This window comes from Indicator indicator, chromosome 35, assembly GCF_027791375.1.
Source record: "Indicator indicator isolate 239-I01 chromosome 35, UM_Iind_1.1, whole genome shotgun sequence".
NCBI lineage: Eukaryota > Metazoa > Chordata > Aves > Piciformes > Indicatoridae > Indicator > Indicator indicator.
In genome coordinates, this window is record NC_072044.1 from 5,098,294 (window position 1) to 5,370,821 (window position 272,528).

Genomic DNA, 272,528 nt, shown 5'->3' on the forward strand with positions numbered 1-272,528 from the left:
TGCCCGGTGCCCGCCGTGAGGGGACTCCCGGGGGCGGGGCGCAGCTCGTGGGGCGGGGCCGGGGGCGGGGCCGCTCCGCCGCACGCGAGCCCGGAGGGGCCGGGGCTGGGGCTGCCGCAGCGCCCGCGCCGGTCCCGCTGCACCGAGCGCTCCGCTGCGCTCCGCACCGCCCCGACCGCTCCCTCCGTCCGCACCGTTCCGCCAGCTCCGCACCGCCCGTACCCCGCTACCGCCGCCGCTCCGCCGGTAAGTCCCCGCCCGCGCTCCCGACGAAGTTTCTCCGCGGTGCCGCAGCGGTGCGGGCTCTGCGGGACGGTGCCACCCGCGCCCCCGCCGAGCCCGTCCCAGAGCCGTTCCCGGGGCCGCTGCTCGAGGTGCGACCGTCCCCGGCTGGGCTGGACTGGGCTGCCCTAGCCGGTAGCGACCTCTCTGCCGTGTCCCGACCGAGGGGCGGGGGCCGGTGCTGGCCGCAGCTCTCGGGCACGGTTCGCAGCTTCCCCCGGTGCTCGCTGCCCCGGGGCTGCCCGTTGGGTACTGCGCCCCGAAGGCAGCCAGGGACAGAGCCGGGTGGGATGGAGTTGGATGCAGCCGCTAGTGGAGGGGCTGCGGAGCTGGCAGGGACCCCCCCGAGGGCGTGGGTTTCCCCGGGGGTGCAGAGTAGAGTCGCCGGGTCAAAGGTGCCCTCCGGTGCCGAGGGATGCTCCAGCCCCGCGTCCTTGCGGGTGCCCGGCTGCGGTGCCCTTGGGATCAGGCCCGGGAGGTGGCCGGGGGTGTAGGGGTGTCCCCTATGCAGTGCGGGGAATCCGCCCCCCCGGTGCTGGGAACCGGCGGGAGCGGCTCGGTTCTGTTCGTGGGCGGCCACAGGCCCCGCTGCGCCGGTGGCTTCTCCGTAGCGGCCTGGCCGGGAGCCAGCTCCAGCCAGTCCCTGCTCCGGGCTGAACGTCCCCGCCGTGGCTGCCGCAAGCCTGGGATCCTCCCGCTCCCCGCTCGCTGGGTGCTGTCGGGAGGGGCCCAGCCCAGAGCCGGGGGCGTCAGCCCCGGGCTGCTGCAGCCTGGGCACACACAGCACTGTGCCCAGCACTCGCTGCTCCCTGCAGCCTACTTTCCAAGTGTGATCCCGGCAGAGCCACACAGGCGATATCGCAAGGTGACAGGGAGGGGATGACAGTCGTCTGTGTCACTCATTGCTTCGTGGTTCCCAACAATGCTGTCCCTCTGCACCAGGCCCTCCTCAGTTCAGCTTCTGCTGCTCTCTGGGTCGGGGTGGCTGGGGCAGTGGGTGTTGCAGGGATGTCACCCACTGCAGGGTTGTCACCAATTGCAGGGATGCCACCCACAGCAGGGATGTCACCCACTGCAGGGTGTTCGGCTGTGAAGTTCCCCCAAGCTGTGGCAGCTGCAGGGCGCTGAAGGACTCCCTGCCTGCTCCTCTGCAGCACTGAAAACTTCAGTCCTGGAGCTCTCCTTTCTCGTGCGTCGAGGCTGCTGCTGCTGCTGCAGCAGCGATGTCGCTCCAGTGCCCGCCGAACGGAAGCGCAGCCACCGGCAGGAGCTGTCTCCCGCCTGCTGCATTGTTCCTCTCTAGCGCAGCGCCTCGGCCGCACGCTGCTGGGGGCTTCCCGAGCCCCAGGGCAACCCCGGGGTGTCCTCTGCTTTGCACCTTTGTTGCGCTTGGGCGCTTTTGCCCGCAGGGTCTTTCTTGGTGGGAGCGAGTGTGGCTTGTGGTGGTCTGTGTGTCAGGGCAGTGCGAGGCACCAGGCAGGTGATGCACCCAAGGTCATTGAAGCCAGCAGTGGCAGTGGGACGTTACCTGTGCTGCTTGGGAAGACCACAACAGAAGCCTAGCAGAGCACACCATTGCCCCCTCAAACCCCAGAACCCACTTGGAGCAGTTGCCCTCTCCCCTTCTTGCATTGGGGTGAAGTGCAGGGATGGGTCTGACCTTGCCCTATCACCCGGCACTGAGCCCAGCTCTGTCAACCCCCCGTGGCGAGTGCTACTGCCCCACTTGCCAGCAGCCAGCCTGGAGCCCCAGTGCCCCCGATTCTGCAGGGCAAGGACATGTCCCTCGCCGCCTGTTAGCCCGGCGATGGCAGCAGCAGTGAGGCAGCATTGGCTGCACTGCATTGCTGCTGGCAGCCCTGGCTCTGCACCCCTCTGCCATGCAGCACCCAGAGTCACGGGAGGAAGGAGGACAGATGACTGTGTCCCTATATAATCTCAGATATGCGTCTAGATCGTTACGTACATGGCTGGGGAGGGGGCTGCAATCCAGCTGCCTTTCTGCCAGCGAGTTGCTCGCACGGAGCCGTGCTGGCCGGCCAAGGGAAGATGCTGCAGCCATAGCATTGCTGCCGGCTGCTCCCTGGGGAGCTGCCTCCTGTTCCCTCAGCACCGAGGACAGCACTGGGCTTCAGCTAAAGGCCAGCGAAGCGAGCCTGGGCTCCTGCTCACCTCCCAAGGGGCTGGGATTGGGCCCTTCCCACGGCTTGCGGTAGTTTTGGCAAAGCCCCAGCTCCAGGAGCCGGAAGACTGCAGCTCCTAATTACGACTTGAGTTTCTCCTTCCCCGGGCTCTGCAGGAGAGCTGCGAGTGGGCAGCTGCCATGTCCTCCAGCAGGATCACTGCCCAAAGCAGCTAGATGGGACCCAGTGCTCATTGGCTTCCAAACATGCCATTTCCCCCTCCTTACCCCCTGGCAGTGGAGTCTGGTGCTGTGTCTGGCCATGCTTCTCCTCAACCTGGCAGCCACTGGCACTTTGCCTGTGCCAGTATCCGGAGCTGCTGGTAAGTGCAGGCTGGCAAAATGCTTTTGCCCTTGGCTGCGGTTAGCCTTTCCCTCCTGGGTGAAAACTGAGGCTGCTCCCCAGCTCACCCCCATGCCTGGCTGTGGCTGTCCTCGGCTCCTCTCTCACCAGAGCCCACATTCCCCAAAGTGCTCTTTGATTATTAGCCCTAATGATTGTGTTATCTCATCGACCCAAGTGTTTCAGATGCCAAAGCTAATTTTGCTCTTCATGCCTTCCCTTCGTCAGTAATGGGATTTTGATACCATCACACGTCCAGAAGTATTGGATAAACTCGGCATAATTCCTCATTTATTAATTAAACTATGAATTAGGCAGCATGTGGCTGGGATCTGAGATGCCCCATACCAGGTAAACCCACAGCCAGGGGTGCCGCTGGCCCTGTGCTGGCACTGGCCCATCCCTGCCAGCCACGGAGTGCAGGGTCCCAGTGTGTACCCTGGGCTTGGGGGCTGCTGTGTCCCAGTGGGGCCACACTCCCCATAGCTCCCTGTGTGCTGGAAGCTGAGTGATGCTTCATCTGCTCTGGTGCCTGGAGGAGGAACCATGGTGCCCCTGGATGTTGCTGACAGTGGTGTCAGGGGCTGGCAGAGCTTTGTTCAGACAGTGGTGTCAGGGGCTGGCAGAACTCTCTGTCACCCTGGGTTGGCTCTGCCAGTGCTACAGTTCTCGTGCCAGGGCGCTGGGAACCACAACTGACTCCGGCAGTGTGTGCAGCAGTGCTGGGCTCTGCCAAATAGCTGCTACCAGGACCCACACCTTGCTCTCCTAGTGCCAGCAGTTGTCATCCAGCTGCACCAGACCCATCCCTGCTGGCCACTGGCAGCTGGACATCTGCAGCCCCAGCTGCCTGGAGGGGGCTCCTGGTGCCTCGAGGCATCCTTCGTGTCCTGCATCTCAAGGAAACTCGCTGTGTTTGGGTGGATTTTGCTTCCCAGCTCTTCCCAGTCCTGCAAGGGTACAGCTGACATGGGCTTTGGGCTGGCACAACCCCAGGGATCTGGGGAAGCTGGGACCAAGGTAGATGGCATAAGGTGCTGGCAGGTGCTGGGGGCAGATGTGCTAAGCTAGGGCACATCCAACTCATGAGCCCATCTGAGCCTGCGCTGAGCTGGTGGCAGCCCAGGGGATTGTCCCACTGCTGGGAGGCCCAAATTGCTCCTCTGGAGCCAGAGTGAAGCCACAGGGATGGATGAATGTCTGCAGGCAGTGGGGATGGCTGGGATGCACCAGGCTGGTTTGGGTCCAGCAGCTGATGGGGAGGGCTGAGCTGTTCCTCACTGCCCAGGAACCCTCTGCAGTGCCTCACATGGAAGCAGTTCTTCCAAACCCCCTGGAGCTGGCACCAGCCTCCAAACCGCTGTCAGTGCCGTGGTGTGCTGGGGGAGATGCTTCCTGCCTTCTCCTGGGGGACATGGGATGTCCCTGGGAACCCCTGTGGCTGAGGGCTGCTGGGATTGGGCATCCCTGCAGCAGCACCGCAGCTCCCACCGGCCTTGGGCAGAGGATCCAAGGGGCAGAACAACCCCAAATTTCTGTGCCCTGCCTGCATTCCCAGGCACGTGGATGCCCTGCAGGGCCTGACGCTGTCTCACTCTGCTCCCAGGGGAGTTAGGAGGTTTTCTCCTGGGGCTGAAACCTGAGGAGAGCTGGGAGGGAAGGTGCCGGTGTGTGCCCGCTGCTGCCCACACATGAGCCCTCTGCCGCTGCCAGCAGCCTGGCGCAGCCTCTGCTTGTGCCGCAGTGAGCTGTGGTGTGGCTGTGCCAGGCTCAGCTGCTGGTCTGTGCTGTGAGAGCCTGATGGAGACCCTTCAGTCTGGTGGGCTTGGCTGTGGGGGACCCTCAGAAGGGACAGTGGCTGTTGGCAATGGGGGATGGGCACTGGGAGTTGAGATGCTTTGCAGCTCCCTGGGCAGCTGGGGTATTCCAGGAGGGGAAATAACCTTCTCCTCAGCCTTCCCCTCCTCCTTCTTCTCAGCCTTTTCTTCAGCCTTCTCCTCAGCCTTGTCCTCAGTTTTCTCCTCAGCCTTGTCCTCAGCCTTCTCCTCAGCCTTCCCCTCAGCCTTCTCCTCAGCCTTCCCCTCAGCCTTCTCCTCAGCCTTCTCCAGGCTGCAGCAGTGGAGCAGGCTGCGTGGGCTGTTGTGCTTCTGTCCCCTGGCCACCTGGAACAATGTAGGGATGCAGCTCAGAGGGCCCATGGAGGAGCAGAGGATGCCCCTGTGGTGATTGAGGGCTGTGCCCATGGCAGGGCTGGGGCTGGGCTCTCAGTTCTCAGGGCAGCTTGTCCCATGGTTTATTCCCAGTTGGTGCTGGGTGGTGCTGCAACCTAATCCCCCTGGGTGGGCCCAGCACTGCATCCCCATGGATGCCATCAATGTCATGCTTTCACTGTCCCCTTTCTCAACCCAAATGCCACCAGTGTGGGTGACCCTGGAGATATTGGCTGCACTCCACCTCTGAAGCTCTGAAGCTGGAGGTGGGCAGGCAGCCACCAGCAGCGCTCCCAGAGGCAGCCAGTCCCTGGGGGGGGAAGCTGGAGGCTGAGCACTGCTGGGGGCTCCGCGGGGCTGGGAAGTGGCTTTCTGGATTTCTCCCAGCAGCCCATCACCACCTCATGCTTGGCTGAGGGCTTTGGAGATCTTGCTGGGGGCTGCAGACAGAGCTTCACCCCTGGGAGTGGCACCCTGTGGCCATGTCTGCTCCTTCAGCCTGCGCTGGCTCAGTGCAGGGCCTGCGGTCCCCTGCCTCCCGCCTCACATTGATCCACATTGTCTCCTGGAGCAGCTTCTGGCTCTTCCCCAGGAGCTTGTCTGGCTTCTGTTTTTCTCCCCATATTGATCAGGAGCCAGGGGCCATCACCGGGGAGTGCTGGCAGCCAGGCAGCAGTGCAGGCAGAGCTGTGCCAGCCCAGGTGGGCAGGATTCTGATGATCTTGGCATGTGGTATCCTTCGAAGTGCCAGAGTTGCCTTTTGGTGCACTCTTTAGCTGTGCTGGTCTCACTGGTGGAGCAAGGCATGGCCACCATGGCATTGCTGGCACTGGGGATGGGACTGGGTACTGGCAGTGCCAGATCTCTTTTTCTGGGAGGCTGTTCTGGCCATTTGCAGCTCTGTGTCAGCGGTAGGCTGCTTGTGCTGGCTCAGCTGTGGTTGCCAGTGCCATACAGGGTCCTCTGGAGTCCTCAGGGATGGCTTCATCCCCACAGCTCAGGGGACTGTGCTCTGCTGCAGCTCCTGATGCCTTTCCCATGGGTGCCATGGTGGCACATGGCATGTGACAAAGGCTCTGGATGAAATGCTGGTGGTGAATGGTGCCTGTAGGTCCTGCAGCTCCCCCACGGATTGGGAGGATGTGGTTGGGCCATCCCCTTCTTGGCACAGGAACATGCTTGTGCCACCACACAAGGGTCTGGAAAGGCTGCAGGGTGCTCCTGGTGTGCCCAGGGCGGGGGAGACCTTAACCTCTGCTGGTGCCAAGCTCTGTGGCTGTATGAGCAGGTACCTTGAGGTGATTCCTCAGTTGCTTCCCAGCTAATTAGCTGCCTTCTGGGAGGTCTCTGGAACATTGCAGCAGTGTTGTGTGGAAGTGGAAAGCCAGGAGCTGTAGTGGAGAGGGGGGAGAAGGCTCTCACCAGCTTCTTCATTGCTGGCACCCAAACACTGGTTGTCTCGACAGGGAGTGGCTGCCGCAGGGCCTGGAGCCCTGGCACCAGCCCCAGTTTCAGCTTCCTCCTGTCCTTTCACTGCTGGGGCAGCAGAGACTTGGGCAGCAAAGAAGAGCTGGGGCCTGATGCCCTGGCAAATGGGGTTTGGGGCAAGCAGCACCCATGGGTGCCAGGCATGGCTCAGGCAGGTGGCATGGAGCAGGCTTGGGCATCGCCTGCTGCCAGCTGCCTCTTCCCAGCTTCATCTCAGTGCTGTCCTTGTTTCAGCACAGAAAGTCCCTGTGCTGCCTGGGGTGGGTGCCAGTGCTGGCCCCCAGGCAGGGAGATGTCCTCAGGTGGGGACAAACCTGACAGCTCCATGAGCAGCCCCAGGTGGGCACAAAGTTTTGGGGGAGGTGAAGGGGGCCCCAAGGAGGACCCAGATAGCTGTCAGGTGCCTGACTGGCAGGAAGGCACAGGGCTGGGGTGACGCTGTTGCAGGGCAGCCAAACGGAGGGGGTGGGATGGGATGTCCCCAGCCCAGCTCGCTGCACGCCCAGCCCCGCGGGTGCGGTGACCTTTAGCTGTCCGCAGCGGGCGGTGGAGCCGCGGTGCAGCGCTCCGGCAGCAGGAGCTGCTGGTTGTGACTTGGGAGCATCAGGAGCCATTAATCTGGTACCCAGTGATGAATGAAGGCTGCCTTTAGGACTGCGTTTAACTGTTGGACGTCCCTTGGCTCTGCTGTAAATAATGCAGCCGCCGTGACGCCCGAGCAGCTCCTCTATCACCGGCGAGCGGCGCGCTCGGAACCCACCGGGCTCTGCCCGTAGTGTGGAACAGTTTCTTTTACAAGATCTCCTCCGCCAGCCCGGAGCTGGCTCCCTCTCCTTGATGCTGAGGCAACGTGGTGAGGAGCCTGGATCGTGGCACACGGGGCAGCGAGGCAGGAGCTTGGGGTCCCTGACCCTGGCACCTCCAGCTCGGGGCGAGGCAGGGGGGGGAGGCCCTGGATGGGACCTGATGCAGAGTGAGGCTGTGGGGATGTGCAGGAGCCACAGGCTGAGCAGCTCATCAATTTTCAGAGGAACTGTGAGATTCTCCAGCGCGGTGCCCCCCCCGAATCACTCATCTCCCGGGGAAGCGCCGGCGGTCAGGGCTGCCGAGCCCCAGCACATCATTATTTTTAATTAGACAAGCCGGGTGCTGGCTGCTGATGAGGCAGGGAGCAGAGTGTGGCTGGGAGGGAGGGAGGGTGCAGGCCAGCTCCGGGCTGCAGTTGGAATGTGGATGGTGAGCAGCTCTGTGGGTCTGGCACTGGTGCCTGTGGCACCAGCCCAGGCAGCAGCAGGGTCCTGGCACGGCTCTGAGCTGGGAGGGCTGATGTGGTTCACCCCTGTGCTGGTTGGCTCCACCCTGCTCGGGTTTCTCTCTGAAGGTGCTGCTGCCCTGCACTGTGCCTCAGTGGGAAGGAATCATAGAATGTCTTGGGTTGGAAGACACCTCCAAAGCTCACCCAGTCCAACCCCCTGCACTCAGCAGGGACATCCTCCACTATCTCAGGTTGCCCAGAGCCCTGTTGAGCCTCACCTTGAATATCTCCAGGGATGGGGCCTCAACCACCTCCTTGGGCAACCTGTTGCAGTGTTCCAGCAGCCTCCTGCTGCAGAACTTGTTCCTTATATCCAATCTCAATCTGCTCTGCTCTAGTTTGAAGTCTTTGCCTCTTGTCCTGGCACTGCAGGCCTTTGGAAGCAGTCCCTCTGCAGCCTTCTTGTAGCCCCTTCAGGTACTGGAAGACTGCTCTAAGATCTCCCTGGAGCCTTCTCTTTTCCGGGCTGAACAGCCCCAACTCTCCCAGCCTGTCCCATTAGCAGAGCTCCATGATCATTTTCATGGCCTCCTCTGGACCCTGTCTATCAGCTCCAGGTCACTCCTGTGCTGGGGGGTCCAGAGCTGGACACAGTACTGCAGGTGATGCCTTTCCAGAGCAGAGCAGAGGGGCAGGATCCTCTCCATCTCTGGCCACGTTGTTTTGGATGCAGCCCAGGCTGCCATTTGCCTTCTGGGCTGCCCATTGCTGGCTCCTGCCCAGTTTCTCACCCAGCAGCACCCCCAAGCCCTTCTCCTCAGGGCTGCTCTCAGTCTCACCATCCTCCAGCCTGTATTGATACCTAGGGTTGCCCCAGCATAGGTTCAGGGCCTTATTGAACCTCATGAGGTTTTCCTGAGCCACCTCTCCAGCTGTTCAGGTTCCTCTGGATGGCTTCCATCCCATCCTTCAGACTTTGTCAGCCACACCACTCAGCTTGGTGTCATCTGCAGATTGGCAGAGGGTGCCTCAGTCTCGCTCTTGATGTCATTGATGAAGACATTGAACAGCACTGCTCCCCAATACAGGAAGGTCTGGAGAGCCCTGGGGGGGGTCTTCCCAATTGTGGGCACCTGCTTGTACTCAGGGGAGGGGACAGGGAAACATGTCACTGTGCCAGCCATGTGGCAGCTCACATCCCATTGATGCCACCTGCTGCTACCGGAGCAGCCTCACTCCATCCCACCCCTCGCCTGTGCTGCTGGTGCTCCTCTTTGCCAGCCTGGTGCAAAAACCCAGCCCTGAGCAGTGTGGGGCTGGGGGAGCAGGAACTCCCCTTGCCCTCAGCAGTGTCAATCAGGTGGGAGCTGCAGTGGAATCCTGACGTGAAAGTGTTCCCTGAGCCCTGGGAGCTGCTGTGCCAGCCTGGGGTGCTGCTGGCAGAGGGTCTGATCCGGCACCGCTGATGGATTTGTGCCAGTGCTGAGGAAGGGGAATGGGGCTGGGTGTTGCTGGCTGGGCTGGGGTATTGCAGAGCCCTTTAGCACTGGGGTCCTGCAGCATTCCCCTCCCCTGCTCCCCCTCCTCTTCCTCCTCCCTGGTCTCTCGATCTCCCTGTGCCTCCTCACATCCCTTGCCAGAGATTGTGTTTAATTAAATGGCCATCAGGAGCCGAGTCCTGGCTTTGCCTTAATTAGACTCTCCTGGCTCATTGCTGCGAGCTGAAGCTCTGGCTCAGCATGTCCCCTCCAGATCTGGCCACGGTGGTCAGGGGGTCTTTACATGTGTGAAAGGCCAGAGGGATGTGCAGGCATCATGCAGTGGGTCCAGCAGAGGTGAGCTCTGTCCTGCCCATGTGCTACTGTCCCGGGGAGCAGAGCAGCTGCTGGCATCAGGATCTGGCTGGGGCACTGCCAAATAGCTCAGCTCTACTCCGAAATCCCTGCTGGCTCCCAGGATGGGTCTCCGGAGCAGCTCTGGAGTGCTCAGGCTTCCTGTTGGTGCTAGAGTGGGAGGGTGCTCCCTTTTGGGTCCAGCTGGGGATTTCCATTACCAGTCACCCAAGCCCCAGCACTGGCAGAGGGCGGTGCAGGGTTTGAGGCTGGCTCCTGAGGCTGATGTTCGTGCAGGGCTGGATGGTCCCCAAGTCTCCATCCCAGCAGGGTGACTCACAGCTCAGCTGACATTCTGACCCCAGCTTTGCCACCCTGTCTAGGAGCAGTAACTCCTTGCTCTGGGCTTTGTTAGCTCAAGAGTCCCCCCCCTCAGACTGGGGTCTCCCCAGAACAAGCCAGCACCCAGCAACGTGGGCTGGAGAGCTGGAGGTCAAGAGCCTCCTTACCCAGCTGCCCACAGCCCAGCCTGGTGCTCTGGCAGCTGCCCATAGCCCAGCCTGGTGCTCTGCCAGCAGCTACCAGCGTTAATTGCTGCCTCAGCCTCATTAATCTTGATTTGTTGCTGCTTTCTGCCCTCCGTCATCACTTCGCCTCCCCGGAGAGGAGAGGTTTCGGCTGCCAAAGCTGCCCCCGCACGGCAGCCAGAGGCTTTCCAGCAGCTGGATCCCCCCAGTCCCTGACCCTGCAGGGAGCACTGGGACTGACTGGGCGCTGCTGCGGCCAGGGACATCCCAGCCCTTCCCTACGACCCCAGATTCCCTCCCTGGATCCGGTCCTTCGTGCAGCATCTCGGCTGATGAGGGCAGGTTTTACAGCTGTGGGGCTGGAGGAGATGGGCCCTGAGACCCCGGGGGAGGAGGCAGTCATGGTGCTCAAGTGTTTGGGTTTGGGTTTTGGTCTTTTTTGGGTTTTTTGAATTTAAAACAGTTCAACCCTGGCTGCTCTGCCCAGCCCCTCCCAGGCCAGGGGCACCCACGGTGCTCTGCCGAAGAGCCATCACTGGGGATGCCCCAAATCCTCCCTTTTTTGGATGTGCTGTGGCAGCCCAGGGGGTCTTTGGGATGGAGCCTTTTGCAGGAGGAGGGCCGAAGGGCTTGGGAAAGAGATTTTTCCGGGGTCAAAGCTGCAGGAAATGCCCCGGGAACGGATGGAAATGAGAACCCTGCCTCCAGCCTGGGGTTTCCGTCCTGCCAGACCCTGGGGCGCTGCCGGCAAGCAAAGCCCAGGCAGGGTTTTAATTGTGGGGAGGGGCTCGTCTCTGTCAGCGGGGCTCAGCTGGTGCCAGCTACCCCACGGTGCAAATCAGCAGAGCCCCTGCGAAGGCACCACGGGGTGCAGGGGTCACACGTTGGGGTATGGAGCAAGGTGGTCAGAGGGTGGCCCCCGGGGACAGTGTGCCACAGGGACAGTGTGATTTGGGTGCTGTTGGGGAGGGTTCTACCCACCAGGAAGCATGTGGGCTCTCTGCAGCAGCTGTCTGGGTGAAGCCCATCCTGTCCTGGCAGCTTTGGAGGGTGTGGGGTGGGTCCTACCATAGCCAGTGGCATCCCCTGATGGGTGCTGCTGCCCAGGGAGGGGCCGGAGGGGTCCCCAGGATTTGGCAGGGTGGGAGGGGTCCCTTCCCAGATGGTATTCATCAATGGTGCCCTAACCCCTGCTCGTTCCTGAGACTAATGGCAAAGGTTATTTATAACCCTCTTGATTTATTTATCTCCTTGAGGCACTGGGGTCTGGGCAGAGCAAGGGGTGGGGTGGGGCAGCTCCAAACCAGTGGAGAAGTAAAGAGGGAACTTTATGCTGGAGGAATCACAGCAAATGGCCTTTGAGGGTGCAGGGGCAGAGCAGAGGCTGAGCTCCTTTCCCACCTGCAGCCAGGATGGCTCCCAGGGCCACCCCAGCTCCATGCCAGCCACTGCTGCAACTCAGAGAAAGGAGGGGAAAAATAAAAGAAAAATTGCAAAAGGAGAGGAAAAAAAAAAAGGCAAAAAAAAAAAAAAAAAGGCAAGAGGAGCTGGAGCAGGAGCAGGAGCAGGAGCAGGACTGCATTGACTGCATTGCAGTGCTGCTGGCTGAGGCCCTGCACTGCTGCGTGGCTACCTGGGTGCCCTCCCAGCAGCACCACTGTGGGCTGGCGTGGAGACCAGCAGGGTCAGGGTGCTGGGAGGCATGGGGACAGGCTGCTGGCATGGGGACAGGCTGCTGGCATGGGCCCTTCTGCCTGGGAACCAGCTCTGTGGGGCTGGGAGCAGCTTCTCACCCCCAGCTGAAAGGTTCTATCCGCACTGTGTGTGGTGGGGCCAGGGGATGTGACCAAGGCCACCCAGTGATCTGGTGGCAGAGTGGGGACAGGGACGAGCAGGGGAAGGGACATGCTCTAGGTCACACTGCCCAGCCTTACTGCCCCATACACTGCCCCACAGCCTGCCCTTGTGCCCCACACACTGCACCCTGGCAACCCCAACCCTCCCAGGCTGCCCCCATGGCACTGCCCCAAGGCACCTCACACCCTGCCCCACACCACCCAGTCCAAACCCCCTGGAGAAGGGGGAACAAACTTTGGCCTCTTCACGTGGGGGGCAGAATCAACCCCCCTGGCCCCATGGCAGGGACTGAAGGGTCACAGGGGGCTTTGGGGTAACCATGGGGGGTACCTAGCCTCTCCTGTGCCTCAGTTTCCCCCAGTCTTCAGCTCTGCCAGCACCCAGTGAGCACAGTGAGGTGGAAGAGCCCTGGCTGCTGGGGCAAATGATGGAGCAGTTAGTGATGCTAATTAGCTCTCTCTAGTCAAAGTAGCCACCACAGCTCCCAGGCAGCCCCTCCAAAAAGTCTCCAAATAGCCCCAAAGCAGCATTTCCCTGGCTGAGTGTCCACACAAGGTCCCCACATATCCCCCTCCTCCTGCTGGGAGGGGGTTTCCTTGTGGCCTTATTAATTATTTATGGAAATCAATCAGCAGCTGCTTGTGGCTGCACTGGGAGGGGGGAACCCACCTGAGGGAGCCCCCAGCATGCAGAGGTTTGTACAGTGAACAGATGGAGAATGTGCTTGTGCCCAGGCACACCTCTGTGGGTGCCACACAGGCCACATCCTGACCCTGGCCTGTGGTGCACACCTGTGTGAGTGTCCTGTGCATGCTCCTGTGCATGCTCCTGTGCATGTCTGTGCATAGTCCTGAGCATAGAACCACAGAATGGGTTGGGTTGGAAGGGACCTTAAAGTTCATCCAGTGCCACCCCCCTGCCATGGGCAGGGACACCTCCCACCAGCCCAGGGTGCTCCAGTCCTCATCCAGCCTGGCCTTGCACACCTCCAGGGAGGGGACAGCCACAGCCTCCCTGGGCAACCTGTGCCAGAGTCTCCCCACCCTCACTCTAAACAATTCCTTCCCACTCTCCAGTCTCCATCTCTCCTCTTCCATCTCAAAGCCATTTCCTGGCCTTTTTCTCCTTCCCAACCCCAGCTCCTGCCATGCTTGCCCCCATCCTGCCCTGGTGGCCCAGACACACAGGTCAGGTCAGGAGCCTGGTCAGATCCTGCCTCACCTGCAGAGAGCTGGGGAGTGCCCAGCTGGGCCCCAGCAGCATCTGCTCCCTGCCCACTGCTCCTCAGGCAGCTCTGCCTCCCTCCTGGCCACCCCACTCTGCACTGGGGGTGATGGGGAAAAGACCTTCTGTTAGAATCATGAAATTCTTTGGGTTGCAGAAGATCTTCAAGCTCATAGAGTCCAACCCTTGCCCCAGCACTGCCAGGTCACTGCTAAACCAAGTCCCCCAGCACCACATCTCCATGGCTCTGAAGCCCCTCCAGGGATGGGGACCCCACCACTCTTTTTCTTGCAGCCCGACCTGGAGGTGCTGCAGCCACCCACAGAGGGTTTATGGATGCAAAGGAGCAGTGAGATCAGAGTGGGGCTCCAGGGAGCTGCTGGCCCTGTGGCAAGCAGGGGACAGCATCCTGTCCTCATGCCCACCCCTGTCACCCTATAAGAAGGGACTCCATGCCCACCTCTCCTTCCCAGTATGCTGCCTGACAAGCACACCTGCAGCTCCAGTGCCACCCAGTGCCACCTGGGATGTCAGGCTGCTGGCACCAATGGTTACTCCAGCAAGCAGGCAACAGAATGAAAGCAGCCCAGGTGTCCTTGGCCACTGCAAAGCTCTGAGGAGCCCTCAAAGCCCTCTGCACTAAACAACCTTCAGTGGGGTGGGGGTTTAGAAAGAGCAGCTCCTGATTCACCCTGGAGCAGCATGTGGTGGCTGTGGGGCACCTCCAGTGTCTTGCTCCAGTCCCCCCCCAGTCCCATCTGCTGGGGGCTGGCTGCTGCATCATGGCTGTGAGGATGATTCTGGTGGATGCAGTGGCTGCAGCCACTCCATGAGGCATGAAGGTGGCCATGTCTAGGATCCAAGGGCAGGAGAAGGAGCTGGTGGAGCATGAAGAGTCTCTTAGATGCTCAGCATGTTTAGGAAGCTCCATGTGGAGCAGGTCCAAGAAGGTTGACCTTCACAGACATCCAGGATGGATAAATCCACAGGAGGAGCTGGTGACTGTGGTCTGTGCTGGTCTCAGAGCTGCAGGCAAGTGGTGCTCCTGAGGCTCAGGTCCTCAGTGGTTACATCCTCTGAACCACCATGTCCTGCACAAGATCAGGCAGGGATCTGCTGTTGCCTTGGCTGGAGACAGCCTGCAGTGGCCTCTGGGGACCTGGCACACACTTGAACAGATCCCCAAGCACGCTCCTGGGCTGCACTGGAGAAGGTACCTGGCCAAGATGAGTCATCCCTGGACAAGTCCCTTCTGATGCCATCAAAGTCTTTCATCTGCCATGGGCCAGGAGCAGGACCAGGCCACACAATCCACCTGAAACCTCTGGGGCTACGATGTGGAGGTGACTGCAGCTAAAACCTGGGAGGCTTCAGGGAGCCTGTGGGAAAATACTGAGGTGTTGGTGTCTTGGCTGGTCTGATCCAACCATCCTCATGCCCAGTGTGACAAGGACAGGTCTCCATCCCCAGCCTGCTGTGCTGTGTTGGTTGGAGAGCTGATCCTCCATCTCCCTCCTGCCCTGACATGTGGGGCACAGGGGCTCTGGGGCTCCCCAGGAGTGGTATTTTTTGGACCATTATCACTTCTGTGTCCTGGCCAAGCTGGAGGTTGATAACCTCAAGCAGCCAAAACTCCTGACCCTAGTGCCCTAAAGCATGAGCTCCACCACAGCAGGCCAAGCTTGTCCTGCCTCCTGCCTTTGATGAAACCTTTGTGGTATCATAAATGCCAGAATGGCTCAGGTTGGAAGGGTCCTCAGAGATCACCTACTCCAACCCCCTGCCATGAGCAGGGACACCTCTCAACTACATTCAGCTGCTCAAGACTTCATCCAGCCTGGCCTTGAACACCTCCAGGCATCCACAGCCTCCCTGGGCAGCCTGTGCCAGAGTCTCATCACCCTCACCCTGAAGATCTTCTTCCTCAGCTCCAGTCTAACCCTGCTCTGCCTCAGCTCCAAACCATTCCCCCTTGGCCTGTCTCCAGACACCCTCAGGAAAAGTCTCTCTGCAGCCTTCCTGCAGGATCCCTTCAGGTCCTGGCAGGCAGCTCTGAGGTCCCCCTGGAGCCTTCTCCTCTCCAGGCTGCACACCCCCAGCTCCCTCAGCCTGGCCTCACAGCAGAGCTGCTCCAGCCCTTGGAGCATCTTTGTGGCCACCTCTGGACTCTTTCCAGCAGCTCTGTGTCCTTCTTGTACTGGGGACACCAGAGCTGGGTGCCAAATCCTGTCACCAAGCTCAGCAAAAGCAGAGGGAAAAGAGCAACCAACATCCTGCAGCTGTTTGCCTGCAGGTCTGGCTGGGCCAGCAGCTCAGGGCTGGTGTGGGCTCACAAGAAACCCTCTGCAGAACTTCCACTGATGGGCACCAGGAAGGTTTTCCAGCTGAGTGTTGCCTTGGCTGTTCCAGTTTGGCCTCCATTTTCCAGCTAATGGATGCTTTGTGCCTGTGGCAGGGCAGAGGCACCACCAGGAGTCACTCCTTGCACTTTGGAAAGGGTTCCTGGTGGAAAACACACACAGGGCTTCAAAATCCAGCAGGGACTGAAGAAAACCAAACCCAAACCAGAGGAAAAACAGTCCCCAAGTTCCCAGCCTGCAGAGGGGTTGTTCACTGCAGCTCTTTGCACACCTGGGATGGATCAGGGAGTCACAGAACTGTTCAGGCTGGAAGACTGAGTTCAGCTGTGATCCAGCACCACCTCAGCACCACATCTGCACAGCTTTGAAACTCCTCCAGGGATGGGGACTCCACCACTGCCCTGGGCAGCCTGGGCCAGGCCTGGACAACCCTTTTGGGGAAGAAATTGTTCTTCATGGCCAACCTAAACCTCCCTTGGGGCAACTTGAGGTCATTTCTTCTCATCTTGTTGCTTCTTACCTGGAGGAAGAGACTAACCCCCATGTGGCTCCAACTTCCTTCCAGGGAGCTGCAGAGAGCAATGAGGTCTCCCTCATGTAGATTTTAGTTTAGATTGGATCCATGGCCAAGGAGGAGCTTCAGCAAGGCCAAGTGCCAGGTCCTGCCCTCAGGTCACAACCACCCCAAGCAGTGCTGCAGGCCTGGGGCAGTGTGGCTGGAAAGGGTCTGGCAGAAAGGGACCTGGGGATGCTGATGGACAAGCAGCTGAACAGGAGCCAGCAGTGCCCAGGTGGCCAAGAAAGCCAAAGGCATCCTGGCTGGGATTGGCAATGCTGTGCCCAGCAGGAGCAGGGAGGTGATTGTCCCTCTGTGCCTGGCACTGCTGAGGCCACACCTGGAGTGTTGTGCCCAGTTTTGGGCACCTCCATACAAGAGAGATGTGGAGGTGCTGGAGCCAGGGCACAGGAGGGCAAGGAAGGGGAAGGGGCTGCAGAATAAATCTTGTGAGAAGCAACTGAAGGAGCTGGGGATGGTTCGTTTGAGGAAGAGGAGGCTGAGGGGAGACCTCACTGCTCCCTCCAGCTGCCTGAAAGGAGGTTGTGGAGAGGTTGGTGCTGGTCTCTGCTCACAGGTCCTTAGTGACAGAACAAGAGGGAATGGCCTCAAGCTGCAGCAGAGGAGGTTTAGGCTGGACAGTAGGAGGAAGGTTTTCCCATCAAGAATGGTCAGAGACTAGCACAGGCTGCCCAGGGAGGTGGAGTCACCAACCCTGGAGGTGTTTAAAGGTGGTGTAGATGTGGTGCTTGGGGATGTGGCTTTGTTGCCCTTCTCTAGACACACTCCCAGCAGCTCTGTCTCCAAGAGACTGATCCACTTTGGGCTGTCACCCAGCTTGCCTCTCATAGGGGTGCCCATGGGCAGAGGAAGAGGCCACCCATGAGCCAGCAAAGGGCTTCCTGCAGCCTGCCCAGTCCTCTGCCCTCTGCCCTCTGCTCTTGCTGCTCCCAGCAGCACCAGTGATGGAAGCTCTTTGCTTTGCCCATTCCTTCTGCAGCCCCACCACAGACATTGCTATTGCAAGGGCTGAAGGGGATGGTCCTGGCTGGTCCATGATACTGGGAGGTTGTGGGAAGGGCTCACCCTGCAGCCATGCTTGGCTCCCAGGGACAGAGCAACAGAGGGTTCAGTGTGGGGCTGGGGACCTTTCCGCCATGAGCAAAAGCTACCTCCAGCTGAGTTTTGAAGTCAACCACATGCTGGTGGCAGCCCAGGGAACCTCAGCCCTGCCACTACTGTCTGCTGGGGTTCACCACCCCAAAGCTTGTGGCAGGGACCTTGTCAGGGTGGGAGTCCTGGCATCAGGATGGGTGTCCTGGCATCAGGGTGGGAGTCCTGGCATCACCCCCACCTTGCTGTGTGAAGGGCTGCTCTGCCCCACGTGGGGTCCCCCCAGTCCCCAGCACCCCCCCAGTGGCAGTGTCACAGGAGGAAGGTGTCCTGGTGTGGGGCTGAGCACTGAGTCCACCTGAGGCTCAGCTGTTGACTCATGGCAGTGCCATTATGGGGAAGGAACACCCCAGGTCCCTCTGGGCAGCTTTTTGAGGCAAGAACTCTGCTTTTCTGCTTCTGTGGGAAGGAGGGAGGAGCAGCTGGCCCCAGGAGGTGATACTCCATGCAAGCAGCAGAGGGAAGAGATTCAGGGAAGGACTTTCCCCCAGGCAGAGCTCACAAGCCCCCAGAACCTCCTTCCATGGTTCTCTACAAGTGTGCTCAGCTCCTGGCTTCTCCCACTGGAGAACCTTTCAACCTCCTTAACCCCAGGGGCAAAGTGAATTCCCTTGGCTGCTCTGAACCTTGCTTTGCAACCTGGCATCTGCTGGGGCTAGAGAGGAGCTGTGGGTCCAGAGCTGGGCCATGGAGGAATTTGGGTCTGCAGCTGGGTGTGGAGGATCTTTGGGTCTGGAGCTGGTTAACAGAGACCCTTTAGGTCTGAAGATGTGTCATGGAGGCACTCAGGGTCTGGAGCTGGATTGTGAAGACTTTGGGTGGGGAGTTGGTTCATGGAGGCACTCCAGGGTGTGGATCTAGGATGTGAAGACACTTTGGATGTGGATCTGGGATGTGAAGGCACTTTGGGTGTGGATCTGGGATGTGAAGGCACTTTGGGTCTGGATCTGGGATGTGAAGGCACTTTGGGTGTGGATCTGGGATGTGAAGACACTTTGGGTGTGGATCTGGGTTCTGGAGGCACTTTGGGTCTGGATCTGGGTTGTGAAGGCACTTTGGGTGTGGAGCTGGTTAAGAGACCACCTGGATGCTGCTCTCCACAGGGAGCCCCTGGCTCACCATGACCTTCAAGCAAGCATCCATGATGGCCCCAGAGGCCACTGCCACCACGAGTCCCATGGCCACGCTGGAGAACTCCACGGAGGCTGGGGGGCCAGGGGAGAGCAAGGAGGACATGTTCACCAAGCTGAGGGACAAGTTCATGAACGAGCTGAACAAGATCCCCTGTGAGTAGCTGCCCCCTGGCCTGGGTGCCACCCTCCTCAGCACACCTGCCCCCAGCTCAGCTCCTGGTGCCTGGGGCTGGGAGGGAGCCCTGGGGCTGACCAGGTCCTGGCTTTTGCCTGCAGTGCCACCCTGGGCCCTCATCGCCATCGCAGTGGTTGCTGGGCTCCTCATCCTCACCTGCTGCTTCTGCATCTGCAAGAAGTGCTGCTGCAAGAAGAAGAAGAACAAGAAGGAGAAGGGAAAAGGCATGAAGAATGCCATGAACATGAAGGACATGAAGTCAGGCAACCAGGTGATGTCCTCTGGACAGCTGAGCCTTGCCCTGTGCTCGGTGTGGCAGGAAGGTTCCTCTGGCTGAGCCACTCCCAGCTCAGGCAGAGTCAGATGGAGCCACCAGGATCCCAGGGTAGGACACTGCAGATGTGAAGAAGCAGCTGGGACAGCAACATTGTCCTGTTCCAGTGCCTGGTGGCCCAGATGGGACCAGGCTCAAGCTGACCTGGACCTGCACCAGCAAATGCTGCTCCAAACCCTTCTGTCTCCCCCCTGCCTCAGCTGCCCTCATGGCACTGAGGTCTGCTTTTAGCCAAGAGAAGGGCACCAGGCCAGAGCACCCAGCAGCCTGGGGTGCCCACAAAGCCAGAGCTCAAGAGGCAGGTGCAGGTGCATGGCACAGAGCTGAGGCCATCTCCCCATCCTGGGGAACCAGCAGCAAGGAGGCTTTGGTACCAGCAGGCTTGGGGTGACCATGGCCAATTCAATGGCCCTGACCCAGGGTCATCTGGAGGGGGTGGGAGAGTTTGGGTGTCCATTTCTGCTCTTCAGAGCCACTTGGGCACCATGGGCATGCAGATCTCCATGCTGTGCCCTGCTCCCCAGCCCTGCCAGGGTGGTGGGAGATGTGGGGTGGGATTGCCCAGAGAGGGAGGCCCCTGGGGCTCCTCAGGCCATACAAACCCCAGCTGCCCACCCTGCCAGGGGTCCCCAGAGCTGCTCTGTAACATTTCTCTCTTCCCTCCTCTGCTCCTGCTGTGCCTTGCTGCTGCCCCACCTGCCTGGTCCCTGTCTGTCCTGGGAAACCCTCCATGGTAGGTGTCACCACGAGCCTCATTCTCCAACATCTGCTTCCAGATTGGGATGGGAGACCTGGGGGCATGTCAGAGAGTTGATAAGGAGCTGGAGCTCCCACCCCATGAATTGGAGAGGCAGGGACAGGGGTGGCTTTGCCTTAGGAGGCTTGGGTTATGTCTCTGGTACTAAGCTGGTAAGGCCTGGAGCTGGCCCTGCTAAGCCCTTGGCACCAGCTGTGGTGCTCACCAGGCATAGACCCCTGCCCCCTTTGCAGTAGGGTAGTTGCATGCAGCCTCCACCTGGAAGTACCAAATCTCCATCCACTGGTGATGCCCCCATGTCCTGGCACCCTGAGGCAGCCCCCACCACATCATCTCGGCTGGACCAGCACCCCCAGGGCCCCTCTGGCAGCTGTGTGGTCATGGGCAGAGCTGGTGCCACCCCAGGGCTGCCCTGGCAGTGCTTTGTCCCCAGCATGAGGATCTCCTTTCCCTGGGTGTTGAGATGCCTGCAGGGTTGGGGTGCTGGAGGTCCCCAGTGGTGGGGGGACACTGGGCTGTGATTCTGCTGCTGAGCTGAGGCTCCTTGGCTGCTGTTGCAGGGCCAACAGGATGATGATGATGCAGAGACAGGTCTGACAGAGGGGGAAGGTGAAGAGGAGGAGAAGGAGCCTGAGAACCTGGGCAAGTTGCAGTTCTCCCTGGACTATGATTTCCAGGCCAACCAGGTGAGGGAGGGGCTGGGGTCTGCTGAGGGGATGGGGACTGAGGCTTGCCTGGGGAGGGTGTCTGAGAGGAGAAGCCTCCTGTTGGACCTGGGTGGCACAGGAGGGAGCTGGGAGCTGGGTGCAGTGCCACAGGGAGTCCTGCCCCAAGGGCTGGAGATGAGCCCTTGGCATCTGCAGCCTGGGCTGGGCTGTGCTGCTGAAGCCTCCCCTCCCACCCCTCCAGCTGACAGTGGGGATCCTCCAAGCTGCTGAGCTGCCAGCGTTGGACATGGGTGGCACCTCAGACCCATATGTCAAGGTGTTCCTGCTCCCTGACAAGAAGAAAAAGTATGAAACCAAAGTGCAGAAGAAGACTCTCAACCCTGCCTTCAACGAGACCTTCACCTTCAAGGTGAGCTCCTTCCTGCCCCAAACAGGAGACCTTGTGTCCCACTCCCGTCCTTCTCCCTGACTGTGCTGGTCCCATACGATGACCCTCCCTGCTGGGAGCAGTTGGTGCTGGCCTGGGCTCCCCTGAGCCCATTCCAGCCCTGCTGGTGGCCTTTGTGCAGGTTCCCTACCAGGAGCTGGGTGGCAAGACTCTGGTGATGGCCATCTACGACTTCGATCGCTTCTCCAAGCACGACATCATCGGCGAGGTGAAGGTGCCCATGAACACTGTGGACCTGGGCCAGCCCATCGAGGAGTGGAGGGACCTGCAGAGTGGGGAGAAGGAGGAGGTGAGAGCAGGGCTGACAGGGGGCCCTCAGCCAGCTGAAACCCTTGGCCAGGGGTGCTGAGATGTGGGGGGGCTGTGGGGTGAGCTCCGCTTTCTGGGCCCTCCCAGGGTGCTCAGGATGGTGACCGCTTTGGGGGGGGGTCTCAGCTGAGCACCAAGCTGTGCTGGCTGTGGGCACTGGGCAGGATCTGCCCCTGTTCTTTCCCCACTCAAAAGCCTTTCTAGACCAAAAATGACCTGCATGAACTTCTTGAGTGCTGTGCTGGGACTGCACATCAGATAGTGACAGGACTGGGGGGAATGGAATAAAGCTGGAAGTGGGAGATTCAGGCTTGACGTGAGGAAGAAGTTCTTCCCCATGAGGGTGGTGAGAGCCTGGAATGGGTTGTCCAGGGAGGTGGTTGAGGTCCCATCCCTGGAGGTGTTTAAGGCCAGGCTGGACGAGGCTCTGGGCAGCCTGATCCAGTGTGAGGTGTCCCTGCCCATGGCAGGGAGGTTGGAACTGGATGATTCTTGTGGTCCCTTCCAACCCTGACTGATTCTATGATTCTATGATTCTATGACTGTCCTGCCCCAGCCCCCAGTGATCAAACCCTTGTGCTGGTGCCACTTTGTGCCTGCACTGAAGGTTGAGCAGGCTTTGGGGGGGGTCTGCATGCAGGACCACATCCCAGCACTGTGCTGAGATGCACTGGCAAGGTTTTGATACCTGCTCCCTGCTCTGCTTGGCAGCCAGAGAAGCTGGGAGACATCTGCATCTCCCTGCGGTATGTGCCCACGGCTGGGAAGCTCACTGTCTGCATCCTGGAGGCCAAGAACCTGAAGAAGATGGATGTTGGGGGTCTCTCAGGTGGGTGTTGCCTCATTGGCATCCTCCTTCCACCCTGCAGTGGGGGCTCTCAGCATCCTAAGTTGGCACTGAGGCCATCTGGCACTGAGGCCACTCTACAGTGCCTGGGACCACCTGCATCAATGGCAGCCCAAGGTCTGGTTGTGGGAACGAGGTGAAATGGGATTGGGATGAGCCCTCTGAGCCTTGGGAAGGACAGGAACAAGTTGCCCAGGGAGGTGGTGGAAGCCTCATCCCTGGAGGTTTTTGCAGCCAGGCTGGATGTGGCTGTGAGCAACCTGCTGTGGTGTGAGGTGTCCCTGGGCATGGCAGGGGGGTTGGGACTGGCTGAGCCTTGAGGATCCTTCCCACCCTGACAACTCTGTGATTCTGTATCAAATTTAGCCCACCACTGTGTCTAGGGCCAGGACACTGCAGCACTTGAGTGGTGAAGATGCTCCTCTGCCATTTGCCCCTGGTCCTGCTCCTCCTCACCCTGGGGCCCAGGACCTCAGGTCACAGCAGGTTCTCTGCCAGAAGCCTTCCCAGCTCAGGGCTGAGCTCTCTGCCTCAGCTCTCTCTGTATCTGCCTTAAACAGAAGCACCTGCAAGGCTGGAAGGGTTCAGCTTTATTCTGAGGTGTCCTGCTCCAAAACCAAGAGTGAGAGGCCAGCACCCACCCAGGTCACTCCACTGTCCCCAGCCCTCCTGCAAGGGGACTGACAGGATGCAGAAGAGCTTCAGCCCTTGGCCAGTTGCTCCAACAAATCCTCTGCAGCCAAAATAGTTTGGCTTTGGCCTCTACCCACAGACCTCAGAGGACCTTTACTCATGGAGATCTCTTTACCCCATGGTGCCCCTCATCCTGGGCTGAGATTTTCCCTGGGGCAGGCTGATGGTGGCGCCTGGGTATTTCAGCCCTGACTGATGCAGCCTCCTGCCCCCTCAGATCCCTATGTGAAGATCCACCTGCTGCAGAATGGCAAGAGGTTGAAGAAGAAGAAGACCACAGTGAAGAAGAAGACCCTAAACCCCTACTTCAATGAGTCCTTCAGCTTTGAGATCCCCTTTGAGCAGATACAGGTTTGTCTGATGTCTTCCCTGGGAGGCAGGCAGCTGCCCAAGGCCATGTCCCAGCCTTCCCAGCAGCCTGAGGAGCTCCTGCCTTGGCAGGACCTCCTGATCTCATCACCCATCAAGTATTGCCAGTTCCACCCTGGGCCTGGGCTGATTCTGAGGGTAGTGGGTGCAGGGCAGAGGCAAGAGGCTGGCAGCACCTGTGGGAGACATAACCCCAGCCCAGGTCATGGCTGGAGTGAGGCTTTCCTCTGGTGCTGGCCCTGTAGTGACCTCCACTGAGTCCTAGGAGCCTTTTGGACTACTGGCCAGGTGCCTTCTGGCCCCTGAATGTCCTGCCCTAGCTCCTGCATGTGCCCCCTGCCCCAGCCCAGCCCCATCAAGCCCTGCAGCCCACAGCTCTTTCCCAGCCCCACACCACCCCTGGGGGACCTTTCCCAGGATGAGCTGGGCCCCCACCATGGCTTTGCAGCTCTGGGCTCCCTAGGGAAGGAGGTGGAGGAAGCCGTGGGCAGGGAGGAGACCCTGCCCCAGAATGGGCCCTGGAGGGATTCCGGGGGGGTGCCAGCTGTGCCACCGCCGGGCCGTGGGGCAGTCAGAGCCTCTGCAGCTTTCTGCCCCTCTGAAGAAGGTTTCCTCCTGCAGAAAGTGCAAGTGGTCATCACGGTGCTGGACTACGACAAACTGGGGAAGAACGAAGCCATCGGCAAGATCTTCACAGGCTTCAACTCGACGGGCACGGAGCTGCGGCACTGGTCAGACATGCTGGCCAACCCCCGGCGGCCCATCGCCCAGTGGCACTCGCTGAAACCGGAGGAGGAGGTGGACGCAGCCCTGGGCAAGGGCAAATAGGAGCCGCCGGGGGCAGCGCGGCACGGCCGCGGACAGGCTCAGCGCCAGGGCTGCCGATACCTCAGCTCCGCCACCTCCGGTTTTGGTTCTTTTGTTCCGTTTTTCAGCTGAGCTCCCCTCCGACGGCTGTGGAAGGGTTCCCAGACAGTGCCAAGAGCTTCCAGGGGAAGAGGTTACAGACACGGATGGTTCTTTTCGTTCTTCAGCATCGCTCCCTCCTGCTGCATGTCCCAGCGCCTCCCCTGCCACCCCTCCCAGGTGCAAAGCCCCCGGCACGCCCGGGACCTCCCGCGGCACCAGCCCAGGGCACCGCTGCCGCCCTCCTTCCGCTGGGCTCATCTGGGGGCCTGTTGAATGTAGCATGGAGGTGACAGCAGAGCCTGAGAGCTCGAGATGACCAGACCCACTGTGCTTGCCTGGGGCACCAACAGCTGTGTGATAATTCAAATGGTGGAGAAAACTCTCTGCAGGAGACCCAGAGCCTCCCCATCCTGCTCGGCCTCCCTCTGCCTGAGAAGGGCAAGCGCCAGGAGTTTGGGCTGAGGATGGCCAAGTGCCCCTTGCCAGGTCCAGGTTTGGTTTCTTCTGGGGAGAGGTTTGCAGGGACTGCAGGGCTCCACTGCAGCTGGTGTGGCAGTGGTGGCTTGAGCCCTTGGTGTTGCAGTCAGAGCTGTGGGGCCAGTCTGAGCTGTGGGGCCAGTCTGAGCACAGGGACCTGGGGGGATTGCTCTGAAGAAACAGCAGTGGGATGTGCATGTGCCAGCAGCACAGCAGGAACCAGCACCACCTCTGCAGGAACCAGCACCACCTCTGCAGGGACCACCACCTCTGCAGGAACCACCACCACCTCTGCAGGGACCACCACCACCTCTGCAGGAACCACCACCACCTCTGCAGGGACCACCACATCTTCTGCAGGGACCACCACCATCTCCATAGGAACCACCACCACCTCTGCCATGTCAGCTCCCCAGAGGCCATGTGGGGACAGTGCTGGGTGATTTGTGTCTGTGCTTGGCTGAAACCTGCAGCTCCAGATGCTTCCACAAGGAAGGTGTATATCCAGAGATGTCCAAGTGTGAGGGGGCAGCCCCTCAGAGTGGTGCCAGGTGCTTCTCAAAGGCCACTGTGTGTCCCCAAAGGCCATTGTGTGTCCCCAGGGCTGAGCCCTGGGTGCCATGGGCACGTTTCTGTGTAATGTGATTTAGGTGAATCTGTGTTGGTGGGAGGTTGGACTCAATGATCTCCAGAGGTCCCTTCCAGCCCCTACCATTCTGTGATTCTGTGATGGACACCCCAGCACAGCCTCAGGGCAGCTGGGGGGCTGTGCGGAGCTCCAGCCCCGCCACCTCATCCCACTGCTGTGATGCAGGTGGGGAGGGTGAGAGCAACCCCACAGCCAACAAGGGACCAAAGCCCCTGACCCCTGTGAGCTGCTGGTCCCCACTGAACCCACCCTGTCCTGCTCCCCTCGGGGGTATAAGCCATATCCATGTCCATGACAGGGGAAAGAGCTTCTCCAGGGCACCTCTCCCACCGTGGGACAAGCCAGGACCAAGCCCTGGAGCTGGAAAGCCAGTGCCATTCCCTGCAGCTGGGAAAGGGCCCAGCAGCCCTCCCCAGGTCAGCCCAGTGTGTAGTGGAGCTGTGACCTGAGCTGGTGTCTCCAGCCCAGTTCTGCCTCCTCAGCAGCCTTGTGCTCCCCGCTCTGCTTTGCTCTCCTGGGCTCAGTTGTGGCACAGCTCAGCAGTGGAAGGTGTCACACCTTCAGTGAGGGCAGCAGAGCTCTGGGGTGCAGCCAGGAGTGTCCTGGCCTTTGGGGATGCTGCTCTGGGGTCCAACACCCAGGCTGGGAACTTGGTGCAGGGCACCCTGAGCCCAAGGACAAAGTGCCAAAACCAAGCTCACTCTGCTGGATGCTTTGGCAGCTCCATTGGATCCTCCGCTGGATCCTCCACTGGATCCTTTGGCAGCTCTGTTGGATCCTCCACTGGATCCTCTGGCAGCTCTGCTGGATCCTCCACCGGATCCTCTGGTAGCACCTTGCCTCTCAGCCCTGGTTGGGAGTGGAGAGACGACAGGAAACGTGGTGGCAGGCACAGCTCAGGGGGTTCAGGTTTGACACAGGGATGATCTCCTTCCCCTGCAGGGACATTCAGCCCTGGAGCAGGCGGCCAGGGAGGGATCTCTGTCCTTGAGGCTTTGTTAGCCAAGCTGCTGGGGGAGGCTGGACTGAAGACACCCAAAGACCACTTCCACCACCACCTCAGCTGCACTTGGTCCATGCCCTGGTACCCAGCCCAGCTTCTGGAGCTCAGCTTGGTGGGGCCAGCTGAAAGTGTCACCAGGGCCATGCCAGGCTACAGGGACTTTGGGGTCATTGAGTGAGTAGTCCCACAGTGCCATCCCCCAGCTTTACTCACTCCCTTTCCCTAAGGGATGTGTCAGTGGCAGCCAGCGAGGTCCTGCCCTGTCTCAGCAGCCAAAGGGAGAAGAAATCTTGGGGTGCTTTTAGTTAAAGGGGAGCTGGAGGCAGCTGATGACCCTTGGCCAGGGGCACCAGAGAGTGTCAGGCTCTGGACTCTTGTTTTGGGGCCATCCAGGCACTGAGAGGGGTTTGCTTCATGTGGAAATGGGTGAAAAGTGAAGGAATTGGGAAGAGCCTCAGACCCTCCTGCTGGCAGCCTTGGGAAGCAGGTGGAGATATGCCACAGGCCTGCACTCATCACCCCCCCTCATCCCATCAGCATCTCCCACCCTCAGCCCCCAGACCTGCCACATCATCCGGGGGTCTCACCAGGAGCAGGGGTCCCACACGGCTGGTTTCCATTCGAACTCTTGAAGCCTCGGGAGGGGGAGGCTGTGACTTTACGACATCATTTAATTTGTTTTTACTGAAACTGGGAAAAGCCCCCAGGCCGAAAGCCATCAGCGCTGCCTCTGCCCCCGCAGCTGCGTGTAGCTGAAGCCCCTGGAGATGCTGTAGATCCCCCGGCCCGTGCATGTCAGCAGCCCCCCGCAGTAGCAGCATGGTTAGAGCCCAGCCGGCGCCGCCTCACCGCCGGCACCCTCGTCCCCATCGCGGGGCTCCCTCGTCCCCATCGCGGGGCTCCCTCGTCCCCATCGCGGGGCTCCCTCGTCCCCATCGCGGGGCACCCTCGTCCCCATCGCGGGGCACCCTGGTCCCCGCCGCCTTCCTGCAGAGCTGGCGACGAGCAGAACTCATCGCTCGAGTGCTCTGCAGCACCCTGGTCATTTTCCCCTAAATAATAATAAAAACGAAGAATTAAAAAAGAAATTAAAAATGATTTAGCAAGAGAAGAAACCTCCAAGCAGCGAAGCATGCCAGCGCCAAGCCAGAGGAGGCTGAGCTGTCCCCGACGCCGCCGTGACCTCATCTGTGTCTCGTCCCTGTCTCGTGTGGCTTTTCTCCCGTGGCCGGGCAGCAGCATCGTGGCTTGGGCGTCCTGTGTCGCGTCGGGTGCGTGTCACTGTCACAGCAACTTTAGAAGCCATATTAGAGCACGGTGCGCCGGGACCCCACGGGGACGGGCCCGGGGCGAGCCGTGCCCCCTTTTCCCCCATGTGTTCCACCGACCCTCCTGTTTGGTGCGGCTGCGGCTGCCAGGATGGCACCGCCTCGGTGCCGCTGTCACGCCGGGTGAGGAGATGGGGCAGCGCCGGGCACAGGCGCCGGGGCTGACCTGCCAGTGGCATTTCTGCAATGGGAAGGTTGGGAAGTGGCAAGGATCTGGTGGCAGAAGGTTTTTGGGAGCGATTTGGGTGATTTCTGTTGTGTCCAGTCTGGTAGTTTCCATTCTGGGGACTGGGAGCTGCCGCTCCCCCCTCCCGGCTGCACCGCGGTGCAAACCCAGCTGTGCCACAGACGCTCGGCTTCGCTCTCCCGGGGTGAGAAGGAAGGGAGTCCACAGGGCTTGGCAACAGGCTTGGCTTGCTCTTCCTCTCCCCTCCCTGCGCCAGCCCCACTCTGCCCCGGCCCGGCCCCGCAGCGCTCGGCTCCGGCGGGGAGCTGCTTTTAAAGCCCTTCCTCTCGTGTGGCCTCTGCCGTCTCTGTCCCCTGTCGTCCGATGGTGATTTTGTAAAGGTCTCTGTCTCCTTATTAAAGAAACGAGCTGAAAGGAGCCCTGCGTCCCTCTGCTCTTGCTGCTGGGGCTCACTGGGCTATTCGTGGCTGGGAACTGTGAGACCAGGGATAAGGGTGGGGGTGGAGGCAGGAGGGGAGCCCCACGGGGATGCAGGTGCCCCTCAAACACGAGTGGGGGCAGGCACATAGTGGAGATGTCTCTGGGCAGCCTTGAGCCCTGCTGCTCTGGCTGAGCCTGGCTGGCACAGGCTGGTTTGGGTGGGAAGGGAGGTTTAAAGCCCACCCAGTCCAACCCCTGCAGTCAGCAAGGACTGCTGCCAGAGAGCAGGGTGCTCAGAGCCCCAACCAACCTGACCTGCAATGGTGCCAGGGATGGGGCACTTCCCACCTCTCTGGGCAGCCTGGGTCAGTGTTTGGTCCCCACCAAGCTCTTCATCCCCAACAGAGTTTGATCCATGCACTCATGGTGAGGTCCTGCCCTGCTTTGCAGAGGCACTGAACATCCCTGGCCCTGCAGGGAACAGCTCAAGCTGCAGTTACCACCCTTGAAGACCAACCTTGAACACACAGAGGCTTCCAGCACCAAGATGTGACCAAGCTGCTGACCAAAGTACACACAGGGCTTGGCACCATGAGGGAGTCAGCCCTGAAGCCTCCTGTGGTTCAGAGGCATCTGGTGGGAAAGTTTCTGTTCTGCTGGGTGGCTTTCAGGGATGTGCATCCAGAGGTCCCTCCTTTGAGCTTTCCTTGAGCAGGAGTGCAGGCAGAGCTGCCTTTCCCCATACCTGCAGCAGATACCTATCTGCAGAGCTTTTGGGGACTCCTGGTGGACAGCAAAGTCATCCATGGGACAGCAATGTGCCCTTGTGGCCAAGAAGGCCAATGGTGTCCTGGGGTGCATTCAGAAGAGTGTGGCCAGGAGGGCAAAGGAGGTTCTCCTCCCTCTCTACTCTGCCCTGGTGAGGCTGTATCTGGAGTATTGTGTCCTGTTCTGGGCCCCCGAGTTCAAGAGGGACAGGGAACTACTGGAGAGAGTAGCAGGCTACAAGGATGATGAAGGGCCTGCAAGATCTGTGTGATGAGGAAGGGCTGAGAGCCCTAGGGCTGTTTAGACTGGAGAAGAGAAGGCTGAGAGGGGATCTCACTGATGTCTATGAATATCTGAAGGGTTGGGATAAAGAAGAAGGGGCCAGGCTCTGCTCAGTGCTGCCCTCTGACAGGACAAGGGGCAGAGGACATAAATTGGAACCCAGGAGGTTCCACCTCAGCATGAGGAGAAACTTCTTTGGTGTGAGGCTGCTGGAGCCCTGGAGCAGGCTGCCCAGAGAAGTTGTGGAGTCTCCTACTCTGGAGACATTCAAAACCTGCCTGGATGTGTTCCTGTGTACCCTGCCCTGGGTGCTCCTGCTCTGGCAGGGGGTTGGACTGGATGATCTTTTGAGGTCCCTTCCAACCCCTAACATTCTGTGACACTGTGATACAGAAATTTAGGGAGAAATGGAGCATTTTAGGCTGAACAACTTACAGCCCCAGAAAGAAGGAAGCAAAGCCCAAGCTTCTATTTTACCAACTCTTCTTTATTCCTTTATAAATACTGTTGTGTTTACAAGCATCATAGGTGTGGATATTATTCCCAAACTTTCAAACACATAATACTTATAATACTATATAACAACAACCAGTAAAACAAAATCATTCATCTCAGGGTTTTAAAAGGCCACTCAAAAGTTGCATAAAAATACATTCTCTCCCCATCTCTTGAAGCTTTGTCCTGCTTCTCCCAGGAGTTTATTTACAAAGAGCCATCCTCAAACTCGCAGCCACAACAGCTGGGCTCACCCCAAGCAGTAAAAACGAATTCACCCCAAGCAACTGCTTAGAAAAACAAAAACAAACAAACAAACAGAAAAAAAACCCCAAAGTGGAGAGCACACCTGGCAAACCCTCTGCTGCAGCAGGGATCAGCTCCAAGATCTGCTCCACAGCCTGTCTGAGTGCAGAGCATGGGGTCCCCTCCTGCTCCTCACCTCCTCAGTGCACTGCTTTAGGTCAGGTGTTCAGGGAGGCCAAGGACCCTCCTCAGGGGGTGGCATTGGATGGTAGTGTCCTCAGGGAATACTCACAGCTTTGGCTACTCAGTGACACTCAGCTGCTGCTGGGTCCTGTGCCCCAGCCTGGGCTCAGGGGGGGATCATCCAGTGCTCAGCAGAGACTGCAGCTCAAGTGGTTTGGCTTTGCAAGGTGCCAGGCAGAGGAAAGAAGCCTCCTGCACCCTCTGCATCCTGCTGCATCAGGGAAACTGCAGGCAGTGTCCTGGTAGGAAGGGGCAAGCTGTCAGTGCAGGGTGGGTTTGGCAGGGTGGGTTGAACCCTCTCCCTACAACAGGTGCCAGGCTTCATGCTGCCAGGGGCCTGCCTCCTCAGAACAGGATCCCCACTCTGAAATCTTGTCCTGCCGGGATGCAGGACACACCTTGGCAGGCACCCAACAGCCCCAGCAGGGGAGGGTCTTCTCTGTGTGGCACAGAAGGGACTGGCATCCTGTTCAGAGCTGAGAGAGCCCAAGTCTGAGGAGTGGGTAACCAAAGGAGAAACATCAAGGACTGCAGAAGTACTCACAGAAAGAGTGCACCAAGAAGGAACGTGCAGAGAAAGCACTGACTGGATCTCAAGACTTAAAGCTGTTAAATAGAGCAGGGTTAAAATAAAATGACATAAAAAGGAGGCCTGGCTTAGGCTGTGCTCTTCAGAAACCCTGATGCTGTCACCAGCTTTGGTCTCTACCTCCCCAAAGCACAGCAGCAGAGGAAGGGCCTCAGAGTACCAGCAGAAAGGGCTCCCCAGGCTGCACACCAAGGGCTCTGCTGGCTGCAGAGCAGTGGAAGAGGAGCCTCTGTCTAGAGCTGCCTGGGGGAACACCAGCAGCTCTGAGAAGAGCAAGAGAGGTGGAAACAGGCAGGAGAGGGAGGGGAAGGGGGAAAAAATGGAGAATTAGTTAAAAAAAACCCAAACCAACCAAATTGAAAAGTCCAAGGGAGAGGAAAATAAATCACTGAGACAATAACCAGCAAAAGGTTCCCAAAAGCCCAGGACTGAGAGAAACTTCATCCTGCTGAGCAAGCTCCAGAGTCATGCCCAGGTTCAAGTATCTCATCTCCCCCTCTCAGAGCAGAAAGAGTCCCACTGGCCTGGCAGGAGCTGTGAGCTCAGGCAGCAGAGGTGCCCAGGAAAGTCAGAGGAACTTCATGGCAACCTCCAAGTTCAGTGACTGAGACTGCAACCCTCAGCCAGGCACAGCAGGGAAGCAAAGGACAAAGGCAGTGAAAGGAGAAATGAGGAGAGATGGAGATGGGAAGTGGCTTGGGTACAGCAAGAAGTCTCTGAGAGGGAAAGAATCGTTTGAGAGGAGTCTGTGAAGGGGAAGCTCAACAGATCTGGTGGCAGGCTGCTGCTGCTGCTGCTGCTGCTGCTGCATCAGACTCACACAGCACACAGAGCCCCTGCCCCAGTGCCCAGAGAGCAATTCCAAACTATTCTGAGCATGCAGAATATCACAGAAGGGTTTTGAGGTTTCCTTCAAGGCTTATTGCAAGCTTTTGGCAGACCAAAAGACTTTCATCCCAGTGAGAGCTACCAGCACCCCAAGGAGAGCTCCTTGTCCCTCTGACACCCCCACCCCTCCCCAAGGCATGCAGGAGGACCAAGTGATCACCACTGCCTGCTCTGCCAAGGCTCTTCACCCACAGACAGCTGGGTGGGACTGAGCTCTGCTATTCCCTTTCTCTGCAAACCACCTCAGCCTCCTGCTGCAAACCAAAGCCAGGGCCTGAACCCCCAGAGCAGACCCTCCAGGGTTTTCTGGCCTCATGAAGCTGGCAGGGGAATGCCTCTGCTGTAGGACAGGCAGGCTGGTTCCTGCTGTGGGCACAGACCCTGCAGGGGTCCACAGTGACACACAGGTGAGAGCAGCAGAGGGTCTCCAGGGCTCCAACCCTGTCCTTCAGCAAGCCTGGCAGGTATCTGTGACACATCCTGGCCCAGGAGCAATCAGCAGATGCTACCAATGGAGCCAGGAGCCCTGGAAGGACCCAGCCTGACACCCAGGCTGTGGGGGAAAGGCAGGGCAGGGCTGAGGGATGCTGAGAGTCAGCACTGATGGTACTGAACTTGGTCTGGGGGAAAGGAGAAGAAGGTCTCTGTGCAAAGCAGATGTCACCAGCCTGTCACAGCCATCAGCCCTGGTGGCCTTCACAGCATCACTTTCTGACCAGAGCCCCACATCTGGGGGGGTTGATGTGCATCCTCAGAGTCCCAGCCCAGGTCCACATCTCCCTCCTGTGAAGGGCCTGGCTGTGCTGGAGCAGTTCTTTAGGTGTCACTTGTCCAGGTAGGAGTCATCTACTCCAGACCAGGATCTACCACCACACACTGGGCTTGTGGAAGAGGTTTTGGCAGCTCACATCCAGTCCTCTCCTTTCTCTTCTCCCTTGAACAGAGTGTCCAAGGCACCACCCCAGATTCCAAACACCACCACAGAGGTGTCGTGGGGAGCTGTGGGCAGGAAGGGAATGTACAGCAAGGGGCTGGGCAGGGAGGTGTGCCAGGCTGAGCCCATGGCTGAGACACCTGCTGGCCTGGGCAGCGTGGGGAGGGCTGGGGCAGGGTTGGCAGCTGGTGCAGGGCACCCCTCTTGGTCCTGCTTTGCTCAGGATCCCTATTTGGAGAGTTTGCTGATGACACGAATGAGGGCTCCGTTCTCGTCCTTCAGCCTTTGGTTGTCTGACTTCAGCTCTGTCAAGATCTGCAGAGAGACAAAGACAAGGTGGGATCACAGCTGGGTGCTGCTGCTGGGCCAAGCCCTGCAGCTCAGCACCAGCTGCTGGGCCAAGCCCTGCAGCTCAGCACCAGCTGCAGGGAGGGGGCAGCAGCCGGGTGCTTGGCTTGCGTCCTTCTCACCACCCAGGAGCCAGAGCAGCCTGCAGAGCTTCCTGCACAGCCTCCACCCCGTGCAGGGTTCATGCCAGGCAGCTCTCCCTGGCATCTCCAGGGCTTTGACAGACTGTGTGGAGGGGTTGAGAGGGGACTTGAGCACAGCAAAGAGCCAGGGAGCCCCTGGAGCTGGGAATGCCATGGTGAGAAGCGGTGCCATGGCCCCAGCATAATGTCAGGACCAGGCTGAGAGGGCAGAAACCACTTCTGAGCTGTTTCATCCCAAACCTGCTCCCAGAGGCTTTGCAGGGCTCAGCAGGAAGCTGCAAAGCTGCTGGTTTGGTTTTTTATTTTTGTTCCTGATGTGTTTGTTCCGTTTTGCCAGGACTAGAGGGGGAAACAAACTGCAACCCAGCACTGGCCTGCTTTGCAAAATCTCCTTAGAACAACTCCCCAGGATCTCAAAGAGATTTCATGCCAATGCACATGCCATGGCCAGAGGGTGGTAGAACATCCTGACACTGGAGATGCTTCCTTGGTGCTCAGCTTTGGATGCTGGATCTCAGCCAGGGGTCTGCACACAGAGCTGGTGGTTGGAGGCAGAGGAAGAGGAGTTCCACAGAACCTCTCAGCATTCTCATTTCCCCTGACTCCCCCTTGCTTCACACCCTGCAGGCAGGGACTTCAGTGGACTGTCCCCAGACATCTGGGGACTGGAAGGAGACCCCAGGCTCCTGCCTCAGGGTGTGACACAGAAGTGTAACCAGAGGTGCCACCAACCCCGCGGGTCACCAGCCCCAGAGCCTGCTGGAACATGCCAGGGTGGAGGCATGAAGGGCACTGCCATGAGCTCAGTGATGCCTTCTCCCTGCCAAGGTGGATCTTAGAGGAATTGCCTTGGAATCAAGTTCCCTCTAAACCTTCTCCCTCCTCCCAGGCTGGAGTGTCAGCTCTGACCACAACCTCCTGCCTGTTCCTCTCATCTGCAGCCCCTCCCTGGCCACAACCACCCAAGGCAGGGCAGAGATCAGCTCCCAGCTGGGGCAATCCCCTCCTGGCACAGTCAGCCCAAGCCATGCCTGGCCCCAGTGTGTCCAACCCTGTCCCTGCTGGGGTGGGTGCTCCAGACAGGAGGTTCTACAAGAGAGAGAGGAGGGGGAAGGGCAGCAGGGGGGATGCTGGAGAAAGGGTAAAACTGTGACAGGCTGGCCAGAGCCTCAGCTTGTGATGCTTAAAGGCATATCAGTGGAGCCCATGGTGGTGTGACAGCCACAGCCCACCTCAGGGCTGCCACCAGGACAGTAGCCATGACCCCTGATGGGATTTCTCACAGCCAGATGAGAGGCAGCACCCAAGTGCTCAGCAGCCCAGAGGAGCAGCACAGCTCTGCTGCCTCCCTCTGCAGCCCTCCTGAGCTCCAGGGCACAGCCACAGCACTGCATGGTGCCCTCTGGTGCAGGGCAGCAGGGCAGGCACTGCTGAGGTCTGCAGGTGGACAGTCGCTGGCCTCTCCACATCAATGCCTGAGGTGGTCTGCAGTCTTGCACGTGTCCAGCACTCAGCAGTACACAGTTCTGCCCCTTGCTTTGGCAGAGCTAATGCCACAGAGCCTCAGCAGCAACACCAGAGAGCCAGCAGCTCAGTGCCACAGCTTGCTGGGGGTCTGCTGCTGGCCATGCCTCACACATGCTTCAATGCAGCCTCTGTCCAGGGGGCAGGAGCAGAGGCAGATGTAAAGCAAACACTCCCCAGCTGTGCACCCAGGCAGCAGCTTCCAGAGCAGCTTTCTGACTGCTGAGCATCCACCTGACCACATCTCAGCCCTCCAAGGCCAAGGGCCCTGTGCAGCAGAGCAGCTCAAGGCAGGCAGCACCTGCCCGTGGCTGGTGACAGAGGGGCAGGACAGCTGCAGCGTTCTGGGTGGCCCCCTGGGGACAGAGGGATTTGGCAGAGCTGCAGGGGATGCTGAGCAGGACCAGGGTCAGCAGAAGGCTGGGCTGAGCAGCAGGGCTGTGTGCTGCCTGTGACACCAGGGAAGGTGGCACCGCAGGGAGCCTGGATTTGGGGTTCTTTGAGAAGCTCCAATGCTGCAGGAGGGTGAGGAGTCTGAGCTGACACCAGTGGCACAGCTGCACAGCTGTGATGCCCGAGCCAAGGCTGGCAGGCACCAGCACCATCCTGTGCCACACCTCCTGAAGGAGCTGAGGAAGCCCAGCAGAGTCTGCAGCCATGTGGCTCCTCCACAGCTTGGACTCCAGCAGTGAACTGCAATCCCCTGAGCAAGCTGGGCAGGATCAGTCCTGCCATGGCCCCGCAGAGCAGGGAGTCAGCAGGGGGAAAGCAGCAATGCAGGGGGAAGAGAGGGAGCAGTGCCCTACAGAGTGTGAACACAGCTGCAGGTCATGAGCTGGGGCTGGGCTCTGCTCAGTGGTGGCCACTGATGGCACAAGGGCCAGTGGGGACAAACCGGAGCAGGTTTCACTTGGACTTAAGGAGAAACTTCTCTGCTGTGAGGGGGGCACAGCCCTGGAGCAGGCTGCCCAGAGAGGTTGCGGAGTCTCCTATGGAAAGATTCCAAACCTGCCTGGATTGGATCCTGTGCAACCTCAAGTAGGTGAACCTGAGTTAGCAGTGGGGTTGGACTGCTGAGGGAAGTGGTGGAAGCCTCAGCCCTGGAGGTTTCTAAGGCCAGGCTGGATGTGGCTCTGGATAACCTGCTCTAGTGTGAGGTGTCCCTGCCCATGGCAGAGGGGGTGGAACTGGATGAGCCTTGAGGTCCCTTCCAGCCCTGACAATTCTATGATTCCATGACTGGGTGATCCTTGAGCTCCCTTCCACCCTCTGCTTTCTACGATTCTCTGAGTCTGGAAATAGTTTTGCTCAGTTTCCCCTCTCAGATCTGAAAATGCAGTGGGAAGGAGATTGACTTTAAACTCCCTGATTGTGAGAGGGCCTGAGTCAGCCACAGGCTCAGAACACTTCTGCAGGCTGAGAGCAGAAGGGTGCTGAGCTCCTTCAACCTGACCATCTGCACAATCCAGGTCACACAACACCAACCACCTCCTCCCTCAGCCTGTGCCACAGGCATGGTCCTGGGCTGAGGCTCCTGGAAGGGGGAAGCCACAATTCCCCTGGTTAGTTTGTTCCTGAGGTTAATAAGCTTTGCTATAATTTCTCAGCTAAGAATAGAGTTTCTATTTTTTATTTTTTGGTACCTTGGTGCCACTTCCAGCCCAGGAGACCACAGTGCTGCTTCCTTTGCTAACAAAATAGCTGTGTCTGAAGGGACCTGCATAGCTCTCCTAACCTGCAAAAGACAGGGAGGGCCCCAAGGAAGCAGCACTTACAGCTTTATTTTAGCACTCCACCAATGGAGTAGCAAGGAAGGATGTGCCTGAAGTGTCTGAACTGCCAGATGTGCCAGGGCAAAGCCAGAGAAGCTTTGTCCTTGCATTTCCAACACTAGCTGCTCTGCACTGAACCTAAACCAGAAGATGAAGAGAGGACGCACAACTGGTCCAGCCCTGCCTGGTCCAGAAGAGGAACAAGGCTGGTGAGGGGTCTTGTACACAAGGAGCAGCTGAGGGACCTGGGGTTGGTCAGGCTGGAGAAGAGGAGGCTGAGGGAGACCTCATTGCCCTCTACAACTCCCTGAGAGGAGGCTGTGAGGTGGGGCCTGGCCTCTTCTCCCAGGTAACAATGATGGGATCAGAGGAAGAGGCCTCAAGAAGCACCAGGGGAGGGGCAGGTGGGACATTAGGAAAAGTTTCTTCCCCACAAGGGTCATGAGGCACTGTCCCAGGCTGCCCAGGACAGTGGTGGAGTTCCCATCCCTGGAGGTTTTAAAAACTCTTTGGATGAGGAGCTTGGGGCCATGGTCTGACAGCTGTGCACAGATGTTGGGTGCTGGTTGGACTCTATGATCTCCAGGACTTTTCCAGCCAGGTGGCTCTGTGTGTGTGGCACCCTGAGTGCAGGAGGCAGAGGGGGTGCTGCAGTGGGGAGGGGCTGCTGGCTGCTGGCACTGATCAGCCCCTCCAAAGCCACAGCCAGGGGAAGGATGGCTGATGGCAGATGTGGTGCTGAGGGACATGGATCAGTGGTGACCTGGGGCTGCTGGATTAATGGCTGGTCTGGATGACCTTAAAGGTATTTTCCAATCAAAAGGATTCTGTGGTTCTATGGAAGCCACAGGGCAGTGGCTGATCTGTCACTTCTTAGGAGCCATCTCAGTGGTGGCTCAGGGGTTGAGGTCCCATCCCTGGAAGCATTTGAGATCAGCCTGGATGTGTCCCTGGGCAGCCTGCTCTAGCTGGAGGTGTCCCTGCTGACTGCAGGGAGCTTGCACAAGATGCCCTTTGAGGGTCCCTTCCAACCCAGTCAGGGAACCTGTGGGTCAGTGCCATTCACCCAGTCCTGAGTGCCTGTGCCAAGGCAGGGATCAAGTCCTAGAGCCTCTCTCCCAGCTGCTGGGCTCCTCAGGGCCAGGGCACCCCCGGTGTGGGCAGTTAGTAACCGGCCAGGCCAGCAGCAGCTGCCAAGCACAGCAAAGGTCAGCAGTGCTGGGCAGAGCCTGCAGCTGGGCAGCAGCACCATGCTTTTGTCTTCTGGAGGGCCCTTGGCCACATGCTGCTTTGCAGCCACAAGCTTCACCAGAGAGCCTGGAGGGCAGCGAGGCGGCAGGGAGCAGCCCGGCCAGCGGAGACCTGCCTGGAAGAGTGGAGGAGGGAGGCCGGAAGAGCCGGAGGGGAAGCAGCTACAGCTCCTCTGATTCCGAGGGCTTGGCAGGCAGAGAGAGTCTGGCCACCACCCGGGTCAGAGCTCTGTTCTCAGCCAGCAGTTGCTCATTCATCTGCCTCAGAGTGTGAATCTGTTTGAGCTGGTGGAGATTCTGCAGAGAGTGAGAGGAGTGGACAGAAGAATATAGAGAGAGAACAAACCACAGAGACACAGGGGCACAGAAAGGTGAATTTAGTCCACAGGGAGTAAAAGGAACAAAAGAGAATCAAAGAACAAATTAGTAGCAGTGGGAGCTGGGTGGGGAGCAGCTCAGGTGTGTGTGGGGAAAGCCTTACAAGATGGTTTGGGGACTAGCCCCTTCTCCAGGCCCCCTCCCAAAGCCTTTAAAGAGGTCAAAAGGAAGTTTGTCCCACCAGAAAGCAGGACAGCCTCTTGCAGGTTGTGTTTCAGTTGCCCCAGACAGTGAGATCCAGCAGAACCCACCCTGGACTGTTCCACCACTGACCTACCACCTACACAGGCTTTGAAAACACTGCTGGAAACTGGGAATTTCCTTAAAGCTCCTTTGCTTTATGGATCTCTAGAAGCTAAAGCAGTCTTGGGGAGTAAAAAGCAATCAGAGCTTCATGGGAGACTGCAAAGGCACAGACTGAAGCACCTGAAGGTGTCCTACAGCAGACCACCAAGACATGGACCATGTCTGCTCACATCCCTGCAGCACCCAGGTGAGGGCTGTGGGGGCTGCCAGGGTCCTGCCAGGTCTGGGGGGTGTGGGGGGTTTTTCCTCTCTGCCCAGATTCAGCTCTTCTCTGTCACAGGGCTCAATGTATTGGTGCTCTCCAGAGCAGGAACCTTGAGCTGCTCACTTGAAGAGGAGGAGCTGGAAGGACAGCACCTCCCAGACGTCGGAACGCAGCAGTCCTGCTTGCAGGAGGAACGAGCAGGCAAAGGACACTGCTGAAACCCAGCCCCACAGCTGGGACTAGCACAGTACAGCAGCAACAGGGAGACAACACAAAAGCAATGAGGCAGGCACAAGGGGAGATGATCAGAGCCATGTGGACATCACCAACTCCACAAGGACAACGTTTGCCCAACGACACCAGAGCGAAACGTGCTGGACACTGACACCGAGCGTGGGCACAGGGCATGCTGAGGGCTGGGCAGCTGCTTGCTGAGCAGCTTCCTGTGCCTTTGTCCTCCCAACAGCTGCTGGGCAGCAGGGCCACATGAGGAGGAAAGCCTCCTCCAACAGACACCAGCAGGGAAAAGCAGGTCCAAGGTCAAGTTGGTTTAAGGTCATGTGAAAGCCCAGCCCAGAACCAAAGCAGCTCCACAACCACACACACAACCTGTGTCCTCTCATTCAGGACAGAGAGATGAAGGGAAGAGTCTGCTGGGGAGGGGATTCCTTTCTGCCATTCACCAAGCAGAAAGTGCTCAAAGGGAGGTCACTGCCTGTCCTTAACCAAAGCAGCAAATTGACTGTGATCCTGCAGGAACTTCCACCCAACCTGCATGGCAAGGAACCTGCTGCATCCCAGCACATTTTGTCTAAGGGCTTGCTCCTGTACTTCATGCAGCCCCATCCACCAGCCTGATTCTCAGCTACCCAAAAGCACTGCCTCTGCTGCCCACTGAGGAACCAACACACCTCACCCAAAAGGCTGGACCAAACCAACAGAAGTGCAGGGAGCCAGCACAGGATGGGCTCTGAGCTTCCCAAGGGCATCACTCTGACCAGGCAGCTCCTGCTGCTTGGACTACACCAGCACAATCTTGACACTGGGCAAATCAACAGGTCCTGAGACAGGGCTACAGCCACCCAACTGCAGGAGAGCTGCAGGGACACCTCAGCAGTGAGATGTCTTCTCACCAAACCTCAGCCCTCCACCCATCCCTTAACCCACCCGAGCTGTGCCAGCTGCCCCTGTGCTCGCTGGGGACACAGAGGGATGTCACACCTCTGCCTCGCCATAAATGACACCCAGGAAGGTTCATCCTGGAGGAGTCATTTCTTTTGGTGGCAGCAGGGAAAACAAATGTCCTCTGTTTCATCACAGGCAACACAGCTGGCAGGAAACATCCAACATGCCTCCAGCAGATGCCATGCTCCCCAAGACAGAGAGGGCTGGCATTGGACCTGCTGGAGAGAATCCAACGGAGAGCCAGAAGGGTGATTAGGGGACTTGAGCACCTCCCCTATGAAGAGAGACTGAGAGCCCTGGGGCTGTTTAGACTGGAAAAGAGAAGGCTGAGAGGGATCTGATCAATGTCTATCAATATCTGAGGGGTGGGTGCCAAGTGGAGGAGACTAATCCCTTTTTGGTGGTGTGCAATAATAAGCCAAGGAACAACAGGGACAAGCTGGAACATAGAAGTTTTCACCTCAACATGAGGAGAAACTTCTTTACAGTGAGGGTGACAGAGCCCTGGAGCAGGCTGCCCAGAGAGGTTGTGGAGTCTCCTTCTCTGCAGACTTTCCAAACCCACCTGGATGCATTCCTGTGCAGACTGCCCTGGGTGTTCCTGCTCTGGCAGGGGGGTTGGACTGGATGATCTCTGGAGGTCCCTTCCAACCTCTAATGTACTGTGGTGCTGTGATACCTTTGGTTTTCCATACCAGCAGAGCAGGAAAGCTCAGCACGGCCTCAGCTCAGGTGTGGGAAGGAAGCTGTGCATGTGATGATCCCAGAGCCGCAGCAGGGCTGGCAAGCTGGGCCTGGAGCCAAGGGTGAGGAGCAGAACCTGGCCCAGCCTGCTGCGATTGCTTATCACTCTGCTTGATACTTGGCTGCCCGACAGCAGCTCTCTCACTTCAGCTCAACCTGCCTTCAATTAAAGGCTTCTGTGCCTGCGCCACTCGGGGAAATCAAACCGCCCGGAGCATGCAGAGTGCGCAGGGCCAGGAGCTGCTGCCACGGAACAGAGGAGCTGCTGCTGTGACCTTCAAGAAAAATTGCTGTGTTAAGTTGGGACCTCAGCCACTTGGCATCGAATTCAGCTCGGTGCAAATGCTCATTTTCTGTCTCCCTCCTCAGCCAGGCTGCTGGATCTCCAGTCAAGTCCTGCAGGCACAGCTCAGTCGCCTTCACCAGAGGGGCTGCAGGGGCAGCTCTGGCACCATGGAGCTCTTGAGATCACCAGGTTGGTCCTGCTCCTCTCCACTTCTGGATTGCTTCAGCAGCAGGGGCCATGAAAGGAACAAAGCTTACTGCCTCCAGCATAGCCTGGGGCATACAGAAGACCAAGAACCATCCTGTGGGCAATGCTCTGCCTCCTTATCCTAAGGAGCGAGCTGCAGGTGGAGGAGCCCTGGCCAGGACAGCTGAGGCACAGAGCTGGACATTGGATTGAGAAGCTGGGTGTGAGCCATGCTGGGCTGGTTCAGTTCACAGAGCAGTGGGAAGGTTCCCCAAATCACAGAGCTGCCTGAGCCCTGACAACCTGGCAGCACCCTGGCTGCTCCCTCTTGCTGCTCCCCACGTCCAAGGGCAGCAGAGACTTTGCTGAAGTCCCTTCTGATTCTGCTGGCTGGCGATGCAGCTTGAGCAGGGATGAGTCTCAGCAGAAGGAAGAGCCTTGTTCTCCTGGCTCAGCTTCCACACTGGGATTAACACCCATGCCCTGCAGAGGCTCTCTCATTCCAGGCAAACCCCCTTGGGCTGCCTCTCCTGCTTTAAGGCACGGTGAGAGTGGGCACAGCAGCCTGTGTCCCGATGGACAAATCCAGTTCAAGGCTCTTTTACCTTCAGAGATTTTATATTCCTTTTTCTGGAGTGGCTGTCAAAAGAGACCTGTCACAGCACTCAGGTACTTACCACATGCTGCATCTTCTGCACAAACCAGTGGCAGTGTCACAGCCCCTTAGAAGAGGCATTTCCAGCTTTCCTGTTTATTCATTCTTCTAGCAAAAGGCCACTTTGGTTGTTCAACGCAGCAAGAACACAGCAGGGTACAAAAGGGACCTGATAGCTCAGTTTCAGGCTCCTGCAGCTCATGTATCCAGCAAGTCCCTTGGGGCAACACAAGAACAAGTCAGACTTGTGGCACTGCTTCTCCTTTTGCACCATCTTGGCTTCCTTCAGCTTGCAGCTCTGGACTGCCCAAACCAGAGCAGCCTCCAGCAGCTCCTCCAGGCACCTTCTTTCATCAGCTGCTTTCCCAACCAATAAAAACCTTTCAAATCTGACAGGCCGCTAGAGGACACCAATTTGTCTTTTTCCTCTGTGGGCTCAGCTGGTTTGCAGTGATCTGCAGAGCTGGAGAAACACCACTGGTGGCTCCTGTCTGCATCTCCCCTTGAAGGCCTTATTTCTGCAATCACAGGAAGGTCTCTCTGGAGTTAAAAGTTGCTACCTGCTTAGTGAACAGAGAATTTGGAATTCAGGCACGTTCAGGCCTTTCTCCTTGCCCTTCTGGCCAGCTCAGCCTCTGTGAGCAAACAAAATCAAGTAGGAAGGCTCCACCAAATCCTTCTGCTGCTTGTTGCAGTTTCAGATGCAGCATGAGCCCAGGGCTCCTTCCAAAGGTCTATGCTCAGAGAATGCACTAAGCTTCAAACAGAAACACAAAGTTGGAAGCTCCTCCAGGGTAGCAGAACATTGTTTCCATCAGTGCTAGGAGAGCTCTCAGCTCTCAGATGGGCTCCTTCTTTCTTAAAGTAGCTTGGTCCCACCTGGCTCATGCTGCAAGGGGATGAAAGCGCAGGGCACAGAGCAGAGGGCACTGAGTGCACACAAGCATCGCCCCGGAGCATAAAATGGGGCAATACTGCAGCAGCTGTGAGGTTTTGGGTGCTCTTAGGCTTCCTGCTCTGCAGTGCTCCCCACCAGCCCCGTGCTCCCAGGCCATCCAAGCCAGGGCAGGAGGAGAACCATCCTTGGAAGCAATGCCAGGAGAGAGGAGCGCCGGGGGTGGATGTCCGGTGCCAGTGAAGCCATGCTGCAGAGCTCACTGGGGAGCCAACTCCTCTGTGCTATTCCAGGCTGGCTGACTGACACAGCCCTCCAGTGCCATGCTCTGGGAGGGGAGGACAGCCCCACAATCACTCTGTGTTTTCTCCTGGCCAGTGTGTGTGATCTCAAAAGCCAGCTCTGTCTTCTTACCCATCCGGAGAGAAGGACGGCAGCCCGGCTCGGGCTGCAGGCTACTCCGAGCAGAGGGCATCAGCACACTGCAACCCAGCAGCCACAGGGGGTTAGTTTGGGAGAGCATCTTGGGAGAACAGCCCCCACAGTTCTCAGCTCAAACAACACAACCAATTAAACATCTGGTGCAATCAGAGGGCTGATAATTGGACATTTATTAGCACTGCATGTCTGCAGAACGTGGCCATTAAAGGGAGTGCTGACTGCAGAAAGGAACACGCTCAGAGGTAATTCAGTCTCTGCCCAAGTACATCTTTAATGCCCAACAATCCCCAAAGACATTAGTACAAAGCATTAAAAATGGAATAGAGTGAAGAGCTTATTTCTTACCTTCATCTCCTCTTCCATCTCAGAGAGTTTCCGCTCCAGGGCTCGCTTCTCCTGTTTACAAGGATTGATAACAAAGATGGTCACAAGGGTTCAGAACAGGCAGTACAGAACATAAAAATCTTCTAACTCTGTAGGACCATCCACAGAACAGCTTGAGTTGGAAGGGAACTTCAAGATCATCCAGTTCCAACCCCCTGCCATAGGCAGGAACACCTCCCACCAGCCCAGCTTGCTCAAGACCTCATCCAGCCTGGCCTTGAACACCAATAGGGATGAGGCATCCACAACTTCTCCGGACAACCTCTTCCAGTGTCTTCCCACCTTTAGAACTTCCTCCTAATGTCCAAGCTACATCTACCCTGCTCTAGTTTCAAACCATTGTCCCTTGTCCTATCACCACAGGCCCTCATAAAAAGTCCCTCTCCTGTAGGTCCCTTTTGCCTGGGTACAGCCAGGAGCTGCTCAGATGGGGCAGGCCAGCTGGTGCAGCAGCTGGAGATAGGTGCTGAGTCCATTTGGCCCATCCTGAGCTTCTTCACTCCCCTTCAGTGAAGCCACCCCACTCAGTGATCCCCCTGGTCAGTTCTTTCTGATGGAATGTGATTTGGAGCTCTGTGGCTGCAGCCATGGATTTAGCTGCTCCACACTAAAGGAGCAATGAGAAACCCTCTGAGGCCATCAAATAATGAGCAGTGAACAGGGAAAGGTGCCTGGAAATCCTGCTCCTGCCAGACAGGCTCAGGGCTTCTGGGCTACAGACCTGGCTGCTTTCAGGGGATTTGGAAAAGAGGGATTACCCAGGTAGGAGCCTACAGACTGCTAGAGCTCTGTCTGCCCAGAGGACAGAGCTGGATCCATCCATGACTGCCTAGAGGACAGAGCTGGATCCATCCATGACTGCCTGAAGGGACAGAGCTGGATCCATCCATGACTGCCTAGAGGACAGAGCTGGATCCACCCATGACTGCCTAGAGGACAGAGCTGGATCCATCCATGACTGCCTGAAGGGACAGAGCTGGATCCATCCATGGCTGCCTGAAGGGACAGAGCTGGATCCATCCATGACTCTGTAACATGGGAGAGCTGAAACCAGCCCAGAAGAGCTCTCTGAGCAGGAGGAACTGGCAAACAAGGGTCAGGAGCAAGCTTCACACTCTGTGCCAATCTCCTTTGCCCTCTGCAAAGAAACATGAGGCCAGGAGGGTGAGGAAAACACAGCTCTGAGTGTGGTCATGGATGCTGGGTGCTGGGTCACTCTGTGCTCCCAGGACACTCCTGCCAGCGCACAGTGCACCAGCTGAGCTGGAAGCAGTCTGTGCCACCTTCACTGAGAGCAGCAGGGCACTTCTCTTCCTCTCTACCTCTCACAAATCTCTGTATGCTGTGATCCTAACCCAGCAAAAGTGCTGGAGCATGTTGCCCCAGCCTGGAAGCATCCCATGGTGAACTCCCTCTGCTCAGGACCAAGTGATCTGAGCACCACACTCTTTTATTTCAGAAGAAAAGCTCCACCTGATGCCAGGACCTGGCCCAGCAGCTGCATTCAGGTGGCAGCCATGGTGTGTGTTTGACAGCCCCACTCAGGCTACTTTAAGCACACCCAGAACCTCCCCCACATGGGGCAGTGCTTGGGGAACCTCAGTCCTGGGGCTCACACTGGTGCAGAGATGCTCAGCTGAGCTCACAGCTTCAGCAGCCTTGGTAACTTCCCCAGAACACAGCCTGGCAGCTGCACCAAGGGCTAATGTGCTCTGCCTAACTCTGTGCCTGCCCAAAGTGGAGATGCTGAACATCATCTCCTCCAGACTGCACCTGGCAAACCCCAGGAAGGGTTTACACAGAAACAATTCAGATCCTGAATTTAAACACATGGTTCAACCATCCAGTAAAGGGCCTCAAGGTTCAGGAGGGGAAACATCTTAGAAGGGAGCTCCACTTCAGGTCACCCTCCAGCATGCCAGTGGACATCACTGAGAAGCTGGAGCCAGGCTCCAGGGTAATTAACCACTGAGCTGTGTGGTGGGAGAAGGAGTGGTAGTGGCCATCAGCTCAGACAGGAGGAGTCCTGACTAGACACAAGAGGGGAAAAAAAATCACCATGAGGATATTTAGGGACTAGAAACAAGGAACTGCCGCTGTGGAAGCTCAACACTCAAGAGTCTTTAGGAAATGAGGGGACAAAACCCTGAGCAACCTGCTTCAAATGCAGTGCTCAATCTGCTTGGATGGACTGCAGACCTCCTCAGGTGCTTCCATCCTGTCCAAGCTATGGTTGGTGACAGCAGAGAGGTAGCCAGACCCTGCCTTAGCTTACTGCAACAATCCTGGCTGCTCAGCAAGGGCAAGGAACAAATGTTCAGATTTTAACTCCAACCCCAGGACACACACCCAGGGAGTGCTCTGCTTTGTCCCCCTCTGCCCCCAAAGAGTCTCTATGTGTAAGGCCCAAGAATATGCATAAGCAAGACCCAACACAATTCACTGCTCTGCAGCTTGCTGGGATGGAAGAAAGAAATCAGAACTGATCTGCAAAGAGAGCAGAAAAGTCTGAGGCACTGCAGAGGTCAGAACACAATTACCACTGTGCACTGCTCCAGAAGGCAAAAATGGAACTGATCTTTAATTAACACTTTCCTTCAAGAACCTGCTGTGCCCTGCAGAGCAGCAGCAGCAGACACCTACCCTCTTCTCCATCTCCAGCATGCTGGACCGGTCGGAGGTCTTCTCCTGCTTCTGCTTTGCACATTAGAAACAGAAGTTAGAAAAAGGCAGAGGCTGGCACAGAGAGTGGCACAAAGGCCCAGAGAGACAAAGCTGCACTCAGCCAAGGATGCACTCAGCCAAAGATGCAGACACCCAGAGATCCACTCACCACAAGATGCACTCAGCCAAGGATGCCCTCAGCCAAGGATGCCCTCAGCCAAGGATACACTCACCCAAAGATGCACTCAGCCAAGGATGCACTCAGCCAGGGATGCCCTCAGCCAAGGATGCACTCACCCAAAGGTGCATTCACACAGGGATGCACTCACCCAAGGATGCACTCACCCAAGCATGCACTCAACCAAGGATGCACTCAGCCACAGAAGGAGGCTACACAGGGTGACAGCTGAGTCTCCTCTGCAGCACCTTCCCTCTCCCTAGAGCTAACCTCAGGCTCTGGACTGTCAGGGGCTGCTACTCAGTTTCTCCACTCATAGACTCATAGAACCTTAGGGGCTGGAAGGGACCTCCAGAGATCATCCAGTCCCACCCCCTGCCAGGGCAGGGTCACCCAGGAACACATCCAGGTGGGTTTGGAAAATCTCCAGAGAGGGAGACTCCACAACCTCCCTAGGCAGCCTGCTCCAGGGCTCCAGCACCCTCAGAGCAAAGTTTCTCCTCATGTGGATGTGGAACTTCCTGGGTTCCAGCTTGTACCCAGTGCCCCTTGCCCTGTCCCTGGGCACCACTGAGCAGAGCCTGGTCCCTTCATCCTGACGCCCACCCCCAGGGATTTACAGACACAGCTAAGATCCCCTCTCAGTCTAGGAGCTGGTTTCTGCCTTACCTGGGCTGCTTTTTCCAGCTTGGTTTTGATCTCAGCCAGCTCAAGCTGAGCTTCCTTCAGTTTTGACTTCAGCTTCTGATTTTCAGCCAGGGCACTTTCATACAACTGAAAGACAAAGCAAAAGCTCTCAGTTCCCAGCAGCCTCCTGCCAGGGCTGCTCCCAGCAGCCTCCTGCCCTCAGCGCCTCGTTCCCCGTGCCAGGGCAGCAAACAGAGCCTGTCTGGGTGCCTTCTGCTGGGTGCATCATTCCCACACAGTAAGGGAACAGCTGCTGAATTCTGTGGAGTGTTTAGAGGCAGCCAGGAGGCACAGAGAAGGGATGTCTGCAATCTGGGTAAAGCACCAGGGCTTAATGAACTCCTCAGTCAGAGCTGCCTGCGTCTGAACCTGCGGCGCTTGCACAGGAGGTTCAATAAGGCCAAGTGCAAGGTCCTGCAGCTGGGTCACAGCAACCCTTGGTACCAATCCAGGCTGGGGGATGATCCAGAGCAGCCCTGCAGAGAAGGATTTAGGGGTGCTGCTGGATGAGAAGCTGGACAGGAGCCAGCAGTGGGCACAGAAGGCCAAGGGCAGCCTGGGTTGCATCCAAAGCAGCTTGGCCAGAGCTGGAGAGAGAGGATCCTGCCCTCTGCTCTGCTCTGGGGAGACCTCACCTGCAGGGCTGGGGCCAGCTGTGGGACCCCAACACAAGAAGCACACAGACCTGATGAGGAACCTCCCCTGTGGGGACAGGCTGGGAGAGTTGGGGCTGTTCAGCCTGGAAGAGAGAAGGCTCCAGGGAGCTGGGCAGGGACTGTTTTGAAGGGCTGGGAGTGACAGGACAAGGGACAGTGATTTGAAATTGAAACCAGGGTGGATTTAGGTTGGACATCAGGACATCTGCACAGTGAAGGAGGTGAGGCACTGAAACAGGTTGCCCAGGGAGGTGGTTGAGGCTCCATCCCTGGAGACATTCAAGATCAGCCTTGATGTGGCCCTGGGCAGCCTGCTCTGGTTGGAGGTGTCCCTGCTGACTGCAGGGGGGTTGGACAAGATGACCTTGGAGGGTCCCTTCCAACCCAGTGCAAACTGTGACTCTGTGCTGCTGTGCTCTCCAGCACTACACACTTTGCTTGCTCTTTGCTTGTAGTTTGAGGAAGAGGAGAAAGGACAATTTTAGGTCATTCTAGAATTGATTTTTTCCCCCTTCATTTCCTTCAGAGCAGCAGAACTTCCACCCCTCTTGGAGGGCAACCTGGGCATGCTGCCTGTCTGCCCTGACCAGCTAACTGTGTGAGGCTTTCCAGCACCATGAGCACTGCAGAATTAAGGTCACCTTAATCCCTTTGCTTTCATCTGGACTTTGTGCTGACTCTGGCTGAGCACAGCATCCAGGCCTGCTGCTGCCTGTCAGGGATTACAGGGAAACTTTCAGAAAGTACAGAAAAAATAATTCTGGGCTCTTAGAGCAGCAAAATGAATTCTGTGGGATACAGAGGCTCAGGCCATGCTGAGCTCACCAGTGCCTCTTCTTGCTCCTTACTAATCCCTTCCACTGTTTCTCCAGCCTGACTTCTCATACCCTCCCCAGATATTGGACTTTGCAAGGGGTCACAGAATCACAGAATCGTGTGAGTTGGAAAAGCTCTCTGAGCTCATCCAGTCCAACACCAACCCAACCCCACCATGGCCACCAAACCATGGCCCCAAGTGCCATGGCCACACCTTGCCTGAACACCTCCAGCCATGGGGACTCCACCACCTCTTCCAATCCCTGACCACTCCTCCAGCAAACAAATTTTTCCTCATCTTCAACCTCCCCTGGCACAATTTCAGGCCAGTTCCTCTTCTTCTATCACCTGAGACTAGGGAGAAGAGCCCAACCCCCACCTGGCTCCAACCTCCTCTCAGGGAGCTGTAGAGACCAATGAGGTCTCCCTCAGCCTCCTCTTCTCCAGTCTGAACACCCCCAGCTCCCTCAGCTGCTCCTCCCCAGCCCTGTTCTCCAGACCCTTCCCCAGCTTTGTTGTCCTTTTCTGGACCTGCTCCAGCTCCTCAGTGTCCTTCTGGGAGTGAGGGACCCAAAACTGAACCCAGCACTCAAGGTGCAGCCTCCCCAGTGCCCAGCACAGGGGCATGATCTCTGTCCTGATCCTGCTGGCCACACCATTGCTGATCCAGGCCAAGCTGCTGGTGGCCATCTGGGCACTCCCTGGCTCATCTCCAGCTTCTGTCACCCAGCACCCCCAGGACCTTCTCTGCTGGGCAGTTTCCAGCCACTCTGCCCCAAGCCTGGAGCCTTCATGGGGTTGCTGTGACCCGAGTGCAGCACCCAGCTCCTGGTCTGGTTAAACCTCACACAAAGTTAAACCTCATACAAAGTTAAACCTCCTACAAGGTTAAACCTCACACAAGGTTAAACCTCATACCAGCCTTTACCCTCATACCAGCCTTTACCCTCATTAAACCTCCTCCCAGGGTCCTTCCAGCACCCCCTGCAGGGCTGATGTGTCCGAGAACAGCTGGGGTGGCTCCGAAAGCAATGGAAACAGGGGAAAGGGAAATAAACTTCTTCTCTTTCTTTCCAAGGGCTGCCAGTGCAGGTTTCTGCAGCACCAGGCAGTGCCTAAGGAGCAGGCAGAGGCAACAACAGGTGTAAGAATCCTACTTTCTTGTAGTCCCTGTTGCTCTCCTCCTCTGCTCGGCTGCTGAGGGCGGACAGGCGATTCTCCCTGCGGCTGTAGGCACTGGAGCGGCTGGAGGCACGGTCGCTGTAGGAGGACTCACTGCTGGTGGGGTTTGTAGCTGCTTCCAACCTAAAAAGTGTAAGATCCAGCACCTTGGAGCCTGCAGGAACTTCTGGACAGCCATTGTCAGCCCAGCTGGGCAGGCTGGAGGCTGTGGCAGACCCAGCTGGGCAGAGGCATGGAGCGGCTGAGGCCACCCCACAGATGGGAGTCAGCCAGGCAGACACCACTGGTTTTGGACTGGAAAAAACCCAGTGGGTGTCAACCCAACCCCAAACTTCCCATGGACCTCTCCTGTGGGAATGGGTCCCACTGGTAACAGTGCACAGAGGGATTTTCTGTTGAATAACTTGAGGAGCAAAGGGATGGAAGCAAACTGAACCAGCAGCTGAGAAGCAAATGGCCAGGGCCAGCCTCAGCTCAGGCTGTTCAGTTGAAGCAGAGGGAACCCCCAAGAGCCACACAAAAATATCCTGGCAATGAATATGGCACAGAAAACAACTCCAAAAAACCAGAATTCTTACCTGGAAAGTCTTTCATGCTGAAGGAAAAGAAAAAAAAGAGAGAAGGAAAACAGGAATTAATAACAAGGAGGATGAAAAGGTCACTCAGGAGCTGCAGAGCTCCCAGGCAGCAGCAATTTCCAACCTCTGACACCAGCACCCAGCTCACAGGAACCCAAACACCACCAGTGCCTGTGCCCAAACTGGGAGTCTCTGATCCCTGCAGGATCTTTTCAGCTTTGGGAGAAGGCAGTGGCAGGTCTGAAGCATTTCAGCTGCTTTGAAGCCTTTCACCACTTCATTTCTTTGGCTGACCTAAGAACTGCTGAACCTTGTTCTCCAAATCCTGCTTTCCAGAACTGAAATCCACTCCTCTGAACCAATCCCAATCCATTGTTTGCCTTTCCAGCTCAGACTATTCTTCCTGACTTTGATCACTGTCTTGTTCATGCCATGGGTGTGAGGGATCACTGGCCCATGACGGCAGAGCTCTCTGTGTCCTTGTGTGGACCTCAGGACATCACCAAGGGGCACTTTTCTCCATGGCCATTTGTCCTCCATGAAGAAAAGCTTCACTGTGATGCTGAGACACTGGAACAGGTTGTGGCTTCCTCCTCCATGAAAGTGTTCAAGGCCAGGCTGGATGAGGCCTTGAGCAAGCTGGGCTGGTGGGAGGGAGGTGTCCCTGCCCATGGCAGGGGGTTGGAACTGGAGGAGCTTTCAGGTCCCTCCCAACCCAACCCATTCTGTGCATCTATGAAGCTGATACACAGCAGAAGCTGCTTGAGGAAAGGAGAGGACCCACAGAGCACTCTAAAGAGTGGAACTGTTGTCTGAGGCTTGTGTTAGGTTCTTCTCTCCTCAACATCCACCTCAGCCCTGTGCTGGCCTCATCACTGCCTCTGCTGCAGCCCACAACAGCAGGAACCCAATGGTGATGGCACTGGGGCCCTCCAGGACACACCACACTGCCTGCCACCTCCTTCTCCCAGAGGTTCTCCTTCTCCAGCAGACATTTACTCAGATTCAAGCTAGAGCAGTCCTTTGACCTGGAAAGTGAGGCTGATACTCCCCTGCCAGCTTTACCTGCAGTGTCACTTCCAGCCCAAACCACTCTCAGACCCTGCTGCTGCTGCCCAGATCCCTTTCAGGTAGCACAAGAGTCAAGACCAGAAGGACATCATGGAGAAGACCATGGTCTGTACCCAGCCACACCTGTGCTGGGTTGGCACTGCCTCCAGACACCACTGAATCCAGTGAACACCTGGTGGGGTGCTGCTGGCTGGCACCCCACTGCTTGCTACTCCATCACCCAGGGAGGTGGTGGAGTCACCATTGATCACGGAGTCACCACCCCTGGATGGACCCACCAGGACCCCCTGAATCCCACCACCTGCTTGCACCAAGGGAAACCCAAAGGACACTTCTTTCACAGCAGATCAGGGTCTGTGTCCTGTCAGAGTCTGCAGGTACAGCACCTACCTGTGTGGCACCCTCAGCAGTGCCAGGCCTGCTCTGGGCTCAGCTGCAGACAGGCATCTGCAACTTCAGACAACTGCAAGAGGCTGCCCAGGGAGGTCCTGGAGCCCCCATCCCTGGAGGTGTTTAAGGGACACATGGATGTGGTGCTGAGGGATGTGGGTTTGTGCCAGTGGCTCAGCAGCAGGGCTGGGTGCTTGGCCTTGGTGATCCCCAAGGTGTCTTTCACAGTTCCATGGCTCTGTGATTCTGTGAAGAGTTCAGACCTCCTGCTCCTGCCTGGCACCCAGACAATGCCTCTGAGCACTGGGCAGGTCCAAGGGAGCACACACATGCTCCATGTGCCCATGGGGTCAGGAACAGCTGAGTTGAGCCACCCTGCCAGCTGGAGAAGAAGGGGAGAGAAGCAACCCTGCACCTCTCTGCTCAAAGGCAGAGGAGCACAGGGACAGGAGTCAGCATGGCACAGGCTGTGCCCAGCCTGCCCACAAACCTGCAGGGACCCAGCACCCCATGACAAACCCCTGGTTATTGACATTTCAAACCCAGCCTGCTCTGGGGTGCACCTTCTGAATGCTGGCCCAGGACAGGAGCCTCCTCCCCACAGCATCCACTCTGCAGCTCAGCCCTCAGAGGTGATGTGAGCAGTAACTGAGACACCCCTGAGGATCCCCAGCATGGCTGGAGCCTGATGCACACAAACCACATGCATCCAGAGCTGCTGAATGCAGAGCTCAGAAGGGTGAGTGAGTCCTGCTGCTCCCAAGCACTCAGCCTGAGCCAGCAGTGGTCCCTGGCAGCCCAGAGCCAGCTGTGTGCTGAGCTGCATCCAGAGCAGGGAGAGCAGCAGCACAGGGAGGGGATTCTGCCCCTGCTCTGCTCTGCTCACACCCCACCTGCAGCACTGCCTCCAGCTCTGGGGCCCCCAGCACAAGAAGGACCTGGAGCTGCTGGAGAGGGTCCAGAGGTGGCCAGGAAGATGATCAGAGGCTGGAGAACCTCCCCTGTGGGGACAGGCTGGGAGAGTTGGGGCTGTTCAGGCTGGAGAAGAGAAGGCTCCAGGGAGACCTCACAGCAGCCTTGCAGGACCTGAAGGGCTCCAGGAGAGCTGGGGAGGGACTTTGGCCAAGGGCTGGGAGTGCCAGGATGAGGGACAATGGCTTTGAGCTGCAAGACCACATCATTGTGTGTCCCTGTGAATGCTCTGTTCAGGTTAAAAAGGAGGTGCTGAGCTCTGCTCTATCAGCTGGCTGAATGTTTGGGGTTTTTTTTCTTCCCCTGGCAAATCTGGAGCAGCTCTGTCAGCTTTGCCCAGACTCCTTTATTTCCCTGGAGATCAGAAGTTTGCCTAGAAACATGAACAGCCATGGGTTGTGAGATCATCCACCCTACGATCTAAACAGGGTCACAGTCCTGCAGGGCTCAGAGCAGGGGCAGGAAAACCCCAGGGAGAAGCAAGGTGCTGGCAGTGGCTGCCCTGGTTCCAAAACTAGCAGGGCAGAGACCCTGGCACTGCTGCTGCAGAGCTCCCAGACACCCTGGGAATGGCTTTGGGGGAAAAAATGACAAGCACAGAGTGATTGCAGGCTGCTTGCATGCTTCTGATCATCAGCAGCTCTTGGAGCTCTCACAGAACCCCAGCATGGTGTGCTTGGAAGGGACCTCTGGACATCATCCAACCCCCTGCTCCAGCAGGGCACCCACAGCAGCTTGCCCAGGGGCACAATGCCCAGGGTGGGGTTGGAAGCTCTCCACACAAGGAGACTCCACAACCTCTCTGGGCAGCCTGCTCCAGGCCTCCAGCACCAAGTAAATTTCTCCTCCTGTTGAGATGGAACCTCCTGGGTTCCAGTTTGTGCCCCTTGCCCCTTGGCCTGTCCCTGGGCACCACTGAGCAGAGTCTGGCCCCAGCCTCTTGCCCCCCACAGCTCCTTTGTCTCTCGCTGAGCTCAGATCCCCTCTGGGGCTGCTCTTCTCCAGGATCTCAGCCTCAGGGCTCTCACCTCACAGACCTCCTCCAGGCCCATCAGCATCTTCCCAGCCTCCACTGGACTCTCTCCAGCAGTTCCCTGTTTCCCTTGAACTGGAGAGCCCAGAACTGGACCCAGTTCTCCAGATGTGGCCTCACTGGGGCACCCCCCTCAACCTGATGCTCACCTGACCCATCACATCATCCTTCTCCCTGTCCCTCTCAAGGCAGGCAGCATGGTCAGGCAGCACTGTGGGTGATGGAGGACAGCAGAGGGCTTCAGCTTGTTTTGCCAACCCTGCCAGACATGATTCAACCCAGGTAAGCTGGGATGGGATGGGAGACAAAGCTCAGAGCATCACACTGGGCTGGTCCTGCCTGCACCACCTGCCTGCTTCTGAGCCCAGGTTCTCACTCTGCTGATCTTGGTCCATCCCAAGGAGAAGACACAGCAAGGTGCTGGCCATGGCTCTGCTCTGTTCCTGCCCAGTGCCACAAATGCCAAAGGGTTTGATTTTAGGAAGCAGTCACAGAATGGCTCAGGTTGGAAGGGACCTCAGAGGTCATCTGCTTCAACCCTGCCATGTCCAGGGACACCTCTCAACTAGACTCAGCTGCTCAAAGCTTCATCCAGCCTGGCCTTGAACACCCCCAGGGAGGAGGCAGCCACAGCCTCCCTGGGCAGCCTGTGCCAGAGTCTCACCTCCCTCACGTTGAAGAACTTCTTCCTCAGCTCCAGTCTAACCCTGCTCTGCCTCAGCTCCAAACCATTCCCCCTTGGCCTGTCTCCAGACCCCCTCAGCAAAAGTCTCTCTGCAGCCTTCCTGCAGGATCCCTTCAGGTCCTGGCAGGCAGCTCTGAGGTCCCCCTGGAGCCTTCTCCTCTCCAGGCTGCACACCCCCAGCTCCCTCAGCCTGGCCTCACAGCAGAGCTGCTCCAGCCCTTGGAGCATCTTTGTGACCTCCTCTGGCCTCACTCCACAGCTCTGTGTCCTTCCCATGCTGGGAACACCAGAACTGGAGGCAGGATTGGAGGTGGGGACTCAGCAGAGTGTGTGCTCAGAGCATGGAGGGCAGGAACCTTCCCTTAAAACCTCAGAAACTTCTGGAGCTGCTGGGAGGCTGCTGAGGGGTGACTGACCCCAGATTCCTGGCAGGAGGTCTGGATGGGGTGCAGAGAGCCCAGAGGGGACCAGCTGCAGCTCCTGCCAAGTCAGAAAGTGTCCTAATTGCTGCCAGCCCTGCTGCTGCGGCTGGGACCTGACCCAGCAGAGGCAGAAGAAGTCTATTTACATTGTTTGAAAAAGGGAAAAAAAAAAAAAAAGCTGTTTTGGGAACATTTTCTGCTTCATTATCTCCAACTGGCCAAGCTCAGGAAAATCTGCACTGCTTTAGGAGAGTTCTCAAGGAATTTATTTTGCTGTGTTGCGCCTCAGAGCTGCTGAAGCCATTAACCAACCAGCAGGTAACAAGGTCCTGGAGCACAGCTCCAGCCCTGCTGTCCTCCCTGTGCTTGATCACCAGGACAGGTGCCAGGAACCTCTTGAATTTTATTCTTCTGTTGGCAAATATCAGAGAATCACAGAATCAACAAGGTTGGAAAAGACCTCAAGGATCATCGAGTCCAACCTGTCACCCAAGACCTCCTGACTACTAAACCATGGCACCAAGTGCCACATCCAATCCCCTCTTGAACACCTCCAGGGATGGGGACTCCACCACCTCCCTGGGTATCCTCCTGCTGAGGACTGTTTGGGTTAGAAATTAAACATAAATAAAGGCAGCTCCTCTCCTGTCAGCACAGAAAAGAGAAGGCTCCAGGGAGACCTCAGAGCAGCCTTGCAGGACCTGAAGGGGCTCCAGGAGAGCTGGGGAAGGACTCTGGCCAAGGGCTGGGAGTGTCAGCGTGAGGGACAATGGCTTTGAGCTGGGAGAGGGGAGATTGAGAGTGGAGAGGAGGAAGAAATTGTTGAGTGAGGGTGGGGAGAGCCTGGCACAGGTTGCCCAGGGAGGCTGTGGATGTCCCCTCCCTGGAGGTGTTCCAGGCCAGGCTGGATGAGGACCTGAGCAAGCTGGCCCTTCCAGAGGTGTCCCTGCCCATGGCAGGGGCTTGGAGCTGGATGATCTTGAAGGTCCCTTCCAAGCCAACCCATTCCATGAGGATATGAAAAGCCACCAGGTCCCTGCAGTTAGGTAGCTCCACTGCTTCTGCACCTCTGCAGCTTTATGTCCTTGGCCACACTGGTGCAGGGCTGCTGTGGGAAGGACAAACTCTCTGGTGGAAGATGTCTCCGCAGAGCCAGGCCAGCAGGAGCTGAGCTGGAAGGAGGCAAAGCAATGAGGAAGGCAAGACCCAGCCCCATCAGGTGCAACTTGGACCAGCCATGTTCACCTTCCACATCAGGTCTGGCTGGGCTGAGACCTGGGGCTGCTTGGTTTGGAGAAGGTTGAGAGGGGATCTGATCAGTGTTTATAACCACCTGAAGGGTGGGGGGCAGGAAGGGGCCAGGCTCTGTTCAGTGGTGTCCTGTGACAGGGCAAGGGGCAGCAGGGGCAAGCTGGAACCCAGGAGGTTCCACATCCACATGAGGAGAAACTTCTTTGGTGTGAGGCTGCTGGAGCCCTGGAGCAGGCTGCCCAGAGAGGTTGTGGAGTCTCCTTCTCTGCAGACCTCCCATTTGGATGCATTCCTGTGTGCCCTGCCCTGGGTGCCTGCTCTGGCAGGGGTTTGGCCTGGATGGTCTCCAGGGGTCCCCACACCAGTCCAGGATTCTAACTCTGCTTTCCCAGGGGGTGCAGGATAATTAGAAGGTCTGGTTGAACTCTGCTCTTAAAGGTCCTGTTGCTGGAGCTCGTTGCCTTCCTGGGAAAGCTGCTGTGCTGCCCCTCCCCCCAGGAGCTGTGCTGCCCCTCCCCCCAGGAGCTGTGCTGCCCCTCCCCCCAGGAGCTGTGCTGCCCCTCTCCCCAGGAGCTGTGCTGCCCCCCAGGAGCTGTGCTGGCCTCCCCCAGGAGCTGTGCTGCCCCTGCCCAGGAGCTGTGCTGCCCTCCCCCAGGAGCTGTGCTGCCCCCCAGGAGCTGTGCTGCCCCTCCCCCCAGGAGCTGTGCTGCCCCCCCAGAGCTGTGCTGCCCCTCTCCCCAGGAGCTGTACTGCCCCCCAGGAGCTGTGCTGCCCTCCCCCAGGAGCTGTGCTGCCCCTGCCCAGGAGCTGTGCTGCCCTCCCCCAGGAGCTGTGCTGCCCCCCAGGAGCTGTGCTTCCCCCCAGGAGCTGTGCTGCCCCCCAGGAGCAGTGCTGCCCCCCAGGAGCTGTGCTGCACCCCCAGGAGTTGTGCTGCCCTCCAGGAGCTGTGCTGCCCCCCAGGAGTTGTGCTGCCCCCCAGGATCTGTGCTGCCCCCCAGGAGTTGTGCTGCCCCCCAGGATCTGTGCTGCCCCCCAGGAGTTGTGCTTCCCCCCAGGAGCTGTGCTGCCCCCCAGGATCTGTGCTGCCCCCCAGGAGTTGTGCTGCCCCCCAGGAGCTGTGCTCTGAGGGCTGCTGCTACCTTCCCAGCAGGTCCTGTGCCTGTGTGAGGATCACCAAACCCCAGCACTGTGATGAATAACTGCATGCAGCCAAAGCACCTCCAAGGAGCCTCCAGCTCCCCAAAGCCTGATGCAAAAGAGGTTTCCAGCAGCTATAAATCAACAAACTTTGCTTAGCAGAACCTGCTCCCACTGAAGCATGACATTAAAAGGCTCTCCAGGATGGAGCAGTGGTGCTGGCAGCTGGCTGCACCAGACTGGTGTTTGCAGGAGGGTGAGCACAGAGTCACACAAGGGCTTGGGTTGGAAAGGACCTTCAAGACTGTCCAACCCCCTGCCATGGGCAGGGACACCTCCCACCAGCCCAGGCTGCTCAGGCCTCATCCAGCCTGGCCTGGAACACCTCCAGGCAGGGGACATCCACAGCCTCGCTGGGCAACCTGTGCCAGTCTCTCCCCACCCTCACTCTCAACAATTTCTTCCTCCTCTCCACTCTCAATCTCCCCTCTCCCAGCTCAAAGCCATTGTCCCTCACCCTGGCACTCCCAGCCCTTGTCCAGAGTCCCTCCCCAGCTCTCCTGGAGCCCCTTCAGGTCCTGCAAGGCTGCTCTGAGGTCTCCCTGGAGCCTTCTCCAGCCTGAACAGCCCCAACTCTCCCAGCCTGTCCCTACAGGGGAGGTTCTCCAGCCTTTGATCATCTTTGTGGCCTCCTCTGGACCCATTCCTGTTACATAAATCAGGATATAAAATCCTAGAGATCTGCTGGCATGACCAAACCAATCCTTTGTTAATGGCTGAGAGGTGTCCAGGAGCTCTGGGAGCCTGCTGGAGATGCCTGATTTGAGTTGCAGCCTTCACAGAGGAAGGCTCTCCCCTCTGTACCTGACAACAGGGGAGGATTCTCCAGGCTCAGATCATCTTTGTGGCCTGCTCTGGACATACTGCAGCACAAGCAGACACTCAGGGCTGGGACAGGCTGGGGACACACCTCTGATGCTGGCAGGCTCAGCCTCCTGCAGGGGTATCTTGGGCTGTGAGACCCAGGCTGTGCCTCAGCCCCTTGCCCAGCAGCTGCATTGTTCCTGCTGTCTCCTGGGGATCCCCCTGGCCATGGAGGACATCAAGCTGCATTCTGTCTAATTTACTGAAGGCCACAATCCAGGAACTGAGCTTTGTTGCTCGGATTTTAATTTTTTTCCCCTCCCCTTTCTAAGGGATCCTACTTTATTGGTGAAAAATGGAATTCTGCAGAGAAACAGGGAAGGGAAGGGAAGGGAAGGGAAGGGAAGGGAAGGGAAGGGAAGGGAAGGGAAGGGAAGGGAAAGGAAGGGAAAGGAAAGGAAAGGAAAGGAAAGGAAAGGAAAGGAAAGGAAAGGAAAGGAAAGGAAAGGAAAGGAAAAGGAAAGGAAAGGAAAGGAAAGGAAAGGAAAGGAAAGGAAAGGAAAGGAAAGGAAAGGAAAGGAAAGGAAAGGAAAGGAAAGGAAAGGAAAGGAAAGGAAAGGAAAGGAAAGGAAAGGAAAGGAAAGGAAGGGAAGGGAAAGGAAGGGAAGGGAAAGGGAAGGGAAGACTTCTTTCTGGTGGAGTTTCCTTCCCTGGAGGTGTTTAAGGGACCTGTGGATGTGGTGCTGAGGGAGGTGGGTTAGTGGCAGTGGCCTAGCAGCAGTGGTGAGGTTGTGAGCTCTGGCTGAGTGCTTGGACTTGGTGATCTCCAAAGTCTCTTACAACCTCAATAGATCTGTGCTTCCATGAGAATGCCCCCACTCTGCAGGCCATGACGTGTTCCTCACCCCCACAAATGCTCTGGCAGGACCTTTTCAGGTGTTACCACTGAGTATTTAACCCCTGCTTGGCCACTGGCCAGGATTCAAGCTACCTGAACCCAACCTGCCAACTTCCCAGCCTGCAGTATGCTCCAAAACCAAGCCAAGGCTCCTCCAGCCACAGCAGCCTGGTGACAGCTGCTATGGCAGACAGGCAGCACCTGCCTGGAGAAGTGAGCAGGGCTGGTTCTGGAGTGCTGACTCCTCTGTGTCACACACAGCACCTCCTGCTGTGAGAATTGCAGCCCAGAGAGCCAAGCAGAGCCTGGGCTGCAGCAGCAGAAGTGTGGCCAGCAGGGCCAGGGAGGGGATTCTGCCCCTCTGCTCCACTCTGCTGAGACCACTCCTGGAGCTCTGTGTCCAGTGCTGGAGCCTCTGTTACAAGAGGGCTATGGACATGCTGGAAGGTGTCCAGAGAAGGGCCATGAGGATGAGCAGAGGGCTGGAGCTGCTCTGCTCTGGAGACAGCCTGAGAGAGTTGGGGTGGTGCAGTGTGGAGAGGAGAAGGCTCCCAGGAGACCTTCTTGTGGCCTTCCAGGATCTGAAGGGAGCTACAGGAAAGCTGGGGAGGGACTTTTTAGGGTATCAGGGAGTGACAGGACTGGGGGGAATGGAATAAAGCTGGAAGTGGGGAGATTCAGACTGGACATGAAGAAGAAGTTCTTCCCCATGAGAGTGGTGAGAGCCTGGAACAGGTTGCCCAGGGAGGTGGTGGAAGCCTCATCCCTGGAGGTGTTTGCAGCCAGGCTGGAGGTGGCTGTGAGCAACCTGCTGTGGTGTGAGGTGTCCCTGGGCATGGCAGGGGGGTTGGAACTGGCTGAGCCTTGTGGTCCCTTCCATCCCTGACTGATTCTATCATTCTACGAATTAAGATGGTTTAGACCGTTTTTTTTACCCCTTCCTCATTTGTTTCAGCCTAAAACTGCAGCCTGCCAGTGCTTAAAGGGGAGATGAGAAAGCTGTGGCCAGACTTATGAGCAGGGCCTGCTGTGACAGGACAAGGGGGGATGGGTTGGAACTAAAAGAGGCAGATTTAGAGTGGAGAGAAGGGAGAGAGGTTTGACCCTGAGGGTGGGGAGAGCCTGGCCCAGGCTGCCCAGAGAGGTGGAAGATGCTCCACCCCTGGAGCCATTCCAGTCAGGTTGTTTGGGGCTGTGAGCAACCTGCTCTGGTTGGGGATGTCCCTGGGGACTGCAGGGGGCTGGGCTGGGCTTTAAAGGTCCTTCCAACTCAGAGCAGTCTGTGACAGGTCCAGGCTAGCTGTCCAGTCATTGACCTCAACTTGGACCTACTGTCATCTACCTGAGGACCTCTACTCCAAGGATCTTACTTCTACTGAGCAGCAAGAGGAACCTCAGCAATCTGGGGGCATTGCCAAAATAAAAAGGCAAAACCATTTAAAAAAACCCAAATCAGCCCAACCCAAATCAGCCCAACCCAATTCAACCACCCAACAGTTCCCCAAGGTCCCCAGGCTGACCACCAGCTGCAGCTCCACTGATGGAGCTCTGCCAGCACAGGAACCATCTGTGAGGAACAGCACAGGCACCCTGGTGCCCTGGGGGATGGATGCAGCTCTGAGCCTCCTCCAGTCCTGCTTCCTAGGGCTTCATTTTCTGAAAACCAAAGCTGCACCCAAAGCAAACACTGGTTCCCAGCTGAGCATTCTGAAGTGGTTTGCTGCCTCCAGACTTTCCATCTGCTCTCCCCAACACTTCCCATGGCTGCTCCATCCCATCCCACAGCACCTTCCTGTCTCAGCTGTGCCAGTGTGCTGGGGTTTGTGGCAGTGCCACAAGCTGACCCAAATTAAAGACCTCCTCTTCCTCCTTCTCCCTTCATTCCTTTTACAGTCCAGGCTGATGCCCTGGTCTGGTGCAACCTTAAGTTGTCCTCTGACCTCCTGGCCTCCTTGCCCTGCAATGGGTAATGGCTTCACAGCATCACAGATGTTAGGGGTTGGAAGGGACCTCTGGAGATCTTCCAGTCCAACCCCCTGCCAGAGCAGGAGCACAGAATCCAGCACAGGTCACACAGGAACACATCCAGGCAGGGCTGGAAAGCCTCCAGAGAAGGAGACTCCACAACCTCTCTGGGCAGCCTGCTCCAGGGCTCTGGGACCCTCCCAGTGCAGAAGTTCCTCCTCATGTTGAGGTGGAACCTCCTGTGCTGCAGTTTCCATCCATTGTCTCTTCTCCTATCCCAGGGTGCAAGGAGCAGAGCCTGGCCCCTCCCTCCTGACCCCCAGCCCTCAGCTATTTATAAACCTTTATTAAATCCCCTGCTGAGCCATCTCAAGAGGTGGTGCTCTGCCTGCTTCACCAAGGGCCTTTAAAGGAACCCAGCACTGCCCAGGTGTGGAGGGTCCAGCCAGGAGGCTGAAGTGAGGCTGCAGTCTCACACCCCCTGCTTCTCCCTGACCCTCCATGGCCACTCAGACCTCTAACAGTTAACAGAGTCCCTGCTCTGGCTTTGGCTTGGATCACTTTGCTCTGTTCCTCAGAAGGGAGGGGAGCTGGAGCAGAAAGTTTAGCTGCAGAGACACAAACCACTGACCCCAGGGTCACAGTGTGTGCTCTGACCCATTTTATTTATACACCCACACAGACCCAGCACAGGCTGACCACTGGGTCACAGCAGGGAACATCTGAGGGGTGGTGTCCCAAGAAGCTCCTGAAACACTTCCAGATATGGACATCTAGAGAGGAAAACTCAAAAAACCAGAGAACAAACAGAGCCCAGAAGGGTTTGGTACTGAGCACAGAATCACAGAGGGTTAGGGGCTGGAAGGGACCTCTGGAGCTCATCCAGTCCAAGCCCCTGCCAGAGCAGGGTCACCAGGGCAGGGCACACAGAACACATCCAGGTGGGGTTGGAAAGTCTCCAGAGCAGGAGACTCCACAACCTCTCTGGGCAGCCTGCTCCAGGCTCTGCCACCCTCACAGGGACAAAGTTTTCCCTTCTGTTCCCATGGCACCTCCTCTGCTCCAGCTTGCCCCCAGTGCCCCTTGTGCTGTCCTTGGCCATCCCTGAGCACAGCCTGGCTCCAGCCCTGCACATCTTTATCCCCAGCACTGAGGGCAGCCCTCAGGCTGCTCTGCTCCCAGCTCCAAGCCCCAGCTCCCTCAGCTGTCCTCACAGGAGATGTTCCACTGCCTGCAGCAGCTCTGGGGCTCTGGGCTGGACTCTCTCACACAGTTCCCTGCAGTCCTTCTTGATCTGAGGGGCCCAGAACGGGACACAATATTCCAGCTGTGGCCTCAGCAGGGCAGAGCAGAGGGGGAGCAGAACCTCTCTTGACTGATACCCATCTAAGGAACATGACACCCACAAACCCACCAGTGACAAACAAAGCAAGGTACTGAAGAGCACAGCCCAGGATTCATTGCCTTCAAGCTCCAGTTTCAGTCCCCCTTGTGCTTGCTGGCCCATGGGAAGGAGCCAACCATCTCCACACACAGAGCCTGAGCAGGCAGCAGGCCAGCCAGGAGACAGAAAGCATCACCAGATGACTTGCTTGACCCCATTTCAGTTCATGCAGCACCATTTCCATCCCTGCCAGAACAAGTCCAAGCCACCAAATGGAAACCCAGGAGGTAAAAAAATTTCCTGGAGAAATACCTCCAGAAGGCTTTTTATTCCCCCATGCACTTGCAGCAGGAGCAGAATGATTCACACAGCTCTACCTGGCATCAGAATAGATCTGGGGTCATGAAGTGCTGAGAAAGGGTAAAAGTTGTTGCTAAAGCACTCAGGGAGTGCAAACTGCCTGCCAGGTACAGAGATATTCCTGACTCTGTGAAGGCTGCAACTCAATCAGGCATCTCCAGCAGGCTCCCAGAGCTCCTGGACACCTCTCAGCCATTAACAAAGGATTGGTTTGGTCACATCAGGATCTCTAGGATTTTATATCCTGATTTATGTAACAAGAGTGGGTCCAGAGGAGGCCACGAAGATGACCAGAGGATGGAGAACCTCCCCTGTGGGGACAGGCTGGGAGAATTGGGGCTGCTCAGGATGGAGAAGAGAAGGCTCCAGGGAGACCTCAGAGCAGCCTTGCAGGACCTGAAGGGCTCCAGGAGAGCTGGGGAGGGACTTTGGCCAAGGGGTGGGAGTGCCAGGATGAGGGAGAATGGCTTTGAGCTGGGAGAGGGGAGATGGAGACTGGAGAGGAGGAAGAAATTCTGGAGTGTGAGGCTGGGGAGAGACTGGCACAGGTTGCCCAGGGAGGCTGTGGATGTTCCCTGCCTGGAGGTGTTCAGGGCCAGGCTGGAGGAGGCCCTGAGCAAGCTGTGCTGGTGGGAGGGGTCCCTGCCCATGGCAGGGGTTGGCACTGGATGATGTTGAAGATCCCTTCCAGCCCAACCCATTCTGTGACTCTGACAGTAACCAAACTGTGCAGGATGTGTTTGCCTGCCAGGCACCTGCAGCTCAGCTGTTGCTGGGCTTTAGCTTTTTTTTTTTTTTTTTCCCTTTAAGGTTTGCTGTGGATTCCAGACATGTCCACATCAAAAGTCACTCCCTGATCAGATGCTTTTGCTACCAAGGAAATCACTGCTGGGAGCAGGGGGCTGGGAGCAGCAGAGGCTGCTCAGCAGCAGTGGTTTGGGAAGTGCTGCTTTTGATGCTCAAGTGTCACCATCAAGTGTCACCATCAAGTGACTCAGTGCCAACATATGGCCCATAAAAGGTGATGCTCTGCAGCCCCCAAGCCACTCAGCACAGCTCCTTCAGACACTCCAGTGAAAGGCAGAATAAAATCAATCACTACAGAGCTCTGAGGCTACTCCAGATGTCATTGTTAAGCCTTCACTCTGTGCCCACGTGGCCAAGAAGGCCACCACCATCCTGGCCTGGATCAGCAATGGTGTGGCCAGCAGGAGCAGGGCAGGGATTGTGCCCTGTGCTAAACCCTGGGCAACCTGTTCCAGGGTCTCACCACTCTCATTGTGCAGAACTTCCCCCTGATGGCCAACCTAAATCTGCCCTGCTCCAGTTTCAAACCATTGTCCCTTGTCCTGGCTCTCCCAGCCCTTGTCAAAAGTCCCTCCCCAGCTCTCCTGGAGCCCCTTCAGGTACTGGAAGGCTGCTCTGAGGCCTCCCTGGGACCCTCTCCTTCAGGTCTGTGTCCTTGTGCTGGGCCTGGACACAGTCCTGCAGGTGAGGTCTCCCCAGAGCAGAGCAGAGGGCAGGATCCTCTCTCTCCAGCTCTGGCCAAGCTGCTTTGGATGCAGCCCAGGCTGCCCTTGGCCTTCTGTGCTGCCAGTGCCCATTGCTGGCTCCTGCCCAGCTTCTCCCCACCAGCACCCCCAAGTCCTTCTCTGCAGGGCTGCTCTGGATCTCATCACCTCCAGCTTGGATTGACATCTAGGATTGCCCCAGCCCAGGTGCAGGACCTTGCACTTGGCCTTACTGAACCTCAGGAGATTCTCTTCAGCCTGCCCAGGTCTCCCTGGATGGATGCAGTTGCTGAGTCCTGGTTAACCACAGCACTCAGCTTGGTGTCCTCTGCAAAACCTCGTGAGGGTGCACTCAAGTTCTCCTATGCAAACACAACTGGCCCAGCATGAGCAGGGGTTTTCTCTTAAGGACAGTCCTTGCTTTCACCCTCCAGTCCCCATCCTGACATGTATTTACTTGTTTATCCCTGACAGCTTCCCCACCCCAGGCTGTCTGCCACCCCCCTGGGACTGATGATGTGAGCAATGTTTGGCTAAGGAAGAGAAACCTTGAGCTCAACCAGCATGGTGCAAAAGTTGTGATGAAAAGGTACTCCCCCCCTACAAACTGATTGCCAAAGCTGAGGACAAGCTGAATTAATTTCCAAGGGATTTGAGTTTCCACTTGCAAGCAACATCCTCATTAGAGGAGCTGGAAGGTTGGAGCCAGCACTGCTCACCCTGGCTGATCAAACAGGATTTACTTGGCTATTTCTGTCCTGGTGACTACAGCTCTCTGCTGCTCTGTTGTGACACAACAAATTAAGCATTTTGGCTCATGGAGGTTCAGGGGCAGCAGGTCAGTGCTGGCCAAATCCAGAGCCAGCCTGGCCTGGGCTGATCCCCAGCAGTGTGGGCAGCAGGGGCAGGGAGGGGATTCTGCCCCTCTGCTGTGCTCTGCTGAGACCTCCCCTGCAGTGCTGGGGCAGCTCTGGAGCCCTCAGCACAGCACAGACAGGGACCTGCTGGAGCAGGGCCAGAGGAGGCCACAGCAATGCTGGCAGGGCTGGAAGGGCTCTGCTGGGAGGCCAGGCTGAGAGAGTTGGGGTTGTGCAGCCTGGAGAGGAGAAGGCTCCAGGGAGACCTTCTGGTGGCCTTGCAGTGCTTCAAGGAGCCTGGAAGAGAGCTGGGGACAGAGATTTGAGCAGGGTCTGCTGTGCCAGGACAAGGGAGGATGGTTTGGAACCAAAAGAGGCAGATTGAGAGTGGAGAGAAGGGAGAGAGGTTTGACCCTGAGGGTGGGGAGAGCCTGTGCCAGGCTGCCCAGAGAGGTGAGAGCTGCCCCATGGCTGGCACCACTGCACGTCAGGTTGTTTGGGGCTGTGAGCAACGTGCTCTGGTTGGGGCTGTCCCTGGGGACTGCAGGGGGTTGGACTAGGTGGGCTTTGAAGGCCCCTTCTAACCAAAACCATTCTGTGACCTTGCACATGGAGGGGGTCACTCCCCACCACCTCCTCTGCTGCCGTTTGCTCTCCTCCTACTGAAGGAGGTTGTGTGAGTCCAGAGCAGAGTGCTCACCCTCCTCAGCTCTGCACCTGGGAGATCCCACCCAGCAAAGGTGGCAAAAGCACCTCAGGAGGAGCACTGGGAGCAGCAGGGCAGGCCCAGCAGGGGATGCCACAGGAAATGCCATCTGAGGGCAGCTGTTTGGCACTGATGCCTTAATAAGTAAAAGCTTTGCTGTGTCTGCTCCTGCAGGAGGCTTCTTCCATGCAAGGCTTGCTGCCTGCCCCTGTGTCCTCACAGCCCTGCTCAGCTGGGAATGTTTAGAGCCTACAGCTCTGCTGCCATCAATCTAGACTGGATGGAAAGATAAAAGGACTCCAAAGCATCACATTCCTACCTGCTCTGCTAGGGCTGCTGGCTCCCTGTGGGAAGGGGCTGTTACCCTGGGCATAAGGGGGTGCACAGCTGGGATGCATCCACAGAAAGCCCCAGTGCATACCTGCTCTTGCTGATGATGGGATCACCTTCTCCTGGAGAAAGAGTTAACTCAGACACATTGTTTTGGCCTGAAGTGAATCCTTCCCTGAGCAGCCTTTTAAGGCATGGGCAGCACCCAGCCAGCACCAGCACTGCTTCCTCTGCTGGCTCTGAGTCCCAGTGCAGACTCAGAAGGAGGGGTAGGGGCTGAGGTACCTCTGGAGGTCACCCAGTCCAACCCCCCTGCCAGAGTATGAGCACCCAGAACAGGTCACACAGGAACACATCTAGGTGGGTTTTGAAAACCTCCAGAGATGGAGACTCCACAACCTCTCTGGGCAGCCTGCTCCAATTCACTCTTAAACTACAGAAGCTCCTCCTCATGTTCAGATGGGACTTCTCATGGCCAGGTTTGTGTCTCTTACCCCTTGCCCTGCCACTGAACATCACTGAACAAAGCCTGGTGCCATCCTCCTGGCACCCTGCAGGGATGCTCTGGAGCCACCCTGGCATCACTACTACTGCTGCAAGAACCACCACCACCACTGCCATGCTCACAGGGTGCTTCACCAAAACTTCACTGCCACCAGAAGCTGAGGGAAGCTCTTCTCCAGGACCTCCCACTCAGCAGCCTCCTGAGAGCTCCCACCACCTCCTCCAAGCCCCCACTCACAGAGGAGACCAGCACCTCCTGTTTGCCTCAAAGCCCTGAGAACACAGCCCCTGGGAGAGGTCTGACACTGGTTTATAAGCTCAGATGCACACAGTAGGGACAATGACTCAGTCTGGGCAGGCTGAGCACCACTGATCTTAAAAACCTTGGGGCTTGAAGGAAATGAAAACACTTCCAGCCTCACTCTGTGAGTGAGAGCACATGGGCAGGTTCCTCAGCAGCTGTTATCAATAGTTGGGCATTTAGTAGGCAAGCACAGGATGAGGACAGTCCAGCTGAACATACAGGGCATGGTTTTAGATCATCTAAAGCTCCCCAGAGGTGCAGACAGGAAGACAGCACAGACTACACTCCTGGGTTAAAGAATTACCAGCCCAGGAGCACCCAGCAGACACCAAAGCTGTGGGGGGTGAAGTTCCTGAGGCCAGGAACCAAGGGTACAGACTGGAACCCAGGAGGTTCCACCTCAACATGAGGAAAAACTTCTTTGGTGTGAGGGTGCTGGAGCCCTGGAGCAGGCTGCCCAGAGAGGTTGTGGAGTCTCCTTCTCTGGAGCCTTTCCAAACCCACCTGGATGTGTTCCTGGGTGAGCTGCCCTGGGTGCCCCTGCACTGGCAGGGGGTTGGACTCAATGATCTCCAGAGATTCCTTACAACCTCTCCCATTCTATGGTTCTGTGAATCTGGGACTGCTTCCAGCCACACCAGGCAGCTGCTGTTCAAACCCTTCTCACATCTTTGGGGCAATGCTTTCTGCAGCCTGAGCTCTGTGACTGCAGAGGAGCAGGCAAAGTGCCTCTGAGTGAGCAGAGAGCAGAGCTCAGGCTAATTGAGTGCTTACATCTGAAATTAGCCTTTCTCTTTAAAACAAACCCCTCCAGCCTTGGACTCTTGGCATGGTAATAGTTCAGGAGGGTGAGGAGACCATCTGGGATGGATCCAGATCAGAGGGAGAGCCTTGCACACACCCCTGGGGCTGCCAGCAACACTGCTCTGAAACGTTCCCAGCTCTCATGCACCTTGCTAGATTCATGGAGTGCTTTGGGTTGGAAAGGACCCTAAAGCTCATCCAGTTCCAACCCCCTGCCATGGGCAGGGACACCTCCCACCAGCACAGCTTGCTCAAGGCCTCATCCAGCCTGGCCCTGAACACCTCCAAGGAGGAGGCAGCCACAGCCTCCCTGGGCAACCTGTGCCAGTCTCTCCCCACCCTCACTCTCAACAATTTCTTCCTCCTCTCCACTCTCACTCTCCCCTCTCCCAGCTCAAAGCCATTGTCCCTCATCCTGGCACTCCCAGCCTTTGGCCAAAGTCCCTCCCCAGCTCTCCTGGAGCCCTTCAGGTCCCGCAAGGCTGCTCTGAGGTCTCCCTGGAGCCTTCTCTTCTCCAGGCTGAACAGCCTCAACTCTCCCAGCCTGTCCCTACAGCAGAGGTTCTGCAGCCCTCTGATGATCTCTGTGGCCTCCTCTGGCCCTCTCCAGCAGCTCCAGGTCCTTCTTGTGCTGTGGGCACCAGAACAGGAGGCAGTGCTGCAGGTATGGTCTGAGCAGAGCAGAGCAGAGGGCAGAATCCCCTCCCTGTGCTGCTGGCCACTGCTTTTCACTCAGCCTTCTCTCTTGGCTGCTGGAAAATGAAAGGCTGCTCACAGCAGCACCTAGAAATTTGGTTATCTTAAGACCTCATTTGTGCTCTTTCACTTTCAGCATGTCTCAACCCTCCCTGTGCTGCTGCTCTCCCTGCTCTGGATGCAGCTCAGCACTCAGCTGCCTGCTGGGCTGCCAGTGACCACTGCTGGCTCCTGGGGAGTCTGTCACCAACTGACACCCCCCAAGTCCTCCTTGACTGCTCTCAAGCCACTCCTCACACAGCCTGGATTTGTTCTTGGATGGGCCAACAGCTCTGTGTGGGCAGGACTCAGTAGCTACCTTGACCAACTGCTGCAGGGGAAATTCTTCATTTTCTTGTTGTTGGAATTACTAAAGTATGGCCCAGGTCAGCACAGCCCCAGGGGTGAGAGCTGGACAGCAAACCTCATTTCAGCAGCAGTACCAAAGTGCTCATGGAAAGAGTGCAGCTTGACAAGCTGGTCAGGTTTTGTCTCATTTCCAGCAGTGAGGTTTTTGTCCAGCAATAACCTGCCAGGGGAGTGAGGCTTCGGGCAAAAGCAGGATGGAATCATAGAATGAGTTGGGGTGGAAGGGAACTTAGAGATCAGTGAGTTCCACCCCCCTGACATTGGCAGGGACACCTCCCACTAGCCCAGGTTGCTCAAGCCCCATCCAACTTGGTCCCCCAATGTTTTGCATAAAGAAGAAGGAGATCCCTTTTAGCCAGAAAACCTGAAGGGGCTCCAGGAGAGCTGGGGAGGGATTTTGGCCAAGGGCTGGGAGTGCCAGGATGAGGGACAATGGCTTTGAGCTGGGAGAGGGGAGAGTGAGAGTGGAGAGGAGGAAGAAATTGTTGAGAGTGAGGGTGGGGAGAGACTGGCACAGGTTGCCCAGGGAGGTTGTGGATGTCCCCTCCCTGGAGGTGTTTCAGGCCAGGCTGGATGAGGTCTTGAGCAAGCTGTGCTGGTGGGAGGTGTCCCTGCCCATGGCAGGGGGTTGGAACTGGCTGATCTTTAAGGTGACTTCCAACCCAACCCATTCTGTGGTTCCATGATATTCAGCAGAGGCAGGCAAATCCTTCCAAAAGGTGATCATGGCTGGTGGGAGGTGGGGTGGAAACCACCAGCACAGCAGCTCCCTGCAGCCATTAACACAACAAATCCCAGGCGAGGGCCCTGGCAGCTGCTTACAACCTGTTGCTACAGAGGCACCTTCCCAAGCTTCCTCTCAAGCATCCTCTGCACAAAGCAAAGCAGAGGCAGAGCTCTGCGGGGGCAGCACAACAAACACCGCCCCCAGGCTGTGCCGCCGGCGCCGCCCGGCAGGTCTCCGTGTAAGACAGAAAGGAAAAAGCTGCTTACTCTGAGAGTCTTTGCGATGGGGGAAGGAGAGGACGGGGGAGAGTCTGACTGAGCCTTCCTGCTGCGGGTGTACTCCTTACTCCTGCCGTACAGGGACGACATGGCCTCGGGGCTGCCTCACAACCAGCACAGGTCTTGCTCTCCTGGCGCTCTACGGTGCCGGGCAGGTCCTTCTTCCAAGGTCACAACAAACTAATTAAACTATTCCCAGCTCTGGTAATTAAACCCTGCTGTTTAGGGTGTATAATTTTAGGCATTAATCTGCTGCAGGGAGAGCTGAGAGGCTCCAGCACCGTTTCTTGTCCGAGAAGACGAGGAGAAGGTGTCAAGGACTCGCTGTGCTCCAGCGCCGGGCGTTGCTCCGTGCCAGCCTCACCAGCTCAGCCCCGTCCCAAATGCTCCACAAAAGGACATTTCCCCTCATCCAGGGCGTGTGCCACAGGACCAGGGCAATCTCCCCCCCACCCCCCAGAACTGCAGTGGCTGGAGAGAGAGAGAGAGAGAGCTGGAAAGCCAGCTGGGGTTATCTGGCCACCAAGCTTTGGCCGAACCCAAGGAAAGCAATCCCAGAGCCAATGCCACCCGGGCGCTGCTGCCAGCTCTCTGCCGTCCCTGTGTGCTCCAAGAGCACAAACCAGGAACAGAGGCTGGGCTGGAAGGGGCAGTCCAGATGAAGTTGTGTTTTGTTCCGTCCTCCTCCTCCTCCTCCTCCTCCCTTCCCCACGCACAGCCTTCTCCCGTCCCTCCTGCTGCTGCCTTCTGACATTCCAGATCCTGACTCGCTCCGCCAGGAATGCTGGAGGGCAGCCAGCAGCAGCGATTCACTTTCAGCTCGGGATTTGGGCTGCCACTTGTAGGGAAAAAAAAGAGGGGGGGAAATAGTTTAAGAAAAAAAAAAAAAGGAAAAAAAGGAGGAGGGGGAAGAAGAGAGAAGAGCTCAGAAGCTGCCGAGGCTCGGCAGGCTGCAGGGGGCAGGCTGGGGGCACGTAGAGGGCGCTTGGCTCAGCTCCAAGTCCTGCAGGCGTTCGGTGGCCGTGACAAAGGCAGAGGATTGAAAGGCCACGGAGCAGTTGGTGCCACTGAAGGGAGCACACACTCCTGCAGCACATCAGCGTTGGTGCTGTGAGGAGTGGAGCTTGTGCAATGCACCCTCCCTGAAAGGAGCCTTTGGGATGGAGGAGTGGAGAGGAGCTGGGAGGGATGGAGAAGTGTTAGCAGAGCCTGCATCTCTCCACACAGTCCCAGTCAGCTGGAACTGTGCTGCTGCTGCTGCTGCTCAGGTTGGCTCACTGGAGAACATCTCTGCAGTGTCCCAGGGGCTGTGCATGTCCCTAACGTCCTGTCAAATGAGCAGCCTGGAGAAGAGAAGGTTCCAGAGAGACCTTAGAGAAGCCTTCCAGTTCCTGAAGGGGCTCCAGGAGAGCTGGGGAGGGACTGTTCCCAAGGGCTGGGAGTGCCAGGATGAGGGACAATGGCTTTGAGCTGGGAGAGGGGAGAGTGAGAGTGGAGAGGAGAAAGAAATTGTTGAGAGTGAGGGTGGGGAGAGACTGGCACAGGTTGCCCAGGGAGGCTGTGGATGTCCAGATTGGGTAAGGCCTTGAGCAGCCTGAGCTGGTGGGAGGTGTCCCTGCCCATGGCAGGGGGTTGGAACTGATGAGCTTTAAGGTCCCTTCCAATCCAACCCATCCTGTGATTCCATGACAGTCACTTGACATACACAGCTCAGACCCTCAGTGGGAGCTTTCACAGCTACACTGAATGCAGCCCTGCAGCAGTCAGGTTGCAAATCCATGGTTTTCTTTGCTGCAAAGGCATCAGCCCAGCTATCTGCACTGGGCCAGTTCCAGTAAGGCCACAGCAATGAACCAGCACCAGTGTGAGGGATGTGTCCTCATCTGGACTCATCCACAGCCACCCAAAGCAGCTACTGATGGTCACTGGGTGCCTGCAGGCCACTGGACCTGCTCCAGCTCCAGGCTGGTCAGCACCACACACTCCCTAGCACGTGCATAAGAGAGTCTCCACACCACCATTTGTAGAGCATCAATCACCACACTTGTGCATCTCTGCTGGCCTGAAAACATTGCCCTTTTATTGCACCCTGCTTGGCAGCTCTGCAGCTTCCCTGGCACAGAGCTGGGGGAGGCTGCTGGGAAGAGCAGCCACAGGGATTTCTCCTGCCATCCAGCATCGTAACAATTGGACTTGATGACCTCAAAGGTCTCTTCCAACCTCAACAGTTCTGTGATTCCATGATTCTCCGATTCCATGATTCTCTGATTGTATGATTCCATGATTCTCTGATTCCATGATTCTATGATTCCATAATTCTATGATTGTATGATTCCATGATTCTCTGATTCCATGATTCTATGCTCTTCACTGTCCAGGGCCAATGCAGCACCACTGTGCAGCCATGGAGAGGGAAATGGGGCTGAGAAATTGTCCTTCTCCAAAAGTCACTTGGAGTTCAGGTCCTGCTGGAGAGCTCACCCCGAGGGAGGAGTTCCATCACTCACTGACTGCAGGAGGTGGAGGGGGGAAGGTTTGGAGAGGTCTAAATCTGCCTGGTGATATTTCTGCATTCCCTTTTAAAGGTGAGGAAATGAAGTCCAGACACACAAGAAGGCAGTGACAGGCACCCTGCTGCTCAAGGAGACCGTGGCAGGACCTTGATCTTTCCAGCCTCCATCTGTTGCACTCATCAGCACCCCACCCTCCACCTCTCCCAGCCTGCAGCCCAGCTCTGTGACCAGAAGGTAATTTCAGACACTTCAGAGGCTCATTTACAGCCCTTGCACACAGGAGGGATCCTTTCACTCCTCTCAGTTTCTGGGGTTTCAAAACACTTGAGTGAAACCAGGCAAACCCGTGTGGCCAGCAGCAGGCTGGAGGGGAGCTGACAGAGCTCAGCTTAGTCACCAAGGTGGAGTTTAACAGCTCTAAATTGCAGGGCTTTGCTTCTCCTCTCAGCCAGTCCCAAATGAAACCATTGCCACATCCCTCCACAGTCACCTTGCTTGCTGAGGAGGGAGTGGGAAAGCTCCAGCAGCAACAGTTCAGGGCAGAACTGGCAGCCAGAGCATCAAACCAAAACACAACCTCAACCTTCTCTTCCCTGCTAATTAAAAGCTAATTAGTCACCCGGTGCAGATGCCTCACAGATTGACAAAAGGCATGGTGGTGGTGGGCAATAACTCATCCTAAAGAGAAGGGGAGCCATGAGGATTTGTATCTTTCTTTGGCAGGAGGAAGAGGCAGCAGCAGGAGATGTGATGTGGCCAAATGGTTCAGCAGCAGCTCCACAGAGCTGCCTTGGTGCTGGGCTGCTTCCTGCCTTTTGGCAGGGATTGCTTTCAAGCTTTCCCCTGTGTGAGAATGAAACCTGACTCGTGCTTGGCTCCTCACATCCTGATGTTTGCTAATTCTCAAGGTCAGGGTTTAGATCTGACTGTTTCTGTCTGTGAGGGATGGTCCTTCGTGCAGGAATGTTTGTACAGCCACAGGAGCACAAAACTCATCTCCTGTGAGCATCCCCACAGCCACCAGACACAAACCCCTGGCACTGCCCAGATGTGGACTTCATGCTGCAGTGCACTTGTGGGCAAAATCGCCTTAAGGTTTCTTCTCATAGAATCACAGAACAGTTTGGGTTGGCAAAGCCCTCTGAGCTCATCCAGTCCAGCACCAACCCAACCCCACCATGGCCACCAAACCATGGCCCCAAGTGCCATGGCCACACCTTGCTGGAACACCTCCAGCCATGGGGACTCCACCACCTCCCTGGGCAGCCTCTCCCAATTCCTGAACACTCCTCCAGCAAACAAAATTTTCCTCCTCTCCAACCTAACCCTCCCCTGGAACAATTTCAGGACATTTCATCTCCTTCTATCACCTGAGACTGGGGAGCAGAGCCCAACCCCCACCTGGCTCCAGCCTCCTCTCAGGGAGCTGTAGAGAGCAATGAGGTCTCCCTCAGCCTCCTCTTCTCCAGTCTGAACACCCCCAGCTCCCTCAGCTGCCCCTCCCCAGCTTTGTTGCCCTTTTCTGGACCCGCTCCAGCCTCTCAATGTCCTTCTGGGAGTGAGGGACCCAGAACTGAACCCATTCAAGGTGTGGCCTCCCCAGTGTCCACCATCACTGCCCTGCTCCTGCTGCCCACACCATTGCTGCTCCAGGCCAGGATCATCCTCGAGTACAGCAGCACAACACAACTGTGTTACAGCACAGTGCATAGAGACAGTTCAGATACACTTCCTGCTGCTCTGTTCTGCTCTGCTCAGACCCCCCTGCAGTGCTGGGGCAGCTCTGGAGTCCTCAGCACTGACAGGAACCTGGTGGAGCAGGGCCAGAGGAGGCCACAGCAATGCTGGCAGGGCTGGAAGGGCTCTGCTGGAAGGCCAGGCTGAGAGAGTTGGGGTTGTGCAGCCTGGAGAGGAGAAGGCTCCAGGGAGACTTTCAGTAGCATTTCTGTGCTTCAAGGGAGCAAGAAGATAAATCATAGAATCATAGAATGGCTTGAACTGGAAGGGACCTGACTGATCATCTTGGGTCCCTTCCAAGATGAAAACAGACATTTGAGCAGGGCCTGTTGTGACAGGACAAGGGGGGGTGGATTGAAACTCAAAGAGGCAGATTCAGAGTGGAGAGAGAAATGTTTGACACTGAGGGTGGGGAGAGCCTGGCCCAGGCTGCCCAGAGAGGTGAGAGCTGCCCCATGGCTGGCACCATTGCAGGTCAGGTTGTTTGGGGCTGTGAGCATCCTGCTCTGGTTGGGGATGTCCCTGGGGACTGCAGGGGGTTGGGCTGAATTTGCTTTTAAGGTCCCTTCCCACCCAAACCAGTCTGGGATTCTGCATTTATGTGAAAACTGCAATTTCCTGTACTGTAGCTGGACCCTGATCTCTCCCTGCAGACACTTTTCCTCCTCCACTCAGATGTTCTGTCTTCTCCCTTCCTTTGGCACTGGCACTTGTGTCTGGACCCAGTTTTGTTAATGAGTTAGAGAAGGACCCAGGAAGAGGTTAAAACCTCAAAGGTAAAACCACCACCACCCCTTTGAACTGCGTTGGAAATCTTCCCCTACAGAATGGGACACTGGCAAAAGAATTGTGAGCAGCCCTGGAACTTCCCAACCTGCAGCAGAGACAACCTGGAAACAAAGCAGAGCTAAAGGTGCAGAGTGATGCTCTGGGGTGATGTGAGCCCACAGAGTGTTCTCCAGGCAATGCAGAGGAGAAGGAAAGGAGAAACCCTCTTGGGAGAGCAGAACTCTCAGGAAACTTGAAGGCTGAGGGAGAGTGGTTGGCATTTCTGCAATAAATTATCCTCAAACCATGTCCTCAGAGTCCTGGCTGTCACCTTCCACAGCAGCTTCAGCAGGCTCTGCACATCTCTGCATCACTCCCATCCAGCTGACTCCTTTCATGGGCAGCCAAACCTCCCTATCTCCCCTGAGCAGGCACCAAGCACTCTGATGCCTCCAGCTGCTCCAGCCTCAGCTGATGGAGAGGCAGAGCTGAAGCCAAGAACCTGGGGGTCACAGCAGCAGGATGCTCTCCACACCACAATCCTTACCCCAGGGTCTCCTTGGCCACATCTGAAATTAACCACAGCCAGGGCCCATCCCTGTGCACCAGCACAGCACCCTGCAGACCACTCAGCTCTTGGAAGGTCTCCAGCATCACCTTGCCCTTGGCCAACCAACACTGCTCCAGGCACAACCTGGGGTGCTCATGGTCCTGATATGCACCTTGGCCACAGCCACAGCCACTTGGAGGGTAAGAAGGTTTGGTGCCAGGGATGAGCCTTCTTTGGCAGCTGAGCTCAGACCTTGAGTTCTGTGATCATCGCCTGCAATGAGCCAAGCAATGCAGGAACCACAGAGCTGTACTGCAGGGACAGGAGATGTCAGCTGGAGCCCAGGGTCATGAGCAGCAAGAGGGAGAGGCAGGCAACAGGCTTCATGTTCTCATAGAATCCTGGAGTGGCTGGGGTGGGAAGGGACCTTTATAGGTCACCTAGTCCAGGCCCTTTGCACTCAGCAGGGACATCCCCAACCACAGCAGGTTGCTCACAGCCCCAAACAACCTGACCTGCAATGGTGCCAGCCATGGGGCAGCTCTCACCTCTCTGGGCAGCCTGGGCCAGGCTCTCCCCACCCTCAGGGTCAAACCGCTCTCCCTTCTCTCCACTCTCAATCTGCCTCTTTTAGTTCCAAACCATCCCCCCTTGTCCTGTCACAACAGACCCTGCTCGAAAGTCTGTCCCCAGGTCCCTTTAAGCACTGCAAGGCCACCAGGAGGTCTCCCTGGAGCCTTCTCTTCTCCAGGCTGCACAACCCCAACTCTCTCAGCCTGGCCTCCCAGCAGAGCCCTTCCAGCCCTGCCAGCATTGCTGTGGCCTCCTCTGGCCCTGCTCCAGCAGCTCCCTGTCTGTGCTGTGCTGAGGGCTCCAGAGCTGCCCCAGCACTGCAGGGGAGGTCTCAGCAGAGCACAGCAGAGGGGCAGAATCCCCTCCCTGCCCCTGCTGCCCACACTGCTGGGGATCAGCCCAGGCCAGGCTGGGGCTGGGCTGGCAGTGCTTGGTGCCAGCTCCTGTCCAGCTTTGCACCCCCAGCACCCCCAAGTCCTTCTCCACAGGGCTGCTTCCCAGCCCTTCATCCCCTCCCAGCCTGTTTTCCTTTGAACCCATGACTGAGACCACTTTGCTCCCTCTGAGCAGCAGAGACCTCCACTGATTACTGCTGAGCTCAGCTGCTGCTGCTGCCCCTTCCCCGCTGTTGGCTGTTCCCCACTCTCCCATCTGGATTCCCCCACCTGCAGGAGCACACTGCACTGTTTGTCTGTTGAGTCATATTCCAGGCCAGGGAAACACTGAAATCTGTGATTCATTTTTCTTTTTTTTATGCCATGCTTAAATCACTCCTAAAGCCACATTTATTCTCATGACACTTCTCTGGAGAAATGGAGCAGACTCAAGTCCCCTGGCAGCTGTTTCCAACAGGCAGGCTACAAAGCCACTCTCTGCCCATAAAATAATTGTTCTGGGGCTGAAGTAGTTGTGTAAAAAAACTCTGGAGGAACTAGGTTTAACCATGAAAAACTCATTAAGTATTGATGCAGGCAAGGGAGAGCAGAGTCAGGAGGAGACTTCCTACTGCTTTGATGTTCCTGGCTTGGCAGACACAAAGCTGCCCCCCCCCTGCAGTGAGAGCATCCCCATCTCACAGCCACATTACACTGGGAACAAAGGTTAATCAATGCTGTGACCCCCCTCAGCCCAGGTGACCTGCACTGGTGGTTTTCAATGCCCCAAATAAGAGGCAGGTTTCTTGCAGACTCAACAGTGCCTCTGCTGCCTTGGCCCTGGAGCAGTTTCTCAGGTGCCTTGCACTGGAGTTCCACTGCCCCCAGATCTGACACCAGCAGTGCTGTTTGCAAAGGAAAAGGTCAAATCAGTCTGAGCTTGGGGCTGATGAGCCAGGGGCACCTGTGAGGGGTTAGGGCTCCACAGGCAGATGGTTACTGGACCTCAGGTTCACAGAATGGGTTGGGTTGGAAGGGACCTTAGGCATCATCCAGTTCCAACCCCCTGCCATGGGCAGGGACACCTCCCACCAGCACAGCTTGCTCAAGGCCTCATCCAGCCTGGCCTTGAACACCTCCAGGGAGGGGACATCCACAGCCTCCCTGGGCAACCTGTGCCAGTCTCTCCCCACCCTCACTCTCAACAATTTCTTCCTCCTCTCCAGTCTCTATCTCCCCTCTCTCAGCTCAAAGCCATTGTCCCTCATCCTGGCATACCCAGCCCCTGTCCAAAGTCCCTCCGCAGCTCTCCTGGAGCCCTTCCAGGTACTGCAAGGCTGCTGTAAGGTCTCCCTGGAGCCTTCTCTTCTCCAGGCTAAACAGCCCCAACTCTCCCAGCCTGTCCCCACAGCAGAGGTTCTGCAGCCTCTGATCATCTTCATGGTCTTCCTCTGGACCCTCTCCATCAGCTCCAGGTCCTTCTTGTGCTGGGGGCCCCAGAGCTGGAGGCCCCAGAGCTGGAGGCAGTGCTGCAGGTGGGGTCAGAGCAGAGGGGCAGAATCCTCTCCCTGTGCTGCTGCTCTCCCTGCAGGGGGTTGGACTGGATGATCTCCAGAGGTCCCTTCCAACCCCACCCTTGGGTGCCTATGTGGAACAGCTGCTCTGCAAACCCCACTCCAAGAGCTCTGTGGAAGCTTCAGCAGGCTCAGCACCAGCACTGCAGGGTTTCCCTGCCACAGACAGGGCAGCAGCAGCTCAGGTGGGCAGCAGCAGCTCAGGTGGGCAGCAGCAGGCTGAGGAGCTGCAGCAGAGCACTCAGTGGTCAGCAGAACCTGTCCTGGGAAGGTGCAGTGCAGGCACTGCAGCAGTTTGCCATAAATGGAATCCAAAGGCTGGCAGCCAGCAGGCTCCCATCTGCAGTGTGTGGAGCAGCCCCAGCACAGCCCTGCTGAGCTGCAGGGCACAGCACCTCCCTCCCCTCCTCTCTCCTCCCCAGGGCTGGCAGCAGCTGACAGGTTCTGACTGCACCTGCAGTATCAGACCCCCCCTGCCACTGCTCAGCCCCAGCACTACACTTGTCATGAGAAGGCTGGAAGCTACCCCTGAGCCATACCTGGATTAGCAGGAGGCAGCAGGAGCAGAGAATTTTAGTGTGGGCTGAGAACAGCACAGAGTCAGAGAGGCACAGAATGGGTTGGGCTGGAAGGGACATTCAGGATCATCCAGTGCCAACCCCCTGCCATGGGCAGGGACACCTCCCACCAGCACAGCTTGCTCCAGGACTCATCCAGCCTGGCCTTGAACACCTCCAGGGAGGGGACAGCCACAGCCTCCCTGGGCAACCTGTGCCAGTCTCTCCCCACCCTCACTCTCAAAGCCATTGTCCCTCATCTTGGCACTCCCAGCCCTTGGCAAAAGTCTTCCTCACCTCCAGTCCATTTTAAACATAAAACCTTGAAATAATTTTCTTTTTTTTTGCTTTCTCACAAATACAGAAAATAAGCAGCACCATTCTGAGCACAGGAACAGCCTTTCAGTCACTCAAACTATGTGTGCAGGAGAAGTCTTCCAGCAGTTCTCTGGGGCACAATTCTGGTTTTGGAAGGGAGCAGAAGGTGCCTTGAAAACTCAGATCCAGAGTCTGCAGCAGGAGGGGCAGCAGGATTGAGACCTCTGAGAGCTGCCTGACTTCAGAGGTTGGACTTAAAGAGAAGTTTGCAAAAGAGGGAGAAACCAAATTCAGTAGAGAGATGGAGAACTGCTGGAGAGAGTCCAGGGCAGGCTGGGAAGCTGCTGAGGGGCCTGGAGCAGCTCTGTGAGGAGCAAAGGCTGAGAGCCCTGGGGCTGAGAGCCTGCAGAAGAGCAGCCCCAGAGGGGAGCTGAGCAATGCTCAGCAAGAGACAAAGGAGCTGTGGGGGGCAAGAGGCTGGGGGCAGACTCTTGCCAGTGGTGCCCAGGGACAGGCCAAGGGGCAAGGGGCACAAACTGGCACCCAGGAGGTGCCACCTGAGCAGGAGGAGAAACTTCTTTGTTGTGAGGGTGCTGGAGGCCTGGAGCAGGCTGCCCAGAGAGGTTGTGGAGTCTCCTTCTCTGAAGAACTTCCAACCCCCCCTGGGCATTGTGCCCCTGGGCAAGCTGCTGAGGGTGCCCTGCTGGAGCAGGGGGGAGTGGACTCAATGATCTCCAGGGGTCCCTTCCAACCCTCACCATGCTGGGACTCTGGGATTCCTTTCCTGTGAGTTCATCACCTCCAGAAGGGCTGATGGAGAGAGGGTGCAGCAGTGGATGGTGGTGGCAGCAACACTCAGAACAATAAAAGAGGCCTGCAGCAGAGGACACAGACATGGCAGGCACTGCTCTGCCAAAAATAAATGTCTGAGACCACAGGCTGGATTCCATTCAGGGCTATAAATGCAACCATGGTCACAAACCCTGGGGCAAGCCCAGCACTGTGCACTTCCATCCCATGAGCCTCACAACATCCACCCCAGCAGCAATTCCCATGGCTAGGAGAACTTGGTTCATGTTCATGGAGAAGGACCTTGGAGTCCTGGTGGACTCCATGGGACAGCAATGTGCCCTGCTGGCCAAGAAGGCCAACAGTCTTCTGGGGTGCTTCAAGAGGAGTGTGGCCAGCAGGTCAAGGGAGGTTCTCCTCCCCCTCTACTCTGCCTTGGTGAGACCACAGCTGGGGTACTGGGTCCAGTTCTGGGCTCCCCAGTTCCAGAAGGGCAGGGAACTGCTGGAGAGGGCACAGCAAAGGGTTGTGAACATGATCAGGGGACTGGAAGAGCTCTCTCATGAAGAAAGGCTGAGGGAGTGGAGGCTTCTCAGCCTGCAGAAGAGCAGCATGAGGGAGGATCTGATCAATGCTGATCAACAGCTCCAGGATGGGTGTCAGGAGGATGGGGCCAGGCTTTGTTCAGTGGTGCCCAGGGACAGGACAAGGCTTAGGGGCAGAAACTTGAACACCAGAAGTTCCAACTGAACCTGGGGAGGAACTTCTGTAATTGAAGGGTGAGGGAGCCCTGGAGCAGGCTGCCCAGAGAGGTGGTGGAGTCTCCATCTCTGGAGACACTAAAGACCCACCTGGATGTGTTCTGTGTGCCCTGCCCTGGGTAACCCTGCTCTGGCAGGGGGGGTGGACTGGATGATCTCCAGAGGTCCCTTCCAACCTCTACCATTCCATCTTACAGAATCACAGAGCTGCTTTGGTAGGAGTAGACCTTTAAGATCACTGAATGCAGTCATTGTCTACATGGCTGCTCTGCTGCTCAGCCATGACCCTCAGCCACCAAAGGACACTCCACCCACACCTGGCTCTGCTCACAGCCAGGTTTCTGTCCCCAGCTCAAGACCACAGAATCACAGAGCCATTTTGGTTGCAGCAGGATAAAATGCAGAGAGAGAAGCTACCCTCTGGCTGCTCAGAACATCAGCCCCACCTCAGACCAAGTGGCTTCATCCAGTCCCTACCATTAAGCACAAAGACCTTTTCCAGCAGTTGCACTCAGCCAGTGTCCACTGCCAGGTTCCCTCCTCCCCACCCAGCTGTTTGCAGAGGCTGGAGCAGCCCAAACACACTGAGTTAAAGTGGGGATGGGGTGGAATTTGCAAAGGTATTAACAGACCATGGCAGGGAACCTGAGAAAGCAAACTCTGCACAAGGGCCAGATGGGAACAGGGTGAGTGCAGGCCAAGGGACGTGCCAAAAGATTCAGAGTCACAGAATGGGTTGGGCTGGAAAGGACCTTTAAGATCATCCAGTTCCAACCCCCTACCATGGGCAGGGACACCTCCCACCAGCCCAGGATGCTCAAGGCCTCATCCAGCCTGGCCTGGAACACCTCCAGGCAGGGGACAGCCACATCCTCCCTGGGCAACCTGTGCCAGTCTCTCCCCACCCTCACTCTCAACAATTTCTTCCTCATCTCCAGTCTCAATCTCCCCTCTCCCAGCTCAAAGCCATTGTCCCTCACCCTGGCACTCCCAGCCCTTGTCCAGAGTCCCTCCCCAGCTCTCCTGGAGCCCCTTCAGGTCCTGCAAGGCTGCTCTGAGGTCTCCCTGGAGCCTTCTGTTTTCCAGACTCAACAGCCCCAACTCTCCCAGCCTGTCCCCACAGGGGAGGTTCTGCAGCCTCTGATCATCTTCATGGCCTCTTCTGGCCCCCCTCCAGCAGTTCCATGTCCCATGACACACAGAAATAGAAATCTTGGGGCACTCAGCAGGGCCATGATCTGCTTTGCTCCCTTGCCCTAGTCCCAGCCACTCCACCAGGATAAAACCTTCCAGTGAGCTCCTCCTTGGAAGCCCCCAGCTGACACAAAGCCATGCTGCAGTGCTGCTGGTCACACAGGTGAGGACCTTCAACACATTGCTGTCCAGCTGTGCCCCAAGCCTGCTCCTGGCCTTCCTTCAACTGCAGAGGTTATGCTCACTGCTAGGAATGAAATCCAGGAGCAATGAAACAGGCACAGATCTGTAAATACATAAATACAGACAGAGCCAAGGCAGAGCAGTGCCCAGCATGATCTGCATGCCAAGCACCTACCACAGTGAGTAATGAGTCTGAGTATGTGCTGAGGTGATACTGAGCAAGGGGCTACAAAGCTGCTGAGGGACTGCAACAGCTCTGGGAGGAGGAGAGGCTGAGGGTTGGGGCTGTTTAGTCTGGAGAGGAGCAGCCTGAGGGGGATCTGATCAGTGCTGATCAATATTCCAAGGGTGGGTGTCAGGAGGATGGGACCAGGGTGCCCAGGGACAGGACAGGAGGTACAGGGCACAAACTGGAACATCACAAGTTCCATCTGAACATGGGGAGGAATGTCTGTAATTGAAGGGTGCTGGAGCCCTGGAGCAGGCTACCCAGAGGTAGTGGAGTCTCCATCTCTGGAATCATTCCAGACCCACCTGGATGTGTTCCTGTGTCACCTTTTCTAGGTGATGGACTGGATGATCTCCAGAGGTCCCTTCCAAGCCTCACCATTCAGTGAAACCAAAGCTGCTGGGAAACTCCTCCCAGGAAGGACTTTTGCAGCTTAAGGTTTCTCCATCTTGACCTCCCAAATAATGAGGCAGCTTCTGCCAAGTGATGTTATTTCTAGTAGGGAAACTCCATGTCCAAGAGCAAAAACCTAGCAGTCAGTTGCCTTATATGAGGCTTTTTCTGAAGAGAAGTATGTGGGTGGATACAAACCCAGGATAAAAAGTGACCTTTTAAAGACAAGGGGGGACAAGCAGCATCACCACACTTGAATCACTGCAGCACATGAGTTTGCCTGCAGGGTTATTTTCCAGAGGCTATTTTACTGCCAGGGAATCTGAGTTCAGTTTTCCAAATAAATTTAGATCACTCTTTAGTTCCTCCTTGGCCATCTGGCAAATCAGCTTCTGCTTTTTTTTTTTTTTTGCTCCTTCTGGACCTATCTGGGAGATAAACCATTTCCTACCTGAGCATGGGGCTGCAGCACTCTGCAGGGGCTGCCCAGGCACCAGGGACCATCAGCTCACCTGGGGCTGTGCCATGAAGCAGCACTCACCAGCAGATGGGGGAGAAGGGCCAGCAGCAAGTCCCCAGCAGAAACAGTCATGGAGTCATGGAATGGTTTGGTTAGAAGGACCTTTAAAGCTCAGTCCAAGCCCCCTGCAGTCCCCAGGGACAGCCCCAACCAGAGCAGGTTGCTCACAGCCCCAAACAACCTGACCTGCAATGGTGCCAGGCATGGGGCAGCTCCCAGCTCTCTGGGCAGCCTGGCACAGGCTCTCCCCAGCCTCAGGGGCAAACATTTCTCCCTTCTCTCCACTCTCAATCTGCCTCTTTGAGTTCAAACCATCCTCCCTTGTCCTGTCACAACAGACCCTGCTCAAAATCTGTCCCCAGCTTGCTTTCAGGCCACCAGAAGGTCTCCCTGGAGCCTTCTCTTCTCCAGGCTGACCAAGCCCAACTCTCTCAGCCTGGCCTCCCAGCAGAGCCCTTCCAGCCAAGGCCATCTCCTGTTGCCTGTGCACAAGTCAGCAGACAGCTCTGTCAACAGGACAGGGCCACCAAGGGCTGCCCAGACACCAAGTGCTGCATGCAGGGATTCCAGAGCAGCAGATCAGATGTTCTGAAGGATGACTTCAAGCACATCAGGAGAGGCTCCCTCCCTGCAGTGACAACCACCAGGACAATCACAGCTCCCAGAAGGGCACTGGACCTGCTGTGAGGACTTAGGCAGCTGGAGAGAATTCTCCTTTCCCATGAGAATTCTCCTCATGCTGTGAGCATGCCATGAGGAGAGGGAATCTGACAGCCTCAAACCAGCACCGACAGGAGGGGCACCACCAGCAGAGACAGAGTCCTCAGCCCACTCTGCTCAGGCCATACCTGGAATACTGCCTTCAGTCTGACCAAACTGTACAGAAAAGATGTGGGCTGGCTGGAGGGGGTCCAGAGAAGGGCCACAAAGATGATCCAAGGACTGGGAAGCTGCCAGAGGAGGAAAGGCTAAGAGAAAAGTGTTTGCCCAGCCTGGAGAGAAGATGACTCAGGGAAACCTTCTCACCAGGTTCCAGTATCTAAAGGGTGGCTACAGAGGAGCTGGAGACTCCTTTTTTAGGAGTCCCATGGAGAAGATGAGGGATGATGGGGACAGGTTACTGCTAGGGACATTCCTGTTGGACACAAGAGGAAAATTTATCCCAACAAGGACAATTTGCCACTGGAATGATCTCCCCAGGGAAGTGGTGGAGTCCCCAGCAGTGACACACTAAAGATTTGGCTGGACAGGGGCTGGGCCAGCTGGTCTAGACCAGGCTTTGCCAAGAAAAGCTGGACCAGATGATCCTTGAGGTCCTTCCCAGCCTGGAATTCCAGGACTCTATGGATGAGCCTAAACAGATGCTGCTGGCCTTTGAAAAGTGAAAAATGAAGAACACAATGAGACATAAAGCAAGAGTTGGGTGAATGTTTTGGGGTAAGGTCCAGGGAACAACTTCATAGAGTCACAGAAAGGTTTGGAAAGGTCCTTCAAGATCATTCAATGTCAACTCCAAGGGCAGGGACACCTCCCACCAGCACAGCTTGCTCAAGGCCTCATCCAGCCTGGCCTTGAACACCTCCAGGGAGGGGACATCCACAGCCTCCCTGGGCAACTTGTTCCAGTCTCTCCCCACCCTCACTCTCAACAATTTCTTCCTCCTCTCCACTCTCACTCTCCCCTCTCCCAGCTCAAAGCCATTGTCCTCATCCTGGCACTCCCAGCCCTTGGCCAAAGTCCCTCCCCAGCTCTCCTGGAGCCCCTTCAGGTACTGCAAGGCTGCTCTGAGGTCTCCCTGGAGCCTTCTCTTCTCCAGGCTGAACAGCCCCAACTCTCCCAGCCTGTCCCCACAGGGGAGGTTCTCCAGCCTCTGATGATCTCTGTGACCTTCTCTGGACCCTCTCCAGCAGCTCCAGGTCCTTCCTGTGCTGGGGGCCCCAGAGCTGGAGGCAGTGCTGCAGGTGGGGTGTGAGCAGAGCAGAGCAGAGGGCAGAATCCCCTCCCTGTGCTGCTCTCTCCCTGCTCTGGATGCAGCTCAGCACTCAGCTGGCTCTGGGCTGCCAGCACACAGGTCAGCAGGTCTGGACTAGCACCACACCAAGTGTGACCCCAGTCCTGTCTCTGCTACCACCCTATCCCCACCACACTGCTCCTGCTTCCTTCTGGGAAGAAAACAAAAGGATCCTGGGCCAGCAGTGAGCTGGCTGCCACGTAGGCTAAGGGAGAGGAGCCCAGGGTGACACAGGATAATTTAAGTGACTGCAGAGGCTTCCCAGCAATGCCAGGGGAAGCCAAGGTATCTGCTGGGTATCTGAGGCACTGCCAAGCTCAGCTCCATTGCTCCAGGAGCAATGACCTGCTGACAACTGTGAAGGATCAGGCACCAGGGGCTGTGCAGGGCCTCCAGCAGCCATTTACTGAGCAAGAAGTTACAGCAGAAAGTTCCCTTAAATAGCAATGAGTCTGTGACCTTCTACATCATTCCTGGAGGACTTGCTGGTTTGCTTCATCTTCCTGGGACTGGCAGATCAGATCTGAGCTGGTTTTGTGTTACTGGGATCCATCTCCAGCATGAGCAGCTCCCCAGGAGCCAGCAGTGCCCTCATGCAGCCCAAAGGCAGCTGTGTGCTGGGCTGCAGCCAGGGGAGTGTGGGCAGCAGGGCAGCAGAGGGGATTCTGCCCCTTGGCTCTGCTCTGCCCAGACCTCACCTCCAATCCTGCCTCCAGCTCTGATGTCCCCAGGAGGAGAAGGACACAGAGCTGTGGAGTGAGGCCAGAGGAGGGCACAAAGATGCTCCAAGGGCTGGAGCAGCTCTGCTGTGAGGCCAGGCTGAGGGAGCTGGGGGTGTGCAGCCTGGAGAGGAGAAGGCTCTGGGGGGACCTCAGAGCTGCCTGCCAGGACCTGAAGGGATCCTGCAGGAAGGCTGCAGAGAGACTTTTGCTGAGGGTGTCTGGAGACAGGACAAGGGGGAATGGTTTGGAGCTGAGGCAGAGCAGGGTCAGACTGGAGCTCAGGAAGAAGTTCTTCAGTGTGAGGGTGGTGAGACTCTGGCACAGGTTGCCCAGGGAGGCTGTGGCTGTCCCCTCCCTGGAGGTGTTCAAGGCCAGGCTGGATGAGGCCCTGAGCAAGCTGGGCTGGTGGGAGGTGTCCCTGCCCATGGCAGGGGGTTGGATAGATGATGTCTAAGGTCCCTTCCAACCTGAGCCATTCTAGGACTCTGTGACACTGCTTCAGCTCCACCTCCCAGCACACAGCTGTGCCCTGCAACCTGTGGCAGGCTCTCAGTGCTCAGCTCTGGGCACAGAGAGGAAGTTTGCCCTGAGCTGTAAACAGGAGCCCAGCAGCCAGGCTGGTGGCTGAAGTGCTGCACCAGCAGGGAGAGCAGCCCCCAAGGCTGATGCCCTTTGCAAAGCACCAAGGGGGAGCCTCTGAGGCTGGAGAGCTCCTGAGGCAAAGCATCTGTGCAGACCTGAGCACTTTGGGTAGAAATAACTGAGGATGAACTCAAATTTCTGTAAGGACCTCTTCAGTGTGGAGAAGAGGAGGCTGAATGGGATCTGATCAATGCTTACAAATATCTAAGGGGTGGGTGTCAGGGGGCTGGGGCCAGATTCTTCTCAGTGGTCCCCACTGACAGGACAGGAGGTAATGGGCATCAGCTTGAACACAGAAGTTCCATCTAAACATGAGGAGGAACTTCTGCACTGTGAGGGTGGCAGAGCACTGGAGCAGGCTGCCCAGAGGGGCTGTGGAGTCTCCAGAGACTTTCCAGATCTCTCTGGCTGTGCTCCTGTGCGACCTGCCCTGGGTGCTCTGCTCTGGCAGGAGGGCTGGACTGGATGATCTTTGGGGGTCCATTCTAACCCCTAAGCCCATTCTGTGACTCTGTCTGACTCTCCCCACCTCCCAGAGACCCCAGGACACTGGAAGCACAGCAGAGCTGCTCCTCACCATATTCAAAGCAAACTTCTGCTGCTTTAGCTCCACTGTCTCTGGCTAACTGCACAGCCACTGAGGAGCTCCCCTCCTCATGCTGCACACAGCCCAGCAAGGCTTTGTGTTGATCAGCAGCCTGAGCACAGCCTGAGCAGAGCTCACTCCTCAATGCCTGCCCACAGCTGGTGCCCCTCAGTCTGCCCAGAGGTGGTGCCCCTCAGCCTGCCCACAGCTGGTGCCTCTCAGCCTGCCCACAGCTGGTGCCCCTCAGCCTGCCCACAGCTGGTGCCCCTCAGCCTGCCCTGAGCTGGTGCCTCTCAGCCTGCCCACAGCTGGTGCCCCTCAGCCTGCCCACAGCTGGTGCCTCTCATCCTCCCCACAGCTGGTGCCCCTCAGCCTGCCCACAGCTGGTGCCTCTCATCCTCCCCACAGCTGGTGCCCCTCAGCTTGCCCACAGCTGGTGCCCCTCAGCCTGCCCACAGCTGGTGCCTCTCAGCCTGCCCACAGCTGGTGCCTCTCATCCTCCCCACAGCTGGTGCCCCTCAGCCTGCCCACAGCTGGTGCCCCTCAGCTTGCCCACAGCTGGTGCCCCTCAGCCTGCCCACAGCTGGTGCCCTTCATCCTGCCCTGAGCTGGTGCCCCTCAGCCTGCCCACAGCTGGTACTCTTCATCCTGCCCACAGCTGGTGCCCCTCAGCTTGCCCACAGCTGGTGCCCCTCAGCCTGCCCACAGCTGGTACCCTTCAGCCTGCCCACAGCTGGTACCCTTCATCCTGCCCACAGCTGGTGCCCCTCAGCCTGCCCACAGCTGGTACCCTTCAGCCTGCCCACAGCTGGTGCCCCTCAGCCTGCCCACAGCTGGTACCCTTCATCCTGCCCACAGCTGGTGCCTCTCAGCCTGCCCTGAGCTGGTGCCCCCCAGCCTGCCCACAGCTGGTGCCCCTCAGCCTGCCCACAGCTGGTATCCCTCATCCTGCCCAGAGCTGGTGCCCCCCAGCCTGCCCTCACAGCCCATCAGACCCTCTCTGATTTAAGGCTGGCCATGCAGTGACTCCTGGCACCGTTGGCCTTGCCTTGGCCATGGCCCAGCTGGTTCCTCCCCACAGCTCCCTGTGGCCCTGCTAGGAGCCAGGGAGAAGCAGGGACAGCCACCTGTGCCCTCAGTGCCCCAAAGAGCCCCTGGGCTCGGAGCAGGATGTGGGAGGAGCAGGACCACACAGTGGTCCCCAGATGGACAGCTCTGACTTTCTCAGCAACAACCTCACCTGCTCTGGACCCTTCCAGCAGTGCAGCTCTGCCCTGCAGAGCAGCAGAGCCCATGGGACATACCTGACCATATTAGGCAATCTGAGTCCACAAACTGGAGGACTCAGAGCCTTGCTTAGCTTAAAAAGACAGCTCAGAGCCTCTGCCCACAGCACCAGTGCCCAGCACAGCACTCTGCTTCCCTCCATGGGGCTGCAGGGCAAGGACACAGCGGGACCCAGGGCAGCTGCTGGGTCCAGTTCTGGGTCCCTCACTGCAAGAAGGACATTGAGGGCTGGAGAAGGTCCAGAGAAAGGCAACAAAGCTGGGGAAGGGTCTGGAGAACAGGGCTGGGGAGGGGCAGCTGAGGGAGCTGGGGGTGTTCAGACTGAAGAAGAGGAGGCTGAGGGAGACCTCATGGCTCTCTACAGCTCCCTGAGAGGAGGCTGGAGCTCTGATCCCCAGTCTCAGGGGATAGAAGGAGAGGAACTGGCCTGAAATTGTGCCAGGGGAGGGTTAGGTTGGAAGAGGAGGAAAAATTTCTTTGCTGGAGGAGTGTTCAGGGATTGGAAGAGGCTGCCCAGGGAGGTGGAGGAGTCCCCATGGCTGGAGGTGTCCAAGCAAGGTGTGGCCATGGCACTTGGGGCCATGGTTTGGTGGCCATGGTGGGGTTGGGTTGGTGTTGGACTGGATGAACTTGGAGAACATTTCAGTGAAGAAGTTTCTTCTAATGTCCAACTTAAACCTCCCCTGGGGCAATCTGAGTCCATTTCTTCTCATCCTATCACTTGCTCCTTGGGAGGGGAGATCAACCTGTCCTGGCTCCAACCTCTTCAGGGAGCTGTGGAGAGCAATGAGGCCTCAGCCTCCTCCACACTAAACAGACCCAAGGTCCCTCAGCTGCTCCTTCCCAGCCCTGCTCTCCAGACCCTTCCCCAGCTTTGTTGCCCTTCTCTGGACCTGCTCCACCTCCTCAGTGTCCTTCTGGCAGTGACAAGCCCAGAGCTGACCCCAGGACTCAAGGTGCAGCCTCCCCAGTGCCCAGCACAGGACAATCCCTGCCCTGCTCCTATCACACCATTGCTGGTCCAGGCCAGGCTGCTGGTGCCCTTCTTGCCCACCTGGCCACCCCTGGCTCATCTCCAACTGCACTCCCAGCACCCCCAGGTCCTCTCCCACCAGGCAGTTTCCAGCCCCTCTGCCCCAAGCCTGGAGCCTCGATGGGGTGGCTGTGACCCAGGAGCAGCACCCAGCCCTTGGCTTTGTGGAACTTCATACAGCTGACCCCTGCCCATGGATCCAGCCTGGCCAGAGCCTCCTGCCCTCCAGCAGATCAACAGATGCCACCCAGCTTAGTGCCACCTGCAACCCTGATCCCATGGCAAAGCAACACCATGCTGGAGGCATGTGCCAAAGGAAATGAAGTGGAACCTGGGTAAGAACAAGAGGAGTGGGAGAATGGGAAAGGCACCAGCAGAGTCCAGAGCAGGGTCTGACCTGTGTGGGGTAAAGAAACAGAGAACTGTGGCCACAAAGCTCATGGCCAAAGGGGCCAAGGGAACCCCAAGAAAACCCTGGGAGGCATAAGACAAGAGCTTCCTGGTAATTAATGTGGGGAAAACCAGCACCATGGATTGTAAGAGACTGGGAAACCCTGAGCTTGTGGCCAGGAACAGGTGGGGGGTCCTCAGGAGGTGGAGTTCATCCCTGTAGCAGGGGACTGTGCTCACAGGAGCTGCAGCACTTTAGGACTTCAGACTTGTAGGAAGCCTCCAAAGCTGCAGCCTCAGATAAGCTTTGTCTCAAATTAGCTAAGCTGGGACAACTTCCCAGAAGAACAAAACCTTCCCAGCAAGTCCCAAACAAGCTGCTGGAAACAAGGTGTCCCTCTTCTGAGGGTTACTTTGAGCATATTACCAAACAGCCTCCCTGCAGGCTGGCAGTGAGACAGCAGAAATGGCAGAGCAGCTTAAGCACAATCAATGCCTGAATCCTTCCTGCAGGGTGAGGTGGAGGATTTCAGGATGCTGAGTGCTGCTCCAAGCAGCAGCTCCTGTGGGAAGAGCAGAGGAGCTTCCATGGGAAGCAATAATCCATGGTTGATGCTCCAGAGAGCAAGGGGACAGCAAAGGCTGGCACTGAGAGGTGCACACACCAAGAGTCACCTCAGCACCACCTGAGGCTCTGGACCCCACAGGCTTCTCCACAACTTTGCTCATTTTGACTGAGTATTACAAAAATAACACAGAAAAGACTTTTGAAGAGTGTCACTGAGAATTTTCAACCCAGCACCAGCTGATTTCCATCAGATGATGCTTCAACCACTCTGTTGAAGACACAGAATCACAGAATGCTTTGGGTTGGGAGGAACCTTCAAGATCATCCAGCTCCAACCCCTTGCCATAGGCAGGGACACCTCCCACCAGCCCAGCTTGCTCAGGGCCTCATCCAGCCTGGCCTGGAACACCTCCAGGCAGGGGACATCCACAGCCTCCCTGGGCAACCTGTGCCAGTCTCTCCCCATCCTCACTCTCAACAATTTCTTCTTCCTCTCCACTCTCACTCTCCCCTCTCCCAGCTCAAAGCCATTGTCCCTCATCCTGGCACTCCCAGCCCTTGTCCAAAGTCCCTCCCCAGCTCTCCTGGAGCCCTTCAGGTCCTGGCAAGGCTGCTCTGAGGTCTCCCTGGAGCCTTCTCTTCTCCAGGCTGAACAGCCCCAACTCTCCCAGCCTGTCCCCACAGGGGAGGTTCTCCAGCCTCTGATCATCTTGGTGGCCTCCTCTGGACCCTCTCCAACAGTTCTATGTCCTTCCTGTGCTGGGGGCTCCAGAGCTGCACAGCATGGGGCAAGGCTACCACCTTTTTGCCAACGTTTGCTGGCAAACCACCACACCAGCACCTGCCCCACTGCCACCTCATGCCTGCTGCCTTCCCCAGCTCTTGCCCATCACACTAAGAGCTTGGAAATGCTTTCAGGTTGAACATAGTCAGAGCCACGTTGTCAGGGGCTCAGTTGTGTTTCAGACAAAGACAGGCAGACCCAAAAGACACCAAGGCAATTTGGAGGAACTCAATAATTATTCTGAAAGGAAAGGAAGGGCCTCAAAGGGCATCAAGACTCTGGCATGAAGAAGGGAATGAACAATCTCTGATGTGCTGCCTGCCAAGACAGCTTCCTGCAAGAAAACAAACCCAGGAGGAGCCCAGAGTAGAGATTTCACAAGTCCAAAGCAGTGTCCAAAAGAGCAGTGTCAGGGTGCCTCTGAGACACAAGGCCAGGTGCCCTCCTGGGGACTCCTGGCAGCCCAGCTCTGTGCCAGCCCAGCTCTGCCAGCTCTGCTGGGCACTTGCCCTGCTCCTGCTGCAGTCCCTCCAGGTTTGAGAGTTGCTCATGCAGCTCACCCAGAGCCAGCTCCTGAACCCAGGCCACCCAGAAGATGTTCTTCATCCTTCAGACAAGACACCTGTGGAAGCTGTGTTGCCACGGAATTTTGTTCCAAACAAACTGTTCTGTGTTTCCAGTACCTGAAAGGGGCCTGTGAGGAAGCTGGGGAGGGACTTTGGACAAGGGCAGGGAGTGCCAGGATGAGGGACAATGGCTTTGAGCTGGGAGAGGGGAGAGTGAGACTGGAAGAAATTGTTCAGAGTGAGGGTGGGGAGAGACTGGCACAGGTTGCCCAGGGAGGCTGTAAATGTCCCCTGCCTGGAGGTGTCCAAGGCCAGGCTGGATGAGGCCTTGAGCAAGCTGGGTTGGTGGGAGGTGTCCCTGCCCATGGCAGGGGGCTGGAGTTGGATGATCTTTGGGGTCCCTTCCAACCCAACCCACTCCATGCCTCTGAAGTTTGTGTCACACAGATGCTTGCTCCCTGTCTCTGCCCCCAGGCACCCATGACAGGCTGCTCCTGGAACAGTTCAGGTCCTGCTTGGGTGCCTGCACCTCACCTGTGCCAACTCAAGGCCCTTGCTTCCCACCTGAGCCTGCACACACAGAGGTGCAGCAGCAGCCACCTGGAGCCCTGGGGGTGCTCACCACTCTGTGCCACCACCATGCCATGGCCAGGTGGCCCCAGGACAGCCCAGCTCAGCTGGGTGCCAATGTGCCTGCACCATCCCATGAGCTTTGGGAACACCTCTGCCAAGCATCCCTGGGCAGGGAATGGAGAGGAATTCAGGAACAAGAGGCAGCACCACCACTGCTGGGGTGCAGCCACCACCAAGAAGACTTTGAGGCCACAGGGTGCCACTGGAGCTCGGTGTGGTGACACTTCCTGCTCTGACCCTACCTCACTCTTCCCTTTTCACTTCCCTCTCTCACTCACTGCCTGCCTTAAGAACCATTCTGTGAGCAAACTGATCTGCACTACCATGTATTCAATAAATAAATTGCCAATCATTTCTAGCCATCTGGGTGCAAGCTTTCCTCACCCACTCCTTAGGTATCACTGAAGAGCTTCCTCCAAGCCCTTCCTCTGAGGTCAGGTCACAATAAAACCAATCAACCAACAACCAGCAAGTAATCAGCTGCTCACAATGACCTCCCAGCTTGTGCTCAGCTCCCAGACAGAGCTCAAAGCTCTTGCACAAACAGGACAAAAACCATGGAAGTCCTCTTGCCACCAGCCCTCCAGCGAGGGAGACACCACCAAGTCCCAGATGTTTGCACTCACCCGAGCCTCCTTCACCTCCTCATTCCCATCCACTTCATCTTCATCCTAGATGAAAAGCAAACAACCTCATCAGGCAGCTTCACAGGCAGCTTTTATGGCAGAAAAACAACCCCAGAATCCCAGCAAGGTGGGGGTTGGAAGAGACCTCTGGAGATCATCCAGCCCAGCTCCCTGGCTATAGCAGGGACCCCCCAGCAGGTTCACAAATAGAATGGGTTGGGTGGGAAGGGACCTGACAGATCATCCAGCTCCAAGCCCCTCCACCTCCCACCAGCCCAGGCTGCTCAAGGCCTCATCCAGCCTGGCCTTGAACACCTCCAGGGAGGGAACAGCCACAGCCTCCCTGGGCAACCTGTGCCAGTCTCTCCCCACCCTCACTCTCAACAATTTCTTCCTCCTCTCCAGTCTCCATCTCCCCTCTCCTAGCTCAGAGCCCCTGTCCCTTGTCCTGGCACTCCAAGATCTTGTCAAATGTCCCTTCCTGGCTTTCTTCAGGTACTGGAAGGTTCATCTTGCTCAGGATCACAATGTCCAGCTGGGTTTGAAATCTCTTCAGAGAAGGAGACTCCACAGCCTCTCTGGGCAAGCAGCTCCAGGGCTTACTGCATTTGTAATTACTGCAGTGCTCATGGTTTGATGGTAAAGCCAAGAACACTCTGCCTGTCTGGATGCTTAGGTTGCCTATCAGATCAGGTTGGGTAACCTAATGGTCATTTAGATCTTGGTACTGGAGACAAAATGACTCTATTGAGATGGTCACTGCAGTGGGAATGCTCCTCAGGAGCATTTCTGTCCCTTGCAAGTAAAAAAAACCCATAAGAATACTTGAAACTGATCAAAGGGGGTGCTGGCATCAAGTCTTTCCATAAGCACCCTGAGGTTTCCAGCAGGAACAACTTCTCTGTCACTCCAAACAATCAACACATCTCCTGTGGGCACAGGGACACCCCTGGGCTTTTGTTCATGGTGCAGGAAGCCTCTGCCCTGAGGTGCACGAGGAAGGCTCTGTGTCCACAGCTGGACTTGAGCTGCTGCAGGCTTCTGAGCCCTGATCTCACAATGTTCCTCCTCTCCTGAACCAGGGGAGCTGTTTTCCTACCCCAGTCTCTAGCCAAGGTCTGGAGGGTTGGATTTCCTCCTTTCAGGCTGAAGAAACCCTTTACAAAGCAGGACTAAGGGAAAGGACCTCAACACAGGCAGCTCTTCTGTGTGTCCCCCCTGGAGAGCCAGGCACAGGGTTTATTCCTCAATGTCTCTCTTTTAGGGAGCCTAACGTGCAGCCAGAGTTGGGCTCAGAGGAAACTGAAAATGCTTCCAGTAGTGCATGACCTCCTCCTTCCAAAGAAATGAGACTTGAAACCTCTTCTCCCATGTGGGCCTTTCACAAGATTCCCTGCCAGGGTCATGCTGATTTATGGCTCAGGAGCAGGCTTCCTGGAGCCTGCTGCTGGGGTCTGCAGGGGCCAGACAGGGATGGGATTCCTTTGGAAGTGCCAGCCTGAGCCAGAGCCAGAGAGGGAAGGGCTAATGGGCAATCAACTGACTTGGGAAAAAATCTAATAAAAAGCAAGTCTGGATGAAGACTTCCCTCTTTGGTCTGTCTCAGACACTCTCAGAGTTGCCCCAAACCTTAAGTGGAGGAAAACTGAGGGAGGGATCCAGTATCTAAAGGGGACCTACAAGGAAGCCAGGAAGGGATTGGTAGTGAGAGGATGAGAGGGAATGGACTGAAGCTTGAGGAGGGCAGACTGAGACTGGAGATGAGGAAGAAATTGTTGAGAGTGAGGGTGGGGAGAGACTGGCACAGGTTGCCCAGGGAGGCTGTGGCTGTCCCCTCCCTGGAGGTGTTCAAGGCCAGGCTGGATGAGGCCTTGAGCAAGCTGGGCTGGTGTGAGGTGTCCCTGCCCATGGCAGGGGGTTGGAGCTGGATGAGCTTTGAGGTCCCTTCCAACCCAACCCATTCTGTGATTAGGAGGAATCTGAAGCCTGGAATTGAGAGGAAATTCACCCTGACTATCACAGAATGAGTTTCTCTTTCCCAAGGAACTCCAACTCACATCCTTTGTGGAGAAGATGATGCCAGTGCCTCTTCGCCTCTCCTTGGGCCGCCGCCGCTCCCGGATCGACTGTTTGCTCAGGGACCTGTCCTCAGAGTCCTGATCTTCACACTCTGGCCAAGCAAAGAAAGGCTGCTGTGCTTTCAGGGATTCACATCTCTGCTTTTCCTAAGGTAGTCTGGGCTTCCTCCCAAGCTGATCTTGGCTTGTGTTGTAGTACAGAGGAGTTACTAAACCTGATGAAAAGGAGTCCCAGCGCCCTGCTGTGTCTGGTTACTCACACTCCTGCCTTCAGCAGAGCCCAGGGAGGTTACTCCAGTTGACAGCAATCCCAAATCATCCCAACCTAATCTTATTCTGAGGGCAAACTGTACCAGGGGAATCTCTCCTCTCAGCAGAGCCCAGGGAGGTTACTCCAGTTGCCAGCAATCCCAAATCATCCCAACCTAATCCTGTTCTGGCACAAACTGTACTAGGGGAATCTCTCCTCCCAACCCTAAGATTTAAAGGCTCCATGGATTTTACTTATCCCAAGGGAGAAAATCCTTTCATCCCTCTCTGTTACGAGTGAGAGGCTGCACCCTGCACTGGGATTTCCATTGAAACAAATACCATTGGTTTGTGAGGTGCTGGCTCCCCACCCTGCTCCCCTCAGGGGAACAAGCAAACTTCTTACTGCATCTGGAATTTAATTTAATAGGATTGAATCTTGGACTCTAGGATCCTATAAGCATAGTTTTGCTCTCTCGCTGTCTGCAGAGTCCTAAACTCAAGCCCTGGGCTGTGCCAGTTCCTCACCCCCCCTTGGTACATACCATTCTTCTCCATCTCTGTGGCTGTACCTCTGAAGTCTGCTGGGTTCACAGAGTCAAGACCTAGGTACTTATTTGTTCGAGTCAGGTAGGAGCTTGTGTAGAGGAGAGGTGCTGAGGTGGAGGGGGACACAGGTGTGGTTGGTTTGTCTGCCTGGGCCGGGCACCTCAGCCGCCGGTAGATGTTCTGGCAACAAAGAACCACCACACAAAGTCAGCAGAAGGGATCACAGAATGCTCTGGCTTGGAAGGGACCCCCACATGTCATCCAGTCCAACCCCCTCTGCACTCAGCAGGGACATCCTCCACTAGATCAAGTTGCCCAGAGCCCTGTCCAGCCTCACCCGGAATATCTCCAGGTCCCAAACACCTCCCTGGGCAACCTGCTGCAGTGTTTCACCACTCTCCTGGTGCAGAACTTGTTCCTAACACCCAATCTAAATCTGCTCTGCTCTGCTTTGAAGCCACTGAAGCCACAGAATGAAGAGGAACAAGCAGCTCTGGGCTTTCAGGGATCTAAGTAATCTATTTTGGGGTAAAATTTTCTCCACTGCTGCTGGAAGTGATCACCTCCACCTGCCAGATCATTCCATCAGATGAAGGTGAAAGTTAAAAGCATTGTAGAGCTACAAAGTGAGAGCAGTGTCCCATCACTGGGAGGTCTGGGATCAAGCTCATTGTCCCTGCAGCAGCACAGATGAGTTATCTAATAACTGATCTAATAACCAACAGGACGAGGGACAATGGCTTGGAACTGGAACAGGGAAGACTGAAACTGGAGATGAGGAAGAAATTGTTGAGAGTGAGGGTGGGGAAAGACTGGCACAGGTTGCCCAGGGAGGCTGTGGATGTTCCCTCCCTGGAGGTGTTCAAGGCCAGGCTGGATGAGGCCCTGAGCAAGCTGGGCTGGTGGGAGGTGTCCCTGCCCATGGCAGGGGGTTGAAACTGGATGAACTTTAAATCTCTTCCAACCCAACCCATATTCCATGATCCTAAGACAATAGAAATGAATGGTTGAGAGTATAAATGCAGACATGATGGCAGGGCTGAACTGGTCCCTCTGGCTTTCCATCACACAGAGAACATCTCTGGAAAGATGGGAACAGGAAGCCTCAAGTCCAGACTGCACAGCGAGGGCAGATCTAGGCCACACTTCCACCATTAGCCTTCTCATCCCACTCCCTGTGATCACACAGGTTGATTCTCTGGCAAGAGGCAGAGCTGTGACATTCCCATCAGAGAGCAGAGCCCAGCTGGGCTCCACCATGGACATGTCCCATCCCTTGTGCAGCCCCCCGAGGTGAGGCACAGCTCCTCAGCATTCCTGCTTCCAGCAAGCCTGTCCCTCCCAACAGCCCCAGACAGCCCCTCAGGGGCTTCACCAGCTCTGAAAGCAGGAGAACGGAGGCCAGGGGAGGCCAGGAGGATCACCTCCTCATCGGTGTTCCTGCTCCAGCGTGCCCGACCCTCCTGCCTGTCGCCGCCGTCCGGGGCGGGCTCTGTGCTCTCTCCCTTCTCGCTGGGCTGCTCCTGCGCCTGGCGCTCCGCCCGCGACCGGCTGAAGGTTCGCTCTGCCTCCTGGAGGTCTGTCAGTGTCACACCCTGGGAGAGGCAAAAGGGAGAAGCTTGACGTTTGTGAAATCAGATCTGGAGTCTTCCAGACGAGGCTGAAGTCAGGGTTGTACCCAGCCAGGCCAATGCTCCACCTCTCTGCTGAGGGAAAGGAAAGCATTCGGTTGCCTTGAAGGTGTTTCTGGGTGTGCTGCCACAAGCAGCAACCCAAAGCAGCCCAAACAGACCTGGCCAAGCTGCAAACAAAAGGGCAGGGACACTGCAAAAATGAGGGCCTGGAAATCCACCTCCTGCATGCTTGGAGGAGCATTTTGAAGCAATCATTTGCAGCACTTTTGACCTGAACCTCTCCACCACAGTCTGAGGGTAGAGAAGCCTCTCATGCTGTGTGATAATGGAAGAGAAGAGGAGGCTGTGAGAGGAGCTCTCTGTAGCTCCCTGAAGGGATTTTGGAGCAAGGAGGGGACAGCCTTTTCTCCTTGGTGTCAAGCAACAGGACCAAAGGAAATGTTTCCAAGCTGCAATGGGGGAGGCTCAGGCTGGATACTAGGAACTACTTCTGCACTGGAAGGTTCTCAGACATTGAAGAGGCTGCCCAGGGCAGTGCTGCAGTCACCATCCCTGGGGGTGTTCAAGCAGCATGGACCTGGTGCTTAGGACCATGGTTTGGTGCTGACCCTGCAGTGCTGGGTCAAGGGTTGGGCTTGGAGGCCTCTTCCAACCAGATGTTTTTTGTGATTCTGAGAAGAAAATCAAATCCTGCCCCTCTGCCCACCGTCCCTCCTCACCCTCCCCACCAGGTGAGGGTTTCCACTCCTTACCTGCGTGGACCTGCGTGTCTGCCGAGCCTGCCTGGACCGAGCCTTCCGCAGGGACTCTGCCTCCTCATCCCGCACCGGAGTCAGGTATGACCTGAAACAAAACCAAAGGGGCAGAAGAGGTTAAAATACAAACAGATTCTCTGCCCTGCTGCCTCTGCAAGCTCCACAGCTGAGATATTCCCTTTCACATGGGCAAAAAACATCTCAGCTCCATCTACCAAGGCTGCTGTGGACTTCAGCTTTGGGACAACCTCCCCAGGAGCACAGCACACACAAATAAATGCTCAAGTTATGCCCTCCCCACATCTCTAAATGAACTCTTTAGTGCTGGAAATGTTCTGTTCAAAAAGGTGAACTATTCAGTGCATTATTTGCCCCACTCCACATCAGAAAACAAGAAAAAAACCACCACCACCAAACCAGCTCTTGCTCAGCTAAAGATGTTGGGAGCTGAAACCCTGCACTGCACACTCTGCAGACCCTCCCTCCTCTCATTATATTCAGGCTCATATTCCTGCAATCTGCTGCCTTCATCAATATGAAACCCATCACACACGAATCCAGCTGAACTGCAGGCATCTTGCAAAGACAGAACACCTCTGAGAGAGCAACGAAATCAAAGGGACAACCTTCATGCAGCAGAGCAGCCCCAGCCCCTGCGCACTGCCAGCCGCCCAGCGCCACACCGAGCTGGGCACCAGCAGATTCCACTCAGCTGGGGGGAGATTTCCAGAGAAAGATTCCCAGGAAAATCCAAGCCCTGAACTCTCAAGCCCCCTGACATAGCTGCAGAGGAGCTGGGGAAGGAAGTCAGCAGTGCTCCTGCAGAGCAGGCAGCCTGATTTCCATGCTGGTGGAGTGGCTTCCATCTTAGGAGAGATTAATTAGATTGGACTCTTCAGGCTGGCTCGGAGGGAATTAATATCAGCAGTGCCTCAGCGGGTGAGGACGAGGGGGCCTGGAAGGAAATGTTCTTTTGTAGGTCTGCCACTGCCACAGGTTAACAGCTAGCAAAGACCTGGAGATGTGCACAGCATAATTAGCCAAGTGAGGGCTGATGATCTGTCGAGGAACACGCCTGCTGTGTCCTTGGGCTCTTGCTGCCTCTCCACTACAGACCACTTTGTGGAGCAGGTGAGGGCTGAACAAACTCCACAGCTGATCCAGTGAGGCAGGACACTGATTTGAACCAGTGCTGATGTTGCTGTGCTCTGGCAAAACCTCCAAGAAGCAGGAAATCTGCATCCTTCTCAATGGCTTCTATCACAGCCTGCATTGGGTTGGAAGGGAGCTCAGAGCTCATCCTGTCCAACCCTCTGCAGTCAGCAGGGACATCTCCAACTAGAGCAGGCTGCCCAGGGACAGATCAAGCTGACCCTGAATGTCTCCAGGGATGGAACCTCAACCACCTCCCTGGGCAAACCTGTTCCAGTGTCTCCCCAGCCTCACTGTGCAGAACTTTCTCCTGATGTCCAACCTAAATCTGCCCTGCTCCAGTTTCAAACCATTGGCCCTCATCCTATCCCCACAGCCTTCTGAGCAGTCCCTCCCCAGCCTTCCTGGAGCCTTCTTCAGGCACTGGAAGGTTGCTCTAAGGTCTCCTTGGAGCCTTCTCTTCTCCAGGCTAAACAGCCCCAACTCTCCCATCCTGTCCTCAGGATAGAAGTTCTCCAGCCTCTGATCATCCTTTTGGCCTTTATCCACCTTCAGGATCTTGTGGTCAGCACTGTTCAGGTGTGCAGCCACAGACTGCCCTGCACTCAGCAGAGTCATCTCTTCACAGGGGCTTCCTCCCACTACTCAAATGGACACCACAGAGCCAAGCTCCAGGCTCCTCACACTCCAAATGCTGGTGGGGCACCCCTGGGAGTTTCCTCACCTAAAGCTGGTGCAGGTGTTTCACAAAGTGCTAGCTTGGGAGGGACCCCAAGGCTCAGCTGGGGCAACCTTTCCAGGTGATGGTGGAGCTGCAGTGAGCTGCCCCAGCAGCCTGGCAGGCTGGGAATGAAACCTGTCCTGTGTGGGGAATCCACCACTGCCCCTGGGAGATGATTCCAGCCTGACTGTGCTCATGGGGAAACATTTTCTGCTGCAGTGCAGTGGGAATGGCCCCAGCAGTCACTTGTCCCCATCAGCCCTTGTCAAGAGGCAGTCTCCATCCTCCTGGGAGCCACCCTTGATGTCCTGCTCCCTGCCAATAAGGCCTCCTCTGAGCCTTCTCTTCTCCAGGCTGAACACTGCCAGCTCTCTCAGCCCTTCCTCACAGGGCAGGGCTGCCAGGCCTCTGATCGCTCTTATGATCCTTCTCTGGACCCCATAAACCCTGCCCCAAGCTCCCTTGGTCTCCAAAGAGCACCAGGGGAGCAGACAGGACTGATGGGCCATGCTGGAGCTGCCTGCACTGCAGACTTATCATAGAATCAACCAGGTTGGAAGAGACCTTCAAGCTCATCCAGTCCAACCTATCACCCAGCCCTGAGCAATCACCCAGACCCTGGCACTAAGAGCCTCATCCAGTCTCCTCTTGAACGTCTCCAGTGATGGTGACTCCACCACCTCCCTGGGCAGCACATCCCAATGGGCAATCACCCTCTCTGGGAAGAACTTCCTCCTAACCCCCAGCCTAGACCTCCCCTGGCACAGCTTGAGACTGTGTCCTCTTGTTCTGGTGCTGGTTGCCTGGGAGAAGAGCCCAACCCCCCCCTGGCTACAACCTCCCTTCAGGTAGTTGTAGACAGCAATGAGGTCTGCCCTGAGCCTCCTCTTCTCCAGGCTGAACACCCCCAGCTCCCTCAGCCTCTCCTCACAGGGTTTGTGTTCCAGACCCCTCCCCAGCTTCGTTGCCCTTCTCTGGACACCTTCCAGTCCCTGAACATCTCTCTTCTTCTGGAGGAGAAGGATCATGCTCTGGGAGCTGGCTCCACAGGGGATGTGTGCACCCAGGGTGGCCAGGCTGGCTGAGCTGCACTTCCAGGGTGTCCCTTCTCAGCTCCATAGAGAGCCTCCAGCTGAGCTGAGGTGGAAGCATCCTGGAGGAACTCTACCCAGCCACGCAGAGGAGCTGTGATGGATAGACTGACACTGGGTGATTGCCTCCCAAGAACTCTGTTGTTTCATGAACAAAAAAAAGCTGCTGCTTGATGAATGGAAGCTGTGCAGCTTCTCATTCTGCTCTGCTCTGGGCAGTGCCCAGGTAATGGCACATTAAGGAAACAATCAGCACTGGCTGCAGCTTTGGACACCAGCAGCAGAGCTGCAGTTGGCCCAGCAGCCACAGGCAATAAACCACCTGCAGGAAGGATGCATTTGCAAAGCAGACTGCAAATGAAGTTGAGAGCAGCAGTAAAAACCCAACAGTTCCTCAAAGACAGGAGCCAAGGGAATCTGTAGCTAAGGGAGGTGAGAACTTTGCTGCAGCAGCTTTGAACCAGTGGAGTTCATGTCTCATACTCTGTGAGGACACAGGAGTGGAGGAGCTACAGACACACAGCCTCAACAAGGCCAAGTGCAAGGTCCTGCAGCTGGGTCAGGGCAATCCCAGGCACAAAGCCAGGCTGAGTGAGGAGTGGCTCAAGAACAGCCTGGAGGAGAGGACTTGGGTGGGGGTCAGCTGGTGACAAACTCCCCATGGGCCAGCAATGGTCACTGGCAGCTGAGTGCTGAGCTGCACCCAGAGCAGGGAGAGCAGCAGCACAGGGAGGGGATTCTGCCCCTCTGCTCTGCTCAGACCCCACCTGCAGCACTGCCTCCAGCTCTGGGGCCCCCAGCACAAGAAGGACCTGGAGCTGTTGGAGAGTCCAGAGGAAGCCACAAAGATGATCAGAGGGATGCAAAACCTCCCCTATGGGGAACAGGCTGAGAGAGTTCAGCCTGGAGAAGAGAAGGCTCCAGGGAGACCTTACAGCAGCCTTCCAGGGGCTCCAGGAGAGCTGGGGAAGGACTTTGGACAAGGGCTGGGAGTGTCAGGATGAGAGATAATGGCTTTGAGCTGGGAGAGGGGAGATTGAGAACAGAGATGAGGAAGAAATTCTTTGCAGTGAGGGTGGGGAGAGCCTGGCACAGGTTGCCCAGGGAGGCTGTGGATGTCCCCTCCCTGGAGGTGTTCAAGACCAGGCTGGATGAGGCCTTGGGCAAGCTGGGCTGGTGGGAGGTGTCCCTGCCCATGGCAGGGGGTTGGCACTGGGTGAGCTTGAAGGTCCCTTCCATCCAAAACCATTCCAGGGTTCTATGGACAGAAGGAGTCCTCCTGTCTGAGGAGGCCCTGGGCTCACACTGCTGTCATGGGTCAGGCTGTGCTTGCTCAGAGCACTCCTAGCACATGGGAGCAGCACCAGGTCACACCTACAGCACCTGAGGCTCTTTTACACACAACAGAAACCAGCACTGAGCTCTGTGCCAGAGCATGTGAGAGAGGACAGAGCAGTCCCAGCAGGGTCAGGAAGACTGCAGAGAACAGGGCCAGCACCAGCTGCTGAGCTACAGGCTGGGGTGGTGCTGAGCCAGGGCTGCAGAATCTCCCTCCTCCATCTCCCTTCCTCAGTGCCTAGCTGCAGCTCTGCACTCAGGAGAGCAGAGATACAGCAAGAGAAAAAAAAAAAAAACAAATTACTTTGTGCCTCCTACCTCCTCATCTTCCCAGACTCTTCCTCTGCTCTCCTAGAACTTACATCAATAGGAATATTTAAAGCTCCATTAGGAAATTTGGGTGCCTGAGCTGTCACAGAGGGACTTAATCTTCAGAGGAGCACATTCTGCACGTCAGAGGGGCTCAGCCTGGCCTGCAGCCTTTATTGATTGCTAACTTTTGGGCTCTTTCCACTTCCACAATCCCTCACTTCTTGGAGCCTGCCCAAAGCCATTTCCCAGGCAGGAGATAACTGAATTTTGTGAAGCAAGTCAGCAGAGCCCCTGCACAGTGACAGAGCTGCTTTGTCTGGGAATGCAGCTGCAGCCTCTCCCTGCTGAGGGAAGGAGCTGGTGGTGCTGTCAGGGTTTCAGGTGCAGACAGCAGACCCCTGCCTGCTGGCAGCTCAGGCAGTTCTCCTCACAGTGGTGGTTTTTGGCTGTGTGTTAATCTTTCTTTGGGGGTGCTGGGGGGTGGGAAAAGAGGGTAAAGGCTGATTTTACAATTTGAGGTGGTGCTTCACTTGGCTCTCAAGCTGCATTTCAAGAGATCTGAGTGTGCTCAGTGGGATGGAAGGAAGGAAAAAAGCAGAGAGTGAAAGGAGATGGCAACTCTGCTGCAGCCAGAGAGCAGGGCTGGGCTGGGTGGCAGAGCCAGAGCAAGGCACTGCTTTCCAAAGCAGAAAAACTGCAGATCACAGCAAGCTGCAGGGGACAGACAGCAAATGGGGCAGGAAGCAGCCTGTAAACAACCCACAGAGTTTGTAATTACGTTTTCAAGAGCCACACTGCTTGCTGAAGTGCAGGATCTGTGTCAGCCCCATTAATTCAAGCCATTACCACATGATGCCAGCAGCTCTTCAAAGCAGAGCTCCTGTGCTGTGTTTGCTCCCCAGAAACTTTCTCTGACAAGCAGCTGAAATCAGTCACTGTGGCAAGGGAACTGAGCAGGTTCTCCCCAGCTCTGGGCTGCTAGCAGCAGAATATCAATTGGCAGGAGAGGTGAGTGTCTGAGAGTCAGCAAAACCTCTGCAGACCCAGGGACAGAGACAAGTGAGCCCTGCTGCCACCACAGAGCTGCCAGCTTCTCATTTGTGTCTTAGCAAGAAAAAAAGGTGGGATCTGAATCTGGCTTCTCGGAATTCTTCCTGTTTTCAAAAACCCTCCTACTGCCTCTCTTAACCCTTTCAGCCAGGTCAGTGCAACCCAAAGATGGGTCCCAACCACTCCTCACCATTTGTGACCAGCAGGATGAGGGAGGGGATTCTGCCCCTCTGCTCTGCTCTGCTCACACCCCACCTGCAGCACTGCCTCCAGCTCTGGAACCCCCAGCACAAGAAGGACACAGACCTGATGAAGAGGGTCCAGAGGAGGCCACCAAGATGATCAGAGGCTGGAGAACCTCCCCTGTGGGGACAGGCTGGGAGAGTTGGGGCTGTTCAGCCTGGAGAAGAGAAGGCTCCAGGGAGACCTCAGAGAAGCCTTCCAGGACCTGAAGGGCTCCAGGAGAGCTGGGGAGGGACTTTGGACAAGGGCTGGGAGTGCCAGGATGAGGGAGAATGGCTTTGAACTGGGAGAGGGGAGAGTGAGAGTGGAGGGGAGGAGGAAATTGTTGAGAGTGAGGATGGGGAGAGACTGGAACAGGTTGCCCAGAGAGGTTGTGGATGACCCCTCCCTGGAGGTGTTCAAGGCCAGGCTGGATGAGGCCTTGAGCACCCTGGGCTGGTGGGAGGTGTCCCTGCCCATGGCAGGGGGTTGGAGCTGGATGATCTTGAAGGTCCCTTCCAACCCAAACTGTTCTATGAACCTCAAGGGCAAAAGGAGCTGCAACAAAACACAACAGGAGGGGAAATTCCAAACAGGGCAGTGGTAAGCCTGGGGAAGAAGAGCAAATCTGTATATTAGAAACCTTTGCTACAGGAAAAATCAAAAAGAAGATACTGTGGAGAGCAAATCCTGGCAAGGCAAGGGGGAGTGGTGCAGCAGGAGAAAGGCCAGAGCCTGCTCAGCAGTGCAGAGCTAACCAGCACACAGCAGTGATGTCTCCAAGAAACACAGAAGCTGCTGCTGATCTCTTCACAGCCCTGGGCTCCTCTGCTGCCTTCTGAGCTCCTGCAGCACTTAGAGGCTGAAGCCTTTCTGGAAAACCCTACCCAGCACCTGCAGAGTCCCTGGCAGAACAACAGCCCCTGGCCTGGGGGGAACAGCAGGAGTGGGGAAATGTCTGACAGTGCCCAGCCCAGGGACACAGCACTGGAGGGACACTCACCTAGGAAACACTCACCTGGGAGAGAGACACTCATCTGGGAGAGAGACACTCATCTGGGAGAGAGACACTCATCTGGGAGCCAGTCACCTGCACCAGAACTTGGCTACAGTCAGGAAGCTGAACTTTCCTTAAAGTGCTGCCCAGAGAGGATTCACAGAAGCACAGAGCTGTGCAGGTTGGAAGAGTCCTTGGAGATCTCCAAGCCCAAGCACTCACCCAGAGCTCACAACCTCACCACTGCTGCTGAGCCACTACCACTGAACCACTTCCCTCAGCACCACATCCAGGTGGCTTTTCAACACCTCCAGAGATGGAGACTCCACCACTTCCCTGGGCAGCCTGGGCCAGTGCCTGGGAACCCTTGCTGGGAAGAAATTTTTCCTAATATCCAACCTGAACCTTCCCTGGTACAACTTGAGGCCTTTCCACTTGTTGCATGTCAGAAGAGCCCAACCCCACCTGGCTCCAGCCTCCTTTCAGGGAGCTGTAGAGAGCAATGAGGTCTCCCCTCAGCCTCCTCTTCTCCAGACTGAACAACCCCAGGTCCCTCAGCTGCTCCTCACAAGATGCTCTCCAGACCCTTCCCCAGCTTGGTGGCTCTTCCCATCTGGTGTGCTTTGTTTTGCTGTCAGCACAGCTAAAACTGAGATCCACCCTGAGAGCTCCAAGTGGGCCATGACTGGGTCCCTCCATCCCTGTCAGGTCCTTCTCCTATAACCCCACAGCATGTACAGAGGAGCAGCAGGCAGCAGCTGCAGGCTGCCAGGTCCCTGCCAGTGCTGTGTTTGATGCAGCTCTTCTAGAGGAGAGCTTGCCATGGGCAGGAGCTGCTCCACTGGGCCTCTGCCTCTGCTCATCTCAGCCCAAACTCTCTTTCTAGCTTAGGAGTGACTCAGCTACAGCCACTAGACCAGAAACCAGTGACAGCCTTCTCAGAAGCCAGGGCAGACTTCTGGGTCTCCCAGAGCTGGATAAGGCAGGGAAGGGAATGCAGGCACAGGAGGAAGTGATCAGCAGATGGGAAGCCAGAGAGCTGCTCTGGAGAGCACAACATCACAATCCCAAACACTGCAGTGTTTTGAAACAGAGAATCATGGAATGTTAGGGGTTGGAAGGGACCTCTAGAAATTATCCAGCCCAACCCCCTGCCAGAGCAGGATCACCCAGGGCAGGGCACACAGGAACATATCCAGGTGGGTTTTGGATATCTCCACAGAAGGAGACTCCACAACCTCTCTGGGCAGCCTGCTGCAGGCTCCAGCAGCCTCACACCAAAGAAGTTTCTCCTCCTGTTGAGGTGGAACCTCCTGGGGTCCAGCTTGTACCCGTTGTTGCTTGCCCTGTCACAGGACACCACTGAGCAGAGCCTGGCCCCTTCTTGCCCCACACCCTTCAAATATTTCTGAACATCAATGAGATCCCCTCTTAGCCTTCTCCTCTGCAGGCTAAACAGCCCCAGGGCTCTCAGCCTTTCCTCATCACAGAGATGTTCCAGGCCCTTCATCATCCTCCTAGCCTCCACTGGAGTCTCCCCAGCAGGTCTCTGTCTCTCTGGAATTGGGGAGACTAGACCTGGACACACTACTCCAGATGTGATCTCATCAGGGCAGAGTAGAGGGGGAGGAGAACCTCAACCTTCTGGACACACTTTTCTTGATGCCCCCCAGGACACCATTGGCCTCCTTGGCCACAAGGGCACATTGCTGTCCCATGGATAACTTCTTGCCCACCATGACTCCAAGGTCCTTCTCCATGGAGCTGCTTCCCAGCAGGTCAGCTCCTGGTCTGCACTGGTGCCTGGTGCTGTCCCTCCCCAGGTGCCTCCACACTTGTCCTTAGTGAACTTCATGGAGCTCTGAGCAGCTCTCAGCCTGGCCAGGCCTCACTGGGTGGCAGCAGAGCCTGAGGGGTGTCAGCCACTCCTCCACTTAGGTATCAGTGAACCTGCTGAGTCCCCTCTATCCCCTCATCCAGGTCACTGAAGAAGATGATGATCTTTAAGGTCCCTTCCAACCCAAACCATTCTGTGAATCTCTGTTGAACAAAACACAGAATCATAGAATCAAGAAGGCTGGAAGAGTCCTCAAGGATCATCGAGTCCAACCTGTCACCCTACACCTCATGACTATCTAAACCATGGCACCAAGTGCCACGTCCAATCCCCTCTTGAACACCTCCAGGGATGGTGACTCCACCACCTCCCTGGGCAGCACATTCCAATGGCCAACCACTCTCTCTGGGAAGAACTTTCTCCTCACCTCCAGCCTAAACCTCCCCTGGCACAGCTTGAGACTGTGTCCTCTTGTTCTGGTGCTGGTTGCCTGGGAGAAGAGACCAACCCCCACCTGGCTACAACCTCCCTTCAGGTAGTTGTAGACAGCAATGAGGTCTCCCCTGAGCCTCCCCTTCTCCAGGCTGAACACCCCCAGCTCCCTCAGCCTCTCCTCATAGGGCTTGTGCTCAAGGCCTCTCCCCAGCCTCGTTGCCCTTCTCTGGACATCTTTGCCTTCCTTCCACCTCTCTGTCTCCATCTCCCCTCTGCACAGAGTGAGAGGGAGGATAGAAGAGAGCCCATCCCAAAGCCTCAGGCACTGACTGCTGGGACAATTGGAAAAGTTCAGCATCCCAGCAATGCATTCCTGCCAACTGGGAATGTGCCACCAGCTGAGGAACCAGCTCTGAGCTGGGGGAGGCAGGAGAAGCCAGGGCAAGTTCTACAGGCAAGAGTGCTGACAGCAGCTCCCAAAATACAATCCCTTAAGTCAGACAAAATGTACCCAGCAGCAAGTCAGTCACTGACAGGGACAAGGAGACAGTCAGAGGAAACTTCCCTGCTCTCTCCTGCAGGTTCCAGTTCCTCACTGCTGACCTCTCTGCTGGCAGGTCCCAGCAGCAGCTCTCCATGGCTGCAGACTGCTCATTAGAGAAGCTGCCATGGGAGGCTGCTGGCTCTGACCTGAGAAGAGCACTCAACAGGCAGGAGAGGAGAACATCTCAGACCTGCACACACTGGAGCTGGGAATGAGGGGAGGGACAGCCAGACAGTGCTGAGGTATGGAACAAGCTGAGGAGAAAGGGGTAACAGGATTCGCAGGCACAGATTGCACTGGGGTGGAAAGGACCCTCCAGGGTCATCTTGTCCAACCCCCCTGCACTCAGCAGGGACATCTCCAACTGGAGCAGGCTGCCCAGGGACACAGCAAGTCTGATCTTGAATGTCTCCAGGGATGGGACCTCCAACACACCTGTGGGCAACCTGTTCCACTATTTCACCACCCTCATTATGAGAGCTTCCTCCTGATGGCCAACCTAAATCTGCCCTGCTCCAGTCTCAAGCCATTGTCCCTCATCCTGCCACCCCCAGCCCTTGTCCAAAGTCCCTCCCCAGCTCTCCTGGAGCCCCTTCAGGTCCTGCAAGGCTGCTCTGAGGTCTCCCTGGAGCCTTCTCTTCTCCAGGCTGAGCAGCCCCAACTCTCCCAGCCTGTCCCCATAGCAGAGGCTCTCCAGCCTCTGATCGTCTTCATGGCCCTCCTCTGATCCTGCTCCAGCAGCTGCAGGTCTCTCTTGTGCTGGGATCCCATAGCTCTTCAGGATCATAAGGATCATGCTCTTAAAGCATTTCCCAGCTGGCTCAGCACGGCTGGGCTGATTATTTCCCATTTTCAGGCTTTTTTTTTCCCAAGTCAGTCCTGGCAGCTGTGCCTCAGCCTGGGCTGTGAATTCTCCACTGGTGGAGGTTTCAGTGTCTGGATTTCAATCCCCTCTTTGCAGTCTGACTTAGCAGGGGAACAGACAGAAGATGAAATTCTCTCTCTGCAACAACTTTGCTTTGCAAAACCTGTGCAGGGGCTGATCCCAGAGCTTAAGGCCCTTGTGATCTTTGTCACTTGTTAGCCAGGGCAGCAGGAACCCTTGATCCCTGCTCAGGGATCTCCTCCCACCCCGAGCAGTGTTTACAGTGGGGTGGGGTTACACACAGGGCAGCTGATGCTCTAAGAACAGTTCCCCCAGCACACAACTCCTGATGGCTTAGCCTGTGCTGCCCTAGCTGCCCATGGGCAGCCCTCTGCACGCCCCCCAGCCAGCAGAGCTGCTCCTCTGGACAGGGGCAGGCAGTGTGAGTTTGCAGCACAGAAGCCAACCACAGCCAGCAGAGCCAGAGAGGTGATTCTGACACTGTGCTCTGCTGAGACCTCACCTGGAGTGCTGTGTGCAGCTCTGGAGCCCTCAATATAAGAAGGACCTGGACCTGATGGAGAGGAGCCAGAGCAAGCCATGAAAATGCTCAGGGGTTAGAGCAGCTCTGCTTGAGGACAGGCTGAGGGTGTTCAGCCTGGAGAAGAGGAGGCTCCAGGGAGACCTAAGAGCAGCCTGCCAGAAGGGGCTGCAGGAACGATGGAGAGAGACTGTTTGCAAAGACCTGCAGGAACAGGACCAGGGGCAATGGCTTCAAATGGCAGAGGAGATTGAGATTGGATGTTAGAAACAAGTTCTGCACCATGAGACTGCTGGAACATTGCAACAGGTTGCACAGGGAGGTGGCTGAGGCCCCATCCCTGGAGATATTCAAGGGGAGGCTGGACAGGGCTCTGGGCAACCTGAGCTAGTTGGGGATCTCCCTGTTGGACGGGATGAGCTTTGGAGGTCCCTTCTGTCCCAGCCCATTCTGTGATTCTCTCCTGCTGCAGCTGGCAGCAGTGAGCTGCAGGCCAGCAGGATGCTGCACACAGGGCAGGGAGCTCCAGCTGCAGCACAAGGAGCAACCTGCTCCCTCTGCCAGAAGAGCAGAACAGCACCAGGACCTACTGAGAACTCAAAGTTTGGGGCTGGGGAAGCAGCAGATAGGTTGGCAGCTTTCAAATGATGAATGTTATCCCTCTGCATTAATTAACAGAACCATGGAGTTGTTTTGGTTGGAAAAGACTTCCAAGATCATTGATTCCAACCTCCCTGGGCAGCCTCTTCCAATCCCTGACCACTCCTCCAGCAAAGAAATTTTTCCTCCTCTCCAACCTAACCCTCCCCTGGCACAATTTCAGGCCATCTCCTCTATCACCTGAGACTAGGCAGCAGAGCCCAACCCCCCCCTGGCTCCAGCCTCCTCTCAGGAGCTGTAGAGAGCAATGAGGTCTCCCTCAGCCTCCTCTTCTCCAGTCTGAACACCCCCAGCTCCCTCAGCTGCCCCTCCCCAGCCCTGTTCTCCAGACCCTTCCCCAGCTTTGTTGCCCTTCTCTGAACCTGCTCCAGCCATCAATGTCCTTCTGGGAGTGAGGGACCCAGAACTGACCCCAGCACTCAAGGTGTGGCCTCCCCAGAGCCCAGTACAGGGGCACAATCCCTGCCCTGCTCCTGCTGCCCACACCACTGCTGGTGGCCTTCTTGGCCACCTGGGCACTCTCTTGGCTCATGTTCAGTTGGTTGTGAACCATCTCTGCACTGTGTAACAAACATCACAGTGCTGCTGCTCCTCACACTGGCTGCCTGGCCTGGAGAAGGTTTGCTGTGACCCCAGACCTTTAAAGGTCTGCCAGAAAAAGGCCAAATGTCCTTGTCTGAAACCCAAACAGCAATGCAGGGAATGTTCCTGCAAGAGGAAGGCAAAGAGTGCTGCAAAGACAAAGCAGAGCAGCCCAGCACCACCCTGTCCTGCCCATGCTCCTCTCAGCTACTGAATGCAGCTGTGTCCAGCACAAATGCAGAGCTGGAAGGCTTTGCAGTGGGGCTGTGCTCAGCACAGGACATTTTGTGTCCACACAACACTGAGGGCTCTGTCACTGCCTGGGGACAGCCAACAGTGCTGGCTGCAGCCCCTGGAGGATGAGACTTTGCTGCATGAGCCTGAGGCAGGGGGTGAAGCTCCACCTCCTGCCAGCTGAGGAACAAAAAGAAGGTGGAAGTGGCAGTGCCCTGCCTCCCCCAGCGTTCCTCTGGCTCGTTTGCAGGTGAGTCAACACAAGCTGACATTTAAACAACCTGCAGCAGACCCAGCACAGCTCTGCCCAGAGGCAGCTCCCCCCAGGCTGCAGGAGGGCAGGAGAGCCCTGGGGAAAGGATCATTCACTGGGCAACAAATCAGCCTGGCTGGGAAGCTGCCTCTTGCAGCTGAAACCCAAAACTTGATGGTGCCAGGGGAGGTTCAGCTCCTGGACTGGAGGAACCAGGGAAGTGCTGGCTCGGGAGGTGCCTGTGAGCAGCCCTCCACTGCCACCGCGTGGAAGCAGCTCCCAGCCGGGTCCTGAGCACTGTCAGCAGGGAGGGCAGCATCAGCCCCAGCTGGAGCACAGACACCAACAAAAACTCTCTTATCAGAGAGACTCAGAGGTCTTTTCCTCCACCACTCTTCCATGCTGCTGAAATCCCTACCAGAGGAGGGGCTGGGACCTTGTCTGGAGCCATCCTTCTGGTGAAGCAGTGCTGGGCTCTGCTCTGGCCAGGGTCAATGAGCCCTTGGCTTGATGCTAAATCAATCAAAGCAGCCCTCCTGAGCTCAGGCTGCAGTTCCTTAGCTCCTGGTAGTGGCTATGGTTCAGTGTCAGGTGTTCTCTCTTCTCACAGACAGATGAATTCAGTTTCCTTAAACCCTTTTCCTACAGAAAGCCCTGGGGTGCCCCCTGCCTCCCCTAGCCTCCCCACCTGGAGCACTCAGGGCTGGGTACTGTGGAGCAAAGGAGTTGAGAGAAGAGCTGAAGATGTGCCAAATTAGCTGCCAGCTGTAGTGTCACAGAATTGTTTGGGTTGGCAAAGCTCTCTAAGGTCATCCAGTCCAGCCAGCAACCCAGTCCCCCCATGGCCACCAAACCATGGCCCCAGGTGCCATGGCCTTGCTTGAACACCTCCAGGAATGGGGACTCCACCACCAGCCCAGGCAAAGGGGAGCATCCCCCAAGCATCTCCACAAGTCTTTTGGATACATTCTTTAGTTTAATGGCCATTTTTGGACCCAGGCTAATGGCCATTTCTGGGCACTGAGCAGTATCTGAACACACCAAAGCCCCAAAGTCCAAGCCCTGAAGGTGCAGGTGCTGGTGCCCAGGTGGAGTAGTTGCTGTTAGGCAGGAGGATTAAGGCTGTGGCACACATCAGGGTTAGGATTAGTAAGTGAAGAGGAAGTGCACACAAGTGCTGTGTGCCAGCAGGGATGGGGAAAGGAGGCTTTTACCTTCAGCTGGCTCCATGCTGTCAAGCTGCAGCTCTTACACTGGTCAGCTCAAGTGCCCTTTCCTGGAGGACCCTGCATATATCCCTGCTCTGGGTCAGCAGGTCAGCCTATAGCCTGGGCTCCTCCGCCCAAAGGATGCCCAAACCTGCCCCCTCCTTCCTTCCCCTGCTTCCTGGGCCCAGCCAGCAGGCAGCTGAGCAGGCAGCAGCACACTGCTCACCCCCTCACAGGAAAGAGGGCTCAGCAGCCCTGACCCCAGCCCACGCCTCGACCTTTCCCCAAATAAAAACACAGCCTGATTGCTGCTCCAGCAGAGGCAGCCTTGCCTCTTCCCAACATGGGCAATCTGATGGGCAGCAGAATTCCTGCCCTCCCACGTCAGCTGCACCAGCAGCCTCTTTAAAAAAGGACCAAATTATCTGCAAGATTAGCTGCAGAAGCCTGGTGGAGAAACGCTTTCAACAGCAGGTGCCAGATGATGGCTCAGAGAGGCCTCTTAACTTCTTACTGTCTGCTGTAGTGTGGGCTGGAATCTGTCCCTGGCCATGCAGAGAATCCCAGCACCCTGCTTCCCCAGGGACCCTTCCCAGGAGAACTGAGACCACTCAGCTTTCTGTCAGTGATAGGCATTAGAGTCAGACACCACTGAAACCCCTCGGGGTGGGAGCCAGACAAAGCCCAGAGCTGCTTCTACCACTTCCTCCCAAGTGAGATTTCAAACCCCCTTGAGTGCAAATCCCAGGGCTGAACTAGTCCAGAGATCAAGGCTCTTATTGCCTTGTGCTGACCCTGTGGTCAGACCAGAAGGGTTAACAGCCACAGCAGGCAGCAGCACTCACCCTAGAGGAGTCATGCTCTGCATTTGGACAGGACAAGAATCACAAGGTAAAAGGACCTGCCAAAAATTGTTCCTCCCCCAGCACTGCTGGAGGAGGATTCAGTTATTATTATTAATATATGCTACTATAATTAGGAGCTAGAGCTTTAGAATGAAGGAATGAAGAATGAAAACTGAGTTCCTCTTGGGAAAGCAGCAGGGAGGAGAAATGTTTGCTGGACACCTTCACCTTGCATGTCACTGAACCTTCCTCACCTGGAAAAAAATTTATAGGGGAAGAAAAGCTTTCTAGGGGCAACCTGAGAGGGCAAGAAGCCAGGCTGAGCTTAGCTGAGCTGAGCTGGGCTGACAGCCCCAGAGCTGCTAGAATGAGCACATCACACTCCACTGCTTGACTGATCTGAAGAACTGCTCAGAGTACCCTCAAAGATAAGGAGGGAGCTGTGCTTCCCATCTCCAACAGCTTGTTTAGGTCAACAGAGGTTCTCCTGCCCCTCTGCTCTGCCCTGCTGAGGCCACAGCTGGAATATTGTGTCCAGTTCTGGGCTCCTCAGTTCAAGAAAAACCTCAGGGAACTGCTTGAGAGAGTCCAGCCCAGAGCCACAGAGCTGCTGCAGGCAGTGGAACATCTCCTGTGAGGACAGCTGAGGGAGCTGGGGCTTGGAGCTGGGAGCAGAGCAGCCTGAGGGCTGCCCTCAGTGCTGGGGATAAAGATGTGCAGGGCTGGAGCCAGGCTCTGCTCAGGGATGGCCAAGGACAGCACAAGGGGCACTGGGGGCAAGCTGGAGCACAGGAGGTGCCATGGGAACAGGAGGGAAAACTTTGTCCCTGTGAGGGTGGCAGAGCCTGGAGCAGGCTGCCCAGAGAGGTTGTGGAGTCTCCTGCTCTGGAGACATCCAAAGCACACCTGGATATGTTCCTGCCCTGGGTACTCCTGCTCTGGCAGGGGCTTGGTCTGGATGATCTCCAGAGGTCCCTTCCACTCCCTTGCACTCTGTGTTTCTGTGACTCTGGCTGATGGCAAGTGCCACCCCCTCGCTGGAACCTTCCTGAGGAACAGGAAGAACAAAGCCAATCACAAAACACAAGAGTATAAACCATGTAGATTGAGAGAAAAAGAAAAGGTAAAGGATAAATTCAAATCCCAATTCTCCCAAACCCAGGCCAGGTTTCAAATTCAGGAGTGTCCTTTCATCTGGTCACACAACACAGGACACAGAAGCTGTCAGGCACAGTTTGTCCTACCCCAGGTGACAGCTGCCCACCAGCTAGGGCTGCATGGTGGCCTTGCAACCTGTTCTGGGAACCAAAGCTTCCATATAATGGGAAAGGCTCAGAGATCCCAGACTGCCCACATCTTCCTTTCAGCACCAGCTGGCTCATGGCACAAGTCCCATTCCAGCCTGGCAAGCTGTCCTGCAGACCCCCTCTCCATGGCCAAGCATGCCAGATGCCTGTGACACAGGAACCCTCTGGAGAGGGGCTGCAGTGTGGGACTGCAGGAGGTGCACTGCCAGCAGAGCCAGAGAGGTGAGACCTCACCTGGAGTACTGTGTACAGCTCTGGAGTCCTCAATACAGGAAGGACATGGACCTGATGGAGAGGGTCCAGAGGAGGCCACGAAAATGCTCAGGGGGTTGGAGCAGCTCTGCTATGAGAACAGGCTGAGGGAGCTGGGGGTGCTCAGCCTGGAGAAGAGAAGGCTCCAAGGGGACCTGATAGCAACCTGTCAGTACCTGAAGGAGGCTACAGGAAGGATGGGGAGAGTCTGTTTGCAAAGGCCTGCAGGGACAGGACCAGGGGCAATGGCTTCAAACTGGAGCAGAGCAGATTTAGATTGGATGCTAGGAACAAGTTCTTTGCTGTGAGGGTGGTGGAACACTGGAAGAGTTTGCCCAGGGAGGTGGTTGAGGCTCCATCCCTGGAGATATTCAAGGTGAGGCTCAGTGAGGCCCTGGGCAGCCTGATCTAGTTGGGGATGTCCCTGCTGACTGCGGGGAGGTTGGACTGGATGAGCTTTGGAGGTCCCCTCCGGCCCGGACCGTTCTATGACCCTGTGACCAGAGCCCTGCACTGGAACTGCACAGAGGAGGTGGCAGCCGAAGCCTGCAGAGGAGCCCTGGGTGGCACTAGGGGGCGCTGTCAGCCCGACTGAAGGTGACAGCCCCGCAGGGGGCTGCATCCAACAGGACCCCCTGAATCCCCACCACCTGCTTGCACCAAGGGAAACCCAAAGGACATTTCTTTCACAGCAGATCAGGGTCTGTGTCCTGTCAGAGTCTGCAGGCACAGCACCTACCTGTGTGGCACCCTCAGCAGTGCCAGGCCTGCTCTGGGCTCAGCTGCAGACAGGCATCTGCAATTTCAGACAACTGCAAGAGGCTGCCCAGGGAGGTCCTGGAGCCCCCATCCCTGGAGGTGTTTAAGGGACACATGGATGTGGTGCTGAGGGATGTGGGTTAGAAGCAGTGGTGAGGTTGTGAGCCCTGGGTGAGTGCTTGGCCTTGGTGATCCCCAAGGTCTCTTCCAACCTCCACAGTTCTGTGGCCCTGTGATTGGCTCTGGCAGGACATCACCCTAGTGACCCAACAGCAGCACTCAGTGGTGCCTCCAGAATTCCCAGGAGAGAAAAAAGGAAAAACAACTGGCTGTGGGACATGGCAGTGCCAGCCTCTGGGCACCAGCACACTGCAGTGCTCAGGGATCCTGGGCAGGGGGAAGGTGCTGCTGGGCACACACAAACACACCTGGCAGCAGCTTGGCTGAAGGTCCACACCAGGGAGCAGTTCACCCCCGTCTGGACAGAGCATCTCACAGAATCCTAGAACGGCTCAGATGGGAAGGGACCTCAGAGATCATCTGCTCCAAGCCCCCTGCCTCTGGACTGCTTTCTCCCCTCTGCCTTGGCTTTCCTCCCCTCTGTAACCCCCCAGCCATGACTGACAGCATTTTGCAGCTCCTGCAGCCTTTTCTGCCCAGTTCAGCTCCCAACAAGCATCAGATCAAAAACACCACGGGGCCAGGCATGTTGGCCACCCAAGGATGGACAACAGCCCTCCAGAGCACTTTGCTGACCATTCCTCCCCAGAGCCAGCAGCCTCTGCTGCTTAACCTTTTAGCTTCATGCAGATAATTTAAGGCCACGAGTTAGGAGAAGTCCCTGTGCTCTAATATTAGCTGATAAGCTTTGTTTATGTTTCTGTTGCTAAGAGCAAGCTGAGCTTTGGAAACACTCAAGCAGCCCAAATGCTACTGCAACAGCTGCTGGGGGGGAGCCGAAATCCATCCACTGCTTCCCTGACAACTGTTTGCCATTTTCCCTTTTTGATTAGATTTTACTGGAATTGGTCTCCTTCCAAAACAAGCTTTTCCCACTTAGGTGACCCCCTCCTGTTTTCTCCAGGTCCATGCTTCCTGGCTCCCAGGTGCAGGCAGCTCCGTGCTGCCGGTGCTGGTGGAACTCAGGTTCACACAGAAGGTTTCCTCCACCCACAAGCACAATGTACCATTGCTGGGCTTTTTTTTTTTTCTCCTCTGTGTCGTTTCAAAGCTTCAATTAAAGGTGGGAGGAATCTTCTGGTGTTTCTCTTCCCATCCCCATAACTCACAGGAGATTTTTCTCTCATAAAAATGCAGGAGCCCTGAGCAGATCATCTCCATTATTTACAGGCACCCATCAGGGACTGAACGCTGGAGCAGTCACATTCATTGCTGCAGGGCGTCTGCAAGCACTGTGACAAAGTGCCTTGCCTGCAGACAGTGCCAAGGGTCTGGTGGGTTTTGTGGTGCCCACTTCTCCAGGGAAACATCTAAAGCTCCTGCAACTTGATTCTGGCCTTGCCAAAATGGAGATCCTGCTGTGAAAGGCTCTGAAGTGCGAAGCGGCAGCACAGGGCTGGCTCTTTCCTCTCCTGCTCAGTCTCACTCTGCACCAGGAGGATTTTTTGGCAGCTCAGCTCAATTCAATTGCAAATGGCCCTGAGCCAACTGACCCCTCACAAGATGAGGAGAAGCACACAGAGGCACTCCCAGCATTGAGCCTAAGTGTTCTGACAGACACAGCACTGCAGGAGCTGTTTCCAATCATCTCCCTGCGCACAGAGGTGATGGATGTGGCTCATCCACAGTGCCTGTGACGCTTCCAAGCACTCCCTGTGCTAGCTCTGAAAAAGATGAAACCAAGCCCAAAGAGCAGGAAAAGTCTGAAAGCTTTCCAAGGAGCACAGACCCCCTTCTCCCTGGGATCAGCTGCAGCTGAAGCAGGGAAGCTGCAGAGGGTGCCCTGGGAGAGGCCAGGCACTGGCTGTGGGTTATGCAGCACTGCTGAGCTCCACCACCTCCTTCTGCAAGTGGTGATCTCCATGATGGCTTTGCACATCCCTTGGCTTCAGGCCACTGAGAACAGCCCACAGGACTCTCTCTGCTCAGGAAGGTTTGTTTTGGGAGAAGTTCTTATTTTAGTTTGGAAGAATCCAATCACTGAGCATGCTCCAGGAGCTGGATGCCAGCTGGAAAGCCACCTCCCGAGCTGTGGCTCATGGCTGCTTTTTCCTGATCAGCATTTGCTGTCACCAGTGCCATCAGAAGTGACAGACTTTGCAACAGCTACCCTGCTTGCAGCAAGACATCATGGAGTGGCTTGGGTTGGAAGGGACCTTAAAGAACATAGAATCATAGAATTGTCAGGGTTGGAGGGGACCTCAAAGATCATCCAGTTCCAACCAGGATCATCTAGTTCCAAGTGATGTTGTTCCTGTTGGTGTGATCTGCACATGGCATCAGTTACCAGAAGTGGTTACACTGGCACAGGTTCCTTCAAAGCTACCTGTGCCAAGTGCTGCATTGTAGCCTGCTAGCACAGGATTCAGAGAGCCAGAGAATGGGTTGGGTTGGAAGGGACCTTCAGGATCATCCAGTTCCAACCCCCTGCCATGGGCAGGGACACCTCCCACCAGCCCAGCTTGCTCAAGGCCTCATCCAGCCTGGCCTTGAACACCTCCAGGGAGGGGACAGCCACAACCTCCCTGGGCAACCTGTTCCAGTGTCTCTCCACCCTCACAGTAAATAACTTCCTCCTAACATCCAATCTCTAGTTTCAAACTATTGCCCCTAAATATGGATCATTTGATCTTCTGTAGTTAAGAGCACAGGGTATAAAGTTCCTTTGCAAAGAGCAGCAGCTACACCAGGTTTGTACATCCCTGCTCTTAAAATAACATCCTATGGAAGGAGGAGTTTCCACCAGCTAGATCAAGCACAACCCAAAATGCTGCCACTGCTGAACAGCCTCAGTTGCACAGGGCAGACAATGGCTTTGAACTGGAAGAGGAGAGATTGAGACTGGAGATGAGGAAGAAATTGTTGAGAGTGAGGGTGGGGAGACACTGGCACAGGTTGCCCAGGGAGGCTGTGGCTGTCCCCTGCCTGCAGGTGTTCAAGGCCAGGCTGGATGAGGCCCTGGGCAAGCTGGGCTGGTGGGAGGTGTCCCTGCCCATGGCAGGGGGTTGGAACTGGATGAGCTTCAAGGTCCCTTCCATCCTAAAAATGTTCTACAGTTCTGTGACTTCTCCTTCTGTGCTAAGTCTCCCCTTAAGGTCAGCTGAATGCAATCCATGCTACTGGAGCACAGGCCATCTCCTCCTGCACCACACACCTACATGCTCCAGGAGGTTTATTTTCCCCCACTACCTGCACAGGGAATCTGGGGGACTGTGCAGCAAAGATGTCTCCTTGTGGGACACCAAAGTGAGGTGAGCAGAGTCAGAGGGGTGGCTTTCATCTGAATCTGTCTTGATCCAACACTGCTTTAGGATGGGATTGGTGTCACAGGACCTGCTGCGAGTGCCTACTGGGCTGTCTGGCCTCTACAGAGGCCTTAGGGACTGAGGGTAGTCACTAAGATGATCACTGAAGGAAGAGGCTGAGATGCTGAGAAGACAAGGAGCAAATGATGAAGCTAAAGAGAACCCAGAAGCCTCTGAGGGCAGGGTGCAAAAGCTCAAGAGGGAGCAGGGGCAGCAGCCTGCAAGTCTAGGTAGCAACTAAGAGACAGTTCTGGCACCCCCACCATCACCACCAGGTGAGAGCTGGTCACAGGAGGATGGACACAGCCCAGCACTGACCTTCGGCGCTCCCTGGCCTCCTCAGCTGGGTCCTTCCCTGGGCTGGCAGCGGCGCCGGCATTCGCCACACCGTTGGCAGAGCCCAGCCTGGCGCAGTTTGTGATTACACCCAGAGGGCTGCTAGCAGAGATGCCCTCTGGGGTTTTCTCTACAGCAGAATCAGTTTGTTGCCTGAAAGGGGCTCTGAAATAGAGAAGACATAACGGAAAGCAAAGCAGTGAACCCATCTGCTGAGCCAGGCCGAGGGAGCAGCCTCAGCTCGTTCTGCTCCTCCTAGACTCAGGCTCTCATAGAGAACAGCACCCATTAAAAGGACCTTTTGAGACCTTGTAGAAGGACTGGCAGGAGGAATTCATGGCCTTCACATCCTTTTTTTTGTAGCAGAAACCATTAGCAACTGTACCTGGTGAACACACAGAGGCAGTGAACTCCAAAAGCTTGCACCTGAGAGCAGCCTGAGCAACAGCCTGTGTGTGGCAGGTCCCCACTGCACCCAGGGAAGAAGCTACAGTGCCACAGGAGGCTGGCACCTGCCTGCTGGGCCACGTCCACTACTGCAGCTACATGTCCAACAGAACCTGCTGGGGACTTAGCACCAGCTCCCTTCCAATCCATCATCCACTGCAGAGCTCTGAGCTTCCAACCCCAGCGCTGCCGTCCGGCGCCGTTACCTGCAGTGCTGGCGGGAGGCTGCCGCAGTGCTCGCGCCGGGAGCTGTGGGGCAGGAAGAGACAGGTTGCCACGGGGTGCCCAGGGAGGTAGATGAGGCAATGGCAGTGGGTGAGGTAGCTAGAGATGTACTGCGACTGGCTGAAATGTAGGGACTGCTGAGGTCACTACTTCTACCAAATGAAGCACTGTAAAACAGCACAAAATGAGGTCCTTCAGAGCACGGCAAACACGCAACAGAACACAGCCCAGCTGGGCTCCAGGGGCTCAGCCAGGCCTGGGCAGGGAGCTCAGAGCCCACCAGAGCTGCTGGCGCTGGCTCATGCAGGCTGGCACTCTGCAGGACCCCTCTTAGCTAAGCCCAGCTGAGGTTCAGGGAGAGAACAAGGGTGTGGAGGTGAACTGGGGAAGATCAGGGAAAGGGGAAGCCCCAGCTGCAGGGGAAGCAGCACACAGAGCACCCTGGGTGCTGGGGAAAGCAGGGACAGGGAGCAGGCTGCTCAAAGCAGGGGAGGAGAGGGACGTGAGCAGGTCTGGCTGCATCCCTTCCCAAGGATGCCCAGGACTTCCAGCTTGAAGAACTTTGTTTTCAGTGGTTTAAAGCTTTTCCACAAGCTTAAAGCTTTCATGTTTGGAACGAACTCTGTGTTTCTGGAAAACAGCTGGAGTGAGGCTGTCCAAAGCCCCGCCAGGGATGAGCCAGGGAAAGCTGCTGTCTGCCAGTGTGAAACAAACCCCTGACAGCCACCATTCCTGGAAAGCTGCCGAAGTGCTCACACCCTGGAGAAGGGACAGGGCACAAGAAGGGCTGTCACAGGAGACGGCTTCTGCTTCTTTAGACACCCCACCTGAGTGGGAGAAGCTCCACACCTCTGAAAGCAGAGCTGATGAAAGCTGGCACCACCTCTGTGTGCCAGAGCCCCACACACAGGCTCCTCACTGCCTGCACAGAGCACACCACTGTGTACCCTGCCACACCTTTCCCAGCAACTGGTATTCCTGGTTGCTACTGGTCAGACTGGGCTGGCTGCAGGATCAAAGGCTGGGAAGGCTGCAAGGCTGCCTCTCATCTCCTGCATACTAATGATTCCCATGCCAGGGGACACAGAGGAAAGTGGTTGCACCAGGAATAAAAGCTGACCTAGAGGAAAAGCAGACAGGGATAGAGGGCTGCAGGTTTATGGGAAAGCCAGGGACACCAGAGCAGGGCTGGAAGTCAACACTAGAGCAAGAGTCAGAGAGAGCAGCCCGAGGCTGAAACAAAACTTGAAAGGGGCAGGACAACAGCCAAGGACAGGAGGAGGCAGAAGAAGGACCCAGTCCAGTTCGCTCAGGCACCCGACTTAGAAACCAGTTTTATGTGTCAAGGCCTCCAGCCAGCCCAGGACAAGCAACTGGTCCCTAGACAGCCAAAGGAGAGAACTGGACATCCTGGAGGGACTCCACAGGGAGGGACCTTACATTTAGGCTCTTCAGTTGATGGCTGCTTGCCATATCCAGGTCACAAAGGAACAAGCAAGTCACTGTCACCAGGTAGCAACCTCCACCAGACCCTAAACAAAGCTTCCCTTGGAAGTCAGCTCCTGCCTGGAGGACTGGGAGCAGGAAGCTGCTGGGGAGCAGGAAGCACTGTGGAGCAGGAAGTCTTCTTGGAAGCAAGTGCCTCCCTTCTTGTCTCTGCAGCAGAGGGAAAAGCCAAGCCCTGGAGATGGGCTAGAAGCAGGGCGAGAGCATGGAGCTAAGCTTGGCTGGTGTGGGAGCAAGCAGCTGTCAAGTTGTGGAAGTTACTGAGGAAATGAGGGAGTGGAGGTTGGCCCAGGGAAGGAACAAGAGGACCTGCAGGAGAAAAGGTGGTAGGAAACCTGGGGGGAGCAGGGTTGATGTGGCACCAACCTAGGAGAGCCCAAGGCAGACAGGCTAGGGCATGAGGAGTGGCTGCAAAAGAGAAGGAACTTGGTCAGGAAGGGAGGACACAGGAGAGTTAAGTATGACCTGACAAGGACTGCCCAGAAGGGAAAGGCAATGAGTGAAGAGGGGAGACAAGATGGAAGCAGCACCAGGTCCTGGGAGAGCAGAGGTGTGGGGAGCTGAGAGGGGAAGGAGGAAGAGGAAGGGAGTGTGGTGATGGCATTGTGCCCTGGGTCAGAGAAACGCAGTGCTGGGGCACCACACAGCCACGAGAAGGGCACCAAGGCACTGCCAGCTCTGCAGGGATTCACCTCCCCACCTGTCACCTTGCATGGGTGGCACTGCACAACCTGAGGAGGACTGTAAGGAAATGATTCAATTGTTGACATTTGACCTGAACAGGGCCAGAGAATTGCAAGAAGGGCAGCAGGAGAATCCTGTTAAATTAACAGCTGCAGTTGCATGACCTGGAGAAGGGAGGACCATGAAGCTATGCTGAAGGATTCTACATTAGCAATACAAAAGGCACTGCCACTGCTCTTGTTCTCATACATAACCTCTGTAAGAGAACCATCAGGGAGTGAGCAGTGAGATGGAAAACAACACTGCACACCACTAAACCAGGCAAGCAGAATTCAAACCCAGAGAAGCCTTCAAGCCTTAAACTGCTTCCACACATGCTGGCAAAAGGCTTTGCTCCAAACCCCTAACTGTTGATGATTTTTAACACCCTGCCACAGGCTACTGCAGAGCTCAAACCAGGATTTGCTTCTGGAAGGTGGCCCACAGTGGTGGCTGTTAAGAAGAGTGGTTTGGTATCGCTCCTGGCTCCTGAATTCATGATTGCTGGAAGCAAGGAGAGTGTGGGAAGTGGAAAAACTGCTCTTAGGTTATTCCAGCTTCTGTAATGTGTCCTTCAACCCAACTGCTGTCAGAGGCAGAGTCTGGACTGTGTGGACTGCTGGCCTGGCTTGCTGTGATGGTTTTTATGTGACTAAACCCAGTAAGAATAAATATGCAAATATGCAAATGAGGGAGAACCAGCATGAGAAGTGAATTCAGTCTGTGTGGGATCCCTTCCTGCACACATCGCTCACGGCTGGCGGCCAAGGAAGCTGCTGAGCAAATTCCCTCTGCTGTGCCAGATCTCCTCCAAATCCTTCAAGACAGAGGCAGGGTGAGCTGGCTGCTTGAGGGCCAGCATGCACTGACATGGAGAACAGGCTGGCAGAGCTGGGCTCTGCCAATTTGGGGGCTAATGGTACAGGCAGAAAGAAACCAGATTGAAGCAGTCACTGGCAGGACAGGCAGAGCTTTAGCATCTGCCTCAACTCAGGCTGAAGAACCCCTGCAGCATCACTGCAGGTTTTCCTCTTAGAGGAAAAGCCATTTTCAGCAGCTTAAGAAGATCTGTTGCTGCTGCTGAGGCCTTTTTTTGAAGGGCCTCATGGAGATGAAGCACAATGCAGAGGGCCAGAAGGGATCCTCTCAGCCACACCCAAGCTCGTCATGGTCAATTCTGCTCTCTAAATGAGATTTATCTACTGGAATTGTGCTCAGTTTTGTTAATACCTGGAAATGAGGAAGAGCTTAGCCTCATCCAGACTCCCTTCTTCACCTTAAAGGCTGATGCACAAGGCTGGAGAAATCAGAGGCTCAGTATGATTATATTTAATTTCTCTGTGTTCTCCTATGGAAAGCCACATGGGGCAGAGGTCAGACCCATCCTGATTTTACTGTTTGTACACAAAATCCAAACCCACTGAGCTCTTTGAAAAAGCCCACTCCATTCCTGGCCTAGAGCTACTCTCTGTGACTGCCTGTGAAGCAATTCTCCTGTGAAAGGCCAGAATTCAGCCTCTGTGACAAGAGATGGGCACCAGCAAAGTCCCAGAGCCAGCCCAAACCTTCAGCAGGCTCTGTACAGTAAGTGTGTGGATGCCAAACTTCAGGGACAGCCTTCTGAGTGCCTGACCTGGCCCAGGAACAGGAGGGCAGTGCCAGCTGCAAGAGGCAGAATTTTTCCAGTGTAATCAGCTGCAGGTTGTTGGAGAGCCTTGGGAGAGCTAAGCTCTGGAGGCTGTCATCATATCCCAGGATAGCAGTGACGTCACTGCCATGGATCAGCAGATGGGGGCAAGTCTGCTGCTTGGAGGGGCTGCTTCACCTTTTGTGGCAACAGGTCTGGTTGTGCTTAGCACCTGGGCAGGCATCCTCCAGCACAACCTACCTGCACCAGCACAGGGGCACAAGAAATCTGCCTCTTCCCACAGCTCCCAGGGAATTGTTCCATCTTCAGCAGAGTTACTTGGTTCAAGGTCTAGAATTTGGTGTAACACTCTAAAAGCTTGAAATGTCTCTTCCTTAAGCACAGATCAAATGGCTTTGCAGCTGACAGGTTTCTACAGGCTGCTTTGATGGCTTCCAGTATGAACCAAAACACAGGGGAGGGGCATGGCACTGCCCTGGCACCATAGAGTTATCTCCTCCTCCTCTCAAACTCAGCAGTGCACTCACCCTGGCACTGCCCTGGCACATAAAGCTGATCTCCTCCTCCTCTCAAACTCAGCAGTGCACTCACCCTGGCACTGACCTGGCACACAGAGCTGATCTCCTCCTCCTCTCAAACTCAGCAATGCACTCAGCCTGGCACAGCCCTGGCACACAGAGTTGATCTCCTCCTCCTCTCAAACTCAGCAATGGATTCAGCCTGGCACTGACCTGGCACACAGAGCTGATCTCCTCCTCCTCCCAAACTCAGCAGAGGGCTCCCCCTGACAGAGGGGCACTCACTCCCCTCATTCAGACAGCCATTAGCTGGTACTGAAGGTCACTGAGGCTCTGCCTTCCACAGGGCAGAAGCCACCAGCACTAAGGGAGCTGTGCAGGATTATGATGCTGCCTTGGCTACTTTACCAACAATCAGCCTCTGCAATTTCACCTGCACTGGGCAGAAGTGGCTTCCTCCCAGGAAAATGGCTGGAGTCAGTCTTCCTCCTTAGCTGTAAGTCATGCACAGGCCCCTGCCACTTTGCTGATAATGATGCCACAAACATGGACTAGTATCAACCCAAATCAGAGCTAAGCTACAACTTACCTGCCAGCAGCTATTGGAACAATGCCTTCAGGCTGTAATGCCCTGATTCTCTTGTTCTGAGCTGCTTTGGGTTGATTATCTAACCACAGAGCCAGCAGAAATCTGGGCACAGCCTTGGCACTCGTGAAGGAGAGGGGATTTCCTTCCAGCTGAACAATTCCCACTCCAGCACAACCTTCACAAGCACTCTTCAGCACGCCAAGAGGCAGCAAACATTCACTTTGGTTTCCTGCTCTCAGCAGAAGAGGGTTCCAAGGCCAGCTCCACCCATGCAGGAAGCAGCAAGCAGGAGGCTGAAGTTTGGGAGGGATGTTAAGAGCAGGAGGACTGCCTGGGAGCCTGGGGAAGGCAGACCTGGGACATACCTTTTCAGGTAGGTCGAGACATAGGTGGTGGGAGCCCCAGAGTGAGGAGGGTCCTGTGCCTTGGGCTCGTCCCTCCAGGGTGGCCGCGTGTAGGAGCCGCTGCGCACCAGGTTCACAGCAGATTCTCTGGGGCAGGAGAGAGCAGAGAAAGGTTTGTTCAGCACCACAGAAGGTTGGGAGAGGCCCTAAAGATCACCCAGTTCCAACCCCTCACCATGGGAAGGGACACCTGGGAGTCTGCTTATGGCTGTTTCAGGGTTCCACAAGACAAATCCTGCCCCTGCATCACTGTTCACAGGTGACAAATCCCCAGACAACTCTGCTGGCCTCTGCTGTTGCCTGCTGCACTCCTTACCAGTCACCAGATGATGCAACCATAGAACCAGAGAATGGTTTGGGATGGAAGGGACCTTAAAGCTCATCCAGCTCCAACCCCCTGCCATGGGTAGGGACACCTCCCACCAGCACAGCTTGCTCAAGGCCTCATCCAGCCTGGCCTTGAACACCTCCTGGCAGGAGGCAGCCACAGCCTCCCTGGGCAACCTGTGCCAGTCTCTCCCCACCCTCACTCTGAAGTCATCTCCAGTCTCAATCTCCCCTCTCCCAGCTCAAAGCCACTGTCCCTCAACCTGGCACTCCCAGCCCTTGGCCAAAGTCCCTCCCCAGCTCTCCTGGAGCCCTTTCAGCTACTGGAAGGCTGCTCTGAGGTCTCCCTGGAGCCTTCTCTTCTCCAGGCTGAATAGCCCCAACTCTCCCAGCCTGTCCCCATAGCAGAGGTTCTCCAGCCCTTTGATTGCCTTCATGGCCTCCTCTGGGCCCCCTCCAGCAGTTCCATGTCCTCCTCGTGCTAGGGGCCCCAGATATTCTCTCTGCCATCCTTTATCAAGCCACATGGTAGAAGTGCACAGACAGGAGAAGTTTTTCTCCTATGGAGTATCCATGCAGGGTCAGCAAAACAAACTCAGCATGGCAAATCCTTGGCTGTGCTCAGCAGCATAAACCCATAAACAAAATCTCTGCCAACAGCTATAACTACTGGAGAAGTTCTCAGTGCATTACCAGCAGCCAATTTATCATCATTACCTGACACTGGGGCTCCTTTCCCCAGCACACACTGCTCTATGTCCTGTTCCTCTCCTGCCCTGGCCAGGACCTGGTGTTGGAACAGGCCCCACAGCACTGGCTGGGCAGCCTGCAGTGATTTTTCACTGCTGCATTGGCCTGCCCATGCTGCTGCCCTGTCAGACATCTCTGGGCTCTGCCAGGTGAAGCTCAGCTGTTCTGAGAGGAAAGAATAGTAGGAAAAATCTGTCCTGCCCAGTAGGCCTGGGCACCATCTGCTCGTGCAGGCCAGGTCCTCACTGCCTCCTTCCCCAAGCAAAGGACAGGCAGCAGCAGGCAGCTGGATGTGCTCCTCAGGACCAGGCAGTGCCAGAAGTGCTTGAGCTTAGCAGCAGCCACAAACTGTCTGCTGAACTCCAAGGCCCAGGGACTGCCTGAGATGAAGGAAGAACCAGCAGGGAGAAAGATCAGCAAAGAACCTCAAACTGTGCTGAAATTCTCCCAGGGTGGTCATCTGCCTTGGCTTGCCCAGCTCACAATCACTCCTCTGTAGCTGCCTAGCTAGCTAGGTGGAGAAACCAGGCTGGTGCCCTGCTGCCCTCCATGAAAAGCAAGTCAGCAGAGCTGAGAGAGCAGAGACAGCTCTCAGCACTGTGAGATCCCCTGGGCTTGAGACTGCTGCGGAAATTGGAGGCATGAACACAGAATCCCAGAACGGCTCAGGTTGGAAGGGACCTCAGAGAACATCTGCTCCAACCCCCTGCCATGGGCAGGGACACCTCCCACCAGCCCAGCTTGCTCAAGGCCTCATCCAGCCTGGCCTTGAACTCCTCCAGAGATGAGGCATCCACAGCCTCCCTGGACAACCTGTGCCAGAGTCTCACCAGCCTCACACTGAAGAACTTCTTCCTCAGCTCCACTCTAACCCTGCTCTGCCTCAGTTCCAAACCATTCCCCCTTGGCCTGTCTCCAGACACCCTCAGCAAAAGTCTCTCTGCAGCCTTCCTGCAGGATCCCTTCAGGTCCTGGCAGACAGCTCTAAAGTCCCCCTGGATCCTTCTCTTCTCTAGGCTGAACAGCTCCAACTCTCTCAGTCTGTCCCCATAGGGGGAAGTTCTCCAGCCCTTGGATAATCTTTATGGCTCCTCTGGAGTCACTCTAGTAGCTCTGTGTCCTTCTGATGCTGGAGACACCAGACCTGGACTCAGTATTGGAGGTGAGGTCTCAGCAGAGCAGATAAAACCAGAAGAAAGGCATTGCAGGGGGGCTGTGGGCAGGGCAGAAGCTGAGTCACTCTCACCTGTTTTCTTTCTCTTCTATATCACTTGTGCTGCTCAATCTTCTGGGGGCTATGGTGGCAAGGTAGCTCTTGTTGTCTTTATCCTGCTGAAGCAAAAGAAGTTCTTCAGCTGCACATCTGTTACATCTCCAGGATGTTCTGGTAGCCTACTCCACAGTGAGCAGGAAATAGAATCATAGAATTGTCAGGGTTGGAAGGGGCCTCAAGGCTCATCCAGTTCCAATGCCCCTGAAATGGGCAGGGAACCTCACACTACATCAGGTTGCTCACAGCCACATCCAGCCTGGCCTTAAAAACCCTCAGGGATGAGGCTCCCACCACCTCCCTGGGCAACCTGTGCCAGTCTCTCACCACCCTTATTATGAAGAACTGAATCTACCCATTTAGGGTAGAATTAGGTCAAAGGGGCACCAAACTCCAGTTCTCCAAGAACAACTGATAGGAGAGGAATCATTTTCAAAAGAAAGAGGAAGTTTGGTATGGGTATAAAATCCAGCAGTAACTCCAAACCAAAGGGAAAGGATCTCAGACCTGTGAGGTAAAGTCTGCTCAACCAGAACCATAGAAGCATGGAATGGTTTAGGTTGGAAGGGACCTTCAAGATCATCCAGTGCCAACCCCCTGCCATGGGCAGGGACACCTCCCACCAGCCCAGCTTGCTCAAGGCCTCATCCAGCCTGGCCCTGAACACCTCCAGGCAGGGGACAGCCACAGCCTCCCTGGGCAACCTGTGCCAGTCTCTCCCCACCCTTACTCTCAACAATTTCTTCCTCCTCTCCACTCTCACTCTCCCCTCTCCCAGCTCAAAGCCATTGTCCCTTGTCCTGGTACTCCCAGCCCTTGTCCCAAGTCCCTCCCCAGCTCTCCTGGAGCCCTTTCAGGTCCTGCAAAGCTGCTCTGAGGTCTCCCTGGAGCCTTCTCTTCTCCAGGCTGAACAGCCCCAACTCTCCTAGCCCTCTGATCATCTTTGTGGTCTCCTCTGGACCCCCTCCTGCAGGCAGCCTGCTCTGAAGCCTGCCTGCTGTCACCAGACCTTCTCTTTGTTGTCGAGGAGCACAGAGATCCGAGGGCTGGAGGAGGAGCGGTAGATGGAGGAGGTCTTCTCCCTCTGTGCCTCTCGGGTGGCAGCCACCTCGCTCAGCATGTTGTGGCTGCCGGTCTTGCGCAGCCCCAGCCGCCAGGAGGAAGGGGACTCATCCTTCTGCTCCTCTGCCTTGCTGAGCCAGCTGAACTGGAGAGGAGAAAAAGGCACATCAGGGAGAGGTGAGAGCACTGCCAGGCACAACCTAAGCTCTGCAGTGTTCCAGCAAGCCCCAGGTGTCGCTGGCTGCCCTTGGTAAGGTAAACCAGAGTGAGTCTGGGCTCCTGCTGAGCTTTACCAGCTCAAGGTGACCTCACAGGGATGCTGTAGTGCCCTCATCCCCAAGGACAGAGGATGAAAGGGACCTGATGCATTGTGCAGCTCCCATTGCCCATACAATGCCCTCCCCTCCAGCTTTGCAGACAGAGGACAAGCAACAAAGAAGCTTTTCTCAGCAGCCACTGAGGAAGGGGCAGTCAGTGGGTACAGGCTGACAACCAAAGAGATAATCAACTCTTCTGGGACTGGCTGCAAAGAAAACTCTCACACAAATCAAACTGGAGGCAGTCCAGGAGAAGCCATTGTGAGGGAGCTGGAGCTCACAACACCTTAGAGAGACTGAGAGAGCCTGGCTTGCTCAGCATGGAAAAGAGAAGGCACAGAAGGGATTTAACTGCTCTCCTCCTGGGCAGTTGGGTTTGCAGAGGATGTGGAGCCAGGCTGCTTCTCAACAGTTTGTGGTGAAAGGAGGAGGAACAATGACATGAAGAAAAAATCCCTGCTGGTGGGAGTGCTGCTGCAGTGGGGCAGGGAGCAAGAGAGCAGAGCAGCTCCATCCTCAGAGACTGTCTGAAACTCAGCTGAGCTCAGGTGGTTCAAAGCAGCAGGGCACTGGCTTGAAGTTGGTCCTGATTTGAGCAAGAGGTTAGACTCCAGGCCTGCAGAGCCCTGTTCCAGCTTAAACCTTCAACTGCCTGCTCCAGTGCAGAACGGAGCCCAAAGCTCTTTGTCCCATGACAAGCATGGTGTCAGTCCTCAAACACACAACTGCTCCAGTTCTAGGTACCAAGTCTTACAAGAGATGCCTACAGCCACAGGAGTGGAGCCTGGGCTCTGCAAGGGACACTTCTGCAGACAGAGACCCAACAGCGAGGTGTAAAGCAAAGCAAACATGAAGAGGCAAAGAAGAGAACCCAAACCACAGCATCACCACACCTCTGTGTTACTGCAGGGTGCAAGCACACAGCTGGGCTCCACAGCTCCAAAGCAGAGTGGAAGAGGAAGAAGATTCAGAGAAAGGCCACAAGAATGAGGAGAGCAAGAGAACTTTTGTGTGAGGAGCTTTTCAGTGTATCAGAGTTCCCAGGCTGAGACAGGATCATGGCACACAAAAACCCCTCAGGGGCACACAGGATGGGGAATGAGGATTCCCTGGTCCTTCCCATAAAGGAACTAGGGGCAGCAAACAAAACCAGCCTGGGCCAGGCTCAAGGAAAGAGGAGCAGGAAGCTGTGTGTGATTTGCAAGCTGGAGAAGCCTTTGCCCCTGGACATTCCAGGATTCCAAACATTATGGGCACTCAAAATGTGATTGCTTCAATTCCCAGGGGAAAAGTCCAACAGGGGCTACTGAATACAAAACCACCACAGGTTCAGCAGGTCCCTGAATTGCAAACTGCTAGAAGACAGGAGAGAAGTCCAGCCAGATTCTGTCTTCTGTCTTTGGATGGTCACTGCCAAGGGCAGGAGACTGGGCTAGACAAGGCTACTATGAGCATGGTTGGATTATTGGATCAGGTATCAGGAAGAATTTCTTTGCTGCAAGAGTAGTCAGGGAGTGGAAGAGGCTGCCCAGGGAGGTGGTGGAGTCCCCATCCCTGGAGGTGTGCAAGAAATGAGCAGATGTGGCACTCTGGGCCATGGTCTAGGGGTGATGCAGGTGTTGGGTAGGACTGGATGATCTCAGAGAGCTTTTCCAACCTCAATGATTCTGTGATTCTTGTCCCACATTCTCCAGAACACAGAACATCTGACATTATATGGAATAAATGAAGCTGCTGGGGAGCTCTGTCCACAAACTCACTGCCTCAAGGCTGCAAAGATAAACTCAGCACTGCAGTTTTTGAGCAATGGTCCTTAGCTAAGGGCCCTTCAGTGCAGATGCAGAGCTGAGCTGTACTCCCCTCCCTCCAGCACTTCCAGTCTGCTGAGTTACACAGCTCCCCTGGACACTTTCCTCAGAGAAACCTCAAGCCCACAGTAAAAGTGGTTTGCCCAGGGAGGTGGTGGAAGCCTCATCCCTGGAGGTTTTTAAGGCCAGGCTGGATGTGGCTGTGAGCAACTTGATCCAGTGTGAAGTGCCCCTGGCCATGGCAGGGGGGTTGGAACTGGATGATCCTTGAAAACCCTGATCCAAGCCTGACAACTCTGTGATTCTATGACAAGCTTCTTTCACTGGGAGGGTGTCAGAGCCCTGGAACAGGCTGCCTGGAGAGGCTGCAGTCTCCTTCTCTGAAGACATTCCAAACCCACCTGGATGTGCTCCTGTGTGACCTGCCCTGGCTGACCCTGCTCTGGCAGGATGATCTCCAGGGGTCCCTTCCAACTCCTAACATTCTGTGATGCTGCAATTCCTGAGCATGGGAGCAGCACATGGCAGTAACTCTGCATGTGGAGAGCACCACAAGTCCTCTCACATTTTCCCTTTTAAAGCCCAGCCTGACAAAGAACTACAGGAGAATCAGACAGGGAAGAGAAGACAAAGCAGCTGATCTTTGCCTGAGGTCGAGTGCTTGGCACAGGGGCTCACTTCTACACCTTTCTTCTGGGTTAAACAGCTCACATGAGTGAGAATAAAGCTCTGCAGCTGGGAAAAGGTTAATTGAAGTTTTCCCACTTCCCAGGATCCTTCTACCTTTAATACTTGCCCTGCTAAGTCAGCCTGAGTTGAAGAAAGCCCAGAGGAGCTCTAGCTCCTTTGATCTGGATGAGAAGTGAGACTTAGTAGCACGTTAAAAATAACAAAAATGTGACTAAGCAAGAACTGTTCCCTCTAACATGTACCCAGAGCTTCAGCCTTGGCAAGGTGCCTGTTCCTCAGTGTGTTCTGGGGGCAAAAAGAAGCCAGAAGCTAAGCTGCCAGTCCTCAGCAGAACATGGAGTCTCCTGGTGCCACCTAGCTGAGTGACATGAGAGCTGGAGAGAGAACCCAGATAAGATTTCAGTAACTCACTTCACCTTCAGGAAGCTTCCATAGCTCAGCTGTCCAGTGAGATGCCAACTCTATCCTCTCTGCTCTCTGGGCTGTAATGCCACCATGCCACTGCATCAACTGAGTGGCAAGTCAGAGGGCACCTGGGAGGAAGGTGCCAGATTCTCTGCTGATGATCAGCAGGGCCCAGCCCTGGTAAAAGATCTCCTGTGGGTAGGAGGTTGGCATCAGCCACCCCAGAACCAACAGGGAGACAAAGCAGCTGTGGTGGGCAGGGTTGTGAATGGGCAATTTGCTTTGGAGGGTAAGAGGTCCAAGAGGAAGCTTATCATGACCCTCCTCTGTAGCAGTCCTGCTCTGCAGTCAACACAGCACCTCTGCCACGCTCTCCCAAACCTGAGTCTTGCAACTCCTCTGAAAACAGCTTTCAGAGCTTCCATTTTTCACCATTTGAGCTCTTAACCACTGGAATAAACTCCCAGGGGAGGTGCTGGATTCCCCTACATGAGACAGTTCCCAGGCCCAGCGTGGCAGGGTGCTGGGCCAGCTCATTTCAACTCTATTCTTACCCTGAAAGGTTGGACTGGATGGTCCTTGAGGTCCCTTCCAACCTGGTATTGTATGAATCTATGAATCCATTTCCCAGCACAACCTCCTGCTCCCCAGCACCGCTGCAGCCCCCCCTGGTTGCACATTCACTTACTCTTCTGGCAGATGCAGTGAAGGAGTTGGGCTCAGGTGCTGGTATTTGCTCAGTGATGCTAGGCCTGGTTTCATGGCTGGAGTGGTTGTCAAAGGTCTCTTCCTTCCTTTCTACAATTTTAAAGAGGAGAAAGCAAACGTTTCAGTGTGGCACACCCAGCACTGACCCCACGCTCGCCGCTGCTGCCACCTCAGCAGGGCTCACACCACCAATATGCCACCAGGGCCACCCAGGGCTTTCTGCAAGGAGGCTTCCCACTGGCCAAACAACATGATGGCTACCAGGCAAAGCTTTGGAGCTTCACCCCCCAAGGACAAGCAAGGATCTCTGCAGAAAGCACCTTAAGGAGGGCAAACAGGCTTTGTTCATTCAGAGGTTTGTTCCTCCCCTGTGGAGCTTGGGATGAGCAGCAGGACTTGGGCATGGATCACAGCACAGGTCCCCAGGTGGGGCCAGAGGTGGATTGCACTGCATGGATGTGCTGCAGTTGTTTGTGCTGCTGGGCACAGGTTCTGGTCTTCTACAGCAGAAGCCATTTTTCTACACAGAACTGGGGACTGCTTCCAACAAAAACCTTCACCAGGGCTCAAAGCAAGCTCAGCAAACCCTACCCAAGCTCACAGCTGGCTCCCAGCCAGGTGCAGGCCTCTGGTGTGACATTTGTTGGTGTCCCTATGCACCATGCTTGCCAAGAGAACATCCATCAGACATGACCAGGGAGAGTAAGCAGGAACTGTCTCAGGCAAAGGAATACAGAGGGCTCCAGGACAACTCTGTCCCAGACACAGCCACATGCAAGGTGTCTGAGAAAGGATGAATCCACACCCCCAGGCCCATGCTTTCCTCTGGCAGCTGTGAGTTTGGTTTTGACACAACCAAGCCATGGCAGAGAGCACCAGCACAGGAGGACTGTGCAGTGAACAGCTTCTGCTGGCACACACAGAGAGCACTTTGCATGGAGCTGCTGGGAGGATGGCAGCTGGGAGCATGAAGATCAACCTGTTGGAAACAAACCTTCTCACTCCTAGGAAAGAGGATTCAAAGGACATGGAATACAGAAAAGAGCAAGCCAAGAGAAACATTTCAAGGTAACAGGCAGGCAGCAGGACTGACAGATCCAGAATGAAAGAGGCAAAGAGCAGCATGGTAGTGAAGGCTCAGTGTGGTAGTTTCAGCCCACCCCACTCAGCCACCTTTCCTCTTTTGCTATCTCAGAACTTCCCCCAGAGCCATCTGAGCAGAGCATGGCATGGCTGAAGCTCACCACACTGATGCACTGCACTTCTAAACAGCCTTTAGGAAGTGGCAGGAGGTGACCTACTGCTCCCTGGGGGCCTGACCTGGCACACAGCCCTCCATGGAAATGCCCACAGACCAAACACCACACTTGCCTCTTGCTGATTTGCTGTAAAGCACAGGAGAACCCTGGGCACTGCAGGAGGGGGAGCAAAGCCCTGCCCTGCCCTGCCAGCCAGCAGGCCTCCCAGGCTGGGCTGGGTGCTGACTGGTGGCTGTTGGGGAAGTCTATAAGCCACAGGTCAGCTGTTAAGGTCAAGCCTGATTACAGGGGCAGAAGCCTAAGTGGTAATGACAGGCTGGAAAGAACTCTGACTGGGAGCAATGTGACTGAAGGGAGCCAACTAACTGCAGGAGGAGGACAGGCCAGAGGGTCCTGCACCAGCAGCATGAGACATGGCACAGGCACTGCTGGCTGGAGGGCAGCATCCACAGCTCCTTCTAACTCCAATTTCATCAGCAAACATTACAAATTCCAGCAAGGGACAGAGGGGAGGAGCAGTTCACTTTCCCCAGATTTGGTGAGAGTGAAAATTTCATCCTCTGATGAAGTTTGCTGCTGACCCCAAGCTGTGTGGTGCTGGATTCACTGGAGGGCAGAGATCCATCCAGGAGGATCTTGACAGGTTTGAGAGTGGCCAGTGCCAACTGCATGAGGGTCAGCAAGTCACAGTGCCAGGTCCTGCAGCCAACCCCAGGCACAGATCCAGGCAGGGTGCACAGGGGGTTGAGAGCAGCCCTGACTTGGGGGTGCTTGGTGCTGAGCAGCTCCCCAGGAGCCAGCAGTGCCCTCGTGCAGCCCTCAGGCAGCTGTGTGCTGGGCTGCAGCCAGAGGAGTGTGGGCAGCAGGGCAGCAGAGGGGATTCTGCTCCATGGCTCTGCTCTGCTCAGACCTCACCTCCAATCCTGCTTCCAGCTCTGCTGTCCCCAGCAGAAGGAGGACACAGAGCTGTGGAGTGAGGCCAGAGGAGGTCACAAAGATGATCCAGGGGCTGGAGCAGCTCTGCTGTGAGGCCAGGCTGAGGGAGCAGGGTACAAGGTCCCCTCCAACCTAAGCCATTCTGTGATTCCAATTTGGCATAAATACAATTAAAAATTCTTTTGGTTTTGGGGTATGTGGTTTTCTGTTTGAGTTTTCGTGGAGGATTTTGTCTGTTTGTGTATTATTTTTTTTTTTAATACAACCACTCAGAGCTTCCCTGCCCTGCTTTAATTCCCTTAATTCACACTAATTAAGTCCTGGAAGCTACCAGCACAGATCATGTCCACAGAGTTTTACACTGCTATGTTCTTTTGTTTCCAGACAAGCCAGTGCCAAAGTGTGACCTGGCCTCCAGATGAATGAAGTGGCACTGAGGCACTAAGCTGCCTTGCTTTGAAGAGCAAAAGCTTTCTTCCAGCCTGTAAGCCACCACGGCACTCTCTGAAGCACTCCAGCAACTTCACTGCTCACCTCTTCACAGTTCTTCTCTTCCCACAGTCTTGCAAACCCAATAAATTTATCACAACCTGAGACCCTCCAAAACTGTGCCCAGCTCTGGAGCCCTCAACACAGGAAGGACATGGACCTGATGAGGCAGGTCCAGAGGAGGCCATGGAAATGACCAGGAGGCTGGAGAAGCTCTGCTGTGGGGACAGGCTGAGGGAGCTGGGGGTGTTCAGCCCGGAGAAGAGAAGGCTGCAGGGAGACCTCAGAGCAGCCTGCCAGGACCTGAAGGGGGTACCAGAAGGCTGCAGAGGGACTGTTCCCAAAGGCCTGCAGGGACAGGACGAGAGGCAATGGCTTCAAACTGGAGCAGAGCAGATTGAGATTGGATGTGAGGAACAAGTTCTGCACCAGGAGGCTGCTGGAACACTGCAACAGGTTGCCCAGGGAGGTGGTTGAGGCCCATCCCTGGAGATATTCAAGGTGAGGCTGGACAGGGCTCTGGGCAACCTGAGCTGGTGGAGGATGTCCCTGCTGAGTGCAGGGGGTTGGACTGGATGAGCTTTGGAGGTCCCTTCCAACCCAGAGCATTCTGAGATTTTATGATTCTCTGAAAGCATTTCTCAAAATAAACTTCTGCATCCTCCTGCCAGCCCTTGTCCTGCCTCCTGCTCACTCACAAAGGAGTTAAAGGAAAAGACCACTCATAATATTTTGGCTTTTTTCTCCCCCTTTCATCTGGCCTTTGAACACTTTAGAACCACAACAGTCCTCTGAGAGCAGCTGAGCAGATAAAGAGCTACAAACCTCTGTGGTTATAAAAACTCAGAGGAAAATGAAGAGGAAGAAGGAAATCGTTTCCCTGTTTTCAAAACCATACCTCCTGTACCACTCTAAACATTTAAAGCAGAAGAATAAATAACAAATAATAAGCAAAATAAAGCTTAAGGCTAATGAAGCATCACTGTTCTCAAGACTGTCTTTGAAAAGCTCTTTTCATCCCTCCTTATCTCAGCAGCTCTCCTGGGCTGCTCTTGATTATCTCATGAACCTTGATTTAAAAGAGCACCAGAAATGTGTCCCCATTCACACATGTAGCACCTGACAGGCAGCTCCACACCCATCTGAGGAGTCCCTCTTCCTTTTAGCAGTGATTTCAGGAGTTTACAAGGCCAGGATTCAGTTCTGAGTCATAGAATCACAGAATGCTCTGGGTTGGAAGGGACCTCCAAAGCTCATCCAGTCCAAACTCCTGCACTCAGCAGGGACATCCTGCACCAGCTCAGGTTGCCCAGAGCCCTGTTGAGCCTCACCTTCAATATCTCCAGGAATGGGATCCAACCACCTCCCTGTACAACCTGTTGCAGTGTTCCAGCAGCCTCCTGGTGCAGAACTTGTTCCTCACATCCAATCTCAATCTGCTCTGCTCCAGTTTGAAGCCATTGCCCCTGGTCCTGTCCCTGCAGGCCTTTGGGAACAGTCTCTCTTCATCCTTCTTGTAGGCCCTTTCAGGTACCGGAAGGTTGCTGCTAGGTCTCCCCAGAGCCTTCTGTTCTCCAGGCTGAACAACCCAAGGAGCCACCAATCTCTCCATGAAAGGAGAGTGCAGGCAACCAAGCCTGAAGCCTGATGCCTTGGTGAGACACTGGAACAAGGAGGCTGTGGATGTCCCCTCCCTGGAGGTGTTCAAGGCCAGGCTGGATAAGGCCTGGAGCAAGCTGGGCTGGTGGGAGGTGTCCCTGCCCATGGCAGGGGGTTGGAACTGGATGAGCTTTAAGGTCCCAACCCATTCTGTGAATCTATGAATCTCAAATGCCAAAGGAGCTGCAGTAAAACACTAATAGAAGAGGAAATTCCTAAGAGGGCAATAGTAAGGCTGGGTACAGAAGCTGGTAAACCAAGAGCAAAACTCTATGAATGCCTTTTGTCTTGGGTTTGATTTAGCTTTAGTGGTTTGTAGCAGATTAGCACAATGTGCTTTAGCTCAGAGAATTAACTCAATAAAATGACCTGCTCTGGCTTCACACAAAATTCACTACTGACTGCTGCAGCACTTTCCTTGCTGAAGGCTCTTGAGCTGCTCCTGAGCCAGTTAAACACCAGCAGAAGCTCCACTAGCAGGCACACACTCTTTAGAGCTCACAACAACTGGCACATAGCTGTCCAGGGCTGCTCCTTTATTTATGCAGCAAATCAGAATCACAGAATTGTCAGGGTTGGAAGGGGCCTCAAGGCTCAGCCAGTTCCAACCCCCCTGCCAGGGGCAGGGACACCTCATACCACAGCAGGTTGCTCACAGCCACCTCCAGCCTGGTTGCAAAAACCTCCAGGGATGAGGCTTCCACCACCTCCCTGGGCAACCTGTGCCAGTCTCTCACCACCCTCATGGGGAAGAATTTCTTCCTAACATCCAATCTGAATCTCTCCACTTCTAGTTTTGCTCCATCCCCCCCAGTCCTATCACTCCCTGACACCCAAAAAGTCCCTCCCCAGCTTTCTTGTGGCCCCCTTCAGATCCTGGAAGGCCACAAGAAGGTCTCCTGGGAGCCTTCTCCTCTCCAGACTGCACAACCCCAACCCTCTCAGTCTGTCTTCATAGCAGAGCAGCTCCAGTCCTCTGCTCATCCTCGTGGCCCTTCTCTGGACACCTTCCAGCACCTCCAGATCCTTCCTGGAACAGAGGCTCCAGCACTGGACACAGAGCTCCAGGTGTGGTCTCAGCAGAGTGGAGCAGAGGGGCAGAATCCCCTCCCTGCCCTGCTGGCCACACTTCTGCTGCATACCTGCTGCCACTACCTCATTTAAAGGCCACAAGATGATTGCAGCCTGTTCCTGTTGCACCCAAACAGCTTTTGTGACCAGCAGCAGCCCTGCAAAGCCCAGCCAGGACTCCCCACACCTCTCACACTCTGCTCAACAGGTGACAATTTCACTGGCACAGGAAGCAGGACAAAACTTTCTACTCCCTTCTCTGCAAGCACTTCTTCACTGGTGTTTTGAGACATGGACCAAGCAAGCTGCTGCTCAAAGCAGCTTAATCACGAACCACACCAGGGTCCACCTCTGTTTGCAGAAATATTCAGCCCAACTCCTGGCTTACTGTAGAATTCAGTGCCTTTATTGAACCTTCTGTGCTGCACACACTCACTGATCAAACTGATCAAGGAAGACACAAAGGAAAAAGAAGAGGAGCAGGATGCCAGCACTAAGCTGCAGTGTAAAGGCTGCTGTGACTCAAAGGCTTTAATCCTTATTTTCCACTCTCCTGCAATTATTCTACAGCACAGGCAGAAAAGTTCCTCTCCTCTGTAATTACACAGAGCAGCTTCAGCCCTTCCTTTCATTGCTCTGAGCCCAACACAACAGCCTATTATCTTCCTACATGTTCCACTGCTCTTCTCCCATCCTGCAGTACCTGAAGGTTTCATCCTGGAATTAGCCAAGCACAAAGCCCTGCTGTTCCAGAGCAAGCTATGAACAATGAGTTACCTTCACCTCAAAGGCAGCTGGAAGCAGAAATTAAAACACTGTCCACAGCTTGGCTTTTGTGCCAAAGTGATGCTACATGCAGAGCTTTCAGAGCAGCTGTTCTAGTGCATGAGCTACAGAGCTCTCCATATTCTAGAGAGAAACTCTGGAAGCAGGACTCTCAGGAGGTCTTTAACAACTAAGCCAAAAAAAAGAAGATGCAATTCTCAAGCAGATCCTCTCCAGTGCTGGGCTCCCTGGGACATCCCAGACTGCTCTAAGCCTTGCTGGGCTCCCTGGGACATCCCAGACTGCTCTAAGCCTTGCTGGGCTCCCTGGGACATCCCAGACTGCTCTAAGCCTTGCTGGGCTCCCTGGGACATCCCAGACTGCTCTAAGCCTTGCTGGGCTCCCTGGGACATCCCAGACTGCTCTAAGCCTTGCTGGGCTCCCTGGGACATCCCAGACTGCTCCAAGCCTTGCTGGGCTCCCTGGGACATCCCAGACTGCTCTAAGCCTTGCTGGGCTCCCTGGGACATCCCAGACTGCTCTAAGCCTTGCTGGGCTCCCTGGGACATCCCAGACTGCTCCAAGCCTTGCTGGGCTCCCTGGGACATCCCAGACTGCTCTAAGCCTTGCTGGGCTCCCTGGGACATCCCAGACTGCTCCAAGCCTTGCTGGGCTCCCTGGGACATCCCAGACTGCTCCAAGCCTTGCTGGGCTCCCTGGGACATCCCAGACTGCTCTCAGCCTTACCTGACTCCTTTTCAGTATCTGATTCCGAAACTTCATCTTCAGCTTCCTCCTCTTCTTCAGAACTAGAACTGCTGGAGTCCTTGTTCTCTTCCTCCATTTCCATGGACTTCAGTGTCTCCTCCTCATAGAGGATCTTCTCTTTGCTGCAAGCCACAGAAATTTTAAGGACTACCAGGCTGAGGGAGTTATTTCTGAGTGCTGCTTCTCAGGAACACGCAGACATGCTTTGCTACATATAGAACAAGTGAAAGGACAACATCCATCCCCAGACTCAGCACCCCAGCACTTCCAGCACTGCCCATTTGCCATGGATTGCAGTGCCAGGCTCACATTTCCTACATTTACAAGCATTTCTCAATCCCAAAATACCTGTTGTGGCTCTTTTCCTAGCTCAACACAGCCCCTCAGCTGGGCTGCTTGGCTCCATGCAGCTGGAAAGCTGCACCTCCCAGCCCAAAGGACAAACTGCTGCTCAGCCAGAGCAGGAGAGCTGGAGGACCATGCAGCAGCACAACTCCTTGTTCTGCCTTTCAGTGGGAATGTTAAGGAGCAGCCAAAATTGTACTGGAGAGAAAGAAACCATGAAATGGACAGCAGTGCTGGGCCCCTCTGTTCAAGGAGAGGGAACTGCTTGAGAGAGTCCAGCCCAGAGCCCCAGAGCTGCTGCAGGCAGTGGAACATCTCCTGTGAGGACAGCTGAGGGAGCTGGGGCTTGGAGCTTGGAGCAGAGCAGCCTGAGGGCTGCCCTCAGTGCTGGGGATAAAGATGTGCAGGGCTGGAGCCAGGCTCTGCTCAGGGATGGCCAAGGACAGCACAAGGGGCACTGGGGGCAAGCTGGAGCACAGGAGGTGCCATGGGAACAGGAGGGAAAACTTTGTCCCTGTGAGGGTGGCAGAGCCTGGAGCAGGCTGCCAGAGAGGTTGTGGAGTCTCCTGCTCTGGAGACTTTCCAACCCCACCTGGATGTGTTCTGTGTGCCCTGCCCTGGGTGCTCCTGCTCTGGCAGGGGGGTTGGACTCGAGGTCCCTTCCAACCCCTGTGATTCTGTGAAGTTTTCCAAACCAGGTGAAGCCAGCTGCCAGCTGAAGCTGGGCTCCCAGCACTCCCTGAGCAGCTCCCCTGCAGCCATACCTGGTGAAGATCCTGCTCTGAGGCTTGCCATTCATGTCTGCTTCTATCAGCTTGTTCCTCGTCTCCTTCTCACTCCGCAGCTGTCAGAGGCCAAGAATGGAGAAAGAATGAGGAGAGACATCTCACCAAGCCAGCTCAGCACAGCCCAGGAACTGCCACAGCATAAGGCCACCTCAACCTCCTTAGCCCTGGGGAGCTGTGCCACAGGCCCATTCACAGATGCACATCTGGGTGCCAGGGACTGGAGCTCTGTGAGGGCACAGCTGCCCACCCAGCAGGGCCTCACACTCAAGCTCCAATTCCACACAACCTTCAGAGGAGTGGGTTGCAGATCCTGCTAAGACCCAGAGTCAAATCCTGACTTCTAGAGTGCTGGACATCTGCCCAGCTGTGTTTGGACAGCCACCAAATCCAGCAGGATTCAGCTGACAACCTGCTGCCTTTGTAGCTGTGAGTTTCCTGCTGCCAGAGGGATGTGATGGAGAACAATCCACTGATGGAGCTGCCCCAAGATGTGGCTCTTCCAGCACCTCTCCTACACCAGCAGTAGGGCACCTCACAAGAACAGCACCACCAAGATACAGACTAGATCTAAGGGAGAAATGTTTGACCCTGAGGGTGGTGAGACCCTGGCCCAGGCTGCCCAGAGAGCTGGGAGCTGCCCCATCCCTGGCACCGTTGCAGCTCAGGTTGTTTGGGGCTGTGAGCAACCTGCTCTGGTTGGGGATGTCCCTGCTGGCTGCAGGGGGTTGCACTGGGTGAGCTTTGAAGGTCCTTCCCACCCAAATCCCTCTGTGATTTTGTGATTCTGTAACTGGAATATTTTGCCCAGAGCAGCAATATTCCTTTTGTCACCACTGATGGACAAAGTAGGAACCAAACAATCCTTCCAGGAACTTCTCATCCAGTCAGCCTTGATGGTTGGACTGGGTGATCCCAGAGGTCTTTTCCAACCAAAGAGTTCTGTGTTCCGGAACAGCTGAGTAGCAAAAGGGATGGCAGTTAGAGGCTCACTGCCAAGGCTGACTTCTCTGGATCATGTCTGACTTAGTTATCCATAGAATCAAGGAATGGGTTGGGTGGAAGGGACCTTCAAGATCATCCAGTTCCAACCCCCTGCCATGGGCAGGGACACCTCCCACCAGCCCAGGGTGCTCAAGGCCTCATCCAGCCTGGCCTTGAACACCTCCAGGTAGGGGACAGCCACAGCCTCCCTGGGCAACCTGTGCCAGTCTCTCCCCACCCTCACTCTCAACAATTTCTTCCTCATCTCCAGTCTCAATCTCCCCTCTCCCAGCTCAAAGCCATTGTCCCTCCTCCTGGCACTCCCAGCCCTTGTCAAAACCAGGCACCAGAAGTCAAAGCTCTGCAAATATTGAATGTGGGAAAAGCCACATGGAGCCCAGCAAAGAGCCAAACTGTTGGGTACAGCACAGAGTCACAGAATTGCTGAGGTTGGAAAGGACCTCCAAGACCATTGAGTCCAACAGTAACCCAACTCCCATGACCACTAAACTATCCTGAAGCACCACATCCACAGGTCTCTTGAACACCTCCAGGCATGGGGACTCCACCACCTCCCTGGGCAGCCTCTTCCAATCCCTGACCAATTGTTCCTAGTCTCCAACCTAACCATCCCCTGGTGCAGTTTCAGGCCATTTCCTCTTGTCCTGCTGTTAGTTACTTGGGAGAAGAGGCCAGCACCAGCCTCACTCCAACCTCCTTCAGGGACTTGTAGGGGGCAATGAGGTCTCCCCTCCTCTTCTCCAAGTTAAACACCCCCAGCTCCCTCAGCCATCCCTTGTATGATGCCCTCCAACCCCTCTCCAACCTCCTTCTTCTCTGGACACCCTCCAGCCCCTCAATGTCTTTCCTGTGGCCAGAACTGAACCCAGCACTCAGGCTGTGGCCTCCCCAGTGCCCAGTCCAGGGACACCATCACTGCCCTGCTTCTGCTGCTCACACCACTGCTGACCCAGGCCAGGCTGCTGGTGGCCTTCTTGGCAACCTGGGTACTGCTGGCTCATGTTCAACCACCATCCACCAGCACCCCCAGGTCCTTTTCTGCTGGTCCAGCCACTGCCCCAAGCCTGGAATGCTGCTTGGGGTTCTTATGACCCAAGTGCAGGAGCTGGTCCTTAGCCTTGTTAAACCTCATCCCACTGATCCCAGCCCAGGGACCCAGCCTGGCCAAGTCCCTCTGCAGACCCTTCCTACCCCCCAGCAGATCAAGACTGCCACCCAATTCAGTGTCATCTGCAATCTGACTGAGGGTGCCCTCAATGCCCTGAGCCAGATCATTGATAAAGATGTTGAAGGAACTGCCCCTGAGGCCAGGGGGACAACAGCAGATGTGCCTCCAGCAAACCAAAGCTCCAGCAGGAGATCCTTTCTCGAGGCCAGGACGCTGCTCCACCACAAGCTTTAGATTAAAATGTGACTTGAGAGGCATTCTGATGGGCCAGGAGGGCTGTGGGGGCACTGCCTGCCTCATCCTCAGCCAGTAGAAGGTTTCTATTTTAAGTGCTGAAATAGCACATGAGAAACACACGTGGGGAGGTGGCACAGCCACTGAAAAGCCACTGTGGTAAAATCTGGATCCCTCTCCTCTTCCCAGTCCTCCTGCAGCTCACCACACTCATCTCATGGCTGGAGAAGCCTTTGGGTAGTGCTAAGGAGGGGGTTGCTCACCCCTGTGGAACAGGCCCCAGCATGGGCTAGCACCAGTCCAAAACAGTTCTTGTTGTTGTTGTTTCTGCCTTTCTCTTTTCCTTTTCTGCAGAATCCTGGTGTAGTGAGATAGGAGGAAATCCAAACTACACCACTGGTAGTATTTATCAACACCTCATTTAGGGAGAAGCTGATTAATGTTTAAAGAGGCTCTGTGCATGTTAAAGGACTATTTAGGGCTGACAGCAGCTGTGTTATGATCAGAGCTGGAGCTCTACCACCCACATTGTCAGTTCCTCAAAATCCCTCCCTGGCTTTTATCAGCAGTGTTCTCATTCTGTCTCTGCCTGAACCCAACCTTTTCAATGATATTTAACTGATTTCATTATAATTATTTTGTTTTAAAGAAGATTGGTTTGGTTTTTGGAAGCACCCAAATGATGGAATTGAGTGGAGCAGATGAAAGAGGAGAAAAATGCAATCCAAAAATAACTTTCTGGCTTCCCTTTGATCAAGATGTATTTTTGCTTTCCTCTCTGATGCCAACTTTCTTACAACCACTTCCAATATCTCTACTGCACTATGAAATGGCAATTTAACATGGTTCTAAAAATCTCCAATGCTTTTAGTCCAGGATTCTCTTCAGCCTGGAGAAGAGAAGGCTCCAGGGAGACCTCAGAGCTGCCTGCCAGGACCTGAAAGGGCTCCAGGAGAGCTCCAGAGGACTTCTGACAAGGGCTGGGAGCACCAGGATGAGGGACAATGGCTTTGGGCTAGGAGAGGGGAGATTGAGACTGGGGATGAGGAAGAAATTCTTAAGAGTGAGTCTGGGGAGACACTGGCACAGGTTGCCCAGGCAGGCTGTGGATGTCCCCTCCCTGGAGGTGTTCAAGGCCAGGTTGATTGAGGCCTTGAGCAAGCTGGGCTGGTGGGAGGTGTCCCTGCCCATGGCAGGGGGTTGGAACTGGATGAGCTTTGAGGTCCTTTCCAAGCCAAGCCATTCTGTGAGTCCATGAATTCCCTGATGTTTACAATTTCTTCTCCCTCCAAAGTCTCCCTGCTGTAAGGCAGGCAGAGCTGCTAACTACCAGGGCTCCTTCTCCACACTGCCAGGCTGCTTCCCCAGGTGCCAGCACCAAGCTGACCTGAGTAATCCCTCATTAAGCAAAGAGCAATTTGGTGCTGCAGAGCTTGCCAGCCAACAAAAGCAACTGCAGAACAACTCCAAAGCTGAACTGGCTGCTCCCTCCCAGGTGCCACCATTCTGCATGTCAGCACTCTGCTGACCTTCTTGCTGCACTCATCCAGTTCTCTCCATTTCCACCCATTCAAAATGTTGCTGTAATTAAAGATTCCAAATGACTAACCAAAAATAATTAGCTGGGCCTCAGCTTCCCCATGTCTGTTGACACCATATGGCTTACAGAAGAGCCCTGTGTGAAAAAGGTAATTGGAGAGGTGGAAAATGATCTGCCACAGACTCACCACACTCTGCTTCTTCTGCAGCATTTCCAGATGCTCCACCAGTCCCTCATCAGCCACGTCGAATGGGGTCTGCCCCTGGTGCAGGAAGAGAAGACAGGAGGAGATGCCATGTGGCATGGTGTTGATGTTCACTTCTGTTCTGCACTCTTTTGAACATGCTCCACACCCTCCCTCCCCAAACACTGAGTAACAAACACTTGGTTTCACCCCAGAGTAAAGCCATGCAGCAGTGCTGGGAGCTCAGTGACTCAGTCCATGATCAGAGAAACCTTAACCATGGCTGGGCAAGTCCCTGGTTGATGCTGCTCAAACCCAGCAGCCAGGACTAACATAGCGGAGTCTTCAGGGGTCTAAAAAGGACACTGCTGTACTGAGCAGGAATGGCTCAACCTCTTCTACTGTAGCCCAGTATATGACCCCCAGCAGTGTGGGCAGCAGGGGCAGGGAGGGGATTCTGCCCCTCTGCTGTGCTCTGCTGAGACCTCCCCTGCAGTGCTGGGGCAGCTCTGGAGTCCTCAGCACAGCACAGACAGGGAGCTGCTGGAGCAGGGCCAGAGGAGGCCACAGCAATGCTGGCAGGGCTGGAAGGGCTCTGCTGGGAGGCCAGGCTGAGAGAGTTGGGGTTGTGCAGCCTGGAGAGGAGAAGGCTCCAGGGAGACCTTCTGGTGGCCTTGCAGTGCTTCAAGGGCTGATCAGAAAGCAGGGCTGCGGGTCTTTATGAGGGACTGTAGTGATAGGATGAGGGGTGATGGTTTCAAACTAGGAAGAAATTCTTCACTGTGAGGGTGGTGAGACACTGGCCCAGGTTGCCCAGAGAGGTGGGAGATGTCCCTTCCTTTGAGCCATTCCAGGCTGCTTGGGGCAGTGAGCAACCTGGCCTAGTGGAAGGTGTCCCTGCTGACTACAGAGGCTGTGGAACTAGATGACCTTTAAGGTCCCATCCAGCCTAAGCCATTCTATGGTTCTATGATTTGAACCTCCTGAAATGCTGCCAGTCATGAGCAGGTCAGAAAAACTTGGGAGCCATTTCTACATCCATGGCCATTTCCAACATAAACCAGGGAACAGCACTTCAGGGCACAAAGTGAGAAATCAGTTCCAGTGTCACCAGAACTAAAGCTGTAATCACCAGTTAATTAACAGCAGGTAATGAGACCTGATGGCTAGGCATCAAGTGAATCCAGGTTACCTTGGCCATGTGGCTGCCTCCTCCCTGGAGGTGCTCAAGGCCAGGCTGGATGAGTCCTGGAGCAAGCTGGGCTGGTGGGAGGTGTCCCTGCCCATGGCAGGGGGTTGGAACTGGATGAGCTTTAAGGTCCCTGCCAACCTAACCCATTCTATGAATCCTGCAATACCTGAAGCCTTTTCTGCCTTCCTCCAGAGTCAGGACCCTTAATGGGTCCAGGTCCTTTATCTTCTGGGGTCTGTAAATTCCCAGTGCTCACGGGAGAGGAACTGCTCATGGTGTAACTCCAGCATGGTGTTGGATCAAGTGGCATTCACCTGGCTACAAAATGCATTGCCCAAATTGTGCCAAGCCCCCTGTGCCCTCACCAGCTTGTTCCTGATGTCCATGTCACACAGAGCCTCAGCCAGGATGGAGCAAGCTTCCTTCACCCCCCAGTGGGCAGCAGCATGCAGCGGGGTCCAGCCGTCGTTGTCCTGCACGTTGAGGTTAAAGCCAGCCTGGATCAGGAGCCTGAGGAGAGAAGCAGAGTTGATTTCTGCCACCCAGGAATGACTTCTCCACACAGAGGAGCTCACAGTGAGAGGCACAGAGCAGGCAGCATGGCTCACAAGGAGCAGGAGTTCCTTAACTTGTTCACCTCAGCAACAACCACTCAAGGAGCTTCCAACTGAAGCATGAGAGGGGATTGCAAAGTGACTCTGCTGTGAATCCTGCTGTGAATCCTGCTGGAATTAGTGTGTCTGAGGAGGTTCTCCTGGAGAAGAGGCTGAGGGGAGAGCTCATTGCTCTCTACAGCTCCCTGAAGGGAGGTTGAAGCAAGGAGGGGGCAGTTTCTTCTCCTTGGTGTCAAGCAACAGGAGCAGAGGAAATAGTTCCAGGCTGCATCAAGGGGAGGCTCAGGCTGGATGCTAGGAAATATTTCTGCACTGGAAGGTTCTCAAACATTGGAAGAGGCTGCTCAGGGCAGTGCTGCAGTCACCATCCCTAGGGGTGTTCGAGCACCTTGTGGACCTGGTGCTTAGGGCCATGGTTTGGTGTTGAGCCTTCAGTGCTGGGTGGAGGGTTGGACTGGATGAGCTTGGAGGTCCCTTCCGACCAGATGTTTGCTGTGATTCTGATCCCTTTCAGCAGGTCCTAAACTGGGAGAATTTCTTTTCTAATCTGGCACTGGTGACTGAACTGCTCCAAAGGAAGAGACCCCAGGCTGGCTCAGGCACCAAAGAAGCCATGTCCCTGCAGATTGTCATCTCCACAGCCAGGGACCAAGCACATCGCTGGCAGGGAAGGACTTTTGGTAACTGGAGCTCAGTCTGGGTCCTACCAGAGAACAAGGAATGGTCAGGAGGAGACAACATCAGCAGGACTGCCTGGGATAGACAGGACATGACTGGGATGAACAGATGTGAGATGTGGAAGTTAACCAACCCACACCTGGGCTGACCAACCCAAACTGCATCTTTGCAGCCCAGTCCTTGCATGATTCAACAAATCTCACCCAAGTGAACCTGCCTGGGCACACCCTCAGGTCACATTCACTGCTGTGCAGCTTCACCCCCTGCCTTCCCCACCAGACCACAGCACCACAGCTTCACAGCACCTGGAGCTTGAATAATTAAACCCAAAAGAAGCAGAAGGGAGCTCACTGTAGCCTGGAGCTTCAGGGCCATCTGCACACTGGTACAGCAGCCATCAGGTGGATGTGCTGTGGGGCTCAGGCATAGAAACTGACCAGTAGCCAAGTTGCTTAAATATTGAAGAACATCCCAGGGGAATTCTGCAACTTCTTCCTCAGTTCCAGTCTAACCCTGCTCTGCCTCAGCTTCAAACCATTCCCCCTTGGCTTGCCTACAGAGACCCTCAGGAAAAGTCTCTCTGCAGCCTTCCTGGAGGATCCCTTCAGGTCCTGGCAGGCAGCTCTAAGGTCTCCCTGGAGCTTTCTCTTCTCCAGGCTGCACACCTCCAGCTCCCTCAGCCTGGCCTCACAGCAGAGCTGCTCCAGCCCTTGGATCATCTTTGTGGCCTCCTCTGGCCTCGCTCAGTTGTCAACAACAAAATGACCAGAGCTTGACCAGGGCCAGCTCCTGCACACCAAGTCATGCCACCATGAAATTAAGGATGGGGATGGATGGATGCTTCCAGAAGGGATTTTAATGTGGGCAACAGAGAAACCTGCTGTGTTTATGGGCAGCTCCACCCACACTTCAAGAGCAGGGAGGAAAAAGCTTTGTTGTTGGAAACCTGAATCTGACCTTACCTGTAAAAATAGGAATGCTTTACTGCCAGGAAACAGCACTGGGCAGGGTTCTGCTCCCAATGAGCTGCTTGGTGCCAGAGCATTAGAAGCAGAGCTGCTGTGTGCTGGAATCCCTTTGGCACTGCTGGTGGCTGCAGGAGCATTAAGGGGCAGGGGACAGTGAGGTGGGGTGGACACTGCATTTTCCACTGGAATGGTCACACAAACTGTGGGGGGGTTTGTGATTGTCATGCAGTGTGTGCTGTCATAGAATCATAGTCAGGGTTGGAAGGGACCTCAAGGCTCAGCCAGTTCCAACCCCCCTGCCATGGGCAGGGACACCTCACACTGGATCAGGCTGCCCAGAGCCTCATCCAGCCTGGCCTTAAACACCTCCAGGGATGGAGCCTCAACCACCTCCCTGGGCAACCCATTCCAGGCTCTCACCACTCTCATGGGGGAGAACTTCTTCTTCATGTCCAGTCTGAATCTCCCCACTTCCAGCTTTGTTCCATCCCCCCAGTCCTGTCACTATCTGATAGCCTAAAAAGTCCCTCCCCAGCTTTCTTGTAGCCCACTTCAGATCCTGGAAGGCCACAGGAAGGTCACCTCAGAGCCTTCCCTTCTCCAGACTGAACAGCCTCAACTCTCTCAGTCTCTCCTCACAGGAGAGGTGCTTCAGCCCACTTTGTAGGCTGCAACTGCCCCCAGTGCTGTCTTCCTTGCCAGTCCTAAAGCTATTGCTCTAAAAGTGAAAATGAAACCTTCTCATTTGTGCCTCAGACCCTAAAAAGCTTTCACCAATTTAAACACAGCAAGGACATGGAACTGCTGGAGCAGGTCCAGAGGAAGCCACCACGATGATCAGAGGGCTGAAGAACCTTCCCTGTAGGGACAGACTGAGGGAGCTGAGGTTGTTCAGCCTGGAGAAGAGAAGGCTCCAGGGAGACCTTAAAGCTGCTTTCCAGGACGTGAAGGAGACTACAGAAAAGCTGGGGATGGACTTTTGCCAGAGGTTAGACATTAGGAGGAAGTTCTTCACAAGGAGAAAGCAATCAGCCACAGAACAAGGGGACACAGTCTCAAGTTGTGCAAGGGGAGGTCTAGGCTGGATGTTAGGAGGAAGTTCTTCACAGAGAGAGAGATTTGCCATTGGGATGTGCTGCCAGGGAGGTTGTGGAGTCACTGTCCCTGGAGATGTTCAAGAGAAGCCTGGATGAGGCACTCAGGGCCATGGTCTGGTTGATTGGATAGAGCTGGGTGATAGGTTGGACTGGATGATCTTGGAGGTCTCTTCCAGCCTGGTTGATTCTATGATTCTATGAGGGTGGTTAGACACTGGAACAGGTTGCCCTGGGAGGTTATGAATGCCCCAACCCTGGCGGTGCTCAAGGCCAGGCTGGATGAGGCCTTGAACAACCTGGGCTGGTGGGAGGTGTCCCTGCCCCATGGCAGGGGGTTGGAACTGGATGAGCTTTAAGGTCCCTTCCAACCCCAACCAATCTGGGATTCCATGAAATACCCAAACTTTAAAGGCCTAGAGGCATGAAAGGGAATCTCCCAGTCCCTGTGCACACCCAGGTGAAGCACTATGGCTGGGAACATAAATCCAGAGAGCCTTCTGAGGCACAGCAGCCTGAAAATCTCACTGTGAAGCAAATTCCTCTGAACTACAGAGCTAGATGTGCTCCTTACACTGACCAGCCCTGGGAAGGGGCTCCCACCTCATGACTTCTGCATAGCCCTTGGCTGCAGCCACGTGCAGAGCCGTGGCGCCTGTCCGGGGCTGCTTCACGTCCTCAATCCTGCCACTGTTCAGCCACTGCCGAGCGTCCTGCAGCATCTGCTGCTCCTCCTCCTTCCTGGCCAGGTCTAGGTCTGCACCTAGAAGGTGAAGCACAGAAGAGATTATCAAGTGAAAGCTTTCACAGAGATGTTCAGCTCACCCTGTGCTATGCAACATCAGCAATCCCTTTGTGATCTTCCACTGAAAGCAGGGAGAGGATTTGCTAGGAGCTGGGAAAGCTGCTGGCCCTCAGCTCCCTCAGCCTGTCCTCACAGGGAAGGTGCTCCAGCCCTCTGATCAGCATTGGAGAAGAGAAGACTCTGGGGTGACCTAATAGCAGCCTGCCAGTACCTGAAGGGGGCCTACAAGAAGGATGGAGACAGACTGTTCCCAAAGGTCTGCCAGGTCAGGACCAGGGACAATGGCTTCAAACTGGAGCAGAGCAGATTCAGATTGGATGTGAGGAAGAAGTTCTGCAGCAGGAGGCTGCTGGAACACTGCAACAGGTTGCCCAGGGAGGTGGTTGAGGCCCATCCCTGGAGATGTTGAAGGTGAGGCTGAACAGGGCTCTGGGCCACCTGAGCTAGTGGAGGATGTCCCTGCGGGGCGGGGGGGGGCGGTGACTGGATCTCTTTGGAGGTCCCTTCCAACCCAGAGCATTCTGTGATTCTATAATTTGTGGTCTTCTCTGGACCTGCTGCATCAGGTCCATGCCCTTCCTAAAGATGTGCTTTAGGTGAAGTCAGATGAAGGGAGCACATCAGACATGGCAGGGGGCTCTCTGATGACAGGAAAGACCATGTCCCCCTGCTGCTGTGTGCAGGCCAGGTGGGTCTGGCTGAAGAGCTGCACCAATTGTCACTAAACCAACAAAACCCAACCTTAGACTTGGTGTCCTGACTGGAGTTCTCCTGTGCTACACCAAGCAGAAGTACAATGTGGCTCCACACCACAGCCATCAGCTCACTGACTCAGGGGACCCAAGCTAGAGGAGGGGAGATTTAGATTAGACATCAGGAAGTTCTTCCCCATGAGAGACTGGCACAGGTTGCCCAGGGAGGTGGTGGAAGCCTCATCCCTGGAGGTTTTTGCAGCCAGGCTGGAGGTGGCTGTGAGCAACCTGCTGTGGTGTGAGGTGTCCCTGGGCATGGCAGGGGGCTTGGAACTGGCTGAGCCTTGAGATCCCTTCCAACCCTGACAATTCTGTGAAAACATGAAGAAGAAGAAGACAATTGCATTTATGGATGAGTTCTTCAGGTTAAGAACAACCTGAAACCCAACTGAATTAGGGGCCAATAGGCTTAAAATAGAACAAAAAAAAACCCACTTCTCAGCTCACAGTCATAGAATCAGAGAATTGTTTGGGTTGCAAAGCCCTCTGAGATCATCCAGTCCAACATCAACCCAGCTCTACCATGGTCACCAAACCATGGCCCTGAGTGCCATGGCCACACCTTGCTGGAACACCTCCAGCCATGGGGACTCCACCACCTCCCTGGGCAGCCTCTTCCAATCGCTGACCATGAAAAGAAATTGTTCCCAATCTCCAACCTAAGCCTCCCCTGGCACAATTTCAGGCCGTTTCCTCTCCTTCTATCACCAAAGAGAAGAGCCCCACCTCCACCTGGCTCCAACCTCCTCGCAGGGAGCTGTAGAGAGCAATGAGGTCTCCCTCAGCCTCCTCTTCTCCAGGCTGCACACCCCCAGCTCCCTCAGCTGCTCCTCCCCAGCCCTGTTCTCCAGACCCTTCCCCAGCTTTGTTGCCCTTCTCTGAAATCTGAAAGCACTACCCCAGGCTGTTGTGAAGATCAGAAGTATCAGGGCTCCAGAACAAGGACCAGAGGAATCATAGAATCACACAGGTTAAAAAAGACCTCCAAGATCAGCAAGTTCAACCTTTTACCCAACACCTCCATGACCAGCAGACCTGCAGTTATTAACTGTGCAGTTATTAACTGAGGTTGTTAACCACAGCACTGTCTGTGCCAGGAGCTCCTCATGGAGCAGGAAGCCACAGGGGATTCCTGAGTACACAGAGTCCATCTGGCTGAGGAATTCCTTGAGGCACAGTAGCTGGAGGCTGGGAAAATGTTTCAGAGGGGAACCACAGAGGCCTGTCCTGTAGTGCAGTGTGCAGCAGGCATCTGCCTTCAGCTGTGTTGCAGGGAGGCTGCAGAGCTGGCTGGAGCCTTATTTAAAGCCTACCTCACATTTCCTCCAGCAGTTAGCATCCTGCTAAACTGAATCAATGGGAAGCAGCTTGCTGCAGACAGATGGCTGGTTCAGGGCATCTCAGCAGGCAATGAAAAGCCAAGCAGCATCCCAAGCAGCACCAGGCAAAGTAGCTGCAGCTGAGGCAGTCAGGTGAGGCCTTGTCTGCTGTCAGCCTTTGCTTTGCTGGGCTGGCCACAGCCTGCCCCTCTGCTCCCCACAGCCAGGCTGCCCAGAGAGATGCAGATCCTCTCTTTCAGGGAATCACAGAAGGGATTGGAAGGGACCCTCAAAGGTTATCTTGTCCAACCCCCTGCAGTCAGCAGGGACATCTCTAACTACAGCAGGCTGCCCAGGGCAACATCAATTTGGCCTTGAATGTCTCCAGGGAAGGTTTCAACCACATCCCTGGGCAACCTGTTCCACTTCCTCCTCCTTCACACCACTGTAACTCTCTTTCTCTAAAGTGGCTATCAAGCACTGCTCACAGTAACAGCAGGGTTGAAACCTGCCAAGGGCAGAGCTTGGACCCAGTAAAACAAACACTGCTTGGGGACACAGCCCCCTTCTGGAACACCTGAGCAGTCTCAGGATCAGGCAGAAGGGCCCTTTTCACTTCTTTCAAAGTGGAACAGAGTAGAATAACCTTGTCACAAACACCAGCCCAGGAAGTGAAAATTTTCTGGCTCCCAGCAGGGACATGATCCTGCAGCAATTTTCCCAGAGGAACAGTAACACAAACAACAAGGAGCTGGAGGGCTCCAGACTCATCAGTAACACCAAGCAGCAAAGGCCTGATCCCTGCCTGAAAATGGCTTCAGAAATAAAGTAACCATCATGGGGCAAGCAGAATCCATCTGGGAAGGAGGAAGGATTTGATCCAGCCTGCAAACAACCCCAACAGCCACCAGCAGGCACAAAATCATCAGGAGCAGAAAGAATCTTTGGGATTCTCCAGCCCAAATCCCTGCTCAGAGAAGGAGAACTTCAAACCCAGATCAAGCTGCTCAGAGATAAAGGGCTTTGAGCACAGGTCCTCCAAGGAGCTTCTGAGGCAGCTGGGGTTGTTCAGCCTGGAGAAGAGGAGGCTGAGGGAGACCTCATTGCTCTCTCCAGCTCCCTGCAGGGAGGTTGGAGTGAGGAGGGGACAGCCTCTGCTCCTTGGTAGCAAGCAAAAGGAGGGGAGGAAATGGTTCCAAGCAGCACCAGGGGAGGCTCAGGCTGGATGCTAGGAAATATTTCTGCACTGGAAGGTTCTCAGACATTGGAAGAGGCTGCCCAGGGCAGTGCTGCAGTCACCATCCCTGGGGGTGTCAAGCAGTGTGGACCTGGTGCTTAGGGCCATGGTTTGGTGCTGAGCCTTGGGTGGAGGGTTGGACTGGATGAGCTTGGAGGCCTCTTCAAGCTGTTCTGTGATTCTGCAAATGCAGCTGTGCTTTGACCCTCTTCAGTGATGGAGATCCCACAGAGTTCCTGGTGGTCCCTGTTCCACACTCTCCTGGGAAACCCTTCCCCCATACACACACAGGTAAAGTGCAGGCAGAATGTCCTCTGCCGACCCTGTGACTTTTCTCTCCTCCCATCACTGTGCAGCTCTGACAAGAGGCTCTGTAGCTTCTCCCAAGGCAGTGGAGGACAAGAAGCAGATCCCTCATGAGATTTCTGTTCTCAAAGCTAAACACCTCCAATATTTAGTCCATGTGTGGTCCATGTGCATACCTTGGTTCTGGGTCAGCTCACTTCGCCTCAGTGCTTCACTTCCCACCCAGCTGGGATAAACGCAGCCTTCAAAACCACCCCTGATGAACCTCACTGCCAGGGTTCAAACCCCTCACACCTATGCACAGCCCCCAGCCCCCCACAAATACATTCCATGAGCATGAAGAGAACTGGACACTGCTGAAGCATTTCTGACAGCAGCTACACTGCCCAAGATGTTTCTCCTGCCTGTGATGTTTCTGCAGGGACAGAGCAGGGAGCTGCTCCTCAGACAGCCCCACCTCAGACAGCCCCACCTCAGACAGCAAGGGGAAATGGCAGAGCAGATGGGCAGCAGAAGAAGTCTGGGGGAGGCTCAGGATAAAGCAGGTCACTCCAGGCCAGGCACACTCATTTTCCAGTCCTTACTCTTGGCAGGGCTCTAAATCTCACCTCTGTAATTATCAAGGGCTGGAGCAGCTCTGCTGTGAGGCCAGGCTGAGACAGCTGGGGGTGTGCAGCCTGGAGAAGACTCCAGGGGGACCTTAGAGATGAAGTACCTGAAGGAATCCTACAGAAAGGCTGCAGAGAGACTTTTGCTGAGGGTATCTAGAGACAGGCCAAAAGGGAATGGTTTGAAGCTGAGGCAGAGCAGGGTTAGACTGGAGCTGAAGAAGAAGTTCTTCAGTATGAAGGTGGTGAGACTCTGGAACAGGCTGCCCAGGGAGGCTGTGGCTGCCTCCTCCCTGGAGATCTTCAAGCCAGGTGGGATGAGGCCTTGAGCAGCTGAATCTAGTTGAGAGGTGTCTCTGCCCATGGCAGGGGGTTGGAATAAGTGACCACTTTGGTCACTTCTAGCCTGAGCCATTCTGTGACTCTGTGAGTCTTGGTGACAGAAGAGCTTCCACTGATAGCAGAGGTCAGAAGTGAGTCTCACTTTAAAAGCAAGATCTCATGAATCAGCTGTCAGGGCTGTGCTGTCTGCCTTTGAAGAACCCTGCTAAGCACAGAGCCTGCACAGCACAAACTTCTGCAGCTGCTCCACTCTTGTGCTACCAAAGCAAAAGCTGTCTGCTGCCTCTTGGGGCAGATCTCAGATCCCTTCACCTACAGAATCAGATTGTTAGGGGCTGGAAAGGACCACTGAATCCACTCCCCACTGCCAGAGCAAGATCTCAGGAACACATCCAGGTGGGTTTGGAAAGCCTCCAGAGCAGGAGACTCCACAACCTCTCTGGGCAGCCTGCTCCAGGCTCTGCCACCCTCACAGGGACAAAGTTTTCCCATGGCACCTCCTCTGCTCCAGCTTGCCCCCAGTGCCCCTTGGCCTGTCCTTGGGCATCCCTGAATTTCCCACAGCAGTTCTTTGAGGTCTGACTCTGCCATGTTGACTCCCACCAGTATTTACCTTGTTTCTTCACTTGTTCCAGCAGCAGGTCCTTCATGGCTGCTTCCTCTGCGATGTCAGAGGGGACTTCTCCTTCGCTGTTCACAGCAGCCACGTTGGCTCCATGACTAATTAAGTACCTAAGGGAATGAGGCCCAAACCAAGGCATCAGAGCTCCTCTGCACCTTCACAGGAGGTCACACAGCACAACCAGGGATTCTCTTTCCCATTCAAGCTCAGTTACCCAATGAGTGCTTTGTTCTTAGTGATTTCCTGAACTAAAAACGTTCATTGGGCCATGCAAGGAGCCCTGGGCAGCGGCTTGGAGATTTGTTCCTCTACTGTTACTTACAGACCTCTGCTCCTGCACTCATCTGACAGACTTGGCTCCTTCAGAGCAAAAAGGAAGTCAGAACAAAAGCTAAGCCAAGCCAGCAGCAATTCCATATCTGTATTTATACACCAACATTCCCATCAACAACAATTAACATCTTTGTAGCTTCTCCAGATGTCACTCCTGGGGCCCTCACTCCAAGAAGGACATTGAGGGCTGGAGCTGGGGAAGGGTCTGGAGAACAGGGCTGGGGAGGAGCAGCTGAGGGAGCTGGGGGTGTTCAGTCTGGAGGAGGCTGAGGGGAGGACTCATTGCTCTCTACAGCTCCCTGAGAGGGAGGTTGGAGCAAGGAAGGGACAGCCTCTGCTCCTTGGTGGCAAGCAATAGGAGCAGAGGAAATGATTCCAAGCTGTACCAGGGGAGGCTCAGGCTGGGTGTTAGGAAATATTTCTGCACTGGAAGGTTCTCAGCCACTAGAAGAGGCTGCCCAGGGCAGTGCTGCAGTCACCATCCCTGGGGGTGTTCCAGCAGCATGGACCTGGTGCTTAGGGCCATGGTTTGGTGCTGAGCCTGCAGTGCTGGGTCAGGGTTGGGCTGGATGAGCTTGGAGGTCCCTTCCAACCAGAGATATTCTGTGACTGTGGGGTCAAGACAAGGCTCTAACAGTCAGTGAGGTAAGTACCAAGCAGTCACTTCTATCCACTGCTCCATCTTTCTCAGCATGTCAGAAACAGTGGATCTGAATGTGAAGGAAAAGATGCTGGTGGCATTCGTGTGACTCCAAAGCCTCTCTTCAACACCTCCAGCCATGGGGACTCCACCACCTCCCTGGGCAGCCTCTTCCAATCCCTGACCACTCTTGCAGCAAAGAAAGTTTTCCTAATCTCTAACCTAACCCTCCCCTGGCACAATTTCAGGTAATTTCCTCTTCTATCACCTGAGACTAGGGAGAAGGACCAGAAGTCACTGTTATGGGACCAGCAAAAGGCAAACAGTTGCAGGCTCCATCTTATCCCCTGCAAATCAAGGATTCAGCAGCAGCAGCAGGGATTCATCAGCCCCTTGAGCACTGCTGCCCAGGACACTGCACCAGTCTCAGCATCAATCTCCTGTGAGACTGCTCCAAGAAGGACATGTGAAAAGTGTCAGAAGCCCCCAGAGGAGCCCCAAACTCACTCACTCTGCTATGTTGAGGTAGCCACACGATGCCACTGCGTGGAGAGGGGTCCAGCCCTCATTATCCTGCTGGTTCACATTGGCTCCATTTTCTACAAGGAACTTCACCATGTCCAGGTTCTCATCTATACAGGCCTGAGAGAGGAGGGAGAGAGGGAGGACATGCAGGGGAGGGAAGGATTGAAAAGGAAGAAGAAAAAAGAAGAGGAGTTGGTGTTAAATCAAGTGTACAGCCTCCACGTGCAGCCTGCTGGCTGAACTTCCCTCACCTGAAAGCTTCAGGGAGCATGAACTGGGAACTAAAGTTAATTGCCCAACTTTCCAAAGATAATGGGAACACAAAGAGAGTTCCCTAGTGGACAACCTCTAAATTTGCTCAAGCTCCACATGTCACCAATGGGTCTGATTCCTTCCCCCCTCCACATTGGAGCAGGGATGCTCTGAAATGGTAGAGTTCTGTTGGCCTCAGGTACAGCATCAGAGTCCTTCAAGCAAGGCCAGCCACAGAACCATGGAATGGCAGGAGTTGAAAGGGACCTCTGGAGATCATCCAGTCCAACCCCCCTGCCAGAGCAGGGGCACCCAGGGCAGGGCACACAGAACACATCCAGATGGGGCTTGAAAGCCTCCAGCAGGCAGCTGTGTGCTGAGCTGCATCCAGAGCAGGAGAGCAGCAGCACAGGGAGGGGATTCTGCCCTCTGCTCTGCTCTGACCCCACCTGCAGCACTGCCTCCAGCTCTGGGGCTCCCAGCACAAGAAGGACCTGGAGCTGCTGGAGAAGGTCCAGAAGATGATCAGAGGCCTGGAGATCCTCCCCTGTGGGGACAGGCTGGGAGAGTTGGGGCTGTTCAGGCTGGAGAATAGAAGGCTCCAGACAGACCTTGGAGCAGCCTTGCAGGACCTGAAGGGCTCCAGGACAGTTGGGGAGGGACTTTGGCCAAGGGCTGGGAGTGCCAGGATGAGGGACAATGGCTTTGAGCTGGGAGAGGGGAGATTGAGGCTGGTGCTGAGGAAGAAATAATTGAGAGTGAGGCTGGGGAGACACTGGCACAGGTTGCCCAGGGAGGCTGTGGCTGTCCCCTCCCTGGAGGTGTTCAGGGCCAGGCTGGATGAGGCCTTGAGCAAGCTGGGCTGGTGGGAGGTGTCCCTGCCCATGGCAGGGGGTTGCAGTTGGATGCTCTCTAATGTCCCTTCCAGCCCAAACCTTTCTGTGATTCTATGAAATCCCTCCCAAATCCTAGCACTCCCTTGCTCTGGGCACATCTATCAGTTGTGGCAGTCAGGTGACTTCCAGATGATCCTTCACCTAAAACAAGCACCAGTGACCAGCACTTCCCTTCTGACAAGTAGTGAAAATAAGGGAATTGTCTTTAACCAACACTTCCCCCACTGACATTTTTGGTCACTTAACCCACCCAGATGCACACACTGCCTCTGCACCTGCTGAGAATCAGCCAAGAGAAAACAGCAGCTCTTGCTTGAGCCACTGGATCATAGAGTCATGAAATTGTTTGGGTTGGCAAAGCCCTCTGAGGTCATCCAGTCCTGCACCAACCCAACCCCACCATGGCCCCAAGTGCCATGGCCACACCTTGCTTGGACACCTCCAGCCATGGGGACTCCACCACCTCCCTGGGCAGCCTCTTCCAATCCCTGAACAGTCCTCCAGCAAAGAAATTTTTCCTCCTTTCCAACCTAACCCTCCCCTGGCACAATTTCAGGACATTTCCTCTCCTTCTACCACCTGAGACTGGGGAGCAGAGCCCAACCCCCACCTGGCTCCACCCTCCTCTCAGGAGCTGCAGAGAGCAATGAGGTCTCCCTCAGCCTCCTCTTCTCCAGGCTCAACACCCCCAGCTCCCTCAGCTGCCCCTCCCCAGCCCTGTTCTCCGGACTCTTCCCCAGCCCTGTTGCCCTTCTCTGGACCTGAGAGGCTCAAAACTGATCCCAGGAGTCAAGGTGCAGCTATGTTGGACTCTCCCATTCAGTATCTCCCTAGATGCACAACACCTCCCCCTCCCCTACTCCCCCAAGTCCTCTTCTTCCCCTCACTGCCCTCATTGCTCTGCTCGTCCCCATCCTGCCTGCTTCCCATGGAATGCCTGCTAGGAACAGCAGGGATAATGGGATCATCCCCCACCTGTTCCAACAGGGAAAGCTGCAGTAATCTGACTCTCCTGGCTTGGGAAGAGATAAAGCAAAGTGCCAAAGCTCCAGGGGCACTGACAGCAGCAGGCACTCACTGGAGCCCCTGAGGCACTGCGCCCTGGCTGTGGACATCTGCCCCCAAGAGAAGGTCCAGAGCAAAGCTGGAGGAGCTGCTGAGTAGAGCAGTGACAAATCCTGCACCCACAGACCACGAGAAAGTGCTGCTGGGGTTGTGTGATGAAGCAATGGGACACAGGCTGGCAAATGTTTGTGGTGTTAGCAGTGCCCCAGGGGCATGAAAACCAGCAGGGAGCTGAGAACAGCAGCGGTGGCAGCAAGCACCTGAGGCTGCAGCAGCAGTGCCAGGGGGGGCTGCTGGGCTGCCCCCTACCTCAAAATGAACAATTTCTGGCATTTTTGTGGTGTTGCATCATACTAATTCTATTGCCCAGGATTCATTGACTCATGGAATGGTTTGGGTTGGAAGGGACCTCAAAGATCATCCAGTGCCAACCCCCTGCCACGGGCAGGGACACCTCCCACCAGCACAGCTTGCTCAGGGCCTCATCCAGCCTGGCGCTGAGCACCTCCATGGAGGGGACATCCACAGCCTCCCTGGGCAACCTGTGCCAGTCTCTCCCCACCCTCACTCTCAACAATTTCTTCCTCCTCTCCAGTCTCACTCTCCCCTCTCCCAGCTCAAAGCCATTGTCCCTCCTCCTGGCACTCCCAGCCCTTGGCCAAAGTCTCTCCCCTGCTCTCCTGGAGCCCTTCAGGTACTGGAAAGCTGCTCTAAGGTCTCCCTGGAGGCATTCAAGGCCAGGTTGGATAAAGTCTTGAGCATCCAAGTGGAGTTGAGAGATGCCCCTGCTGATGGCAGGGGGGGTTGGAGTATCTGATCTCTGAGGTCCCTTCAACATGAGCAGCGCTTTCTGTGCTGTTCTCACTGTGCAGCAGCACTCAGGGCACTTCCTTGCCCACCTAAAGCTTCTGAGAGCCCTGCCTGCTGCTGTCTCTCCAGACCACCTCTGCTGCATGGTTTTTGGGGTGTATCTGCCACAATTAAGCACCGCACAACACCCCATCTGAAACAGCCAGTGGGTAAAGTCCAGCTCCTTGGCTCTCCAAAATGGGTTACCTGAGGTCAGCAGAGGCAGGGGAAGAGGACAAAGAGGAAGTAAAAGGAGGGTAGATGTGTCCTTTAAATACTATTAATCCTGCAGCCTTAAATTTAGGAGAGTGGCTAAGTCTAGTAACCTGAGAGGATCCCTGGCTATGCTCAGCTCTCCTCTTCGATTTGCTGCAGCGTTCCTGGGGAGCAGTGTAAGAGGAACTGCTTGGGGCAGCAACATGACAGAGCTGACACCTGCCCCTACCACCCCAAAAGGGAGTAAAGAAAGTCAAAGATCTGGCTGAGGAGGAGCCCTGCCTCGTTGGGGAGTAGGTACTGAATGTGAGAACTGCCCTTAAGGTCTGCTTTGTAGAGAGAAGAACTCCTGAATGGGCAGGCAGCCTGCTGGGCACTGCAGGCCTTGCTAACCCCAGCCTCTGGGTTTCACACCAAGCACAGAATGGGTTGGGCTGGAAGGGACCTTAGACATCATCCAGTGCCAACCCCCTGCCATGGGCAGGGACACCTTCCCCCAGCCCAGCTTGCTCAGGGCTTCATCCAACCTGGCCTTGAACACCTCCAGGGAGGGGACATCCACAGCCTCCCTGGGCAACCTGTGCCAGTCTCTCCCCACCCTCACTCTCAAAAATTTCTTCTTCCTCTCCACTCTCACTCTCCCCTCTCCCAGCTCAAAGCCATTGTCCCTCATCCTGGCACTCCCAGCCTTTGACCAAAGTCCCTCCCCAGCTCTCCTGGAGCCCCTTCAGGTGCTGCAAGGCTGCTCTGAACTCTCCCTGGAGCCTTCTCTTCTCCAGCCTGAACAGCCCCAACTCTCCCAGCCTGTCCCCACAGCAGAGGTTCTCCAGCCTCTGATGATCTCTGTGACCTCCTCTGGCCCCTCTCCAGCAGCTCCAGGTCCTTCCTGTGCTGGGGGCCCCAGAGCTGGAGGCAGTGCTGCAGGTGGGGTCTGAGCAGAGCAGAGCAGGGGCAGAATCCCCTCCCTGTGCTGCTGCTCTCCCTGCTCTGGATGCAGCTCAGCACTCAGCTGGCTCTGGGCTGCCAGGGACCACTGCTGGCTCCTGGGGAGTTTGTCAGCAGCTGACACCCCCAAGGCCTTCTCCTCCACACTGCTCTTGGAGCCATTAGATGACACTTAAAGCACAGCATTTTACCTCTACATTTTTAATTCCTTTGTGTTCTCACTCTGTACAGGATCTCATGCAGCCCTCAGGGCACGGTGCTGGGCTGGCAGTGCTGGGCCCTGCCTGTCTCTCAGCAGAGATCTTCAGGAGGCTCATCTCCTGCCATCCTTGTATTGCTCTTGGCAGCTGCCTGGCTCCAAGTGCTTCTGGAAGGGCACTAATGTATTACAGCTTTAGCAGCCTTTGATGCAAGCTGCACTCAGTGCCCAGAACTCCCCAGCAGGCACTCAGAGAAAGTTGGCTCATCCCATTTCCATCCTGGGCATCGCTGGGCAAGCCTCCATGCACAGCTTGTGGTGCCCCTGCAGCTCCTGGCAGGGCACCAGCACTTAGCAGTTTTTCCATAGGGAGGAAGTGCTCAGTTTCTAAAATTTGCAGCTAGGGCAGCTGAGTTTCCCCCTCTCTGCTGACAGGTGTAGCCCTTTGCAGCCAGGACAGGCACTGCCCAGGCTTTGGCCAGCAGCCACCCTTGGGACATGAGGTTTACATCCCAGCCACAAAAAGGGGGGACCCCAGAGCAACTCTGCAGAGCTCTGCTGCTCTGGCAAGGCTCCTTCCACAGCCAGCCAAAGCCTGAGCTTCACCCTGAAGGAAACCTCTCCATCCTAGCAGCACTGGGGGGGTTTGCTGCTTCCCCAGAGCACGCAGCACCCACAAGAGCTCCTGCTGAGGATCAGCAACCCAACAGCTCCTACTGCCTGCCAAGGCTTTGGGCATCCCCCATGGGACACAGACAGGAGATCAGGGAGTAGAAGCAGCCAGATAAGCTGAGACTGAAGGGTTCAGAGGACCAAGAATAGAGCTCCAACAGGGCGCAAACACTGTAATACTGCTGACTTGCTGGGGCTGGGGTGGGGCACACTTAGCAAAAGCCCAGCCTGGGCCTGGTGTCACATTCCCATGGTGTGATGGAGACACACAGGACAGCAGTGAGGAGAGGACTAAAGCACCTGACAAATGCCTCAGAAAGTGCTTGGGATCAGCTGAGTGAGAAAAACCAAACTCTTTCCACCTCCCCATGGGGCAAGGGGGCTGGCAACAAGTCCAGAATGAGACAGAAGTGTGGCCAGAGCTGCACACCAGCAGTGCTGGCTCAAGTACCCATACCCAGGCTCTTGTTTTCTCCACAACTTCCTCAGACTCCTCCCCATGGTGATTTTCTCCTCATCTGCTCTGCTGAAACCTTCACCTGGAAAACTGTGTCCAGCTCTGGAGTCCTCAGCCCAAGACAGACATGACTGGGTTGGAGCAGGTCCAGAGAAGAGACACAGAAATAATAAAAGAGATGGAACAACTTCTGAAGAAAGACTGAGAGTTGGGGTTGTTCAGCCTGGAGAAGAGAAGGCTCCAGGGACACCTTCTGGTGGCCTTTCGATACTTAAAAGGGCTGAGAAAGATCAAACAATGTTAGGGGTTGGAAAGGTTTTGAATATCTCCAGAGCAGGAGACTCCACAACCTCTCTGGGCAGCCTGCTCCAGGCTCTGCCACCCTCACAGGGACAAAGTTTTCCCTCCTGTTCCCATGGCACCTCCTGTGCTCCAGCTTGCCCCCAGTGCCCCTTGTGCTGTCCTTGGCCATCCCTGAGCAGAGCCTGGCTCCAGCCCTGCACATCTTTATCCCCAGCACTGAGGGCAGCCCTCAGGCTGCTCTGCTCCAAGCTCCAAGCCCCAGCTCCCTCAGCTGTGCTCACAGGAGATGTTCCACTGCCTGCAGCAGCTCTGTGGCTCTGGGCTGGACTCTCTCAAGCCTCAGGACTTTCCTGAGGTCCTTTTTGACCTGAGGGGCCCAGAGCTGGACACAATGTTCCAGCTGTGGCCTCAGCAGGGCAGAGAGGAAGGAGAACCTCTCTCGACCTACTCACCACAGCCCTACTCCCAAGCTGTGGCCTCACCACTGCCCAGCACAGGGCACAATCCCTGCCCTACCCCTGCTGGCCACACCATTGCTGATCCACGCCAGGGTGCTGGTGCCCTTCTTGGCCCCTGGGCACACTGCTGGCTGATGTTCAGCTGCTGTCAACCAGAGTACATGCTGGGAAGTGGCTTGCTGAGCACTTTGCAGCTCCAGTGCAAGAAGAGAAAGAGAAGGAGCTGCAGGCTTGGTGTGTGTGCCTCTGCCATGAGCACATCAGGCTTGGGACAGACCCCAGCTGGGTGACTGCTACTGTAAAAGAGTCAAAATCTCCTAATCCACCATGTCAGGTCTGTGGGCAGCCTCCTCTTGGTTCCCACACACAAATCATTCCTGGCAGCTCCCCTGTCCCACACAAGTCCAACATTAACCTTGCTCCTCAGACCCGCCGGGCTTGCTTCACCCAGCGCTGGAGGGGGCAGGCCAGCACAGGCCATGCTTCCCCTCTTCCTCACCACTCCAGTGGCCATCCCAGGAGCATGGTACCTCTTGGCTGACAGCCAAATGCTGCTGCTAAATTAGGTTGCTCATGAAATCCCTGCTATTCCTTAACCAGATTCTCCTCCCATCCAGAAATCCGCTTTTGGTACCATCTGCAAAACTCTTTACACACCCAGCCCCCCCCGAGGAGGTTGGAGGCTCTGCTCTGTCACTCATCAGAGGTTCATAGAACTCGAGAGTGGTTTGGGTTGGAAGAGTTCATCCAAGTTCCATCCCCCTCCATGGGCTGGGACACCTCCCACCAGCCCAGCTTGCTCATCCAGCCTGGCCTTGAACACCTCCAGGGAGGGGACAGCCACAGCCTCCCTGGGCAACCTGTGCCAGGCTCTCCCCACCCTCACTCTCAACAATTTCTTCCTCACCTCCAGTCTCAATCTTCCCTCTCCCAACTCAAATCCATTGCCCTTCTCATCCTGTCACTGCAGACCCCTGTCAGAAGTCCCTTCCTGGCTTTCTTGCAGGCCCCTTCAGGCAGTGGAAGATGATCTCCAGAGGTCCCTTCCATCCCCTACATGCTGTGAAAGGGCCCACAGTGAGTTCTGAGCAGCTTTGCAGGCTGTGGCTATGCCCTCCCCCCTGCTCACATCTGCTGCTGCACAGCCAGAGGCACTCATCTGTGCCCTGCAGATCCAGGGAACTCCAGGCTGGTGAGGCAGGACAAATGGACACCATGTGCCTCCAGCCATTCTGAGCCAGAACTGACTCACCTCCATGGCTCAGATGCTTTATTTGCCCAAGCCTCTAGTTTCTTCCTCCCAGACCACATTCTCTTGGTATAAACTTGACCTAGACTCAGCTGGCTGGCAGAGGGCACCCCACACAGGAGCTGTTAAAGCTTCTGCATTAGATCTGGGGTGGTGAAAGTGAGGTTTGACCACACCAAGCAAGCACAGCCTGTCCCAACACTACCAGGGGACCTGTTTGTGCTAACATCAGCCAGACCCTCTGCACACTTGCAGTGATCCAAAGGTTTTCTGTGGGCTGAATGCAGAGCCAGGGAGTTACAGCAGAGGATACAGGCCACAAACAGCAGCCAGCTGGAAGCAGAACATTCTCTGTGTGCTCTCAAATGCAGTCTGGAATTCAGCAGAAGGCCCCCACAACAGCTTCAGCAGGTTTAAGGCCAAGCTGCCAGGGTGCCTCCTGCCCCACACCTTGCCTTGCATGAGGTTTGTGTCACTCAGTTTCCAAGTGTAAAGCAGCACAAGTGAAGTGTAAAGCCAGGGGGGCTGCCTAAGGTCAGTGGGATGGATCCCAGCACCCCCACTGTGGGATTACCCTTCCCCACTGCCTGCAGAGCAGCACAAACCCATTTACAAGAGGATGAGATGAATCCCACTGTCAATGACCTACCAGAAATAACCTGAGAAACCTCCAGGAGCCAAGATTTACCAGGCTGCTCCTTAAGCTGACCCTGGATGGATTCCTGACAGCAGCCCCATGCTGTGTTAGTGCAGCTGGAACCTCCTGAGGAGTTTTAGAAATGGTTACAGAGTCACTGCACACCAGAGCACAGCACTGGTACCAGCACCAGCACTACACCCTCAATACTGGAGTCAGTTCTGGGCCCCTCACTCCCAGAAGGACATTGAGGGCTGGAGCAGGTTCAGAGAAGGGCAACAGAGCTGGGGAAGGGTCTGGAGAACAGGGCTGGGGAGGAGCAGCTGAGGGAGCTGGGAGTGTTGAGTGTGGAGAAGAGGAGGCTGAGGGAGACCTCATTGCTCTCTACAGCTCCTGAGAGGAGGCTGGAGCCAGGTGGGGGTTGGGCTCTGCTCCCTAGTATCAAAGGACAGAAGGAGAGGCAATGTCCTGAAATTGTGCCAGGGGAGGGTTAAGTTGGAGAAAAGGAAAACTTTCTTTGCTGCAAGAGTGTTCAGGGATTGGAAGAGGCTGCCCAGGGAGGTGGTGGAGTCCCCATGGCTGGAGGTGTCCAAGCAAGGTGTGGCCATGGCACTTGGGGCCATGGTTTGGTGGCCATGGTGGGCTTGGGTTGGTGGTTGGACTCCATGAGCTCAGAGGGCTTTGCCAACCCAAACAATTCTGTGATTCAGCATCAATACACTGGGCTGCAACAACTCTCAGGCCAATGAAGCTGTGCTGTCACAACACACAGGTTAAACACAGGTCAAAGGCATTCAAGGACAAGTCACTTCTCTGCTGCTCTCCTGTCATGAATCCCAAGTCTCTGGATCAGTTAGCCAGGAGATGAGGGCAGTGGATCACACAGCAGGGCTGTGATGTCAACACAGGGTGCAAAGCTGCCAGCACCCCACCAGCAAGCCCAGGGACAGCTGGACAGCATCAGGGTTAAATCTGGGCACAGGGAGAGAGGAGTTCCCAGAAAACAAAGAGAAAAGCACTCCCAAAATAGCCTTGCAACTGTCACCACTACTGACTGTCAGCACTGCAAGGTATGACCTTGCCATTGTGTCCCAGGATCACAGCTCTGCTCTTGAGGGGCATTTGTCAGGACCAGCACTGCCCAGAATTCCAGACCCGCGTGATGCAGCCCCCAAGCCTCCAGTGCTCACACAACCAGCTCTCACTGCCCCCCTGCACAGACCTGGGGCTGCTTCTGCACCTCCGCCCTTCCCAGCCCTGCTTCAGGGTGTCCTTATGGCTGCAGCAGCACTTCAGTACCACCAACACAGCTTTTAAAGCCTCATGCTTTAAAACCATAGAATCGTGGAATGCTTTGGGTGGGAAGGGACCTCCAAAGGTCACCCAGTCCAACCCCCTGCACTCAGCAGGGACATCCTCCACTAGCTCAGGTTGCTCAGAGCCTTGTGAGCCTGACCTGGAATATCTCCAGGGATAGGGCCTCAACTCCCTCCCTGTACAACCTGTTGCAGTGTTCCAGCAGCCTCCTGGTGCAGAACTTGTTCCTCACATCCAATCTAAATCTGCTCTGCTCTAATCTCAAACCATTGCTCCTCATCCTGCAGGCCTCTGCAAACAGTCCCTCTGCAGCCTTCTTGTAGCCCCCTTCAGGTCCTGGCAGGCTGCTCTAAGGTCTCCCTGGAGCCTTCTCTTCTCCAGGCTGAACAGCCCCAGCTCCCTCAGCCTATCCCCATATGGGAGGTTCTCCAGCCCTCTGATGATCTTTATGGCCTCTCTGGACCCTTTCCATCAGCTCCATGTTCTTGTGTTGGGGTCCCACAGCTGGCCCCAGCCCTGCAGGTGAGGTCTCCCCAGAGCAGAGCAGAGGGCAGGATCCTCTCTCTCCAGCTCTGGCCAAGCTGCTTTGGATGCAGCCCAGGCTGCCCTTGGCCTTCTGTGCTGCCAGTGCCCATTGCTGGCTCCTGCCCAGCTTCTCCCCCACCAGCACCCCCAAGTCCTTCTCTGCAGGGCTGCTCTGGATCTCATCACCCCCAAGCTGGATGGGTATCAGGAATTGCCCCAACCCAGGTGCATCCTCATTCACATCTAATTCTGCCACAACCACACTAGAACCAGCAGAAAGAGTTAAACTCTGGTTTAAAGAGCAGGGGGAAAGGGATGGAAATGAGATGTAAAGGCTATTATTCATTTTCTCATCTGATTAATTAGCTGCGTTGCTTCATTTATTCACAGCAGTTGAGTCACACTCCCCAGGCAAGCAGCTAAAGAGATACGGACTATGGCAGATTGTTCCACTGGACCCCCCCACACCAACTCCAAGTACTCAGCACTACCCATGGCAGTCATCAAAAGGAACCAGCAGCAAATCTCTTGCACTGATTAGCACAACAAAAAGCCCAGCAGAGCACAAGGGAAGAGAGGGATACGTGCAGAGGCATCGTTATTTCCTGACCCTGGTGTTCTCCCAACAGCACCAAACCTCAGCTGAAGAGCTCTGAACAGAAGCCAGGGCTTGAAAATCTCTCCCCACACACTCCATGCATGCACTGGGGACATGGAGGCACTGCCATGGATGGAAATGTTCCCTGCCCCACCCCAGAGGAGGCTTCGCTCAATGTCTGAGAGATCCTTCATCATTAATAGGAGCCCTGCTCTAGAATCATAGCATCATTAAGGTTGGCAAAGCCCTCTGAGCTCATCCAGTCCTGCACCAACCCAACCCCACCATGGCCACCAAACCATGGCCCCAAGTGCCATGGCCACACCTTGCTTCAACACCTCCAGCCATGGGGACTCCAACACCTCCCTGGGCAGCCTCTTCCAATCCCTGAACACTCCTCCAGCAAACAAATTTTTCCTCCTCTCCAACCTAACCCTCCCCTGGCACAATTTCAGGCCATTTCATCTCCTTCTATCACCTGGGACTGGGGAGCAGAGCCCAACCCCCACCTGGCTCCAACCTCCTCTCAGGGAGCTGTAGAGAGCAGCTGTGCAGCCATGGCACTGCCAGTGAATGCCAAGGCACCACTCTTCCCCCCACCCCTGGCTGTGATCTGCTCTCAGCACACACCCCCAGCATGCCAGGGCTTCAACTCTGTTTCTGTGGCATCCACAGCAGTCACCACCTCAAAGAAAAAAAACAGGGCAGCAGGACACTCACCCTCCCTGACACTGCAGTCATGGAGAGGAATGGGAGTAAAGCTAAATCCCCCTGCTCTGACTTCTGCCAGGGCCATGGGCACACAGCACTGGCACCTGTCTGCCCCTCTCTAGCATTTCTCATCAAACAGCATTTTGGCAAAGCTGTGACAGGAGGGGAAGTTCTTTGGTGTGAGGCTGCTGGAGGCCTGGAGCAGGCTGTCCAGAGAGAGGTTGTGGAGTCTCCTTCTGTGGAGAGCTTCCAACCCCCCCTGGCCATTGTGATCCTCAGGAAGCTGCTGTGCCCTGCTGGAGGAGGGGGGTTGGATCTCCAGAGATCCCTTCCAGCCCCCAACAACACTGGGGTGCTGTGAGCTGCAGGAAGGTCAGCATGGACCACAGGAACAGGGATCTCAGCACGGGGATCCAAGCCTCCAGCCTTTTGTTAGTTGTGCTCCCACATGCCCAGCAAGCTACACTGAACTCTCCTCTCCTCCAAACAGGACCCAGCACAGGGATTTCCAGTTCCCTGCAGCTCTTCCACCACAGTCAATGCACTTGGGTTTGCCATCTGCATTGCCAGAGCAGAACACAGAGCTCTAAAGAGCCAGGCCATGTGGGACTGACTTCACAATCCAATCTAGATTAGCATTTTACTCCTTTCCCTTTCATCATCTTCATCCTCCTAATTCCAACATGATTTTTAATATCCATTATTCCAACAACAGTCAGAGGCTAATACTTTGTACCATCTGAGAAGAGCTTGAAATGAGGCCAGGAGTTGATCAACTGCCAAGACTAAAAATAAAGTCTTTCTGTCACTGAAAAGCAGCCACTGCCAGGTTCCTAATGGTGCAGAGCAGTGGTGGCTTTTCAAGTCTCACCACTTCACTCATTCTGACCACTGAGGATGTCGTTTCTCTCCCCCTCAGCCAACCCTCTCTGGCACTGGATCAAGACAGTATAGAGAAAATCCTGCCCTTAAATTACTGAAAACGTAGTTCCTGCCTGAAATAACTTCCACCTTGCACAATTAGAAAGCTCACAAGAATTTCATTCCTCTGCAGAAAATGGAAATTTAGCTACTGCAGGTTTGCTCAGCAAAGAAATGTTCTGCTGACAACCCCCCAGGTTCTTAAGGGTGCTGGCAGCCCAGCGGGCAGCTGAGTGCTGAGCTGCATCCAGAGCAGGGAGAGAGCAGCACAGGGAGGGGATTCTGCCCCTCTGCTCTGCTCTGCTCAGACCCCACCTGCAGCACTGCCTCCAGCTCTGGGGCCCCCAGCACAAGAAGGACCTGGAGCTGCTGGAGAGGGGCCAGAGGAGGCCATGAAGATGATCAGAGGGTTGGGGAATCTCCTCTTGGGGGACAGGCTGGGAGAGTTGGGGCTGTTCAGTCTGGAGAAGAGAAGGCTCCAGGGAGACCTCAGAGCAGCCTTCCAGGACCTGAAGGAGCTCCAGGAGAGCTGGAGAGGGACTTTGGCCAAGGGCTGGGAGTGCCAGGATGAGGGACAATGGCTTTGAGCTGGGAGAGGGGACACGGAGACTGGAGAGGAGGAAGAAATTGTTGAGAGTGAGTGTGGGGAGAGACTGGCACAGGTTGCCCAGGGAGGCTGTGGATGTCCCCTGCCTGGAGGTGTTCAAGGCCAGGCTGGATGAGGCCTTGAGCAAGCTGGGCTGGTGGGAGGTGTCCCTGCCCATGGCAGGGGGTTGGAACTGGATGGTCTTGAAGGTCCCTTCCAACCCAACCCATTCTGTGGATTTGTGAATCTTCAGCTCCACAGCAGGGCTCACCCTGCACCTCCTGAACACAGCTCCTAAAGGCACTTCTGCAATGCAACTAAGAGCTTCCTGTGGTTTCTGCCCTCAGCTGTATGCCACAACCATATCCTAAACTTCCAAGACACAACCTTAGATAGCTTCAGCCAAACCAACCTGGACTCCTGCAGCCCCGAGGTGACTGTTGCCTTGGAGGGTGCAGAGTGGTGAGGCCAACACCACCTGAAGATGCAGCTTCTCAACAAGGGGCAAAGTCAGTATCTCACTTCTCAGCCCACCTGGCAAGGTCACCCCAGTCACACCATGCCTGCCAGCAGGGCAGGATGGGGTAGGGCAAGGCAGGGCCACGCTGTGTCCTGCAAACAGTGCTCTATGGGAAGAGTCTCTCCAGGACCCCTCCTAACTGGTCAGGGACATGGGAAAAGAGCTGCACATGACTTGAGCTCTGACTTGGCAAACTACAGCTTTGTGCCACCTACCTCTGATTCTCAGACAGAAATCTCCCCTGGACACTTCAGGCTTTCCTTGGTCCCTCCCATGGCAGCACCCTGCAGCAGGCTCTGGCTGAGGCCAGGCTGCCTTTGTCCTGCCCCATGCCAGCAGAGCCTGAGGCAGCTCAGCCAGGGCTCTGGTACTCATTTGGTACCCACTGCAGAGATCCAGGAGCTGAACTGGCTCATGGTGAGACCTGACAAGCACTTCACTAGTATGGAAAGCACATCGCAAGAGCAGCAGGAAGGGCAGGACTGCCACAGCAGCACCTGGACACCCTGGTGACACTTTGGTGACACCCAGACACCTCACAGTGCTTACAGACCAGGGCTCTTCAACAGAGAAAGCAACAAAGCCACTGCAGGGCCTGCAGAGCAACCAGCTCCACCTGGCACCAAAGCTCATGTAGGGAAAACACCATGAGCTCCTCCACCACCAGTGCCCAGTTAGCACTGAGGGTGAAGATGATGAAAACTGGCACAATGCAGAAACATCTCAACATGACCACAAATGAAAAGAGAGGAGATCCCTTTGGTGGATTCACAGACAGCTGATCCAGAAGCAGAGCTTCAGGCCCTTTGTTTCCATCCACATCTTGGTCTTGTAGCCACATCAGCTTCTGTCTCCAGACCTGAAGCTCATCTTTGTGGCCAGAACAAAAAAAGCTGAGTTATAAAAAGCAAAGCAGAGATGCATCAAATCCACCTCTGCATTCTCACTGTGGGGAAAAAAAAATAAAAAAAATATCATTCTCTTCTTCACAGTCACAGGGTCAGGTGGCTCAATGCTCTCTAGATCACAGAATGTTAGGGGTTGGAAGGGACCTCAGAGATCCTCCAGTCCAACCCCCTGCCAGAGCAGGGCCACCCAGGGCAGGGCACACAAAAACACATCCAGGTGGGGCTTGGAAGTCTCCAGAGGAGACTCCACAACCTCTCTGGGCAGCCTGCTCCAGGGCTCCAGCAGCCACACACCAAAGAAGTTTCTCCTCATGCTGAGGTGGAACCTCCTGGCTTGCAGTTTGTGTCCATTGCCTCTTGTCCTGTCCCTGGGCACCACTGAGCAGAGCCTGGCCCCTTTTGATCCCCACCCTACAGATACTTCTGAACATTGATAAGACCTCCTCTCAGCCTTCTCTTCCCCAGACCAAACAGCCCCAGGGCTCTCGGCCTTTCCTCTGAGCGATGTTGCTGCCCCTTCAGCATCCTTGCAACCTCCAGTGGACTGTCTCCAGTTCTCTGTCCCTCCTGAAGTGGGGAGCCCAGAACTGGACTCAATACTCCAGATGTGGCCTCAACAGAGCAGAGTAAAGGGGAGAGGAGAACCTCCTTTGAACTGTTGGGGCTGCTCAGTCCCTAGCAGGTGTCTTTGTTGTTCTGAGGGGTTTTAACCCTGTGGGAAACAACCTGCAGCAGATCTCAACATGGCCACCAGTGACAGAAGCCACTGATAGCTTGGGAGCACATCACCCTCACACTGCCACCAGCAGCCTAAACAGAGCTCAGGGGCTCCTTTCTGGTGCTGCCCATGGAAAAGGAGGGCTGGGGGCAAAGGGGGTCCTGAGAGGCAGTGCTCTGTTCCCTGCAGAGGGACAAGTGCTGCTCGGATGACAGATCCCTGCTGGAGCCCTGCACAGCGACCAAGCGCCTCAGGGGTGCTGCCATGCACCCAGCAGGACACCAGATCCCCTGCTGCTGAGAGATGGACACAGGCAGGGTGTCAGCTTTCCCAGGGACATTAATGACATCTTCAGCCTACCCAAGAACTGTCATCCCCACAAGCCAAGAAGTACAGACCTGCTGCAAACCTGGAGAGTTTGAATAGGGAAAGACCCCAAGTGAGACCTCACCTCCAATACTGCCTCCAGGTCTGGTGACCCCAGCATTAAAGGGACACAGAGCTGCTGGAGTGAGGCCAGAGATGATCCAAGGGCTGGAGCAGCTCTGCTGTGAGGCCAGGCTGAGGAAGCTGGGGGTCTTCACCCTGGAGAACAGAAGACTCAGGGGGACCTTAGAGCTGCAGTACCTGAAGGGATCCTACAGAAAGGCTGCAGAGAGACTTTTCCTGAGGGTGTCCAGAGACAGGACAAAGGGGAATGGTTTGAAGCTGAGGCAGAGCAGGGTTAGACTGGAGCTGAGGAAGAAGTTCTTCAGTGTGAGGGTGATGAAACTCTGGAATGGGTTGCCCAGGGAGGCTGTTGCTACCTCCTCCCTGGAGGTGTTCAAGGCCAGGCTGGATGAGGCCTTGAGCAGCTGAGTGTGAGGTGTCCCTGCCCATGGCAGGGGGATGGAGCAGATATGTCCAAGGTCCCTTCCAATCTAAGGCATTCTGTGATAAGCATAACACAAACCCCATTCCATGCCCTGTGTGGGTCAGATACTGGCAGCCTGGTGAGCTCCCACTGGGGAGTTCAGTCACAGCCCTGGGGAGCAGGTGCCAAAGCAGGGCTGGAGCAGTGACTGTGCACAGCAAAGGAAGATTGATGGCCACAGCAAGATCTCCACCTCTGCAACTGCCACTTCCAGCAGCAGGCAGCCTGGCCAGGCTTGCAGGTGACCTCCAGCAAGTGCAGCTAGAAGGTGGTGATCTCCAGGTTCATAGCACAGTGTCACCTGAGCATCTGCCTGCCTGGGGGGTTGCTGGCACAGACAACCCTCAGAAACAAAGCAGCATGGCCTGGGTGCTGAACAGGAGATACTTAGGAGGACAGAGACTGTTGACAAGTCCCAGCTGCTAGAGCCATGAGAGCCTCACTTCTGAGGGGATCACTCCATTTCTGTTGAAAAGGGAAGAGAAGCAAAGACCATTACAGGTTCTTGGAATGGTTTTGGGTTGGGTTGGAAGGGACCTTAAAGGTCATCCAGCTCCAACCCCCTGCCATGGGTAGGGACACCTCCCACCAGCACAGCTTGCTCAGGGCCTCATCCAGCCTGGCCTTGAACACCTCCAGGCAGGGGACATCCACAGCCTCCCTGGGCAACCTGTGCCAGTGTCTCCCCACCCTCACTCTCAATTATTTCTTCTTCCTCTCCACTCTCATTCTCCCCTCTTCCCAGCTCAAAGCCATTGTCCCTCATCCTGGCACTCCCAGCCCTTGGCCAAAGTCCCTCCCCAGCTCTCCTGGAGCCCCTTCAGGTCCTGCAAGGCTGCTCTAAGGTCTCCCTGAAGCCTTATCTTCTCCAGCCTGAACAGCCCCAACTCTCCCAGCCTGCCCCCACAAGGGAGGTTCTCCAGCCTCTGATCATCTTCATGGCCTCCTCTGGCCCCTCTCCAGCAGCTCCAGGTCCTTCTTGTGCAGTGAGCCCCAGAACTGGAGGCAGTGCTGCAGGTGGGGGTCTCACAATAAAGTTTGCTGATGAAACTATTCAAGAGGGTAAAGAAAAGTACAAAACTTGAAGATGATTCTTACAACACAGAGCAACTGGTGGTAAAATGGGAGGTGAAACTCAATGCAGATAACTGCAGAGTGAATCAGAGGCAAAAAATACACTGAACATCACAGAACAAAATGAAAGGCTCTGTGCTTATTGCTGTCATTCAGGAAAAGAGCTCTTAGGATTAGAACAAATAGCTGGAGGAAAATATCAGCTCCCAGCTCAGAAATCAAAGCAACTTCTAGAAATTTCATGGAATGGAACAGAACAAACCAGCAAATACCATTAGGTTCCTGTGGAATGGGGCAGCAGCTTTGCAGAACCATGAGGAATCTTGGTCTCCACAACTAAGAGATGTGGTAGACAAAGAATCATAGAATGGTAGGAGTTGGAAGGGACCTCCAGAGATTGAGTCCAATCTCCCTCCCAAAGGAGATCTACCCAGGGCAGGGTACACAGGCTCCAGATGGGTCTCAAAAGTCTCCAGAGGAGACTCCACAACCACTCTGGGCAGCCTGCTCCAGGCCTCCAGCAGCCTCACACCAAAGAAGTTTCTCCTCATGCTGAGGTGGAACTTGTGGGTCCCAGTCTGTGTCCACTGCCCCTTGTCCTGTCACTGAGTATCACTGCAAAGAGCCTGTCCCCATCCCCCTGACAGCCACCCTTCAGGTGTTTGTAGACATTGATCAGATCCTCTCAACCTTCTCTTCTCCAGACTGAACAGCCCCAGGGCTCTCAGCCTTTCCTCATCACACAGATGAGTCCCTTCAGCACCCTTGTAGCCTCCACTGGACTCCCTCCAGTAGTTCCCTGTTCCTCTTGAACTGGGGAGCCCAGAACTGGCCCCAGTACTCCAGGTGTGGTCTCAGCAGGGCAGAGCATAGGTGGAGATGAGCCTCCCTTAACCTGCTGGTCACGATCTTCTTAATGCCCCACAGGAGACCACTGGCCCACAAGGACACCTTGCTGTCCCATGGATGACTTCTCCACTAGGACACTGAAGTTCTTCTCTGTGGAGCTGCTTTCCATTAGGTCAGCTCCTAATCTGTGCTGGTGCATGGGGCTGCTCCTCCCCCAGATGCAGGATCCTGCACTTGCCCTTGTTGAACTTCCTGAGGTTCCCTTTGCCCAGAGCTCAGCCTGGCCAGGCCTGGCTGAATGGCTGCACAGCCTGGCAGGGTCTCAGCCATCACAAGAATGAGGCCAAGTTTAACTTGGAGGAAGGAAAAGAAAACCCAAACCCAAACCACTCCTCCATTTGCAGAACCTGTGTGGCATCCCAGCAGGGTTCAGACCTTTCACAGGCAAACACAGGATGCTCCTTAGGCTACTTCTGTTCAGCAAGATACGAAGGGATAAGAAGGGAGTTGGAAAAGGCTCTGGGAAAACAAGAGGCTCCCTCCACACTCTGCTGGCACCTTGGCCCACAGCACCAGGGCCTGCAGGGACTGAGGCCAGAGGATCCAGCACAGGCTGCACAGCCTTGGGCTGTGCCAACACCCCTCTGAAGGGCTCACCAGCACAGCCTAACAAAGCCCAGCTCTGTGTAACACCCCTCTGAAGGGCTCACCAGCACAGCCTAACAAAGCCCAGCTCTGTGTAACACTCCTCTGAAGGGCTCACCAGCACAGCCTAACAAAGCCCAGCTCTGTGTAACACCCCTCTGAAGGGCTCACCAGCACAGCCTAACAAAGCCCAGCTCTGTGTAACACCCCTCTGAAGGGCTCACCAGCACAGCCTAGCAAAGCCCAGCTCTGTGTAACACCCCTCTGAAGGGCTTACCAGCACAGCCTAACAAAGCCCAGCTCTGTGTAACACCCCTCTGAAGGGCTCACCAGCACAGCCTAACAAAGCCCAGCTCTGTGTAACACCCCTCTGAAGGGCTCACCAGCACAGCCTAACAAAGCCCAGCTCTGTGTAACACCCCTCTGAAGGGCTCACCAGCACAGCCTAACAAAGCCCAGCTCTGTGTAACACCCCTCTGAAGGGCTCACCAGCACAGCCTAACAAAGCCCAGCTCTGTGTAACACCCCTCTGAAGGGCTCACCAGCACAGCCTAACAAAGCCCAGCTCTGTGTAACACCCCTCTGAAGGGCTCACCAGCACAGCCTAGCAAAGCCCAGCTCTGTGTAACACCCCTCTGAAGGGCTCACCAGCACAGCCTAACAAAGCCCAGCTCTGTGTAACACTCCTCTGAAGGGCTCACCAGCACAGCCTAGCAAAGCCCAGCTCTGTTACACTTCTCTGAAGGGCTCACCAGCACAGCCTAGCAAAGCCCAGCTCTGTAACACCCCTCTGAAGGGCTCACCAGCACAGCCTAGCAAATCCCAGCTCTGCTCCTCCTCTTCAACAACCCTCCCCCCCCCCAGATCCTGCTTCACAGTGGGAGATGAAACCAAAGCATGGCCTGTGCAGAGCTGCAGGGAGCAGAGCCCACTCGGGGGGCTCCTGACAAACCTTCTTACCACCAAGTGAAATGGGGCAGTTCCTGCCCTTGGGCTGAGATGTCTACAGGCTAACTAAGTACAAAGAGGCTCCAGCAGCAGCCTGGGTCACTGCCTGGATGCCCACTGGCTGTGCTGCCCCAGCCCCATGCTGTGAGTCTCACTGGGCTGGGGGCAGCTCTGCTCCTGCCAGGTCTCAGCCAGCTCCCAGGCTGCAGGGCGCAGCAGCTTGCTGGGAGCCCTCCTCATCCTCCCAACCAACATTTACTAAACGTTGTTGTAGCTCTAATGATTTACAGCAGCACTTCTCAGCCTGCTCTACCAGCCTCTCAGCACTGTCCCTGCTGGGTAATTGAGGCTGAGCTGAATGACTCAGTGGGGTGGTGCTGGAAGAACACAGATCTCTCCTGGAGCACATCACAGACAACTGCTGTCAGTAAGGCCCTGGGGAGCATTATTCTTGGGCTGAAGAGATCTCCACTTCAGGATCACAGAATGGCTCAGATTTGAAGGGACCTCAGAGATCACCTACTCCAAACCCTCCTGCCATGGGCCTCTCAACTGCACTCAGCTGCTCAAGGCTTCATCCAGGCTGGCCTTGAACACCTCCAGAGAAGAGGCATCCACAGACATCCTGGACAGCCAGTTCCAGAGTCTCACCACCCTCACATTAAAGAAATTCTTCCTCAGCTCCACTCTAACCCTGCTCTCCCACTCAGGTTCAGACCATTCCCCCTTGTCCTGCTTCTAGACAACCTCAGGAAAAGTCTCTCTAGAGATCCTTCCTGGAGGATCCCTTCAGGTCCTGGCAGGCAGCTCTGAGGTCCCCCCAGAGCCTTCTCCTCTCCAGGCTGCACACCCCCAGCTCCCTCAGCCTGGCCTCACAGCAGAGCTGCTCCAGCCTTTGAATCATCTTTGTGCCCTCCTCTGGACTTGCTCCAAGAGTTCTGTGCCCTTCTTACACTGGGGCCACCAGACCTGGAGGCAGGATTGGAGGTGAGGTCTCATAAGAGTAATTTAAAATATGTAAAACTAATAATAATGTAATTCACCATTCATAATAATTCACAATTAATAATTTAAAATACTACTACTACTACTAAACCAGGAGCTGGTAGCACTGTCACAAATGGGTATCTCCAAATCTGCAGGACTCTGAGCAGACAGCATTGGACTTCTGAAGCCAGCCCTGGGCTCAGATTCCACTCCAGTGCTCTGTTTCCCCTGAGGCAGCAGTTCTTGCTCTGGACAGGGCTTGAATTTTGAAGTCCCTAGCACAATGTGCAGGAAGCTGGGCATCCTGTCAGCACATGGCCTCCCTCCCAATGCCCACAATCAATTCTTTGTTCCTTCTGCACTTTCTGCAGCGTCCAACAATTTCCTTCAAGATTAACAGCACCTAAAAGAAATGGACAAGAATGGACCTGGGGGCCTGAGCTGGAGCCTTAGGACAGGGGCAGTGCTCAAAATCAGACAATATTTGTCCATAAGAAGAGGACTCCTTCTACAGCAGCTATTAATAAGGGATCAAAAATAACTCCTGCAGCATGCTCTGAAGTTTAAACCTTGGCCCTACTGGCACACAGATTGGCAGAGTCCTGAAGTGTCTCACAAGAGAGACAAATCTCCCACTTCTCTTCTGCAGCATGAGGGATGCTGGGTCAGAGCAATGCCAGAGACAGCACTTGCAGAGACAAAACATTCAGGGCTCAGAAGGTCAAATTCTGTTTGTCAGGCACCCAAGGAAGAAAAGCAAAGCCAGGGCAAGCCAAGAAAGAGCAATGAAATCCATCCTTTGCAGCAGCCCCTGGACGCTGTGCTCAGTCAGCTGTGTTAGAAGAGGCTACTGTGAGCCAGGAGAAAAAGTCTCAAAGACTTGAGCTGTATCACAAGCAGCACAGGGAGGGGATTCTGCCCCTCTGCTCTGCTCAGACCCCACCTGCAGCATTGCCTCCAGTTCTGGGGTCCCCAGCATAAGAGGAACATAGAAAGCTGGGGAAGGTCCAGAAGAGGCCATGAGGATGACCAGAGGCTGGAGAACCTCCCCTATGGGGACAGGCTGGGAGAGTTGGGCTGAAAGCCTGGAGAAGATAAGGCTCCAGGGAGAGCTTAGAGCAGCCTCCAGGACCTGAAGGGATTCCAGGAGAGCTGGGGAGGGACTTCGGACAAGGGCTGGGAGTGCCAGGATGAGAGACAATGGCTTTGAGCTGGGAGAGGGGAGATGGAGACTGGAGATGAGGAAGAAATTGTTGAGAGTGAGGGTGGGGAGAGCCTGGCACAGGTTGCCCAGGGAGGATGTGGCTGTCCCCTCCCTGGAGGTGTTCAAGGCCAGGCTGGATGAGGCCTTGAGCAAGCTGGGCTGGTGGGAGGTGTCCCTGCCCATGGCAGGGGGTTGGAACTGGATGACCTTTAAGATCCCTTCCAACCCAAACCATTCTACGAGTCCATGAACATCTGGACTAGGAAGGTGATACTCCATGCACACACACATTCTTTCCTCTGCTTTAGGGGACACTATGAAATACAACCCTCAGGCCACTGCAAATTAGCTCCAAATCTGATAAAAATGCCAATTCAACACAGAGCAGAACTGCACACTTAGCCATTACTTAGCCTTCAAAAAACTCCAAAGTCCCCTAAAAATCTGGATTTTAGTTTTCCAACTATTACTTTAACTTTTGAGAAGCTCTTTGGCCTTATTAATTCACAGATTCATAGAATGGTTTAGGTTAGATAGGACCTTGAAGGCCATCCAGTTCCAACCCCCTGCCATGGGCAGGGACACCTTGCCAGGTGGGCTGAGAAGTGAGATACTGACTTTGCCCCTTGTTGAGAAGCTGCATCTTCAGGTGGTGTTGGCCTCACCACTCTGCACCCTCCAAGGCAACAGTCACCTCGGGGCTGCAGGAGTCCAGGTTGGTTTGGCTGAAGCTATCTAAGGTTGTGTCTTGGAAGTTTAGGATATGGTTGTGGCATACAGCTGAGGGCAGAAACCACAGGAAGCTCTTAGTTGCATTGCAGAAGTGCCTTTAGGAGCTGTGTTCAGGAGGTGCAGGGTGAGCCCTGCTGTGGAGCTGAAGATTAACAAATCCACAGAATGGGTTGGGTTGGAAGGGACCTTCAAGATCATCCAGTGCCAACCCCCTGCCATGGGCAGGGACACCTCCCACCAGCCCAGCTTGCTCAAGGCCTCATCCAGCCCAGCTTGAACACCTCCAGGCAGGGGACATCCACAGCCTCCCTGGGCAACCTGTGCCAGTCTCTCCCCACCCTCACTCTCAACAATTTCTTCCTCCTCTCCAGTCTCCATCTCCCCTCTCCCAGCTCAAAGCCATTGTCCCTCATCCTGGCACTCCCAGCCCTTGGCCAAAGTCCCTCCCCAGCTCTCCTGGAGCCCCTTCAGGTCCTCGAAGGCTGCTCTGAGGAGTCCCTGCTGGAGCCTTCTCTTCTGCAGGCTGAACAGCCCCAACTCTCCCAGCCTGTCCCCAAGTCTCATTTTCTCTTGACTCTGTAACAAACAAAGCCTTCTCCTCATCCTGTGTACCACAGAGGGAATCCTGCCTCACCATCTGAGAGCCTGGCAGTCTGTGTCTTCCCTTACAGAGTTAAATTTGCACCCACCCAGCAGTTTCTGAACATATCCAAGCTACTGGCACGAACCATGTCCTAAAGCCATTAGTTCCACAGCTGAATTTTACACTGGATGAAAATAAAAAAGAAAAAAAAATTCCTTGGTTTAAAATTCTGATGGCCTTTAGCTCTTCCCTGTGGGAAAAACCCAACATCCCTAATCACATCTTCCATACAGCTTTGAATACCTCTCTTGGATCTCTGCTTGTGGCTTTCCACCAGTGAGAAAGAATCATGGACAGACAGTGCAGAAACCATTGCACCACTGAGCTCCTTGCTGCTACTCCCCTTCTCTCCCATATTTTTGGATTTTTTTTTTGAGATGGTAGAACAGAGGACTATACAACATGGCCCTACCCTGGCTTTGTGGCTTTTCCTTTCTTTCTTTATTCCTTTATTAACAATTCACAGATTGCATTAGGTTGGAAGGGACCTTCAAAAGTCATCTTGTCCCACCCACTACAGTCAGCAGGGACATCTCCAACCAAATCAGGCTGCTCAAGGCCACATCAAGTCTGATCTTGAATGTCTCCAGGGATGGCCTCAAGCACATCTCTAGGCAACCTGTTCCAGTGTCTCCCCACCCTCACTCTAAAGAACTTCTTCCAAACGTTCAACCTAAATCTCCCCTGCTCCAGTTTCAAACCATTGCCCCTCATCCTATCACTAAAAGCCCTTGGAAACAGTCCCTGCCCAGCCTTCCTGTAGGTCCTCTTCAGATATTGAAATGCAGCTCTAAGGTCTTCCTGGAGCCTTCTCTTCTCCAGGCTCCAAAGCCCCAACTCTCTCAGCCTGTCCCCTTAGCAGAGGTTCTTCAGCCTCTGACCATCTTCATGACCTCCTCTGGACTCACTCCAGCAGGTCCATGCCTCTCGTGTTAGGGGCCCCAGAGCTGGACACAGCCCTGCAGATGAGATCTCACCATAGCAGAGCAGAGGGGGCATATCTGATTTGCCTTTTCCCCACTGCAGACCTTGCAGGCCAGCACATAAAATCTCCAGAAAGCCTTCTCCAGCCTGCAGCAGCTGGGCTGGACTCCACTGCTTCCCCACACACATCACTGGCCAAGCTTTGCCAGCCTCTAATCAGCAAATCAGGCAGCAGTGTGCAACCCTTCAGTGCCAGCCCCCACTGGACCATCCTGAACATGCAGCAGCACCAGCCAAGTGCTACCTTGCTCTTTGTTCCCTTTCCCACCCCTGCCATGGGTGAGCAGCACAGACTGCAGAGATGCAGAGGCTACCTCCCCCTCCTCCAGGAAACAGATCTTTGATTCCTGGTTTTTATTTGATCTCTTTCCTCCCCTTACTTCACAACAGCTTCTTCAGGCTGCCACAAAAGGACCTTGTCAGAAGCCCTTTGGAAATCCAGATGTACCACCTCAAACCAGGTTTCTCCTCTACACGTTTGTGGACTCCTTTGGCTTTATTCTTTCCCAAGTTCTTCCTGGAATCCTCGTTAGAAACTAGCACCAGATGGAGAGCTGTCACTTCCCATTGCCATGGCCCTGCTGCAGGGATGGTCCTCTGCTAGCTGGGTTGGTTTGGCTGATGTTGTACACAATGGATAGTTGCTTAGTGACTTCATCTGCCAGTTCCTCCTGAACAAATAACAGCTGGTGCTGAGGATCTGACACTTCTCATTTGGCTGAGAACTTCTGGAACCTCTTCAGTCAATGCTACAGCTGAGTACAGCTCAGAAAGATCAAATCCTAGGATGGCTCAGGTTGGAAGGGACCTCAGAGCTCATCTACTCCAACCCCCATGCCATTGGCAGGGACAACTCTCAACCAGACTTGCTTGCTCAAGGCCTCATCCAGCCTGCACCCTGGAGCAGCACAGTGGTCCAAAAAGCATCTGAGCTGCTCCCAGCTGCACACTGCCCTAGGGGCACACCAGCAGGCAGCACATGGTGGAACTGCTCAGGAACAGCAAGCAAACAGGAGTCAGATCCCACCCAGGACTACTGGAAGGAAACCAGAGCAGCAAGTTGTCCACCAGGGCCATATTCCTCACCATGTCCTCCTGCCAGCCAGGGGCAACTCAGCTGGGGCCAAGGCAGGGCCTCTGGCTGCCCCTCACTGCCCTGCAAACCATAGGAGCTGCTTGGCCCTACCTGCCAGCCAGGCCTCCTCAGCTGCTGGCTGCAGCACTGCTCTGCCTGCACAAGGGTTTGGCACTCAGTCTCTCAAACCCAGCTCCCCAGGGCAGCACATCCACCTGCTGGGCACAGGCTAGGCATATAGGGTCAAACAGCCCTGTATGACTCTTCACAAGCTCAGGTGGGTGCCAAAAGTAAGCCAGGCTGGACCCTAAGCCAAGCTCTTTGCAAGAACACAAGCTAAGGCCTGCTGGCTTGTGGCTGGTGGGACTTCCTGCAGGTGGTCCACAGGGACTGAGCAGCCAGCACTTGTGGGCTGCTTGCAACAGCCACAGCTACTTATCCCCTTGCACAGAGCACAGTCTGTACCCTAGTACCTCCTGCACTCCCTTCCATACTCAGATGGCACTGAGCAAGTCCATATCTGAAGTGGGGCAGTGATTAAACTGGCAGCTGGGCTGAAAGCAAAGAAAGGCTCCACTGAAGTGGTCTCAGAAGCCAAGGGCCCAGCTTGCTTTGTAGCATTTCCTACAGTGCACAGGGGAGCAGCAAGAAGCATTCTGCAGCAACTGGGAAGACAGCTGCTGAGGCCATTAATAAAATTAAGGCAGCCAAGAAAGATAAGAGAACAGCCCTGGCCTTCAGAGCCACTCATGACTGCACTGGAAGGTGGCTCCAAAGCATTTACCAAAGCAGTAATAAGGAGCAGAAATCCACACTCATCACCTCCCTCAGGAGGTATTACCTGGCAGTACCTCCCACTGCATGTCTGCTCCTGAAGAAAAGAGGTCAGGACATGCCTTCAGTCTGAACTGGTGCTGACAGATAAGCAGCTCTGAACTCTGGGCTAAGCCATTGTGCAAGCCTGCAGCCAGCAGCAGGGCAGGCAGCACAGTGCTGAGGCACAGCAATTGCTCACTGGCCCTGCTCCTGCAAGACTGAGCTCTGAAGAAGTTAAGAGACAAGTCAAGCAGAAAGAACCTCTCCTATTTCCCTCCCGGCAGGGACCTCACCTAAAACTCCAATGTTTCAGAAGGAAAAAAATTAAATGAATCCAAGAGATAAGGAAAGCAGGAAAATGCCCTTGGAAGGTTCTGTGCACAGCAGTGGCTGAGGGTGGCTGCAGAGAGCTGCAGGCAAGGAAGAGCAAAGCTTTGTGCAGAGGCTGCAGCTGAGCCTGGCACAAGTTGGGCACAAGCATGGGAAGGAACAGACTGAGGACAGGGACAGAGCACTGGGGCCCAGGCTGTCCAGAGAAGTAGTGGAGTCTCCTTCCCCTGAAAGATTCCAAACCCAGCTGGGCATTGTGATCCTGGGCAAGCTGCTCTGGGTGCTACAAGGATGATGAAGGGACTTAAGCAGCTCTCCCATGAGAAAGGCTGAGAGCCCTGGGGCTGTTTAGTCTGAGGAAGAGAAGGCTGAGAGGGGATCTGATCAATGCTTATAAATACCTGAGGGGTGGGGGTCAAGAAGGGGCCAGGTTCTTTTTGGTGGGGTCCTGTGACAAGGAGCAATGGACACAAACTGGAACCCGGGAGGTTCCACCTCAACATGAGGAGAAACTTCTTTGGTGTGAGGGTGCTGGAACTCTGGAGCAGGCTGCCCAGAGAGGTTGTGGAGTCTCCTTGGGTGGAGACCTTCAAAAAGCAGTCTCAATGCTTTTCCTGTGTGACCTACCCTAGGGGACCCTTCTTTGGCAGAGGGCTTGGACTCAATGGTCTCCAGAGGTCCCTTCCATCCCCCACCGTGCTGGGATCCTGTGACAGTTCCCAGGACAAGTTGGTCCTTCACGCTACCCTGAACCCCAGGCCAGGGACAAAAGGGGAAGGAATGGCCATGGATCATGTCTGGGACTAGGTGGGATGCTGAGGAGGGAGATGGTTGATGCCACTGCAAAGTCAATGCCATCTTTCAAAGGTCATGGTCACAAAGGATCCAGGGAACTACAGGTCTGTCAGACTCACCTTAGTCCCTGGAAAGCCTACACAGTAAATCCTCCTGAAAGCTGTTTCCAGCCACGTGGTGCTGTCTGGGAACAGCCACCATGGATTCACCAGTGGCAGATCTTGCCTAACTGGATTGCTCTCCACATGACAAGCTGCTGGGTGGATGCTGGGACACCTCTGACACCATCTGATAGTGTCCTTAACGGGCAGACTGCTGAGAGCTGGACTGCAGAAGCAGATAAGGCAGCAGAACATTATCTAGAAGGTCAGCCCAGAGGGTGACCAGCCCCACAAAGTCCAGCTGGCAGCCAAATACCGGTGGCATCCCTCAGGGCTAATACTGGTGTCAATGGAACTCGATGCCTTCATTAACAAAGTTGATTAACACCAATTACCAGACAGAGAGCACTCGTTTGCAGATGGTATCAAACCAGTTGGCATGGCTGGGGCTGGAGAGCCTGCTCAGAGGGACCTGCACAGGCTGGAGGAGTGGCCTGATGGAGAGCTTGTGAAGGTCAACCAAGGCAAACTGAAAGTCCTGCCTGTGATGGTTTGAAACTGTCTTTTTAATTTTTCCTTGCAAAGTTCAGAACAGAGAAAGTGAAAGAATGTAAATAAGTCACTATTGGGTGTAAGAAAGCAAAATAACAATTGTTCTAAACACTTCCATTGGATAGATAGAAATGTTTAAGAACTATTACCCAAAACAAAGTAGGCACTCTGCACATTCTGCGTTCGGCAGTGGGGGCAGTTGCTGGGCTGTCTGGCTGCTGTTTCTTCTTCTCTTCTGGCTGAAGATAACACGTACTGACCTTGGCAGCTAAGTTAACAACTTTCTGCTTAACTAACTCTGCTTCTCTGTCCAGGGGGGTCTGGGGAGAAGCTCCTGGGAGAGAGAGGCCCCTTTGGGAGGGTCCCCTTGGGGGGAAGCAAAGGGAGATCGGTTGTGCTTTTCTGTTGCTTGTATATATTTGTAAGTGTTGTGAATTTTGTATATTTGTACATATTCATTGCATTTCATTGTAGATTTTAGACTCTGCTTGTAAATACAGCTTTTCATTTGCTTCCAGACTGGGCTAGCCTGGTTATTGTCGGTGGGGGGGGAATTTCAGCTCACACCGACACACTGCCCCTGGGACAGACTAAAGCCTTGCAACAAGACAGGCTGGGGGACACCTGGCTGCAAAGCAGCTCTGCAGAAACAGACCTGCCAAGTTCTCAGGGCAGACAGATGAGCAGGCAGCCAAGGGAACTGCTTTCCTGGGCTGTCAAGAGACTCTGCCACAGCACTGACCTCCTGCTCCTCACCATCTTGAACTGGTGCCTTTGAACACACCTTCCACCTTGCAAAGCCTGTGCATGGTACACAGACCCTCCAGCAAGCTAAGTACACTGAGGAGAGCATCAGCAGCACACAGGAAGCTGAGCTGGCTGCAGCTTGGCTCCCTAAGAACACAGTAAAGAAACACAAAGCAAGGCAAGAACACTAAGCCAGCAGCAAGTGATGAAGCCAGGCTCTGAAGGTTTAATCCAGCCCCTGCCTCCTTCAGAAGCAATCCAGCAACACTATCCAAGCTTCTCCAGAGAGCTATTTCAGCTCAATATTCATAATTCTGCAAGAAATATTTGCTGTAGACTTCTTAAAAGCCATCTTGGCATCAAAACAGGAAGGAAGGTGAGCAGCAGGACAAGGGAAGTGATTCGCCCTCCTACTCTGTTCTGGTGAGATCCCATCTGCAGCACTGCATCCAGTTGTGGGGTCCCCAACACAAGAAGGAACTGGAACTGCTGGAGAGGGTACAGAGGATCATCATCACAAAAATCATCAGAGGCTGGAGAACCTCCCCTGTGGGGACAGGCTGGGAGAGTTGGGGCTGTTCAGCCTGGAGAAGAGAAGGCTTGCAGCCTTGCAGGACCTGAAGGGGCTCCAGGAGAGCTGGGGAGGGACTTTGGACAAGGGCTGGGAGTGCCAGGATGAGGGACAATGGCTTTGAGCTGGAAGAGGGGAGAGGAGGAAGAAATTGTTGAGAGTGAGGGTGGGGAGAACCTGGCACAGGTTGCCCAGGGAGGCTGTGGCTGTCCCCTCCCTGGAGGTGTTCCAGGCCAGGCTGGATGAGGCCTTGAGCAAGCTGGGCTGGTGGGAGGTGTCCCTGCCCATGGCAGGGGGTTGGAACTGGATGATCTTGAAGGTCCCTTCCAACCCAACCCATTCTCTGGCTCTCTGAATCCTGTGCTAGCAGGCTACAATGCAGCACTTGGCACAGGTAGCCTTGAAGGAACCTGTGCCAGTGTAACCACTTCTGGTAACTGATGCCATGTGCAGATCACACCAACAGGAACAACATCACTTGCAGTGCCCATTCAAAGACTCAAGCAATGGCATGATGTTTGCTAGCAGAAGAATTTCTGCTAGCATGGTCACTAAAAAACAAATCAGAGCCTTGGCAGGGCTGTAGGGTTTGCAGGACTGCCATGGCTGCAGCCAAAGCCCTGCTCAGGCTCAGGACAGGCTCTCCAGCCAGGTGTAGGCTGTGCCAATTGTGCTGGTTTGAGGCCAGCCAGAACATCTCTTGCCCCGAAAGGGACAAAAGAATGAGACTCACACAAACGGATTGGAGAGTGATGGAAAGTTTAAATGGAAAAGCAATTGGTGAAGCTACAGAAAACTACAAACTACAAAGCATAGTGGAAAAGAACATCCTAAAGCATACAGAACCCCCTCACAGAATTCCCAAAAGCTTCCCAGTCCTCCCTTCCTCCCACCTGAGGGTCTACCCAATCCCTCAGGGCTCTTCCTTCCCCTGCCTCCCGCTGCTAGGCAAGTCTCAGGCTGGCCAGGTCTGAGACTGCCCCCCCCCCCCCCCTCCATTCTCCTCCTGGCATTAGGCCTAGTCAGGCCTAAGAGGCCTGAGATACTCCCCTGGCATTACCCGATAAGAGAGGACATCTCCCAGGGGAGCAGAGAGGGAAGAAAGAGGAAGAGGATGACTCTGCAGATGGATTGATAGGGTGCAGGATTTATGGGTAGAAATACGCCGTTTCTGTGTCCACCCCTGTGGGTGAGCACCCAGGACACCAGAGGTGTATCTCATGCAGCAGTGGCAGGGGGCACCCAGCCCAAACTGCCACACCAATGCAGGCAGGTAGCTCAGATTGGGTTGTTAGCTACAAAATCCACACTGGGAGCCTGGCATCTCACTTAGAGAGAGTAAATGGGGTAAAAAAAGGCTTGCTAGGTAAAAATGGAGAACATTCCATCCTCCAAACCCAAGGCAGATATTCTGGAGGATTTCTGCTGGCAGAGGCAGGGTTTGTGTTAATGATGTAACCTGGAGCAGTGTCCTGGCTATACCAAAACAATTCCAACCAGCCCCATTGCTCCCAGCCTGCTGGACTTGATGATCTTGAAGGTCTTTTCCACCCTGGTTAATTCTGTGATTCTGGGTCAGAGCTCACCAGCCCCAGCACTCATCCAAGAGAGGAGTCCCCTCTGACAGTCCCCAGGCAGTGAGCTCTCACTGAATCACAGAATGTTAGGGGCTGGGAAAGGACCTTGAAAGCTCATCCAGCCCAACCCCCTGCCAGAGCAGGGTCACCTATACCAAATCATACAGGAACACATCCAGGCAGGTCTTGAATATCTCCATAGAGGGAGACTCTACAACCTGTTCCAGTGTTCTGTCACTCCCACAGTGAAAAAATTCTTCAAGACCAACCCATAATTAGCAGCAGGTTTGGGTAACACTGACATGAATTCAGATGCTGCAAGAGGAAGGGAAACCTTGCTTCATGCTTTGACTTGAGAGCAAAACCATCACAGCAGGACTTCAGGGTGCCTCAGCTCAAGTGCAAAACCAGTATGGTTAACTCAGTGCACCATCTCCAAGCTGCTTTGGGTTATGGACAAACTCAACAGACATGAACCAGGTTAGGCCAGCAGAGCCTCCACACAAAGCTGCACCACTGCATGAAATCACTTTGAGTCACCTCTGGCTCAACCAGCAGCTCTTTGGACAAGGCCTGACACTGAGTTGTTCTGTTCTGGGATTTCAGTTTTGGTCTCTGCTACATAAAAAAGCTGTGGACAGGCTGGAAAGCGTGCAGAGAAGGGCCAGGAGAATGAGCAGAGGACTGGAGGAGCTGTCCTGTGGGGAGAGGCTGAGAGAGCTGGAGGTGTTCAGCCTGGAGAAGAGAAGGCTCAGGGGAGGCCTTATTGCCATGGACCAGGACGTCAAGGGTGGCTGCCATGAGGATGGAGACTCCCTTTGGACCACGGAGAAGACAAGACCACAGGATCACAGGATGTCAGGGGTTGGAAGGGACCTGAACACATCATCGAGTCATGATGGGGACAAGTTGCTGCTGGGGACATTCCCCTTGCACTGCAGCAAAAAAAACATTCCCTCATGAGCACAGTCAGAGGCTGGAATCATCTCCCAGGGGCAGTGGTGGATTCCCTGCACAGGACAGGTTTCAGCCCCAGCCTGCCAGGCTGCTGGGGCAGCTCACTACAGCTCCACCATCACCTAGAAAGGTTGGAGCAGATGAGCCTTGGGGTCCCTCCCAACCTGGCACTCTGTGAATTCTGTGGTTTCAGATGTAAAGAAGCATAAAGCTCTGCAACAAAACAGCATGAACTGCCCAGGAGAGTGAGGAATGACAAAGTATAAATAGGAAGTGGCTTCAGAGAGATGCCAGAAATGGATGGGGAGCCATCGCTGTTGCACACCAGTGCTCCAGCTCAGAGCAGCAGAGAGGGGCCAGGTTCAGTTTTCCCCCTGAAAAGGCAGTGACACAGAAAAGGCTGATGGCAGGTGGTCATTCTGCATTCTGTACATTTCACAAAGATTTATGAGCCAGGCTGAATGCTGGAAAAGCAAAGCTGAAGCTGCTTGTGCCCCTCTGCAAGGTCAGCTCATTGTATTATGGAAACATTTCCAGTGAGACTCTCACAAGTTAAGACTCTGCTATTTTTTTCAGCTACAGGAAACAAGGTACTAAGAAAAAAGTCTTAAACCAAGCCAGCAAAGCACCATAACTGAAAATTCACTCAAAGAGTAATGGTCAGTTGTTGCCATGTGAGCAAAGAGAATTATTTAAGCTAAGATCTTAAAGCTAGAAGGAGATTGCTCATTCAAAAATTTGTTTAGAATGCTTTGGGTGGGAAAGGACCTCCAAAGGTCATGCAGTCCAACCCCCCTGCAGTCAGCAGGGACATCCTCCACAAGATCAGATTGCTCACAGCCTTGTTGAGCCTGACCTTGAATATCTCCAGGCATGAGGACTCAACTACCTCCCTGTGCAACCTGTTGCAGTGTTTCAGCAGCCTCATGGTGCAGAACTTGCTCCTAACATGCAATCTAAATCTGCTCTGCTCTCTTTTCAAACCATTGTCCCTCATCCTGGCACTGTAGGCCTTGGCCAAAGTCCCTCCCCAGCTCTCCTGGAGCCCCTTCAGGTCCTGCAAGGCTGCTCTGAGTTCTCCCTGGAGCCTTCTCCAGGCTGAACAGCCCCAACTCTCTCAGCCTGTCCCCACAGTGGAGGTTCTCCAGCCTCTGATCATCTTCATGGCCTCCTCTGGACCCTCTCCAACTGTTCTTTGTTCCTCTTATGCTGGAGGCTCCAGAACTGGAGGCTCAAGAACTGGAAGCAGTGCTGCAGTTGGGGTCTCAGCAGAGCAGAGGGCAGAATCCCCTCCCTGTGCTGCTGCTCTCCCTGCTTTGGATGCAGCCCAGCACACAGCTGCCTGCTGGGCTGCCAGCACACCTAAGTCCCAAGCCATTATGGTGCTGCACAGGTCCCTGCCTCTCGTGTTGGGGGCCCCAGAGCTGGACACAGCACTGCAGTGCTCACCAGAGCAGATGAGCAGTGCAGGCTGGAGCTCCACCACACCAGAGCTCATCTCAACTTTCCTGAGGCTGTCAGCAGCTTGAAGCATTTCTCTGCTCAGCCCTGACTGGACTACACAGAAAGCTGTTCTTGAACCCATTCATGCTGAAGTGAGCCCCATGCAAACAGGTGCCCAAATCATCACCAAATCATTGCCTCAGCTCTCCCAAACTCAGCTTCTCCTGCCAAAGGCCTGCTGGCCACCGCCTGCTGCGAGCTGCACCTTTGCTCCCCGTGCAGATCAGCTTGCTGCAGCCCAAGAAAGGAGATTTCAGGGACAGCTGTTGCACCTCCCTTCAGAAGGACAGCTGAAAATAAACTGCAGACTCAGATCCCAGGATTTATCCTGGGCACCTTCCTTGTGCTGGGGCCATACCACTAGCACTAGGTCAAACAGCTTGCTGGGAGGGCTGGAGAGCTGGGGGCTGCCAGTGCCCTGCAAGACAGGGGCTGGGTTCCTCTCCCTTTGGTTCAGCTTTTCAGCCCAGTCCTGTGCAGAAACACATTTTTTTTTTTTTAAGAAGCAAAAGCAGAGCAAACATTTCAGAGTACTTAAATCCTCCCCCTGCCCACATTTGCATTCAAAAATCATAAGGAAAAGAAAATAATCTCAATTTATACAACCACTTGCATAATATTCCCCTCTCCCACCCTGCTTAAAAGGATTGCTCTCATATGCAGTGTCTGAGAGGGCCTGCTTGACTTATGGTGTGCAATAAACCTCAGGTGAGCACCAGCAGAGCAACTCAAAATCTGATGTTTTAATATTAGTCAGTGATTACCTCAGGACATTACACCACAGCACTTCAGACATCTCACAAGCCCTGCAGAATCATGAAATGGTAGGGGCTGGAAGGGACCTCTGGAGATCATCCAGTCCAACCCCCTGCCAGAGCAGGAGCACCCAGGGCAGGGCACACAGAACACATCCAGGTGGGGTTGGAAAGTCTCCAGAGCAGGAGACTCCACAACCTCTCTGGGCAGCCTGCTCCAGGCTCTGCCACCCTCACAGGGACAAAGTTTTCCCTCCTGTTCCCATGGCACCTCCTCTGCTCCAGCTTGCCCCCAGTGCCCCTTGTGCTGTCCTTGGCCATCCCTGAGCACAGCCTGGCTCCAGCCCTGCACATCTTTATCCCCAGCACTGAGGGCAGCCCTCAGGCTGCTCTGCTCCAAGCCTCAGCTCCCTCAGCTGTCCTCACAGGAGATGTTCCACTGCCTGCAGCAGCTCTGTGGCTCTCTGCTGGACTCTCTCAAGCAGTTTCCTGAAGTCCTTTTTGACCTGAGGGGCCCAGAACTGGCCACAATATTCCAGCTGTGGCCTCAGCAGGGCAGAGCAGAGGGGGAGGAGAACCTCTCTTGACCTACTAACCACAGCCCTTCTAATCCACCCCAGGATGCCATTAGCCTTCCTGGCCACAAGGGCACATTGCTGGCTCACAGGTATCCTTGTGTCCACCAGCACCCCAGGTCCATTTTCCCTGTGCCACTCTCCAACACTACCACATCTGAGCTCGATGTCTCTAAACCTGTTTGCAGTAGGACAGCTCCAGCCTCTAACACTCCCCATCAAAAGAAGCAGGAGGCATTAGGAACTGCAAAAATATTGGGATGAGAGCAGATTCATCTGGGTCACAGCTGAGAGTTCTGCACAGCAACACTGCCTTTCACATGTCAGCAGGTCTGGGCCATGCAGCAGAAGCTGCAAGGTATGGCTCTGGAAGTGCCACTGTTCCAGGCACTGCATTCACTGCTCACCCCTGCATTTTCCCTGGAGCTGGCTTTCCATCTGATCACACAACAGCCTAAGGTGGGAGGGACCTCAGAGATCATCTACTCCAACGCCCCTGCCATGGGCAGGGACACCTCCCACTAGCCCAAGGCTGCTCAAGGCCTCATCCAGCCTAGCCTTGAACACCTCCAGGGAGGGGACATCCACAGCCTCCCTTGGGCAACTTGTTCCAGAGTCTCACCTCCTTCATACTGAAGAACTCCAGTCTAACCCTGCTCTCCCTCAGCTTCAAACCATTCCCCCTTGCCCTGTCCTTATGAAAAATCCCTCTCCTGCCTTGCTGTAGGTTCCCTTCAGGCATTGGAAGGCAGCTCTAAGGTTCCCCTTACTTATCCAAGAGCATTGATCTGGACAAGCAGGCAGCATCAGGGACTTGTCCCCATCTCCAGAGCAGGCTGAAGGATTTGATCTGCAGAAAGCTTTCAGCAGTCATTAATCACAAGCAGCTTTCCCTAAAATACCTTTGCTTCCCCAAAGGAGATGAAGGGCCAGAGCTCTGGAATGCCCAACAGCACTGCTGCAGAGATGGGAACTTCTCCACAGACAGCACCAAGGGACCAGGGCCATCACTTGGAGCTGGTGCCATAAATGAAGCTGTAGCTGAAAATCCTTGCTCAGTGTTTATGGCGAGCAACAGAGCTTGACTCACCTCATCACTAGGCAGGATAAAGAGAGGCTGAGGAAGGAAACAATGGAGATGCACATTTCCCATTCTGGATACTCTCCTACTTACTAAATCAGGGTTAGCTCCCCCCCAGCATCCAGCAGCTGAGTGAAGGCTGTGGCTGGCTTCAGCTTCCAGCAGCTGAACCAACGAGTCAGGAAAGTGCCCCTAACCAAAACAAAGGCAGGCACCCTGCAAGCACTGCCAGGAGCAGCAGCAGTCTGAGGCTCTAACCCGTTTCAGTTCAGGGTTAGTTTGTTTAGTCTAGAGTTAATTCTGCCCGCTTAGGAGATTGTTTTGAAATGGAGAGGCAAGGGGCAAACAACTGAACCAAGCCACAGGGACAAAACAGCCAGCCAGGACAGGGACTGAGCAAGCCAAAAGCAAGCAAATGAAAGCATTGGGGTTGGCAGAGCAGCACTTCAGGTTTTCGCTTTGTCTAATAAATTCCTGGGGCACAGTAGGTTGCTTGCAAGCTTCCTGATTTCTTCAGCACTGCATTCCCAGTTAAAAAGTGAAAGCCCAAAGAACTGCTTCCCTCAGCCTGGTGACAAACCCTATTTTTGACAGAGTCATGTTTCAGCCTGACGAGCAGCGTTAAATAGAGTGCAGACAGCTTGCTGCTGCTATTTTCACAGGCAGGAGCATACCTTCAGAGCAGAAACTCTGCAGAGCACAGTGGAAAAGGTATGGCTCTCCCTAGATAACCTTCTCTTCCCAGGATTAATGTATTTTTAGGCAACACAGCCACCCACTCTTAAAAAAATGCAGCCTGGTGTACGACACCATCAGCACAGATTAAAAGATGAGAAGCTGAACTACCTTCAAGTGCAGCTGGGTGCCCCAACCATATGCCCCTGTACCTTGTGTTACACCTCACACTTCAAGCCCAGTTTAGCTTTTGCTGTTTGGAGATCAAGCAACTCCTCCTAGAAGCTGCTGCTGTGTGAGCTCTCTGGGGGTAACCACTGCCCATGGACCTCAGGTCTCCTGTCAAACAAACCCAGCTCCTTCAGCCACTACTGCAGTCCCAACCCTTTGCTCCATAGTGATGTCCCAGCTAGAAAATACACCAACCCACCCAGGAATCCTCTCTTTCTCCCTCTCAGAATCATAGAATTGGTTGGAAGAGACTTAAAGATCATTCAGTTTCAACCCCCTGCCATGGGCAGGGACACATCCCACAGCTTGCTCAAGGCCTTATCCCACCTGGCCTTGAACACCTCCAGGGAAGGGACATCCACAACCTCCCTGGACAACCTGTGCCAGAGTCTCAGCACCCTCACTCTAAAGAATTTCTTCCTAATGTTCAATCTAACTCTACCCTGCTTTATTTTCAAATCATTGGCCCTCATCCTGTCACTCCCAGCCCTTGTCAAAAGTCCCTCCCCAGCTCTCCTGCAGCCCCTTCAGCTACTGGAAGGTCGCTGTAAGTTCTCCCTGGAGCCTTCTCTTCTTCAGCCTGAACAGCCCCAACTCTCCCAACCTGTCCCCACAGGGGAGGTTCTCCATCCCTCTGATCATCTTTGTGGCCCCCTCTGAACCTTCTCCAGATCCATGTCCTCTCTGTGATGGGGCTCTTGGTCTTGGGCATTTTGCTCCAGTGCTAGCACCTTGATTCTTTCAGCACTCTACAGACTGTGACTGGGGAGGAGTCTGCAACGTGCTACCTCTGGCCATGCTTTTGGACTGCCCCAAACTTCTCTGCTAGGACTACACACAACGTTTGGAGGTGAGGAAAGGACCACACTTGCTGAGCAGCAACCAAAACCTGACCAGTCTCAGACTGACACAGATGCTGCTTTGTAAAGCTCTGAAGGGCAACCAGACACACCTGCAGCTCTACTGCTCTGGCCTAAAGCAGGAGAAACTTAAATTGGGACTGCCAAGGAGCAACTAACCCAGAGCCACTGCACAAAACAGCTGCTGAACTACCACAGGTGTCCAGCACCTCAAAAGGAAGCACCAAGAGACTTTAAGAGCACAGTAAATTATATAAACTCAGAGCTTATCTCATGAGCAACTCAGTTCTCCATGGAAGAGGCAAAAAGGAAGCAGAGTATAAACCAAAGGGCAGACAAGGGATAAACCATCTTGGCTGTTCTCATCATTTGTCACAGTCCTTGAAGCCAAACCAGCACTGCCTGTTACTCTGGGAGATGTCTTCCCAACCAGGAGCATCTGAACTTTTTGTCCCCCACTTAAGACTCAACTTTCATTGCAGTTTCCCCTTCAGCTCCACCTGTAAATCAGAAGGAAAGGAGAGCATCTCTCATCCACTTCCCACCATCAGCAAACATGAAAGAAGTTCAACTGCAACCCAGAATTTGTTTCACAGCAGTTTTCTTGATCACATCTAAACATCCTCTCACTTTTAGCTAAAACCTCTCTTTCCATTCTGCATCAGCCACAAAAACCATTGCCCAAATTGTAGAGATGGAGAAGAGTCCAGGGGGACCTTAAAGCTGCCTTCCAAGAGCTGAAGGGATCCTGCAGGAAGGCTGCAGAGGGACTTTTCCTGAAGGTGTCTAGAGACAGGACAAGGGGAATGGTTTGGAGCTGAGGGAGAGCAGGGTCTAGATCTTAGAAAGAAGTTGAAGGAGAGCAGGGTCTGGATCTTAGAAAAAAGTTCTTCAGTATGAGGCTGGGGAGACACTGGAACAGGTTGCCCAGGGAAGTTGTGGATGCCTCATCCCTGGAGGTGTTCAGGGTCAGACTGGACGAGATCTTGAGCAACCAAGTGTAGCTGAGAGGCATCCCATGGCAGGGAGGCTGGAGTAGATATCTCTCAGGACCATTCTAACCTAAACCATTGTAGGATACATTCAATGAATTAAGTAAACCACTGAAAATATGGAACTGCCTTTGCAGCACCAAGCTATAGACACACAAACAGCTGAAGCCACAATGGTGCAGGTTTATGCTGCACCTGATGCCTCCAAAGAGGAGGCTGACACAGGCAGGATGCTCACAAACACCACTTCTCATTTACAAAGCTATTTGCAAACTACAGCCTGGCAGCTGTAACTAGCAGGGAGAGCTCCTGGCCCAGCAGTCAGTGCACAATGGCTCTTAGTCACACTGGCCCAGATCCTACTCAAAGTGTCATTTTACCTTGCTGAACACCTGGCAACACTTGGGGCCACTGCACTCCAAACAAACTAACCCAATTTGTAAGATTGGGGCTTAGGTTTTGCAGGAGCAGATGCAGACTCTGACAAATTAAGTCAATTGACTTTGTTAACCCTTCCACCACCTACCAAAATTGGCTTGTACAGAGCAAGCCTCACTAAACATTAAGTTCTTTAACCCACAAAATGAATTTCACCCAATCTTGCCTTCCACAGAGCAAACTCTATGCAGCATGTAGGATTTCCTTCCTCCCCGCAGGGCTGCTTGGGTTCCCAAGTGTTAAACAGGAGCAGACGGAGGCTACCATCTGCCCTGGCTCCTGTAATAGTATTTTTCTAATACTGAGAGAAGCTATTAAAAAGCCCTCATGTGTGCTACATCCATTTCATGTGTCAGCCAGCACTCTGGGGACCCTCAACCTCACTGGACCTCAGCTGCCACTTGACCATATACAGCCTTGTTCCACAAGTCCTATGAAAACATTTTGGGCAGAACTCAGAACGACCTCTCCAGCTGTGATGAACATTTTCAGCTGATGCAGTACACAGGACCTACAAACCCTCCAACAAATCAGTGTCCCTTCAGCTTGGGTGTGTGAGAATATCTCAGGGTTGTTTCACACATGTTAATGGCTGAAGATGAGCCAATGTGTGCCCAGGTGGCCAAGAAGGCCACCAGCATCCTGGCCTGGATCAAAACCAGAGTGTCCAGCAGAAGTAGGGCAGTGATGGTGTCCCTGTATTGGGCACTGGTGAGACCACACCTTGAGTCCTGGGTTCAGTTCTGGGCAAAGGAAAGACATTGAGGTGCTGAAGCGTGTCCAAAGAAGAACAACAAAGCTGGAGAGGGGTTTGGAGGGCATCACACAAGGAGAGGCTGAGGGAGCTGGGGGTGTTCAGTCAGGAGAGGAGAAGGCTGAGGGGAAACCTCATTGCTCTCTACAACTCCCTGAAAGGAGGTTGGAGTGAGGCTGCTGTTGGTCTCTTCTCCCAAGTAACCAGTGAGAGGATGAGAGGAAATAGGTTTAAGTTGTGCCAGAGGAGGTTTAGGTTGGAGATGAGGAAAAATGTCTTTCTGCAAAAGTGGTCAGGGGTTGGAAGAGGCTGCCCAGGGAGGTGGTGGAGTCCCTATCCCTGGAGGTGTTCACGAAATGTGTGGACATGGCACTTGGAGATATAGTTTAGTTGTCCTGGGAGTTGGTGATGTGAAAGGTCTTTTCCAACCTTAATGATGCTATGATTCCATGTAGATGAGAAAACGTTAACAAATCAATGGGACACTGGACCAAAGCTTTTGTAAAATTCAAAGTATGGTCACCTTCTCTCCCTGTGAAGCCCCTGAAGAAGCACTCTGTGCAACTGGCCTGCTTGTACAGCTACCAGCTGCTGGACTACTCACTCATCTAAAAGCTCTTCCCCACGTCAAGCCCTAAATGTTACTGTTCAACGCTACCCAATGCTTCATGCACAAAGAATTTCACCTGCAGCCTGCTTGGCAGTGGGGAGCTCATCATACAGTAAAGAGTCATGGAATGGCTCAGGTTGGAGGGGACCTCAGAGATCCTCTACTTCAAATCCCCCTGCCATGGGCAGGGACACCTCGCAACTACACTCAGCTGCTCAAGGCCTCATCCAACCTGGCCTCGAACACCTCCAGGGAGGAGGCAGCCACAGCCTCCCTGGGCAACCCATTCCAGAGTCTCACCAGCCTCACACTGAAGAACTTCTTCCTCAGCTCCACTCTAACCCTGCTCTGCCTCAGCTTCAAACCATTCCCCCTTGGCCTGTCTCTGGACACCCTCATGGAACACCCCCTAGACAGACACCCAGTGTCTGAGGGGTCAGCCTTCATCATGCCCTTCTGGTCAAGCATCACATCAACCTACATCAGCAAGAGGCCTGGATGCTTCTGAAGTGCTCCTCATCAATCCTGTCTGGAAAGCCCTCATGCAGTCATCCCAACTCTTCCGTACTTCCATCCACCTTACATCCAGCCTTCCTGCTTGCCAGAACGCTTTCACCAACCAGCTGTTCAGTGAGTGCCTCTCACAGGTGTCCACCCCATTACTTATTTACCTGACAGTGAACGCACACACAACGCTGTGTCAGAACTGCCCTAAGCAATGTATCTGTTTGCTCCTGCTACACCAGAAAAGCCCCAAAGACAAAAGGCTGAGCTGTTACAGAGTTCCCTCTTCACCAGCTGAAGCCTTATCCGAGCCGACAGTCCGTGAGCTCCTGTGCTCCTTGCTTCACAACTTATTTTTGGAACTGCAGAACAAAATGAACAAATATCACTGCCCCTTGCTCTCTGACAGCCAGGAGCCAGCCAGCTGTGCACCAAGCCCTCCAACACCCCAAATGCTTCCCTTCAGCAATGCTAGCCCAGCAGAGCAAGCATCACCAACCCAACTCCTGCCCTATTTGTGCTACTAAAGCTTTACTCTTTACAAACACATTATTTCCAGATGTTACTCCTGGACTGTGCTTCTTTCCCCAGTCCCATCACTGCACTGCATGCTTAATCTAGGAGATCTTCAGCTAAGGAAATTTTCTGCCCAGGGCTGGCCTGGATTCAAATCAGATTCATTTCACTGACCAGATGCAACAATCTGGGACACTGATTTCACACGACCTGTGAAATTCTGAATCAGTCTTGGATAGCAACAGGCTTCCCAATACTGAAGGGTAGCAGTTCACAAGCTCCTCACATCGCTGCTCCTTTCCAGGGGAGCCGAACCTACGACCCCAGACACAGCCAAAGCTACAGCCCCAGACACAGCCAAGGCTTTCGTGCTCCAAAGACAACTCCTGCCACCACTTCTGTGCCACCTCCAGCCCACTCTGTGATCTCCAAGACATTGTGTGTGTGTGCTCCTCAACACGTTTGGAGCAACCTTAACAGAATCTACGTTGCTTATCTGAGATGTGGGCACTGCCTGCACTCTGCCAAAGAGCAGTTTGGGGAGTTTCAAGGCAACTCCGAACACAAACACAGAAGCCGAGGAGACACTTCTGACCTTGCAAAAACCAACACCACCCCCCACCCCCGACTCCCCGGGAAATTTTTATGGTCCTGCTGCTATTTCAACAACCTCCAAGCACAAAAGCAGAGGTTTTCCAAACGAACAAATTGCCCACCAAGCCTGACTGGTCGCTTTATCAGCCCCACGCTTTATTTTGCTAATTAAGCTACTTAATACCCCGGTAAGAACTCGCCACAGCAGGCTGCTCGGCTGGAACACGCTGGGAGCTCCCTGCACACCAGGTCCCTGCTCCAGACAGCCGAGCCAGGCAGGATGAGCTCAGATCAAAGCCTTCTGCCGCCGCTTTGTTTATAAACAAGCCGCTGCCGGTGCTGCAGGTACCGCTCTGCCCTCCCCCTCCATCAGCACCGGCGAACCCTCGGAAATCCGCGTCCCCCCCTTCCCCCGCTCCAGGACACAGCGAACCACCACCCGGGCCCCCTCCCGGCCGCCGGCGCCTCGGTGGGGGCGCGGGGAAGTCTCGCCGGGCGACAAGGAAAGGAAGGGGCCGCCGGGCCGCTCCCCCCACCCCCAGGCCCAGCTCCCGGTACCTGGTGCAGGGCTGTCAGCCCGTCCACGTTGGTGGTGTTGATGCGGGCGCCGCGGCCCAGCAGCCGCTTCACCTCCTCGGTGTCCCCGCTGGAGCAGGCGGCCAGGAAGACGGCGCCCTCCTCGAAACGGACGCGGGTCCCCCCGGCGCCGCGATGCCGGCCCCGGCCGCCCCCCGCCGCCACCGGCTCCTGTTCCGTCAGGGAGCCCTTCCAGCGCCGGAGCTGCTCGGCCCGCCGCAGCCGCGCCGACTCGGCCCGCTTCCCGCCCAGGTGCTCCGGCTCCGACATCGCCGCCGCCGCACTGAGGCGCAGGGAGCGCGCCGCGCCTCAGCCGGGAGCGGGGCGCAGCGCCCCCGCCGCCATCTTCCCTACGCCGCCGCCGCGCCCGCGCCACCCGCGCCCCGCGGCATCCCGGGACTTGTAGTTTCCGCGGGCGGCGCCGCACCTGCGGGCGGGGCGAGGCTGGCTGCCGCCGGACCGCGCGCACCTGGGCACCGGCCGGACTACAGCTCCCGGCAGGCCCTGCGCGGAGCTTGCACGGCCTAGCCCGGGGGTGTGAGGGGCAGGCACCGCCCGGCCGTGCCCACACGAAGGGCCAGGGAGGGCCGGGCCCGCCCTCGGTGCTCTTGTGGGGATGGAGGACAGTGGGGGGAGATGAGAGCGGTGAGACCCTCGACCCCTCTGCTGTGCTCTGCTGAGACCCCACCCTGCAGTGCTGGGGCAGCTCTGGAGTCCTCAGCACAGCACAGACAGGGACCTGCTGGAGCAGAGCCAGAGGAGGCCACAGCAATGCTGGCAGGGCTGGAAGGGCTCTGCTGGGAGGCCAGGCTGAGAGAGTTGGGGTTGTGCAGCCTGGAGAGGAGAAGGCTCCAGGGAGACTTTCTGGTGGCCTTTCAATACTTGCAGGAGCCTACAAGAAAAATAGGGAGGGACTTCATAGCTGGGCCTGTTGTGACAAGAAAGGGAGTGATGGTTTAAACTAAAAGATTCAGACTGGAGAGAAGGGAGGAATGTTTGACACTGAGGGTGGTGAGACTGTGGCCCAGGCTGCCCAGAGAGCTGGGAGCTGCCCCATGCCTGGCACCATTGCAGGTCAGGTTGTTTGGGGCTGTGAGCATCCTGCTCTGGTTGGGGATGTCCCTGCTAACTGCAGGAGGTTTGGAACTATATGGACTTTGAAGGTCCTGTCCAACACAAAGCAGTCTGTGGTTCAATGATTCAATGATGTTCTCCAACTCCCTTGCCATCTGTGATAGCTCTGGAGCTGGAAATGCATGATGGCAGTTGAACAGCACCTTCACCTCATTACAAGAAGGACATCGAGGTCCTGGAGTGTGTCTAAAGAAGGATAACAAAGCCAGTGAAGAGTCTGAAGAATGAATCCTGTGGGGAGCAGCTGAGGGAACTGGGGTTATTCTGCCTGGAGATAAGGAGGCTGAGGGGAGACCTCATTGCTCTTTCTAACTCCCTGAAAAGAGGCTGGATCCTGGTGGGGGTTGGTTTCTTCTCCTAATGAATAAGAAATAGGACAAGAGGAAATAGCCTCAAATTGCACCAGGAAAGGCTTAGGTTGGACATGTGGAATGATTTCTCCCCCAGAAGATTTGTCAAAGCCTGGCCCAGGCTGCCGAGGGCAGTGGTGGAGTCTCCATCCCTGGAGGGGGTTTCAAAGCTGTGGAGTTGTGGTGCTGAGGGCCACGGTGACCTGGCAGTGCTGGGTTAAGGGTTGGACTTGATGATCTTAAAAGTCGTTTCCAACCCAAACTGATTATATAATTCTATCATTCCATGAAATAGCTGACACAGATAAGAGCTCCATCTGCCACAGGAACCAGTCCAGATCTGTCAGGTCCAGCTGCCCCTGGCCGCCCACGCAGTCGCAGTGAGGCAGCAAGGAGGATGCTGAGCTTCCACAGAAATGGTTTCCCATGTTTCCTGTCATCAAACCCAGAGCCTGCCCATGCCTTGGCGGAGCTGAGTAGCGTCCAGGTGGCACCAGCTCACGGAGCTGCGAGGCGAGGAGCAGAGAGGTCTTATCAGGACATGGGGGCACCATCGTTGTAGCCACCAGGCCCAGCAGGTCTCCTGGCTTGCAGCGGGGAGCGATGTCCATGGGCCAGCAGGCTGCTCCCTTCCCGCTCTACCTGCCGCAGCCAAGCCAAGCCGTGACCGCTTTCGGAGGAGGCGTTCGGGACGGCTCCGTTGCGCCTTCTCCGAGCCCCCTCTCGTGGCTGCAGCGCTCCGCTCAGAGCTCTGCTCCGTCAGGGTGCTGAGGATCCACCCCTGGCAGCCAGCGGAGCACTCTTCCTATTCCTAGTGGGGTGGCTGCTATCGAGCTGCCAAACAAAGGATTTGCCTCGGATTGTTGGTTAGAGGAAGCGCAGCAGGGCACGGTGCTGAATGCCCCGGAGCAGCTGGTGTGGGCTCCTTATCCCTAAGGAAAACCCAGCAGCTTTCAGCAGAGTCCCAGGGAAAGCCCAGAACGGCAGCGCAGCAGCTCACCCGATAGCCCCAGTGTGCACATTATTCAGTACCTCTCTAATTAACAGTTGGGGCCACATTAAGGGCTATTAAATATTCATAGGGATACCAGATCACGCTTCATTAACGCAAAACTGGAGTTGTGAATTAGTATGGAAATGGTTCAGAGAATCAGAGAATGGCAGGGGTTGGAAGAGACCTCTGGAGATCATCCAGTCCAAGCCCACTGCTAATGCAGGTTCACCTGGATCAGGTTGCACAGGCACAGGGCCAGGCAGGTTTTGAAAGTCTCCAGAGAAGGAGACTCCACAACCTCTCCAGGCAGCCTGTTCCTGTGCTCTATCACCCTCAAAGTAAAGAAGTTTCTCCTTAAGCTCAAGTGAAACCTTCTGTGTTCTAGTTTGTGCCCATTCTAGAAGAGCAACAAGGATGAAGGCTTCACACAGCTTGAAGCTCCTGGCAGCAGGGCAGCAAGGATGCTGCCTGCTGAATCCTGGAATCGTCACATCGTTTGGGTTGGAAAGGACCTTTAAGGTCATGGAGTCCAGCTGTTAGCCTGTCAGTGCCAGGTCACCATTGAACCCTGCTCCTTAGCACCACATCTACACAGCTTTGAAAACCCTGCAGGGATGGGGACTGCACCGCTGTCCTGGGCAGCCTGGGCCAGGCCTTGACAGCCCTTTTTGGGAAGAAATTGCTCCTCATGTCCAACCTAAGCCTCCCCTGGCACAACTTGAGCCTGTTTCCTCTTCTCTTGTCATTTGTTCCATGGAAGAAAAGACCACCCCCACCTGGCTCTATCCTCCTTTCAGGGAGTCATAGAGAGCCAGAAGGTCTCCCCTAAGCCTCCTTTTCTCCAGGCTGAACATCCCCAATTTCCTCAGTCACTGCTCACAAGACTTGGGTTTCAAAGCAACAGGACAAATGAACAGCAGTAAATCAATCCAGAGTCACAGATCAGAATTTACTGTTCTTGGCTGAGAGGCCTTTGGCTGTGAGGTGCTGGAGGCTGAGATCCCTCAGCTCAGGCTGCTGGTGCCTGCAGGAGCTGGGGTGTGTACTGGGTCATGTTTGCTGTGATCAGCTATCACCTTCCTGTGCCTCCTGTCACCTTCTTCCCTGAGGGGTCAGTGAGTGATGGTGATGAGCTTGCTGGGTCCATGCTGGACCAGGCCTGGAGCTCCATAACTTTTCATCCTATGCTTCAAGAGCTTAATTATTTCTGGCTGTGTGCCAGGCTGACATGAGCCACCTTCAGCTTGTGGTTTTGTGAGCACCTTCCCTACCTGCTATGTGGTGACAAGGTGAGAGCCATCTCCCTTCCCCTCACATCCAACCAGACCATCCCATGCTCCTGTGAGACCTGCCTGAGACAGTCATCCTTCCATGTTTCTAAGGCATGCCTTTTATTTTCCTGACAGGAATCCTGGCCAGGTGTATTTGGAGAGGTTTCTGGGAAAGAACAACCCCAGGTATCAGTATGGGTTGGGAACTGCCCTGCTGGAGAGCAGTGAAGGGGAAAAGGACCTGGGGGTCCTGGTGGATGGGAGGTTGACCCCAAGCCTGCAATGTGCTCTTGTGGCCAAGAAGGCCAAGGGCATCCTGGGGTGCATTAGAAGGGCTGTGGTGAATAGGTTGAGAGAGGTTCCCCTCCCTCTCTACTCTGCTCTGGTGAGGCCACATCTGGAGTATTGTGTCCAGTTCTGGGCCTCTCAGTTCAGGAAGGACTTCAGGGAACAGCTTGAAAGAGTCCAGCACAGAGCCACAAAAATGATGAGGGGAGTGGAACATCTTCCTTGTGAGGAGAGCCTGAGGGAGCTGAGGCTCATTAGCTTGGAGAGGAGGAGCCTGAGGGTGACCTCATTCATGTTGGTAAAGTGGTGAAGGGTGAGTGCCAAGAGGTTGGAGCCAGGCTCTGCTGGGTGATGCCCAGTGCCAGGCCAAGGGGCAATGGTGGAAGCTGAGGCGTTGGAAGTTCCATGGAAACAGGAGGAGAATTTTTTTTCCCTGGGAGGGTGACAGAGCCCTGGAGCAGGCTGCCCAGGGGGGTTGTGGAGTCTCCTTCTCTGGAGATATTCAAAACCCACCTGAATATGTTCCTGTGTGACCTGCCCTGGGTGCTCCTGCTCTGGCAGGGGGTTGGAATGGATGATCTGTTGAGGTGCCTTCCAACCCCTAACATTCTGTGATTCTGTGATTTCTCTAGGACTCCTGGACACCAGGCTGAGCTCATGGCTGCTGAGAAGTCCTCCACAGCCACACCTCCGAGAGCTGCCTGTAGATCACACAAGCACTGATCCCAAACCTCCTGGCATAGGAACTGTGGCAGCCAGGATGCAGAGCTGCTTTGCAGGGGTCTGCCTTGCCCTAGCCTGAGCTGGAAGGGCAGTGCAGGATTCCTGGGGGCTGCCACATGTGCTTCCTGCCAACAGCATCCACTCTGCAGTCATCACAGCCAGAAGGGTGGCAGCCTTATTCCTCTCTTGAAAATGTAATATATCCTCCCCCAAAAGCCTGGCTGGGAGAGGAGGCTGTTGTCTGTGACTGCCAGCCTCTCACCATCCTGCCAGCACCTCAGACTCCCTGTGTAACACATGTGGCTACAGCCCCACCTCTGCTTCCTCATGATCCATTCCTTCAAATTCAGTCCAGCCCTGGCTTCCTCCAATTCCAGCAGTGAGTTTCTGAACAAAAATTCATTGTTCCAGGTCTGCTCCTGGGATGACCCAGATGAGAATGTGTGACCCAGCTGTGCACCTCCTGGATCCTGAGCAAACCCCATGGCTGTGTGCTCCCAGCAGCTGAGATCTCTAAGGACCAGTTTCCTTCTTTTCAGTCTCTGAATTTCCTTTAGCTGCTCTGTAACCAATAATGACTTTGTTTACAAATCACATTTTGAGGATGTAAAGATGCAAAGGGATCACAGACTCATAGGATCACAGAATGGTGGGGGTTGGAAGGGACCTCTGGAGATCATTGAGTCCAACCCCCCCTGTCAAAGCAGGATCACCCAGGGACACATCCAGGTGGGTTTTGAAGGTCTCTGGAGACGGAGACTCCACAACCTCTCTGGGCAGCCTGCTCCAGGGCTTCAGCACCTTCACACTGAAAGAAGTTTGTCCTTATGTTGAGGTGGAACCTCCTGGGTTCCAGTTTGTGTCCATTTGCCCCTTGTCCTTCCAGAGGGCACCACTGAGCAGAGCCTGGCCCCTTCTTGACCCTCACCCTTCAGATATTTGTAACCATTGATCTGATCCCCTCTCAGTCTTCCCTTCCCCAGGCTAAACAGCCCCAGATCTCTTAGCCTTGCATGATCTAGATTTAATCTTCTCCCTCACCTCTGCCAGCAGCCTCTTTGTCTGTAGTTACATCCATATTTGTTCCTTGGTCCTTTTATGTTCACTGTAAAACAATTTTACCCCACCAGCCAGAAGAGCCATGCAGGAATTTGCCATCTGGTGAGCTCCACACTCTTGGAAAGTTTTGATGGCACTGACATTATCCTCTGAGCACTGCTGGATTTGTTTCAAGCTCTTAACAGCACTTTTGACGCCTTGATTGGTTTTGGTCACTCCTTTCAGCACTGCGGGTCCCAGTCCACTGATCCTGTGACCATTCCCAGGTGTCCGGCCATGTCAGACCCTGGCACCAAAAGAGGGAGATTCAGACTGGAGAGAAGGGAGAAATTTTTTACCCTGAGGGTGGTGAGCGCCTGTCCCATATGTCCCAGAGAGGTGGGAACTGCACCATCCCTGGCACCATTGCAGGTCAGGTTGTTTGGGGCTCTGCGCAACCTGCTCCAGTTGGGGATGTCCCTGCTGACTGCAGGGGGTTGGTTACCCTGTGCCGGGCCGAGCAGGGTCTGGATCCGTGTTGGAAGTAAACTGGATCAGGTAAAATCCCCAGTCAGAGGTGGCTGGTTGGGAGCTGCGGGAGCTGCCGTCCCGCCGCAGGTGACCGCTAGGTGGCGCAGGACCCACGGCAGCGCTGAACGCTCAGCCCCGGGGCAGCCTCCTGGCTCCTGCAGCTCCCCTGCTGCGGAGCGACAGGGAACGGACAGCAAAACCAGCGCCGTGCTGCGGCCTCCGAGAGGGACCTGTCTGCTGCTTGGGGAGGACATGGGGAGGGGAGGTGCGATGAACTTTGGGCTCTCTGTCCTCCCACAAGGGGTGGAGGTGGCATCCCAGGGCCACACTTGCTCTCTGCAGATGGAGCTGTGCACCTCACAAGCCTGGTATTCCCCTCGGGCCCCCCTCCAGAGCAAACAGCCTCAGAGCAAAGCCAGGGTTTGCAGCAGTGGACTCCAAATTTTAGGATGCAGGGACTCTTCCTGAAGTTGATGGCTGGCTTCCAATACAGCCGCTCCACCTTCTCCAGGGAAAAGAAGTGGGGATGTGTCAGCCTCTGAACCCTCACATCAGTGGGAAGCCAGCTGGAGAGGGCAGCTCTGTCCAGGTCTGCTGGAGGCTGGCATCTGCAGCACCATCTCAAGCACTGCATGTTAGACATCCTCTGAGTCATCTGGCAGAGGTTTCCTAGCCTCCAGAGGGAAGGATGCTCACCCCCTCCTGCTGTGGTGATGTCAGCAGTGGGGTATGTCTCTAACTCTCTATAAGGCCTCAGGAAACCCTGAGGAAGGTCCATCAGCATGGTGACCAATTGCAGCAGGTGATGTCAATGTGCTCATGTCACCATCCTCTTCACAGAGTGCCAATGTGAATCTGTTGGCTCATAGAATGGTTTGGGTGCAAAAGGACCTTAAAAGTTCATCCAGTCCAGCACCCTGCAGTCCCTAGGGACATCCCCAACCAGAGCAGGTTGCTCACAGTCCCAAACAACCTGACCTGCAATGGTGCCAGGGATGGGGCAGCTCCCACCTCTTTGGACAACCTGGGAGAGGTTCTCACCACCCTCAGTGTCAAAGGTTTCTCCCTTCTCTCCAGTCTAAATCTGCTTCTTTTCATTTCAAACCACCCTCCCTTGTGCTGTTACAACAGGCCCTGCTCAAAACTCTATCCCCAGCTCTCTGGTCATCCCCTTGAGCACTGGAAGGCCACCAGAAGGTCTCCCTGGAGCCTTCTCTTCTCCAAGCTGAACAGCTCCAACTCTCCCAGCCTGGCCTCACAGCAGAGAGCTTCCTGCCCTCAGAGCACAACCACTGTGGCATCTTGTAATGCCCCAGTCAGAAATGTGGCTGTGCCCTGTCAGCTAAACCTGCACCTTCCCTTCAGTGGGGCCCTGAACACCCAGTTCCTGCTGCCAGCTGTTCCTGGTGTCCCTGCCTGTGAGGTGACCTGCTGTGCTCTGAGCTGTTGGATAGGCTGTGCCCAGGGTGCTTCAGGTCAGCTCTGCTCTGCTCACCTGTGCTTTGTCAGGGGCTGGGTTCCTGCAGCAAGTGACAGCTCTTCACCCCCACTGTGCACAGCCACCATGGCAGGGTGGGTCCCCTCCCACTTACCTTGTCCCCTGTGACAAAATCCATCCCTGCTACACACAGGACCTGAGCAGCACATTGCCCCCATCATCCTCATCCCCTCCCTGTGTTCCAGGCCTTGGTTCAGGACCAGGAATGTCTTCAGTGCATAATTACTGTTGAATATGGTGCCAGTTTTCCAGGTCCGAGGGCAGCAACTCCCTGCTGTTGCCCTCCCACGGGGGGCTGCTTCCTCCCTTCCTCCCAGTTTGAGGAATGCACTCCCTGCAGCCAGAGCAGCCTGGGTTCCTCAGCCACCCCTGCAAACAGGCTGCCTGCCCTAGGTGAGCTGCTGTGGCTCACAGGACAAGCAGTGGGAAGGGTTCCCTGCACCCCAGAGAGCAGCAGCCAGCCTCTCCTGGCAGCCTCTCCTGGCAGCTGCCTTTATTCTTTGATGCCTGCTTCCACTTTCCAGCAGCAAAAGCCCAGCCCAAGCATGAGAAGTTCAGTGGCAGCTTTTGCTAACTGCCTCTTGGCCTGGCTTGACAAACCTGTCCATGGCCACAGCTACTGGGAGCTCTGGAGCATCCAGCTCCTCTGCATCCTTGCTTTCTGCAGGGCTGGCAGCTCCTCATGGGTCACAGGTGACTCCTGAGGCAGAGCTCAGGCTGGATCAGCTGCAGACACCAGGAAAACCATTCCCTTCTCCTGGCTTCTCTCCTGGAGCTATCTGTGGAGCTGCTCCTGGAAGGGGCTGCCTTCTGCTGCCCTCCAAGTCCAGCTCATGGAGCACTGATGACATGAAAAATGCCTGAGAAAGGGAAGATTCTTTGTCCAGTGCCACCTGGTTGCTGTGCCAGTGTGGGGTTTGTTGGGGACTGGGGTGGGTGTTCTGCTCTGCTTCCTGCCCTCCTTCCATGGCAGAGGAGGACAGTGGCTGGGTCCTGGAGGATGGGTCCCAGGGGGATGAAGGGTGGCAGTTTGCAGCCCAGCAAGCTGAGAATCAAGCAGGGATGGCCACAAGGGAATGCCCAAACTCCAGCTGGGACTGCAGAGGTCTGCAGGGGTCTGAGCATGCAGCAGCCCCCAGGGGCTGATAGACAGTTTGGTGCCAGGCCACAGTGCAGGGCTTGCCCATGGACCAACCTCAGCTTTTCACAAGGCCCTGGGCTGCCCCTGGTGTCCAAATGAAGCCCAGTGATAAGAGGAGTTCCTCAGGGGTCAGTGCTGGGACCATCTTTGTTGGCCATAAGGACAGTGGGACCGAGGCACCCTCCCCAAGCCTGTGGTGACACCAAGCTGTGTGGCCTGGTTGACACTGGAGGGGATGCTGTCCAGAGGGACTTGGACAGGCTGCAGAGGGGGGCCCAAGCCAAGTTCAACAAGGCCAAGGGCAGGGTCTTGCATGTGGGTCAGGGCAATCCCAAGCACAAATCCAGGCTGCAGAGAAGCTTTGAGGAGAAGGGCTTGATGAAAAACTCAACATGAGCTGGGCAGCCTGGTCCAGTGTCTCACCACTCTCACTGTGAAGAATTTCCTCCTAAAGTGCAACCTGAACCTCCCCTGCTCCAGTTTCAAACCACTGTGCTTCATTCTATCACTACAAACCATTCTAAACAGTCCCTGCCCAGCCTTCCTGTAGGTCCCCTTCAGATATTGAAATGCAGCTCTAAGGTCTCCCAGGAGCCTTCTTTTCTCCAGGCTGAACAGCCCCAACGCTCCCAGCCTGTCCCCATAGCAGAGGTTCTGCAGCCCTCTGAACATCATCCTGGCCTCCTCTGGATCCTCTCCATCAGCTCCAGGTTCTTGCTGTGTTGGGGGCCCTGGAGCTGGCCCCAGCCCTGCAGGTGAGGTCTCCCCAGAGCAGAGCAGAGGGCAGGATCCTCTCTCTCTGGCTCTGGCCAAGCTGCTTTGGATGCAGCCCAGGCTGCCCTTGGCCTTCTGTGCTGCCAGTGCCCATTGCTGGCTCCTGCCCAGCTTCTCCCCCACCAGCACCCCCAAGTCCTTCTCTGCAGGGCTGCTCTGGATCTCATCACCTCCAGCCTGAATTGGTACCGAGGACTATCCTGACCCAGGTGCAGGGCCTTGCACATGGCCTTATTGAACCTCCTGAGGTTCTCCTGAGCTCACTTCTCCAGCCTGTCTAGGATGGCTGGGATGAAGTGGGATGTGATGGAGTTCCCTGCGGCGTGGGGCTGAGGGAGAGTGGTCCCCGAGGCCGGTGCGGAGCTAAGATATCCCCAGGACCGGGACCGGGCAGGGCGGCGCATCCCCGGTGGCGGCTTCCCCTCCCGTCCCCTGCTGGCCGTGCCCCCGGGGCGGTGGCCGCCGTGACATCAGCCCGGGCTGGGGCCGAGCGCAGCGCCGCCGCCCCGCTCCCGCCTTCGCCCGCCGCGCACAAAACCCCCGGGCGGCCACCGGCCCCAGCCCCGCTCCCGACACCGGCACCGGCACCGCACAGCCCAGCTCCACCTGCAGGTAGGTGCGGGCCGGGCCCCACGGAGCTAAGCGGAGCCGAGCCCCCTCCGAGCCCCCTCCCGCGGGTCCCCTTTACGGAGCCCCCGGGGCTGCCGTTGCTCCCGGGCCAGGACCGGCTCCCTTCCGTCCCCGAGCTGCTGCATCCTCGCTGCATCCCCAGGCCTGCTCCGGGATCCCCGCCGGTGTCCCCCCCGATACCTCGCCCGGGGCGGGATGCGGGGCCGGAGCCGGGGCAGGGGCACAGCCTCCGCCGTGTGCCCGTGGGGTGGGCGCGGGCTGCGTGGGGCCCAGCGGGGCAGGAAGCGGTGGCAGCACCGCACATGGCACAGTGCGGAAGCTGAAGCGCTTGCATCAGGCCGGGTGAGCTCACCTGACCCTTCTGAGTGTAGGCATGGGCACTGCCCACCGCTGAACCTTCTGCTGGCATTGGTTGTGACTTGTGCTGAGCACTGCTGTGCCCTCTGTGAAGTGGCATCGCAGGGTGGTGCTGAGCACTGCTGTGCCCCCTGCAAAGGGACATCTCAGGGCAGTGCTCTAGGGCTGGGCAGTGAGTAGAGTCCTCATGCCCCATCCTACCACCAAGACAAGGGCACTGGTGCAGTGCTGCTCTGCAGCCCATGGAACACTCACAGCCACCAGCCTGAGCCTCTCTGCTGGCCTGGGCTGATGCCACCTCCCCAAGGAGATGGGCAATGCTGGGCACATGCTGGAGCACAGCTTCAGGTGCCACTTTCCAAACCCCAGAGTGGCTGTGGGGTGTGAATTAGTGCTTGGCAAAGGTACTTGGTGCTGCCATCCAGGGAGGAATGGACTGGGGAAGAAGGTGCAGGAGCTAAAAAAGTCTTGGTGAGAGCTCAGCTGTGGGTGCTGCACCTCTTGGCTCTTCTGGTAGTAAGGCTGGAGAGGGCTGGTGGTGTCTGTGACCACCTCTACCCTGGAGCCTTGCCACTTACCAAGTAGCTCAGTGCTTGGTGCTGCTGCTTGGCAGTCAGCGTGGTGCCCCCTGCTCACATGGGCAGCTGGGCAGTGTCTCCTGGAAGCTCCCTGCTCCTGGGAGGCAGTGCAGGGTGATAAGGATGTGACAAGTGGGGGGAAATAAGGGCTTTGAGAAGCTGGAGTGAGCCTGGCCAGGGAGTGGGTGTCGATTCCTGAGGGAGCGAGTAGCATTCCTTAGCATTCCTGAAAATGCTCTTGGGTTTGGTTCTGGATGCAGTTGGGATTTTCTTGGAGGAATTCGGCTGTGATAGAGAACTTTCAAGGTGCCTGGGAGCATCATGGCCAGCAGGCAGTGGTGTGTTGGTCCACAGCATGTCACAGCTGGTGAGAGCTTGCCCACAGCCATGTGGCAGGGGGCTCAGTGTGGTGCTGGCCTCACGCTGGCCCCTTCCCTGGCACAGCAAACCTAAGGCTGCCTGAGGGGTGGCAGCAGAAGTAACACCTGGCTGTGCTGCTTTGGGAGCTGTAGAGTAGATGAGCGGTGGGTGAGGATCACTCTGGACCTCAGACCTTCCTAACTTTCTCCTTTCCTCTCCTGGTAAAGCCCTCAGATGTCTGATCTGATACAGTTACATCTCCTGGGGCAGTTCTTTCATTTCTCCCTGTGATGCCAAGTGTTTTGCCATGTCCCAGTGCTTGCCAGCCTCAGGATGCTGTTCTCCTCTTGCTCAGCAGTTTGACATCACTGTGTCCAAATGCTCTCCATTTATCCTCATCTGCATTGCTGGCAGCCCAGAGCCTGCTCACACCCAGCTGGTTACATGGCAGGAGGCTGGGGGGGACAGTCCTGATGTGCCTCCTGGAGGGTTATTTCCCTTGTGCCCAGGTGATGTGAAAGCTGCTCTGTGGCAGATGCTGCTGGTGTGGGGCAGAGGCCCCCAGGGGCCAAGTTGCAGTTACTGCTGCTGACCCCCAGAAGCTCTGTCCTGCTGATTTCCCACCTGGTGTTCTGTGTATCCCCAGGAGCTGGTTCCTCATCTGCTGAGGTGCCTCCTTCTTCAGCTTTTGGCTTGTCTGATGGCTACAGCAGCTGCTCTGGGAGCTGAGAATTGGTAATTAGACCCCAGGGCTTCCTGCTATGGTTTCCTTCCCTTTGACTCATCCCTTTGCCAGGCCACCTGCCTGGACAGCTGCTGTGAGCATGGTCAGGAGGCAACTTTGTACAGCACTGATGGTGCTTCTCTGCCACCCTCCTGTATTAATCCTCACTGGGGAAAAAAAAAAACAAACCAGACCAAAAAAACAAACAAAAAAACCCCAAATTCCACAAGGCTCCTGTCCTTCAGTGATGCTCTCCAAGCACAAAGTTGTTGCTCTGCAATTAATTACTGCCCAGAGAAGGGCAACAAAGGTGATGGAGTGTCCAGAGCACAACTCCTGTGAGGAGCAGCTGAGGGAGCTGGGGGGGTTCAGTCTGGAGAAAAGGAGGCTGAGGGAGACCTCATTGCTCTCTACAGCTCCCTGAAAGGAGGTTGGAGCCAGGTGGGGGTTGGTCTCCTCTCCCTAGTCTCAGGTGATGGAACCAGAGAGCTCTGCTTAGGCTGAAGGCTGGGAAGTGCTGCTCCTGTCAAACTTGGCTGGCTCAGACACAGGCGCTCAGTTTAACACAAGAGAGCTCAGAAAACACTGTCATGAAGCACCACCATGCTGTGACCTGTTCATGATGGACACATCTGCACTTTGAAGGAGGCATCTGAATGCATTTGCATCCTTGGAAAAGAGAGTTCCATCAGGGGTGGAAAACTGGCACATGCAGCTCCATGTGCAAAGGCAGAAGAAGCTGCAAATAAAGATGAAAGCAAGGTTGGGGCTTTGGAGGAAGACTTCCACTCTCTTCCAATCAAGCTGACATCACACCAAATCTGAATGAAGACACAGATGAAGCACAGACTCTGCACACCCCAGGAAGGGGATCTGGACTTCTCTGGCAGTTCTGTGGGTGAAGATCAAGAGAGGTGCTCAGCTTTGGGGCAGCACAGTGAAAGAGAAGGAGGCTTAGGTTGGAGATGAGGAAAACTTTCTTTGCTGGAGGAGTGGTCAGGGATTGGAAGAGGCTGCCCAGGGAGGTGGTGGAGTCCCCACGGCTGGAGGTGTTCAAGCAAGGTGTGACCATGGCACTTGGGGCCATGGTTTGGTGGCCATGGTGGGGTTGAGTTGATGTTGGACTGTATGAGCTCAGAGGGCTTTGCCAACCAAGACAGTTCTATGATTCTCTGATTCTAGTAGAACATCTGAGCAGATACATGGGAAAGGCTTTCCAGCTGTTGTTCCAGCTGGCATCCTGGTGGTTGCAGGTGAAGTTCAGTGGAGGGACAGAACCTGTGCTGCTCTGGGAGCTCCTGTAGCAGTGGAGCTGTGCTCACATGGTGGTGGAAGCTGCCTTAACTTCAGTAGTTAAAAAGCAGCTGCTCTTGGGCAGGCAATAGGGCAGCTGTCAGCTTTGGTGTGGGTGCCAGCAGCACAATGATCTTCCTACACTGAGGTGCTGAAGAGGGTACAGGAAAGGGAAGTGAAGCTGGTGATGGGTTTGAAGAGCAGCTCTGATGAGGAGGGGCTGAGGGAGATGGAATTGTTTAGCTTGAAGAAGAGGAAGCTAAGAGACCTCATTGCTCTCCCTGAAAGGAGGTCGGAGTGAGGCTGTGTGGCCTCTTTCCCCAAATAACTAATGACAGGACAAGAGAGAGTGGCCTCAGCTTGCACCAGGGGAGGTTAAGGTTGGATATTCCTTGAAGTGCTCAGGGATTGGAACAGGCTGCCTAGGGAGGTGATGGAGTCCTGATCCCTGGAGGTGTTCAAAAAATGAGTTGTGGCACTCTGGGACATGGTCTGGTGGTCATGGAGGTGTTGCGTAGAAGGTTGGACTTGATGATCGCTCGGATGTTTACCAACCTGAACAATTCTATGATTCTCTGATTCCAACCCACCCTGAGGAGGGGGTGACCCTGTGTTCCTACCACTGGATAGAATCATTAGATTCATAGAATCAGTCATGGTTGGAAGTGACCTCAAGGCTCAGCCAGTTCCAACCCCCCTGCCATGGCCAGGGACACCTCACACTGGATCAGGCTGCCCAGAGCCTCATCCAGCCTGGCCTTAAGCACCTCCAGGGATGGACCCTCAACCACCTCCCTGGACAACCCATTCCAGGCTCTCACCACTCTCATGGGGAAGAACTTCTTCCTCACATCCAGTCTGAATCTCCCACTTCCACCTTTATTCCATTCCCCCCAGTCCTGTCACTCCCTGATAGTCTAAAAAGTCCCTCCCCAGCTTTCTTGTAGCCTCCTTCAGATCCTGGAAGGCCACAAGAAGGTCACCTTGGAGTCTTCTCTTCTCCAGACTGAACAGCCCCAACTCTCTCAGTCTGTCCTCATAGCAGAGCAGCTCCAGCCCTCTGCTCATCCTGGTGGCCCTTCTCTGGACACCTTCCAGCATGTCCATAGCCCTCTTGTAACAGAGGCTCCAGCACTGGACCCAGAGCTCCAGGTGTGGTCTGAGCAGAGTGGAGCAGAGGGGCAGAATCCCCTCCCTGGCCCTGCTGGCCACACTTCTGCTGCTGCAGCCCAGGCTCTGCTTGGCTCTCTGGGCTGCAAGTGCTCACTGCTGGCTCCTGCTGAGCTTCTCCTCCCCCAGCACCCCCAAGTCCCTCTCCTCAGGGCTGCTCTCCAGCCAGTCACTGCCCAGCCTGGATTTGTGCTTGGGATTGCTCTGACCCAGCTGCAGGACCTTGCCCTTGGTCTTGTTGAACCTCATGAGGTTGGCTTGTGCTCACCCCTCCAGCCTGTCAAGATCCCTCTGGATGGATCCCTTCCCTCCAGCCTGTCAGCCACACCACACAGCTTATTGTCATCAGCAAACCTGCTGAGGGTGCACTCAATAGCTTGGCTTCATATGCCTGCTGCTTCCCCTTACAGCCATGGTTTGGACAGCACCCCAAGGCCCCAGGACATGCTGGTTCCATACGGGTTTATGCCTGGTTGCTCAGTGTAGCTTAGTTTGCCTCCTAGAGTGCTGTGACATGAGCCCACTTGACCCATGGGAGGGGCTGTGCTGTGCACTGTGCTGCTGCAGAGCCAACCACTGACAGCAGTTAACCTCCAGGAGGTGCCAGGCTGCTGGGGCTCTGCACACAGCCCACCTGTGGCAGCGTGCCCAGCACTGCAGCTGTTGACAACAGGTTGGTATCTTGAGCTTTGAGACCTCTTCCAGAGTGACTGATGGACCAGTAGTGGATGATGGTCCAACTCCAGGGCTGAGCCATGCCTTGCACAGAGGATGCTGTCTGTAAGGTTCTGCTTGTTTGCTGTGAAGTTCATAGAAATCACAAGGTTGGAAGGGATCTTAAAGCTCATCCAGTTCCAACCCCCTGCCATGGGCAGGGACACCTCCCTCAAGGCCTCATCCAGCCTGGCCTTAAATGCCTCCAGGGAGGGGACAGCCACAGCCTCCCTGGGCAACCTGTGCCAACCCTCACTCTCAATAATTTCTTCCTCCTCTCCGGTCTCAATCTCCCCTGTTCCAGCTCAAAGCCATTGTCCCTCATCCTGGCAGTCCCACCCATGCCAAAAGTCCCTCCCCAGTTCTTCTGTAGCCCCTTCAGGTACTGAAGGCTGCTCTAAGGTCTCCCTGGAGCCTTCTGTTCTCCATAATTCCTTTGGGGAACCTCTTTCAGTGCCTCACCACCCTCAAAGTGAAGAGTTTCTTCCTAATGCACAATCTAAATTGAGTTTCTCCCAGTTGTGGTGCATAGGATATGGAGCTGCATGAGGGAGGAAATCATCTTGTGTTTTGGCAGCCTTGGATGTCTTCTTGTCTGAGCTCAGTGAGGTCTTTGGCCTCCTGTTCCTCACTCTGCCAGCAGTGCTGTGGAGAAGTGAGGCTGTGGGCAGAAAGTGTTGCAATTGGCCAGAGCATGGTGCTCAGCTGCATGGTGCTCAGCTGCATGGTGCTCAGCTGCATGGTGCAACCTGCTCTGAGAGAAGCACTGCAGGGTTGTGAACCCTGACGTGTCTGGAAGGAGTCACTGCTGAGGGCATCAGGATGTGGGTCTGGCTCCATGGCTGCTGTAAGGATTTCACTTCTGAGCTGGCTGCTGCAGGTCCCAGGCTCCATGAGCAGGGTGGTGCCAGGCTCCATGAGCAGGATGCTTCCAGGCTGCATGAGCAGGGTGATGCCAGGCTCCATGAGCAGGTTGGTGCCAGGCTCCCTGAGCAGGATGCCCTCCATCTCCATGAGCAGGGTGCCCCCCTTGCTTTTCTGCCCTGCTGATGCTGACCTGCAGCTCAAGCTTCTTTTTGGTCTCTCAGGCTCTCAGCACCTGCCTGTGGCTGCTGTGGACTACGAGGGAGTGCCCAGCAGCATGAATCTTATCTCAGGCTCTCTCTGTGCCCAGCTCTCACAAGCCCAAGGATCTCCAGGACAAACTTATTTTCATGGTCACTGCACAGCAAATCCATCCTGGTGCATGCCAGGAGGTCTTGCTGGGATGTGGGCAGGCTGGGGCTGCCCCTGTGCTGCTGGGGACATCATGGTGAGGGTCACCTGCTGAAATCAGAGTGACTTTGTTTGCACTCTGTGGAGGCATCTGCAGCCCTCCCATGGTGGGTGGAGGAAAATAAGCAGCAAAAGGGCCTGAACTCCTCCTGTGGCAAACACAGAATCATGGAATTGTTTGGCTTGGAAAGACCTTTAAGATCATGGAGTCCAACCCTTAACTCAGCACCACCAGGAAACCACTAAACCATGGCCCTCAGCACCACAGCTCCAGGATTTTGGAACCTCTCCAGGGGTGGGGACTGCACCAGTGCCCTGGGCAGCCTGTTCCAGGGCTTGGCATGACAACAGTGGTGCTACTTGAGGCCACTTCCTCTTGACCTAATCAGATGAGCTTCCCCCAGTCTCCTCCTTGTAGACTTTCAGGCATCTCAGAGGAAGTTGTCCCCAGTGCCAGTGTCATGGTTTGAGCAGATGAACCTTGCTGCTTGGGACAAACAGAGCCTCTCCCTTCACTGCTGCTGTAGAGGGAGGTAAAATGTGGAGGCAAAGGGGAGCAGCTGGCTCCAAACCCTGCCAGACAGCTTGTCCCTGAGCTTGCCTGCAGAGGCCATGGAGCAGGGAGTGATGGCAGAGTTCTGGGGCACGTTTGGTGAGGCTGCCCAACAAAGGGGGCTGGGGAGCCCCAGAGCTGGGGTCTGCCAGCTGCTGTGTTTGGAAAGGGATGAGGGACCCAGGGGAATTGTAGCCAGTGTGGTGTTATTGCTGACTTAGGGGAATGGCACTGGTGGGCATGGGGGCAGAAGGGACCAGTGGGCTCCTGTGCAATGCTGGGGTGGGCACTGCCTGGGCTGGCAGGGGGATGCTGCTGGATATTTTTTGCCCTCCAAGGAAACTCCTGCACCAGGTCTGGCCCTCCTCCTTTGTGCAGGGGGAAAAACAGGCTCCAGAGAGAAACACTTTGTGTCCTTTTAAGGCAATCCAAGGCTGGGACTGGAAGGATCAGACTGGAAGGGAGGGATTTGGCAGGGGCTGGGCAGCAGTGGGGAGCCCAGCAGGCAGGGACTTCGGGAAAGAGGCTTCCTGGCTGCTGTGCTCACACCACACACACAGCTCCTGGCATCCCTGCAGCCTTTGCAGCCCCTGCTCCAGCCACCCTCCACAGCTCCTTCTGTCCTGCTCAGACCCTCTGTACACCCAGGAGCTAAAGCTGAGCTAGAGCTGGACCAGTCCCTGGGCAGCCCTGGCAGCATGTTGGCCATGACCTGTGCCCTGCCAGCCCCACACCCTGCCGGCCCCACACCCTGCCTGCCCTGCCTGCTGTTAGCACCAGGATGAGATCAATTTCCCGTTTTTATTGCCTAACAAAAGTACAGCACTGGGAGGGGTTTGGCTTTCCATACAGAACCAGAGACTGGGGTGGGTTGGAACGGACCTTAAAGATCATCCAGTTCCAACCCCCACCAGCCCAGCTTGCCCAGGGCCTCATCCAGCCTGGCGTTGAACACCTCCAGGGAGGGGGCAGCTACAACCTCCCTGGGCAACCTGTGCCAGTGGCTCCCTGCCCTCCTGGGGAAGAGCTTTCTCCTAATCATAGAATCATAGAATCAGTCAGGGTTGGAAGGAACCACAAGGCTCAGCCAGTCCCAACCCCCCTGCCATGGGCAGGGACACCTCACACCAGCTCAGGCTGCCCAGAGCCTCATCCAGCCTGGCTGTAAACACCTCCAGGGATGGAGCCTCAACCACCTCCCTGGACAACCCATTCCAGGCTCTCACCACTCTCATGGGGAAGAACTTCTTCCTCATATCCAGTCTGAATCTCCCCACTTCCAGCTTTATTCCATTCCCCCCAGTCCTGTCACTCCCTGACACCCTCAAAAGTCCCTCCCCAGCTTTCTTGGAGCCCCCTTCAGATATTGGAAGGCCACAAGAAGGTCTCCTGGGAGCCTTCTCTTCTCCAGCCTGCACAACCCCAACTCTCTCAGTCTGTCCTCATAGCAGAGCAGCTCCAGCCCTCTGCTCATCCTGGTGGCCCTTCTCTGGACACCTCCCAGCATGTCCATAGCCCTCTTGTAACAGAGGCTCCAGAACTGGACCCAGAGCTCCAGGTGTGGTCTGAGCAGAGTGGAGCAGAGGGGCAGAATCCCCTCCCTGGCCCTGCTGGCCACACTTCTCCTGCTGCAGCCCAGGCTCTGCTTGGCTCTCTGGGCTGCAAGTGCTCACTGCTGGCTCCTGCTGAGCTTCTCCTCCCCCAGCACCCCCAAATCCCTCTCCTTAGGGCTGCTCTCCAGCCAGTCCCTGTCCAGCCTGGATTTGTGCTTGGGATTGCCCTGACCCAGATGCTGGACCTTGCACTTGGTTTTGTTGAATCTCATGATCTAAATCTCCCCTCTTGCTGTTTGAAGCTGTTACCCTCATCCTATCACTACATACCTGATAAGGAGTCTGGCCCCAGCTTTCTGATCAGCTCTTGAAGCACTGCAAGGCCACCAGAAGGTCTCCCTGGAGCCTTCTCCTCCCCAGGCTGCACAACCCCAACTCTCTCAGCCTGGCCTCCCAGCAGAGCCCTTCCAGCCCTGCCAGCATTGCTGTGGCCTCCTCTGGCCCTGCTCCAGCAGCTCCCTGTCTGTGCTGTGCTGAGGGCTCCAGAGCTGTCCCAGCACTGCAGGGGAGGTCTCAGTGAGATGACAACCTGTGCCCTCCCTAGTCCCAAGCATCAGCCACCCTGGGCTGTGCCATCAAGGGGTAACCGCAGGGCTGTGACCTAAGGAGGTGCAGTGCCAAGGGTACCTTTGGAAGCACCTCTCCCATCATTGCCCTGCTTCCTCCTTTTGCTGGCATAGAAAACAGCTTGGAGGTTCCATGGCTTCCAGAACAGAGAGATTTCTGCTTTCCTGCCTGGCAGGACCACTAGTGTCAAGTGGCTGATATTGTGACAGGACAAGGAGTGATAGTTTAAGTTAAAAGAGGCAGAGACTGAAGAAAAGGGAGAAATGTTTGACACTGAGGGTGGGGAGAGCCTGGCCCAGGTTGCCCAGAGAACTGGGAGCTGCCCCATCCCTGGCACCGTTGCAGCTCAGGTTGTTTGGGGCTGTGAGCAACCTGCTCTGGTTGGGGATGTCCCTGGGGACCGCAGGGGCTTGCACTGGAGGAGCTTTGAAGGTCCCTTCCCAGCCAAACCAGCCTGGGATTCTGTAATGTAAGGATGGATCCCTTGGGCATCCTGAGTTCTGCTACTGACCCCCTGTGAGTCTGGTCAGACAACAAACATCTGTGGGTGGTCTCCACTTGTGCAGATGTGGAACAGCTGCTGGAGCACTGCTGCTGGGTGCCCACTCCAGCTGCCTCTCTGTGCCCCCTGCCTGCCTCCTGCCCTCAGCCTGTTTCTGCTTTCTCTGCAGGATGCCAAACTGGGGAGGAGGAAAGAAGTGTGGGGTGTGCCAGAAGGCTGTGTACTTCGCTGAGGAGGTGCAGTGTGAGGGCAGCAGCTTCCACAAGTCCTGCTTCTTGTGCAGTGAGTACCACCCCCTCCCCCAGCCCTCCCTCCTGCTTCCCGGCTCTCCCCCTCCCGGCCCTCTCACGTCTTGTTTTTGGGCCCTGGAAACACCCACTGCTGTGGGAGCTGGGTGCAGGCTCTTTCTCTTCTCCAGGCTTGGAAGTTAGTTCTGCTGTCGGAGCTGTGTCCTCCCAGGACACCCAGGGCCATCCGAGTTGTCAGAGCTGACCTCAGCCAGCACCCACACAAAGTCTGTGCCTACAGCCAGGAAGGGCTGGACTGAGCCCCCAGGAAGGGCTGGACTGAGCCCCCAGGAAAGGCTGGACTGAGCCCCCAGGAAGGGCTGGACTGAGCCCCCAGGAAGGGCTGGACTGAGCCCCTAGGAAGGGCTGGACAGAGCCCCCAGGAAGGGCTGGACTGAGCCCCTAGGAAAGGCTGGACTGAGCCCCTAGGAAGGGCTGGACTGAGCCCCCAGGAAGGGCTGGACTGAGCCCCTAGGAAGGGCTGGACAGAGCCCCCAGGAAGGGCTGGACTGAGCCCCCAGGAAAGGCTGGACTGAGCCCCCAGGAAGGGCTGGACTGAGCCCCCAGGAAAGGCTGGACTGAGCCCCCAGGAAGGGCTGGACTGAGCCCCTAGGAAGAGGCTGCCCAGGGAGGTGGTAGAGTCCCCATGGCTGGAGGTGTCCAAGCAAGCTGTGGCCATGGCACTTGGGGATGTCCAAAGGCTGGAGAGGACTAAGAAGGGAAGTTGTGGAGAGGCTTTCCCCGGGTGTGTAGGGAGGGTGGCAGTTGTGTCCTTCCTGTGCTGTTCTCTGCATCAGGAAATTGTGTTTATTCTGCAGCCTCAGATAAGGAGGGTGGGAATGTTACACTCAGCTTGCTCATAAGACAGCTGAAGGCACTGGGGATGTTTAGTCTGGAGAAGAGGAGGCTGAGGGGAGACCTCCTTGCTCTCTGCAACACCCTGAAAGGAGGTTGAAGCCAGGTGGGGGTTGGGCTCTTCTCCCAAGGAGCAAGCAACAGGATGAGAGGAAATGGCCTCAAATTGCACCAGAGGAGGTTTAGGTTGGACATGAGGAACAGTTTCTGCTTCAAGAGGTTTGTCAAGGCCTGGCCCAGGCTGCCCAGGGTAGTGGTGGAGTCCTCACTTCTGGAGGACTGAAAAGCTGTGGAGGTGCTGAGGGCCATGGTTTAGTGGTGCCCTGGCAGTGCTGGGTCAATGTTTGGACTCAGTGGTCCAAACATCAGAAAGGTCTCTTCCAATTAAAATGATTCAATGATTCTATGACCTCCCCCCCTCACAAAGGGCTTTCACTGTCTGAGTCCATGACAAGGGAGGACCTCAGTGTGGGGACTGGGATCTCAGTGCATTGCCTCTGCCCTGTGCACACAGCTGGACTCCTGGGGATGTTTCTGCTGTGCAGTGCTGGCACCCACAGCACCAGGCAGGCCTCCATGAGCCAGGGCACCAGGCAAAAGGCAACTGCTCTGAGAAGGGAACACACAGCTGGAGGGAGGCAGGAGGTCACCCCATGCCTGCCTGTGGAAGCAAGTCACCAGTGGTCCAGAGTGGCCTCCAGCCAGGGCTGCAGTCCCTCTGCTTTCAGATGTACCTTACCACACCCTCATGTAGCCCAACACTTCTGCCCACCCTGGCTGTGTGCTCCCAGCCCAGGCCATGGCCTGCATGCCACCCCCTATTGCTGCCTGCTCTCCCCTTCCCCATGCTGTCCCCACTCCCATGCTCTCCCCCACCCCATGCTGTCCCCTGTCCCATGCTGTCCCCTTCCCCATGCTGTCCCCTTCCCCATGCTGTCCCCTTCCCCATGCTGTCCCCTTCCCCATGCTGTCCCTGGCCCCATGCTGTCCCTGGCCCCATGCTGTCCCTGGCCCCATGCTGTCCCCCTCCCCATGCTGTCCCCCTCCCCATGCTGTCCCCCTCCCCATGCTGTCCCCCTCCCCATGCTGTCCCCCTCCCCATGCTGTCCCCCTCCCCATGCTGTCCCCTTCCCCATGCTGTCCCCTTCCCCATGCTGTCCCCTTCCCCATGCTGTCCCCCATCCCATGCTGTCCCCCGTCCCATGCTGTCCCCTTCCCCATGCTGTCCCCCACCCCATTCTGTCCCCCCCCATGCTGTCCCCCGTCCCATGCTGTCCCCCGTCCCATGCTGTCCCCCGTCCCATGCTGTCCCCTTCCCCATGCTCTCCCCTGCCCCATGCTCTCCCCTGCCCCATGCCACAGGCTGTGGGTGATGCTGAGCTGCAGCCAGCCCCGGTGCTCCCAGCCTGTTCCCGACTGCTGCTTTTGGGCCTCATCAGAGAACTCAAAACCATTATCTTTGGGGGAGAAAAAAAAAACAGAATACTTTGACCTGGTGTGCCAAAAAAAATCCTCAAGGAGCCAAAGCTTCCACAGGTCCTTGGAGCTGGAGATGGGCTCAGGGAGGCACTTGGTGATTGACTCCATGGCATGGCTCCAGCTGAGTCAATGGCAGAGGGCAGAAATGTGCTGGAATGAGGCCCTGTGGCCTCTGGAGCAGCAGCAGCAGCTCTCCTCTTAATTGTTTTGTGGAGCAGCTCTGCTGCTCTTGGACAAACAAAGGGTCCTTGACTGGATGAGTGCTGCCTGCTGGAATCCCTGCAATGCAGGGAGCTGGGGGCTGATTTCTAGGGAGCAGATCAGGAAGGAATTTTCATGCTGCCTCTCAAAGCCTCTGTGGCCAGTACAGATGGAGGGGCTGAGAAAGTTTTGGTTAGAGCTCTAAATGCAGCCAGCAGGGTGGGAGAGAAGGACAGATGCCTTTGGGATCATTCTCTCCCGGCCCTAGGACACAAGTCTTTAGCTGTGCCAGAAAAAGTGCCCAAACTGCCCTCCTGGAGGGTCTGCCTGAGCAGAGCATTGCTCCTTGGGAGCTCTAGGGCAGTGCAGAGACAACCCCAGCCCCAGCCCATTGCTGTGGCAGCTCTGAGACCTCTTAATCAGAGCTGCTCCATCCCCAGCTCCTGCCATGGTGGGACGAGGGAGCCCATAGCCAGGAGGGGCCCTGCCAGACCCTCCTTAGATGGCAGGAGATGTTCCCTTTCCAGCTGCTTCTCCCAGCAGCAGCACAATGAGTTCTGCATGCTCCTGGAGAGGCAGCAGGACCATATTTAGTAACAGGGCTGGGGAAGGTTCCTCTCACCCCCACGTTTACTGCCGTGGTTTGAGTAGCTCCCAGCAGAGCTCTGCTGTGTTTGCATTCCTGCTGTGCTGCTGAGGGCCAGGAAACCTTCCTGCTGCTGCAGAGGCCAAGGGGCTGCTGGAAGCCTCAACATTTAAGGCATGTCAGAGGAAAGAGGGAAGGCTGAGTCCCAGCTGTAACAGGATCTGTCTCAGGGCTGGCTGCCAGCCTGTGGACTCTGCCCCAGGCACCTGGATCCTGCACTGGGGCAGGTAAACACTGGAGATGACTGGGAGGGAGCTTGTGTGGGTGCTGCTCACCTCCCACTCTGGCTTGCTGGGTGGTGTGTTCCAGGATTTGGAAGCTGACCTGGAGGCACAGATCAGAGCTGGGCCAGGAGTCAGGAAAATGTAAGAATTTGCCCAGGGAAGTGGTGGAGTCATCCTCCCTGGAGGTGTTTCAAAGCTGTTTGCATGAGGAGCTTAGGAACATGGTCTAGCACTGGTGTGCAGGAGGTGTCAGCTTATGGCTGGGCTTGATGATCTGAAGGTCTTTTCCAGCCAGGCAATTCCATGAATCAGGAGAAGATCCTATGTGACCCCAGCCCAGCATCAACCTCAAGCTCTGGATGGGCTCAGCTGGGACCCTGAGCCTGGCTGCTGTCTCCTGGCACATCTTACATCCCATATTGATCCCCAAGGCTCGAACAGCCAGCTGGGTTAGTGTTGCTCACCTGAGGCCACCCTCACCATGGCATGGGCCAGCAGTGACACACTGGTGTGAACTCTTCTCTTGTGGCCTCAGGCTCTGGAGAAGAAACTGTGCCCAGCAGCAGGTGTGCCAAAGCGCTCACCAGCCGTGGAGGTGGCTGTGGAGGAGCACAAGGAGAGGACCTTGCCAGCTCCTCCTTGGGTGGCAGGAGATGTTTCCCTTTCCACCTGCCCATGCTCCTTCCCCCCAGTGCCTGCTGCTGTGAGCTTGCCATGGACTCAGAGTGTGGCAGAGCTGTGGCTGCCGTGGGGCCCCAGGGACCTTCATCCTTCTGCTCCTGAATCCTGCAGTGGTTGGAGGAAACCTCAGCCCCTGCTTTAAGCAGACCTGCAGGGCACCAGCACCAAGAGGGTTAACAGAGCTTTTTGTTAGTATCTCCCCGGTGGCTGCTTCCTTTTAAAGCCAGACAAAAGTTCTGCTGTGATCCTTATCTGGGGCTGTTTTGCATGCCCTGGTTTAGCTGGATCATGTCGAGGGTTTCCTGCTCCTTGAAAGCTGAGCTCTGCCCTCCCGTGTGGGGACTTGTTCTCCCCGGCTCATTAGCGAGCTCTAATGAGCAGGCTCCTGGCACAGCTCTCCTCTCTCTTTTCCAGTGGTCTGTAAGAAGAACTTGGACAGCACCACGGTGGCTGTGCATGGAGAGGAGATCTACTGCAAGTCCTGCTATGGCAAGAAGTATGGCCCCAAGGGCTATGGCTATGGCATGGGAGCAGGGACCCTGAGCACTGACAAGGGCGAGTCCCTGGGCATCAAATACGAAGAGTGAGTCTGAGCCTTGCCTGCAGAGCTGGGGCTGCTGTGGGCACCTTCTCCCTCACCTCTCCCTGCTTGCCCTCCTTGGCTGCACAGCCCCTGCTGCACTTCCAGCAGTATCTGATCTGACAGGACCCTGGGCTGTCCTACTCCTTGGGGGGAACCCTCTGAGCTCTGTGTGCAGGGTGGGATGGGGCTTGATGGGGTTTGATGGGACATGTCCCTGCTGCCTGGGCACCCTGCCCATCCCCTCCTGACACCAAGCTGTAAGGCTGAAATTCCTGTGGGGCTCAACACCTCGGGCCTGAAGCTCTGGGCCCTTCAAAGCTGGCTTGGGATTTGTGAGCCCATAGCTCTGCCCTCCTGCATCTTGCCTGTGCCCCCCTGCTCATGAGCTGCTTCCCATCCCCAGGGGCCAGCCCCACCGACCCACCAACCCCAACGCCTCCAGGATGGCCCAGAAGGTGGGAGGTGCTGATGGGTGCCCTCGCTGTGGGCAGGCAGTGTATGCAGCTGAGAAGGTGATTGGAGCTGGGAAGGTAAGAAGGGGGATGGAGCTGGATGGGACATGCACCTTCCACAGGTTGATGTGTGGCAGGGAGACCTTCAGAGAAGGTCTTGGCCTGACCCACAAGCTGCTGAAGGACAGACTGGGTTGGGGTGCAGTGGCCTTGCTGAGCTGGAAGCCTGGCACCAGAGGGACACCTTGGCATGTCTGCAAAGCCTTCTCCAGGCTCTCATGGACTTGTAGGTGGGAGAGAAACTCTTTTTGTACTGAACACTCCCAGCACTGCTCAGCAGAGGTCACAGTGGCCATCCCTGCTGCTGGATGTGTTGGGAGCATGGACAGTGACATGGCCATGGCCACTGCCACCACTAACTGAGGAAGGTCCAGTGAGCCTCCTCCAGTCTCTGCTGCAGCCCAGTTCAGGGCAGGGAATGAATCTCACTGCTCAGTGCTGCCTAGGGGCAGGGCAAGGGGCTTGGAGGGGTGGACATGGGCTCAGTGCATCTCTCCTGGGCTCTTCTGCTGGTGGGCCTGGGTCTGTCAGGGGCAGGTGTAAAGGGCACTCTGCTACAGCCCTGCTACTTCCTATGCCAAGCTCATCACCTCACCAGGTGCCTTTGTCTCCTGAGATGTGGCCTCACCCTAGCCCAGCTCTGGGAAGCTCTCTGTGAGGCATGGGGACACCTTTTCCTCTGTCACCCTGGGTGAGGTCCCTGCCCTGAAGAAACCTTCTCCCTGAGGTCAGGTGGATGTGCAGAGCTTGCCAAGGCAGCTGGGCCAGGCTTTGTGCCACAGGGGACACAGTGGCTGTGCTGGGAAACCTCCCTGGTCCTGCTGGGTCACTCCCTGACCCCTGCTGTGCTCTGTCCCCCCTGGGACTTCTGTGTTGGTCCTGTGTGCCCAGAGCAAGGAAAGGAGGCATCCAGTCAACAGAAAGGGCTTCCCAGCATCACCATACCCCAGCTGGCAGTGCAGGGCTGTGTGATGGACAGGCTGAGGGTCAGCCCTGGGTCAGAAGCCAAACTTCCCTTAAAATCTTGCTCTGGGCTTCCTGGTAGCTCCTGGCCTTGATGTTTACAGGGAACCAAAGCTGGCAGAGCAACTCCACTCAGGCAGACCCAGAGAGGATTCCAGAGGATGTATTTCATGTACTAAAGTTTGCTGGATGACTGCATCTGCTACCTCCTCCTCCTCCAGCCCCTGAATTTCACATTTTCTTCCAAAAAAGGTTTCATGTTTTCCAAAGTGTTTATTTGAATTCCTCCCTGAGCAGCTCTGGCTATTCTAGGTCAGCTGGAAGCTGTGAGCTCATTTATCCCAGAGGAGTGGAAGAGCTGTGGGGGGTTGTTATTTTTAAACTCTGGCTGATTTCTGCATTCTTGGTGCCTGTTTGCTGCCTTCCTTGGAGCTGTGGCTGTGCAGGGGCAGGTGTCCCTCCCAGCCCTGCTGCCCTGCCAGGGTACTAGAGTGCAGCAGCAGATCTCAGCTGGAGGCTGATCTCCAAAGATGGGGATGAGGACTGTGTCCAGTTCTGGGCTCCTCAGTTTAAGAAGGACATTGAGATACTTGAAGGTGTCCAGAGAAGGGCAACAAGGCTGGGGAGAGGTCTGGAGCACAGCCCTGTGAGCAGAGGCTGAGGGAGCTGGGGGTGTTCAGCCTGGAGAAGAGGAGGCTCAGGGGAGACCTCATTGCTGTCTACAACTCCCTGAAGGGAGGTTGTAGCCAGGGGGGGTTGGGCTCTTCTCCCAGGCAACCAGCACCAGAACAAGAGGACACAGTCTCAGGCTGTGCCAGGGGAAGTTTAGGCTGGAGGTGAGGAGAAAGTCCTTCACAGAAAGAGTAATTGGCCATTGGAATGTGCTGCCCAGGGAGGTGGTGGAGTCACTGTCCCTGGAGGTGTTCAAAAAAAGCTTGGATGTGGCACTTGGAGCCAGGGTTTGGTTGCCAGGAGGGGTTAGATAATAGGTTGGACTTGATGATGTCTGAGATCTTTTCCCACCTGGTGGATTCTGTGATTCTGTGGATGGTTGCTCCTTACAGTGTGCTGCACAAATGACTGCAGTGAGTGGGGTGGGAGCTGTCTGGAACCAGAGCAGCACAGCAGCAGTGACCACACCTGGTGCCTGCTCTCTGTGTCTCCCCTGGGGCTGGTAGGCCCCTTCAGACCTCTTGCCACCTGCTTGGGATCAGAAACAGAAAGCTGACCCTGTCTGGTGGCCAAAGCATTGCCACCCTGTCCCTGGGTGTTGTCTGACCAGGCTCTGCTCCTGTCCCACAGTCCTGGCACAAGTCCTGCTTCCGCTGCGCCAAGTGCGGCAAAAGCCTGGAGTCCACCACGCTGGCAGACAAAGATGGAGAGATCTACTGCAAAGGTGAGTGCCAGCTGGGCTCCAGAGAGGGGCACCAGGGTATGAAAGGGACTGAGGTTTGGGGAGGTGGTGGCCCCAGGGCTGTGGAGCGAGGGGATGTCCTGCTGTGGCAGGAGGGGCCTCTGTCTGCCCAACAAATACAGCGACCCCCGAGCTGCCCAGGCAGTGCCTGCTCCCGGAGGAGAAGCTCAGCTGCCAGCCTTACCTATCTCTCCCTTCCTGTCCTCTGCAGGTTGCTATGCCAAGAACTTCGGTCCCAAGGGCTTTGGCTTTGGGCAGGGTGCTGGGGCTCTGGTCCACTCGCAGTGAGGCAGCTGGAGCCAGGCTCTTCTCTCGCTCAGGGCTCGTCCGTGCCAGCCTGTGCCACCCGACCCTCCCTCCCCGTGCCCTCGGGGAGCATCCTCACCACCAACAGCCACCTGCTGCTTCACAGCTCGAGTGCCTTCCCCCGCCCTGCCCAGCACACCCTGGAGCTGTGGGAGTCCCAGCCTCGTCCCCACCAAGCCCTGCTGCTGTGGGTGCCAGCAGGGTGCCAGCTCACAGCCCCCTGCAGCCAGGCTCCCTGTGCCTGAAAGGTTCTGCTGCGTGCTGCCCACCTGCGGGGTGTGGGCTCAGCCCTGCCACACTGTGCCACCGAGCAAGCAATAAACATCAGAGTGACCCAGCAGGGCCTTGCCAGCAGGTGTGTTCCTCTGGTGGGGCTTGAGGAGGTGCAGAGGGTGACCACAGCTGGTGGTCAGGAGGTAGAGGGAGGAGAGGAGCAGTTGGCAGTCATAGTGCCCTCAGGACATCCTTCTCTCTGAGCTGGGGAGCTGTGGGTTGGATGGGTGGCACTTCCCAGTGGGCAAGGAATGGGCTGGATGGTCACATCCAAAGTGGTCAACAGCTCGAGGTCCAGATGGAGATGGGTGGCAGTGGTGTCCCTCAGGGGTCAGTACTGAGACCACTGCTGTTCAGTGCCTTCATCAGTGGTACACAGTGAGGTTGAGCACCCTCAGCAAGTCTGCAGATGATGCCAAGCTGAGTGGTGATGTTGATAAGACTGAAGGACAGGATCCATCTGTAAGGACCTGGGCAGGCTTGAGAAGTGAGCTCAGGAGAACATCAGGAGGTTCAACAAGGACAAGTGCAAGGTCCTGCACCTAGGTCAGGACAATGCTTGGTACCAGTCCAGGCTGGGGGATGATGAGATCCAGAGCAGCCCTGCAAGAGAAAGATTTTGGGGGTGCTGGTAGATGAAAAGCTGGAGAGGAGCCAGCAATGGGTACTGGCAGCACAGAAGGCCAAGGGCAGCCTGGGCTGTATCCAAAGCAGCTTGGCCAGAGCTGGAGAGAGAAGATCCTGCCATCTGCTCTGCTCTGGGGAGACCTCACCTGCAGGGCTGGGGCCAGCCTGGGAGCCTTCAACACAAGAGAGACCTGGAGCTGATGGAGAGGGTCTTGAAGAGACCACAAAGATGATCCAAAGGCTGGAGAACCTCTGCTTTGGGAACAGGCTGGGAGAGTTGGGGCTGTTCATCCTGCAGAAGAGAAGGCTCCAGGAAGACCTTAGAGCAACCTTCCAGTACCTGAAGGGGCTCCAGGAGAGCTGGGGAGGGACTTTTGACAAGGGCTTAGAGTGACAAGGTGAGGGAAAATGGATTGAAACTGGAGCAGGGGAGATCAGGTTGGCCATCAGGAGAAGTTCTGCACAGTGAGAGTGGTGAGACACTGGAACAGGCTGCCCAGGGATGTGGTTGAGGCTCCATCCCTGGAGACATTTAAGATCAGACTTGATGTGGCCCTGAGCAGCCTGATCTAGCTGGAGCTGTTCCTGCTGACTGCAGGAGGGTTGGACAAGATGACCTTGGAGTGTCCCTCCCAACCCAATGCATTCTGTGATGCTATGAGTGATCTCTGTGGTGTTCTTGCACCCAGGGCAGCCTGCTTGGCCATCCCTGGTGCTCAGTGTGTCAGTGTGATCCATTGCTGACAAAATCCCCTGCTTCTGAGGGGAGTGAGCCCTGTGGGGCAGCTGGGCCAGGCTCTGCCCTTGCTCCTGTGGTGGAGAACCACTTCCAAAGCAGCACTCGATGCTGGGAGGCCCAGGGCAGGCCTTGCTGGGTGTGTTGGGAGCACAGGATGTGTGCATGCCCTGTGCAAAGCCCTGGCAGAGCTGTGAGGTGGCCTCCCTCCAACCAGGCGTGCCCAGCAGAACTGCCAGCTGCTCACCTCCTCCCTGCATTTCTAACAGCCCTGTGGATCATTCAGCCTCCACTTTGGCAGCTTCCCAGATTGAATTTGTTTTCATCTGAATTCTTCATTTTTTGCCTCTGGCTTCAGTGAGGCTTCCCCACAGGATCAGCCTCACTGCACCTTGGAGTTAGCAACTCCTAAACACTGTGGCTGGGGGAAGGAGCTGGGGGATGTGTGCAGAAACACAGCAGAGGTAGAAATCCTTCTGTGGGCAGCACTTGGGCTCCTTTGCCAACTTAAGCACTTTCTCCTGTGCATAGAATCATGGAGTTATGTTGGCTGGCAAAGCCCTCTGAGATCATCCAGGCCAGCACCAACCCAACCCCACCATGGCCACCAAACCATGGCCCCAAGTGCCATGGTCACACCTTGCTTGGACACCTCCAGCCATGGGGACTCCACCACTTCCCTGGGCAGCCTCTTCCAATCCCTCAACACTCCTCCAGCAAAGAAATTTTTCCTCCTTTCCAACCTAACCCTCCCTTGGCACAATTTCAGGCCATTTCCTCTCCTTCTATCACCTGACACTAGATAAGAGCCCAACCCCCAGCTGGCTCCAACCTCCTCTCAGGAGCTGCAGAGAGCAATGTGTTTGAAGCTGAGATGGGAACTAAGCTCTTCAAACCTCTTCAAAATCTGCCCCCACCAAGTTTCCCAGCCTGGGACCCACACTCTAGCAGGTCCCACTGCTGTGGGCTGTGTGATTGGGGTTTGGTGAGGTGACAGCTGTGGTGTGTGGAGCAGGCAGCCCAGGCTGAGGGGTGCAGTGCTGGGAGCTGCAGCTCAATCCCCCCTTGATGTGGAGACCAAAACCTGGCTCCCTGGTTTGGCAGGACCCTGATCCCCCACAGAGCCAGGCTGGGGGGTTAGGAGCTTCCTGCTCTCTCCCTGAGCAGGGGCTGCTGAGCTGCTGCAGGCTTGCACCTGGGGGTGCCACAGGCAGGAACTGCACCCAAGGGGCACTGCTTAGTCCACAAAGCCAGACCAAGGCTGGCTGCAGCCTCCTCTTCTCCTGCTCGTGAAGGTTTTGCCAGAGAGAGGAGAGCTGCTGACACAGCACATGTGTGATGGACCCCACAGAGGCCATCTGCTCCTGAGGGCCTGCTCCAGCCAGGACAAAAGTCTGGATTTGGGCTGGATGTGGAGAGGAAAAACCCTGCAGAAATCTCAAGTCCAACCTCCTGCTCAAGGCAGGGCTAGCTCCGTGGTTGGACTTGGTGATCTTAAAGGTCTTCTCCAGTCTGAATGACTCTGCTCTCTGATTCCAGAGATGAGGTTGATCACAGCCTCTGGTGCCCTGGTGTCAGGTTTGGAAACCCTCCAGTAATGGAGGTGCCACCACTCTGGCTCTTGCCACATCATTGCACCATGTACCCAGAGGAGGTTCTTTCCCTTACATGCCTCAAAGGTTCCCCTGTGGCACCTGTGCCCTTTCTCTCTCGTCCTTTGGCCATGCACTGCTGTGTCTCCTGTCCCAACCCTTCTCTAGAGCGGAAAACTGAAGTCTGCTTTCCCAGACCCTCTCCTCCTGGCTGATGGTTCTCTGCTGAGCTTTCAGCCCCAAAGGCACCAGGTAACAGCAGGCACAGTGTCTTGGGGCAGGGACCTTGCCCTGAGGGTTTGCAGATGGTGCTGCACAGCTGCTGGAGTTGCAGCATTCACCTGAGAGTGGCTTAGGGAGTGACAGAGGCCATGCAGAGGGACACCAGGGGGCTGCATGCCCAGAGAAAGGGTTTGGTGTGGGCTGGAGGAGGCAGTGGGGCAAGGCCCAGGATTAGCAGGGTGGCATTAGAGGTGCTTTGTGGGCATCCTCTGGCCAAACTGCAGCAGGAGGGCTGTGACCATCTGCTACCCTCTGCTGGTTCCTGCTCCCCTAGCAAGGGCACAGCCTGGCACTGCTCAGCTGGACCTGTCTGGAAATCTGCACCTTAGAGTTGTCCAACTCCCTTCAGAGGCAGCAGGGCCTCCAGCACCCAGCAGCACCCAGCAGTACCCAGCAGTACCCAGCAGCACCCAGCAGCACCCATTGCTCTCTGCTGAGAGAGCAATGGGAGCAGCCAGCCCACAGAAAAGTGGTTGTGGGACCCAGAGCTGCCTCCAAGAGGGTCACTCAGGGCCAAGCACCCTGCAGCCTGGGGGCTGGTGATGATGGTGCCACTCTGAGGGACTGGACTGGAGCCCTTGGAGCCCCACTGCCAGTGGTGCCAGGGCATCTTCCAGCAGGGGATGCCACACTGCCACTGCTTTGTGGGAATGTCACCACAGCAACTGCTGAGCCAGCCTGGGGCAGGACTTATAGAACAATGAAATCATAGAATCAGAATTGTTTGGGTTGGCAAAGCCCTCTGAGCTCATCCAGTCCTACATCAACCCAACCCTACCATGGCCACCAAACCATGGCCCCAAGTGCCATGGCCACACCTTGCTTGGACACCTCCAGCCATGGGGACTCCACCACCTCCCTGGGCAGCCTCTTCCAATCCCTGAACACTCCTCCAGCAAAAAAAATTTTCCTCCTCTCCAACCTAACCCTCCCCTGGCACAATTTCAGGACGTTTCCTCTTCTATCACCTGAGACTGGGGAGCAGAGCCCAACCCCCACCTGGCTCCAGCCTCCTCTCAGGAGCTGTAGAGAGCAATGAGGTCTCCCTCTGCCTCCTCTTCTCCAGGCTGCACACCCCCAGCTCCCTCAGCTGCTCCTCCCCAGCCCTGTTCTCCAGACCCTTCCCCAGCTCCTCCCAGCACAGCCTCTGCAGCTCCGTTACCTGCCCGTGAGGGCTTGGCACGGACGGGAATGGGTGGGGACAGCAGCAAAGCCTTTCCCTCGCTGGCAGCCCAGGGCAGGGAGTCCTGCTGGGTTTGCTGGAGGGCAGCAGCTGGGGCGTCAGCCTGCCAGGCAGCCTGGCAGGACCAGCCTTGTGCCCTGCGGGTCTGGGAACGGACAGCTGGGGAGAGAGGAGCGGAGCAAGACTGCGTCAGGTCTCCTAACACCCAGAGCCGTGGGGAGAGGACCCTCCCTTGGTGGCTGGGGCTTGGAGAAGCAGTGAGCAGCCAAGGTCGGACCTCGGGGAGAGTGAGGCTGGCAGCCCTGGGCTCTGCCCCGGATCGTGAGGAAGGAGACCACGCTGGCTGGAGAAGCAGAATCAGGGAATGAGTACTGCTGGTCCAGGACATCCCAGCTCGCTGGAGCAGAGCCAGAAGTGACAGCCCCCAAATTGCTCCCCTGCAAACTACTCCCCTCCAAACTGCTCACCCCCAAAATGCTCACTCCCAACCTTCCAGGGCTCAGCACCCTTGGAGCTGAGCTTCACCAGCTCGTGGGAAAGCAGCCTGGGATGCTCCTTTGGGCAGGGAACCCACAGAGCTGCTCTGCTCCTCCGGCAAGCGCCAGGGTGCCCGAGGTGCCCTCCGGGGCTGCACTGCCCCCCGGCTGTGCCCAGCCCTGTGCTGGTGGCGAGGGCTGCAGGGCAGCAGAGCCACCTGACAGCAGGAACCCAGGTCTCCTGGGCCAGCCGGGTCCGTGCCAGCGTGGCGAGGTTGGCCCCGGGGAGCACCAACCAGTTCCTGGCTGCGGCAGCCGCTGCCCTGCCCTCTTAATGAGGGGTAATTAGCTGCATCTCGTGGGCTGCAGACTTGCCCCCCAGCCACGCCGGCTGCTGGCAGTGCCCCTGGCAGGCACAGGGATGATGGAGGGGCTGGGGCAAGAGGGGCTTCAGCTGGTGGGCACTGGGTGGGTTGGGGTTTGCAGGGGCACAAGCAGGGTGGCTCAGGAGGTGAGTGCCGGGGCAGTGGCTGTGTGCCAGGGAGCCGTGGGCCAACCTGTGGGCTGCCAGGCCCAGACAGTGACCCCAACACGTCCCCAGGGGGGATTTTTCCTCTTTCCAGACTTCACTTGTGTGAAGGGACCCACACCCTCCCCAGGGGCACTTCCAGCCAGCCAGCAGGTTGTGACTGTAAATCCCTTTGGCAGCCCATGGCCAGCATGAGGGCTCCAGATGTCCTTGCTGGTGGCATGGTGAACCCCCCAGTGCCAGGTGAACCCCCCCGGTGCCAGGTGAACCCCCCTGTGCCCACAGCTGGCACAGGAACAGTCAAAGCTGTGGTGGCCAGGAACGAGCTGGGCTGGAAGGAGCTGGGTGTTTGGCTGCAGGGGAGGGTGGGCACAGGCAAGATGGGGCTGTGCTGCCCTGGCCCTGCTCCGGGGCTGTGTCACCCCTGCACAGGTCACACGAGGATGGAGGGTGCTAGGCCTCACAGTGGGATGGGCTGGGGGCTTCAAATCCCTGTCCCAAGGGATCTGAGGGGTGGGAGCTCTCTGCTGAGGGTTGGGTGCCCTTGGGGGCAAGGCTGGGTGAGCAGTGGGGGCTGAGGGTTGTCCCCAGTGCAGGGCAGCCCTGCACAGCCATGGTGACAACAGACATCTCCTGTCTGCCTCTGCTCTCTGTCATTGGCCCCCAGCCAAGGGTCCCCAGAGCCCCCCACATGGAGGGTGCTGCACCCCACAGCCCTCTGTCCCAGCTGGCACTGCACCCCATAACCCTCTGCACTGTCTGGCACTGCACCCCATAACCTTCTGCTTTGGCTGATGCTGCACCCCATAGCCCCCTCCCAGCTGGCACTGCACCCCATAACCTTCTGCTTTGGCTGATGCTGCACCCCATAGCCCCCTCCCAGCTGGCACTGCACCCCATAACCCTCTGCTCTGGCTGCAACTGCACCCCGTCATGGCTTCCTGGCTGGCACTGCACACAGTCAGCACTGCATCCTGCAGCCCTTCCTGGCTGGCACTGCACCCAGAGCCCCCCACCCCTGCTACACGATACCCCACAGCCTCATCTGCAGGTGAGACTGCACCCCACAACCCTGAGCCTGGCTGGTGCTGCACCTCCTATCCCCACCACCGCTGCACCCTATAGCCCTGTTCCAGCTGGCACTGCACACCCCCAACAGCTGGCACTGCACCCCCAAAGCTGGCACTGCTGTCTGGGCTGCCAGGCAGAGGTCTCCAAGCCCTGCCTCGACACTGCTGCAGTGCAGACCCCTGCCCACGCTCTGCCTGTTCACACCAGGGCCTGGGGGCACCGTCTGCCCGCGGGCACCCCGAGAGCACCACCCAGGTGAAGCAGGGCTGCGCTGGGCCTGGCTGGGCTTCGCCTGGGCGTGAAGGAGGGTGGCTGGGCGTGGAGGGTGGCTGGGCACGCAGGGTGCCTGTGCAGCAGGAGGGGCCAGGCGAGGGTGGAGGAATGCGAGTGGGAGAGCGGCCGGGCGTGTAGCGACAGCTCCTGGGTGCACAGCGCTGGGGATCCCACACGCGGCACGGGCAGGGAGCAGAGCCCCAGCTACAGGGCTGCTGGCGGGCATGGGGCACCCCATCCCTCACCCCCTCTGAGCGCCGGGCAGTGGGCATCAGAGAGTGCCCCGGGGGCAGTAGGGCCGCTGGGGCGCCTGGCCCCGGGGAGCTCTCCCCCCGCGGCGGAAGGGCTGGAACCCCCCAGCGGGTGATGCCCAGCTGCAGCCGGGCCAGGCGCTGAGGATCCCGGAGGGGTCAAGGCACCGCAATGACCCCGGAGAAGGTGCTGAGGGAGGGGGTGCTGGAGAAGCGGAGCGGGGGTCTGCTGCAGCTCTGGAAGAAGAAGCGGTGCCTGCTGACGGAGAAGGGGCTGCAGCTCTTCGAGCCCAAGGGCTCGCGGCGCAAGGAGCTGAGCTTCGCCCGCATGAAGGCGGTGGAGTGCGTGGAGTGGAAGGACAGACACATCTACTTCACCGTGGTGATGGACGACAGCCTTGAGATCGACTTCCGCTGTGCGCAGGAGGACCCCGGCTGGAACGCCGAGATCACCATGGGCCTGGTGCGCTTCAAGAACCAGCAGGCCATCCAGCTGGTGCGTGCCAGGCACAGCTGCAGAGCAGGTACCATGGTCGGGGTGCAGGGCCCAACCCCAGCAGCAGCTCCTGGGCTGCTGGGTCACATCGGGTTGCCCAGGGAGGTGGTTGGGTTCTCATCCCAGGAGAGGATAGAATGGTCTGGGCTGGAAGGGAGCTCCAAAGCTCATCCAGTCCAACCTCCCTGCAGCCAGCAGGGACATCCCCAACTAGATCAGGCTGCCCGGGGCCTCGTTGAGCCTCACCTTGAGTATCTCCAGGGAAGGAGCCTCAACCACCTCCCTGGGCAACCTGATATTCAAGGTGAGGCTCGGCAGGGCTCGGGGTGACCTGAGGCAGCTGAGGCTGCCCCTGCTGACTGCAGCAGGCGTTGGGCTGGATGAGCTTTGGAGCTCCCTTCCAACCCAGACCGTTTGTGATTCTATGGTCTCTGGGCAGTTCAGCTCCCCCACAGGAATCACAGAAGAGGGCCCATGGACAGGAATGGGTCTGCAGGGTGGGGGTCCCATGTCCTCCCACACTGCTCTGCCTTTGCATCCCCATTGGATTTCACCTCCCCACACCCCTGGAGAGGGACCTCCCTTTGTCTGTCTGGGGTGGCCCCAAGGGATATGAAGCTCTTTGCCATCTTGCACGTGGGATGGGGGTGAGGACATGGCTGGCTCTGCTCCCCAGATCCCCTCGGGGCTGGGTCCTGCCCCATGCCCTGGTGCTGGCTGGTGGGTCACAAGTGTGTTCTCTCCACAGTGGTGCACCTGGATGCAGCCCCGGTGGGACAGCCTGTGGCCATGAAGCATCCCAAGAGCAGGATGAAGATGGCCCTCGGCTCGGTGGGAGGTGGGGAGAACGGAATCCCAGCAGGCAAGTGAGGCCAGCACGGTGTGCAGCCCGGGGACAGGGACGGAGGCCCCGGGGAGGGCAGTGCGGGCGCTGGCTCCTCCCGACCCGGGGCAGGACAGAGGCACCGCAGGAGCCAGGCTGGTTCAGCTGCAGGGGTCGAGCCGCATCCTCTTGGAATGCCGGGACAAAGGACACAGTCACCTGGGGCTGCAAACATGGCAGGAGGGGACATCCCTGCCTGGAGGCCCCTCAGCCTGGTCAGGACCTTGGCGGACTGGTGGATTCCTGAACCTCTCCTGCGGGACAGGGGATGGGTGAGGCTGAGCCCGAAGGAAGCAGTGACACGGTGAGCCCTGCCCGACTGCCAGTGACACCGGGACAGATGGACATGACTGGGGACATCCTCCCCCTGAGCCCCCATGCTGAGAAGGGGCTGGAGAGCTGCTGCTGCAGCAGGGACCCCTCTGTGTCGTACCCTGATGGTGCCGTGACTCGGCCATGCTGCTGGACACTGCCCTGCCCTGGGCTGTCCTTGGGCTAATGGGGGACTCTGGGGGATGCCATGGGGATCTTCAATCCCTGTACCCAAAATATCCCCAAACAGGACCTTCTGCTGCTTATCCTGGTGTTGCTTTGATTTATGGGAGCCTGCAGGGTGTGGGGAGAGCACAAATCCTGCCCAGGGCTTCCTGGCCGTTGGCACCCCCCCCCAAATATGCCAGCAGCCCACAATCGGGCTCCAAAGCCCCCACTGCCACCCCGAGCCTCTCCGGTCACCCACTCCGCTGCTCCCGTGTCCCCCGAGGATTCCCACGGCGGGCAGGTGACGCGGGAGCAGCGGTGCCCGGCAGGGCGGCAGGGGCAGGGGTGGCTCTGCCTCGACAGGCAGCGCCGACGCCAGCGCCTGGAGCCAGCCAGCTCCGCAAGCTGGAGCCTGAGCGCAGCCCCGCGGCCGCGGGCTCTGCAGATCCCTCCGGAGATTGCCGGCTGCGTGGGAACCGGCAGCGCCGTGCCCGTTCCCTCGGGTCCCAGCCTCGGCACCGCTGCCTCTGCCAGACCCCAGCGGGGCCCAGGGGCACACTGCTCCTGCCAGGGCAGCTCCGGGGTGGCTTTGGAGAGGGACAGTGGCAGGGCCAGGCTTGTGCTGGCTTCTTTGCAAGGGAATTTTAGCTGGAACAGGTTGCCCCAAGAGGTGGTGGAGGCCCCATCCCTGGAGACATTCAAGATCAAACTTGATGTGTCCCTGGGCAGCCTGATCTAGTTGGAAGTGTCCCTGTTGACTGCAGGGGGGTTGGACAAGATGACCTTGGAGGGTCCCTTCCAGCCCAATGCATTCTGTGATTTTATGATCTCTGTGGTGTTCTTGCACCCAGGGCAGCCTGCTTGGCCATCCCTGGTGCTCAGAGATCCATTGCTGACAAAGTCCCCTGCTTGTGAGTGGAGACAAGTGGGGGGTCCAAGCTGGAGGGGTGCAGATAAGGCCAGATCCTAACCTCACACCGACAGAGCTCTGCACTGCCCCTGTGCCATGCTCCAAAGCATGGTGAGCTCCAGGGATGCTGTGACCTGGCCCCTTGCCCAAGGGAGGTGTTCTAGGCATGGAGACCGACAAGGAGCAGCCCCCAAGCAGGTCCCTACACACACTTCATGTGGCATGGGGCTGTCCATGGTTGGAGGAAGGTGCTGGTTAGCAAGGATCCTTCCTGGGGTTTCTTGCAAATCCCCAGCTCCTGGATTCACTGAGGCTCATTCCAAGTCCTGCAAACACCCCAAGCCTGTGCCATGGTGGGGCAGCACCCAGGGGGGAGGAGCACCCAGTGTGGGGGTTTCCAGAGTCTTCTGAATTCCCAGCCACTCTGGGGCAGTCTGACTCCTTGCTTCCAGCTTCTCTGCTCTCACTGCAATTAGCTGATTGCTGTTTTCCAAGAAAGGAAGTGTGGAAGAAAATGACCCTGATGGCTGTAAGTGCACATGTCCAGTGTGCACCAGTGGATGAGCCTCCCACTGTCCAGTTCTGGAACCCTCCACACAGGCAGGACCTGGAGCTGCTGGAGAGGGGCCAGAGGATGTTGTGAAGATGATCAGAGACTGGAGAGCCTCCACTCTGGGGGCAAGCTGGGAGAATTGGGGCTGTTCAGGCTGGAGAAGAGAAGGATCCAGGGAGACCTTAGAGCAGCCTTCGAGGACCTGAAGGGGCTCCAAGAGAGCTGGGGAGGGACTTGGGACAAGGGCTGGGAGTGCCAGGATGAGGGACAATGGCTTTGAGCTGGGAGGGGGGAGATTGAGAGTGGAGATGAGGAAGAAATTTGTTAGAGTGAGGGTGGGGAGAGACTGGAACAGGTTGCCCAGGGAGGCTGTGGATGTCTCCTCCCTGAAGGTGTCCAAGGCCAGGATGGATGAGGCCTTGAGCAGCCTGGACTGGTGGGAGGTGTCCCTGCCCATGGCAGGGGGTTGGAGCTGGATGATCTCTCAGGTCCCTTCCAGCTCAAACCATTCTAGGATTCAATTAGGCAGCAGAGAGGTTGTGGTACCTGTGAGCAGAGGAGAAATGTTGGTGGTTAACAGAGGGAGAGGGGCAGGAAGGGCAAGGGAATGGCTGTGTTGGTGTTCCACATCTGGGTGTGGGAAAGCCAAAGCTTTCCATCCCCATCCTGACCTCCTCATCACTCTGCAGCCCAGCTGCAGCCAGAGCCTCTGTCTGTGCCAGGTGTTGCCCAGGTTTGGGAGTTTCTTCTGCACAGACACCAAGTCTGCCAGATCCACCCTCATAGGGGGGATTCTGAGCCTGACCCTGGGAGCAGGGCTGGAGGCTGAGGCTGTGCCAGCAGGTGGGAGGCAGGAGAGCCTCACTCACTGCCTGTGAGTGGAGGCAGAGGAAAAGGTCACCCAGAGACTGCAAAGCAAAAAACACCCAAGGGACTTGTCCAGAGAGCAGAGCAGGAACAGGGCTGGCAGCTGGGGCATCTCCCAGCACCAGTGGCGTGGTGCCAGCACAGTGCTGGCATGGCTGGGGCTGGGCATCGATGGGTGAGGTTGGGTGGATGTGGTGATCTCCCCCAAGGGAAGGTCTCCTGCAGGCAGGGCTCAGACAGCAACCAGGTTTGCAGGGGAAAGAAGTGTGGGGGAAGAAGGGCCCTGGGAGCATGGCAGGAGCTGGGCACCACCAAGTGCTTTAAGTTCACAGAGCCACAGAATGCAGTGGGTTGGAAGGGACCCTCCAAGGTCATCCTGTCCAACCCCCCTGCAGTCAGCAGGGGCATCTCCAGCTACATCAGGCTGCCCAGGGCCACATCGAATCTGATGTCTGCAGGGGTGAGGCCTCTACCAACTCCCTGGGCAGCCTGTTCCAGTGTCTCACCACCCTCACTGTGCAGACCTTCCTCCCCATGTCCAACCTCAATCTCCCCTGCTCCAGTTTCATTGTTCCTCATCCTGTCACTACAAGCCCTTGGACACAGTCCCTGCCCAGCTCTCCTGTAGGTCCCCTTCAGGAAGGGGAAGGCTGCTCTAAGGTCTCCCCAGAGCTTTCCCCTCTCCAGGCTGAACAGCCCCAACTCTTCCAGCCTGTCCCCACAGGAGAGGTGCCTCAGCCCTCTGAGCATCTTTGAGGCCTCCTATTGACTCTTTGCACACAGTTAGGGGTGCAAGGAGGTTCACAAGGTGCTTCCAGGCAGTCCCAAAAGCAGGGAGGGGACACATGGGAAACATTCTGAATGGCCCTGAAGGTGGGGAAACTGAGGCACGGCAGGAGCTGCTGGCTTCACAGCACCCTCAGCATAGCAGCTGCAGGAAGGGGCTGGCTCCTGGGGACCCTTGTGCTGAGGACACCCAGCAGAGCTGGGGCTGAGCCCCAAAACAGAGTGAGATGCCCTGGGGCTGTCTGAGTTCAAAGGCAGGAGCCTGAAATTCCGACTCTGCTGCTCCCAGCCCTGAGGTGCCCCCAGTCCATCAGCCCTCCCTGCACTGCTCAGAGGATGCCTGCTGCTGGGACTACCCTCTGCCTGCCCCCTGGGGCCAGGGGCTCTGCCAACACCCCTGGGTGCTGGGGTTGGCACCCCTTGTGCAGTACCACAAGGATGAAGTTGGGTACAGGGGAGGTGGCAGGGGAAGCCCCAGGACCCTTTTTTCCACCTGACAAAGTCCCAGTGCCCAGCTTTGGCCCAGTCTGGGGCTGGCTGGACCCTCCTGACAGCTGGTGAAGGTGGGGGAGGGGGGGGGTCACACTGCCAAGGTGGGGGTTTGCAGCATGGTGGTGCCAATGCTTTTTGGCAAGTGAGAGCTTGGGTAGCTCCTCCCATCACATGCCCTGCAGGGAGGCTGGCAGTGCCCTGCTTCCCCTGCACATGGTGCTGTAGGCTGAGGCTGGCAAGAGAACCAAAGCACAGTGGTGGCAAATGAAGTCTTCTTCTAGCTTTTGGTCAGGTGTCCAGGTGCTCCTAAAATACATCATCAGTGACCACCCTCAACTCCTAAATCCCTGAATCTCAGTTTGGAATCCAGAACTTGCCCCAGACAGTGCCAGGCTGGAGAGCTGCCCTGTGCCCTGCTGTGTCTGCAGGAGCAGGGGCCAGGGACATCCAGACCACTGCTGGGGTGGCTTTGGCCATCTCCAATAAAGTCCTCCTGCACTGAGTGCAGGCAGAAATGCTGTCACTCATAGCCTGGAGCTTGGGCTGCTGAGGCAGGTCTAGGTGGGGAGTGCTGGGACTGGAGTTGTGCTAATTCCCCATCCCCAGTGTCCTGCTGGGGGGGCTTGGAGAGGGAGTCCCAGGCAGGTGGAGGAGATGGTGGCTGGTGGATTGTGAGCATCACCCAGCAGTGGAGCTGGGGCTGTGGGAGGCAGTGGGAGCAAGGGGCTCACCACCCCATCTGGCACTGCATGAAGGAATGGGAATGGTGTCCAGGCACTGCTTGAGCTGCAGAGGGCAGAAATGGAGCCCAGCTCATGTCCCTCACCCACCATCCCCAGGCAGGACTCAGCAGGCTCCCTGAGCAGGGGGGTGGCTCAGCCCAGCCTCGCAGCTGAGGGGCTGCTGAGATGGATCCAGTGCCTCAGAGACAGCTGGGAGGGTTTGGAGGTACCCTGAAAATGTCACAAAAGCATGGCAGGTGCCTGCCTGGGCCCCACATTCAGGACTGTTTGGAACAGTTTTTTTTCCCTGTGAAGTGTTTTGCCTGAGGCTGAGGACCAGGCTGGTCTCAGGAGAGTCACAGGGAGGTGGCTGCTGACCTCTGTCAGCCCCTTCACACAGACACAGCAGCTGAGCTCCTCCTCTCCTGTAGCAGAGCTGACAAGATCAGTGTGGGGAAGGTTTCATGTGACCCTTGGCACAACCACAGAGAGCTTAAAATCTCCAGTGGGTGGCTCATGTCCATCTTAATGACATCTCCTCACTATCCCAAGGTAGCTGGTTCCTCCTCATTCCATGGAGGCTTTTCTCCATGCCCATAGCAGGAGGCAGGCAGCCCCTGCCAGCAGGCAGAGACCTCCTCAGCCTTGGCACCTTCTGCAAACATTTCCACTCTGCCCAGAGCATTCCAGCTGAGAGGAGCAATTTGTCCCTTTTTGGTCACCCTTTTGGTGAAAATTGTGCTCCTTCTGGATCCAGCCCCACAGCTGCTTCCACATGGATTGGCTGGAAGGGAGAGTCCCTTGCCCATGGGTGAAGAGGCTGAACACAGGCACCACCCCCAGCTGCACCACTGGCAGGATGATGCCCAGCCAGGTAGGGGTCCCAGAGCAGTAGGCTGTGCCCTAGGAGCCCAGGACATGGAGCAGCTGATCCCAAATGGATGAGGAGCCTCTGCCCTGCTAGCTGCTGTGGGTGCCCTGTGGAGCTGATGGAATGGGATGAAGATCAGTGGAGCAGAGATCTGAGCTGGGAGAGGTCTCCCAGCCCCATGGGGCATGTTTGGGGTCTGGCCTGAGGTCTTGCTGGTTCCCAGGCTGGGCTGTAATGAGCACCCAAATTCTGCTCCACTTTCCATCTCCTTGGGTGTCCCTGCTGCCAGCTCCACTCCAGTGCCTCAGGTCATCACCCTCGGGGTCATTAAGACTCCCGGGGGCAGCAGGTTGAGGAAATCCTTTGGAGAGCTACAGAAAGCTTTGATTGCTGGAGAGCATCGCTGGGAGGCTGTCACCCTCTGGTGTCACAAATCGATGGAGCAGCTGGGACTAGCTGGATCCTGTCTGGCAGCTCTTGGGGGGAGAGAGCTGCAGGCTGATCTTGCATGAGAAAGGCTGAGGCAGGAAGAGGTCCTCAGGACGAGTCACAGGCACCCTCGGGGCTTCCCTGCAGTGTGACACTGCTGTCACCTTGCTTGTGGGAGGGGACCCCAGTGTCCCAGTGTCTCTGAGCTGTTCCATGGAGGGAAAAGCTTCTTCCATGCCCTGGTGGGGCTGTGGGGGATCCTCCATCCCAGCCTGGCAAGAGGGCTGGTGAGCTGCTGCCATCTGCCCCAGCATCTGGGCTGGCTCTGAGTGTGGCAGCTAAGGGGTGGGATGGACAGGTTTGGAGAGTGAGGTCCCACAGGAGAAGAGAAGCTCAGCTGTTGTTTCTAAGTCTGTCCTGCCTGCCCTGGGCAGTCTGTTGTCTTTGGTAATGCCATCAGGGTTGATAAAACAAGGACAGTGCTTGGAAGAGGGCAAGGACAGGATGGGATTGCTCCAGGGCTTGGGAAAGGGAAGGGATCCCAGCAGCATTGCTGCCAGGCTGCTTCCTCAGGGAAGTGGCTTCAGGTGGGGCAAACAAACTGCTGGCAGGGCTCAGACACCTCTGAATGTGGAGGCCAAACAGCTGCAGGAGTCAGGCACTGTTGCAGCTCCTGTGCAGCTCTCCTGAGGCTGGAGGGCAGCTCTGCCATGCTTGTGGAGCACCAACACCCTCCAGGGCCTCAGCAGGTCTAGAAGGAGACAGAAACTGCCCATGTGCATCCAAACACAGGAGAGACCAAACATAGGTGACCTGCAGGACCACTGTGAGGGCTAGGGACAAGTGAGCTACCTCTGGGGACTCAGTCCTGGGTGGGTCTGCCAGGGCAGGCTGGCCATGGTGCAGTGCCCGTGCACAAGGAGTGTCCTCTCCACGGCACCTCTGCCTTGCTCCTAGAATCACAGAATCAGGCAGGGTTGGAAGGGACCTCAAGGCTCAGCCAGTTCCAACCCCCCTGCCGTGGGCAGGGACACCTCACACTGGATCAGGCTGCCCAGAGCCTCATCCAGCCTGGCCTTAAGCACCTCCAGGGATGGAGCCTCAACCACCTCCCTGGACAACCCATTCCAGGCTCTCACCACTCTCATGGGGAAGAACTTCTTCCTCACATCCAGTCTGAATCTCCCCACTTCCAGCTTTGTTCCATTACCCCCAGTCCTATCACTACCTGATAGCCTAAAAAGTCCCTCCCCTCTGATGTGAGCCAGCAGCAGAGATCCTGGCAAATGGTTTTAAATGGAAAGAGAGGAGATTGAGACTGGAGATGAGGAAGAAATTGTTGAGAGTGAGGGTGGGGAGAGACTGGTACAGGTTGCCCAGGGAGGCTGTGGATGTCTCCTCCCTGGAGGTGTTCAGGGCCAGGCTGGATGAGGCCCTGAGCAAGCTGGGCTGGTGGGAGGTGTCCCTGCCCATGGCAGGGGGTTGGAACTGGATGAGCTTTAAGGTCCCTTCCAACCCAACCCATTCTGTGATTCTGTGATCTGCCTCTCCAGTGGCAGCCCAATGGGGAACCCAGAACAGGAGGATATAATTTTGCTTGGAATTTGGCCTCAGCACTGGTTGGCTTCACAGATTCCCAGCCTCTCCTCCTCCTACAAAGGGGAATTCAGAGTGAAGAGAAGGGAGAAATGTTTGCCCCTGAGGGTGGGGAGAGCCTGGCCCAGGCTGCCCAGAGAGGTGAGAGCTGCCCCATGCCTGGCACCATTGCAGCTCAGGTTGTTTGGGGCTGTGAGCAACCTGCTCTGGTTGGGGATGTCCCTGGGGACTGCAGGGGGCTGGACTGGAGGAGCTTGAAAGGTCCTTTCCCACTCAAACCATTCTATGGTTCTGTGACTATCTGCCAGCAGCTCAGAGAGGTGTCCATAACCTCACGTGGTACCTACTGAACCAAACCCTCCTCTTGGGGCACCTTCTTGCAGTTTGTGAGCCAGGGGAGGAGACCCAAAGCATCCTCATCATGTCAGCTGGAGAGGAGGGATGGGCAGACCCTGGGCTCCTGCCAGTCCTGCTGCTGGCCCCTCATGGCAGCACCAGGGTGTTGAAACTGGTGCTTAAGCCCCAAATTGTGGGGTCCCATGACTCCATCCCTCTCCTGCCCTTTCCTCCTCCTCCTCCTCACTTAGGTCCTGGCTGAGAGTGGAGCAAATGGCATCTGCAGCAGCCATGGCTGTGCCCAGCAGCAGGAGCTGGTGGGTCCCCAGGGCAGGGCTGGGGAATGCAACTCCTTTGTCAGAGGCTAATTTTGGCTCCTCTGTGCTCAGCAAACAATCCCAAGGCAGCCCAGAGGGAAGATGCTGGAGGCCTGGCCCAGGGGGGGCTTTGCCCTTATAAAGGTCTAGCAGGGCTGCTATAAAGCCTCCTCCTTGGGTGGCTGGGAGCAGATCCACTGCTGCTGCTTGGGACTGGGAAAACTGGGGAATGTCCCTGGAGGGGCTCCTGAGGATGCTGGGCACAGGGGAATTTCTCCTGGCTTGTTGGGACTTGACTGGTGCAGATGAAAGCAGGATGAGCCTGGCACTGCCATTGCTGCTGTCACCATCACTGACCTCACAGCAGCATGGGGGCTGCTGCCTTGTCCTCCACCAGGACACAGCCCCTGCCTGGGTGTCCAGGCAGGAGGGAGGAGCTGGGGAAGGAGCTGGGGAAGGAGATAGGGAAGGGGAAGGCGAAAGGAGCTGGGGAAGAGGAAGGGAGAAGGAGCTGGGGAAGGGGAAGGGGGAAGGAGCTGGGGAAGGGGAAGGGGGAAGGAGCTGGGGAAGGGGCCATGTGTCCCCTGCTCTGCTCCCCAGCACAGGAGCTGCCCTGCACACACAGCTGTGAGTCCCTCCAGGACCATAATAGCCCCAGGATTAAGATGCCAGGCATTGTCCTGCTGGCTGCAGGCTGGGAATTGTTTGCTCCTAAACTTCTCCCTAAAAATACCCCAGGGAACAGGTGTTGCCTGCCCCTATGCTCCTCTGCCACGCAGAGCCTCCCCCCCCTGTGGGGACACCGGGCAGGGGGCTCTGGGGGGTGCATGGGTGTGAGGCAGCAGCTTCCTTGCTGCTGTTCAGGGGGTTCCAGGGGGAAAACATCAGGGCTTGTGAGGGGCTGAAAGGTGCCTGAGCATCACAGCCCCCTGAGCTGGGTGAGACTGGACAGTCATAGAACCACAGGATTGGTTCAGCTGGAGAAGACCTCCAAGGTCATCCAGGCCAACACTAACCCAACCCCACCATAGCCCCCAAACCATGGCCCCAAGAGCCATGGCCACACCTTGCTTGGACACCTCCAGCCATGGGGACTCCACCACCTCCCTGGGCAGCCTCTTCCAATCCCTGAACACTCCTCCAGCAAAGAAAATTTTCCTCCTCTCCAAACTAGCCCTCCCCTGGCACAATTTCAGGACATTTCCTCTCCTTCTATCCTTTGGTACTAGGGAGCAGAGCCCAGCCCCCAGGTGGCTCCAATCTCCTCTCAGGGAGCTGTAGAGAGCAATGAGGTCTCCCTCAGCCTCCTCTTCTCCAAGCTGAACAACCTCAGCTGCTCCTCCCCAGCCCTGTTCTCCAGACTCTTCCCCAGCTTTCTTGCCCTTCTCTGGACCTGCTCCAGCCCCCAAATGTCCTGCACCCCAAAGAGGAGACTCCCCTGCTCTTGGTTCCAGCCAATGATCCCACCTGCTGCCATAACCCCACCTTTGCTGTTCACCCTGTCACACCTGGCCTGGGGGAGAGTTGGTTGCCCTCTGCCTCTGGCAGCTTCAGGGGATCCAGGGAGAGCCTTTGGCCAGCGTTCCTGGGGGGAGTTCCCTGTGCTGGCAGTGGTGTTTGTCCACCACCACCATGGGGGTCAGCACCACATCAGTGCCATGGATATGGCACCTGGGGACATGGTTTAGTAGTTGGCATGGGTTGGTGGATGGACTTGGTGATAACTCTGTGATTCTATGATCAGCTCTCAGGAGTTTCTCTGCCAAGCAGCAGCCCTGGCAGTGCTTTGCCTGATGGTTTCTGCCTCCTTGCAGACTCAGGGCTTGTCAAAGAATCACAGAATGGGTTGGGTTGGAAGGGACCTTCAAGATCATCCAGTTCTAAACCCCCTGCCATGGGCAGGGACACCTCCCCCCAGCCCAGCTTGCTCAAGGCCTCTTCCAACCTGGCCTGGAACACCTCCAGGGAGGGGACATCCACACCCTCCCTGGGCAACCTGTGCCAGTGTCTCACCACTCTCACTCTAACAAATTTCTTCCTCCTCTCCAGTCTCCACCTCCCCTCTCCCAGCTCAAAGCCATTGTCCCTCATCCTGGCACCCAGCTCTCCTGAAGCCCCTTCAGGTCTGGAAGGCTGCTCTGAGGTCTCCCTGGAGCTTTCTTTTCTCCAGGCTGAACAGCTCCAACTCTCCCAGCCTGTCCCCATAGCAGAGGTTCTCCAGCCCTCCTCTGGACCCTCTCCAGCAGCTCCAGGTCCTTCTTGTGTTGGGGGCCCCAAAACTGGAGGCAGTGCTGCAGGTGGGGGTCACAATAAAGTCTGCTGATGAAACTCTTCAAGAGGACATCTCTGGTGCTGGCTCACATCAGAGAGGAGCAAGGCAGAGGTGCCATGGAGAAGCCTCCCCTTGTGCACAGGCACTGCACCGTGCTCAGCCTGCCCTGGCAGCTCAGCCTGCCCTGGCAGCTCAGCCTGCTCACTCCCCACCCGTGTGGGCAGGCTGTGGGGCCGTGAGTGCTGGCCAGGCTGTGCTGATTCCCGTGCAAGGAGCCCAGGGGCTCAGCTGCGGAGCTCCGGGGTGCAGCTGAACCCAGCTGCCGTGGCAGTGCCGTGTGCGATGTGCCTGCAGCCCCTGGTGCCCAGCGCCGTGCCCCAGGTGCGTGCAGCCCGCGGTGGGGCTCCGGGGCTGGCGGCGAGCGCCGGGCAGGCAGGAGGGGGCTGTGCTATTTTTACCGACCACTGGCAGCCGGGCTGGGCTTTCATAGGCCCGCTCCTCCCTGCGCCCCTGCAGTGCGCGGCTCAGCGCGGGCCAGGCATCACCTCCCCTCCAGCACCCCCGAGGTAAGGCACTGCCCTCGGCACCCCCGCCGTGGCAAACTGGGCGAGCTGGTGGTGGCACCGGCGGTGGCTTGCTCCAGGTGGGTTGGCAGAGCGGCCCCCGGGACAGGAATTTATCTGAATTCCCCCCTGCCCCCCTTGCTCAGAGATTTTCCGTGCTCCTGGAGAGGGCTGGTGAGACTGCCCCGGGGACAAATGCCACCCAAGTGCCCGGCTGGGCTTTGGGGCTGAGGTGGGCTCTGTTTCCCTGAACATGGGCAAACAGGACCGTTTTGGGGAGCCTTTGTCTGTGTGGTCCAGCTTCTCTGTGTGCTCCTGCTCACTTGTGTGACCAGGGAGGTGGGGCTGAGGAGTGCCAGCAGCTCCCTCTTAGCTGGGCTTGTGTCTGTGGTGTGCCCCTGGTCTCCTAGGCTGGGCTGGGCTGGGGGTGGGGATGTCAGGGCTGACTGAGTTTGGATTTGGGGGTTATTTCTTTTAATAATCAAATGGTTTAAGAAGGGGTTTACGCTTTTCATGGCTGGGGGCATGGAAACTACAGAATTAACTTGTCCAGGTCCTCTCAGCCCCATCAGAGAGCAAAAGCTCTCCTGGATGCTCCAGACCCACCCAGAGCCCCAAAGTCCCTGCAGGAGATTGCTGGGGATGTTGTACCAGCACAGCTGGGTCCTGGCTCTGCTTGGGAGAGGCAGTTTAGGACTGTCTGGCCCTAAAAAGTGATTGACCTTGGTAGAGGTCATCAGCCTAGGAGTGGGCTGGGTCCCACTTCCCAGGGACTTTGTTCCGACAGGGAATGCTGGAGCTGCTGAGAAGCTTCACCCAACCTCTGCTCACCTTCAGAGAGCCAAAGGCTTTTCTGCCTTCCCTGTGACAAACTGGGGGGGTGCAGCTGGGACCTGACCTGCTCAGTGCACCAGTGTCAGGCCAGAGGAGCTGCCTTCCCTGCACAGCCTCTGGAATGTTTCGATCTCATCACCAAAACCCTCCCCAGACCTGCAAACCTGTGGCTCCAGCTGCATCTGACTGATGGGGGCAAAAGATTCCTCCTCTTAGGATTCTTCCTCGTAAATCCAAGGACCTGGCAGGCCCTAGGGAAGATGATTCCTGCTGGGTTTTGGTGCCATTTCCCCTACAAACTCTATTCCTTCTGGGCAGGCAGCAGGATCACAGGGAGAGGGCAGGGACGAGCAGAGGGAGCCCAGAGGTGCAGAGAGATTTGCTGAGCAGAGGCTCCACACATGCCTGGGAGCAGCTGTTTGAGACCTGAGTCATTCCTTCAGCTTCCCCAGAGAGGAATCTTTGGGGTTTAAAACATTTTCCAAGTTTAAGGGGATGCAAAGGCAAAAAAAAAAAAATAAAAAAATCCCAGTTTGCCATTTCAGGTCTAAGGAAGAGGACCAACCCCAAAGAATCAGAGACTTGTTGGGGTTGGCAAAGCCCTCTGAGATCATCCAGTCCAACATCAACCCAACCCAACCCCACCATGGCCACCAAACCATGGCCCCAAGTGCCATGACCTTGCTGGAACACCTCCAGCCATGGGGACTCCACCACCTCTATGGGCAGCCTCTTCCAATCCCTGAACACTCCTCCAGCAAAAAAATTTTTCCTCCTCTCCAACCTAACCCTCCCCAGGCACAATTTCAGGCCAGTTCCTCTCCTTCTATCACCTGAGACTGGGGAGCAGAGCCCAACCCCCACCTGGCTGCAACCTCCTCTCAGGGAGCTGTAGAGAGCAATGAGGTCTCCCTCAGCCTCCTCTTCTCCAGGCTGCACACCCCCAGCTCCCTCAGCTGCCCCTCCCCAGCCCTGTTCTCCAGACCCTTCCCCAGCTTTGTTGCCCTTCTCTGACCCTGCTCCAGCCTCTCAATGTCCTTCTTGGAGTGAGTGTCCAGAACTGAACCCAGCACTCAAGCTGTGCCCTCCTCAGCGCCCAGTCCAGGGGCACAATCCCTGCCCTGCTCCTGCTGTCCAGGCCATTTCCTCTCCTGTCACCTGACACTAAGGAGCAGAGCCCAACCCCCACCTGGCTCCAGCCTCCTCTCAGGGAGCTGTAGAGAGCAAGGAGGTCTCCCCTCAGCCTCCTCTTCTCCAGGCTCAAGGACCTCACTCTCCTCACCACTGGGAACTGCTGTTTCCTCCTGGCATACAGCAGGGGTTTGTTACTCCTGGTTGTAAGGACAACACAGATGAAGTGTTTGGCATTCCTCACACATTTCTCTGGCTCAGGCTTACTTGGTGCTTGGCTTCTTGGCACGGGGGGTGCTGGGGGTGTGTGTTGGGGGCAGTGGGGGGTGCCAGCCAGGCAGCATGGTTGGAAGCAGCTGCAGGGCAGAGGCTGCCAAGCAAACGGAGCACACCGACCCCTGCCTGCTTCACCAAAGCAACCCTTCCCCACCACTCCTCAGACAGGGTTTAGTTCCACCAACACATGTGAAGCTGTGGGACAGAACCTCCACATCTGACACGGTGTGAGGCACCTCCAGGTTTCTCTGGAGCTTTCCAACCTCTCTCATCTCCATCCCTTCGCCCCGAGCGGTGCAGCCGCTGTGGGAGCAGCTTGGAGCTTGGGAAAACCCCGAGGAGCAGGAGACCGAGTCCTGCAGGGCCGGCTGGAGGCAGGTTGGGGCTCGCCCGAAATCAGGGCTCCTCGGAGCTGGGTGGTTCCTGTCGGTGTCTCCCGGCAGGAGGATGAGGCTGCGGAGTCGCTTCCCTGTGCCGACAGCGCGGGGCAGCACCGCTCCTCGGAAGCATCCTGCTGGCACCGCAGCTCCCCGGGCTCAGCTGGGTTTGGGATCTGCTCCTCTCTTTCAGCTTCTTTCCCTTTTCTTTTTCTTTCTTTTTTTTTTTTTTTTTTGGCAGGAGAACAGGACTCCAGCGCGATGCCAGAGCCGTGAGTAGTGTGCCTGGGGCTTCACCAAACCCTTGCCTGCTGCAGGGCTGCTGGGGCCAGCTCAGCTCCTCTGGTCTTGGTGGGGTGCAGCTGGGAGATCAGCCCTGCTGGAGAGCCCTGTGCCTTGTGAAAAATGTCCTGAAATCATAGAACCACAGAATGGGTTGGGTTGGAAGGGACCTTAAAGCTCATCCAGTTCCCACCCCCTGCCATGGGCAGGGACACCTCCCACCAGCCCAGCTTGCTCCAGGTCTCACACACTCAATGCTGCACTGTGAGACCTGCACAGCCCAGCCCCGTGGTCAGCCCCAGCCCAGGGGACCCTGCAGCAGCCCTGAGCATCAGCCCAAGCCCTGTGCCCTGCTCGTGTGCGTGCCAGACCTCAGCAGGACAACGAGAGGCAGCTCTGGAAATAACTTCCATGTGCTGAGCCACCTGTTCCCAGAGCAGCACCTCCCTGCTTCTGTGCCAGTGCCCTTGTGAAAAAGGTCCTGAAATCATAAAAGCCTTAGAGTGGGCATCTGTGGACATGCTGGAAGGTGTCCAGAGGAGGGCCACCAGGATGAGCAGAGGGCAGGAGTACCTCTCCTATGAGGACAGACTGAGAGAGTTGGGGCTGTTCAGTCTGGAGAAGAGAAGACTCCCAGGAGACCTTCTTGTGGCTTTCCAGTATCTGAAGGGGCTACAAGAAAGCTGGGGAGGGACTTTTGAGGCTATCAGGGAGTGATAGGACTGGGAGGAATGGAGCAAGGCTGGAAGTGGGGAGATTCAGACTGGATGTGAGGAAGTTCTTCCCCATGAGAGTGGTGAGAGCCTGGAATGGGTTGTCCAGGGAGGTGGTTGAGGCTCCATCCCTGGAGGTGTTTGCAGCCAGGCTGGATGAGGCTCTGGGCAGCCTGATCCAGTGTGAGGTGTCCCTGCCCATGGCAGGGGGGTTGGAACTGGATGATCCTTGAGGTCTCTTCCAACCCTGACTGATTCTATGATTCTATCATTCTATGGCTTGGGTGGGAAGGGACCTTAAAGCTCATCCAGTGCCAACCCTCTGCCATGGGCAGGGACACCTCCCACCAGCCCAGCTTGCTCAAGACCTCATCCAGCCTGGCCTTGAGTACCTCCAGGGAGGAGGTTGTAGTTAATTAGGGATCTCAACATCCTGATTCAAACCTTGGAGCTTTCCTCGATCCTGATATAGGGATCTGAGGTGGGCAGCACCACTCACTGAGCTGAGGCTGGCACAACGGGCACTGGGACAGGCTGGTGACATGGTTCAGTGGCACAGAGGGACTGAGCTGGGGCTGGCACAATGGGCACTGGGACAGGCCTGGTGGCATGGTTCAGTGGCACACAGGAAGTTTGGTGGAACCCAGGAAGTTTCACCTCAGCATGATGAAGAACTTCTGTACTGTGAGGCTGCTGGAGCCCTGGAGCAGGCTGCCCAGAGAGGTTGTGGAGTCTCCTCTGGAGACTTCCAAGCCCCACCTGGATGTGTTCCTGTGTGCCCTGCCCTGGGTGCTCCTGCTCTGGCAGGGGGTTGGACTGGATGATCTCTGGAGGTCCCTTCCAACCCCTCTCATGCTGTGATTCTGTGCTTTTGGCTTCCTGAGCAGTGGCCCTGGGCAGCCTCTGCATCCCAGAGAGCCCCAGGAGGGTGCTCTGAGCTGGCTGCCTTGCAGGTGGCAACAGACACAGAAATCAGGAAACCAACTGCAGGCAGCACCTGAGCTTCTTTCCTTGCCTGTCACCTCTCTTTGGCTCTCACTCACTGTTTCCTTGTTCTCTCCTCTTGCTCCACATCTCTGCCCCCTGAACACACATCTGTCTGCAGGGAGGTAAGTGTCCTTCCTCTGGGGAAGCCTCTCAGCACTGCTCTGAGTTTGCTCTCAGAATGGTTGTTGTTTACTTTCTATTCTTTTTTCCCTCTCTCCCTTTGCCCCAGAGAAAATCCAAGATCACAGCCTCACGCAAGCTCTTGTTGAAGGTGAGTCCTGAGGGCTGGAAACTCCCTGGGGTTTGTCTTGCTGGGGAGAGGGAGCCAAGCTTGAAGTGTGTGGTTGGTGGGACAGGGAGGAGGAGCAGCAGAAGCTTGGCCCTTGGGCAGCAGCTCCCCTGCCCACCTGCTCCAGACTCCTCACTCATGTGGGCTTTGTGGTGCAGGCTCCAAACACTTGATGAAGGTGGGGAGAGACTCTGATGCCTTCAGCTGGGAAGCCACAGACCCTGTGTTTGTGCACCAGCAGCTCTGCAGCACAAGCTTGGGAGGTCCCTGGGTTGTGGCTTGGGAAAATCATTTGCTGCCAGCAGTGCAAAACGATGGAAGGAAAGTGCTGAGGTCAGCAGGCACTGGGACCACCACAGCCCCATGGCCATGTTGGTTCTCCTGCCTCCAGGGTCACCACACCAAAGGTTCTTTTGAAGTGTTGCAGAGGGATTTTGGGAGGACAGCCACAGCAGGGAGGAGGGCTGGGAGGCAGGCAGGGCTGTCCCACCCTGCAGCTGCTGTGTGAGGAGGCTCAGGGGCAGCAGAGCAGCCTGCTCACACTTCTGCTATCTGCCTGTGCTTGTAGAGTTTGATGCTGGCAAAAGCAAAGGAGGAATGGGAACAGGAGATTGTGGACAAGCAGTCAGAGAAGGAAAGATACCTGTCTGAGAGGATCACCCCACTGCACACCAGTGGCCTTTCCCTGAGCCAGCTCCAGGTACTTCACGGAATCACAGCAGGGCAGGGGTTGGAAGGAACCTCAGAGATCATCCAGTCCAGCCCCTGCCAGAGCAGCAGCACCCAGGGCAGGGCACACAGGGACACATCCAGGTGGGGTTTGAAAGTCTCCAGAGAAGGAGACTCCACAACCTCTCTGGGCAGCCTGCTCCAGGCTCTGTCACCCTTACAGAAGTTCCTCCTCATGTTCAGATGGAACTTCTTGTGTTCAAGTTTGTGTCCCTTATCCCCTGTCCTGTCCCTGGGCACCACTGAACAAAGCCTGGTTCCCATCCCCCTGACAGCCACCCTTGGAGTATTGATCAGCACTGATCAGATGCCCCTCAGGCTGCTCCTCTCCAGACTGAACAGCCTCAACTCTCTCAGCCTCTCCTCCCAGAGCTGTTCCAATCCCCTCAGCAGCTTTGTAGCCCTTTGCTGTCCTCTCTCCAGCAGTGCCCTGAGGTCCTCCTTGAATCAGGGAGCCCAGAACTGGACACAATACTCCAGATGTGGCCTCAGCAGGGCAGAGTAGAAGGGGTGGAGAACCTCCCTTGACCTGCTGGCCACACTCCTCTGAGTGCACCCCAGGATGCCATTGGCCTTCTTCATGTCTGAGGATGGAGTGAGCTCTTTGGGAGCATGAAAGGGCCTCACTCACCACTCTCCTGTTGTGCTTGTCCCCCAGGACCTGTGCAGAGAGCTGCATGAGAAGGTTGAAATTGTGGATGAAGAGAGATATGACATAGAAGCAAAGTGCAACCACAACACTCGGGAGGTAGGAGCAGGCTGGGCTGGCTGCTCCTGTCTGAACTCCCTCCCAGCTGGCAGCCTGGGCCCCCACGGGGGTCTGCCATGGCCTGGGCTGAGCTCAGGTGTGGGGCATGCATTGGGATTATCTAAGGCTTGGCTTTTGCTCTGCAAGGCATCACCCAGCCCAAGCTTCACCCCTGCCACAGGGGACTCCAACTGCCCAACCTCTTTGTTCTCCTGCTCACCCCTCGTGGGTCTGAGAGCTTCTTCTCATGGTGTTGCTGCCACCTGAGCAGGCAACAACAACAGCTCTGGGGCTCAGATCACATAAGCACAGAATGTTAGGGGCTGGAAGGGACCTCTGGAGATCATCCAGCCCAGCCCCCTGCCAGAGCAGGAGCACTCAGGGCAGGGCACACAGGAACACATCCAGGTGGGGTTGGAATATCTCCAGAGAAGAAGACTCCACAACCCCCCTGGGCAGCCTGCTCCAGAGCTCTGTCACCCTCACAGTGAAAAAAATTCTTCCACCACTGCCCCCTGTGCTGGCATTGGGCATCACCCAGCAGAGCCTGGCTCCAGCCCTGCACATCTTTATCAACATGAATGAGGTCACCTCTCAGGCTCCTCCTCTCCAAGCTAATGAGCCTCAGCTCCCTTAGGCTCTCCTCACAGGAGATGTTCCACTCCCCTAATAATTTTTGTGGCTCTGTGCTGGGCTCTCTCAAGCAGTTCCCTGAGGTCCTTCTTGACCTGAGGGACCCAGAACTGGACACAATATTCCAGATGTGGCCTCAGCAGAGCAGAGTAGAGAGGGAGGAGAAACTCTGTCCACCTACTCACCACCCCAGGATGCCCTTGGCCTTCTTGGCTACCAGAGCACATTGCTGGCTCATGGTCTACCTCCCACCCACCAGGACCCCAGGTCCTTTTCCCCTTCACTGCTCTCCAGCAGGTCAGTCCCCAGCCTGTACTGCTCCATGGAATTGTTCTTTCCCAGGTGCAAGACTCTTCCCTTGCCCTTGTTGAACTTCATTCCATTTCTTCCTGCCCAACTCTCAGCCTGTCTCAGTCTGGCTGGCTGGCAGCACAACCCTCCTGGGGCAGCCACTCCACCCAGCTTGGTGTCCTCAGCAAACTGCTGGCAGTGCACAGTGCAGCTGGAGGGTCCCTGGGTGCAGCTCCTCACAGCTTGGAGTTGTCAGAGACTCCTGATTCATACAAGAGCTTTTGGTGTGAGGCAGCCAAGTGATGGCCTCCCTCTGCCCCCCCTGTGCTCACCCTGCAGATTAAAGACCTGAAAATCAAAGTGCTGGACCTGAGGGGCAAGTTCAAGAGGCCTCCCCTGCGCCGAGTCCGAGTCTCTGCCGACGCCATGCTGAGAGCTCTGCTGGGCTCCAAGCACAAAGTCTCCATGGACCTGAGAGCCAACCTCAAGTCTGTCAAGAAGGAGGACACAGAGAAGGTTGGTAACTCTCCAGAGGCCAGGGATGCAGACACCTCCTAGGGATGCCTTTGCCTTCCTGCAGGGTCCCCTGGGAAGCCTGCATGTGCCTCAGAAATGACACAGGGAGGTCCCTGGGAGTCCCTGCCCATCACAGGCTGTGGCTGGACTGTGCAGGAGTTTGACTGGGCCAGGTGGATGATAACAAGGGAGAGTTAGGGTTGGGTCCATGATGGTCTTCCCTCCCAGAGCACACTGAGGCCTTCCAGCTGAGGCCCCCTTTGCATGTCTGTTGAGCTGCTCTTGCAATGAGTCTTGATCAGGAGTCTTGGTTGTTGATCAGGAGAGCTCCTGTTTGGTGCAGTCACACCCAGCAAACAGACAGGAAACTCCAAGCCCCAGACTGCACAGAACAGAGCAAGCCCAGCAGCACTGTGGGCCTGGGACAAAGGTTCCAGTTCCCACCAGTGAGAGCTAAGAGAGGGGAAAGCCTCAATACCAGATCTGGTGAGGGATGCCCAACCCTGCCTGGGGTCTGCAGACACCCCAAAGACGAGAGCTGTGTCACCTTCCCCTGACACCCCAAAGACAAGAGCTGTGTCACCTTCCCTTTGACACCCCAAAGACAAGAGCTGTGTCACCTTCCCCTGACACCCCAAAGACAAGAGCTGTGTCACCTTCCTCTGACACCCCAAAGACAAGAGCTGTGTCACCTTCCCCTGACACCCCAAAGACAAGAGCTGTGTCACCTTCCCCTGACACCCCAAAGACAAGAGCTGTGTCACCTTCCCCTGACACCCCAAAGACAAGAGCTGTGTCACCTTCCCTTTGACACCCCAAAGACAAGAGCTGTGTCACCTTCCCCTGACACCCCAAAGACAAGAGCTGTGTCACCTTCCCCTGACACCCCAAGGACAAGAGCTGTGTCACCTTCCCCTGACACCCCAAAGACAAGAGCTGTGTCACCTTCCCTTTGACACCCCAAGGACAAGAGCTGTGTCACCTTCCCTTGACACCCCAAAGACAAGAGCTGTGTCACCTTCCCCTGACACCCCAAGGACAAGAGCTGTGTCACCTTCCCCTGACACCCCAAAGACAAGAGCTGTGTCACCTTCCCCTGACACCCCAAGGACAAGAGCTGTGTCACCTTCCCCTGTCACCCCAAAGACAAGAGCTGTGTCACCTTCCCTTGACACCCCAAAGACAAGAGCTGTGTCACCTTCCCCTGACACCCCAAGGACAAGAGCTGTGTCACCTTCCCCTGACACCCCAAAGACAAGAGCTGTGTCACCTTCCCTTTGACACCCCAAAGACAAGAGCTGTGTCACCTTCCCCTGACACCCCAAGGACAAGAGCTGTGTCACCTTCCCCTGACACCCCAAAGACAAGAGCTGTGTCACCTTCCCTTTGCTCCCAGCCCAGGAGCTGGATCAGAATCTCAATTTGCAGTGATTTTCCCTCCTGTTGCTGCTGTTGCAGATTCTCAGTCCTTTGGACTAAAATCTGTGTTCAGAGTCCTCAGTGCCAGGTGGTGAAGAGCTCTGAGTCCATTGAGATGTCATGAGATGGTCTGGGGCACGGCTGAGGTGGTCTGGTGCACAGCTCAGGTGGTCTGGGGCACGGCTGAGGTGGTCTGGGGCACAGCTCAGATGGTCTGGGGCACAGCTAGTCATCTACCAGTGGCTGTGGGCTGGCAGAGCAGGCACCTGGGCACGCTCCCAGTGCTGTCCTCATCCCCCCTCTCTGCTCTGGAAGCAGCTGCCAGACTCTTGCTGTCACAACAGCCATCCCAGTCCCCTCCAAAGGCTCCCAGAAGGTGGGGATGCATTGGATGTGCCTGGGAGATCTACACTGAAAGTGGTTTTGCTTGAAGGCTGCTGGGTGTAAATCAGAGTCAGTCTCATGTGCTGCTTTATTCCTCCTAAACAAAATTTCTGGGATTTCAGTGCCTTATGGTGCACTCCTGCAGGTTAGCCAGGCCCTGGGGGGCTGTCCAGGTGAACCCAGACCTCCCTGGGGAGCTCAGAGCAGTGTTTGCCATCATCACGGTCAGCTCCACGACTGAGCTGGCTCTGAACAAGAAGATGTTTGCAACAGGGCAGCTGCTGCCCTGTGCTGCTTGGGCACCAGGCCTGGGACCTCTGTGCAGAGAGGTAGGACAGTGTGGGGCTGCTGGCTGCCCTCCCACATGGCCACTGCAACCTCCATCCCCATCCCTGGGGTGCTGGTGGGGGAGAAGCTGGACAGGAGCCAGCAATGGGCACTGGCAGCACAGAAGGCCAAGGGCAGCCTGGGCTGCATCCAAAGCAGCTTGGCCAGAGCCAGAGAGAGAGGATCCTGCCCTCTGCTCTGCTCTGGGGAGACCTCACCTGCAGGGCTGGGGCCAGCTGTGGGACCCCAACACAAGAAGGACCTGGAGCTGATGGAGAGGGTCCAGAGGAGGCCAGGATGATGTTCAGAGGGCTACAGAGTCTCTGCTATGGGGACAGGCTGGGAGCGTTGGGGCTGTCAGCCTGGAGAAGAGAAGGCTCCAGGGAGACCTTAGGGCAGCCTTCCAGGACCTGAAGGGGCTCCAGGAGAGCTGGGGAGGGACTTTGGCCAAGGGCTGGGAGTGCCAGAATGAGAAAAATGGATTGGAACTGGAACAGGGCAGATTTAAATTGGGCACCAGGAGGAAGTTCTGCACAGTGAGGGAGGTGAGAAACTGGAACAGATTGCCCAGGGAGGTGGTGGAAGCTCCATCATCCAAGGTCAGACTTGCTGTGTGCCTGGGCAGCCTGCTGCAGTTAAAGATGTCCCTGCTGACTGCAGGGGGGTTGGACAGGATGCCCTTGGAGGGTGCCTTGCAGCCTGAGGCAGTATGTGGAGCTGTGAATCCCCCCCTGCAGGAGCGCCCTGTGGAGGTGGGCGACTGGCGCAAGAACGTGGAGGCCATGTCGGGCATGGAGGGCAGGAAGAAGATGTTTGATGCTGCCAAATCCCCCACAGGCCAGTGAGAGGTAGGGGCTGCTCCTCCTTCCCTTGTGCTCCCCACAGCACCCCTGGCCTCTGCTTGTGGCTGGGCAGCTGCAGAAACTGCTCCCACTGATGGCAAGAGTCACCACACACCCCAGAGTGCCCCCACGCCTGGGACGGGATCCTGCCCCACACCTCCCCACCTCTGCCTCCCTCCTCTCCCAGCTTGTCCTCCTCCCTGGTCCTCAGCCCTGCTGCCCACACCACACTCACCCTGCACACCATGGGCATTCCTGCCACCAGCTTTGGCCTGCAAAAGTGACCTGACAGCAGCTCTTCTGCCCCACTGCTCTGCTCTGTTTCTTCCCCACAGGAGCACCAGGAAGAAGAAACCTTCCCACCCCTGCTGCCTCCCCCTGCCCTGCTGCCCCTCTGTGCTCTTTATGCCCTCCCCCTGAATCCACCACTGAGCTGAAACATGGGGACAGCCCTGTGGGGAGCTCTGAGCTTCTCCCCTTCAGCACTGCCCCAGCCCTGCTCCTCACACCCTGGCACAATGGCTCCCCAGCATCACCCACAGGGGCCAGGCTGTCCCCAAGGGGCCCCTGGCCAGCCCTTCCCTCCCACCACTGCAGAGAGGTCCTGGAGATGGCTGCTGGTCCTCCCGCTCCCCCCAGGCTCCAGTGGGTGCAGCCTGAGCTGTACCTGCATGGCTGCAGGTGATTAAAGGATGGTCTCTGGGCAGAGTGCTGTGTGGGCTCCTCACTGTGGGACCACTGCCCAGGGGCAGGTGCTGGGCCACAGCCCGGTGGGTAAGATTCCCCCTGGTCCTTTCCAGCCAGCCTGCTATGTCCCTGAGCCAATGCTCAGGCCAGCAGCATGCCCTGGGCTCAGATTTGCTTTGGGATCCTCTCTCCCAGCCCTCAGTGTTCCTGGTGCCCTCCCAGCTCTGCTGAGGTCCCCCAGTCCCATGCACCACTGCACTGCGGTGATGCAGCAGCCTCCTAAGCAGCAGGGCCTGGGGCTTGGTGTGGAGAGGGTTGTTGTCTCCCTGCTCCTCCCACCCCTCCTCCTCCTCTGGTTTTGGAAAAGCCTTCAGAGCTTGCTCAGCTGGGTCCCATCTCTCCCCCTGGCTGCACCATCACAGGCACTGGAGCTGTGGGAATTGGGGCAGCTCCAATTCAAGGCTTAATGCCAGCAGTGCTTCAGGAGAGCATGAAGTCAATCCATCCTTCAGCCCAGCAGGTCCTCCTTGCCCACCAGTCCTGTGGTTTCTCTATCCCAGCCCCCAGACTGTGGCTGGTTGAGTGGAAGTGGCTGGGAATGTTCCAGCTGATCCCAGAGCAGGGCTGGAGGGAGGATTGCTGAGGATTCACAGCAAATTGCATCTCCTCCCTGGCTGCACTGCAGGAGATAGAACCATGGAATTGTTTGGGTTGGCAAAGCCCTCTGAGCTCATCCAGTCCAACACCAACCCAACCCCACCATGGCCACCAAACCATGGCCCCAAGTGCCATGGCCACACCTTGCTTGGACACCTCCAGCCATGGGGACTCCACCACCTCCCTGGGCAGCCTCTTCCAATCCCTGACCACTCCTGCAGCAATGAAATTTTTCCTTCTCTCCAACCTAACCCTCCCCTGGCACAACTTGAGGCCATTTCCTCTTGTTTTCTCACTTGTTCCTTGGGAGCAGAGCCCAACCCCCACCTGGCTCCAGCCTCCTCTCAGGGAGCTGTAGAGAGCAATGAGGTCTCCCTCAGCCTCCTCTTCTCCAGGCTGCACACCCCCAGCTCCCTCAGCTGCCCCTCCCCAGCCCTGTTCTCCAGACCCTTCCCCAGCTTTGTTGCCCTTCTCTGGACCTGCTCCAGCCCTCAATGTCCCCTTGGGGTGCTCTTGGTGGTCTAGCAGTGCCTTGCCCATGTCCCTAAGGTGTGCTGAGGAACCACATCATCCATGGCTTCAAGGCTGTGGCACACCATGGGTGTTGTGCAGCACACCCTGGGCAGTCAGCTTGTAAAGGACAGAGGATGCTGTAAACCTGGAGCAAAGTGCAGGTGGCCTAGCAGGGCTGGATGGAAACAGCATCAAAGGGTCTGTGGTCTCCTCCGGAGCTCAGAACAAGCATGGGACAGGAGAAGGTGATCCCATAGAATCCTAGAAGAATCCTGGATGGAAGAGACCTTTAAGGTCACTGTGTTCAGCCATGCAGTTGGGCTCCTGCAGGACTTGCAGACCTGGGTGGCTCCAAGGGAGAGCCATCAAAGGGAGGTGGACTGAGCTCCAGCAGCACAGCTGTGGGCATCACCTCCCCTCCTTTGGCCAGGGGTGCTGAGCCCAGCTGCTGACTCTTGTCCATGGGCAAGGAGGGTTGGGACAGGTGGTGCTGAGGGGAACACTTCTTCCTAGCATGGTCCCCAGCACTTGGGCTGCCACAGCACCAGCAGCTCCTGCCCAGGGAATTTAAGCCTCAGGATGAAAACTCTTCCCAAATTTAGGGTTAGCTGAGAGGTGTCTGGGAGCTGGGGAGTGCACAGCTGCTGCCTGAGCAGGCAGATGGCAGAATCCCAGAGTGCCAGCTTGGGAGGGACCCCAAGGCTCAGCTGGGACAACCTTTCCAGGTGATGGTGGAGCTGCAGTGAGCTGCCCCAGCAGCCTGGCAGGCTGGGAATGAAACCTGTCCTGTGTGGGGAATCCACCACTGCCCCTGGGAGATGATTCCAGCCTGACTGTGCTCATGGGGAAACATTTTCTGCTGCAGTGCAGTGGGAATGGCCCCAGTAGTCACTTGTCCCCATCAGCCCTTGTCTTCTCCATGGTCCAAAGGGAGTCTCCATCCTCCAGTGCCCTCAGGCAGCCCAGCAGGCAGCTGTGTGCTGGGCTGCAGGCAGAGGAGTGTGGGCACCAGGGCAGGAGAGGGGATTCTGCCCCCTGGCTCTGCTCTGCTCAGACCTCACCTCCAATCCTGCCTCCAGTTCTGGTGTTCCCAGCATCAGAAGGACTCAGAGCTGTGGAGTGAGGCCAGAGGAGGTCACAAAGATGCTCCAAGGGCTGGAGCAGCTCTGCTGTGAGCACAGACTGAGGGAGCTGGGGGTGTGCAGCCTGGAGAGGAGAAGGCTCCAGGGGGACCTCAGAGCTGCCTGCCAGAACCTGAAGGGATCCTGCAGGAAGGCTGCAGAGAGACTTTTGCTGGGGGGGTCTGGAGACAGGACAATGGGGAATGGTTTGGAGCTGAGGCAGAGCAGGGTTAGAGTGGAGCTGATGAAGAAGTTCTTCAGTGTGAGGGTGGTGAGACTCTGGCACAGGTTGCCCAGGGAGGCTGTGGCTGCCTCCTCCCTGGAGGTGTTCAAGGCCAGGCTGGATGAGCCTGGGCAGCTGAGTCTAGTTGAGAGGTGTCCCTGCCCATGGCAGGGGATTTGGAGTAGATGATCTCTGAGGTCCCTTCCAACCTGAGCCATTCTGGGATCTTGCCCCTCCGAGCTCCCTGCCAAGCAGCAGCTGCTGGGATCTGATCTGCAGCTCATCCCCAGGGGGAACTCACAGAGCTGGCAGCGATGCTGGCAGGGGAAGAAGGGTGTGGGGAGAGGCAGCCACTGCTACCTGACCAACTGGTAGGACTGGAAAATGCATGAGGCAGCTGATGGCAGCAGAGTCTTCCTCAGAGCTGGGACAGGAGTGGAGAACGGAGAGCTGAGTCTGGGTCAAGGGCTCTTGCTGTGAGCGCAGTGCAGTTGTGGTGATTTGGTAATTAATAAATGAAGGGCTGGGGGGTGGGGTGGTGTTTGTGTGGGGGGTGGTGTTTGTGTGGGGGGTGGTGTTTGTTTGTGGTGTTTGTGGGGTGGGGAGGGATGGCAGTGAGATGAAAGCAGTATGGGTGCTGAGTGCTGGGTGCTGTGGGACCAGGCTCTGGTTGATGCTCGGCAGCCAGCCTGTGGCTGTGTTCATTTGATCATCGAATCACAGAATGCATCAGGCTGGAAGGGAGCCTCCAAGGGCATCTTGCCCAACCCTCCTGTACTCAGCAGGGACACCTCCAGCTAGAGCAGGCTGCACAGGGCCACACCAAGTCTGGCCTTGAATATCTCCAGGGATGGAGCCTCAGTCACATCCCAGGGCAGCCTGCTCCAGTATCTCCTCACCCTACCTGTGCAGAGCTTCCTCCTGATGTCCAACCTAAATTCCAAACCATTGTCCCTCATCCTATCCCTGCAAGCCCTTGGAAGCAGCCCCTGCCAGCCTTCCTGTGGGTCCCCTGCAGATATTGCCATCACCAAGACACTCAAAACTGCTGCAGAGCAGAACCTCAGGACTCTGCTCTGGCTCAGAACCTCTGTGGCTCAGCTCCTCCCTTGGGCTCATCCCTGCCATGGCCAAGTAATTCCAGGAACCTACTTTCAGCTCACTGGTGGCTGGACCTGCAAAAGGAGGAAGGGAATGAGGACTGGGGGTGAGGGTCAGCTCCAGGACTGGAAAGGGGTAAAGTTCATCCCAGAGCCTCTGAAAACCCCTGCCCTGTGCAGGGAGTGACACCAGGCTGCAGTCCTGGGTGCTGAAGGTTAAACATTACCCCCACAGCCCTCCCTGGTGCTGCCAGTGCAGGATCAAACCCCTCAGCTGTGGGACCTGGGGACAGCTGCACCACACCAGTGGGGTTCCATCACTCCACAACCCATCACTGTGTGTCCCCTGCTGGGTAGGAGGGGAAGGAAGGAGTTATTCACCTCCATTTGACCCTTCTGACAGGCTTGACTCCTGCAGCCTCAGGGAGGAGCAGGGCAGGGTTGGGATGTGGTGCTGGGTGAGAGCTGCAGATGTCCATCCCCTTGCTGTGAGCTGAGCCCTGTCCCTCACTGCTCACATCAGAGAGGATTTCTTATCAACTGCAGCTAATTGGATGCACTCTGGGGCTGTGCAGTCTGCCTGCAGCTGCTGGGAGAGTCACCTTTGATCCAGGCAGGAGCTGGAAAGTTTCCACTGATGACACTTTTTGGGGGTGTGTGTAGGGTGTGGGTGTCCCTGCTCCATCTGTGTGTGGGGTGTGGGTGTCCCTGCTCCCTGTGTGTGGGGTGTGGGTGTCCCTGCTCCATCTGTGTGTGGGGTGTGGGTGTCCCTGATCAATGTGTGTGGGGTGTGGGTGTCCCTGCTCCATCTGTGTGTGGGGTGTGGGTGTCCCTGCTCCATCTGTGTGTAGGGTGTGGGTGTCCCTGCTCCCTGTGTGTGGGGTGTGGGTGTCCCTGATCAATGTGTGTGGGGTGTGGGTGTCCCTGCTCCATCTGTGTGTAGGGTGTGGGTGTCCCTGCTCCCTGTGTGTGGGGTGTGGGTGTCCCTGATCAATGTGTGTGGGGTGTGGGTGTCCCTGCTCCATCTGTGTGTGGGGTGTGGGTGTCCCTGCTCCATCTGTGTGTGGGGTGTGGGTGTCCCTGATCAATGTGTGTGGGGTGTGAGTGTCCCTGCTCCATCATCATGAGAGCTGAGGCATCACAGGAGATGGCATCCACTCAGGATGTCTGTCTGGAGAGAATGGGAACCTGAATCACAGAGTCACAGAGCTGTTGAGGTTGGAAGAGACCTTGGAGGTCATCAAGTCCAAGCACTCAGCCAGAGCTCACAATCCCACCAGAGCTGCTGAGCCACTGCCACTAAACCTCCTCCCTCAGCACCACATCCCCAGGTCCTTTAAACACCTCCAGGGATGGAGACTCCACCACCTCCCCAGCCAACCTCTTCCAGAGGAACTCTTTTTGGGAAGAAATTCTTCCTAATCTCCAACCTGAACCTCCCCCGGCACAACTTGAGGCCTTGTCCTCTTGTCCTGTCACTTGTTGCATGTGAGAAGAGCCCAACCCCCACCTGGCTCCAACCTTCTTTGGGGCTGAAGGACACTAGGGCACTGTGGTGGCAATGTTGAAGCAAGATTTGCCTAAAATACTCTTTTTCCTTTAAAAAAAGTTGCATTAGAAATGAACAGAAGCCCTCTGCTGGGTGGAAGGTGGTTGGGCCATTGGTTATTCCTTCCCTAGGGTGCAGTCTGTGGCTGGCTTTAGCACAGCAATCCCAGGCACCTTCTGGCTTTCTTCATGCAGCAGAGCTCTCTCTGAGCTCTCTCTTTCTGCTGGATCACAAACATCTTCCCAAGAGCTGAAGGACATCCCTGGGCCATCCCAGCACCTTGCAGAGCAGCAGTGTGGGGATGCAGAAGGGAGCAGAGCTCGTGAGAAGCTTTGCTGGTGGGACAGCTGTGAGCTGCTGCACTGCGGCAGCCATGGGATGGCAGCTGGGCAAGGGTGAAAGCCTCTTCCCAGAGAGGAATCCTGGGCATAGATCATAGAATCATGGAATGGGTTGGGTTGGAAAGGACCTCAAAGATCATCCAGCTCCAACCCCCTGCCATGGGCAGGGACACCTCCCACCAGCCCAGGCTGCTCAAGGCCTCATCCAGCCTGGCCTGAAACACCTCCAGGGAGGAGACATCCACAGCCTCCCTGGGCAACCTGTGCCAGTCTCTCCCCACCCTCACTCTCAACAATTTCTTCCTCCTCTCCACTCTCACTCTCCCCTCTCCCAGCTCAAAGCCATTGTTCCTCATCCTGGCACTCCCAGCCCTTGGCCAAAGTCCCTCCCCAGCTCTCCTGGAGCCTCTTCAAGTCCTGGAAGGGACTCTCCCTGGATCCTTCTCTTCTCCAGGCTGAACAGCCCCAACTCTCCCAGAGCAGCTGCTGCTGCTGACTCCACTCCAGCACCAGCAGCATGGCAGGGATGAGCCCAGGGAGCCAAGGGAGGAGCTGAGCCCTGGCTGGTGTTGAGGGACCAACATTTGCAAGGGCAAAATGGATGGAAGTGGAGAGTTCAGCACTGGGCCCCAGGGTGAGGTTGAGGAATGCACTAATTACAGGACAGTTGTGAGACTGGAAGCTCTCCACTGCCCTGTAGCCAAAGAAAGAGACTCTGCATCAGGATGAGACACAGGACAGTGTTCCCAGGGGAAAAAATTCCCTGCTGATCCTGGTCTGTCTCCTTCAAGGGGTAAATGGTGTCTGCTGATCTGCATTGCATGAAGGCCTTGAACTCCCTGAGCTCCCCAGGCAGCTGCAGGTCTACCAGCAGAGCTGTGTGTGAAGCAGCTGGAAAGTCAGCCCTGGGCAGAGCTGGTACCAGGGAGAGGAGCAGCTGGGCAGGAGCCTGCTCTGCATGCAGCAGGGTCCTGGGCACAGCTCCCTCAGCCAGGCTCCCCTGCCCTGGCTGGAGGTCTGGGACAGCAGATAAGGCAGCCTGGAGCTGAGAGGATGGAGCTGGATCTGGTGTGCAGATCTGGAGCCATGTCAGAGTGGTTCCCCTGATCAGCCTCACAGCCCTGCACTGCCCCACAGCCCTGCACTGCCCCACAGCCCTGCACTGCCTCACAACCCTGCACTGCCTCACAACCCTGCACTGCCTCACAGCCCTGCACTGCCCCACAGCCCTGCACTGCCCCACAGCCCTGCACTGCCTCACAACCCTGCACTGCCTCACAGCCCTGCACTGCCTCAGAGCCCTGCACTGCCTCACAGCCCTGCACTGCCTCAGAGCCCTGCACTGCCTCACAGCCCTGCACTGCCTCACAACCCTGCACTGCCCCACAGCCCTGCACTGCCTCACAGCCCTGCACTGCCCCACAGCCCTGCACTGCCTCACAGCCCTGCACTGCCTCACAGCCCTGCACTGCCTCAGAGCCCTGCACTGCCCCACAGCCCTGCACTGCCTCACAGCCCTGCACTGCCTCACAACCCTGCACTGCCTCACAGCCCTGCACTGCCCCACAGCCCTGCACTGCCCCACAGCCCTGCACTGCCTCACAGCCCTGCACTGCCTCACAACCCTGCACTGCCTCACAACCCTGCACTGCCTCACAACCCTGCCCTGCCTCACAACTCTGCACTGCCTCACAACCCTGCACTGCCCCACAGCCCTGCACTGCCTCACAACCCTGCACTGCCTCACAACCCTGCACTGCCTCACAACCCTGCACTGCCTCACAACCCTGCACTGCCCCACAGCCCTGCACTGCCTCACAGCCCTGCCCTGCCTCACAACCCTGCCCTGCCTCACAACTCTGCACTGCCTCACAACCCTGCACTGCCCCACAGCCCTGCACTGCCTCACAGCCCTGCACTGCCCCACAGCCCTGCACTGCCTCACAACCCTGCACTGCCTCACAGCCCTGCACTGCCTCACAACCCTGCACTGCCTCACAACCCTGCACTGCCTCACAACCCTGCACTGCCTCACAGCCCTGCACTGCCTCACAACCCTGCCTGCCTCACAACCTGCCTGCCTCACAACTCTGCACTGCCTCACAACCCTGCACTGCCCCACAGCCCTGCACTGCCTCACAGCCCTGCACTGCCTCACAACTCTGCACTGCCTCACAGCCCTGCACTGCCTCACAGCCCTGCACTGCCTCACAACCCTGCACTGCCTCACAGCCCTGCACTGCCTCACAACCCTGCACTGCCTCACAACCCTGCACTGCCTCACAACCCTGCACTGCCTCACAGCCCTGCACTGCCTCACAACCCTGCACTGCCTCACAACCCTGCACTGCCTCACAGCCCTGCACTGCCTCACAACCCTGCACTGCCTCACAACCCTGCACTGCCTCACAACCCTGCACTGCCCCACAGCCCTGCACTGCCTCACAACCCTGCACTGCCTCACAACTCTGCACTGCCTCACAACCCTGCACTGCCTCACAACCCTGCAGTGCCTCACAACCCTGCAGTGCCTCACAACCCTGCACTGCCTCACAACCCTGCCCTGCCTCACAACTCTGCCCTGCCTCACAGCCCTGCACTGCCTCACAACCCTGCACTGCCTCACAGCCCTGCACTGCCTCACAACCCTGCACTGCCTCACAGCCCTGCACTGCCTCACAGCCCTGCACTGCCCCACAGCCCTGCACTGCCTCACAGCCCTGCACTGCCTCACCTTCTCCAGCTTCCACAGAATCAGAGAATGGGAGGAGTTGGAAGGGATCTCTGGAGATCATCCAGTCCAATGCCCTTGCCAGAGCAGGGTCACCCAGGGCAGGGCACACAGGAACACAGCCAGGTGGGGCTTGAAGGTCTCCACAGGAGACTCCACAACCTCTCTGGGCAGCCTGCTCCAGGCCTCCAGCAGCCTCACACCAAGGAAGTTTCTCCTCATGCTGAGCTGGAACCTCCTGGGTTGCAGTCTGTGTCCATTGCTCCTTGTCCTGTCCCTGGGCACCACTGAGTAGAGCCTGGTCTCTGCTTCTTCATCCTTACCCTTCACATATTTGCAAACAAAATTTCCCCTCTCAGCCTTCTCCTCTCCAGCCTAACCAGCCCCATGGGCTCTCAGCCTTTCCTCCTCACACAGATGTTGCAGTCTCTTCAGCATCCTCGTGGCCTCCAGTGGACTCTCTCCAGCATTCCTCTGTCCCTCTTGACCTGGGAGCCCAGAACTGGACCCAGTACTCCAGATGTGGTCTCAGTAGGGCAGAGGAGAGGGGGAAGAGAACCTCCCTTGACCTGCTTGACCTCTTCTGACTGTGCCCCAGCTTTGTGGACCTGCATTTTGGTCTGGGCTTTGGTGATGACCTCCTGGGATCCAAAGCAGTCATTGCTGAAGGCTATGTGGATAAAAGTGACCTGGGACAGAAGAGCTCTCTGGGGTTTCCAGAAGCAAAGAGCTTTAGGTCACACAGGAACACGTCCAGGTGGGGCTAGAAAGTCTCCAGAGAAGGAGACTCCACAACCTCCCTGGGCAGCCTGCTCCAGGGCTCTGTCACCCTTAGAGAAGTTCCTCCTCATGTTCAGATGTAACTTGTGTTCAAGTTTGTGTCCATTGCTCCTTGTCCTGTCCCTGGGCACCACTGAGCAGAGCCTGGCCCCTTCTTGCCCCCCTACTCTTCAGCTACTTGTCACCACTGATCAGATCCCCTCTCAGCCTCTCTTCTCTGGGATAGGTTTATTTTATCCCTGTGCTCTCAGGGAAGACCAGAAATGCTGGAGGAGGGATGGTCCTTCCTGTCACCCTCTGGAAAATCTGAGGGCCAGGAGCTCCTTCTTTCCTAATCACTTGCCAGGATTTTCCATGCTGCTCCTTTGGTTCATGCAGAGCTTTAGGTCTTCCACAACTATGAGGGAAACTCCAAGCAAAGATAAATAACCAATTAGCAAATAGGAGATAATGAACTCTGCTGGGAAGCCTTCAGTGTTCTGCATAGCAGAGCTGGAGACTGACACTGCAGAAGGACCTTGCAGGGCTTGGGTATGAAATGGCAAAGGATGTTTGGAGAAGTTCCCACAGAAGGAACAGCCCAAGGTGGCTTCATGCCTAAGGCTCTGGGTTGGCTGTTGCCTACCCAGGGGGTGAGAGTTTGGGGTTGTGGGAACATGAAAATAGATGAGGAAGAAAATCAGCTCAGCTCTCCAGTGCAGCAAACATCTCAGTGCGTTTTGCTGCCACCCAGCTCAGCAGGGCCTCAGCCAACTCAAAGGAGAGGTTGGAGCTTTTCCAGCAGTGGGGAATGGACCTGGGGAACCCCTTAGAATCAGTCATGGAAATGGAGGTTGGAGAAGACCTTTAAGATCACAGAGTCATAGAATCATGGAATGGGTTGGGTTGGAAGAGACCTTAAAACTCATCCAGTTCCAACCCCCTGCCATGGGCAGGGACACCTCCCACCAGCCCAGGCTGCTCAAGCCTCATCCAGCCTGGGCTTGAACCCCTCCAGGCAGGAGGCAGCCACAACTTCCATGGGTAGCCCCTTCCAGAGCCTCACCATCAAGTCCAAGCACTCACCCAGAGCTCACAACCTCAGAACTGCTGCTGAGCCACTGCCACTCAACCACCTCCCTCAGCACCACATCCATGTGTCCTTTGAACACCTCCAGGGATGGGGACTCCACCACCTGCCTGGGCAGCCTGGGCCAGTGCCTGACCACTTTAATTTTCCTAATATCATAGAATGATAGAATCAGTCAGGGATGGAAGGGACCACAAGGCTCAGCCAGTTCCAACCCCCCTGCCATGGCCAGGGACACCTCACACTGGATCAGGCTGCCCAGAGCCTCATCCAGCCTGGCTGCAAACACCTCCAGGGATGGAGGCCTCAACCACCTCCCTGGGCAACCCATTCCAGGCTCTCACCACTCTCATGGGGAAGAACTTCTTCCTCACATCCAGTCTGAATCTCCCCACTTCCAGCTTTATTCCATTCCCCCCAGTCCTGTCACTCCCTGATAGCCTAAAAAGTCCCTCCCCAGCTTTCTTGGAGCCCCCTTCAGATCCTGGAAGGCCACAAGAAGGTCTCCTGGGAGCCTTCTCCTCTCCACACTGCACAACCCCAACTCTCTCAGGCTGTCTCCAGAGCAGAGCAGCTCCAGCCCTCTGCTCCTCCTCATGGCCCTTCTCTGGACACCTTCCAGCATGTCCATAGCCCTCTTGGAACAGAGGCTCCAGCACTGGACACAGAGCTCCAGGAGTGGTCTCAGCAGAGTGGAGCAGAGGGGCAGAATCCCCTCCCTGGCCCTGCTGGCCACACTTCTGCTGCTGCAGCCCAGGCTCTGCTTGGCTCTCTGGGCTGCAGGTGCACTTTGACAGCTCATGTTGAGCTTCTTGTCCTCCTCTCCAACCTGAACCTCCCCTGGCACAGCCTGAGGCTGTTTCCTCTTGTTCTCTACCTTGCTGCATGTGAGAAGAGACCAACCCCCACCCCAGTCCAGCCTCCTTTCAGGGAGCTGTAGAAGGTGATGAGGTCTCCCTTTAGCCTGAAGTCTAAACACCCCCAGCTCCCTCAGCTGCTCCTCACAAGATGTTGCTGTAGGATGTTTTTCATGCCCACAGTTTTCCTAGGTCTGAGGGAAAGAGGGCAGACCCTTGGTGGGGAAACCCACTGGAGGGGGCTTAGACAGAGCGGCAACCACACTGAGCCCAGGTCTCTGAGCTGAAAATAAAGCCTGGGAGACTGGAAGGGGTGAGTGGCATCGAGGCTCCTCCTCTGCCTCATCCCCACTCCCTAAATCACAGAATCACAGAAACATTCAGGTTGGAGAAGAGCCTCAGGGTCACCAAATCCAGCCATTGATCCTGCCCTAAACCATATCCCCAAGCACCACATCCCAATGACCTTCAGACACACCCAGGGTTGGTGACTCTACCACCTCCCTGGGCAGCTCAGTCCAATGCCTGACCACTCCTGCCATGAAAGAATTTTCCCTAATGTCCAGTCTGAACCTACCCTGCTGCAGCTTGAGGCCATTCCCTCTTGCTCTATCAGTAACTACTGTGGGAAGAGACCAGCACCAACCTCTCCACAACCTCCTTTCAGGTAGCAATCAAAGGAAATCTTTTAATCAAAGCTTCCTGATTAAGATCCCAATTCTACAGGACAGCCCAGGCAAAGGAGCCCTCAGCTCTGGGCTCAGCTACTTCTCTGTTTTTCTTCTTGCAGTCACCACTTGGTTTTCAAGTGGTTTAGGTCACAGAATCACTGAATTGTTTGGGCTGCAAAGCCCTCTGAGCTCATCCAGGCCAACACCAACCCAACCCCACCATGGCCACCAAACCATGGCCCCAAGTGCCATGGCCACACCTTGCTTGGACACCTCCAGCCATGGGGACTCCACCACCTCCCTGGGCAGCCTCTTCCAATCCCTGAACACTTCTTCAGCAAAGAAATTTTGCCTCCTCTCCAACCTAACCCTCCCCTGGCACAATTTCAGGCCATTCTTGTTCAACATCTTTGTTGGTGCCATGGACAGAGGCATTGAGTGCACCCTCAGCAGGTTTGCTGATGACACCAAGCTGTGTGGTGCAGCAGACAGGCTGGAGGGAAGAGATCCATCCAGAGGGACCTGGACAGGCTGCAGAGGTGAACCCATGACAACCTCATGAGGTTCAACAAGACCAAGTGCAAGGTCCTGCAGCTGGGTCAGGGCAATCCCAAGCACAAGTCCAGGCTGGGCAGGGACTGGCTGAAGAGCAGCCCTGAGGAGAGGGACTCGGGGGTCCTGGGGGATGAGAAGCTCAGCAGGAGCCAGCAGTGAGCACTTGCAGCCCAGAGAGCCAAGCAGAGCCTGGGCTGCAGCAGCAGAAGTGTGGCCAGCAGGGCCAGGGAGGGGATTCTGCCCCTCTGCTCCACTCTGCTGAGACCACACCTGGAGCTCTGTGTCCAGTGCTGGAGCCTCTGTTACAAGAGGGCTATGGACATGCTGGAAGGTGTCCAGAGAAGGGCCATGAGGAGGAGCAGAGGGCTGGAGCTGTTCTGCTGTGAGGAAAGACTGAGAGTTGGGGTTGTGCAGTCTGGAGAAGAGAAGGCTCTGAGGAGACTTTGTTGTGGCCTTCCAGGATCTGATGCTGGGGAAGGACTTTTTAGGGTGTCAGGGAGTGACAGGACTTGTGGAGGGGGATGGTGCAAAAGTAGAAGTGGGGAGATTCAAATTAGATGTTAGGAAGAAATTCTTCCCCATGAGGGTGGTGAGAGCCTGGCAGAGGTTGCCCAGGGAGGTGGTGGAAGCCTCATCCCTGGAGGTGTTTGCAGCCAGGCTGGAGGTGGCTGTGAGCAACCTGCTGTGGTGTGAGGTGTCCCTGGGCATGGCAGGGGGGTTGGGACTGGCTGAGCCTTGAGGTCCCTTCCAACCCTGACAATTCCATGATTCTATGATTTCCTCTCCTTCTATCACCTGAGACTAGGGAGAAGAAACCAAGCCCCACCTGGCTCCAACCTCCTTTCAGGGAGCTGTAGAGAGCAATGAGGTCTCCTCTCAGGCTCCTCTTCCTCAAACTAAATGCCTGCCTGGAATTTCTTCATCTTAACAAGAGGAGGAATTACCAGTGGTGGAGGATTGAAGTTCCTCTGCCATTGGTCCTGGGGGTGTCCTTTCACTGCCTTCACTCTAATCCCTGTTAAACCCCTGCTAAGTCCCAGAGCCTCAGCAGTGTCCTTCGGCAATGAGTTTTGCCAGTGAGGTGCTTGCCTGCTTTAATCAGAGAGGTTTATTGCTCTGCCCTAGCTTGCTGATGCTGAGCTGGTAGAAACAGGCTGTCAACAATCAGCAGGACACTCACAAGGTTATTTAAGTAATTTCACTTTGGTTTTGTTTTCCTTATGCCACAGTTGAATGAAGAGGAGGCTGAGGGAGACCTCATTGCTCTCTACAGCTCTCTGAGAGGAGGCTGGAGCCAGGTGGGGGTTGGGCTCTGCTCCTTAGTGTCAGGTCATAGAAGGAGAGGAAATCATAGAATCATAGAATTGTTAGGGTTGGGAGAGGAAATGTCCTGAAATTGTGCCAGGGAAGGGTTAGTCTGGGGAGGAGGAAAAATGTCATTGCTGGAGGAGTGGTCAGGGATTGGGAGAGGCTGCCCAGGGAGGTGGTGGAGTCCCCATGGCTGGAGGTGTTGAAGCAAGGTGTGGCCATGGCACTTGGGGCCATGGTTTGGTGGCCATGGTGGGGTTGGGTTGGTGTTGGCCTGGATGATCTCAGAGGGCTTTGCCAACCCAAACAATTCAGTGATTCTGTGACCTAAACCACTTGAAAACCAAGTGGTGACTGCAAGAAGGAAAACAGGGAAGGAGCTGAGCCCAGGGCTGAGGTCTCCTTTGCCAGGGCTACCTTTCAGAAATGGGACCTTAATGAGGAAGCTTTGATTAAAATAGTTCCTTTGATTGCTCAGGTCCTGGGCACACCCCTGTGGGCTGGAGGCATGTGTGGCAAGCCCAGCCTCATAACCAGTCCCTCAGGCTGGTGGAGAAATGGATCTCACTGGCATCAGAGCATGAATTTGTACTCAGGGGGTCCTGGATGACTCTTTTCTGCAGGCACTCATCATGCCCAGCAGTAGCACCCTGGCCATGCTGTGTACTGGGACTGATTCCAGTAAAATTCAGGTTTGGACCCAGCTCTGTTGTGTCTGGGTGCCCTCATCACCCCAGTAATCCACTCCCCCCATTGCCTTCATGCCTGCCCTTTGAATGAGAGCACTGAGCTGTTGAGCATGGTGGCACAGGGTCCTGGGGACCAGCCCAGGCGGCGCAATAGGTTTCATGGAGGAAATCCAAGCATAGGATGAGCCTGGGCACACAGCTCCCCTCTGGCACAGGGCTTCAGCACCCCAAAATTGGACACCCCTCTGCTTCAGCCACTCCCTCTGAGCAACCTGGGCTGGTGTGAGATGTCCTTGCCTGTGGCAGGGGGGTTGGAACTGGATGATCCTTGAGGTCCCTTCTCAAGCCTGACAATTCTATGATTCA

The 272,528-nt window shown here is 56.1% G+C and overlaps 5 protein-coding genes across 9 annotated transcripts; 4 read left to right on the top strand and 1 right to left on the bottom strand.

The window, feature by feature from the left end:
• The first annotated feature begins 18,409 nt into the window (after positions 1-18,409).
• On the top strand, positions 18,410-23,850 carry SYT2 (synaptotagmin 2). Its single transcript, XM_054395828.1, has 8 exons — positions 18,410-18,575; positions 18,699-18,868; positions 20,258-20,374; positions 20,598-20,765; positions 20,926-21,093; positions 21,825-21,942; positions 22,871-23,004; positions 23,644-23,850. The coding sequence occupies exons 1-8, from the start codon at positions 18,410-18,412 to the stop codon at positions 23,848-23,850; spliced, it is 1,248 nt and encodes a 415-aa protein (XP_054251803.1).
• An 8,818-nt stretch (positions 23,851-32,668) lies between these two features.
• Positions 32,669-198,708, bottom strand: PPP1R12B (protein phosphatase 1 regulatory subunit 12B). 5 transcript variants are annotated; one of them, XM_054395991.1, is made up of 25 exons: positions 198,421-198,708; positions 156,259-156,389; positions 154,766-154,884; positions 149,387-149,546; positions 145,795-145,939; positions 144,241-144,315; positions 140,086-140,165; positions 138,956-139,098; positions 132,010-132,119; positions 128,049-128,246; positions 127,016-127,098; positions 124,654-124,779; positions 119,286-119,471; positions 118,615-118,797; positions 97,604-97,694; positions 96,642-96,812; positions 95,214-95,397; positions 94,399-94,511; positions 92,342-92,386; positions 49,904-49,920; positions 49,301-49,448; positions 46,654-46,758; positions 45,786-45,839; positions 43,104-43,154; positions 32,669-32,755 (listed from the first exon to the last, which is right to left on the bottom strand). In XM_054395991.1, the coding sequence occupies exons 1-25, from the start codon at positions 198,706-198,708 to the stop codon at positions 32,669-32,671; spliced, it is 3,093 nt and encodes a 1,030-aa protein (XP_054251966.1). The 5 variants fall into 5 exon arrangements, with proteins under 5 accessions (XP_054251966.1, XP_054251968.1, XP_054251969.1 ...); XM_054395990.1 differs by lacking the exon at positions 32,669-32,755 and adding an exon at positions 37,640-37,774; XM_054395993.1 differs by lacking the exon at positions 119,286-119,471.
• A 10,034-nt stretch (positions 198,709-208,742) lies between these two features.
• CSRP1 (cysteine and glycine rich protein 1) lies at positions 208,743-226,996 on the top strand. Its single transcript, XM_054395823.1, has 6 exons — positions 208,743-208,792; positions 218,686-218,798; positions 223,304-223,472; positions 223,876-224,002; positions 226,250-226,343; positions 226,573-226,996. Exons 2-6 carry the CDS (start codon positions 218,687-218,689, stop codon positions 226,647-226,649), a joined length of 579 nt encoding a protein of 192 aa, XP_054251798.1. The 5' UTR covers positions 208,743-208,792; position 218,686; the 3' UTR covers positions 226,650-226,996.
• Positions 226,997-234,132: 7,136 nt separating this feature from the next.
• Positions 234,133-235,326, top strand: PHLDA3 (pleckstrin homology like domain family A member 3). The gene is made up of 2 exons (XM_054395945.1): positions 234,133-234,484; positions 235,205-235,326. The coding sequence occupies exons 1-2, from the start codon at positions 234,133-234,135 to the stop codon at positions 235,324-235,326; spliced, it is 474 nt and encodes a 157-aa protein (XP_054251920.1).
• Positions 235,327-251,353: 16,027 nt separating this feature from the next.
• Positions 251,354-257,314, top strand: TNNI1 (troponin I1, slow skeletal type). Its single transcript, XM_054395863.1, has 5 exons — positions 251,354-251,404; positions 251,991-252,122; positions 252,810-252,899; positions 254,163-254,339; positions 257,207-257,314. Exons 2-5 carry the CDS (start codon positions 251,997-251,999, stop codon positions 257,312-257,314), a joined length of 501 nt encoding a protein of 166 aa, XP_054251838.1. The 5' UTR covers positions 251,354-251,404; positions 251,991-251,996.
• Positions 257,315-272,528: the final 15,214 nt, after the last annotated feature.

Coding starts and splice junctions, on each gene's coding strand:
- SYT2 (XM_054395828.1), top strand. CDS start 18,410: ATGACCTTCAAGCAAGCATCCATGATGGCCCCAGAGGCCACTGCCACC. Junction 20,766..20,925: donor ACGAGACCTTCACCTTCAAG/GTGAGCTCCTTC, acceptor GCCTTTGTGCAG/GTTCCCTACCAGGAGCTGGG. Junction 21,943..22,870: donor GGATGTTGGGGGTCTCTCAG/GTGGGTGTTGCC, acceptor CTGCCCCCTCAG/ATCCCTATGTGAAGATCCAC.
- PPP1R12B (XM_054395990.1), bottom strand. CDS start 198,708: ATGTCGGAGCCGGAGCACCTGGGCGGGAAGCGGGCCGAGTCGGCGCGG. Junction 154,885..156,258: donor GGCTACCTCAACATAGCAGA/GTGAGTGAGTTT, acceptor TCATTCCCTTAG/GTACTTAATTAGTCATGGAG. Junction 94,512..95,213: donor CACAGAGATGGAGAAGAATG/GTATGTACCAAG, acceptor TTGCTTGGCCAG/AGTGTGAAGATCAGGACTCT.
- CSRP1 (XM_054395823.1), top strand. CDS start 218,687: ATGCCAAACTGGGGAGGAGGAAAGAAGTGTGGGGTGTGCCAGAAGGCT. Junction 218,799..223,303: donor CAAGTCCTGCTTCTTGTGCA/GTGAGTACCACC, acceptor TCTCTTTTCCAG/TGGTCTGTAAGAAGAACTTG. Junction 223,473..223,875: donor CTGGGCATCAAATACGAAGA/GTGAGTCTGAGC, acceptor TCCCATCCCCAG/GGGCCAGCCCCACCGACCCA.
- PHLDA3 (XM_054395945.1), top strand. CDS start 234,133: ATGACCCCGGAGAAGGTGCTGAGGGAGGGGGTGCTGGAGAAGCGGAGC. Junction 234,485..235,204: donor CAGGCACAGCTGCAGAGCAG/GTACCATGGTCG, acceptor TTCTCTCCACAG/TGGTGCACCTGGATGCAGCC.
- TNNI1 (XM_054395863.1), top strand. CDS start 251,997: ATGCTGGCAAAAGCAAAGGAGGAATGGGAACAGGAGATTGTGGACAAG. Junction 252,123..252,809: donor TTTCCCTGAGCCAGCTCCAG/GTACTTCACGGA, acceptor CTTGTCCCCCAG/GACCTGTGCAGAGAGCTGCA. Junction 254,340..257,206: donor AGAAGGAGGACACAGAGAAG/GTTGGTAACTCT, acceptor CCCCCCCTGCAG/GAGCGCCCTGTGGAGGTGGG.